This window comes from Rhinolophus sinicus, chromosome 18 (genome assembly GCF_057876585.1).
Source record: "Rhinolophus sinicus isolate RSI-liver-muscle chromosome 18, RSI-T2T, whole genome shotgun sequence".
Lineage (NCBI taxonomy): Eukaryota > Metazoa > Chordata > Mammalia > Chiroptera > Rhinolophidae > Rhinolophus > Rhinolophus sinicus.
The window spans coordinates 10,053,375-10,319,657 of NC_142518.1; the positions used below are offsets into that span (position 1 = coordinate 10,053,375).

Genomic DNA, 266,283 nt, shown 5'->3' on the forward strand with positions numbered 1-266,283 from the left:
AGACAGACACACACACACACACACACACACACACCCCTCTCTGTCTATCTCCTCTCTTTTTGTTTTCTTTCTCAATAGAGATTGATGACCCAAATATTTAGCCTGCAGAGCTCAGCTCTGTGTTTGCATCCTACCTGTAGTGTCAGTGCTGGTAGTGAAGTAGGTTTTTATAGATCATTCCAGTGCAACAAAGAAAGAAAGAAAACAAAGGAGAAACTTAACTTTCCATATTGAAAGAGATTGACTACTGTTATTTTGCTATGTGAAGAAATCATGTGGTATAGTCAAGAAGTTGTTATAAAAATCACTACAGAGATACCTTGCCAGGGAAAAGGCTAATGATAGCTGGTCCCCAAAGGTAAAACTTGATTGAACGGTTTTGGCTGGAATTCTTTAAGCCAAAAATATAAATGCTACCCAGGAGTCTAAGAAATGTTGACCCTCTACTACTCCTTGTTTTCAGTCAATAAAGAAATAAGGGGCTCTTTCTGAAACTTTTACTTTGAAGGTCAGAAATTAAATGTATACTGTTTATCTGAGGCTTTATCTCTGCACATTTCATGTAGCTTATTATCTATGGTTTAAAGATTTTCTATTGTCCAGTGAGTGTCATTAAATAAAGAACTGACATATCTACTCACAGGAGCAGCATTTCCCCAAATCAGTGTGCTTTAGAAGTACAGGAAAAGATAAAGAAAAATATTCACTACATAGAAATGAAGAAAAGTTTATTTTACCATAAAAAAAGCTAAAGCTAGAAGAGATCTGAAGTTATATAGTAAAGTTATTCAGTTTACAGATAAGGAAACTGAGTCCTAGAAAGACAACAAGATATATCAGTCAGCTATTGCTGCATAACAAACAACTACAGAATCTTAGCAACTCACAATAAGCATGTATTTAGCTAATGCATCTCTGGATATTTGTCAATTTAAGTTTGACTGATCTAGGCTTTTGTGGCTAGGGCAGTTCTATTTCACCTTTTAGAACCTCGAGTTTGCCCCAAATCACTGTCATCTTCCTTCAACCAGTGGGCCAACTGGCGTAGGTTGTACTTATGGTGATGGTGGAGGCACAAGAGAGCAAGTAGATTTACAGAAGACCTTTGAGGGCTAGACTTGGAACTGAAATATTGTTATTTCCACCCACATGTCATTGGCCAAAGTAAGTCACATAGCCAAGCCCAAAGTCAAGGGGCAGAGAAATACTCTCTGACCACAATGAGGCCCTTCCAAGGGTATGAATTGAGGATGAGATGAAGACTAGGGCCAATCATTTAATCATCCATGCAACATTTGCCTAAGGTCAAAAAGCTACGTAATGGCTTAATTAGGACACTAGAATTCACCTCCAACCCAGGGCTTATCCCATCAATCAGGCAGGCACTCAGTGAAGCATACAATAGATGTATTTAAAATACCCCTCTGAAAACGTAAATTTTCAAGATGACACAGACTTTGCACAACTGGTGACATTTATTTTATCTAGATTTTTCTGTTTTCCAGCCACATAATTATAAGCCATTCATAGCTTTCCATAATTATTATCTGCAAAGGCATATGATACATTGACGCCTGTTAAATGTGGTACTGTTTCATTCAATGTCAACCAAAGTTTCTCTAGCCTGTGGGTACTAAAGTGGTCACATTAAAAAAGAAAAGTCCAGATTTCACTGGTTTTGCAAAATCCCTTTTTGGTGGCTCATGAGACCCCTTCTCTTCTTCCCCTTGAACACCTCAAGACTATCTGCTCTTTGGTGCTGTTCACTACTATAGCCAGCCCCTCGGGGGAGTGCTGATGGCCCAGGTGCCCCAGACTGTGAACCCTCCAGTTGCAAAAGTGACATTGTGTTCCCTGTAGCCTTCATTCCCAGTCCTCAGCAGAGCCCTAGAACATATTGAGAATTTCTCATGAAAGTGAGTTCCTAAGTTTTTCTCATCATCCCATCTCTCCAGAGAGTTCAGACATGTGGATACACGTCCAGGCCAGGGACCTATATTCAAAAGACTGTTTTTGACTCTTCCCTAGGTGATAAAGCAACTCCCTCTTCTTTTGGCCAAGGATGTTTATGCAAATCAGTTTATAGATATAAATTCACCAGACATATTTGAACCCCAGTTACGGCCTAAACTAAGACTATCTCCATATATTTTGTTTGAACGATGAACCCTCAGATTAGCATAAAAATATTGTTGCCCAAAATGGAATTCAGCAAAGGTGTGAATCAGTTATTTCCATTAGGAAACAGAAATTAATGAATAGCTGATTTAGTGACTTGCTTGGTACTTCTCTTATTTTTTCCCCCTTGGAAATTATTACTTGACGCTTTTAATGGTTTCTAAAATGCAATTTATAGGAAACTTCTTAGTTTCATGGGGCATAGCTAAGTTGAATTGGAGCATGGCAAACCCATTTAATTTTGCTGAGAATGCATTTAGAAAGAGTCTTTCTGTTGAATGCTTGTGCATATTCCCAAAGGTCATTTTTTCCCCCTGCTGAGATCAACTCTCAGAGTGGCCCTAAAGATGTAGATGTAATTTCAGCTTTCCTTTTCATTTGAGAGACCTGTACCTTGCTTCCCTTTGGCTAGAAAACCAAAATGGAAAGCCCACGTTAGCAAATTTCCTCTTTAGCTACCATTTGCCATGAGGGATCTAGCTTAGTCCTTCTGAAACATTTTAAATCACAAGATGCTTCTGAGACACATCTGTCCCAGTGCTATACTTTTATGCTGAACTCTCCTGAAAATTACTGTCTTCTCTGTATATTCACCAACCAAAGAGATGAAAAATTTTTTAAAAATTTCTAAATATGAAATTATATTCTATTAAGTATGGTTTTACAAACTATACATGCCTCCCAGATATTAGATTTACCCTCGTAAAAGCACTGCCCTCCCCCAATCATTTTTATAAGTGCTGTCCTAGACTCTACCAGTGAAGCAATTACTATCTTCGCTTCACCCATCTCTAGCTGGGTCTCTCTTACCATTTTAGTGGACAGATCAGATTTCTAGCTACCAGAATCTCATCTCCTTTCCTGAGGATATTCTCTGGTCATTGAATCCCTTTCTGTCCATGGACAAATCAGGACAAGAAATTAACACCCTTCCCCTGCTCCAGCTGTCCTCAACCAATGTCAGATAGTAATTGGTGTGTAAATACCCCAGCTCCCTTGCCCCTCCAGTAGGACAATTCTGAGTCCACTGGCTCCCAGACTTCCCAGTATGATTGAGCTCTAGTTGCCCACTATGGAAAACTGCTTGGTAACGCACCCTTTTCCGCTCCTTCCCTTCCCTGACACACTTCCCTTCTCATCTGCCAGAACTTCCTGAATTATCTCACAAATAAATTATTTGCATTAAAATTTGTGTCTCAGGGTCTCTTTCTGGTGAAATTAAACCATCAGATAAGATCGGGGAAAACACCACGTCCTGATAACTGCATCAAGTAGGATACTGTGGACACTGGGCATATGAAGATCTGTAAGATATGGTCCCTACTCTTATGTTCTTTACAGCCCAGTGGGGAAAGATGGGTTGAGGCATATAAGCACAATGACCTTTGATGTGTATTAATAGAGGTGCTCCATAGGGTTTATGGCCAGTTTCATCACTTTTCAGCTCTGTGACCTCAGTTTCATCATCTGAAAAATGGGGAAAACAATAGTAATTACCTCATTGTGAGGATTAAATGAAACAATATACATATACAATGTCTAGGGCAATATCTGGCAAATGGTAATTGTTTAATACTGAATTCCTAAGTCATGTACCCTGAGGTATCCTGGGGCACTGTAAGTAAATTCACAAGGGTGTAGCAGAATATTTATTTGCTTATTGATCTATTGATCTATTTATTTATTTCCAACTTTATTGAGCAATAATTGACAAATAAAATTGTATGTATTTAAAGTATACAACATGATGATTTCATATACATATACATTGTGGAATCATTACCAAAATCAAGATAATTAACACATCCATCACTTCACTTAGTTAACTCTTTTGTGTAAGTTTGTGTGTGAATGTGTGTGTGCGAGATAAGCTATTTAATATCTACTCTCCTGACAGACATCTCCCCACTTCCACCTCCTCTCAGCCCTTAGCAACCACCATTCTATTCTCTGTTTCTATGAAATCAGCCTTTTTTTTAGATTCTACATATAAGCGATGCCATATAGTTTGTCTTAGCCTAGCTTATTTCATTTAGCATAACACCCCCAAGTTCATCCATGCTGTTGCAAATAGCAGAATTTCCTTCTGTTTTATGGCTGAATAATATTCCATTGTGTATGTATACCACATTTTCTTTATCCGTTCATCCATCAAAGAACATTTAGATTGCTTCCATGTCTTGACTTTTATGAATAGTGCTGCAATGAACGTGGGGGTGCAGACATCTCTGAGATATTGATTTCCTTTTTTTTTTTTTTTTATATACCCAGGAGTGGGAGCAGCAGGATACTTTTAATTTTTGAGGGAAACACAGGGTTATGCAGCATCCTTTGGACATTGTGCAAACTACTGACTTGATGTAGTTCAGTTACAGCATTAGATCTGGTGACACTACTTTTGATAACCTGATATCTTTGTGAAGCTGGGTGTTCAGCAGTTTCTGTGGTAAAAAGCAAATACCAAGTGAAAATCAGTACAGAACAGGAAATGAAGGTGGTGGTGGCCAGTCTGATTCCAAGGTTTGAGAAATTGTACAGTAGGTGCACGCATCTCATTGGGAAGTAATTGTGGTTATTTAAGAACAAAATTTTAAAATATATGTTTTTTATTGATATACATTATTTTTGTCAAATGGCTACTAAGTTGTTAGGATATAAATATTAATAAGTTATTTGGACTTCACCACTTAATAAATGGAATGTTAGGTGTTTCTTGTGGCCTAGGGAATCCCGTAAAAAATTACACAGGCACAGTGCTGTGGACTTTGAAAGTTTTGGAACCTCTGGTTTATTGTATTTTTGCTATTAAATAGCTAATTGAAAGTTGAAATTAATTAAGAATATTTGGCACATGCAACTTTAACTGAATCAGTCTACTACTTAAACATTTCAGTGTCTTGACATGCCTACATACACCAAATTTCCCAGACTATTATTGCAGACCTTCCATGATCCATGTCCCCAACATACCCTTCGGGTTTAATCTTCTATCACCATCATCTGGCTAAACCAAAATGTTCACCATTCCCAGGGTTACCACTTGCCCTCTGTACCCACTTCTTTGCCCAAAATGTACTCTCTCTTTTGCTTATGGTATCCTACCAATTCTTCAAGAATCTTCAAAATCCAAAGTAAATTCTGTCTCTTCCATTGAAGAACTTTGTCTTTTTCTTCTGTCAGGTGTGATTTTACATGCTTTGGAAACCTCTAGACTTCTACAATTCTCAGGAGCATTTATCACCTATTTCCTCTTCTCCCGTATTAAATGCAAAGTTCCCGTATGGTAAAGACCATTTCTTATATGTGTTTATACGTATGCACTGCAATGTTACTACCTTGAGTGTCTCAGTGGAATGGATGGGTGAATGAAAGGATGAAAGCATGGGTAGATGAATAGCTGAATAACTATGGGTAGGTAGAAAGATGGATGCATGGATGGAGGATGAGTGAATAATGGATGGGTAGATGAAAAAGTACATGGATGAGGGAGTGGATGTGTGAATAAATGTTGTAGCAGTTAAAAAACAACATTTTTTTCCTAATGGTTTAGTCCTTCATTGTCATAAATTATCCAGGGTTTCATTCAATTAACAATCCTTTTACCCTTCCATGCCTTATTAGAACTCTAACATCTCTTCTCATCATATTATGAGTTAGAACAAAATTTCTCCTACTCACTAATGATTTACTTCCCCCAGTCAAATTTATACATCAGTTTTCTTATCAAATCATTTGATTTGTGTACCCCCAAAATAAATGTATTATATATACTTTATTTTATATAGTTACAGAAAGTCAGTGTGCTTGTATGCTTATAGAGAAAAACCAAGTCTTTCCATAAAATATGGGAATTAGCTAATTTTATACAAATATGGTTCAAGAGACTATAATGGAGCTGACTGAATATCAAGCACAAAATTTGACAATGATCTTGGGAAAGGGAACCACTGTTTATTGAGCATTGCTGTGTGTCGTTTAATTCCTACAACCACCTTGTGAATTAGAGATTATTATTCCTATTTTATAAATGATAAAATAGAAATACATATAGGTTGTAAATTTTGCCCAAGGTTGCATGTCTCATATATGGAGGAAACGGTATTTAGAGTTGTCCTGTTTTTACCAATTTAACATGGCTCAGCCCCAGGCTCTTTGCTCCTCACCACATTGGGATGCAAACATGGATGCCCAGCAATGAGATGTAGGAATAAAGCATGTTGTTCCTATTCCATCAGACAAAAATGATCAGGTCCTAGCGTTCCCATCACGCTGGGTCTTTGGCTGGGGGGCATGGCCTCAGCTCAAAAGTTAAGGTGGGTCTGGAAGGCACTTAACCCCTGGACGTTCTCAGCTAAACAGTCCTTGTAGCTGAACAACATATTTTGTCTTAAAGGAAGATCTGAGAGGGGCATCTCTGTGGATGCCATGGTTCCTCTGATGACACGTCTCCATGGATGGGAGATGGAAGAAGAGAAATAGATAAACTCGCAGGAGACCTGGGTTCGACCCCCAGTCAACATTTGTTAACTGTGACAATCCCAACCTCTCTGGGTCTCAGTTTTCTCACCTAAGAAGGTCTGTGTTTGTGTGTTGGGGAGGTGGGGGGTGAAGGGATTCTGTTTGAAATCTGAGAAACATTTGATTCTAGAGAGCAAGAATTCTTATTTAGAAATCCCATAGAAGTACAGCGGTATTAAGAGCATGGACTCTGGGCCAGATTGCCTGAGTTTGAAATCTGAGTTTGCCTTAGCACTAACGAATTGTGTAATCTTGGGTGAATTAGAAAAGCTCTCTGGACCTTGGTGTCCTCATCTTTAAAACAGAACAAATAATAGTACCTACTTAATAGGGTTGAAAATCAAAAGAAGAGAAAGCATTTAGAATAGTGCCTGCTACATAGTGAATACTCAGCAAATGCTAGTTATAACCCCCACTCCCACTGCACGTGTCCCACATACCAACACTCCTGAAAGGACGAGGAGCTCACAGTGAGAATCTAAGGGGTCAAGGGGTCCAGGTTAGGCTCTGCAGCAGCTATGACTAAAGAAACATTTTAGCCTTGCTTTTTGTATGTCCTCATTTCCGAGAAAAGGTAAAAAGCGTGTTTCCTTCAGCGTACAGTTTGTGTTGCTTCTGGATTGCCTATAACAGAAGCCTCTCCTCATTCTTTTTCTGATCTGTTTTCACCTGAACGATATGTTAATTGAAGGTTTTTAAAAAATTGTTAATTGAGTTCTGTTCCCCTGACCATTTGAAGTCACTGGATCTCAAACAAAATGCTTCAAAAGTCCATAAACATCATCATCTGCTACAGCCTGCTCAGTTATTAACTTTCCATCTTTACATTTCTTGGATGCTTGACAACCAGGCTTTCTTTGCTATAATATGGTGTCACCCTTAAGTCAGCTTCACAGCGTGTATGTGTGTGTGTGTGTGTGTGTGTGTGTGTGTGTGTGTGTGTAGTGGGGGAAGGGTCTGGCTAATCTCTTCTCAAAGGCAGAGTTCCCACATTTTCAGCCCTTCGATTAAGGAAAGAGAGTGTGCTTTGGAAATTGATTCCAGTGGTTCAAAACCCAAAGAACAAGACTATTGTCAACAACAATCATCAAAAGGAGCATTTACAGATGAAGGAAGAGGAGTGGGTGGTTTTGAATGACTGGACAGAGGTCATTTTAATCCCAGCAGAATAGTTTAGCTGTTCATTTTAAAAGGTGGCATCCTCACTGTTGGCAAAGGGATGCAGAAGTGGAATTAGGACCGAGAATAAGGTGTGTGAGAAGGAAATGGAAAATAATGCAGCAAGCCTCGCTCTGATCCTCCAAGTCACGTCTGCTATGAGATCAGAAACAGTGGCGTGCTTATTGTTGTTAAGAGTCACCCTGAAGCCATTTCAACAAAATGGTGTATAATTTGCTTCATGTTTCTATGTGGATGCTTCATCTGATTTATTGAAAGAGGGAGCACAGTGGAGGTGTTGTCACCATTGGGAACCAGTGAGTTTCTTCTCTCTACATCTTAAATTACTTTAATATTAAAGAAATGTGACTGTAGACATGAGACAGGAACTTAGCATCCTGTTTATTTCCCTAGAGGCAAAAAACCCAAAAGCAGAAAAACAAAAAACACAGGACACCATTGCCAAGGAAGAAATAGAAACCACAGCTGCTGGTCTCTGTTTTTTTCCCACTAGTTTTTCAGCTCCCTAGTGACTTATCCCTAGTTTCTACTTACCTGTGTTTCAGCACACTTTTTTCTCTTTCCCCCTTGTCCCTTTCACCTCCCAGGAGAACTCTGAGGTGTGACCATCTTTCTAGTTCTACCTTTTGTCCCCTGAGAGGCCTGTGGTATAGTGGTTAAGCACCCAGTTACCGGGACACACTTATTCACCATGTAAATTCAGGCCAGTTGCTTCCCCTCTCTCATTTCCTCATCTGTAAGAGGGATGTAAATAGTCCTGTACGAGTGGTGACAATTAAGCTCACAAACTTGTTGCACCGATGTTGCTAACCTTTTTTTGATATCAGAGGGATTACTCATTATGAACCTGTACCAACTGGACAAACAGTTAAGCAAGTTTACTATTTGGAAGGGCTGAAAAGCCTGCACGAAAAAGTTAGACGACCTGAGCTTTTCGCCAACAATTCATGGCTCTTGCATCACGACGATGCACCAGCTCACACGGCACTGCCTGTGAGGGAGTTTTTAGCCAGTAAACATATAACTGTATTGGAACACCCTCCCTAGTCACCTGCTCTGGTCCCCAGTGACTTCTTTCTTTACTCAGAGATAAAGGAAATACTGAAAAGAAGACATTTTGATGATATTCAGGACATCAAGGGTAATACGATGGCAGCTCTGATGTCCATGCCAGAAAAAGAATTCCAAAATCGCTTTGAAGGGTGGACTAGGTGCTGGCGTCGGTGCATAGCTTCCCAAGGGGAGTACTTCGAAGGTGACCATAGTGATATTCAGCAATGAGGTATGTAGCACTTTTTCTAGGATGAGTTCACGAACTTAATTGTCAGACTTCATATCATAGGATGATTATAAGGACCCCATGAAGAAATGCATATGAAACATCTAGAATCAATGTTGACTCTTTCTATTATTATATCCTCTGTCCTCACCCCTTCCCATAGATCTCATACTACGCATTATCTAGCAATTTAAAGGAAAGGAAGAGAAAAATGACTAAGGGAAACAGAAAGGTGGTAGCAGCTTTCAGGCGGGGGGGAAATGGAATGTTTAGCTGTCATTGAAAGAGAAAAAGGCCCTCTCTAGAATTTTTGTGTAAGGGTCTAGACCAATCATTTGAGCCTATGTAATTCATATGGGAAAATAAGAATATGGGCATAGCCATCTTTAATTTCTCTGGCACCTGTGATAGAGAGCCCTATGTAGTGTACCTAGTCTTAAAAACGAATTTGGTCTAAAAATTGATCTCACATTTTTGGCTTCTGTAGGACATAAGCAGAATTTAAAATATACTAGTATGGGCATGGGGAGGAATGGGAAAAGATGAGAGTGAGAGGGTAGTTTAAAAAAAAACAAACATCAGTCCATTTCCCCACTGAGGCATTTTCCTAGGCTGACAGTCCAACAGCCAGTCTGAAATTAGTTCCATTCAAAAATCACGTGGGCTCTATGGCACTTCAGTGTTGGGTGTCTGGATTGATGTGGAGCAGAGGAAATGCATATCTGAATGGCTGGCATGATGGTACCACCCTTCTGGGCAGCGTCACTTAATGCCAGCCAGGCAAGGCCTCAAAGATACATGTGTAGTTACTTGGTTGGCATTATTAATCCTGTGACTAGTAAATGACATTTTTGACATTGTGCAAGCTTTTAATAGTGGAGGATTTAAAACATACAAACTAGGTAGATGCATAACATAAACCCTACATACCCTTCACGTATCTTCAACAATTATTAATTCAGGGCCAATCCTGTTTATTTTTGCCCCTACCTACTTCTCTACTTTCCATATGATTTTGGAAATCATATGGATTTCCTAGCTATCATATCACTTCATCCATAAATATTTTAGTAAGTTTCTCTGAAACAGAGGTTGGCAAACTCTGGCCCATGGGTCAACCTCCTGTTTTATAAGTAAAGTTTACTGGAAGGCAGCCATGCCCATTCATTTGCCTATTGTTTATTGGCAGCTTTCCACATAGATCCTATGGCCCACAAAGCCTAAAATATTTACTATTTGGGCCTTTAAGAAAAGGTGTGCTGACCCATGTTCTAAAAGATAAAGACTTTTAAAACCTATCTTTAAAACCTATCTTTAAAACCTACCGGGGTGGCCGGATGGCTCATTTGGTTAGGGCGCGAGCTCTGAACAACAGGGTTGCCAGTTCGATTCCCACATGGGCCAGTGAGCTGTACCCTCCACAACTAGATTGAAGACAACGAGCTGCCGCTGAGCTGCCGGAGGGGCAGCCGGATGGCTCAGTTAGTTAGAGCACGAGCTCTGAACAACAGGGTTGCTGGTTCAATTCCCTCTATGGGATGGTGGGCTGTGCCACCTGCAACTAAAGACTGAAAACGGCAACTGGACTTGGAGCTGAGCTGAGCGCTCCACAACCAATGAAGGACAGCGACTTGGAGCTGATGGGCCCTGGAGAAACACACTGTTCCCCAATCAAATTTGAAAACAAAAAACAAAAAAACCTAACTCTGATACCATTATCACACCTCCAAAATTAACAACAATTTACTACACAGTAACTTAAGTTTGTTTAGGACTTCATACCTTTTTAAATGCCTTCATATTTGTCATCTCATTTGAATCTCACAACTTCGTGAGGTAGATAGAAAGCCTTATGCCATTTCAATCCCTTTTATATGTGAAGAAAACTGTGATCGTACAGAGTTTAAAAGTCAGAGTTTAATAGTAATTTCATCAAAGGCAAGCAACTAATAAGCAATTTGAATAAGATTCTGCCTCTGCTATATCATGGCAGGGTGAAGGGAAACCTGAATTCTACAGTATGTGAATGATAAATTCCCTGTGTATTTCTCAGTCGTTCCATTTCAAGAGTATTTGACTTGAAGAAACTGGTATGAGATATATATTTCAGACATCATGATTTGGAGTTAATTTAAGGTGAGCCTCCTTCAAGCAGTAAAAATAACAGAGTTTTTATATTGAGTGAGAGTTCTCATGGAGCCACTCTGAGTTTGAAGTGCTATAGTGGAATCTGGAGAAAAATCTACTGGTAATCTGGTTTCCTGGCATCTTCCTTAGAGAAAAACATGGTGTATTATTTAATAGGCTGGAGAAAGGGGGTGAAAGGGAGGTGTGGAGATTCACTCTAGTTACATGAATACTCAGGGTCTGGGGGTGCATCCCAACTTTTTTGTCCCATAAAACTGGCTGGAAACAAAACAAAAGCCAGACTTTCTTGTGAGAAACCTGATGACATTTTTATTAGTTTGCCCATAAGATAATACTCCAGTTTGGGGGAGAAAATCCAAGAAAGCATATAAAAGTGGGAAATAGTCACAGAACATCCAATCATACCTCAGCAACTATAAGAATATTAGTTTCCATTTTCACATGACCTGAAACGCTCTATAAAATCAAAGGTCATCACCAAAGCAGTGTCCAGATTGTTTAAAAGGAAAGCTTGTTTATGTTTATAAACTGGCTTTCTTCAAAAAAATTGAAAATGTTTTCCTGATTAGGCAATTAACTCCTTGAAGGTGGGACCATTGCTTGTTAATTTTTGTATTTCCAGGGCCTAGAACCGGGTCTGGCAGGGAGTGACACTAAATGTAAGTGTCGAATGGCTACATCATTACTTTAGCTGTGAGCACAGTCATACTTCTGGTAGTTAAAAAGGAAGCTATCCCCCCAAATAATAACTTTACAGTGGAGAATCCTGGCACACACCACCTTAACCAAGTGATGAAAGTAACATCACTACTGATAAATCATGTGGATATTATGCAGCCTGTTTTGGGCTGAATAATGGTCCCCAATGATATCCAGGTCCTGATCCCTAGAACCTGTGACTATGTTAATATGGCAAACCTTATATGACAAAAGGGACTTTGCAGGTGCAGTTGAGATGGGGAGATTATCCTGGATTATCTGGGTGTGCCCAGTGTAATCTGAGAGTCCTTATGAGAGGGAGGCAGAGAGAGATTTGACTATGGAAGAAGAGAACGCAATGTGATGACGGAAGTAGAGATTGGAATAATATAGTCAGCAGCCAAGAAACAAGGAACTGCTTTCACTGGAGCCTCCAGAAAGAACAAGGCCTGCTGACACCTTGATTTTAGCTCTACAAGATTCATTTCAGACTTCCGGCCTTCAGAATTGTAAGATAATAAATTTCTGTTGTTTTAAGCCACTAAATTCATGGTAGTTCATTACAGCAGCAACTAATACATTCCCCCTGATAGAATGTGAGAAGAGCACTTCACCTCTATGGTTTTTCTCCCCAAAATCCATATCCCCTGTTTCATAATGAAAAGATATCAGACAAACCCAAATGGAGGGATATTCTACAAAATACCTAACTAGTACTCTTAGAATGTGTCAAGATCATGAAAAACAGAAAAGAACCTAAGGCATCATGATGACTAAATGCAGTGTGGTGTCCCGGACTGGATTCTGGGACAGATAATGACAGTAGTAGAAAGGCTGGCAAAATCTGAATAAAGTCTGTAGTTTAGATAATAGTATTGTACCCAGGCTAACTTTTTAGTTTTGTTGATGTCAACAATAGAGGAAACTGAATGAAGGGTATATGGGAACTCTTTGTACTATTATTGCAAAATAAAATGTTTCTAAAGGAATCCACCTCAGCATCTTATCAGATCTGTTATTGGAAGTAGAAATAATACAGGGATGTGTTTCAGGGGTCTAGGGCTGCACTGATTGGATTCTTCCAGCAGAGAGGAAGAAAGAGCTGGAAAGAGAGATGACTGAGGATAGAGGGAAGGTACCACTCTCTATTGCCTTAGGTGACATTGGGTGGTCCCAATGCCTCCAGTTGTCCTGGGGCATAGGCAAGGGGGAAATGCCACTATATTTTTATGGATGGAGACTTCATGGCACAGAACAATTCAGTGATAAATAATGACCACTGAATTGATTTGACTTGCCCAAGCTCACTGAGCAAATGGAAAAATCGAATATAAATTGTCTAACTTCCACGTATATGGTGGTTAGGCAAGAAAGTTCAGCTCATTTATAATATTTTAAGAATACATATATTTTATCCATATAATAAACTTTGGGTTACTCTATAACTTTTCTAGATTTGACCACACTTTCCTTTCCCTCATACCCTGTCTGACCACTCAAGGTTCAAATCAGGTTTATAGCACTTGCATTTTCTGGTATTTCTTTTCTGTTTTATTTGTCTCTTTGGTGGTTTTCTCTTCTTCCCTCTTCACCATTATACTTACCAGGTGTTACCTATTGCTGCATAAAAAATTACCATAAAACAGTGGATTAAAATAAAAAACATTTGTTAACTCACAGTCTCTGTGGGTCAGGAATTTGGGCGTGGCTTGACTGGGTGGTTCTGGCTCAGAGTGTCTCTTGAGATTGTAGTCAAGACATCAGCTGGAGCTGCATTTCATCTGAAGGCTTGACTGGGGCTGGAGGACTTCCAAAATGGCTTCCTCACATAGCAAAGGACAGGAGGCCTCAGTTGCCCACCATGTGAACTTGTGACTTGAATGTCCTCACAACATGCTGGCTGACTTCCCCAGAGCAAGTGATCAAGGAGAGTGTATGGAGGAAACTGCAATGTCATTCGTCATCTAATCCTGGAAGGTACGCACTATCACTGTTGCCTTATTCTATTAGTTAGGAGCCAGTCACTCAGAGCAGCTCACCTGTAAGGGGAGGGAAATTAATCGCCACCTCTTGAAGGAAAAAAATATCAAGAACTGGTGGATATATTTAAAAACCACCATAGCAGGTGTTCTCTTAGTCTTGAGTCTGACTAAGAGTTTGGTCTTCCACTCTAGGTTTTCCCTGGGCATCTATGTGTACTTATATGGTTTTGTGTGGCTTAAAATGAAACTGACTGTTTCTTTCCACCGACGACCCCCCACCCCAAGTTTCAAAGCCCCATGAAAAGTCATGGAGTGTTAAGAAAAGGGAAGGGAACTTGAAACGATCCCAACATTACCGGATCTGGATATAGTCATCTGTCTCTTTTGTTCCTGCTACAGCACTACAATTTGACAGCTCTGATTCTTCTCAAGCAAGGGGTGCTACAATCTTTTCAGCAGCTTTTCCACAGCGCTGTCACAAACATAATACTGAAATCATGCTCAGTAGCCACTGACTTTCACCACATGACCTTCTCCTCAAAGCCTAACACCATTTGACCCTCAGTGAGCCTTTCTCTATACATTGAAACTGTTTGGCATTCGGTGGCCTGGTTCTCAGGCATTCCGCTTTTATTTAACCTTTCTGCCTTGGGACTTCAGTTTTCATTTCCATTAACTTCCTTACTTTCCCTTGTTTATATAGTGAACTCAATATGCCTAAAAGCGGATCAGCTTCCCTCTTGTTCTTGCTCTTTATTCTCTGACTCATGAGCCTAAAAAAAAAAAAAAAAACACTAAAAAAAAAAATCAAAAAAAAAAATCACCATCATGAGCTTTTCCTTGCTTATAGTTCCTACATTTTCATGGGATTCTTGCCCCTGTATTGTGGCAAAAACAGCTTCCCTGCCATGTAGTCTGGGACAATTCCCAGCCATTATCAGAGATATCAAAAAGCCCCAACTCAGTGGTTCTTCATTCAGCTTCATGTTGGTCCAGTTGCTGGTTCCATTCTGAACTGGAGATTCCAGTCTCCTATCTGTTCCCAGTTCCTGCCCTGATTTCTTAACTTTTTCTGCCAGGTTTCCCTAATGCCTAAATTAGTACTTCTCACTCTTTGATCTTGTGAAAGTGCAGCTCATGATTCATGAAATCTGGGATGGTGCCTGAGAGTCTGTATTTCTAACAAGCTCTCAGGTACTACCCATGCTGCTGGCTCAAGGACCACACTTGGAGTAGAAAGGACCCATAGCAACCATGTCCTGAATGTGCTTCCTTGCTCACCAGAAGGAAAAGCACAAGCATTGTCACATTGTCAGGATCTCTAGGTAGCCCGCTGCCTCCATCTTTGGTCCCCACCATAGCAGTGCGCTGGAATCCCCTGGAGACTCATTAAAAAATACTGATTCTTGGGTTACATCCCTGGAGATCTGATTCAGTAGGTCTGGGGTAGGACCTCTGAATCTGTATTTTTAAGCACCACAGGCAATCTTGATGATTTTTTAAGAGCCAATATCTTATAGGCTAAAGTGCAACTGAAACCTTAAATGTAAAGTCTTCCCCAGAAGATCCAACCTCCTTTATTTCTCATTTATTACTCCCCTTCAAATTTCAAACCTTTTCTCCAGGCAGACCGTCTGTCACACATACCCAGAGCACCCCCTTCTCTTTACTCTGGTTCCACCTACAAGTTCTACCCACTCTATAATTAATTTATTGTGTCTGTGTATGTTCATTATCACTCTATCAGGAACACCAACTACTGGAAACCACAGTGCCATGCGCATAGCTGGTGAGAAGACACTTTGTCTCCATTCTCTTTGGTCCTGTTGAGCCTGCCTATTCTCCCCAATTCTACCAGGTCACTGACCCCTCATATCCAAGTCCCACATAAAATCCACTTTTCTGGAAGAATGCAAAATGTGATTTGCTTGACTGAAATAGAATGAGAAGTGACACCCCTGCCCCAACACATTAGAAAGGATGCTGAGTCACACTCCAATTCTATTCAGAAACCAGAGTCCCTGAGGACAGGGACTTCGTATTATATTTGTTCTGTGTCACTTTCATAAGTCCAAGGCATTTCATGCTCACCATTAAAAAAAAAAAAATCTAAGCAAATGTCTGAATATGTTTGGTGGTCTGCCGCAAGGTGACACATAATGGAAGGGATGGAAAGAGTCATTTAGCTAATTAGTTGAAATGACATCAAAGTTCTCTGATTAGTTTTTTAAAACATCCTTGATCCAAGAAAATATTAGGCATTGAACCTCACAATATCTTCACTCCTTGAATACAATTAGAACAAGTCTCTAGTGCTGTGGAACACGTAACACTAACACCGGCTGTGAGAAATCAATACCTAGCAGCATCAGCTTAACTTACATAGGAAGAAACACTAATGGCCCAGTTGGATTTACGAAGTGAGTCTGACTCAGCACAGAGGGGTGTCTAAAGAAATAAAGGGAAACAGCATCCAGGAGTCCTCTTTGTGAACCGAAATATGCCCTCTAGACCAGACTTCTTAACAGGAAAACAAGATCGATCCATCACAATCTCACCCAAACCTGCCTCTAGCTGCATTTCACACTGATCTTTCCCCACCCACTCTCTCATCCAACTTGGATGGCTTTTCTGGACTTCTGTTTGTCCCCTGCTCAATGCTGTGCTCTTCCCTTTATGCCTCTGTCCTAGGCACATACTATTTTCTCTGTTGAAAAGGTTCTGCCAAACACTTAACCTTTAAGATCAAATGTCACCTTCTCTGGAGAAAAGGTAGTTGCTCCATCCTAGGGAACGGATGGGGTCTGAATTGGGACTTTTTAAAAGAAGCCAGAGTTTATTTCTATTTAACAATACTCAGGGAACTTTCAGGAGGTTAAAAGGCCTAAAGAGAACAGGTTTAATATAGTATTATAGGCAGGTGCTGGCTGTTGCTGCCAGTGTTTTGAAATTCTCAGGACAACCCTGGGCAGTTTGATGCCTCACTAATTCTTCTGGTTCAAGAGTGGTGAATTCCCCTGAGTTTTGGCATAATTCATACAAGGCTATCCTCCCAGTAATGATGACAGAAAACAATGCCAGAAGCAATCATGGTTGCTGAGAGGAAGAAAGGTAAATGATCAGAGAAGAAAGCCACCACAACAATTTCGAGAAGCAAAAATATTAATCCAGTATAGAACAAACAGAAGCATTTGCAGAATCTACGTGAAAACCCTTCTTTTTTGAAAGCTTATCCTCAGACTGAGCTTCAGTAGCTGGGATCATGATGGGTCTTATAATAACATGTATCTTCATGTTGTTGTTTTTTCAAGCTCTTGCACAATGCCTGGAAGCTGATCGATTTTTGATAAATGTCTTTCAAGTAAATGGAGGAGTCGCTGATTCACTTACATGAGTAGGACTTTTTGCCTACTGATCCAAGGTCAATCTATTTTCTGAACATACTGAGCTTTTCTAAAGTGAAATCACAACAATAATCTCTCTCAATCACAGCAATAATGATAGTTATAGTAGTAGCAGCTAATATTAATTGAGCACTTACTATGTGCCAAATATTACGAAGTCTTAACATGGATAATTTTGTTTAACTTCACAAATTATTCCCACTTTACAGATGAGGAGCTTGAAGTTTAACACACTGAATAACTTGCCAAGGTAATAAATGAGGGAGCCAGGATTTCGGCAGAGCCCATATACTGCTTTATTAAGATATCCTGCCAGTAACTAATCCAAATCACTAGGCTGATGGTTATTGACTCCTAATGGGCAGTACTGATCTCCAGTGAAAAGCTCTTCCCCCTGCACAAGCCCTTTGGATTTATGGAAGGAGCATGGCAACATTCTCGGTGCTATAACCTGTCACTGAAAATTTCCATGACAACACAGTTGGAAGCTTTCTTCCTGGGCCCTGGCTCGGTGATAAGCGCAAGCTTGTTTATTCCTTGTGGACCCTGAAAAAACAAAATCTTCAATGGCAATGCCTGTTAGTAACTGGCTTCCTGTGATGTACCCGGAACAACTGGCTCTACAGAAGTCCTGAAGACACACACTTGTAATGTATTTATGAGTTGTTGGCTAAAGGTCTAAGCTCAACTCTAACAGTATCTCCTCAATAAAGCCTCCCCTGGCACCCCATTAACTCAAAGTTATTTCCTTCCACTCTCAAATGCCTCAGTATTCTATCTGTAACTGCTTTACAGTTCATTTTTCCACTGAGGGCTTAAGAGGAAATTTGCTGAAAAACGTGGTAAGCATTCAGTAAAGAAGTGCAAATAACCGCATGAAAATGCCAGTTCATGTCATTTTCAGATCCAATGAGAAAAGACCCATTTTTCTGGAAAAGACCACTGATCTTCGAGAGTTAAGAATACAGCTGGCTTACACTTTAATTTCACCCGGCACAGGGAACGAGAGTGGCCTGGCAAACCTGCAGGTGTGCGTTCTGCTTCTTGTTTTCCCAGAGGTCAGTAGCTGAAGGTTTAAGGCACGAGTCCTGTGCCTATTTGTCCTCAGTCGTATCCCCGTTCAGAGGCTCCCACATGGACATCCTATGCATCTGTGTGCATTTAATTCAGAGACCCACCCCATTTTATAGCAATCTTCACCTGTCATTCTGATGTAGTGGCAAAGATGAGAAAAATGGTCTGTGAGTCCCATCGAGATTCATAGGCATAGCATCAAAGATTTGCAGCGCCTCTGCCAAGTGCTAGCAACACTCATGAAATACCTACCATAGGTGCTGAATCTTACATGAGAAGCCACAGGTACCTGTTTGAGCAGACTGGGCATAGGAACCGCAGTCGGCTGCTGTGTTCTCATCTGGGGAGAACAGGTGACTGGGCAGTGATGGAAGTGTCCAGCAGGGGGCTGGCATTCTCTGTCTATAAGGAACCCTGTTTCCTCTTCACAGCCTCAGTTCAGCAGAGCTGCTGTTTGCTAGTGAAGGCGGTGACGTCTAAAGCCTCCTGCCTATAGGATTTGAGGCTTGCTCAGTGCAGTTTTTTTCTACCCACTTTAAAACTCCAGGTTCTAAATATCAGGAAAGACAGGAAATGCTGTGTGAAAATAGCAAGCCAAAAGTTCTTAGTTAACTGCAGCCAGGGAGGCTCAGACTAAAATGGAGGTAAAAAGAGTCGATACAGAGTGGGTTTCATTCTAAGCCCCCCCACTTTTTTTTTTTTTTTTTACTGTTTCTTGTTTTGTTGGTTAACTTATTGAATTTAGAGATGGATTGCATTGGTCATGTGAAGACCAGAGCAGAAGCAGCATTTAAATAGTGACAGACAATTTTGAATGCCGTAGTGTATATATACTCAGAATATTTTTAGTAAAGAAGCTAGAGAGCCCACCAGAGATTTTATCCTCATCTTCACCCAACTGCAAAATCAAAAGTTAAGAAACAGCATCTAAGGGCACGATTTCGGTGCGAAAGAATCTAAAGGATGGCTCTAAATGATTGCTTGCTTCTGAACTTGGACCATTTCGTGCACTGCAATGTCTCCAATCACAGTGTGGATCTCCCCACGAGTGAGGACCGGTTCTACCCGGGGATCCTCTATGTCATCCCGGCAATCTATGGGGTCATCATCTTGATAGGCCTCATTGGCAACATCACCCTGATCAAGGTCTTCTGTACCGTGAAGTCCATGCGCAACGTGCCAAACCTGTTCATCTCCAGTCTGGCTTTGGGAGACCTGCTCCTCCTGGTAACGTGTGCTCCCGTGGATGCCAGCCGCTACCTGGCTGACAGATGGCTGTTTGGCAGGACTGGCTGCAAGCTGATCCCCTTTATACAGCTTACCTCGGTGGGGGTGTCTGTCTTCACACTCACGGCTCTCTCGGCAGACAGGTAAGTACCGGAGGAAAGTTATATTTTCTCTGAGGGTGCCGGATGCCTCAGTAAATGAACTACCACATCGGGACAGACAAGCTGTTTGCACAAAGGCAAGTTTTGCTCAAACTCAGATTCCCTTCCAGGCATGTTTTTGTTCTGGGCATTAGTTCTTCAGTTTGACATATTGCTTCAAGAGAGAAAAGTGAATGGATGGCAGGGGAAAAGGGGGACAAGAGAGAAAAAAAAATCTCAGCATAAGATGGAGTTCCATTTTCTGGAGACGAATGGATGTAGCATGGCTTTTTCTGAACTTGTCCCTCCCTGAAAAATTAATTGACCAGTGAGAGAGAAAAAAAATCACAGCTAATAGAATTTAAACCCCAGGCAAATGTTTCTTAGAGGCGATTCAAAATCTTCAGAGAACAGAAAAGGCCCACTGCATTTCTTCTTCAAAGTATTCTTTCAGAAATAACCGAGAGGGGAAAATAAGTGGCATGTCTTTCAAATTCATTTTCCTCAGCTTAACTTTTCTTACATCTGATTTTGTATTTGGCTCTCTCTAACTGAGCAGTTTATGTTCTAGTTTTTCTGAGTACCTCTTAAGTGAAATCATGCATTATTGGATTTTTTGTCTTGAGAAAGCTCCATTCAAGGTTGATTTTTGAATTTAAATAATCTTTGTTGATGTACTTCCATATGCAGTGCTTTTGAGGTTTTGGAGGTAGGGGAGGGTGTCAGTACAATGTTTTGTTCTGGGAAATATACATATTTGTCAACTGCATTTCTTGTGTGAACATAATGCTTAAATTTCATATTTATTCATTCGTAAAAATCCATACTCACTCTTTGAATATTTATCAAGCATCTATCTCATCAAAAGTTCCTGCTTGAATTAACCAGGCAGGAAATACCTTCCGGTTGTTCACACAGGTTGCTGAACGTGTCTTATGTACCTGTGAGCTCTAGAAACTGGATACAGTAATGAATATACTTCAGACACATAGACCAGATGGTCAAACTGAGAAAAACTGGCACAATGAACCAGAGACTGTACGTTTTTATTTTAGAATCAACTCTACGCTATGGTGTTAAAGATACCTAAGGATTTGAAAGTATACCAGGAAAGGCATAGAAGCAGCTCTTGAAAGTTTATACTCTGAGGAAAATATCCCACATTTTAATACATGTGGTGCTGGAGTCTCATTTTGTAGAGGAACAAACAGTCCACAGGTGATCTGGCTTTGTCGAGTAATGAACAAATAAAGATAGTGTTATCAGTATTTGTAGACATGTGTTTATACTCAGCTGCCTGAAGTACACTGCTCAGCACACAAGACATTTTCAAAGATTGAAAATGAGCAGCCCAGAAAGGAGGTTTGCATGTAACACCTGCTGGACAGGGTTTCTCAGTTCCTGCCTCTCATCTCTAGCCTGCTGTGATCCTGAACATTTGCCCACCAGGTTCTAATGACCACATGCAGTTTCAGATGTTGATTCAGGGTAGGCAAACTTTGGAGCTTACGGAAGGTCTGGGGCTGTTTACCAACTGGCCAAGGGCACCTCAGGATGAGGAGAATTTTCTTGATGGGAAGATGAGATTTTGGTTTCCAGGTTGTTGAGTGCAATGGTACAGATGGTGTTTACTGTCTTCTTGGAGCGTGTGTGGAGGGGAGGCAGAGAGGAAAGTGAGGGCATGGGGTGTAAAGGTGCAGCTGCATGGAACTCCTCTCTGGAGTTTCAAAGCAGACCAAATTCACCATCAGCAGAAAGGTGCTTTCAGAAGCCGGGTTGCATGCTTTGGCAGCTCTAGTGTGTTCTCGGTGAGTTTATAGTTACTGCGCATCGTTCCCAATTTCAGAAATTACTATCAGTTTCCATGTAACTAACTTTCTGTGTTTTGCTAAGGCTTAAAAAGGCTGATGGATCATCTGAATGACAGGTAGTGCATCTAGCCAATTTCCACAAGAATAGGGATTGAGCTACTCAAATAATGTAACACTGTACTTACCCATTTATTTAATTTAAAAAGCTCTTGGTGCCCTATAAAAACCTCATGAGATTGGCAGGCCAAATATATATACATATATATATATATATATATCCACACATACACACTATATATATTTTTTCTTAACAAGGTATAATCTACATATATACGGTAAACTGAACAAGTGTACAATTCAACATATTTTTTACACAGGTCTACATAACAACATTGCCACCACCAGCACCCCAGGAGTTTTTTTTATGTCCCTTTCCAGTTAATACCCACCCCCACAGAGAAGCAATCACAATTCTGAGTTCAATTACCAGAGATTATTTCTGCCAGTTCTTTAATCTTATGTAAGTGAAATCATACTTCTTGTGCTTATCATTGTGTTTATGATAATCATCCATCTCGATGCACATGGCAATGGTTTGTTCTTTTTAATTGTTGTATAGTAGTCCGTTGTATGAATATGCCTCAATTTATTTATCCATTCTAATACGAATGGATATTGGGTAGTTTCCAATTTTGGGTTGATAATAACCTGCTCTTGATATTCCTATTCATGCCTTTTGGGGTACATAACTGTTTATTTCTCTTGGGTATGTGCATGGGAGTGGAATTGCTTGATCATAGGGGGTACATATTTAGTAAATATTGTCAATGAGTTTTCCAAGCTGTAGTCTGTAGTTGATAGATTCATAAAAGGGTGAACCAGAAGACCCTCCAAACTGTATGAGCATCACAATCATTGTGGAACTTGAAAAATATACAGATTCTTTGTTCCCATCCTAAATCTGCTGAATCAGCTTTTCTGAGAGACCAACAGGCGCAGCAATAATCATGCATCTCTGCATTTTTCTAGAAAAGTTTATACTGCTACCACTGTGTCAAAGGGAAACTTCAAGACAGCTCCAGACACCAGAATTCTGGCTTTCACATGGCCAACCAATTGCAGATTTCCTTTCAAGTGCCTTCATATTGGTTCCCACGCTCCCTCTCCTTCCATGCTTTCTTCCCTTTACATACACACTGATAGCCTTGGACATGGTGGTTACACTGACATATTCCTGGCTCTGCTTCCTTGCTTATGCTGTGTCCTGTCACTCTCCAGAATTCTTCTCCTTTTAAATTAGAAGACTTGACTCCCCATCCCATGTGATATATGGTTTGGAATGGGCATCAACAGCCCTGCATTCTAGGCTTTTTTCTGCCATTACTACCTAGAAGAGGGAGTCAGACCAAGTTGTTTAACTCTCTGACCTTAACTGAATAATCTATAAAATAATATCTAATAGTTGAACTTGATTATTTCAAAGGTCCATCCAAGTTTTAAAATCTTATGTTTTTGTTTTTAATCTGTTATCTTGCCTATCATTTGGAATTTGGCTCGAGTCTCCTCCTTAAAGCCCTAAGTTGGGCCATTCTAGCCCAAATTTCATAACCCTCTTCTAAACATGGGGCTTATTATCTGAGACATGAATTATCTTGTGACATCTTTCATCTTGCTGTTTTGAAGTATTTCACTCATTTGTCTTTTTTTTAGCCTCTCATATATTCATTGTTTTAACTTTTCAAATAGATTATTAAGAATGTGGAGGGCAGAGATTTCTTATATATTCTTATATCTTCCACAGTGCCTCACGTGGTTCCTGGTACCAAATGGATGATCAATAAATTTTGATTAATTAATACATACTTTTCTCTCATTCTTATTATTTTCCCCCCTTTTCTGGCATTCACTGGAAAGCATACTCTTAAAAACGTATTATGCAGTCACCTGCTTCTTATCTGTTCCTCTTTATTAAGGTGTCATTATTTGGTAAATGAGAGAAAAGCTATTCTTTGTGAATCAGTAAATAGATTCAGGAGATAAATAGATGGGTGGATAGATGGAAAGATAAGTGGATGGATGGGAGGATTGATGGATGGATGAGTGAATGGGCAGATAGATGGACAGATTGTTCGATCGATAGGTGAATAGTTGGGTGGATGGATGTATTTTTTACATAATGATCTTTCCTACCAGATGCCCATCTATGTACTAGGTGCCTCAGTGTTATGCAAATGGAATTTAAGATGTGAATTGGACCCTCATCAGGAAAAGGGTAAGGAGGGTATGTTTTCTTTTCCAGTAAATGTAAAGTTTAAAGCTGGATTTAATGTTGACAGCATATAATGCCCAAGTTATATTGTGCCTACTTCAGTATTATTATGCAGTGTTATTTCTGCTAGAATGGAGCTGGCGGAATGAATCCTAAGGACAGATGGATACAGCAGTTCCTCTATAACATGGTCCTTCTTCGATTCCATAGAAAAGACTGTTCATAAGCCCCCCACTCTCCCCCACCCCGCCAACTTGTGACTTGGAATGTATAAAGAAACAGGAAACTGTTACATTTATGCAAACTTCTTTAAGTACAGATTTTAAAAATGCATTGCCTGGAATTTGTGAGGTAATGTAGTTTTCAGCCTTTCCTGACATCTAGAACTCCATGGTCCAATATGGTAGCCACTAACCACATGTGATTATTTAAATTTAATTCAATTTAAATAAAACTAAAATTTCAGTTCTCTAGTCACACCAGCCACATGTCAAGTGCTCAGTAACCACATGTGGCTCTCCTGGACAGTGCAGCTACAGAACATTCCCATCATTACAGAAAATTCTATTGGACAGTGCAGAAGAAGAGAGTTTGGTCTATGCTTTGGGACCCAAATCTCTTTCCCAAGATCCACATTAGCTGTTCTCTTTCATTGAGGATATCAGGAATTCCTCAAATAGGCAAATATCAAATGCCTCCCAGCTGCATGGGCACTTCCTGTCTGTAAAACATCTTCTATTAGAAGATACGAAAAAATAAAGAGGAGAGAAACCAGGCAGCCCAATACAATCACCAGTCACAGGCTTGGGGAATTTAGACACTCCGTTGGTGAGATTTTGAGACCTTGTAAAGAATGCATGTGGAGTTCACTTTCTGGGTCTGCGTTACGAACTTCTTCCTGATCCTTCCATTTTCTTCTGCCAAGCCTCTCCCATCTGCCAGTCTATCTTTCCGTCTTCCTAGCCCAAGACTCGTGAGATCAAACACTGTTCTAGCTAAACTCTCCTCATTGTCCCCCACATGTGCCACCTTACTTCTCCCTTCTCTGGCTTCATTTTCCTCTCCCTGGTGGCTGGGCTCTATTCCCTCGATCTATCCAAATCCTAGCAATCCTTCATGGCACACTTTGAGTCCCTTCTCCTCTCTGAAGCATTTCCTGATATTTGTTTTCACTGATTTTTTCCCCCTTCCTAAGATGTTTTTTTCCCTGTTCATTAAATACCAAATCTATCCTGCCTTTTATTACTAGGTCTTTTTTTTTATAGATGTGTTTTCTACATTCTTAATCATCTGGGAAGCTCCATGGGGTCCCTGTCTTCCATGGCGCAGAGGCCCACCTTACATCTAGTAGGAAGAGGACAACAAATACAGCTTTGTTGATGTTCGAGCAATGACAAAAGGAGAAACTCCAGCAGCTTCACATAGAAGTCGCCTTCAAGTTCAACTCTTGTAAATGGTGTTCGGAGATTGAATTTTCAATGTGGTGGAGGTGGCGGGGGGGGGGGGGTCACCCACACCTCCAACAAGCAATTCTCGGAAAACCAGCTGGGTATCTGAGAATTCAACTCAATTCTGACACTATCTGCCCAGAGAGCACATCAGATTCCACAGGTAGAGGGCTCAGTCCCTGCAATATCCCACCCTACTCTGATTTCAGACACGAGTCAGGTTGTTGCCTGTACTTCTGACCAACTGGCTATACATTCAAAGGTTCCCATAGCCCCCTCTCCTGAGGTTCAAATAATTTGCTAGAGTGGCTCACAGAACTAGAGAAGCATTTTACTTACTTAACTAGATGACCAGTTTATAATAATAATAAAAAAATACATAACTCAGGAACAGCCAGATAGAAGAGTTGCAGAGCATAAGATGTGAGGAAAGAGCATGGAGTCTTCATGCCCTGTCCAGGCACACCACTCCCCCAAAATCTCCATGTGTTTATCAACCCTGAAGCTTTCTGAACTCTCTGCTTTTGAGTTTTTATGGAGGCTTCATTACATAGTCATGATTGATTAAATCATTGGTCATTGGTAATAGATTCAACCCCCAGGCCCTCTCCTCTTCCTGCAGGTGGGGTAGGGGTCGGTGGGGGTAGGACTGAAAGTTTCAACCTTTCAATCACATGGTTGGGTCTCCTGGTGACCAGCCCCCACCCTTCAACACTTTCCAAAAGTCACCTCATTAACATAACAAAAGATACCATCACCCTCAACTCTTAGGAAATTCCAAGAATTTGGGGAGCTGTGAGCCAGGAACTGTAGGTGAAAACCAAATATAATATATGTGAGAAATATATTTCAGTCATCTGAATGACCAAATACATGTTTCTTATAAATCGCAATATTACACCTTGTTTGACACAGAGACTTTGGTCTCTGACACAGAGGTGTCAGTGACACAGAGGTGATGGAATTTGGCCTTGTCACAACAGATTCAGAGTAACATCAGACTAGAACCCTCTCTTCTCATTCCAAGTCCCAATTCCTTCAGGGGAACTGAAAACTTCTCTTCAAAAACCATCAAAACTCAGGATCTGATTCCATTTCCCTTCTCTGGACAGTGGGAGCTACTGATCTCAAGCCCTACTGTTCTGAGGGAAGATACTCTGAGTGACTCAGTGATTTTAAAGGCTCGTCTACTATTCTAGAGGTCCTGCTGCACTGATTCCAAGGAGATTGGCCTTTTCCCATGAGAAGACAATTTCTTGTCCCTCTGTTGGAGGAGTTCACATGAGTCACCAGTCATAATTTCTCTATAGTATGATTTTTCTAAAGCATATGTTCCCTTTCTGGAAGGAAACTCAACTCGGGTCTCCCCACAGTGATGGATCTGTCACAGCTGCTGGCAGACTCTGGGAGTGCTCAGAGGGCAGGTGCAATAGAAGTGGGGTTTCCCAGAAAGGCTCTTTTAATTGGAACCTTTTCAATTATGCTGTGGAGAGAATGGCAGCAAAGAACTTTGACCTTGTCCCTCACGCATTATCTTTTAAAGTGTTAGACTTTTATATGATTAATTATCATTTCTGATAACTTAATATGCATGGAAGGAAAAAAAAAAGCACAAACTTGATCATGAAACATAGAGCATAGCCTGAAAGGACTCCCTGCTGTGGTTGTTTGAACTGTGCTTGTCAGTAACATCCTTTGAAAATAGACTAAATTTGAATTTTTGCACTATGTGGGAGTTGCATAAGTTCTCTTAATGAAAACATGTTTTGCAGAATGAAAGAAAAAAATTTCTCCCTTCTTTTTCTACCTCCCAATAATAGAACAAGGTATATATATATATATATATATATATATATATATATATATATATATATACACTTTATTACTGTCATCTTTGAGATGCTGGTGATTAGTATCTGATATTTACCTAGCTACTTTAAATGATTTGATTTTCTTCGGAAACTGTAAGAGGCTGTTGGTTCATTTTTGATATTAAAGGTCACCTTCTGTTGGACGTCTTCATTGCCTCTCAGTCTAAAAGAATGACCAACACTATTCTATCATCCAATTTCTTTTTTCAGGTTGATTGAAGTATCATTTACATTCAGTAAACTTTTAGGTGTACATTTCTATGAATGTTTACAAACTTATATAGTCATAAAACCACCACCACCACCACAATCAATATACAGGACATTTTCATTATCCCCCGAATTCTCACAGAACTTTTTCATTATCCCCAAAATTCTCTCATGTCCTTTTTTTTCCTATCCCCTGCCTTCACCCCCAGCTCTTGGGAACCACTGATCTTTTCCAGAAGATCAGATGAATGACATCATACAGTATTGGTTATTTGAGTTTGACTTCTTTCAACTCATGCTGCTGCATGTATCAGTAGTTCATTTTTCTTTTTATTGCTGAGTATTCCATTGTATGGCTATACCACAGTTTGTTTATCGATTCTTCAGTTAATGGACATTAGGGTTGTTTTCAGTTTGGGGTGATTACGAATAAAGCTGTCATAAATATTCACAAACAATTTTTTTTTAATTAAAATTTTCAGGGTGACAATGGTTAGTAAAGTTAGATTTCAGGTGCACAATTCTGTAATAAATCATCTATATATCACATTGTGTGTTCACCACCCAGAGTCAGTTCTCTTTCTATCACCATATATTTGATCCCTTTTACCTCATCTACAAACAATTTTTTATGGATGTATGTCTTTATTTCTCTTAGGTAAATAAATATCATCCAGTATTATTTTCTTGAGAATTATTTTGTTCATTTTTTTTTGTTTACTTGTTTACCATCTGTTTTCCACCACTTGAATATAAACTCCCCCCAAATGGAAGGCTAGCTCATTCATTAGCAGATTCTCTGGCACTAGAAGAGTCCCTAACCTGTAGTAGGTGCTTGGTAAGTATTCTTTGAATACATGAATGGATAGATACATGAAGGAAGGAATAAAGGAATGAATGAATTTTGGTGGATCCTACTGAGTGAACCTGGAATACTGGAATCTGTAAATCATGTTTATTTCCTTTGATCCTGTTCCATGTTCCTACGTTAGGAATAGTGGTTCCAACCCTAAATGACAAGACCTTATCCAGGTTTCATGGGGACTGTTTGAAAGTGCTTTTTAAGAAAAAACAAATAAAATTATGAATACAAAATTAGGTAGAGAAGTGAATGTTTTAAAATATTTAGAAATCATATATTAGATTTAGAAATCAGAATAAGTTACAAATTCAGTAAGTTGATAAATTCCAAAAACATCAGAAAATCCAGAAAAATAACAAAATCTATTAATTAACTGCCTGACATACGTCTATCATACTTATTTTCTTAAGCATTTTGGTTTTATCCTCATTAGTTTCCTCTGAAAATAACAATGGTTTGGTGATATCCTTTTCTATGGAGAAATTAGAAAGATAAATCAACCTTCTAGTATGGTTGATGAAAATTGGCTTATTATTAGAAAGGTGAAGGGATTCGGAAGTACAAATTAGTAGTTACAAAATAGTCATGGGAATGTGAAATACACTACGGGGAATATAGTCACTAATATTGTAAAAACTACATATAGTGTCAGATGGGTACTAGATTTTTGGGGAGGATCACTTCATAAATTAAATAAAAGCCTAAACAAACAAACAAACAAATAAAATTGGCTTATTACTAATGAGAGGTTAGAAAAGTTTCTTTCAGTTTCATAATTCATTGTTAGTAATGTCATATAAATGTTTAGGATGATTATCAAATATTTAGGATTACTTGATAAAGCCACTATCAAGTTTCTTATATGGGCTATAAAATTTCACAGCATTTCAAGTTTCCTTGTGCCTTGAGTAATCTTAAACACTCGTTTAATTGTTGACGCTTATTAACTTATTGGTCATGGATGTCTTCACGTTTTGAGTTTTAACTTATCTTTATCAGTGTTGGTATTTGTGGTATGAGTAACACAAGTGACTTCACACAGATGTATTTGCTATTTGTAATTTGGCTACAAGTTTCTGCCCTGTAAATACAGACACTATGATAAACTTGATTTTGCTGCTATATTTGGATTTAAATCTGTCATCTTATGACTTGTTTTATATTGCTCTCACCTGTTTCTCAATCTTTTTCCCTCCCTTTTTGCGTCCTTTTAAATGAATTAAATAATTTTATTCTTCTATCCCTCCCCTCTCCATGAGTTTGTTAATTATACTACAAGCTCTTGTTAGTATTCTTTTAGGGGCTACCCTAGAGTTTACAACAATGTCTCCTTGACTTTTTGCAATTTGCTATAAATTAGAACTTTCCCACTTCCCAGACAATGCAAGGATAATAGGACACTTTAACTTCATTTTAATTCCCTCCTGCCTTTTTTGGGGGAGGGAGGGCAATATTGTTATTCTATATTTCAAATCTCTATGTATTTTAAAACCTACAAGACATGATGCTTACTGTTTTTTACATCTTTACATTATTACTCACGTATTTACCTTTACATTTAGATTTATTCCTGTATTTACCTTCTCTGTTGCTCTCCATTCCTTTCTGCATCTCTGTGGCTTTATCTGAGATCATTTTATTTCTGCCCAAAGAATGCCCCTCAGTATTTCATTTAGTGTACGTCTTAATGGTGATACATTTTCTGCTTTTGTTTAAAAATGTCTTTATTTCATGTAATTTGGGGGAGGACATTTTCACTGAGCGTGGAATTCTAGGCTGGCATTCTTATCTACCACACTTTGAAATTACCATTTATTGTCCTCTGACTTCCACTGTGAAGTCAGATGCCAGTTTTATTGTTGCTTCTTTAAAATTAATTGAGTTTTATCTCTTTGGCTGATTTTAAGATTTTTCTCTTTACCTTCGGCTTTCAGCAACATAGCTATGATGCACTTAGGTGTGGTTTACTTTGTATTTTTCCAGCTTGAAATTCATAGTTTTTCTTAAATCTTGAAGATTTTAGCCAGTTTTGGAAAGTTCTCAACCATTACAATTTCAAATGTTGCTTCTGTCCCATTCTCTTTTTCGTCTCCTTCTTTATTCTGTCTACATATAAATAGAATGGCTACAGGTTAACTTTAAGCTTTTCAAGTATCTTCCCCCCTGTGGTTGTTTTTGCTTTTATTGAGGCAGGAGATTTCATACTAGGGTCAGGTTTCTGTTACTGAGAACTATTTTAAGCACAAATTCATTTCACTACTCACTGTGTCCCATGAAGTTTCTTTTCCCTTTTTTGTATTTTCCATTCTTTTCTTACTGTACTTCAATCTGGACATTTTCAGCTCACTAATCCTCTCTTCATCTATGTCTAGTCTGCTTTTGAAGCTTCCATTTAATTCATTTCAGTGATAGTATATTGCAATTCCAGAATTCCTATTTGATTCCATCCTATCATCTAATTTCTTAAATTAGTCCCAATATATTGTAAAATCCCTCTCTGGTAAATCTAACATGTGGAACCTCTATAAGTCTGTTTCTGTTATATATTTTCTTCTTCTGTTTTATGGTCATTTTGTTTTGTCTGGTATATGAGGCAAGTTTTGTTTGACTACCTGACTTTGTATATGAAGAATTACAAATAATTTGAGGCTCTGGATGGTATTATCTTCCAGAAAAGATTATTTTTTGCTTCTTGCAGGTAGTTGGGAGGTAGCCATATATCTGACCCAATCAAGGATAGAGCAGATTGGAGACTCGGCTTGGGTCTTTGTGAGAATGAGTCTATTTCCGGTTCGCCCCTACTACTAGGGTATACCGCTTTGGGCATGTCAACAGAAAGTCTGGAGTGTTTACCCGGACTCCTCTCCTTGGTGGACCCTGACCTCCATTTATTGTCCCTGTTCATCCTAAAATTGCTGGAAGCTCTGCTCAGCTCTTGGGTTCCCTGCTGCTGCTTGATATTTGGAAAATGCCTTAAGGGGAAGGTGATGCTGAATAACAGCTTCACCTCTTTGCACTTGCGTTCTCGCCAGGATTTTGGCCCCTCAGGTCCTTACTGCCTTGGTATTTCTGATGTTTTCAAAGAAATTTTCTAGCTTTTTATTTCAGGAGAGTTGGTCAGCAACGAGCTAGTCTGCCATTGTCAGAAGTGGAAAATCCTATACCACCTCTCTTACTGACCTGAGAGGCTGCCTTCAAAGCTATGTACATACCAGCTCCTCTAAAGAGGAGTACAGAACTACCTAATCAGAGCCTCACATTATCTCAGCAATTTAGGTTCAGAGAAGTGAGTTCTGGTTCACCTCAAAGCGAGTAAGTCAGAAATCTCAGCCACAGCCTGCAGCCGTGGACACTGCCAAGTATTGTAGGTATATCAAAGCATCTGGGATTTTTCAACTAGGCCAGGACTCTTAGCCCCAGTAAGCAGGAGCTGGAGCCAACATTTGGTCATGCAGTGATTGATAATAGCTGAAATTTCACGGGAAGGAAAGAGCCAAAATGTTCCTAAGGCACCTTTCTTTAAACTTCACTTCTTTATTACTTTTTCTTTTTTTGTATTGTACTCAGACCAATTGACCAATGGTGATAGCTAAAGGTTACATAGGAAAGAAATGGGGGGGGGGGGGGGAGGATGCGAAATGCAGCACATAAAGAAATGTATTCCCAGTATCAGAAGAATTTATTGTGACAATACGTCCATGTGACTCATTTATTTCTTTATGCTGTCTACATATAAATAGAATAACTACAGGTCAACTTTAAGCTTTTCAAGGTTTCTTTTTTCCCTTTGGTGGTGGTTGTTTTTATTGTCAAGCAGTTTCATACCAGGGCCAGGCGTCTGTTATGAGAAATACTTTAAGCACAATTTAAACACAATATAAAATTATGTAAAAACAAAATTACAGTAGTTTCTCCATGAGAACATATGGGAAATGCTTATTTCTTTTTTTTAAAAAATAGTGTCAAAACAGATTTTTAGGAATTTCATTATCTTTTCTTGTCCCCTTCCACTTTTAGTGATTGGAAGCATCACAGAAGATCAGGAAAATCAGAATTCGACATTCCTTTTCTTTCCTAGATTGTCAACAGAGGTGAAATCGAAGGTTGAAATGATGGCTTAAGGAATACATGTGCTACAGGATGAAGATTAGTGTAGTAAATATTTAGTTTTAAGCATTCTTTACTTGTTCTTTAAAAAGACCTGAGAATCTGAAGCGCTCGAGTCAAATATAACTAAGGTGGGGATCTAGCAACCTAGGCTCTGGTATTGGTTCTCAGCTAGCCAGCTGTGGCACCTCTATAGGGACCAGTATCCTCTTCTGTAAGTTAAGAAAATGGGACTTAATGACTTCTAAGGTTTATATTCCATAGTTCTATATAAAACAGTTTTGTTATCAAACATGTGCTCATATGTCTGTACCATGCTGACAGCTCTTTATATACTGACCTAGCATCATCCATCCTAAGCATGCTCAGAAAGGGGAATATACATATGTAAGTATCATTCTATTATTCTTTAAGAGATTTATCTGGGTATATCTCTCTTCCTCAACCAGATTTTAAATCCTTAATGGCCAGGGATTTTTATATCCATACCACCAAGCAGAGCCTGAAATACTAAGTACTTAAATGTGCTGATAAATTAACTAAGGATCTTGAGCAATCGGTGTTTAATACTACAAGTCCAATGGCAGAGGTCAGTGGCCTAGTGTCTTTGTTATCACAAATTAAGAAACTTAACAGTCAGTGTTCTGTGAAATGGAAGATGGTCTTTCCTCCATTTATTTATTTATTTATTTATTTATTTATTTATTTATTCATTCATTCATTCATTCATTCATTCTCATTGGTTTTTGTTTTTTCCCCATGGTTGATAATTCTTCTCCATTTAAAGAAGGAACCAACAGCATTGGTGTGGACAGGCAGAGAATGGTTGGGGAAAAGTCAAAAGAAGCATAATATTTTGCAACATGTGAAAATTACATGAAATTTCAGTGTGCATAAATAAGGCATTCGTGGAACATAGCCATACCCATTTGCTAACAAAATGTCTATGGCTGCTTTTGTGCTATAATAGAGACATTAGATGTTTTCACACATTCAGTGCACACAGGCCAGGGGATGGTAACCTTTTTCTTTAAAGGGCCATATAGTAAATATTTTCGGCTTTGTCAGCCATATGGTCTCTGTTGCAACCACTTGTCTCTGCCTTTACAGCACAAAAGCATCCATAGACATTTTGTAAGCAAATGGGTGTGGCTATGTTCCAGGAATGCCTTATTTATGGACACTGAAATTTCATGTAATTTTCACGTCGCAAAATATTATTCTTCTTTTGACCTTTTCCCAACCATTTAAGATATAAAAACCATTCTTAGCTTGCGGGCCATATGAAAACAGGCAGAGGGCCAAATTTAGCCAGTGAGCTTTAGTTTGCTGTCCTTGATATAGAGTCATGTGCTGAGATGGTGATTTAGCAGTGGGAGTTTCCTAGTTAAGTGGAAGGGGGACTTAGGGGGAACCCATGAGACTTGTCCACTTAGCCCGGACAGACTTCCTAGCGGATATAATCAATACGAACCGTACAGCTGTGTGGTGCTTTGGAGTATGAGGCACTGTCCCATCACGCACATTAGCTTTGGGAGTATCAAAAACTGAGAGTCAAGCCAATGTCTTTAAGCCCTGTGTCTTTTCCAGCATTCCCTAGGGCCTCTGTGATGCTAACTGTTGTTCAAATGAAGAAAATGAGAGAGTTTTAAATCAAGGCTTAGCCAGATTCCAGATCCCATGGGTGGTAGGTGTGGGGGCTGAGCCTTCCTGTTGCTCATTGGGGAAGTAAAGACGTAAACAGACAAACTGCACTTCTCACTACCTCCTTCCCATGTTTCACCATCATGCACAGTGCTGCTTCTTCTAAGGTCTTTTCATCATAGACTCATGTAAGCAAGCACATTAAAATTATTAAAAAGGGGAATTGTGGGCAGGGAGAATCATTTCCTCAGTACCCCCAAGAATTCTTCTGGGCTTGGAAAGATTAGAGAAATAAGGAAGTATTTGGGCCATAGGAAAGCTCTTGGGAAAAGGCTAATAAGATGGTGTCCAGAGTGATTTGGGGTAGGTGGGCTTGAGAGGAGTATTTGGCTAGGAGGTAGGAGGCTGGCAGGGGAGGAATGGGTTATCTTGAGCATCTTGAGCCCATTTCTTTATCTGAAAGTAAGACAGTACAGGCCAAACTGGGTGCACAGCTCTAGATTTTCAGTTTTAATATATATTTATTCAATAAATAAAATAGGTATAAAATGAACAAGACATAGACCCGACTCAAGAAACTCATAGTCGTATGACCCAGGGTGCATGAACCTTTTTAATTTCCAGGATGGAATGAGAGAAAATGTCACCAAGTGTCCAGGGCTTATGCTTCTTTTGATCTCTCTTGTACCAAGTACAGGGCCATGCAAAAGTAGGTGCTTAAGATGTGCTTTTGATGGTTAGATGTGCTAGTTTTGGAGGAGGGGGTGCTTTGCTCCATTTAGGCGTGATGTGTTGTCTGGAGCTAATCCTAGGAAGAATCTGTGAAAGGAGGGACGTGGCCCTCTAGTGACCACTGGGGCTCCTTAGAGCTGGATGGACATGGTACCCAGAGAGGCCAGCTGGCATCCGCAGAATGCTGCCTGCTGACTAGAGGGGTCATGGGCATCTATGTGAGATGGAAATGCTTAGGCTATAGATCCTGAAAAAAAGATACAAAATTATATGCTCTCAATTCTGCACAAAAGACAGAGGAAAATTGAAAGGAAACATCAAAATATCACATGTAAGACATACGGATGATTTTCTTCTTTTTTTGTTTTTAGGATTCTCTGCTGTCTAAATTTTTACAATGAGCTCTTAGCACTTTTATACTAAATTTTTTAACTGAACAAAGTTCTCCAAAGTAACTGCCTTTAGACTACCTTCCTTGCGGATGTCTTTGCTGACTAAAAGCAAACTTTTTCAATTGGTTCTTAAGATACCCCCAATTTGCGTGGTGAGAAACTTACAACTATTTCTTCTTTCTCTCTTCCTCCCTCCTTCCCTCCCTCCCTCTTTCTCTCCCTCCCTTCCTTCCTGTCTTAATTTTATTCTGGTAAAATATACATAGCATACAAGTTATCATTTTAATCATTTTTAAGTTTAAAGTTCAGTGGCATTAATTACATTCACATTGTTGTGCAATTATCGTCCAGCATCCGTCTCCAAAATATTATTTATCTTCCCAATTTTGAAACTCGTACCCATTAAATAATAACTTTCTCTCTTTCTTTCTTTTCTCTTTTGTTCTTTCTTTTATTTATTAATTTTTGGAGGTGACATTTAGTAGAGCACTAATCTTAGTAAGGATAAATTCAAAAGCGTTGAATTTGAAGAGATGTCTGAGTTTGAGCCCTGGTTCTTCTAATCATCAACTGTGTGACTTTGGGTAAATCACTCTACAAGCCTCAGTTTTCTGATCTGTAAAATGGGAATGCTGGTGTTTACCTTTAATATATTACAAGACCATTGTAATTTGTCTAATGATGAAATGAAATAATGTGTCACATTTTTTATGAAATGCTAGAATTACTAGTCAAGAGAGGAGTATACCATTAGTATGATTGTTATTTGCATTCATAAGGGATCCGAGAGGAATATCATCCAACTCTCGACCATTTGACATTCCAGTGGACAGTCATGTGTTTTCAGGAAATGCACTAATAACCTTTTATTTAAATAGTGTTTCCTAGTTTTCAAAGTGCTTTTGGAACACCGCATTTAGCTCTTCTCCATGGCAAGTAAGGTTGATATCATTAGCTGCAGATGAAGAAAATGGAGGCATTAAAGTCTTGTGGTTTAAAGTCTGAACTCAGGAGCCAAGCAGCTTCTGTTCAAAACCTAGCTCTGCCCCTTGTTAGTTGTGTGACCTTGGACAAATTATTTAATCTCTCTGTGCCTCAGATTTCTTCATCTGTAAGAAGAGGATGACAACAGTAGTGCCTACTTCTTAGTGTTATTATATGGGATCGAAAAGGTTAATTCTTGAAAAGTGTTGAGAGCTATATCAGGCAGACAGTGCTATATAAGTTTTTCTTAAATAAAAAGAAATCAAGACAGCGTGCTTATGCAAAAATAGCTACTTATGGAAGTGAAAGTAGAAGGCCGAGTTCCCAGTCTGCATCCAGTGCTCGTCTCTCCCGTCCCGGGCTTCCCCACCACAGTGATACTTCCCCAACACTGCCAGGATCAACCTTCCGGCCTCGCGGACCCGATAAACTACAAAGTTAGGCCACTATTTCACCACATATAAAGCCTCTCACAGAAGGCTATTTAGATATAGCGCTGTTAAATTTTTATAATGAGATACAGTGGCTCATATGCCGTAGTGGTCCTTTTGAGCTTTAATGATTCTTATTTTGAAAAAAAAAAAAAAAAATGCATTTTATTGAGATAATTTAGAAATTTTCTTTTCATCCTCAATAATTTGAAATATATTTAAAAACTGAAGTTGTCTCTGATATTTATATATATGTTTGATAAACTGACTGGACTGGCAGAAGACTTTACATAGTGCATGCTGTGGATGGCCCACCCGTACCCTTGCATATCTGGAGGTCACTTACAGATCTGGGCTTCCTGTGTTTCTCTGACCTGGGGTGATCTCTGGCCAAGGGAAGGTTTGTGGCAAAGCAGAGTGCCCCAGAATTAACACGGAAGACTCCTCACTCCTTGGTGGTACAGTTCTGGAATGCGCTCAGCACAGTCTCTTGGGGGATGCCCAGCAGTTCTGTGTTCCCCTTTCCCAGAGTGGCACCCTTTATTGGCTTCTACTCCCTTGCTGGGCTTTCTGGGATCCCCTCCCAAATAAACGAGTTGCACGTAAATCCTGTCTCAGGGTCTGTTTGGGGGTGAATGACAATTTATGACTCAGAGTCTATTACACCTTCCACCCCAGAACGTGGGTGATTTTCCCCTATTGTCTGTGTATCTTCTTTGCTACGCAGTAGAGTAAATGAAGGCCGTGTGTAACCACAATTTGGAAATGGGATTTATAAACAGTCTTCAAACTTTTTGGCTCATAAATTGCTGAAAAAGTCTATAATAAGTTATAAATATATGTTCTTCCCTCCATAACATTTTTGAAGAATGGCCTACGAACAACTTGTGCCAGGATGTTTACGCACCTACTGAAATTTAACTGGATGACTGCTTTCCTTTGTCATTTTAAACATACCCACCAGCAACTGTAGTATTTCATCCTGCTCATACCCCTTCTGACGGCTCCCTCTCAGGATTAGCACTGAGCTCTGGAATTAGATCATCCTGCTGAAACCTATTTTGGGCTCAAGGGTCAATAGTTGCCCAACTTCTGCCAAAGCACCATCTGATGTCCAACAGTTGTTTTCATCTCTCTTCCCATTTTATACCTCAGCATCTACATCCCTCATATCCCAGAACCAGTACCTGCACTCCTGACACCTCTCCTATGTCAGTGGCTCTTTCTTTAACCTTGTTCTAGCTTCTTTTGTTTAGTTCTTCCAAGAAGCCAAGTTTCATCTCAGCTCAAGGTCTCACTCCGATGGCCCCTTTGGGTCCTGATGCCTCTGAATATATGAAAGAGCTCAGACTTCACTCTAGGCCTCAGGCCACAGTTGAACTTCAGGGTATGTATATAGGGATGAAAGAGGCAAGAGATTCAGTATAACAGACTCATGGAAGAACAGGAATTTTGTGTCTGCCTAGAAACACACTGCTTTCATCATGGCTGACACAGGTGAGGAACAGACATTCTGATTATTTCTTTGGTTTTCTTCCTTAATTCCAATATCAGTGAAGCGGGTGGGGGAGAATTTGCCACCCCAAAATGTGCCTCTTTGTAATTAGAGGTAGGACTTTTCTTATAGGAAGATAATTGCATTGAGTTCAATCCATATTTAAGAGCAAATGACTGATATGCACCGCCCTTCCCAAAGCAGGGTTTGCTCTCAGGGAGACAGTGGGTGCCTACAGGGAGCGAACAAGATGGAGGGGAAATTGCAATTCACAAAGAGGTGACTTCAGGACTTCATTGAGAGGTGGTCCTGCTTGGATCCATGACCTGCGGCTTGATCTCTCGGAAGAAAACCAGAAAAAGAAAAGTATGATTACACTTCATAACATGGATGATGATCCTCTGCCTTGGCCTGAGTTTAAAGCTTGCTTTCTCTGGGGCAGGAAGTTCTCTGCTACAGACTCTTAGAAAGCCTGCTGAAACCTTAGCTAAATTTTGTGGGCAGTGTCTTCTGGGACAGTGGACATCAAAGTAGGGTTCACACCCTCCAGGAGAGATGCAACTTGATCTAATAGGTAAGGGAGGAAAGCCGCAAAACCTCTACTCATATTGATTTGTATTTAGAAATAAGAATGAATTAAACATTAGTAATATGTAGTATCCAAATTGAGGCTCACCCTCTCATTGAGTCCACATCCGAGGACGCCTTATCGTGTATAATTCAGACAGCAGGAGGAGGGTCCCACCACACAGACAGCTCAGCAATGGTACATTACTCTGCCCTGAACTTTCAGCTTATGGCGAGGCATTGCACACTGACGTGTGTTTGTGTATGATCTAGTTTTAATTAAACTAACCTCCCCAAATGCACAAGCGGCTTAAAAAGATTCCTGCCAAAACAAAACCGAGCAAAACAGAACCCCACAGATTGTAAATGATACTAAAATTGTAAATCCAAGAGAACAATGTGAACATTGTTATATTCACTCCTTGTGTGGACCCTAGTCAGATATGACACATTCAATCACGTTACAATTATAATAGAGTTTTTCTGATGAGAAAAGGGTTTACTATTAACAAAATACAGTAAAATGTATAACACATGATTTCAAAATTATTTTACTGTTAGTTCATTTTTAAAATTCTGTATTTTAGTGTGTGTTTTCTCCCCAACCTGTTTATGAACTCCTGTATATACCCATCCACATTCAACAATGAACATTTCCTAGAGTTTCTTCTCACTCTTTTTCAGATATATGTACATATCTGAAAAAGAGTGAGAAGAAATATATATATGAATTGTTTTATTTTGCTGAATTCTGGAAAGTGAGGAGCAAACACCCTGATCATTCACTCCTAAGTATTTCAGTGTTTATTTCCTAAGAATAAGGACACTCTCTACATAACCCCAATGCCATTATCACACTAATGATATTAACGATAATTCCTTAATACCATCAAATACGTAACCATAATCAACCTTCCCCCATTGTCCCAAAAATGTCTTTTGTAGCTTTTATTTTTTAATCCAGGATCAAATCAAAGTGTATGCATTGCATTTGGTTGTTATATCTCTCTTTTTTTCCAGTTTGATTGAGATGTAATTGACACATAACATTATATAAGTTTAAGGTACATAACATAATGTTTTGATATATGTATATATTGCAAAAAAGATTGCTTGTTGTATTTTTTAAACCCTTTTTAAGGTACAACAGTAGGTCCCTCACATTCTTCTAAACAAAAATGATGTAGACTGTTTTGATGAATGCAAGTGACTTATTTTGTAGAATGTGCCAGAATTGGATTTGTCTGATTATTTCCTCATAGTTAGATTCAGGTTAAAATTTGGGGGCAAGAACACTGCATAGGCAATGTTGTGTTCTTCCCAACATTTATGGAGGGAAGAACAGAAAAGGGTGACTGTAATCTGTTACATACATAAAGATAGTGATTGAATGGGCACCCAGGACCAGCAAGTTCTCCATTTGGAGAGTAATAGCTCAAAGGGACATAAGATTCCATTGCTCTGGATTATAGTCATTTTACAAGCCAGCTAATAATTGCCTCACATTTGTTCAGAAAAGTTCTTGGTGTTATTCTCAAGAGAAAATAAAGCCAATGTTTAATAGTCCTATCAAATGTTATTAGGTATTAAAATTCTAATTTAAATGCTGACAATTTATCAATTACCCTAGAGACCATTTAGTTTATTTAGTTTTCTCTTCACTTCAATCCTCTTTAGGTAATGTGCATTGGGATTACGATGGAGGTTTAAAAACGTTGTCGTTCAACAAGTCCTATGGACTTCAGAAGGTACTTATGGACAAATAAGGGCTGAAATACTGGATCCTTAAAAACAAACTACCCATATTTGTATAAAAGACATATCTTTCAGTGGGCAAAGGTTTCCATCTGTGCGTGTGGGAGCCAGCTACTTCTACTTGCCAAGAATCACTTTGACACATTGGTCTTGTTACAGAGAGAACATTTTTGGCCTTTTCAATGTCTGCATTTAAAAAATGAAGTGCAGATGTTTTCAGAAGTAGGGAAGCGATTGTCTTGAGTCCCATATTATCAAAGGAGCGAATTTGTCACTCAATGGAAGAATGATTCTTACTAATTATATAAAAGTCGATCTGCTCTCTCTTGTTTGTGAGGAGTTGGAAATAGGAGACATATCTGCAAGTCACGTATTATTAATTAATTAATTAGCAAGTATTTGCTGAGCCTCTACTTTGAAATAAGTGGTATGTAGGACAAGGGACCTGGAGTATTTTTAGAGATACAGAAAGAAGAGAAAAGGAGAAGATGTAAGCTTCTGACCTCAGGAAACTTCTGAGAAAGTCAGGTAAAAAAAGACGTACCCATGAAAAGCTAGCAAACAATTCAAGATAGTGCACAGTAGGCATAAAATGAGAAGCGTCAATAATCCAGTCGTAAAATTAGACAGGTTAGAGGCAAGAATGGGAATTATTGACATCTAGATTGGACACCAAAAACTTCATTAGGGTGATACTTATACACTGGAATTTGGAAGGATAGGATTCAGATAAATGGAAATCCTGGGTTTGGGCATGAAGAAAGGAGGGAAGCAGGAAAGTGATGGAGAATTTAGGAACAGAGTGTAGACTAATCTATCTCTTGAGCACAACTGAAAGTTGACAGCTCATTCTTTCAGAGGGCCGCAAGTGGGAGATGATCTATGCGAAACGATCCTGGAAATAAATCTGATAACTTTAAGTGATTACCATGTCTAATTTTTCCAGATAAGACTCTTCTGTTGACAAAGAACAGAAGCCACTCACACTAACTCAAGTGAAAAGGGGACAGGAGAATTGTAAGTTTATAACAGGAGACCTCTTGTACATTCAAAAATAGCTCATGAGCCAGGAACCAAGGACACTCTGTATGACTTAGGGCCACATTACATCAGCTTCTCTTACATCTGTCTCATTCTTTTCTCTTCTCTCTCAGTCTACCTACTCTTCTTATGCATCTTGTACTTGGTTAAAATATGGCTGCCCTGATCCCTTCCTCAACATCAAAATCTTTTACTTCCAGCATCTATCATTGACTAACTACATCCTCTGTTTTTTCAGTGTAAATGCTTAAGAGAAAGAGAGACTCTTTAGTAGCTGGCCAGGAAGTTCATTGGCTGGGATTAAGTATCCACTCCACTCCAAACAGCCATCACTAGGAAACAAGAATCATCCAGTGGTATCTCCCTGCATTTGGAGTTCTGGGTAGAGCAGTCTAAACCGGAAGAACAAATTGACTGATAAGTTTCATGCTCTATAGAACCCTTAGACTTCCAGGGAATATTTGGTGTGTTCCATGCACATTTTGGAAACATCTGGTCTGTTTCTCTGCCTGTAGGAAGGATTTACCCAAAGCTTTCTTCTGAAAGAGCTGTGGTATCCTGAAAAGAGCTGGTTATAAGTTGAATAATGACTCCATCACCTCTGAAACTGAGTTTCAATTTGTCTTTTGTAGAATGGAAATAATAGCACCTACCTGTTGGATTTCTCTGGAATATATATGAGATAATGTAGATGCTAGTCTCTGCTTGGCACAAGGCAAGAGTTTAATAAATGGGGTTTCTTTAATTTCTTTGATATTTTAGGAATATTCCATAACAGAAAATTATTTGCAATGCATTTAAATTTATTTTTTAATTGAGCAAGTGATATATGAATATGTCTGAATATTTAAAAGCAAATCATAGACATTATATTATTTCATTGGTAAACATTTTAGGGTATGTTTTAAATAAATAAAGCCTTTTTTTAAATTAAAGTTCAAAGGTTCCTTGCCTGCATTCTAAACTAGGAATAAAAATGTTTGAAATGACTAGTGACTAGAGAACGTGCCAGAAGAAAATAGAAATTCCTTTGCAATTTTTATGTTTTTTAATGTTTAAAATGAACTACTACAAATTATGGGTGGAAAGCAAACCTAGGTAGACTGGAGCAGGACTACAGTGTTGTTCTGGAGTGCTAGGGATGTCCAATAAATACTAGCCCTCTCTTACCTCCCTGAGGTGGGAACAGAGAGCTAGACAAAGAAATCAGACCAACAACAATAAAAATAATTGCTTCTGTGTCTGATAAAGCTGTTTGAAGAATGTGACTTAGGTCCACAGTGATAATCAAATTGCAGACACTCTGATCTCCTATATTAGATGTGCCATTCTCCCAGTCAGACAGTTAGACAACCATAGGTCTCTTTGAGTCCAATGCATATGCCAGATTCTTTTTCCCAAACTCACCACTTAATAAACTACCCCTCCGCCCCTTCCCTGGAGGAAGGAGGACAATGAGAGAGAATCCAGGGTACAGCCAAAAGTAGTAACTCAATGGAGATTTACTCAACGTGGAAACAAGCAGAAATAAGTGTGCCTCCATTACTGAAGTCCATGATATAAAAGAGTATCATGGTAGAACCCAGTTTCAATGCAGAATTTTCAGCAATGAACACCCTCATGCTTAGCTGGTTCCAACTTACATCAATTTCCACACTATATCCATTCACGTTCCATTGAACAAACATTTGTGGAGTGTGTGCAAATGACAGTGCCGGCACATGCCAAGATGGACAAAGACACACTCTTTGCCCACCAGGAGCTCATCTTCTAGTGGGTTCTCAGACAAGTGCATACAGAAGAGGCGGGCAGCCCTCCGTACTAGGCCTTGTATGGAGAATTGTGGCAGACATGGAGGTGCTCGGCTCAGACCTCCCTTGAGGAAAAGCTGCAGGGACTGTGGTTTACTGACAGCCTCCAGCTGTCAGCCCCTTCAGGGTCCACTTCAACTTTCAAGTGATGGTCATGCTCTTCTTGGGCAGTTCCTGCCCAGTGACTGAACCAGATAGTAGCTGAGGTCACACTGTTTTCAAGTGGCCCCAGCCAATGACTCAGCAAGGTGGTGATACAAGGGCCTGGCCATTTCCACCCAAGACAGGACTCTTCCACTGGGCAACCTTTGCTCCCGAGCTTCCCATTGAGCTGGTGTAGGGTGACCAGCAGTCCCAGTTTGCTGGGACTGAGAGATTTCCTAGGACATAGGACTTTCAGTGCTAAAACTGGGAGATTTTCAGGCCAGCTAAGATGGTTTGTCACTTTCACTGCTATAGATCTTGTCAGGTCTGAATCAGGATCTGACAACCTCCTCTGCTCAATCCTACATCCTTCCCTGTTTCCTTTCACAGATATCGCTCCTCAATAATCATTTTGTCCTCCTGGCTTCATCTCAGTGTCTGCTTCCCAGAGCACTTGACCCAAGACAGGAATCAGGAGTGACCTAAATACTGCAACAGAAGATGAGGCTGAAAGAAAGTAGGAAAGCAGGGGAAAGGTTAATTTGATAATTATAGGAGTGCTCCTGTGTATAACTTTTTCAGCAGGCTATTTGTTCTATATCCTTTGAAAAAAGAGAAAAGGCAGATATAAATATTCAGTGACTTACGGTTCCCCAAACTGCTGCATTTCAATACTCAAAATGAAGGCTTTGCCAAAAACAAAACAAAACAAAACAGAAAAACCTTCTTTTCTCTGTATCCTTCTTTAAATGTGCTTTGTTATTATAATTTAAGAAGAAAAATGAAAGGAGCTTCAGTTTTACTGAGAATCTTAAAATCAAGAGAGAATGTGGGCAGAACGTTGCTACTGGAGAAAGGGGATGGCGTCCTACATGGGCGGGACTGGGATAAGGTGAGTGAGGTGCTTGGGGTGCAACATTTAAGGAGGCACTCACTTTTAGGGTTGTGTGCTTAGAGTCAGCACTTGCATGAACCTGAGAGTGAGCACTTCCTTAACTACTGCACCCCGCTTGCCTTGTTTGCCTCACCCTAGCCCTGGCCCTGGTATCCATGATAATATTAGGCAACTTACACAGGATGTTCCCTCTTTTCTGCCCCAGGTACAAAGCGATCGTCCGGCCAATGGATATCCAGGCATCTCATGCCCTGAGGAAGATTTGCCTCAAAGCAGCATTGATCTGGGTCATCTCCATGCTTCTGGCCATCCCAGAAGCTGTGTTTTCTGATCTACATCCTTTCCATGAGGAAAGCACCAACCAGACCTTCATTAGCTGCGCCCCATACCCACACTCCAATGAGCTGCACCCCAAAATCCACTCCATGGCTTCCTTCTTGATATTCTACATCATCCCACTGTCGATCATCTCTGTCTACTACTACTTCATTGCCAAAAACCTGATCCAGAGTGCTTACAACCTGCCTGTTGAAGGGAACATACACGTCAAGAAGCAGGTGGGTGCTTAGCATTGATTCATTTCCTCCTTGGGGATTTGATCCCTTGCATTTCTTTTGGACTCCACTGAGAAGTACAATGTTTAGGTGGTTAGAGCACCTGATTCTGAAATTAGAGAAGGTAGGTGATCTGCATACAGATGGTAAATGCCAACTCCGAATCATGGAAGCCCAGGAATTCAGGTGTTCTTTGTAATCTTGTTCTCTTATTAAGGACCTAAGCTAGGAGGTGTTGAGAACCTGAAGGATTTGGAATATGGGTTTCTTTCTGAGAAATATCTGAAAAAGTGTTGTTGTTTAAAAATGTTGAGGCTCAGAGGGATGTGACTTCTTTAAATTCCAATCACATTGTGTGGATAGGAAGAGGATTTCTACACGGGGACAAAGCAGAGGGGGCAGGCAAATGAGGCTGGTTGAAGGAAAAGAAATAATTTGATTAAGATAGGCTCACATTAATTTAGGTTCAAATCCATGTTTCACGATTTATTTACTCTGAGCCTCAATTCCCTTATCCATGATATAGTGTAATAACCCCTACATTGTAAGGCGGTTGGAGGATTACAAAACAGCATATGTACACTCAAGATTGCCAATTATGCAGGATGCCCTCCATATGTGTTAGACTGTTCCCCATCCCCTGTAACCTCCCATAATTCCATCTCTGAGGTAGAAACCAAGGGCTCTGGCTTTCTCTTTTTTGCCTTCTGGTCCAAATATAGATCACATGGTATTAATGATGAGGAAGCAGAAAGACCCCCCATCCATTTCAATGTATAGCTGACTCAGATGTAGGCTTCACCCTTTAAAGTTCTTTTTTTTTTTTTGGCCTCAATAGTGAGGGAAGAATAGCAGTTCTCAGTGATACTGTCTCCCTCCTTGAACGACCTCTCCAGTGAATATCCCTTGTATCCCACATTCTTTCATGAGAAAGTACTTCCCCTTGCAGTAGCAGAGGGAGTGGGAGCCCAACAAAACACTCAGCCCAGTTCATCTAAGAACATTCCTGTATAGTATAGTCCAGAAGTAACGTGAGATTTAAAATAATAATGGTCATAATAGCAAGTTATCTTGGTTTAGACAATGAGGAAGAACAACGCTGGCTGCTTTTTTTTTTTTTTTGAGCCTCAGAGGGAATAAGAAATTATTAACTGTGGAGCCATGAAGTCACGTGGCTGGGAAGCTGCCCTCCTGAGAAAAAAGACGGCACTTACTATAATTTCAGTGTGTAATCCATTCAAGCATATAATCAACTCTGCAACTTTGTTTAAAGATCTGTTCTCAGTTGCATGGTCTAATTGTATTCTACCTCAGGATTTCTGCTTCCTGGCTTTTCTGTGTTTCTGACTTTTTTCCTGTTCATTTCTGTTGCTTTTTCTCTCCTTTCTCTGATTTTCTCTTGTCTTCTCCCATCTACTGAATTCTTTTTCTGTGGCTCTGTAAGCTTCTCTCTTTCCCTAGTTCTTTGTCCCTGTCTGAATCTTTGTGTCTTTGTAATCCTCCCATATGTCCCTTGATCTCTCTCTCTCTATGTGCGACTCCCTCCTCAGATAGAATCCCGGAAGCGCCTTGCCAAGACAGTGCTGGTGTTCGTGGCCCTCTTTGCCTTCTGCTGGCTCCCCAACCACGTCATCTACCTGTACCGCTCCTACCACTACTCCCAGGTGGACACCTCCATGCTCCACTTCGTGACCAGCATCTGTGCCCGCCTCCTGGCCTTCACCAACTCCTGTGTTAACCCTTTTGCCCTCTACCTGCTGAGCAAGAGTTTCAGGAAGCAGTTCAACACCCAGCTCCTCTGTTGCCGGGCTGGCCTGATGACCCGGTCTCACAGCACCGGCAGAAGTACCACCTGCATGACCTCCTTTAAGAGTACCAACCCCTCCGCAGCCACCTTCAGTCTCATCAACAGAAACATCTGTCATGAGGGATACGTCTAGATTGACCCTTGACCCTGCCTCCCTGGGTACTCCTGGTTTTGCCTTGTGGCTGGTAAGGAACCCTCGCATCTGTTGTTGTCGATGTGCCCCCTAAATACCCTTTGGATGGCTCATGAGTAGGGAAGGCAGGTTGAGGAGAGGCCCAAATGGATCACTATCATGCTGGAAAGGCCCATCAAGGCTTACATTTTCCATTTCAACTTGTGAATCCTTCTTCTAATGTACAGCAAACTTGCCCTTATTTAGAAAAGGGACCAAATAGAAAATTATTATTTTAAGCATCAAGCCCTGATATACAGGTGTGGCCAATTAAGTCATAGAAACTATGTGAACAACCAGATTTATACAGCAGAAAATTTGTACATTGAATGCCCACTTTGTGAAAACCTTCACCTTGTTATTTCTTTAAGCAGAAGCTAGTGCTTTAAAAATATGATTTGGGTCATTTTCAGGAATATTTATAATCACAACCAAGAAACTTTTTTCACACTCAATATGAAAATTCAACCCTATGAAAGAGTTCCATGTATAAAAGAAAAAACAGTCCCCAAATTGATAGCATTGGAAGCCACTTTAAAATAAAGCCAAGTGTTGATTGTTTTTAAAAGATATTACTGAGGACATAGGAAAAAACACTTGAGACATCATTTTAAGGCAAAACCACAACCAAACAGATAGACACATATAAAGATCCATGTGACTGGATATGGAATAATATCTCATATTTTGAATTCTAACTTAATGGAGATTCTTTTTGCTGTTACCCAATTGTAATCAGTTCTACCATAGAAGAGAAATCCCTTGGGGGAAAATTGATCATGCTATCAATTCATCACACGTACATAAAGTACATAAGTACATAAAGTATAGTATTTATCTGTGGTATACAGGTTTTCAGTCAAATATACTTACTTAGATTTGGCTGTAATCTGCTACATTGAAACAGTAGTTTCATAGGAGGAAAAAAGGATCATATCTGAGTGAAAATAGAAACATGTTCACATTTAACACATGCTTCACCAAAAGTCTGTGGGAGGAAATTCATACAATTTAACGAACATGTATTTCTATCTGACTATGTATAACAAAGTTACGGGAGGCTTAGCTTTAAGAAGAGCTACAGATATATTATGTTTCTACTTAAGAGTATTTACAAAACAACCCATGTGCAGAAAAATACTGGACTTAAATAATTTTCTTTTTCTAAGTGAGTAAAAGGATTTGACTATCTTACTTTGAAAACCTGAATCAAGTTTTTGTTTTTGTTTTTGACTCGAGGACAGTCTAATTGGACAGATTGCAAATATGTTAACCCACTTTCAGATAAATCCAAATTTTGCAAATGTGCCCTAATGTGTATCTCTAATATCCTAAGACCATTTTAGTTCTGATTTTCTCTAGGTGAAATAGAACAGTCAACTGTCTTTTCCACATGGCACATATTAAAAGATTTTTGTCTCTTGATAGAAGGAAGCACTCCCTGTCTGCAGAGCCTTAGAAGTTAGGACCTAGACAGTTGTAAAGATCTGTTTACAGTTGCACTAGCTGGAGGGAAGTGCAACTTCTGCCTGCTGCATGCACTTATATACTGGACACACCTGCTTTCCCCATGGTCCACAACTACATTGGACAGTTTGAAAAGCCAGACAGATAGTATAGCTGAAAGAACCAAGATTTTTAGCTTAACATTCCAATTCTGTATCTATCTATAGGAGCTTGGCTATCAATTTCCCTTCTCTAGGCTCTTTTTTTCATCCCTAGAATGAGAGATAGAAGGTCCCTTCTATTGCTAAAACCCTCTTAGTCTCAACATTGTGTCTCGTTCTAAAGCATTTATGGAGCCCACCTGCTCACAGTTACCCCACTTCTGCTACCTCTGCAACAACTCCTCTTGGCAAATCCTTTAACCACCATTCCACACTCATGTTCACATTTGCGGAATGGAAGGAGATGGACTGTTCTATCACTTCCAGGGGCTTGTTGGAATAATTTGTATGAATGATGTCCCATTAGCTTGTTATATTTTGGAATTAGAGCTGAAAGAGATATAACAAAACACATCGCTCAATGTCCTCATTATATAAAGGGCACTCTTGCTGTTCACCCTTCTTCAATCTCCATGTTCCTATTATCTCCAACCACTGCTCCACAATTTTACCCTTAGCTTTCTTCAAAACTCTTGAGTGTGACTCCACATCTAGTTAGTTGCTAAGGTATGTAGCATTCTGGGTACCTAGCATGACTTGTTCAAGCACCTCTGATCTACCTGCTTCCAAAGACATTTTAGGAGTAGGACTCATCTTAGTGTTTCCTTCAGTTCACATCATGGCATGGATTGTGTCTGATCTCCTCCCTAGCTTCCAGAGAAAGAGTGAGGAGATTGAAGTTTAGGTCTAGCTGTGTGTCCTTAGGCAAATCATATCACCTCTTTGGCATTCTTAAATGAAAGGGTGGGAGGAGGCCTTTGTCAGCCAGTGATCTCAAACTGGTAAAACTATTGCGTGAATCAACTGATGGATTGACTCAAACCTAACTGGCTTGACTTTGCTGGACCCTTCTCTAGGGAAGTCAAATTTTTATTTCACCTCAACAATCAAAATCACAGGGAAAGGGACCGCCACCCTTATGTCATATCAGCTCTCTGCTAGGGTGGATGGAGAGTGGCAGAGGCTTGGAGCTAAGACATTTCACGCCTGGCTTCCAAAGATAATCACGTTTAACATTTATATCTTTGGCGAGGGGAAAAAAATCAATTTTTGCTGTGGAAACCCATCTGTGTTTATTCAATTGACAGATACTACCTTTCAATCTATCTTAAATTGAGCCTCCCTGAGGCAGGCAGTTCAATAGTGATAGATTAAGCAATAAACAAAGCAGTCTTCTCACCAATGACTGCTGCTGGCAGCGTAGGTGCAGCTGCTGGTAGGAGTGATATTCCACAGCTAGATGATCCTCCCAGCTTGGCGCGGACAAGGCCCCTCCCTGTGGTTGATTTGATGATTCCCCATAAATGGGGATGGCGACGCCCTGTTCTTCTGGCTGCCCTCACTCCCTTACCAAGCCGGGCCTTCTGCCTCATTAACAAGTCCTGGATTTCCTGGTTTGCCCCACAAACAATTTGGTTTCATCTTGAAGGATGGAGAACCCTTAGATGATAAATAAACAGTTGAGAGTCTGCATCACATGAACCAAGCTCAGCTTATTAGGAAAATGAACACTGAACAAACATAAATGAACTTGACCATAGGACGTGGGCATACTTAAGTTAGGAACTCTTCGTTTATGCCCAAAGTGGCAGTTGGTTATTGGTTTCGAAATCTATGCACCAAATGGCTTCTAGTAATAGAGATTAGCTTTGTATGGGGACTACAAGTTGAATGACATCCTCAATCTGGGACTAAAGGGTAGCTAAGTCACTTGTCCCGGAAGCCAGATAGAGACCATCACCCTGGGAACCTGACTGTATGAGAGTAGAATAAACAGCATGCACTTGGGCCATGATGAGCTGGGAGGGATGCAAAGCTTCTTGCCATTTGTGCCCTCCACATCCACACCAGGAAGTGCCATTGTTAGACAGTAGCTTAAAATTACCCCTGGGTTTCTGGGAGGAATGGGCACATTTTGCACATTTGTCTAAGTTTGGGCTGAATTTTCATGAAATGGGTTAACAGCTAAAAACAAAGGAATTATTCCCTCTCCTGGGACCAGCATTTGTGTGAGCTATTCAATGAAACCAAGCCTTAGCAAGCTCTATTTTATTCTGTAACTGGCTGGTCATTCCTCTCAGCCCCCACCTTGATCCCCAATCCCCCTTCCCTCCCCCCCCCACCACCCCCCGGCCAAACACTAACACAACAAATTTAATATCAAGCAATCTCTTACCATAACTTTGGCTTTTAAAGACATGCTTTTTTAGGTGGGGGCTGAGCATTAACTCCAGCTGAATATATCCAGAGCAGGCAACAAATAGCACATTGCAAGCAGACTGTTCTCGTGAAATTTCATGTTAGAAATGCATGCAGTGGAATTTATCTAAATGTTTAAAAAGTTTAAGAACCCCTGAGTTAAAATATTACATGTCCATGATTAATTGAAAAAAAGACCTTGCATTTAACTAGTGTTCATGGTCTATAAAGCGTTTTACTACTCATTGCCTCATCTAATCCAAGCCTTCCCTGCTGGCCAAAGAGCTGCTTTACATCACTGACCATGGAAATTTGCAAATGACATTTACTAGTGATCACCTATTATTAGATTAAAAAGCCCATGAAACTATGAGGCTGAAACATCTGAAACTGCTGATAATGGATCCTATTTGACTACGAAATGGTGATTTCATATGGTTCAACTTGATTTGATTGCATTCATTCTCATGGCTCGTTCTGTGATATTGAAGAACAGAGCTGATCATTGCTGCCTCAGTTTACAGGATAGTCTGTCGCCCCCAAAGCGAGTCTGTTTAACTTGGCACAAGGGAGTGAACGGTGTTGTTGTTGGTTGCCCCAGGAGAAGCCTACCAGCGGGAACAGCTCTCTGCATCACAGTGAATTAGAAAGCTAAGATAAGAAGGATGGGACCCTTGGGAGCAAGAACACAAGCCACAGAACACACCATATTTGTGGGAAACCTGAATGAAGTTCTGTGGCTCTAGATGTGCTGGAAGGAAGGGGCTCAGCTTCACCCAGCACCAGTGATGTGCTAAATGCTGTGCCAAGCACATCGCTATTCATCTTCACAAGCACCTTAAAAAGTGTTCAAATGATGAAGCTGAGACCCAGGGAGATTACTTCACGATCCCAAGGTCACATGGCACAGTTGAATTGGCAGAGCTTTAATGTGGACCTGGAGCTCTTTAAGTTCCTACTTTAGATTTTGACCTAAGGCTTGAACTAGTGAGAAAGCTGAAGAATATTCACAAACGTCATCGAAGATGTTTCTAAGCACCTAAGTTAAGGACTCACGGCAGGCAGAGTCTGAAATGCAGCACAAAGTCAGTGGACAAGGAAATCCCTTAGCTAAGTTGCCTCCAGAGACACAATTCAGTTGCCAACAGAAGCCCTGGGAAGATTCCGCCCCCCCCCCCTCCGCCCCCGTTTGTGACTAACCAAGGAGAAAACAACCTTGTGTAGAGGTGCAGAAAGGACCCAAGTGGAAACACTCCATCCAGGGACTCTTTGAATCAGAATTAGTTGGAGAAAAGGAGTCAGGAAGAGGTGGAACCATTTACTCCCCTGCTTCTCCTCCCCAACGAGTAAGATATGACAGGGGATGATTTCCTAGAGCCTGGAGACCCAGGCTACTTGAATAGTCTCTAACAAAAATCTCTCCTGGACTAAGGGGCCAAACCATGAGCTCAGGTTTGGACTTAGGTCTCTGAGTGCCCAGCCCAAAGTGCCCTGTCACAAACCCAAACATCACTATCTCTCGGCCGTCTCTGAGCTCGCATTCTGGAAGATAAGATTATTTTCCTTTTTTTTTTGCCAATTTCAAATTCACTCCCAGAGCCGTATAATAATATGGAAAGACTCAGATAATTTTATGATCTTTTAAAAGGATCATTTTAATGGACAGTAAAACCTCACACATTCAACACCTCATTAATTCCCAAACAAGCTTGAAAATTTTGGTATAACTCAGGATTTCAGTGTTCAAGTTACATTATATAATTTGGGCCTGTTGTGAATCCAAAATTTTCATCACATTGCTTCAGTTTTAGCTATCGATATTGATAATGTACAACATTAAGAAAGTAAAACTGATTTTCTTTAAAAAAAATTTTTTTCTGTAATCTGGTTTAACTGATTCAAACATGACCTTTTTTGTATCCAAATCAGCAAGGTTGTGGGTAGTAAATTTGTTGAAATGGTCAATTCAGTGAGTTGTAAAAATACATGGCACAAACTTGTTTAATGTCATGTTCTGTTTTGTTTTAAACATTAGGCCCATATTTTGTAAATTATAATTGTACTTGTTACTATTAACTGTAAATATTTATTGCATTAAAAATGTGCTGTGTGTTAAATAACTCAGAACAAGTTCCAGGTGTGATACTTAGTATAAATAATGTCATGGCTTGGCTTTGCCTAGACTCCTTAGACTAATGAATTATTTATAAGAAATTCACAATATAATATGAATGATGCAGATCCTTTTAAATGTGCGACCTTAACTGTGTGACCATGGAAAATTCTATCTATGAAGTGTGTTCATTGTATTCTTATTTTTCAAGAAATGTTTACAATGCTTCTATCACATTGTACATGGTCTGTATGACATCAAGTCAAATCCAGTGTAGTAAGCTGAATATTCAAGTCGTAGAAGATAAGAAATGTGTTTTATTTCTTAATATAATAAAGCATAATTTATGAAATGGACAGATGCATGTATTCAGTGTTCAATAAAATATAGCTGTTGCATGAATGTAGTCTGTGGCCTATGCCCTACAGCTCCTTGCTTCCAGAACCATTTACATCAGAATCACCTAGGCTGCTTGTTGCAAAAATGCAGATTCCCCAATTTCCTATTGACTTGGGACACCTAGGAGTGTGGCCTAAAAATCTAGTTTAAAACAAGCACCCTGGGTAATTCCTCAGAACACTAGAGTTTTGTTTTATTAAACTTTTAAAATGTGTATTTAACTTTTGAATAAGTAAGCCATTCTCATGGCTCAAAATTGAAAGCATAGAAAGGTATTCAGTGAAAAGTTATCAATTCTACCTTTTAGACATATATTAATATTTACCTTATTTATCATTCCAAATAGAACTGTCAAACAATTTCCATTTGCAGTGCACAGAGTCACTCATCAACAGTGAAAATGCATTCCTACGTCAGGACTAATTTTCCAGTTGGACGTGATTCTCTTCTACCATGCTGTGGGCGGGTGAGCATCTTGAGAAGGTTAATAAAGTGCAAGCACCTGAATAGAGGTCAGTGTCTGTAAGAGGCAGCTGCCCAACTTGCAAATCCAAACTGTAGGAAAGCACCATAATTAATAGTACCAGCTAATGTTTACATAATTCACCATTATTAAAAAATTGTGTCTCCTCCAGACATGAGTGAAAGTAACCAGGGTTCCCTGACCTGTAAATACAGACCGGTGAGCTTTTGAAGAGCTCCTTAATGCACATCCCTGTGGATGGTCAAACTTGTTATAAGGTGTCTTAGTCTGTTCAGGCTACTGTAACAAAATTACCATTGACTGGATAGCTTACAAAAACCAAAATTTTATTTCTCACAGTTCTGGACTCTGAAAAGTCCAAGATCAAGGTACAAGCAGATTCAGGGTCTGGTGAGAGCCTGCTTCCTGGTTCAGAAATGGCACGTTCTCAGTGTGTCCACACACAGCCTAAGGGGCAAGGGAGCTTTTGGGGACTGCTTTTATAAGGGCACTGATTCCATTCATCAGGACCCCACCCTCATGACCTAATCACCTCCCAAAGGCGCCCACCTCCTAATACCATCACCTTGGGGGCTAGGATTTCAACATATGAATTTGAGGGTGAGGGGACACAAATATTCAGTCCACAACATAAGGATTCATTTGAATTAGGAAACATGCTAATGAAAAACATGCAGAGACAAAAGTAAACTTTCTCATACACAGCCCCCAAGAATGGCTTATTTAAAACAAAACTACTCCCACACTTTCTCACTCATCCCAGCCTTGTATCTCTTAATTCACTTTTCATCTCCCTACTCTAAAATGTGCCTCAGGCAATAAGAAGAAAGACTATGTACTAAGTACTAGATTGGAATACACAGCCAGAGCAAGAAGAATACCAAAGTAAATAAGGAGTACGAATAAAGAAAAAAGAGATCATATTTGATGACCATGTGATCACCTACACATGCAATGTCGGATCACCTCAAAAGAAAAGGGCTCACAGAATCTTGAGGCTCTGCCCCTTCCCTGTAGAAAGTTAGTAGATTAGAACTAAAGTTGCATAAGAGGCTGTCTGGTTGGTGAAGAGAAGCAATGGGTCAGCTGGCTTTTTCTCTGACAGCCCCGCCACCTGTCCTGGGCCTCTTGCCTCTAGCTACAGCTTCCTCTTCTCTCACAACTCCAGAACAAGGAAGCAAAGTTTACAGTTGGAAAACTGCTCAAGAGTTTGAAGGGCTATGGCACTTCCCAGGAAGAATTTAATCAAGGAGACAGGAGCCAAAATGAGGACCCCACATAAGAGACTGGGGAGGTGAACACTCCACAGTATAGACAACCTTCAGAGACCAGCCTGTGGCTTCTCCAAGACCTATACGGTGCCAGGGAGTCCTGTGAGGCTGAGTCCCCTCAGTTATACTTCAGGGTTCTCAGGAACTGAGAGGAGGGTGACCCCAGGTCAGTAGAGGGGGTGTGAGCCTCTGATGGACTTCAAGGTAAGGACCCAGAAAGAGGAATGATGGAAGGACCCAGCCAGAACAGGGGGTCCTGCGGCGTCTTGCCCCGGCTGTCTACCATTAGAGGTCTGGAACAGTTGTGGCTGGATCTGGCTCACACTGACTTCTAATTCTGTAGTCCCAGATAGCGAGGGCCTTGATCTGAGGGGTGCAGCCTCAGGTCCTCTGAGAGTGGAGTCCCTGGACTACTCAGGTGCCAAGGTGATGAATGTTAGGGAGGAATGAGGGAATTCCCCACATTCAAACAGAGGAGGCACCATGAAGTAACCCCCGCCCCCACGACTCGGGAGTCCCAGGCAGAGTTGTTAAGTTGAGGAGCCCCCTCATTGCCACCTGCTGGGCCTCAGGGAGAGGAAAGCATCGGTCTGCCGTGTTTCCCCAAAAATAAAACCTAGCCGGACAATCAGCTCTGATGCATCTTTTGGAGCAAAATTTAATGTAAGACCTGGTATTACACTATATTATATTATATATATTATATTATAATTATAATTATAATTATATTATATTATATTATATTATATTATATTATATTATATTATAGACCCAGTCTTATAGTAAGATAAGACTGGGTCTTATATTAATTTTTGCTCCAAAAGACGCATTAGAGCTGATTGTCCGGCTAGGTCTTATTTTCAGGGAAACAGGGTAGTGAGAGTTAGCCCTAATTCTTCAAAGTAAGGAGAACCAGGAATTGACAGGAGCAAAGGTGAGGACCTTGTGATATGAGGGAACCCCTCCAGCAGAGAGGGTCACACATTCCCTGCGCTCTGCTCTTAGTCTAAACTGAGCAGAACGGTCCATTCAGGGGCTCCTCATTTCTTCCTGGAGGGTCTCAGTAGGGGACAGCCTGGGGAGGAAGGGACCAGCCCCAGTTATGCAGAGGGAGGAGTTTGAGACCTAGCTGGAGTTCAGGTGAGGACCCTGAATACTAAAGAAAAGACCTCTGCGCAAAAAACGAAGTTGCTCAGAGCTCTACCCCTGCCGGTCAGGTTTGGAAGTCCGAGGCAGGGGTAGTTAGATGTGATACACCCCGAGTTTCCCTTCTAGGGACTCAGGGAGGGTGTGAGATTGGTGGACTCAAGTCAGTGGAGGAAAGAGTCCCAGGCTTAGTGCCATAGAACCGCCCCTGCTAACAGTCCTCAGAGACCCCTTGGCCGGATGTGGCTCACTCTGACTTCCGCCTTGGTCTGTGACGTAACCGCCGGTCGGGTCGTTGGCGAGTGGAATTCCAGGACTGGTCAGTTAACGAACTAAGAACCCTGAATGTTTGCTGAAGTGGCCATCCTGCCCATCACCAAGGGAACCCCACAAAGTCCTGTCCTAGCGTCAGCACTGGGAGGCCCCAGTACAATTATTGGGCTTGTGTGTGGAGCGCATCACGGAAAGAAGGGCCTTGGTCTACATGGGGAGGCCACAGTTCTATTGAAGGAGGAAACCTGGACCCTAACGAGAGTCCTGGTGAGACCCTGAGTGCTAAGGAGGGGACCTCTTTCCCAAAAGGGGCGGAGGGCAACCAGGACTGGGAGCGCCAGGCAGGTGTAGGCAGACACAGTGCACCGGTTCTTCCTCTCTAGTGACTAAGGCAAGTGGGGCTTTGGGTGGGAGGCTGACGGACGCAGATCAGTAGAGAGAGGAGTCCCAGGCTTTGATACATATCAGTGGGGTCCCACACAGTCCCGCCCCTGCTCTTAGCCCTTGCAGACCCCATACAGCTTTGGCAGTCAGCCCTTGGAGGTCCTGTACAGTGTTGGCCAGATATGGCTTCCCCTGACTTTCTCACTGAGGAGGTAAGGACCTTGGTCTGAGGGGGCACAGTGTAGGATGGAGTTCCAGCACTGGTCAGGTACAAAGGTGGAGACCCTGAATATGGATTGATGCATTACCACCCAGTGCCCTCCTCTCCCCAACTCTGGGAGGTCCTGGCAGAGCTGTGGGGCTGACTTCTGCTTGGAAGTTTCTAGGGAGAAGAGGGCCTTGGCCTAAGGGGGTGATCCCATTTCTGCAGAGGGAAGAGACCTAGGCCTTAACAGGAGTCCAGAGTGAGGACTTTGTCCCCCAAAAATGGGGGCCAACCAAAGCCCTGCCCTTGCCCTCAGCTCTGAGAAGTGTCCTAAAGGACACCCACAGATATGGTGTGCCCCAGCTTCCTCTCTTGACCTGGTTAACTCCTCAGTGAGGAGTTGGAAGTCCTACCTGGAGCCAGTCAGAATCCAGAGTGAGGACTGAGCTAATGACCAGTGGGGAACTGTGGGATCCTATAGAGTCTCACCCCTGTTCTCAGGCCTTGTAGGCCCCAAACAGCCTTAGCCGGATGTGCCTTACCCTGAACTCCCAACTCTGAGGTTTCATTTAATCAAGGACCTTGGTGTGAAGGGCGTGGGCTCATATCTACTGAAAGGGGAGCTCCAGGACTGGTCAGGTGTCAACATGAAGATCCTCAGTGAGAACATGAGGACCAATCAACCCCCCAATGGAGAGAGCTGCACCAAGTTCCACCCCTGGGAGGCCCAGGGCAGAGCTGACAGATTCAGGTGGCCCCTGACTTCAGCTTGCAGAGTTTCAGTAGATGCAGGCCTTGGTTTAAAGATTGGCTGACCGAGTTCAGCAGAGAGGGGAGCCCCAGGCCCTGTTGGGAGTGAAGGTTAAAATCCTGTATGAGGAATGAGGGGGAACAACCACTCCAGAACAGAGGTGGCTGCATAAAGTCTCACCTCTGTTGTTTCCCAGAAAGCCAAGGGCAAAGCTTTAAGGGCGAGGTGACTCCTCATTTCCTGGGGGGCTGAGGGGTTGTCTCAGAGAGGAACAGAGAAGTGAGGGTCTAGGTGTGAGGAGAGGAGTGGTCCCAGGCAGGGCTATCAGGCTGCAGCCTGAGGGGCAGTCTAATACCTGCACAGGGTCATAAGGAGACCAGGAGAACAGGAGCCCTGTGGGGTCCTGGAGAGTGTCCTCAAGGACACTTTCAGAGAGGCGTTCTTGAAGCCACAATGGCATCTCCCTGTGGAGGGGACTCACACTATTATCTTCCTCCTCCAGGTGCCTGCATCACGTGCCTTCCTGTCACACTCCCACCTGCTGTCCCTAACAACAGTCATGCCTCGTGGCCAGAAAAGTAAGCGCCGTGCTCGTGAGAAACACCACCAGGCCCGAGGTGAGGACCAGGGTCTTGAGGGTGCTCAGACCCCTCCAGCTGGGGAAGAAGAGTCCCCCTCACCTGTGTCTGGGTGTACTCCACCCAGCTCCCCTGCTGCAGGCACTCTCCAGCAGTCTCAGTGAGCCCCAGCCACCAGTTCTCCTGTTGCAACGATTTCCTGTGCAAGTTCTGGTGAAGGTGCCAAGACGCAAGGGGAGGAAAGTCCAAGTTCTTCCCAGGCTCCGGCCTCCTCGGAGAGCACTGGCAAAGATCCTCTGACCAGGAAAGTAGGCATGTTGGTACAGGTTCTGCTGCACAAGTATAAAATGAAAGAGCCCATTACAAAGGCAGAAATGCTGAAGATTATCAACAAGAAGTACAAGAAGCACTTCCCTGAGATCCCAGGAGAACCACTGAGCGCATGGAGCTGGTTTTTGGCCTTGACCTAAAGGAAGTCGACCCCAGCAATCACTCTTATAGCCTTGTCAACAAACTGGACCTTCCCAACGAAGCGAGTCTGAGCGATGGCATGGGCTTTTCCAAGAATGGGCTCCTGATGCCTCTCCTAGGCGTGATTTTCTTGAATGACAACTGCGCCACTGAGGAGGAGAAGTGGGAATTCCTGAATATGATGGGCATCTATGCTGGGAGGAAGCACTTCATCTTTGGGGAGCCCAGAAAGCTCATCAACAAAGATTTGGTGCAGCAAAAATACCTGGAGTACCGCTAGGTGCCCAGCAGTGATCCTCCATGCTACGAGTTCCTGTGGGGCCCAAGAGCCCACGCTGAGACCACCAAGATGAAAGTGCTGGAGTTCTGGGCCAAAGTCAATGATACAGTCCCGAGTGCCTTCCAGGCCCGCTGTGAGGAAGCTTTGAGAGATGAGGAAGAATGAGCCCTGGCCAGAGCTGCAGCCAGGGTCCGCTCCAGGGCCACGTCTAGCATCTCTTCCCAGCGCTAGTGAAGTGTGAGGCAGTCTTCACCTTGAAATTAAAACGGGCTGTCAAGCTTCTAAGTAGTAGAGGGGCAAGGTGGGGATGCAGAAAGCATAGTGTATCTTTTCTTTGTGTTCCTGTTTTCATAAGTAACTTCCAGGTTTACCTTTTCCCCTTATTTTTCCAATGTGTTCCTTTTAAAAAAGTTTATTTAGATTCAGAATCTAACTTTATGAATAACATGGCTCACACATTTATTGCTGTTTATCAAGTTTGAGAGTAATGGTTTTGTATTTTGTAAAACAAATTGAAAACACCTGCATCTTTTATTGTGGTCCAGTACCAGAAAACAGAGCACTGGATACAATTTTTCTTTAAAATGTGAAAGAAGCCCACACTGAAAGAGTTAGGATAACGAAATAGTGGGGGGGGGGGGGGGGAATAAGTAAAAGATGGTTACTTCTTGGTTTTTCTTATTCCTTTTACTCCCTCTTTTGGTAAAATTAAAAGCTATGTAGAAGCATTTGCTTAGCTTATTCAAGAATGTAGGAGAAATTAAATTGTTATAAATTAGAACTCTTGGCCATTGTCTCTTTTGTTCCCCAAACACGAATTGAGTGCCTCCTCTTTCTAAAGCATCATGCTAGTTCTGGGGATGTGGAGACAACGAAGACCCAGCCCCTGCCAATAACATTTTAGAGCCCAGGAGAAGCTTTCATACAAGGAGCAGGGTGTGGTCCACACCCAACCCTGAAGGACAATAAACGGAAGGGTAAGGAGGGAGGAGTTTCCAGGCAGGAGCAGTGCAACAGAAAGTGCAGGTTGGAAAGGTGGGACACTGCCGGTACCTCCGTTGGGGGAATTTTAAATTTGGCTGCACCAGGGGTTAGATGAGTCTGATAAAATGGTGAGCAGGGACCAGACTGTCAGATGGTGGTGGGTCTCAGAGTGGAGAGACTATGCCTGCAATGGAAACCTGCTCTTCACAGTTCCTGAAATTAAATTCAGCAGCCACTGGGCTGGCCCACATTGTCCTGGCCTAGGGGGTACATCTAGACCATTCCATTAAAAGGGAACCCAAATGTGGCACTCTTCTATGTGATGTGGCAAACTGTAATTAATGTCTAGATCTTTGGTGATGGTGGAATGAATGAAAATGGGGATGGGTAAATGCAAGGGCAGCTTGCCGGGGGGGGGGGGGGGGGTGGTTATGGTCCTTTGCTCACCTGTAGTAGCTCCACAGTGTATCTAACTGGGGAAATCTACCTCACGCCCACATCAAATGAATGATCATCTAATGGGGAAATATTACTTAGTTTTATTTACTAAGCAGCATTTAGGCTGATTTGGGCTTTTTTTGTCCTAGAACATTGCATGTTCTCTGACTCCTCCTCGATTAGAAAAAAAAAAATATCCCACTGTGGTATATGGTATAGTCTGAGGTCAAAATAATTCTGCTAGTAACTACCATTTTAAAACTGTCAGTACCTGCCAGGCACTGTGCTGGGTTTACAACATACATTCCATATATCCACCAGTCCTAGAACACAGGGTTTAGCAAACCTGCTGAAAGAACCTGAGGCTCGTGGACTCTGCTAATGACCTGTCACTAGCTGGTTAGTGGCAGAGCCAGTTCTAAATCCATGGTCTGAATTTGTTTGCAGTCCACACTACCCACTCCTTGCAGCCCGTCGCAGATACTGTGTGTCATAATTCACATGTCCTTTCAGTACTCCAGGATGTTTCTCAGACAGTAAAAAGAGGGCTCTGTGTACTAACTAGTGGTTTGGGTACATAGCCAGAGCAACAAAAAAATATCAAAATAAATGGGTGGTATAAATAAAGAGGATAATATTTGGTAACAATACAATCATCTACACGCACAACATCAGATCACCTCAAAAGACGGGCTCACAAAAGCATGCGTCTCCACCACCGCCTTGTAGAAAAACAATCTATTAGAATCAAAGCTGCATAAGAGGCTAAGTCTGGTTGGTGAAGAGAAGGAATGGATCACCTGGCTTTTCTCTGACAGCCCACCACCTGCCCTGGGCACGCTGCCTGGAGCTATAGCTTCCCCATCTGGCATCACTCCTGTGACACTGATCTTATCTGCAAGGTTTGCAGTAGGAAAACTACTCGAGCTTGCACGGATGCAGCATTTCCCAAGAAACCTTTAATCTAGGAGGCAGGAGCCAAGATGTGGGTCCCTATGTAGGAAGGCTGAGGAGATGAAGACCCTGGAACATAGATGGTTTCACAGTGACTAACCTGTAGCTGCCCTCAGGTCTATGGGGCCCCAAGCAGGGCTGACCATCCTCTTGTCCTGCAGGTTCTTAGGAACCGAGAGTATTGGTCTCAGGAGGGTGACCCCAGGTCAGCAGAGGGAGTGCGAGCCTCTGGTGGACTTCAAGGTGAGGGCCCAGAAAGAGGGTCCCAGCCAGAACAGTGGGGTCCGGTGGAGTCCTGCCCTGGCTTTCCGCTCTTGCAGGTTTGGAACAGTTGTGGCTGGCTCTGGCTGACACTGACGTCCAACGCGGTGGTCCCTGGAGGTTAGGATCTTGATCTGAGGGGAGCAGCTTCAGGTCTGCTGAGGGTGGTGTTCCAAGAATGAGCCTTACACCACAGTGCCCAGGTGTCAAGGTGAGGATCGTGAATGAGGAGTGAGGGAACCACCCACTCCAGAACACAGTGAGACCCACAAATCCCCACACATGCCCCAACCCCCAGGAGGCCCAAGGAAGAGTTGTCAGGTTTAGGAGCCGCCTTATTTCTGCCCGAGGGTCACAGGAAAAGGAGGGCTTCTGTCTAGTTAGGCGACCTCAGTTCTGGAGAGGTGGAAACCCAGGAACTAACAGGAGTCAAGGTTAGGACTGAGTGACATGAGGGGATCCCCACCAGCAGAGAGCTTTGCACAACGCCCCATGTGAGCTTACCCCTAAAATGCCTAGAGCAGTCTTTCAACTCAGGAGCCCTTCATTTTTGCCCGGAGAGTCACAGGAAAACAAAGGCCTTGCTGTAAGGGGCATCCCAATTTCACAGAGGGAGGAGTTTGGGCTCTAACTGGTGTCCAGGTGAAGATACTGAGTACTAATGAGAGGACCTCTCCCGGAACAGGGGGCCTGAGGCAGGGGTAGCCGGATGTAACTCGCCCACCATCCTAGGGACTCAGGGAGGTGAGGGCCCTGGTATGAGGCTGGAGGTCCAAGATCAGTAGAGGGAGGAGTCCCAGGCTTTGATTCATATCAATGGGGTCCCACACAGTCCTGTGCCTGCTGTCAGCCCTCAGAGGCCCCTAGAGCCTTGGATGCATGTGGCTCTCCTGGACTTTCTTTTCGGGGAATCCAGAAGGTGGGAACTTGGCCTGAGGGTCACAGACCCTGCAAATGAAGGGTCGAGTTCCAGGACTGGTCAAATTTCTAGGTGGGGACCCTGAATGTGGACTGAAGTGATCACTCTGCCCATCAGCAAGGGGACCACCCAGTGTCGTACCCTCTCTCAGCCCTGGACGGGCGGACAGAGCTATGGCATGACTTCTGCCCAGACGGTCTCAGGGAGGGGAAGGCTTTGGTCTAAGGCTTGGTCCCAATTCTGCCAAGAGAGGAGACCTGGGTCCTAACTGCAGTCTAGGTAAGGAACCTGAATGCTAACCAGGGGACCGCTCTCCAAAAGGGGGGCCATCCACAGTGCCACCCCTGTCGTCAGTACTGGGAGCCCCAGGCAGGGGGAGCCAGATGTGGTGCACTCAACTCCCCCTCTTGGGAAGCAAGAAGGTGAGGGCCTTGTTCAGAGGCCGGTGGACTCAGGTCGGTAGGGGAATCCCAACAAGCCCAGAACAGACAGAGCCCCTCGGAGCTGTCAGCCCTGGATGGCCCGTGGCAGGGGTGATGGGGTGAGTTGTCCCCTCTCTTTCTCTTAGGGGATCCCAGGGAGATGAGGGCCAGGTTTTAGGTGTCAACTTCAGCACAGCAGAGGGGAGGGGCCCAGGCCCGGCCAACAGTTGATATGATGGTGCTGGCCATAAACTGAGAGGCCCCCACCCCAACAGTTGATATGATGGTGCTGGCCATAAACTGAGAGGCCCCCACCCCAGAAGAGAGGCTCCCCACTGCCAGCCCCTGCTGTCACTCCAGGCGGCCCCATGCAGGGCTGACAGACTGCAGCCTAAGGTGCACGGCAGTTTCCTCCACAGGGTCCTCCTGCCGCACTCCTGCCTGCTGTCCCTAAGCACGATCATCCTGTCTCGGGGACAGAAGAGTAAACTCTCTAGCAGTAAAAAATGCCTCCAGGCCCGAGGTGAGGACCAGGTCTCAGGGGTTCTCAGGCCCCTGCCACAGGGGAAGTGTCCTGTCCTCCTGCTCTCCATCTTTCGGGCATATTCCCTAGAGCAAGCATGATGTCAAGTCACACAGCGCACTCCAGGGGCCCCAAAGAGCTCCATCTACCACCACTGCTTTCTGTAGGATTCACACACAGGATCTTAGAAGGTGCTAAGAGCAAAGATGGGGAAGGGACAAGTTCCTCCCAGGCTGATGTGACTATTTTTATGTCAGTATTCACTAGAGTGAAGTCCCCTTAAGTCAGTGTTTTGGGGCCAGGTTAAGTAGAAATTTCTTTTCTTTTCCAATGAAATACTCATCATATCACTCTTTAAATCAACCCAATATGCACCAAAAAAGTGGCAAAGAGAAGTAAATTTGATCAACATATGCAAATACTCAAGAACGGGCAAATGAAAACTGAGAAATACGATTGGAAGGAGAATGGGAGAGTTTGCTTCAAAGTGAGATCTGAGAAGAACTTGTAAAAGGGTGAAGCTGTGAGTAGGAACTTCGGGTTGGGCAGGACAGGACAAGGAGGTGGGGAAGATAGAGAAGGCCCTCTAGGGCAGAAGGAGTCTCTCTCCCCACACGTCCTCCCTGGGCCCCTTCATTCAATTCTCTGTGCATTTACTGGGGAGGCAGCAGGCTCCGGGCAGGTTGTCTTTCTGCACAGTCAATAGACAGGTGAACAAGACTTCTTCTCCCTCTTGTGTGGGCCAACAGGTTAGGGATAAAGTATCTTAGTATCCTTTGGTATTTAGATTCTCCGAGGAACGAGAACCCTTAATCACAAGACTAACCGGGAAAACCAAAATTAGGCATGTCTTTCTTTTCTGGGTTAAGGTTAATTTTGTTTCTTTCATAATAAACAAGAGTCCAAAATGTCAGGACATCAATGCGCTGAGATTATCCAGAGGGATTTTGATATCACCCCTCCTTTTTTCACCCTGAAATATATATTGCATACACAAAAGCATATCAAATATGTATGTAGAGCCTAGAGAATAATTACTGAACATCTATGTACTTACACGTAGATTAAGACATAGAATATTGCCAATGTCTCAGTAACCCCAGTGATCTTTCCCCAATGGGTATACCCCTTCCTACCTGTTATGACTGAATAATTCTGTCCCCCCAAAATTCATATCTTGAAGCCCTAATGTCATGGTGTTTGGAGATGGGACCTTCGGGGAGGTAATTAGGTCATGAGGGTAGAGCCCCTATGATGGGATTAGTGTCCTTATAAGAAGAGGAAGACAGCTGGCCCTCTCTTTCTCTCCACCTTGTTAGGACATAATGAGAAGACAGCCATCAATAAGCCAGGAAGAGGGGCAGCCCAGTGGCTCAGGCGGTTGGAGCTCCGTGGTCCTAACGCCGAAGGCTGCCAGATCAATTCCCACATGGGCCAGTGGGCTCTCAACCACAAGGTTGCCAGTTTGATTCCTCAAGTCCCGCTAGGGATGGTGGGCTGCACCCCCTGCAACTAACAACGGCAACCGGACCTGGAGCTGAGCTGCGCCCTCCACAATTAAGATTGAAAGGACAGCAACTTGACTTGGAAAAAGTCCTGGAAGTACATACTGTTCCCCAGTGGAGTCCTGTTCCCCTTCCCCAATAAAAAAAAAAAAAAAAAAAAAAAAAATCTAAAAAATAATAATATTAATAAGCCAGGAAGAGGGCCTTCACCAACAAAGGAATCTGCCGGCACCTTGATCTTGGACCTCCCAGCCTCTAGAACTATAAGAAATAAATGTTTGTTGTTTAAGCCACCCAGTCTATGGCAATTTCTTATAGTAGCTCAAGCTAAGACCCTACTCCAGAGTTAACCACTATTCTGAATTTTGTTACTTCTTTTCTTACTTTTCTTTTTCCCAACTTTGAATGTATCCCTAAACAATCCAATCCTTTGTTCAGTTTTGCCTGCTTTTGAACTTGATATAAATGGAACTACATTGTAGGTCGTCATCTATGACTTGCTTTCTTTGCTCTCTATGACGTTTGTGATACTCCTGTCAAAGCATGTGGTTCTAGTTTTTCATTCTCACTGCTGTATAGCAATGAGAATTCCAATGTATACATATACCACAATGGATTTATCCACTTTATTTTGGTTAATATTTGAATTGTTTAATGCTGCTATGAAAAATTTTGTGCATATCTCCTGCTTCACCTGTGAAAGGGGTTTTTTAAGTTTCATATCTAGTAGTAGAATTACTGGGTCACAGGGCACGCACACGTGCAATTTTACTAGGTGCTGCCTAGCTCTTTCCAAAGTGGTGGTACTAATTTTCACCACAGTGGAAGAGAATAGGTTGATCTATATCTTTCACCAATGTTTGAAAATTTCCACTTTTTAATTTTTGTCCAGTTCATTTGATGTGTAGTGATGTCTCATTATGGTTTGATCTTGCATTTCCCTATTTACTAATGAGGTTGATGGTCTTTCCATATGTTGTTTTCAACAGGAGGGTCAATCTGGAAACGTTGCCTGTCCTGTTACTGGAAACCGAAATCCAAAGGCAATTGTTTTTTGTACAATTGCATTGAAACTGGTTACTTTTGTATTGTAACGCCTATCACATAGTCAATGAATATAATTAGCAACCCTCAGGCTCAACTTCTTTATTCCCCTGGGAAGCTGAGACAGAGAGAATCATGTATATGCTAGTACTTAAGAAAAGATGGCATCCCACTCCATTTTCGCCCATCTCACTTAGCAGAAATGAAGATCACAGCATTGACTTGGCATAGGGGCCCCTATGGAATTCCTACAGCCTCCTTTTTCTCTTCCCCAAGCAATATTACGCAGTATTCAGATTGTGCCCACCATGACTTAAGCCCTCCACTTGTGAGATTTCTTCTTCCCCCAACCTATGTCCAAGTGTGTCTGAATCGAAACTCTCAGTGGTTTTCAACCAAGGCTGACACTGCCCCCTGGAGTACATTTGGCAATTTCTGGAGACAGTTTTGTTTATCACAACTCAGGGTGGGATCTAGAGGGAAGAGGCCTGGGATGCTAGTAAATAGTCCCTCACAACAAAGAATTATCTGGCCCCAAGTGTGTCTAGTGCTAAGGTTGAGACATGCCGGGAATTGATGAACCCAGAGGGTCTTACCCATGAGAGGATAAATTCCTCAGAGAGTATAGGTGGCACAAAATATGTGCCACAGTCTCACCCAAATGCAATTCTATTGCCTCATGAGAGGAAGGTCTAATTGTTAAGTCCCTCTCTAATGAAAAAATGACTCCACTACAGCAAGCTGGTACAATCTCTGGGTTAAGAGAAAACTTTCACAGAAATATTTAAGTAGTACATATTTTATTCATTGCAGTACATATAAGAACATGTCTTCGGGGACATGCACATGGTGTGATTTAAGTTAAGTACAAGGAAAAATGTCGCAATTTCCAGTCCTGTTTCTCACAGAAGTGAAAAAATTACTAATTGCATATTGAGTATTAGGACAAATCAGGGCAATTCAGGACAATTTAAACTCCCACAGGAGGGAATTTGACCAAGGGCCTTCCAGGACAGCCATGCACCGGTAGTAAATTAACTGAAATCTGATTAGTAGAGTTGCTGAATCAATATACATCGCCAACAATTTCAGTAGCTTCCATTCAAGAGACCACTTTCCTTCAGAAAAAAAGAATTCACTAGCACTTGAAAAATAAACAGATTTTCCTCAAGATGATTCAATCACATTTTAATATTAATGTTTAACTTATGGCATAAAATATATAAAATTTCAATGATTCTGTACCAAATAATATTGTACCAGCAGATTTCCTGAAGCCATTCATGAGAAGAGGTGAAATAACTTCTAGGAAGAAAAATGGAATCAATTAGGTAGGGTTCGACAGAGAAGGAGAAACGACAATGATGTAGAGTGAGGAATTTATTATAGGGTTTATTGTGGAGATGGCAGAGCAGTTCATGTAAGGCTGTTTTCTCTGTGTTTAGAGTTGAGCCAGAAGTTACTATAGTTCATCCAGAAGGACAGTCGGAGGTGAGCTGGGCATAGATGAAAGCAAAGACACACTGGAACATGCATCTGTCTCTTACATCTCCCGTCTCAATACCGTGGGTAACCTTCAGGGGGAGCTGGCTTTGCCATGGCAATGTACAGCTCTAAGGAGGGAACCTGTCAGGAGCTGGATGAGCTTTGGGTCCAGGTACTGCCCCCTGCTGACAAGGTAAGACAGCGGGATCAGTGACAACTTGCCTGGCACTCTACAGCGGAGTTATAAATATAGCTGCTAAACAGAGCTACTGCTTGACTTCTAAACTTCTAAATCTCATGCAACTTTCCCTTGTGGTCATCCCTTACCTGGAAGCATACAAGGAAAGGAATGATGGGAAATACGATACAAAGTCACCTCAAATAAACTGCTTTCCAAAAGAGGAGCAAATACTCATAGTGAAGCATTTCCCACCATAAATAGTGGAAATTAGTGAATTAGTGGATGAGAAGCCGGCAGTAGCCTTAGGAATGTGGATGTTAGAGAATAGAATCCCAGCGGATGATAAATAAAGATAAAATGACGCAGGAAGTCTTTCTCAGGGAACTCACTATCCAGGGGAAGAGTGGAACAGACTAGGGACATTATATTTAAGCTGGCAGCTAAAACTATGATTATAAACTGGGCAACAGTGGGGGCTGGAAGTTAATTTCTTAGAGACTATAACATTGATTCTACCTTATAAACGTGGAACTGTAAAAACTTGTATGGAAGACTAAGTAAGCTGGAGATTGGAAGGTTAACAAATCAAAGGAAAAGAACCTATAATACTTTGTAGAATCAGAGAAGGCATTTGATAAATATCTATTCATAATTTTAAATGAACTATTAATAAAATAGAAATTGATTAATTTGTTTTCTTATGATAGGATGTAATACAAAATCAGTACTATGATTTATGAGAAAATGCTAGAAGCATTCCCATTAAAACAAGGATGAGAAAAGGATAGTTTTTATTATCATTATTAAATTTTTTTCAATTTTTAGCCAAAATAATTAAACTAGAGCAATAACTCAAAAGGCATACAAATTGGGAAGGAGGAGGTAAAGTTATTATTCCAAATGAATGTAGATGCAAAAATTCCAACAAAATACCAGCAAACTAAATCCAGCAACATAAGAAAAGGATTATATACTGCGACCAAGTGTAATCTATTCCAGGAATGAAAGCTTGACCTACGTGCATCTTTGCAAAATGTAAAATGTTTGTATTTAAATTTATACAATGGTATTGTCTTATAGATCTCATCTGTTTGTTTGTTTTTACTTGAGACTGTATTTTTAAGATCTTTCCACAATGCAATTACTTTTAATTCCTGAGTAGTATGGATTTAATTTACCCATTCCCCCATTGATGATCAGCGAGTTTGCTTCCAACTCCTTGTTTTTCCAAACAATGTTCCAACAAACAAGCTTATTCAGATACCATCATGGATTTATATGATGGTGTATCTAGAGTCTATACAAAAGGAGTGTGATTGCCAGTTGATAGAGGATATACATAACTTCACTCAGAACACCACTGTTTTTCTCCACAATGGCTGCACCAGTCTCAATCTGTGCTGGCAGTGCATGAGTTTTTCTATTTCCTCATGTCTTCACAAACACTTGGTATTTTTTGAGTTTTTATTTTTTGGCAATAAAATGAAAATAAGGTGCACTGCTGTTTTACTTTGCATTTTTCTAATTACCAGTGAGGCCGAGCATCTCTTCTTGTTCTTGTTTGTCCATTTAGAATTCTGTTTCTGTTGCCTTTTCATATAACTTGCCCATTTTTCTGTTTCCCCCTTCTTTATCTTGTTGATTTGCATGATTCCTTGTATATTGTAGATATTAATCCTGCAAATCTACTTTTTGATGGTAAAAATATCTCCCATTAAGCCACTCACTTATTAATCGTATATGTGATGACTTTCATTCCAAAAAATTTTTAGTGTTGATGCAAACAACATCTGTGTCAACTAGACAATAATTAATTTTTGAATAACTGGAAAAATCCATTTAACAGTAGAAAATCGTGGACAGTGTGTGATATTCAGATTTGCAAAGTGAAGAAGTTCAGCCCATGTTTCTTTCAATTTTGATTTACCTTTAGGTTTTTATGAAAATCAAACACCTTGTCTGGATGTAAACACCACTCTAAAACATAGTAAGTCAAATAACCATATACAATATCCAGGTCATATGCTTGACAAAGAGCAGGATTCTGTTTAAGAACAATGTTAAGCTCTCTTTTTAAAACCTATTCTTTGATTTGCACATATTTTAATACGTATGTATACTTTATACAAATTTTTTTATGAATCACGTTACACAATAAAAATTAATAGATGTGATGTTAAGTTTTTAATAGACTTTTCTTTATCAGATTAAGGAGTTCCTTTTTCTTTCCCTTCTATTTTCCATTGGACTTTTACTATTATTGTAATGTTTGTCATTATTTTTAGCAATGCTTTTAAATTAAATTCCACTTTATTTTTTGCTATTACTACCTAAATTTTAATTGATTAACGTTAATCTGATGTAGTTCCTTCTTTATTTTACACCTTTATGTGTGCTTTTGTTTTAGGAGATTTTCTTATAAATTAAAGGTAGCAGATTTGGTTTTTGTTTTTAATTCAGCCTGTCTTTTACTGGTTGAATTTAACTCACTTAAATTTATTTTTATTATTTTGTATTTGGACTTATCTTTTTATATATTTTAGAAGTCACCTATCAACTTTTAAAAACAAGTTTAAGTATAAAATTTTCTAAGCCAAAGTTATTCAGTTTTACTTACCATCCTTCCTAAGGCAAAGATTTTAACACGCTCTAACTATGCACTGAGTAGCCCCCATCACTTTATTGTTGCTTTGAGATTTATTTTCACTCTTGTTTATAAAAATGATTACTTTTGTCAGTCATTAATTAAACATACTGACATATTTTATCAATGTATTTGTTCATTGTTATTTCACATGTCTTAAGCATTCTCTCTGTGTTCACTTCTCTTCTTGCCAAAGTATATAGTTTAATATTCCTTTCAGCAAGAGTCTGTGAATCATAAATTCAGCCTTTGTAAATTTGAAAATATTTTTATTTTTCCCTCACTCTTGAGTAAGAATTAATATGCACATAAACTTCGAGCTGGAATATATTGCTCCTTGCAACTTGTATTCTTGCAACTATTGCTGTTAATGAGAAGTCTACTCTCTTTCTAATTATTGCATTATATCTGGCTTTTCTATTTAGCAGCTTTGAGATATTTTTGCTTTATCCTTGCTGTTATTCATTTCCACTACAATTTGCATAAAAGTTGGTATAATTTTATTTATCCTGCTCTGTCTCAAAGTGAAGACTCAAGTCTTTCTTCAGTTATGGAAAATTTTCATCATTATTTCCTTAAATATTGCTTCTTCAACCACACCTTCCTTTTTTCCTCATGGAACTTGCGTTACGCATGTGTATTTCTCAGTCTTTCTCCATTACAATTGTTCTTTTATAGTTGGTATCAGTATCCATGTGCTGTGTTCTGGATGAATTACTCAAGACTGTTTTCCAATTCCCAAGTTCTCTATTCAAATGTGTCTAGATTTCATTTTATCCTATCTATTGAGGATCTATCTTATCCTACTATCATTAATTCCAGTAACTACTTTTCATTCTAAGTTTTCTATTTGGGTCCTTTTATATCTACCTACTCTTATTCTTTTAAGTCTGCTTTGTTTTATAGTTTCCTGTTTAATTCATGAAAAAAATTTTTTCTGATCTACCATCTTAGGCACACTTGTGACCAAGTCTTATTGAAGCTGTTGTATTATTTCAATTTCATCTTGAGTGAGTTGGTGTTTTGATTGGTGATTTTGTCAACTGTCCTTCTTAGCATACAATTTATTCACTTTCTTTGGAATTTTAATTTGTAAGATCATTTTGAGACTTTGAGAGGGAATCCTCTTTCTTTCTTCTTGCTGCTTTCCAACAGGTTTTTGGTACTTTTGCCTTTGGGCTAACGATACAGAACCAGGAGTTACTTGGAGTTCCAGGCCTCAGTCTCATATGATGTCAGGGATAGTTCAGATCTAGTCACATCCAGCCTATGGACATCTTGGCCCCTTCAGGTGTGAACGCTGCCTGTGTCCTCTCTTCCTCACAGGCCCACCTATGAACCGCAGCCAATAAACCGTAGCCCCAGGCAACAGTGAACAACAAATTTTGACAGCTGCTTTTGTCCTTCCCTGCTTTTTCTCCTGTCCCTCTAGGAAAACAGGAGGAGAAAACGCGGCACCTATTTCTAAAAGATGGTTAAACTTTGTGCTACCCCACGGCCTGGGTAATGTTTAGCATGTACAGCGGGACTTCAGTAAAGACAGAGAAGCAGATAGTCTATCCAGATGGGGAACTTCAGGAGTCAGGTTTTTAAAGAGGAACGGGGACACACACAGAGAATCTAGGAGTAGGAAAGAGAAAAGCAGATAGAAAAATGAGGTAGAGAGATAGGGCAGGAGGAGGGGAAGGTATGAGAGACAGAAGCAGACACAGGCAGAGATGGGAAGATGAGGCAGGGTTTGGGGGAGAAAGAGCCAAAGAAAGGAAGAAGAGAGAAATACACATAATGTGAGAGAGCCAAAGGCAAACATACAAAGCCTGCAAAAAATATTGTGACTACGTTGAAGGGACTCAATTTTCTTGTTTTTAAAAAAGAAAACACGGCCACGACCATATGAGTAGATGTACCCTATTTACTGCTGAGGGGACAACCCAGAAGGCGGAAGTAGTAAGAGTGATTAATCTTCCTATCTGTAGAATGACCACTTCTAAGCCTGAAACAGAAGGCTGCTGCGAGGCACAGACAAGGAGCATGCCCACTGCCTCTGGTCACTTCTCACAGCCAGGCTGATTTGATAGTCTCTTCAATAACCCATTCATCTGCAGCCTTATATTAGTTTTCATCCTGAGTAACACTAATTGCCCTTTGGCTGAGAGCATGTGTGAGGTATTGATTGAGACATTGCACCATTTTCCGCGTCAGGAGCAGCTGTGTATATCTTGGCTGACGCACACATCTCTCCCCACATGGCAGGTGGGGTTATTCCAGGACCAGTGACTGCAGGGAAAGTGAGCCCTCATCAGTAAACTAGTAGTTGAGTTAATAGAATGAACCACAAGAGCTTAACCCCATCCTAACGACTGATCTTCCCCCTTTGAAACAGCAAGTTCAGTTATCAGCATGAGGCCAAATATTTGCTTTTCTCCAAGAGTGCTTCCATTTATCCAAACTTGTCTATGCTTGGAATTCCCCAAGAGCAGAATCTTAGAGAAGGATATGAAAGCAAGTAGTAGTTTATGTGGGAGGTCAGATAACCGCTGGTAGGAGAGTGGGGAAATGTGAAGAGGGAGAGAAGGCAGCCAATTAAAGGTGCATTTTTAAGCCAGTTTCCACTGTAGGCAACTAAAGCTTATTCCTACAGGGGACTCTGGTAATTGGTGCAAAACCCATGCCTCGGGTTATTTAACCAAAGGGGCAAGGGAGCTAAGCTATTTTATACACTAAGTTTTATCAGTCATTGGCTGCTCCTGGAAGATATTCTTTCCTGGAAATTCCAGCCTCTCCTATATATGAGCAGAGTGACCTTCCACTTTAAGAAATGTAGACACTGGCAGCTGGAAGTTAGCTGCAGTAGGCTAAATGGTAAGGCCTGAGGGGTGTATGGGGCTCCTACAACACTTGCCCAAAAGCCTTAGTGGAGACATTGAGGCTTGCTTCATTTACTGAGCTCATCGGACAGAAGCTTTCCATGGCTAAAGTTTCATAACATGGCTCATTTACAAGTAGTTTTAACAGCCTTCATTTGCGCTGCACCTGAATTAGTCTCAGCTTCAACTTGCTCTACAACTAACCAGGCAAAAATGTTTAACCTCTCCGAGTCTCAGATTTTTTTGTCTGTCTAGTGGGGATAATAATATCTGACTTACTTCCCTCACAGTAATGAAATGAAAAACAAAATCAAAATATGATAATATATATCAGGAGTCAACAAACTTTTCTTATAAAGGGCCAGATAGTAAACATGTTAGGCTTTACGGACCATGTGGTCTCTGTCATAACTACACCTCTGCTGTTGTAGCAGGGAAATAGTCTACACAATAAGTAAGCAAATGAGCATGGCTGTGTTCCAATAAAACTTTATTTACAAAATGTGGGGTCAGAGTCCCAGAGAGCAGCTTCCAGGCTCCCAGCCTCACGTGGAAAGGTGCTGGCTCGGTTATTAGATGGCCATCAGCTGTAATCAGATGGCCATCCGCTGTGGCTGGGTGGCCATCAGCTGGTACCGGTTAGCCATTGGCCACTAATATAACTGCTGTGGCTATGCTAGCAAGGGGGTTGGTGGTTGGCAGTGAAGCAGATGGTGGATTGCAGCTAGCAAGCGGGGTTGGTTGGTTGGCAGAGAAGCGGATGGCAGGTTGCAGATTGTGTGGCTCCTGCTTCCTGTGTCTCCAACCCAGCTGCCAGCGAGACTATAGTGATATGACTCCCCTATCTATGGCTCCGTGGGTGTTCCTTTTTGGCCTCACCATATCCTGCGTTGTTATGCGGGGAGCGGGAGCTGAGTCCCTGCATGACACAAAAACAAGCAGCAGGCTAGTTTTTACTAGCCTGCCCGTGAGCAGTGGTTTGCCAATCTCTTATATACAAGGAAGGCCTTTGTAAATGTTAGTGCTATGCACGCTTCCAGTATCATTTATTCCTCAAGAAGTTACTGGAGTTCACCATCCCTGTCATCCTACTTTCCTTCTTCACGCCTCACAAGTTTACGGAGCACCTCTTCTATGAAAGGCATTATGCTGGCCCAGGGGTGTGGTGCTAATAAGACAGACACTGACCGTGCCTAAGACCTGGAAAAGGAATCCTAACCCTGCTCTCCCACCAACCTGCACCCCTAGAGAGCCATTCCTTTGGATCAACAAATGACAACTGCAACTGAAATTCTCCGATGCCTGGCAGTCGGAGTGCGGATGTGGCATTACTAAAGAAGCTTAAGCTTCTGGGCCCCACACTTACAATGGCTCCTTCCAGGGCCCTGGAAGGGCCCTTAGCAATGATTCATATGGTCATATACTTTCATCAAATTCACACATGCAATTTATTTTAACCACAATTGGTTAAAGTCACCATCGTTTTCAACTCTGACATCCTCTATCACACTTCCCCTTGGTTTTTTTATCTTCCCCTTTGAAAAAGCACAGTAATCTAATCAACGGTCATTATAAGCTGTTTTCAATGAAAACCATTATTACCGTTTGGACTTCGGAGTTATGGTCTATTGGGACTTCTTTAAAATAGCCCCCCTTTTAAGAGGCAATAATTAACAATAGTTAAATAATTATTCTCTACAGTTCCTTGGTGTCACTATGGCCAGAGCACTGTTGGGGAGCGCTAGTATTGGGAGCCATGATTACTTCTGGTCCAAGCATGAACGGGAAATGTAAAATGACAAGAGGGGCTGTCAAATTCTTTAAGGAAGCAAACTGCCTAAACTTAGGGAAACAGCTTGGCGAAATCCAAATAAAATTTATCATCACTGAATTTGGAAATTTACAGTCATTTGTAGCACTTTGCAGATTTATAATCGTCCCTGAGCTAATGTGGGCCCTGTAATTTGATAGCATTTACTCTTCTAAATACAGTATGCATTACAAACCCCATGGATGCAAGTGTTTATCTGTGGACAGATATGGACACATGGATTTGAGTGTATATATACACATGTAGCTACATAAGTATATATGACAAAACAAAAATTCAAATATTAGGAATAGGTAACATCATTGTGTTTCCAAATCTAGAGTAATAATATAAATAATGGTGACCATTTATTGAAAACTTACCATGTGCCAAGCATTATGCCCACTGTTTAAATACACAAAACCCTGTGTGGGGGCCATACATCCTCCTGCCCAGAGTCAGACGCCATTCCTACCTGGTCGGAATCTTGCTCACCGTGCCAGGTGTCTGAGTGGGTGGAGGCCTCCTTGTAAGCTATCCACAAGCTTCGGATGCTAAGGCCGCAGCAGACCAACAAAAGGAGGACACCGCCTTCTATGCCCAAGAAGGTGGTGTGCCAGCTGGAGGCTCGAGTCTCCCAGGCAGACCGCGCCTCCCGTTCCCGGTGTCGCTCCTCATGGGCCTCCCGAAGCTGGGCTCTCACACGAACAAACCGCTCCACCATGTTTTGGTAGGTTTTGGCCGGCACCGCACTCTGCTTACGAAGCTGAGCTTTTGTACGTGTAAACTGCTCCAGTACATTCCGGAGAGTTTCAGCCGACACCATACCCTGCTCGCTGCGCCATTTGTCGTGTGGGGCGTCCGGTGGGGTCTCTGGTCCCGCTCCCCACATAGCAACGCAGGATATGGTGAGGCCAAAAAGGAACACCCACGGAGCCATAGGTAGGGGAGTCATACCACTATACTCTTGCTGGTGGCTGGGTTGGAGAAATAGGAAACAGGAGCCACACAATTCTCAACCCTCACTGCGCCGCTTGCAGGCTCAGCCACCATCTTCTTCTTGCTAGCCCCCATTTTTCTCCTAGCATAGCCACAGCAGTTATATTAGTGGCCAATGGCTCACTGTTACAGCTGACGGCCAACTAGCCACAGCTGATGGCCATGCAATCACAGTTGATGGCCATTTATTACCTGAGCCAGCACCTTTCTATGTGAGTCCGAGAGCCTGGAAACTGCTTCCTGGGACTCTGCCCCCACACCCTGTAAAGTAGATACAGTTATTGTCTCCACTACTCAGATGAAGAAACTAAAGCACAAAATGTTAAGGAACTTTCTCAAGATCAATTTGTAAGTGATGGAGCTGGGATTTAAAACCAGGTGTTTCTGACTCCAGAACCTGATTTTGAACTACCACATAGTCGCTTTAAGTGTAACATGCCCTGTCAAAAGGACAATGTCTTGGCAAATCTACCGAGAGCCTTGGGAACGTAGCTGTTCACCACGAGTGTTTGTAGGAAATTGAGTTTTGTATGTCTAGGCTGGGGCAAGGATTCAAGCAGATAGCATTTTCTCCCAGTGTCAATGCTAGGGAGGGATTCCAGGACTTAATCTTACTCTGTCTTTCTCGTCTGCTTTTTTTCTGTTATGGTGATCACCCAGGGGTGGTCTACTTGTCCTTCCCCAGCTTCCGTGAGCCTCAGCTTCTGACAAGAAGGTCTATGCTCTCAACCCGCTAAAGATTGGCACCTCACACTTCTCCCCTGGGCATCTTTATCTAGAACAGATGCATAGTCTATACAAGGTATCCCTAGAAGGTAGACAAGTTTGGTTTGTTTCTGCTTCTAGTAACAAAGAGATCAGGCTAAAATTTTAGATTGAGATTCAAGAAGTCTTACTAAGTGGCACAGAATTGATTTTTGGTACTGACCTATATACAGATTATATGCAAGATGTGATTTTTCTTGGTATTCATGTTGTCTTAACAATTCCACTCAATTTCCTTATACTTCTGTTAATGTCCTCCAGCTAAAGGTCACCAGGAACACAACTATAGTGAAAGTTGGCTTTATTGACTTATTATAATCAGAGTGAATGTACACAATAGGGAACCATAGCACATCTCAATAAGAGGGTGTTAGAAATGACTTATGATAGCATTTGGACTTCTAGTAGGTGATTTTGGGGAAAGTTCAGAAAGTAGGACTTTCATCTGGATTAGATGCTGTCAGGAAATGGGGATAATTCTATGACCGGGTATCTTGGTAAGTCTTACCTAAAGGAGGGAAGACTAGCATGAGGTCGAAGCTGTAATTGATAAACAGCAACAATCACTTATATTAGCCGTGACAAGGTGGTATTTTGTCATTTTTGTGGTTTGCACAATGTTCACGTTTGTGTCAAATGTGTCAGACACATTTACAGGGTGGTCTTTTTTTCTTGACCCACCGTGGTCTCAGAGTAGACTTACTTGACGTTAGGGTTGGGTGAGATTCCTTATGTTCAACAGAAGAGTACCATAGCCCAGCTGTGAGTGCCAGGCTAGCTCCTAGCAGCACCAAGGATTAGCGGACAGTTCTAAGCAAAGCTCTAGCCATCAGGAGTGCTTTACTTTTTCTTAGTTTTCTTATGCTTAAGCTGATATTTCTAAGTTTCATCTCTTGGATGAATAAGTCTCCATGCCCACCTCTCCTATATGTAGACCTTATAGGGAAAGATAAAATATCTCAAAGATGCTAATAGTGGGCCTTAGGCCTTCCAAAAGATTGTGCCACATTGCAGTGGAAAATAGCTACCATGTTTTCCTTTCCTCAGTTCTCCATTTCCTCATAAAATGGAAATAATTCCACCTGTATTTGTACCTAGAGTAGATCAAAAGATGATGTGCCACGGCCTGTGGTCTAATTAAAGTAGGTTCAAGAATGAGAAGGAGCATTAATGGAAGCCAAAACCAGAAGTGCAACCGTTCGAAGGTTACACAATGGCACACATTAACAATGATCAGTAAGGAAAGTCCAGATTAATCTGTGTCATAGCAGCGATTATAGCTAAGTGGTAAGGGAGAATACAGAAGACTGCTTAGGACAGTTCTCAGAATACACATTCTGGCTTTGGAAGCCCTTTATAACTTGCCTCTCCCTTGCATAATAGAGGGCACCCTCCTCCTTCCTTTTATCTTGAGCTCTGCCTCCTCTCCAGCCCTTTTATCCTCCGGAGTGTCACCTCTTGCCCATAGCTTTTTCTCCCCACTGACTGGTTTCCTATGAGCTATAAGCTTCCAGATGCCCTTCTGTGCTGGAGAATCAAGTGTTTGACACTGACACACGTGGTTTATGTTTTCTGAGCTGCTAATAATAACAGTCGCCATCTTGATATTCTCAAATAGAAACCGAAGCTGCCTGTCAGTAGGATTTGGGTTTGTGTTTCAGACAATACACTTTTTCTCCCTGCACTGTTCATATCCTCTGTAGTGTTTTCCCAGCATGAAAAATATTGGCTAGAACTGAAAGTTGTCAGCTTGTTCTGATTGCTATTACTTTATATTAATTTGCAATTAATTTCACATAAATGAAATGATGTAATGCAATATGTGCTTTCTGTCTGATATCTTTCACTTATCATAATGTTTGTGGGTCTCATCCATGTTATTGCTTGTCTGGGTAATTTATTGTTTTTTTATTGCTGAGCAGTATTCTATTGTACGAATTTACTGCAATGTGCTTATCTAGTCTGTTGATGGATATTGAGTTATTTCTAATTTGGAGCTATTATAAAGTTGTTAGAAACATTCTTGAACAAGGCTTTTGGTGGATATATGTTTTCATTCTCTTAAGTAACCTAGAAGTAGAAATTTGGAGTCGTAGGGTAGCTGAATGTTAAACTTTATAAGAAACTAACAAATGGATTTCCAAAGAGATTGTCCTATTTTATACTCCCACTAGCAATGAGACTCTTAGTTGCTCCACATCCTCACCAACATTTCATGGTGTTAGTCTTTTAAATTTCAGCCATTTTAGTAGGTTTCATAGCACTTTCTGATTGTTCACATCAATAAGAATGCTGGATGCAATTCTTATATATTTGTTGATAAAAAATTTTTATTTTTCAATTTTTATATTTTGTGAAACTAGAAAAGATGCATTTTTTTTTCTTTAAAATGGTACAAGAAAACACTAAAAGAAAAAATTGATATATTGGACTTCAGTAAAATTAAGAACTTCTGTTTATTAAAAAAAGACACCTTTAAGACAATGAAAAAGAAAGCCACAGATAGAAAAAAAAAATTATATGCACAAAAAAGACTCATATTCAGAATATATAAAGAACTACAAATCAATACAAAAAAAGACAAATGATGCAATTTAGAAAAGGGCAAAAGATTTGAAGAGATGTTTTACAAAGAGAATATTCAAATGGTCCATTAGTACCTGAAAAGATGTACAATTTCTTTAATCCTCAGGAAAAGGCAAATTTCAACCACAATGAGATATTACTATACACTGAGTAGAATGGCCAAAATTATTAAGATTGGAACACCAAGTGGAGGCAAGGATGTGGAACAAATGAACTTTCATATACATTATTGGTGGGAGTGTAAATTGGTAAAGCCACTTTGAAACACTGACAGTATCTACTTAAGCAAAACATGCATCTACTGTATGAGCCAGCAATCCAACTCCTAGGTGTAGAACTAAGAAAAATGAGTGCATATGTGTCCCAAAGACATGTGCACACTTGTTCATAGTAGCCTTATTCATAAAAGTCCAAACTGGAAACAACTCAAATGCCTATCAATAAGAGGAAGATATATACATTGTTGTGTATTCATATAATAGAGTATTACACAACAATAAAAAGCAAATGAACTACAACAACATGTAATGACATGGATTGTTCTCACAGACTTAATGATGAATGCAAGAAGCCTAAATAGTCCATACTACATAATTTCTTTTATATGAATTTCACACACAGGCAAACCTCATGAATACTGTCAGGATACTGGTTATCTCTGGGGAGGGTATTGACTGGGAAGGGGCATAAGGCAGCCTTCCATGGTTGTAGGAAATGTTCTATATCTTGACCTGGGTCATAAAAATTCATCAAGTTGTACACTTTCAATCAGTGCACTTTATTAAATGCATGTTATACTTCCATATTTTAAAAAACCAGCAAAGATTACAAGGGACATATTTGAGAAGTAAAATACAAGTAATAAGGAATTCGCTCCATAAAAATATACAGCCCTCAGAATGTTTACATTATCATTCCCCTGAAAATAACAATTATTTGTTTGTTTCCTAAGTTGAGATGGAAAATATCCTGAACGGATGCTGTCTAGTTTGTAAACCATTGCCCAGAGATCTGGTTCTTGGGATCTTTTCAAGATGGCCTATTAGCTCTGATGCATCATGACTTCATTTAGAAGGATTAGAAGCTTTTAAATGCCATTAACATTCCAATATTGGATTATAGCCCCCCAAATTAACTCATATTTTTCTGGTCACTTGGTTTCACCAATCTAAATTTGGAGAAGATTACATTATAAACCTTCCTTATGAGCCGTAACCACAATAGTGAGATGCCAAACTTGAGAGAAAATGGCAACCTATTCAAGCATCCTGGCCAGAAAGTCTGGTTTGCAGCAGCATGATGTGACGGTTATCCAGGTGTGTGTGTGTGTGTGTGTGTGTGTGTGTGTGTGTCTGTGTATGTTTCCATAGTTTGGCCTGAGGCAGTGTGCTCTCCTTTTATAACCAATGCTTTACGAGGTTTTTTATTTTTTGATTTTCTTTATTGTATGTCTGCATTTTATTTTATTGGTTTCTGCTTATATCGTAACTGTTTTCTTTCTTCCATTTTCTTTTGGTTTAATTGGCTGTTCCTTTTCTTGTTTCTTGTGTTGAAAGCTTAGATCATTGATTTTTGAACTGTTATCTTTTGTAATCTATGCACTTCTGTCTAAGCACCATTTCAGCTGCATCCCACACATTTTGATATGTTGTACTTTTTATGAATGTTAGGTTCCAAGTAGTTTCTAATTTCTATTCCATCATCTTGGACCAATCTCCCAATGTTTCACAATTTAAGAAACAGTTTCTGTTGTCTTAGGTTCCAATAGGAGCAAAAACAATCTTCAAAACTTTACTGAATTTTCTTAGATATCTTTGGCTACACTTTCCCTTACATTACATTAATGTAAAAACACACACACTGATTTGGGGGTAAAGCTGTAGGTGGAAGAGGCAGGAACAAAATCTTATTGGAATAGCAAGAAGCCTCTAGAAGGACTAATATGCTGACAAGGGGATTATGACTTCTAAATTACAATAAAATACTCATATTTAGCCACTCAACCGTAGTGTCAATGTAAGACTGTGAATAAGTTTCATTTTCCATAGAGAAAAGGCTAAAAGCAAGATAAAGTCCACATGCAGAATGAAATTTAAAAATAGCTTTTTCTAAATGTAAAATTTCTTTCTCTTGTCACTAAGGCAGCTAATTCTGCTTGTATTAGAGTGTTCACTCAAGTTTACCATGTAAATCCTTCCTTTGAGTAAATGTGGTTCTAAGCAAAGCAGTTTCTATACATAATCGATAAGCTCAGGTATTTGTGCAGAATAATGTAAGGTCTAGTGCTGAAATATTCATGAGCTAGGAACAAATCTTCCTCCATGTGTAAAATATGTTCTCCTTTGACTTCTGACAGCTGACTTGTGGTTCTTTTTTCCTTCGGATGACTGACTGGAGAACACAGTGTTGGTATGATTTGCTGGGGTAAAAACATCAAAACATAAATTATCTCCCGTGGGAATCACATCCATATCCTAGACTTTCCAAATGGAATAGCCAGCTGTGCACAAGAGGTCTCAACTTTGCCATGGGCATGCTAAGTGAGCCCTCTTCTATGTGAGGTAATGCATAAAAAGCAAGGCTACCACTCAGAGGGAGAGAAGCATGGATGTCATCCACTGCTGACTTTCAACAGGTGGGCTAAACTTCTTTTTTTTTTTTTTTTTGTCAAAATGCCCAAAGATTGAAGATTTTGTAGGAAAAAAAAACAAAAACAAAAACCTGTATTATAGTAGCCCCCAGCACATCCCTCAAAGCCACAAAAGGATACATATCAGCTAATTAAGGGCTGCTCCCTAGGCTGGCCATGTCACCTACTGTGATATAAGTCTGATTTTATAATATGTTTTGCTTTCAGTAGAATTGCAAATTATTTGAATTCATTACCTTTGTTGTTTTGGTGATGGGTTTTCAAGTGATAGTTGAAGGAAGTTTCATTTGAAGACCTCGGGGGCCATTGGAGTATAGTGACACCTATTACACAATGTCAGTGAGTTGCTTTTCAAAGTTTGTAATACAATTTATTTCTACTACTCCTTGTTAAGCTTACAAGTGGGGGAATTCAAATTAACCATCAGGGCTGCCCAAAGGAAATGTTTTGTCAGATGGGAATGTGATGCTAAACTACAAAGCAGACTTAGACATTGGTCCACAGTCTCAAAGGTACCTAAACTGTCACTTAAGTTTTTTTGTACTTAATTTCTGAGTCCAAATTCCCATTCTAACAGGCTAACGGATTACTAGGACTCTGCACTTCCTCACCTTCTCCAAAATGTATCGGGCTTCCTGTGTCTTGGGGCAAAATATTGACTGGAGCCAAGGGGTGAGGAGGGTTTAGAATGACTATCTGAGTCGTCTCCTATCTCTGACAAAATTATCAATTGGACAAAGACACAGTTTTCTACTTTCATCTGTAATATGTGCCCTGGAGCCAATCAGCTTTAGGGTCTTGCCAACAGAAAAATTTTAAAAGTTAATATGTAGAAATATTATCCATCTAAAATTACATGGACTTATTTTTTCTTGTGCAATTGCAAGCATCAAGAAGGTAGGAATCATGTTATCAAGTCTTTCATACTCTTTATCCACACTGTTAGATCAGTGCCTAGAATATAACTGGAGGTTAATGAATAAGTGAAAAGATGAGTGAATGAATGAATAAGTGAAGAAATTAATGTTTCATAAGCCCAATTTCCTAGTTAGTCTGTCTTGTACCACAGAGCAATTTCACCCTGTCATTTCTGCTGTTCTGTGACCTTAATATAAACCTTATATGAGTCTTCTAATTATTACCAAATTCAGCTTTTTGTGCCAGGAGTTGTGAAAGTCACAAAAGAAGCTACTACCATCATTGTTGCCCTCAAGGAGCCTTTTATCTGGTTAGAGATAGGGCTTATGTTCATATACCATTAGAGAGCAGTATAAGGCAAGGGTAAAGGGAGCATTCTGCCTGTTATGGGCACGCCAAGAAAAAGGACATCAGCAGATTATAGCCGATGGTGAAAGCTACAAGGAAAAAAGGATCCTGAGATGGACCACAAATACCCTTGGCAGGTGAAAAGAAGAGATAAGTAGCATAAACAAAGTGCAAAGGGGATAGGGCATGGTATATTTGGGAGCAAGTGATCTGGGCTGTCTTAAGAAGAGGATGAGCTGGAAGCAATGGGATATGGTGGACTAGCTTAAGTAGCAGGAGGATATATTTGACTGTGATTTAAGAACCATAGTAGAACTTTGGACATTTGATCAGTGGATACTCATAACTACACCAGTGGGAGCTGTTGCTGTGAAATCTAAGTCCCACAGATTTGAGGGTTGGAAGTAGAACTTTTGGTAAAAAAAGGAAAAATTATTTCTCATTTTCCTTGCTATATCTTATATCTTAAAGCTCCATAACAAGTCTTAACCCAAAATTGAAAAGATACTTAATAATACCTTATTAATTGATTAATTAAGGTATAAAGGTCTTTAAATCTGGAATGAGGAAACATGGACTCCATGAGTAGCTCTGCTACTCACTAGCTGTGTGATGTCAGACAGGTCACCTAACTCTTTTTGGTCTCAATTTTCTCAATCATAAAATGAGGGGACTAACTTAAAAATATTCTTTTTGGGCTCCAGAAGCATATAACTGATTATCAGTCCAACTAAAGAATCAAATTGCAAAAGATTTTCTGGAAGAAATGAAGCCTGAAGGGATTTAAAAAAGAAAAATATCAACAAGCAAAGATGAAAAAAAGGGTTAATGAATCTTCATTTAATTACAAGGGTAACATATTCATGAAATTGCGTTGTAAGCTAGACTTGCATTTTCAACAAAATCAGGGAACTGTAAAAACATGTTGATTCCTAATTGAAGAGGCACTCTCCATTCTCACTCCGGAGTAAATGTGTTCTCAGTGATCTAGATTTTCTGCTGTTTCTTCCAATCTAAGCTGGGAAGTCAACAAGGACTTAGTAAAAGTTTCAATTTAGCTGAAATCAGTTGGAAAGTTTGAAACTAATTGAAAGTCTTAATTACTGAAATCAATGGAAACCTCACAGAATATAATTCAGGTAATCCTCTGCTCAATATACTTGGCAGGAGTTGGGGTTGTGGGTTCAGAATGTCATAGTTTCCAAAATTCATCAATAGAACAAATCACTCAAGACATTTGAGCTAATGTTTCTTGTTCAGATTCCTATTTTGCTATAGATTCTAGGGTACAGATAATGTATTTGTACACCTCCCTAGATTTTTATCTCATTGTGCACTTTTTTTTTTTTTTTTTTATCAATAAGAAAAAAGAAAAAGGCTAAGATGGAAATGGAAGCATTTTGGACCCACCAGAGGTAACCCTTGGATTTGTTCTTCCACATATAAGGTGTTGAAAACACCAAAAGATTGATTCACAACCATTTATTGTGAGCCTGTCTTGACCCTCCACACCTTCCAGGGAGCTTGTCAAGAAAAGATGATCTGGAACAATAAGATTCTTTCTCAGGAACATATATGGGGAGATGTGGAATGCATCAGTCGTTGAAAGGATGCATATAGGAAATGTCAAAAAGTAGGATCTAGGTTATGAGGGACCATGACAAATTAAAATAGTGAGAAAGCAGAAATTAAGTAAGTAAAAGATTTGTATCGAAAGGAAGACAGAAGACAGGGGAGAATGGATTAGACTCTCAGAGCAATGCACCAATGCCATGACAAATGTTCCTCGGAAATATAAAAGGAATGGATTTGCATAAGCACCTGTCACCTCGCATTTCAGTTTAGACCACCTGGGTCATAACTACAGATGACCATTTTCCTTGCAGTAACTTGAGGAAGACCCTATTCCTTGAAGCCAAAAGCCTAATCAACACAATAAAGAATATTTAATGCCCTTTACCTACTTGTGTATCCAACAAATCAATCCCAGAAGTAGGGTATAGTTATTATTAACATCTTGTGAACACCAAATGGCAAGCTAGTTCAACCCCCTCATTTTGCAAATGAGAAAACTGAAGGTGAAACAGCAAAATAATGTAGCCACAGTGTCACACTGCTAATTACTGTCTCTTGACTGAAATCTAAGTCTACTGTGATGGCAGCTTCTAAAATGGCTCTCAATGATCCTTACCTCCTGGTATTCATGCCCTTGTGTGATCCCTTCTCTGTGAATATGGGTGGGACTTAGTGACTTGCTCCTAAGTAATAGAATATGGCAAAAGTGATGCAATGTCACTTCGGTGATTAGATTATAAAGTACTGTGCCTTCTATTTTGCTTGCACTCTCTCTCTCTCTGGCTTTTGCTTGCTTGCTTGCTCTGATGAAGCCAGTTGCCATGTTGTGAGCCACCCTATGGAGAGGCCCACTTGGCAAGAAGCTGAGGGCTGCCTCTGGTCAACAGCCATGGAGGAACTGAGGCCCTCGGTCCAAGAGCCCATGAAGAACTGAATCCACCAACAACCATGTGAGTGAATTTAGAAGCCATCAAGCCTTGAGATGACTGCAGTCTCAGCCAGTACTTTGTTTTTGACCCTGTAAGAGATTCTGAACCAGAAGACCCAGATAAGCCATGTCTATATTCCTGACACAAAAAAAAATGAAGTGATAAAATATTTGTTCTTATAAGCCGCTTAGTTTCGGGGTAATTTGTTAGGTAGCAATAGACTGTTAATACACTGCAAATGTCCGGATCAGTGCTTTTTGTTCTACAACAGATGCCTGCAGAGTCAACAGTAGTCATGCTTGCATCCACTCGAATGAAAGCTTTGCCTATGATTAATCTTTGACCCCAACACCAAGAGATTTTCACAGCTGACCTTGGCAAGGGAACAATATTAAAATGACATCGGAGCAAGTAAAGCTCAGGTGTTAGATTAAAACAAACAGAAACAAAATTAAGTTGCTGTTTCTAAAGTGACCACAGACTTCTGTGATCTGGAAGCATGGACTCGTATTATGTACATCTACCCCTTAAACATTTCATCAGTAAATACACAGCAACAATCTTGTTCCTGGTGATGTTCACAGTAAAAACAAACACTCTTGATTGATTTTTCTCCCCAGTAGAATGAATTATCCATGTTTTTTGTGTGGACAAACATGCGTGTGTGTGTGTGTTGGGGATGGGGGGGGAAGTGCACATCTTTCTCACTTGTGCAGTAGAGAGAGTTATGGAAAATTAAGATTTGGATTCCATTTTCAAAGACTTTGGTGGCTAGCAAACACCACAGTACAAATTAAGAGAATGAAAATTGCTCAGGGAGAAGAATTGTATTGTTCTTTATTCACCCATTTACTCACAAATTTCTTCCCTCACTCAACAAATATTTATTATGCATCGACTGTGTATCAGGCAATGTTTAAGACCCAGGAGATCAAACAATGAATAAGGTAAATTCCCTGACATTATAGAGCTTGTGGTTCAGAGGGAAATGTAGATAAGAAGCAGGCTTTTCCTATTAAACATGACCAAAACAACCATTGATTCTTTGGATTGCTGTAGCCTTCCTGAAATCTAAACTATCTCACTGAAATTTCACAGGACATTAGTTCTTGTCTTTCTGTTGCAGAAAATCGGCAAGGACCGAGAAACTCAAGTGGCAAGCAGAGATCTGGCAAACAGATTTATTACGCAGGTGGGCTCAGCAGGATCCTTCCCAAAAGACTGAGCCCCTAGCAAGGTTTTGAGCAGGTTTTTAATGGGTTGGGGACTTCCTTGAGTCGGGGAGGGGGTAGATGTCATCTGGTGATTGGCTCAAGGTGTGGCTTGGAGGGGGTTATGTGGAAGTGGGCTGGGGCTTAGGCTGGGGACTTCTCTCTCCGCTGAGGCCACCATTTTAGCTCAGTTCCACGTGACAGGGAACCATTTTAAGGTCAGTTTCCCCATCATTTCTAGATGAAATTCTGGATTGCACTGTGTAAAATGAGTCTAGCCATTCTGTCAAAACTTCAGTAAAACTTGATGATTTGTCAACCTGTCTTGTAGTAACTCTGATCTGGGGTAAATTATCTGAAACTGCCCTGCCTCAATCTCCTCATCTGTAAAATGGTAATAAGTATACCCACATAATAAGGATGTTATGAGGATTAAATGCAATAATATATATAAAACCCAATGCATATTTCAAATACTTGACCAAATTAGTTATTAATGAAAACTCTGCCAGTCCCTCCCAGCATCATCTTGGACATGACTTCTCAACTTTGTCACTATTGATATTTTGGGCTAGAAAATTCCTTGTTGCGGGCGGCTGTCTTGTGCAGGATGGGCCGTTAGCTAGCACCCCTGGCCTCTCCTCACTAGATGCCGGTAGCAACCCTCTCCTTACCTTCATAGTTGAAACAAATGAAAATGTCTTCATACATTGCCAAGTGTCCCTGGGGGCTCTAAACCACCTCCAGTTAAAAACCACTGAACTAGAGTTTTTGGAGCCAAGGAAAAAAGCAAACTGACATCTCAGAAGTGTTTTTAAATTTCACATTAATAAAATTCATCAAGAAAAAATAGCTCCTAGCTTTGGGGATCTCTTATTTCAAATATGTCCATATTACTCTTTTGGGATATCTTTAAAATAGGAAGGTCCAGATTTTATAGAATAAATAAATCTTTAAGCAAATTGAGAGTTGGTTGTGACCTCAGGTATGTTAAAATTCCAAAATGTAATCCCAGAGGTGCACACCTTTCTAGGTCTACTTAAAATTTTCCAGAGGAACAATATGCAGTAGTATATATCCCTTTTCCCACACCACACAGTATCTCCTATCCTGTTTACATTAGTTCAATTAAGTGTTCAATTTTCTTTGATATTCAATATAAAATATTCCTTTGAGTTAATGTATTTGTAGTTGAAAATAATTTTTCCCACATGTGGACATAAAAAAGACACTTTCATAAATCTAACTAAAAGTAATCTCTCAGGGTGATCTGATCATAAATTCCTAACTGGGCAGGTCATGGTGGGTAGTCACACCTGAGGCCTAGAACTTCCTTAGTGAAAGGTTTTAAGTCAGCCCTGTCCATTGTCCTTGTGTCCTTTGAAATGCCAGAAGTAATCCTCTTTTCCAGACCCCTTAGATGGTGTAAACACCCCCAAGAGAGCACATAATCTTAATAACTATCCTGTAATCCAATCCCCACCTTGCTTTCTCCCACCTCCGTGTAATCTTCCTTATTTCCCTCCTTAATTCCAAATGCATAAAAGAAACTGCAAACTGTCATTGTGCAGAGCATTTGAGATCTTGCTTCCTGGCAACTGTCATCAGTTTGGCTCAAATAAAGTCAAATAAATTCTTATAAAAATTCTCAATAGGTTTGGAGGTTCTTACATCAACATACATCAACCTCAGCTTGCTTAGTTTATTGCACCAGAGTTTCTTAATGGTCTGTAAACGAATATGCTCTTGTGTTATCTATCTCCTTTTACTTTATGAAAATTTTTCTTTTTTTCTTTTTGGTAGCAAACTTCCAAATATTTCTAAAGAGCGGGTGAGATATTTGATTATCTAATATGGAGTTTGTCTTTAGAGGTATGCTCATGAGTCTTTAATATTAATTTTCTTTCTATTTTGACTTTAACCTATGTCAATGATAATTTTTATTTTCCTTGAATACCTACCTCTATTCTGGGGTTCCCAGTCGAGCCCAGTTATATCCAGTAGTTAAAAGAGGCTTGGGACAGGGGAAAGTAAATATGACCAAGTAAAGGTAATTTAATTCCCCTTTAATTATTTATATTGTAGGGAAGAAAAAATAATTTTCCCTGTACCCTTCTAGGTTCTTGGCTGAGACCTTCCTGTAATCAAAGACAGAGTAACAGGAAGAAAACAAACAGAAGTTTAATAACACGTATCCCTCCACAGGAGAGACCCAGGAAAACCTTAGTAACTCCTTGAAATGGCCAAAGAACCACCTTCCATACCATCTCCAGCTAAAGACAAAGCAGATGTGTGGGTGGAGGGGGGAGCGAGTTATGGGAGGTTATCAGGCAAAGCTCAGTAAACAAGGGTCAGGTTGTTATGCAGATTTAAGTCCTTGCCTTCTCCTCTGATAAGAGTTTCTAGAGACATCCTCCTCTTCCGGTATAGAGGGAGACACCTTAGAAATGGAGATTTCCCTTATAAATGTAAATGGCTCATACAAAAGGGTAACTTCTCAGTTTTCAGAGCTTCTCCTGTGTCTGTAGTTTTTAAAAAATAACCAGCTCAATATAATTCTTATGCCAAAGAGGCATATTTGAGGGTGGCAAATTCTGTTCCCCTTCAATATGAACATGATTTTTTAATGAAGATTGAAAATCCTGATGTCAAATGCAGTATTTTTTTCTCCAGTAAAAATGGGGAGTTGCTACTCTAAACATAGTAAGTATAATTTAAAACTTAAGGAAAACTTGGCCTTTAAAAAAAAAAAAATCGGTGAGCATTTATTTAGTGTGGACTCTGTGTAAGACCATGAGGTAGGCAGTGGGGATACAAAGATGAGAAGATAAACCACCGAGTTAGGTGTAAATGTGGCAAAAGAGAAAACAAATGGCCTAGAAAAGCATCCCAGTACATTTCCACACTTGAGCCTTTTGGTATTAGGCATCTGGACTTCAAGCCAAGATCAAGACTGAGTGGCTGGTCTCTCATGAATGTCTTGATATAATCTCAAGAAGCTTCAAAACTTGTGAAAAGCTAGAAACATCTTCTTGGATCAGTGCCTCTAGAATGTAATGTAAGAGGACCCAAATCTTCAGCCATCATTCGTGGGGGAGGGGTTGTATCTAAATTGTAATGCCTGAGAAGGTAAATTTGACCTTGCCCTCCACCCTTTATCTGATCACCTTCTGCTTAATAACAACCAAACTAATTAAAAGATTAACTCTATAACTACATTTGGTCTCCTGTAGAGTCTACACAGGCATGATTAAAAATCATCATAGGTAACGATCACAGATGTGATATCAAGATAATTCAAGTGCATGCCTCTAGTAATTTTTCAGTAGAAATTCAGACACCAGGTAAAAAGTGATCAATTATGAGTTGCAAATGTCAAAGCAACTTGAAAGATCGACTTGAGGGATAGCTTCCTTCTCTGATAGATATTGCTACTACTTAAGAATTCACTCCAGACAGATTTTGTTACCATTATTGTTCCTCCAATTCTTCATCATCTCTCTATTCACTGAGTGCATTCCAATGGACATAGTGTGAAGTATTTGGCAGTTAGAGGACCTGGATTTTTCCAGGTTTTGCCACTGAATCTAAGATGTCATTGAAGGAGTTCAGAACAAATCTCCCCAGAATGTGCCACTTTGGCATGCAGACAATTTGAGCTGAAGACAATCAAGATCCGAAAGATTTAGGAAGAGCTTTTTATCTCCCCCTTAACCGCCTAAAATAATTTAGATAAAGGGCACGGTCCAGGAAGACAGCTGTCACCTAAAGTGACTACAAAGAGTATGGGCTAAGTGTGGGGGTTGGGAAAAGCCAGGCAGGTCCTGTTTGTTTAAATTCCTCTCTGTGTCTCATTGTCTCTTCACAGTATGGCAAACATTTGTTTATAAAACATTTGCTCTTCTCATCTTTCTGTGAATTTTCTTCTTTCCCTCTGAAGTCACAGATCCCTCCCTCCTCCTTAGCTCAGGGATGGCAGGTAAGCCTCAATTGCATACCTGCCTGTGAGCCTCATATTCTTATGGGGCCCCATATGTATGTATCTAAATGTGTTTTCTCCTGTTAATTTGCCTTTGTTAATTTGATTATTAGATCAGCTGAAGAACCTAGAAGGGTAGAAGGAAAAGTTTTCTTCCCCTGCATCATCAGTTATAAGATACTCGTACACCATTATTTATGTAATACTAAAAAAAAAAAAGTGGTTCAAATTAAATTATGGCATAATGCTTCCTAATTACTTAGAAACTTGATGGTAAAATTTTTGAAAACACTTTTTATCCTTAGATTTTTAAACTTAGATTTTAATCATGTTCACTATTATGCATACATCGAAATGGAAATATGAATGAAATACACTGATTTAATTCCTAGGGAGTTTTCAAATTAATCGTCCAATTTTTTTAAATCAATTTTCAACACAGAATTTCCATGTCCATGTTTTGTTTTTATATCTGTGTTATACCATGGGATACATATGATCTTGTCCTCTGTGCCACCAAGAGCATTGGCAATCCAGGATTTCTTAAGATGGTGCTCCACTATTATCCTCAAGATTTTCTTCCAAGCTGCCAGCACCCATTCTGCAAATGATGATGTTGGTACAGTCTTGCTTGGTGAGGTAGAGGCATACTTTTTTGTATAAATCTGAATAACAAAATGGAACAGAGTTTTATCTACCTGTGATTATCTTTCTTTCCTAGATCCCATCAAACACTTGGTCATTGCATGGAAACAAAATGTGAAATTGTCATCATTCCTTCAATGACAGCTATTTGTTTCACTAATATTAAATTTACACCCTGATGCTTTGTTTTGCTGCCACTCTACAATCTCTTAATGTTTCGTTACCGAATCTTAGAATAATCAGTGGAAGATATTTTAAATATCAGTGAAATTTAACATGTGTGGTAATAACAGCATATATAAGTTAATTGAAATAACAACAATATATACATAATGATCAAGCTGGTGCCCATTCATGCAGGTGACCACCTGGCTGCCAATGATTCTAAGATACCACAACCACTAGACACATCTTGATTTCAGAAATGTTCAAATGGGGAGGAGGAGTGCATCTTAGAATTGATGAAATATGTAGATTGCAAATAAAATCAAGAATGTGTTTAGATTATTTCACTTAAGCCTCAGCTCTCATGTTTCCCCTTCCCTTTTTTTGGGATCACTAGCAGTTGCAAAATGAGATTGAGGAGAAAATCTAGGGATTCTACCCACATTTTGAATAATTTAGGTACAACTGTTTAACGTGGTTGTACTTCCTAACAACAGTTGCCTCTGCAAAGCAGCAAGGTTTTCAATCTAACTCGGTCCCATGTGTGCTTTAGGGAGCTTGATTTGAAGAAAAAACATCTTGTTTCAGAACTCTTTTCTCCTGGTTCCCTTCCTTTATTACAAAAGCACATCTAGGGAGCCCTTCTCTCAGGAAAAACCATTGAAGTCTTAGCTAATAACATCTGAAATGACTCAAAATGATTCTTTAGGATTGTGTACATTTTAATAGGGAATTCTGAAAGAGAGAATGAAGCCTTCAGTACCCCCAAAATTAATCTCCCAAAAAGCATATGTTGGGGGTGAAATTTTGGTGGGAGACATTTCCCAGCATACCTCTTCCTTCTGCCTGCTGGTGAGGATGGCTCAGCTTCCTAACAAGCATGAGGGTATGAGCTACAGATGCCCTTAGTGAGTTGTCTCACCAAGTCAGTCCCTTGGGTTGGAGATTTGCTGAAGTGCTTCTTACTTTGAGATTTAAAAGAACAAGCAGGCCCTTCTGGGATGTTTACTGGAAGGTCGAGAATATCAGTGCCATGCCAAATGTCCAAATTTTCCTGGCATCAGTGTCTTGTCTTCAAAAGAGTATGGTTAGATAGAGTGATGCCTAACACCCCTTCCTGCTCTCCCATTTTCTCATTCTGTGGCATAATATAGTGGAAGAAGAACTGGGAGAGAAGAAAGAGTTATTAAGTCCTGGTCCGAAATCTGCCACCATCTAGCTATGTAACCTAATGCAGGTCACTTTACTTCTCTTAACCTCAATTGCAAAAGGAGGAAGAGGGAGAAAATTATGTCTAAAATTCTATCTAGGTCTACATTCTGTTTGTAGCCTTCGTTTGTAAGTGATATCATTGAAAACCTTGTTCAGAGACACATATCAAATGTTATTCCAGCTCAGAAAAAGATAAGTTCAAAAAAGAGGAAATGAATAAATGGAAACCAATTTTAGATTCTTAGGTGAGTATTACAGTAAAGAAAAAGGAAACTTTAAAAGTCTAAAAGAGAAGTTATGGACCTAAAATAATATTAATATAATGTATGGTTTTATTGTGAAAACAATTTCATGAACATCCTTGGAAGACAAATAAATGACTACACCACTGACAGAGGGAAGTTTAATAGTGTGTTTAATAAGGAAGAAAACCTACTATGAAAAACGAACTCAAACCCCTGTATGGCAAAGTGGGGATGATTTGGAAGAAGAACTAGCAGGAACAGCAGCAGTAGCCCAAGGTCCAAGGTGACAGCAGATACAGAGCAGCTCATTTGGAGCATGAGGTTTCAGGGCAGACATAGAGGTGATCACAAGCTCCTTGAACATAGGTCCTGCCACAAATTAAGGGGCAGCTCTACTATATGCACCGTGAGAAGCAGCCCCAAACTCTTCAGTACACCAGTAACAATGGCCAGGAGTTGTGGCCACACCAACAATCACATTTGAAATACCATGCTGAAATTTCTATCAGGTATCCTTGAAAGGGATTCTTATCTTTATACTAGAGATATTTTTAAAGTATTTATATAATTATAAATAAATATAAAATAATATTTATAAAATAATTTGAATTGACGGAAGAATGTGCTAATGCCTATTGATGGTTCTTTGTGGTGTAATGAAAGTAATATCAATGTAATAATTAATGAAAGAAAGGACAGAGTTCTTCACTACTAGTGAGTTATACATGACAGTATGCTGTGTGCTGTGATCTCAAACAGAAGGAAAAAACTGGAAAATAAAATTAAGTTATGATAGTTGCAACCCTACAAGTAGAGGCTATGTTTTGATTATCTGTTTTCTGTCTTCATCCATAAATTCACTCTTTGAGCAATAGCTGGCTCACATACAAGGCTGGTTAGTTTTCTTCTGATTCACCTTCACGTTGTTCCCCCAAAGCCACCTAATGGCCTACCTGCATCATATAACAGCTCCACACTGAGTGAGCCACATGGACTTAAAAGTTAAAAAAACAATTCCTGGGTTTAGGTTTTTCATTCAGTTTTTTTATTTTTCTTTTAAAGATCAGATTTGAAATCCAGTAAGATACTTCATGATGTTGTTCCTGTTCTGCTATGTACCTGAAATGGTGACTCAACCTGTAGCTCATGAAACAACACCCGGGCTAAACCTTCAAAGCAATTAGAAAGTGACTCCAAAGTTTAAATAACAATTCATTCAAAAATATATATACTGAACACTGAGGTGTGGAGGAAAACAAGATGTATTAGTTAGGTTTTTTTTCTGTATAACAAATAGCTTCAAATCTCAGCAGCTTGCTATGATGAACATTTATTTAATACTCTTGGGTTTATAAGTTGGCTGTCATTCCAATCATCTCAGCTGGGCGAGGCCCAACTCCTCATAGGGCTCATGTCTGCTCCACATTGTAGGACTCAGTCTGAAGAAGAAATGACCCCTGGGCCGTGATCTTTTCATGGAGGGTAGCAGCTCAAAGGAGTTGGTGGAAATTTGCAATGCATGCCAGTTAGCTATCAATTTCACCTTTCAGTATCTGCTCTGTAAGAGTAGACTGAACTCTTTACTCATTTTTTCTTTATAGCGAACATGTCCTTTACAGTAAGCTTTGTCAGTGGAGGAACATTGCATGGGAAGGAGGCTTCTTTTCCTGGTTCCAGTGTGCTGAGTTTTGCTTCTTGCTTCTGTTGCATGGTGCATGTGTGTAGACACATCTAGTGGTGCTCTGTCCTAGCTATGTGATGAGAGGGTGCCATCACTTAGTACTCTCATGGCCTGGCTCAGGCTCAGTGATCTGCAAGACATGATCCTCCTGATGTGGACACTGGTGCACTCCAGACCTCAAGCTGGCGGTGGTGCTCCAGCTTTCTTTGCATACCCATCCACAAGTCTTGGCTCACTGGTACCCCAGAAGCTGTTTCCTACAACTGTCCCAGCATACATACCATGTATCACAGACTGTGTACCATCTTGCCAGTGAATGGCCTCCAGCTACCCTGACTCCCTCTGTGCTCCTGACCGTCAGCCTCAGCTTACCTGCACCCCAGAGGGTTGTTTCCTGATACCTGGTTACTGTGGACCAGCTCTGGCCAGGGCGACCCAGCAAACTCCTCCATCATCCAATGGGCTACAGCCATACCTGCTCCAATGAGATCTAAACGTGTGCTTGGGAAGCACCCCCCTTTCAAATTTGTCCTTCCTTGAGTACTCTCTCTTTGGTCCCTAGAGTTCCCTTTCTATCTTTACAGTAACTGCTCTATCATAGTTCAACAATCCATTATATTAAACTTCCCCTATTCAAATTACTGTGTAGTTTCTGTCCCCTGATTGGACTTAAACTGATGTACTATGCTATTTAATGCTTTGGTTCAGAACTTGTACACTGCCATTTCTGCCCATATTTCGCTGGTCAAATCAAGTCAATCAAGTCACATGACCAAACCCAAGTTACTGAGGCAGGGATATATCCTCCACTTACTTTAATGGGAGCTACTGCAAAATCACGTGGCTAAACACATGGATTCTATTACAGGGAGTTAGTAAAGAATTGCAAACAATAATTTAACCTATCATTTGGAACCTGCTTATGGAGCATATTGGGAAAGAAAGATATTAAGAAATTCCTGGAATAATAAGGATTATGAAAGGAGAATACAGAGCATTTGGGGAGAATATAGTCTGTAGCATCATAAAAGCATCATTATCTCTTAGCTGGGCAAAGAATTGGGAAAAGAGATTTATAAGCAGAAGGAACAGCATGTGTAAAGACAAGAAATCAAAAGAACACTTCAGCAATATTGAAAGAAGTTGTATGTCACTGAACGATAGGGAAAAATTCAGATTGTTTTGCATTAATTGCAATCCATTGACAGATGGTGACAAAAAAATTGCAAAAGTGTTCCAAGAAACATTGTTTTCAGAATATAAGGAGAATTTAAAATTCCAGTATTAAATTATTTTTCATGACATTTGCAGCACATACTCAAGCAAGATATTATGTCATTGCATAAGTCAAAGGGAAAAGAGTTCGTAACTAACCCCACAATTTAAGCCTTTGTATGTCAGTTGGGTTCATTGAAACTGTGAGGAACAGAAAACCTAACTTAAACTGGTTCAAATAACAAAGTGACTTTATTAGTCCATATGACTGTACAGTCTAGTGTCTGATTTAGTGGCCCCATATCAGTAAGGACTGAGTTTCCTTGTGTTAATCCATTCAACTTCATCTTGAGGCTAGCCATGATTGCGGTCGTAGAAAGATTACTAACAGCTCCTGCCTCCACTTCCATCCAAGTTATAAAGCTATTTGTCCAAGCTTCATTTTATGTCAATATTAAAATCATCAGTGAGGGGCAGTGTCATTTATAAATAGCTGTATTTATTCTCTAAACTCAAAGAATGGTAAAAGAAAGTTTTCTGGGATTTAAGTTTTAAGTGGGCTATGTTCAGCTAATCGATAAATTAATTTCCCAATATAATACACCTCTGGGTGTAATTTTGGCTTAAGTCTATGGGAGAAACACATTCTTTTCCAGAAGTCTGTTTAGATAGAAATGATATACTCTATGAGAATAATGTCCAAACCAGATTGAATAAAAGCGACTGGGCAGAGACCAAAACTTATTTGATTAAGCAATTCCCTGACACTCAGAAAATATTGTGATATTTCATCATGTGTGGGTTAGTCATTCAATGGAGGTAGGTCTGAAAAAAATATCAGTCATAAATTGTGAGATATTATTCTACTACTAGAGAGTTAAATGTATACCGTTTTTGAAATATGAATTTGAAATACTAGGCAGGTAATAGGAAGATAAACAAGAATAGGCTAGGATAGGTGGCCAACTCTAGAGGCTGCTTAACCAACATAATAAAGGGCCCAAAGAAAATTCCTGTATCTTTGTTGAGATTTCCTATCTTTTATTTCATTGTGATTGTATTTTTCTTTACCTTGTTGAGCACGATTATAAAGCTGCTTTAAAGTTCATATCTGATAATTCCAAATGTCTCAGTCATCACAGGATTGGCATCTATTGATTGTCTTTTCATTTAAGAATGGGTCCTATTTTCTTGGCATTTTGTAGGTGAAGTAATTTTGGGTTGTAATTAAAAGTTATGTTGTAGAGACTCTGAATTCTGTTAAATTCCTCCAAAGAGCATGGATGACTTTTTGTGCAGAGATTTAACTGAAAATTCTGTTCTGCCCCTGGTAAGTATCAGCTTATATCTCAGTTCAGTTTCTTTAGCCTCAGCTACAAGCTTCTTTGAGTCTTCACCATGCATGTGAAGTCCAGGAGTCAGACTGTGAGCAAGGTTTCAATGTAGAATTTGATGTTTATCTGCTCTGCCTCTCTTCTTTCTTGGCCTCCCTGCACTTTCCAGCAGCTGTGGCCTCTGTGAGTTCTGTCCTTTGGTTGCCCAGGCCAGAAAGAAAGCAGGTCAAGATAGCACCGTACTGTGATCACAGCCTGCCATTGGGCCAAAACTTCAAAAACTGGGAACTTTCAATGTGCTACTTGTTTGTTTCAAATTTGAACTTCCCTGTAAAATCTACCTATCTTGGTTTATTCCCCAGAGCTTTCATGTAATTGTTTTTTATAATTTGCCCAGAATTTATAGTTTTTATCCATGGGAGATTAGGTCTATTAGGAGCTTATGCCAACATCTGGGAAGTGAAACTCCAGCACTAGATATTCAAATATGAATTTAAAAATCATCACTTGCCTCAAAGAGCTCAAAGTCTAATAGAGGAAGTCTACATATAAACAAATAACTTACAACACAAGATTATCAAGTGTAATATTTGACATACAGTCAATGTATAGAGTTGAACAAAAACAAAAAAATCAAGAAAGCTTTGAAGGGAGTAGCTAATCCGATCCAGAGTCAAGAAGACCCATGGTGAAGAGCAAGGTTGTACATAGTCAGAGTAAAGGACGATGGATGGGAGAGACCGAAGGATCCAAACCATGACCTGACATTTGTATAAATCTGGCATTTCAAATTATAATTACATCCACGATCTCATTTGATTTTTAGTGAACCCAGTGAAGTCAAACTATTGTGCCAATGTACAGAAATACTTTCCATCTTCTTGAAATTAATCCAAGCTTAGATTACTCAGTGTAAAGCAAGAATTTAACACTGTCTTTATGTGTGAAAAAGAATGTACATATTAACCCCAAGTGGAACTTGAGAAGAATAATATTCTATTCATTCAAATTGTTTTTGAGCATAAATAAAATGTAACATTGGCTCCCAAAATATTATGAGCAACATCCTATCATCCTTGTTTCTACCAAGAAATTTTATTGTTTTAAAATTCTGCCCAAACTCCCCAGAGAACAATATTTCCTTCAGTTCGCATTTTTTGTTTCTTACTCTCTGGGAAAAAGTTACAATAACATTGTCTTACAGTCTTGTACACACACACACACACACACACACACACACACACACACACTGGGGGTGCCAAAAAAATGTATGCACATGACTTGTATTCATCTTTTGTTATCAGTATATATTGAGTATTACAATTTTAGTACAGTTTTTTTCTTTCTTAAAATGTGTATGCATTGTTTTGGCACCCTCTGTATATAGTTACAGCATAGGGAATATAGTCAATGGTATAGTGACAGCTATATACGATGTCAGAGGGGTAGTAGATTGGGAGCGGTTATCACTTTGTGAGGGGTGTAAATGTCTAACTATTACATTGCTTTGTACGCCTGAAACTAATTTAAAAAATAAATAAAGAGAAAGGTCTTTCTTATATAATCTAGAAAAAAAAACACATTAAAAATATCAACTTTATTCCAAACAAGTAACCACTCTAAATTTTTCTTATCAGTTCATTTGGTACTTATATAATTAGTTCTTGTGCTGATGGATCTTGGGTCAGTAGGGTCATGAAACCATCTGCTTCCTCATGAACAAGAGTTCTGGAAGTCCTGACTCAGTGCACTGATATGATCTCTAAGTAGTCTAAGCGATGCCATCAGAAACCTGAACACAAGGATCCTTTTATCAAAGTGTCAATAATTTGAATTACCTTTCTCACAAGGCTCTGAGATGGTCCTTTTTTGTTGGAAACTCAAACACGAGCCTTCAGGCAAGAATTAGAATAAAACAAAAACTATTTGCAAAGAGACCTTCGCTGAAAACAAACTTTTATTACTTTTCATATGTGAAATGATCTAATGAGAGTTTATAATAAGAATAATGCAAGTGACGAGGAAATTAGGTTGTTTCTGGGTCATGAAAAGCAAAGATAATAAAGTCATTCTAAAAATGTACACAAAATGTCTTGAAACAAAATGATTATGCCTATTTTCAACAAAGCTAACGAATGTTACATTTGATGTATACAAATGGATGAGCAAAAAAAGGTGAACATAATTATTTAAAAGGAAAAAAATCTTGAGATATATATTAATTCTGAAAGACAATGTATATAATATGCCAAGAATATTCTAAGCGTATATTAAGCACATCAAGTTAAAAAGATTCAATAAGTCTGGAGTAGGTTCTTGATATCCGTATTTTTATAAAACTTCATGGGTAAATCTGATGTGTATCCCCAATTGAAATCCACTGGCCTAGAAAATGCTAGATTTAATTAAAGAAGTAAGGCTATGGTCTAGTTAGCATTTTTAATATCTGAAAGTATGACTGATAACACTATACTGTTATTGCCTAATATCAGGCAAAGTACGATCAGGACTTTGAGAAATAGAAACATAACACAGACAGTAAGGGAATCCATGAATCTCTAGAAACTTCCCATAAAGCACATAATTTCTTAAATATATTAATGACACTTACTTAAGCAAATTTAAGCTAGGGATGGCTGAGTATCTCTTCTCATTTAACTACTCTTCCCAAGTAACTCATCAGTAGTTAACTAATAAATAAACCTAATATGTCTAGCACCTCTCTTTTTTGGAAGGTAAAAGAAACAAACTTTTGTGATTTTCCAGAAGACCTTGAAGAAATCAGAGATCGTTTTACGTGTAAAATATGTTCTGAAAGATTTATTTAACTATTTCTCTATTTAGGATCTGATTTGGAGAAGGCAAAAATTTTTAAAGTTTAAACAGGAGACTTGGATACTTGATTAAGGTAGGAGTACGGGTGCCTGAGAAACAATATTTGGTTCTATATTTAATCAAAGTGTCAATAAACACTTTAAAGTAAAAAAAGAAGGTAACATGATTGTAAAGAATCTTAGTTCTTTTATACATAAGGAATGAGAAACCTTTGTTGTTTTCTTTAGTACTCAAGTATATAATAAAGTCAATATAAAGTGCAGGAAATTATTCTGGTTAGACAGAATCTCTGCTGTCTAGAAAGTAAAAAATATCCCTCATATTACAGGCAAAGGCAATAAGCAGTAAACCAAGGAAATATGCTCATAAAAACTGAGCATGCTTTACCAAGATTTTAACACATTTCATAACTTTTTTTCAGACTCAGGTATTACAAAGCAGGATAAATAAAATTTACTTTCCAAATTTTGTCCTTCATTAGCTCTTTCATATTCTGGAACAAACTGACCCTTTAAGACAGATCTTAGGGGTTCTGCAAGGTAAGCAGTAATTTCATTATAGTAGTAAGATGTTATTAATACACAATATGCTCATAATTACTATCTTTAAAAGAGTCAACAAGTAAGTGTTGTAAAATTTACTCAGTTTTTATTTCTAATGCAGTAAGTATTGATAGTTAATCCACATACACAAGTTCTTTTGGGTCCTCAATAAAATTTTACACATATGAAGAGGTTCAGACATCAAAAAAAAAAGAGAAACTGAATAATACTGCATTAAAACCAAAGTACTCTTTCTTCCTTGAAAAACAGTGGCAGGTGCACTGTGGCAGTGTTATTTTTCAGTCACTATTTCTCCTAGAGTAGTTTCAACCATTTATATTAACTATAACCTTTAATGAAAGTAACTAATTTCATGAAGAATAAAAGGAGGGATGGATAATTGAGAACTTTTGTCTTGCACAAGCATTTTAGCAAAGAGGCAAAGCTCATAGTACAAGTTTCTGCAGCCACACACTTCCCTTTTATACCTTCTCAAAGTGGCAAAAATGAAACATTCATTGACATGGCCCAAAGATACAGCCTCTCTGTGGCATATATAAAAAGCAAAACTTTATAAACATAAAATTATGCCTGGTAATTATGTGACCTAGGTAGTCAATGGTGAGTCATTAATTAAGTCAATCTAACATCAGCCCCAAATTTTAAGCTACTTTAAGATCTTTGAAATTATCTTTAAGCTGACATACTACAAAACATAACTATAGCTGAAATCAAATGTTTTTCAGAATGACTCAATTTTGTTAACACAAATTTACATTTTTCATAATCTTAAACATTAAGTAGAAGTAGTGTCAGCTTGTTTGATCTGTACACGTTTAAGAAAAACATATACAAGTAGAATAAAAATGTATTTACACTGATAAATCAGAGAAGATATAGCTGTTTTTCTTAAACCAAAGTTATTCAACTAGTCTTGTTTGTCAAAATTACATGAATTTGGACTCTTAAAACATTTTTCAGTTAGCTTTTCCTAAAAAACTTTTTAGCACATTTACAGTATTTGAAATTCAATGTCCTTATTTTCTGAAATTTGGGGAAATATTCAATTTCTATGTATACTTATTTATGTTTATAAACTAATACAGATTAAGACTTCAAGAAGTTCAAAACAGAGCCCCTTTAATTGAGATACTGTATAATCTAATTGATCAGTATTCTCCAGAGATAGGAAGACATTGTACACACAAACAAAAAGTAAAGAGCTCTCTGAATTCTAGACACACAGACATGCAGACACACAGAGAACTTAATAGCTCCAATTCTAAAATTGCAGCCATGATTCAAGGGTAAATACAGAAACAGGAAAGCTCACTAATCTAGACGTCAAAGAGCTGTTTTTCTCAGTGGGCATGAAATTCTTAACTGATTTGATCTCAAAATAGACAGATGGAAAAAATAAACAAGAACTAACAATCTAAATTTCCTGATTTTTCTTATCAACATAGAATAGATCCGTACCACCATTTACCCATTTACAGAGATCACCAAAGGGTGACATCATAAAACAAAATTTCCAACCATTACAGCATAGCACAGTGTTTAAGAACACTGTATTCAGGATCCTGGCTGCCTAGGATGGAATCCCATCTCCACCACCTACCAGCTGTGTGACCTTGGGCAGGTCAGAACCTTTCTTGGTTCCAGTAACATGGGGATAATAATAGTACCTACCTACCAGGTTGTTGTGAGGGTTATAATATTAATGTTATATACACTAAGGAGAAAAACTAACTGGTTGATTGTATCTGGTTTCATTGCTGATTCAAAGCATGTACCCCTAAGGTAATCCAAGATTTTTAGGATTTTGTCTTCCGATGGGTGCCATAACAGTCTTCAGTGGGCCATTCTACTTTTCTAACAGGCTACTGCTTCTGAGTGATGGGATCTTACCAGTGTATTCCATAGGTATGATCTCAATGTCACATTCTTTTACACTGTGAGATGAGTTCCTTGGCTATTGAATACCTTGATGGTGAATAAAATCTTCAACCCACTGACTACTGAGCCTGCAAAAGCATTGCAGGCAGGAAAAGAAAACTCATACCCACAAGATATATATATTTCAATAAGAACAAACCACTGCCCCTCTATGATGGAAGGAATCCAAAGTAATCAACCTGATGGATAATTGGTGCCTCAGGAAATGGTGTCATATTGGAGATCCAGCATTGGCTTCCATGAGAGACAATAGCTTACTAGCTAGTACAGACTTTACAATTTGTTGGAAAGATTTTATCTCTAACCCTGTTGTTTCTCTTAGGGATGTCATAAAAACTGAAAGAAAAATTATGCTTAGTAAAAAAAATTGGCATAACATACATGCAATAAATATATTGCAATATTAATTACAGTGCTTTTATATTTCCCAATAAAATCAGAGTTTTCAAAAAATTTTATAAAGGGCATGAATTATTTTCATAACGGGAAAAAGAATTTTTAAGAAAAGAAAGCTAATCATAATAACTTCGAGTCTAGCTGTGCAACTCACCCTCCCCACCAACACCAATGAAAAGAAATTAGTTGCCTTCCTTGTTTCTCCCTATGGTAATTATTTGCTCCATTGAAGAGTTAAATAATTTTTTCTTTCTATTTAAAAATTTAACCATGTGAAATATAAATTTTTATTTCATTAGACGAAAAAAAATTCTTATGCAAACAACAAAACTTGCTGTGCAATGAAAATTAGAATTCAAAAGATCCATCTATCCACGTATCACCTTTCTATCTCTCTATTTACCTATTTATCTACATCTATCTATCTATCCATCAGCCTTTATGATGGCCTCCAATAATTTCCACATGCTTTTGTGTAACTCACTCCCCTTGAGGGCAGGTCAAATTTAATGACTTGCTTCTAATGAATAGACTATGGCAAAAGTAATGGATGTTATGTCCAAAATTAGGTTCCAAAGAGACTGGGCTTTCATCTTAGGTACCTTCTCTTGTTCTCTTACTCACTTGCTCTGAAGGAAGCCGATTGCCATGTTTAGATCTGCCCTGCAGAGAGGCCCATATAGCAAAGAGCTGATGCCTCTAATAGTCAGCAAGGATCTGAATCCTGCCAACAGTCATATGATGTGAGCTTTCCCCCAGTTGTACCTTGAAGTGACTGTATACTTAACTGACTCCTTGACTGCAGCCTTGTGCCAGCACCACTCAGCTAAGATGCTCTCAAATCCCTGACCCTCAAAAACTGTGAGATAAATGTTTCTTGTTTGGATCTAGTATGTTTTGAGGGGGGGAGGGTATCATTTGTTATGCAACAGTAGCTAACTAATACACTCCTCATCATACCTTATGTGTAAGTTTTTTCAGATTTCAAAGATTTCCACATACTGATCTCATTTAATCTCCACAGTGGTCATTGGAGTAATGTACCCATTTTACCGATGCAAAGGAGAGGTCACCCAAGATTACAATTCATGAGTTCTAGAGGCGGGAGCTAGGAAGTTCTAGAGGTGAACTCCCAGCCTGGGCTAGTTAGTTCTACTACATGCTACCCATTTAAAGAGTATCATTCCAAACTCATCCGTCAACATTGTCACTACAGTAAATTTCGTATCTGTAAAACATACACCAACATGACTTTCCCTGAGATAAATATCCACTAAAATGTTATAAAATACAGCAAAAGAGTCTAAAACAAAACTGTTTCTCCCTTAAAAAAATAAAATATTGCCTTATAGAAGTCTTTGAATATGAGCTTTTTTCCTAGTTAGTTGGCCCAATACAATCCAAAAAGGATTGGGCTAGAGAAAAATAAGAATTAATATGCTTTTATCTTATACATTTCAGCAGCAATTCACTGGCTAGTTATGGTAGTAGGGCTTTGTTATAAAAATATCTTAATAGAGTGGTCATTATGTAAGGCACTTAAGTAACTAGGCAGATTGTTTTCTCAGAATATCTTGAAATTTTCAGGTAAAGACATTAAACTAATAAGAAATATGGAGTTCTTGCTAAGGAATGTAATCAACAGGCATTTTTGTCCAATTCTCAACTACCTGCCTAGGCACTTGCCTTGTGAGTTTCCTGAGGGCAAAATGTCACCTCACATCTCAGAACCTCAGTTTCCTCATCTTCAGACTTAGGCTGATGAAAATGTTTATCTGAAGGGTTGTTGTGAACATCAAATGAGGACGCTCTTAGTCCTTCCATTAACTCCCAATCTGTCATCCCACTCCTGGCCTCCCTTTCTTCCTTACCCAACCGGGATCAGAGTCTCTCCTACCCCCATCCTCTAGTTACTCCCACCCAGGGGTAAAAATATCCTGTAATATCACATTTTCCCCCCTGTTTTTTTTATTTTTATTTTTTTATTTTTCAATTACAGTTGACATTCAATATTATATTAGTTTTAGGTGTATAGCATAGTGGTTAGAAATTTATATACCCTACGAAGTGATCCCTCCGACAAGTCTAGTACCCACCTGCATCCCCACGACTGGTTTTATATCTGTCAATTTGTACTTCTTAATCCCTTCACCGTTTTCACCCAGCCCCCAACCCTCTTCCCATCTGGCAACCATCAGTTTGTTCTCTTTATCTATGAGTTTGTTTCTGTTTTGTTTGTGCATTTATTTTGTTTTTTAAATTCAACATATAAGTGAAATCATGTGGTATTTTTCTTTCTTGTCTGACTTATTGCACTTAGCATAATACCCTCTAGGTCCATCCATGTTGTTGTAAATGGTAAGATTTCATTCTTTTTTATGGCTGAGTAATATTCCATTGTATACATGTACCACATCTTCTTCATCCATTCATCTACTGATGGAAACTTAGGTTGCTTCATATCTTGGTCATTGTAAATAATGCTGCAATCAACATAGGGATGCGAATTAGTGTTTTGGATTTCTTCAGATAAATACCCAGGAGTGGAATTGCTGGGTCATAAGGTAGTTCTATTTTTAATTTTTTTTGAAGAACCTCCAAACCGTTTTCCATAGTGGCTGCACCAATTTACCTCCCCACCAGCAGCATACAAGGGTTACCTTTCCTCTGCATTCTTGCTAACACTGTTGTTTGTTGATTTGTTGATGACAGCCATTCTGACAGGTGTGAGGTGGTATCTCATTGTGGTTTTTATATGTATTTTTCTGATGATTAGTGATGCTGAGCATCTTTTCATATGTCTATTGACCATCTCCTCTTTGGAGAAATGTCTATTCAGGTCCTCTGCCCATTTTTTAATCAGATTGTTTGTTTTTTTGGTGTTAAGTTGTATGAGTTCTTTATATATTTTGGATATTAACCCTTGTCAGATGTATCATTGGCAAATATCTTCTATTCAGTAGGTTGTCTTTTCATTTTGTTGATGATTTTCTTTGCTGTGCAAAAACATTTCAGTTTGATGTAGTCCCATTTGTTTATTTTTTCTTTTGTTTGGCTTGCCTGAGGAGATATATCAAAAAAAAATATTACTAAGGTCATGTCAGAGAGTTTACTGCCTGTTTTCTTCTAGGAGTTTTATAGTTTTGGGTCTTACATTTAAGTCTTTAACCCATTTTGAGTTTATTCTTGTATATGGTGTAAGAAAGTGGTCTGTTTCTTTTTCTTTTCTTTTTTTTTTTTTGCATGTATCTATCTGCTTTTCTCAACACCATTTATTGAATAGATTGTCTTTACCCCATTGTATATTCTTACCTCCTTTCTCATAGATTAATTGACCATATGGGCATGGGTTTATTTCTGGGCTCTCTATTCTGTTCTATTGATCTACATCTCTGTTTTAATGCCGTACCATGCTGTTTTGATTACTATAGCCTTGTAGTATAGTACAGTTTTATATCAGGTAGTGTGATACTCCAACTTTGTTTTTCGTTCTCAAGATTGCTGTGGCTATTTGGGGTCTTTCGTGGTCCTATATAAATTTTAAGATTATTTGTTGTAGGTCTGTGAAAAGTGCCATTGGTATTTTGATAGGAGTTGCATTGAATCTATAGATTGCTTTGGGTAGTATGGACATTTTAATGATGTTAATTCTTCCTATCCATGAGCACTATATATGCTTTCATTTATTTGTATCTTCTTCAATTTCTTTCTACAGTGTCTTATAATTTTCTGAGTATAGGTCTTTTACCTCCTTGGTTAAATTTATTCCTAGGTTTTTTGGTGTTTTTTTTTTTGTTTGTTTGTTTTTTTGATGCAATTGTAAATGGGATTGTTTTCTTAATTTCTCTTTCTGATAGTTCTAATATCACCATTTTGTATTCTCTGTTTAAACTGACTGAACACTGTTGGCAGAAATTACACAACTGCATGGCTAGGTACTACGTACTTGTGGGTTCAGTTTCATTTAGGTCCACAGTATCATTCCTTGATTATTTCACTTGTTCTTTCTTGGATTGTTCACACGTTCTTTAATCCTTGAGCCTCATACTTTCATCAGATGACAAAGCCTCTTTCTTTGTGGAGAATAGTTGAGGCCATCAGGGATGACTTCCTGTGACTTTCAGCCCAGCCTCCCTACAAACACATCTTTAGTCATGCGCAACCTTAACTCCTGTCCTCCAGGCTCAGAAAGTGCTGCTTCCCTCCTCTTCTTAACAACCAACCAACCCTTCCACTTTAGTCATCATCTGCAGGCCCTCCATCTCCTCTTTTTCCCCAGGATCCTCCTTCCACAGTCATAACCTTTCTTGAAAGGCTTTGCCTTTCTGCTGGCTCCTTTCAACAAATATCCTAAAGTCTCTCTTTTCCTGAAATGCTTCTTTGAACATTTGTCCCTTCTGTTTACTACCCAGTCTCTCTCAACTCTGCTTCTCATCTTTCCCAGTGGCTATTTTCAACTCCTTACTTCGCGTTCATGTCTCAACCCACAGTAACCTGGCTTCTGTCCCTACCAAACTGCATTATATAAAGTGACCAGGGACTTCATATTTACCAAATCCATCGGACACTTTCCATCCTTTATCTTACTAGAACACTCAGCTATTCTGTTTTTCAAGGATTGAAAGGCAAAACAATCAACTAAGAGTAAGAAAAGAGATAGTGGCTTCTGAAATAAATAGGTTTCTGATTCCATTTTTCAACAGTGCATCATTCCAAGTAGTCTTTCCACTAATTTACAAATGCAAATAGCAACAGAAACCATGCAGCATGCACTAAACTGACTGAAATGATGCCATCAATTTAATGACAGATTCTTTGAGTGATTTAAGTATCAAAACTACCAATTATCTACTTATTCATGATAATAAACAAAAATTAAATGATGGAAATAAAGCTATTTAAAAGTCCTGTGTTTTCAATATCATTGAAGTAACAAAAATCTCTCCAAAATTTGTATTTAAATAATGGCAGCCTTTTTCAGAACACACAAGAGAGTGTTAATAACTGATGAAGAAGCACAGGCAGCTTTGTTCTTTGCTACCAACTTTACAGAATTTACTAAATATCTTATAGACCTGAAACATGCAGTTCTATTGCTATGAGAAAAATCACATGAAATTGGAAATAACAACCTCTAGAACTATGTGCAAGGTGCAAATTAGCAATGCATCCAAGGATCTGTCCAAGTTGTATAAAAAATGAAAATCAATAGTTATATCCACTAGGGGCAAAGCTCATAACAGAAATGCAATTTAGGGAGAATGTAATAAAAGAAAAGGTTGTTTGGGGAAAGTGAAAAATAAAAGCCTCATTCTTAGATGAGCAGTTTAGATGTCCAGAGGAAGGGAACTGATTGATTTTCATGTGCTTCCCTGCCATGCTATCCAATGCAGAATCCCAGGGAATTACCACACAGATGAAAACAAGGTATTAGCAACTCATGGGGTTAAGGGAGGCAGAAGTGTTAAGTAGTCATATAGTAAAAGGATAGCCAAGGTTGTAGACTGGATTGACTGATACCACATCGCCAATTTACAATGTCAAGTGGACACAGACCAGACATGTTGAATATCAACATAACAAATAGACTATGCCACATCTCAAAATTGTCGAGGATCCAGTTTTAGGGCAAGGTGTCTACAGCTTCTGCAAATTTCTAGCAGAGAACAGGCAAGAGGGCAGCAAAGTGAGCAATAGTGTATCCCATCAGGTACAGAGTGTGAGGACACATCACACAGGTAGACAAAGGGAGGTCCATCCTTAGGTAGAGCCCTGGCAAGATCCAAACTCCCACTTTCAAAGATGTTTTAGGACCAAGTCTGGATCCCATGATGGAGATTGTATGAGTTTCCTTAGCTGTTGTAATAAACTACCACAAACTTAGTGGCTTAGGACAGCACAAATTTATTATCTTACAGTTCTGGAAGTCAGAAGTCTGAAGTGGGTCTCACTGGGTTAAGATCAAGGTGTTGGCATGGTTGCATTCCATTCTGAAGGCTCTAAGGGAGAATCCATTTTCTGGCCCTTTCCAGCTTCCAGAGGCTGCCCACATTCCTTGTCTTGTGGCACCTTCCTTCACCCTCAAAGCTAGCAAGAACAAGTTGAGTTCTTATCCTATCACATCACTCTGACCTTTGCAGCCTCCCTCTTCTAATTTAAAGACTCTGTCATTACATTGGTCCTACCTGGGTAATGGAGGACACTCTTCTTATCTTAAGGTGGACTGTTTTGCAAATTTGATGCCATTAATATATTCCAAGTTTCTGCAGATTAGAACATAGATATCTTTGGGGGAATCATCATTCAGCCTGCCACAGAGATAAAGGTACATTTCTGGAATAAGAACTTGGAATGAGGACAAAAGCAGAAATCCAGTTCGATAAAATGGAACACTTAGTGAAAAGCCTAGAGTTTGGAATTTGGGTAAGTCCCATGTCAAAAGAGAAACAACATGGAGAAAATAATTGAGCTATGCTTCTGGAAACAACGTGAAGGCAGATAAGTTATCCCTGAATGACTTGATATTAAAGTTCATTGCTCCAGTTGGACAGTGTAGGGGGTTGGTAGAACTAAGCCTACAAAATACTTGCCATTACAGGACCCAAAATTGCAAACTAGTCTGGGACTGTTGGGAAGGGGACAGGATGGTTGTTTGAAGTTTGCAAATAAAATGAGTGAAAAAGCTATTGTGACAGTTATTTTGAGATATTAGCCTATGAGTTCAGACAATTAAGTTTGCAAACTCATCCTAGAAAAAGTGCTACATACCTCATTGCTGAATGTCACTATGGTCACCTTTGAAGTACTCCCTTTGGGAAGCTTTGCACTGATGCTAGCGCCTAGTCCACCCTTCAAAGCAATTTTGGAACTCTTTTTCTGGAATTACCATCAGAGCTGTCATTGTATTACCCTTGATGTCCTGAATGTCATCAAAATGTCTTCCTTTCAATATTTCCTTTATCTTTGGGTAAAGAAAGAAGTCACTGGGGGCCAGATCAGATGAGTAGGGAGGGTGTTCCAATACAGTTATTTGTTTACTGGCTATAAACTCCCTCACAGACAGTGCCGTGTGAGCTGGAGCATTGGGTGATGCAAGAACCATAAATTTTTGGCGAAAAGTTCAGGTCGTCTTTTTCACGCAGCCTTTTCAGCATAAATTTGGTTAAGTGTTTGCCCTGTTGAGACAAATTCATAATGAATAATCCCTCTGATATCAAAAAAAGGTTAGCAACAGCTTTGCAACAAGTTCGCCAACTTAATTGTCAGACCTTGTATATTCTTTATCCTCCAGTTATTTCCCCCTTTCTCACTTTCCTTTCCACTATCAACTCATTCAGGGAGATAGCTGGTCTCTGCTCATTGTCAGGGAAGAGGTAGCAAGGGAGAAATCAACAAACATTCAAATTTCTTCTTGGATTTGTGTTTCAAAAGCTTATACTCTCAAGACATAGGAATAAAAGTATTTGAGAACATCATTAGTGAGAACTAGAGATTTGAGGGTAATGAGACTTCCAGCAAAGACTTAAAAAGATTCCTCTGTATCGTGGGGAGGGAGGCAGAAGAAAAGTGGTAAGAGTATAGTCATTGGTGGATCCTAGAGCAACCAGCTCTGCTGGTGCAAGCAGGAAATAGATCTATGCTGAGTCCAGACAGCTGGTACCCCAGCAGCCTCACAGACAGGTGCCATCTCTGTGGCAGAGTGGAGTGAGAATGGAGCAAAATAATCCCCATGTCCCAAACACTGAGCCACAAGTAACACATCTGCTGGATGAGAAAAAGTCAGGACAAAGAAACTTCAGGATCAGATTTTTTCTATTTCCGTCTCCTTGGTAATACTTAAGAACCTTCCATCCTAGAAAAAGTATGATTTAGAGGAAACTCTTGAATCAACTGAGATTAGATTTTTGTCACTCCAACAGAATCAGAATTGGGGAAGAAAAAAAACAGATTCCTAGAGACAATGAACAGCAATTCTAGGTGAAATTAACATAATAGCTCTAATGAGGAAACTCTTCAGTGGGGACTAGAAATAATAGTCATACATCAGAATATACTCTCTCCATATCAGCTTTCTTTACTAGAGAGATCAATGCAGACAAAATTAGACATTAATATGTATATATTATTGCATACTGCATAAGGTTGATTAAATTGGGGCTTGAAATCTGTAGAAAATGCAGTTGAAAACAGGTGGGTGATTTTTAAAGCATCTCTGGAGAGGGATGGATTCTTTTCTACTGCTCTGAGAGGAGTTGTGTTGTTTCCTACTGCTCGCATTCAGGGAGATTTTATTTTACCTTGGTGATCAGAAGTGAGTAATTTTATATCAAATAAGCATTCTTCTCAAGCAGTAATAGTGATGATACTTGAATTGAAAAAAATAGTTTACATTTACCTGAACTAACCCCAATGGAGTTCAAAATATTTTCTCTCACATCTTTATTTTTTTAATTAATTAATTATTTCAGTTTTAGGTGACATTCAACATAATTTTATGTTAGTTTCAGGTGTACTTCATAGAGGTTAGACATTTATATAATTTATGCAGTGATCCCCCATTAGTCTAGTACCCACCTGGCACCATACATAGTTGTTGCAACATTACTGACTATATTCCCTATTCTGTACTTCACATCTCTGTGACTATTTCGTAACAACCAATTTGTATTTCTCTCATAGCTTTAAAATATGCATGAGAAGCCTACCAGCTGTGAACACCCTCTACCCTGTAGGCCAGTCAGTATGAGGGGAGGATCAAGACATGGAGAGGAGTTGGGGAACAGGCCCCTCTTCTGCATGTACCATTCAGCTTGTATGCCTTCCAAGAATCAGTTGTGTTGGCTCCCAAACTTGTTTATGCCAGTTTTACTTGTTTTCCTAATTCTGTGATTGAACTAAATAGTATGTAAACCTATGGAGTGAGTGTAAAAAGAACACTGTTGTTATGAAAACTTGAATCCCTTTGGAAAGACTCAATCAATGCAAATTGCTTTAAAATTGCTGTCAGATTAGACACGGGTGGAAGAAAAGTAAAAGACGAAGCTCTCAAAGGGAGCTTTACTAAGAGCGTTTCCCTGGAGTCTAAATTCTCACTTAAGAAAAAAGAAACATCCCTGGAAATAATAGCCTATGCATTATGGGAGTAGAGTGTTCAAGTATGGTTTTTTAAGCGAAAATTTCAACATGTCAGGGTACAAATGTGAAATCGTTTTCATTTTGGAGTAACTGCCACCAAATGTGCTCTAGCAATCCCCTTGAGAGTCTTATTTTTACGGTAAAACTTCTTAATGACTTTTAGTCATTACAATAATCTCATTCTAGTTTTTGAGGCAATCTTGTTACAACTTCAGTCTCTTACCTGGTTTGAAGCTCTTCTCTTTAATACCTTGTGGCTCTCAGATTCCCCTGCCTTTCGCCTCCAGTTATCCCTCTGGTGTGAGGATAGGGAGAAGGGAGTGGAAAAGTTATCTCTTTATCCAGCAAGATGTGCTTCTCACCTCTGTTGGTCATAATACTAATGTAACTACATCTTTAAAGGCTGAACATGGACAGATGTGGATGGGTGAGGCTCTCAACAGATCTTGCTGAGTAGGGTAAAGGAGGAAAAAAGAATTTTCTCTTTAGCCTTCTAGCTTCTTGGCTCAGACTCCCTATAATCAAAGGCAGGTTAATAGGAGAAAAGCAAACAGAAGTTTAAAAACATGTATACTTCCTGTATACATGGGAGACACCTAAGAAAACTGAGGAACTCCCCAAAATGCTCCAAGCCACCGCCTGAAATACCATCTCCAACTAAGGACAAAAGATGTTGAGGGGTGGCAGTTATGGGAGGTGACCAGGCAAAGCACTATAAAGTAGGGTAAGGTGGTCATGTGGGTTTAAGCCTTCTTCCTTGATGAGAGTTTCTAGAGATTTATTCATCCTCCTCTTCCTCCTGCAGAGAGGGAGACTCCCTTACAAATGGAGATTTCCCTTATGAATGCAAATGGCTCTTACAAAAGGGTAACTTCTTTCTATTTGGGTTTTCAGAGCTTCTCTTGTGTATGCTGTTTCTTAAAAATAATCAGCCTAAAATAATCTTTATGCCAAAGAGGCTTATTTTGGGGTGACAAATTCTGCTCCCCTTCAGTAGGATCTAAATCCAAAAAGATCTTTTGGGAACAGCCAAAATCCATCTTCTACACTGATGGGGAACGCAAGAGGGTGGTCCTTACCATCATTCCCTAATGCTCCTTCCCCACCTGGGTAGCAGCAGGTCAGGGCGGTAAACAGAACAGACATCCAACTCTAAAATGTGATGTCAGCCTTCTTTGCTGCAAATGCTTCCCACCTTTTCAGGGTGTAGCCTCCCCTAATAGGGAAAAGAGGGGATCGCCTCTTTTCTTGAGCACTACCTTTCCCAAAAGTTCACCTCTCTCTTCTTCCCTGTCTTCCACTTGCATGGATGGGGCAGAGGGAGGAGTGGATAAAAGCTAATTCTGGCTCCCCTCTGCAGTCCTGGAAGCAGGTGGCTGGCCCCTGTCAGGACTACTTTTGTAAATCTACGGTGTGGCCTACTTAACCCCTTTTGTTTTTGCTTCCAGACAACTTGGAATTCCAATCAGACCTACACTGAAGGAAACGGGCTTGACGCCTACAGCAAAGGATTGGCAAGTGAATTTCATGTTTATGATATATACGTTTTATGATTACTTTTATTTGTTATAAATAGTTAATCATCTACAGTGTTCTGGATGTAAAACAAATAAAAGGCACTCCCCTTTTGCTCGTTGAGGTTCTGAGGTTGCAATTCAGCTGGCTCCTGTCATCTTTTTCAAACAACTATTCCTGAACAACCTCCTAAGATTCTGCCTTTATATATAATTTGTCTCAACATAGTTATTTAATTCCTAACCACGTGTCCTCTAAAACAGCCAATACAGCAACTTTTTTTAAGCCATAGAAGAATCTAGAACAGAGATTATAAATTGTTTCTCATATCAGTCTTGCCCATTCTTTCAAAGTGTTCTAACCTGTTGTCATCACTGAGTCTGTATTACATGAAATCAATTAGATCCCTTTCAATGATAAAGGTTTTTTTAATGCAAATCATCAAAGTGGGTTTTTTTTAAGCAAATTTATTATTTTCCAAGTGTTAATCCTACTCATAAAATGCGTTTATAAATATAGTTACACAACATATTAACAAGTAAGAAGCTTCAAGATCGCTTTTAGGTTATAACTTGTTTTCAAGACCATTGCAATCACAGCAACCCAATAAAATCTCTGAGAAAAACTGTCCTTGAATAAAAAATTTCTATTGAATTTTTTCTGTATCTGGTCCTTTGCTTTAACATTTTTTCACATCCACACTTGTCTAAACATTTAAAGACTCTCTTCATCCTTATTGATCTAATAACAGTAAATCATATGCTAACTCAGTAACAATGACTAGAATAACCATTATAACTGACCTATTGATTCCAGCCTCTCTTAAATTTTTATTAATCCCTGTTAACCTTGTGTCATCTCACATATTTCAGTAGCCCTACTTATCACAGCTGATAACTACAAAGCCACTTTGCATAAATGATAACTTGTGCTTTTGACATTTAATTTCTGTTTTCAAAAGTATTCTCGAGCCAGTGGTATGTATTTTTAACTTAGAGAGTTTTACTTACAAAGACTTTGGTGAAATCCTAAGGATTAGTGTGCCTACCTATACCCAACAGTGTCTCTTAAAGTCTGATTTACAGGCAACTGCATCACAGTCACCTGGCTTGCTTCCTTACAGTCCAGGCTCCTGAACAGGAATCTCAGAAGATGAGTATCTGAGAGCCTGCATAAGTGATGATTATGGATACCAACTTTTAAAATGTCAGAAAAACTTCATTGTCCAAGAAGATCCTAAAGTAATGAAAACCACCAAGACAATCAGGTATAACAAGACATCTCTAGTGACCCATACGGGAAACACATTTCTACCATTTAAGGTCAGTATATAAAGAGCCTGTTTCTCCTAGTATGTGTAATGTCTGGGATTAATAGGAGCCACTGTAAGTCACTTGGTTGTTGCAGCGTGCATTCATTCAATGAATATTTTTTGAGTGCATGCTATATGCCAGGCACTAGGCAATAAAACATGCTCCCGATGACCTAAAGACATACTCACCTTTCCCTGGCATCTTTCTCTGAACATTTCAAGGTGGTCTATAAATTTAACAGCCAGGTCCAAGGTGAGGGGTTCTCGGTGACAATTTGCAGAACTAGACTGGAGTCTCAATACCACTGATTGTATTACACTCCTTGTTAAGAAAGGGCTGTTTATCATTTATCTCTGTGCCTCCCCATCCCCCATGGTGCCTAGCACAGTTTTTCTTGCAAATAAAAATAATCAATAAAAAGATTTTAAGTGAGTATAACTGAATATTTTATATACTATTCTATTTTAACAAAATTTGAAATATGCCATGCATTTTACTGGGGCAAGATAAAGGTCAGAAACATAACTTCCTAGGTTTGTGCCATACCTGTATTTTTAAGATAATGAGGCTCTTGGTTTTAACAAATGTTTTAATAATTATATTCTAAAAATGCTGAGGCAGCTAGCTTCCAAAACTAACAAATGCATTATGACTATGCAAAACACCAAAGATTTTTGAATGGGATTCCTAAACAGAAAGTAACTTTTTGCTGAAGAAAGTGTTAGGTTAGTGCAAAAGTAATTGCGGTTTTTGCAATTACGTTTAACCTTTTAAACCGCAATTACTTTTGCACCAACCTAATAATAGTAATTTTTTTAGTGATAAAAAATATCATTAAAGGCTGAATTGAATTAGCCAGTAAAAAACAACAACAAAAACTTTAATCTCAGTAATCCTCATGCAGCCCTTCTAGAATTCCACCTTTCATTATTTTCGATGACCCCCCCCCCCCCCCCCAAATCTACAAATACTCAAGAGCTGCTTTGTCTTCTGAACAAATCTATTGCTTAAAGTTGTTGTGGATTATATGAGAAAGTTCAGGATCTGAAATAGAGGTCAGAACAGGATTTCTACAGTGTATTACAAAGTATTGTTTGCTTCAGCCAACCCAGGCTCCTGGCAGTAGATTCTGAAAAACATAGTAAAATTAATGCTCTGTGAACAAGTAAAGGCTTTTAAATTTCTATTTAACTCTAAGTTATTGTTTAAAAAGACACAGAAACAAACACTTCTAAAGTAAAACTTGAACTCTTCCATGTGAATTTGTGGAGGCTTTTCTTTTAACCTTTGACTCTTTCTCCTAGATGTAGTATGAAACTGTTAGGTTGGTGCAAATGTAATTGTGGTTTTTGCAATTATTTTTAACCTTTTAAACCGCAATTACCTTTGCACCAACCTAATAGGTAGGATGAGAATTCTGGTTCATTGGTTCTAGTTAAAGAAGATTTTACTGCAGTTTGAAAACTGAATGAGTCGTTTTGCTCAGATAGCACAAGTCAGCAGATATCTAGCCAATGGAATACTATGGAAAAATACTCTATATTGGGCCTTTACATATCTTTTGTTTGGTCTCTGATGCTTATTTTATGCCTGATAGAGGAAGGAAGAGGAGTTTTGCAAGCAGCATATGTAGCAATGGATGGGGCAGCATTATTTTACTCCAACAGCCATCAGCTTCTTCTCATTTTTCAATATCGTGTCATCTCTTCCTTCAGTTAAGAAATTTACTTCTTTGTATTGTGCTCCACAGATGATTTTTAGAAATAAAACATCAAAACAAGGACTCTTCTTTTTTTGCTGAACTTCCTAAAACAATTAAAGTAAAACTATCAGGAAACATAAGGAAAGGAGAGATCTTTAATATATTATATATAGTAGTATTGATACTTTGGTGTCATATTTTCATAACAATGAAGGAAACGTTCTAATGCTAGGATTTAAATCTTATTTTAAAAATACAAAGAGAGCTTACTCTTTTGATTATCACAATTCTAAAGGAAAAGACATCTCTCTATTTTCTTAATTGAAATATAGAAGATAATTAAATAACCTTCAGTTAAAAAGAATATTTAATTAAACAGAACCTATTCCTTGAACATATAAATAAAATTAAGATTCAGATTTCCTTCCTGCAAAATAAATACATGAAGAAGAATAAAACTAATAAGAAAATTTATATTTTGATAAAATAAATACACATGCAAAAATGTTCAGTATTTTGACTTGAAAACTGTAGGGCTAGCTCACATTGCCTCCTTCAGCAATGTTCTTTGCTTTCTAAGGCCCCATTTTACAGGATTGCAAACACAGCTTAAGAAGTTTGAATCATTGGTCATTCACACCATAATGCTTTCACTGGACTCACACCCAGCTGAAAGTCTCCAGTGAACAGGAGCTTAAGTTTGGATAAAAGGAGGGAGAAGAAATTTTGCAACCCAAAGCCACTTTGCATCTGAGGGTAGAATGTCAAAGGCAGATGGGAGCAGGTAGAGATTAAGGAACAAGTCTACCGTTTTGCTCAGAATCCTAGCGTTAGTCAATAGATGGACAACTCTCTCTCTGCAGTGTTTTTAGACATTTTTAGTAGAATGCCATTTTCAAGTTATTGATACATCATTTCTCTTGGCTTCCATGATGTACACTCTCCTGGTTTTCCTCCTACTTTACTGCCTTTCCCTTCTCAGTCTCCTTTGCTAGCTCCTTTCCAGCCTAGATACTGGCTAGCTCATGGTTCAGACTTGGGCTTCTTCTTTTACTCTTGCCTTTGTTTTCCTTCTCGTACTTTTTGCTTTTTCCAGAACACTGGCCATCTGTAAGCCAATGACCCCAAGAGTATGTGTCCAGCCTCAGATTTTCACCTTAAATCCTAACTTCCGTTCCAAATGCCCACCAGATATCTTCACAATGCATATCTGAAAAGTATCTCAAACTTAACGTCCAAAATAGAACCACTGACTTTCTCCCTCAGCTCTGTCTCCCACCTAGTCTTCTCCACTTCAGTTAATGGCCCCATCACCCATCCAAGTGCTCAAGACACAAACATGCAATCTATTGACTTTCCCTATTGGTTCTGACTCCAAAATATGTCTCAAGTCCATCTCCTAGACCATGTCCTAGTCTATGCCATTGTCTGCCACCTGGACTACTGCAACAGTCTCCTGAGTGGCTTTTCCTCCGCCTCCCTGGCCATTTGCCAGCAATGTACTCACAGACTAGTGACAAGGTTCTTTAAAGCTGTTCAAGTCAAGTCATCTACTTAGATCACATTCTTCAATGACTCCTGAAACTACATTGAAGTCAGTGACTTCAATGACTCCTTTCCTAACATGGCTTCTTTGGTCTTACTCCTGCCTCTATCTTCAAACTTGTCTCATTCTGCAATTGTTCTGTAAATGGATTCCAGACACATTGGCTTCAAACTTGCCAATTGGTTCCCCTTTCAAGGCATTTGCATTGCTTGCTCTCTCTTCCTAGAATGCTTTTCCAAAGATCTTTGCATGGTTGCTTTGTTCTCATTCTTCAAATCTTAGCTCAAACATAACCACAGAGACATTTTCTTGACCTTCTTCACCCTATAATAATGGCTCCTGCCACACCACATGGTTATTCTTTTTTTTTAAAGATTTTATTGGGGAAGGGGAACAGGACTTTATTGGGGAACAGTGTGTACTTCCAGGCCTTTTTTCCAAGTCAAGTTGTTGTCCTTTCAGTCTTAGTTGTGGAGGGCGCAGCTCAGCTCCAGGTCCAGTTGCCATTGCCCACCAACCCTTGCGGGAGTTGAACCGGTAACCTTGTGGTAGAGAGGACGCATTCCAACCAACTGAGCCATCCAGGAGCTCAGTGGCAGCTCAGCTCAAGGTGCTGTGTTCAATCTTAGTTGCAGGGGGTGGAACCCATCGTCCCTTGGGGGACTCGAGGAATTGAACCAGCAACCTTGTGGTTGAGAGCCCACTGGCCCATGTGGGAATCGAACCGGCAGCCTTCGGAGTCAGGAGCACGGAGCTCTAACCACCTGAGCCACCGGGCCGGCCCCCCACATGGTTATTCTTGATATACTACCCTGTTTGTTTTCTACATACTAATAATCAAAAGTTGGAGCCATCTTTATTTACTTTACTTTTTGTTTGCTGGTTTCGTCACAGAATGTGAGTTCCTTGAAGGCACATAAATTAGGAACACATTGCAAGTCAAATTACGCCGCAGAAGTGTTTAAGAAATAATCAGTTCATGGTGGCACATGCTGTATTTAATACACTTATCACAGTTTCTGGCACAAATTTGGTATTCAGTGAATTTGTTTTCAATAAATAAATGACTTAATGAATAGAAAAATAGAAGGATCGAAGGAAGAAAACAGCTTTCAGTTCTTAGATGTCTGAAACAAGAAAATCAAATCTCCTGTAATTCAACCCAGTGTCCCTTCCCCCAATCCTACCCTCGTTCCCTCTAATCTTGGAAGAAGGAAAAAGGAAACAATAAGGGAAAAGAGAAATTGTTCTCCTTGGAGGGAAAGTCAGTGTTTTACACTATCACAGGGCTATACTCCCCTTGTCTCTTTCCTCTGCATCTTGAGGTTGCAGAGGAAATAAATAAATAACCCTGGGATTCCTCTGTCAGGAGAACCTTTAGAACTTGCCTTGTGGGAAAGCTGGGGCGGGGGGGGGGGGGGGGGGCTCCCCTTTAGTTACTATATCTTTTTTGAGAAAGTACAAAGAATATTGCCACATAGTTTCAGTTTCTACCTCCTTCTGAAGAACATTTGCAAATAATTCAAAACAGCTCTGTGTTTTACAAAGAAAGATATCATTCATAAAATCCATTCTCTACCTTTATTAAAATTTAAATAGAAATAGATGAATTATCCTATCCATCTCTAATTAAATAGGATAATAAGGCCCCCAAAGGTTCATTTGCCACAGTCTTATATTAAAGATCTGAATATATTGCATAATTATAACCTTCCACCATAGAGATAAAATATCAGTTCATTGATAACATTCTCAGATGAATTTCATTGCTATTATTCCCTTTGAACCATTTAAAAGCATACGTGTATCTCAAAACCAAAGCTAGAAACAGCAATACAACTTAGTGAATTTGGAAAACATATTTAATAAAGAAATGAACAATTAGTCTGGTATTTCAAGGTATGATAGCAAAATAGCCATGAGCATATTGTATTTCTTACATAAATTTATTGAATTTTGAATGGTCTTGCTTACATTCCTGATGAAACTGCTATACATGCCCCATAAATTAAACACTGATACTCCCATCTTAAATTTTTTTTAAACTTTCCCAGTTAGGCAACTAGCTACATCAACACCTAGTAGGTACATATTTGGAGTTTAATAGATACATATTAATGACTTTGATTCAATAAGTATCTATTGCATACCCTATGTGCAAGACAATATGGTAAATTCTGTAGAATACAATAGTACCTAAGACAAAGGGCAATAAAGCTCAGTGGTTGAGAGGACAGACTTGGAAATATGGCACTGGGTTCAAATCCTGACTCCACCACTTGGTAACTGGATGATATTAGCAAGTTATTTAAATTCTCTAAGCCTCACTTATGTCATCTATAAAACTAAAAGTATTACTTGCTTAATGTGCTGGTTTTAAGGAATAAATGAGGTCATACATGCAAAGGGATTAACACAGTGACTAACACAGCATAAATGCTAAGAAATGCTTCTTGTCATTAGAACGGTTAGTGTTACATGGCCCCTGTCTGCAAGAGCCTAGGAACTAATGGGAAAATTAAACATGCATGCAAAGAGCATGCCACCTGTATTTGTCCGTAGGTGAATCAACCCAAAGCTCCAAGTTGACAAACTACTCTTTTAATTACTATATAATTATTTTCCACACAACAATGTCAGCTCTGTCTACACACAGAAATCAATTTGTTTTCTTAGATTAATTTGAATAATGTGGTTTTCTAAGTATGGAACTTAATCTGCTCAGTCTATGAGTTAAAATATTATTATGTTTACATTCCCTTAAAATACTAAGATAATGGTCTTTTGCTGACAATCTTCTATGTGCTCTTATAAAGTTCTGAGCAAAATTATGAAAGGTTGTCACGTAATTCTTAAACTAGGAATATTATTATTGAAGTCCAACTTCCATTTTTATTTTCGACATCAAAGAAGATGGTAAACCTCAGTACTCAAAGAACAAGTGAAAGAGTGACATTGTTAAATTAAAAAGAGCATAGACAAACTTTTTAAAGAAACATTTTGAGTGCTAGCTATACCTCTCTAAGCTGTGGCAATGAACAAATTCTTTTCTCAAGATTTGCCTCGAGCTAGGCCTTTTTGTCCAATGGTAAAATTATCTGGATAATTCAGTTCAGCAAACATCTCCAAAACATTTCTATGTGTTGGGCACCATGGATTCTCAGAGCTGAATAAAACACAATTCTTTCTTTCAGGGACTTCTCATGCTAATGGTGAAGACAAACAAGTAAACTACTCTACTTCTCCATTTATTCTAAAGTGTAGATTATTTATTCACTCTTATCATCTCTAAAATTGAGATGCATCTTTCAATCGATGGCAATGAACAGCTGCTATCAGCCAGGGGACGTTCATGATGTAGTCACCATTGTGCATTCATGATGTATTGCCTGCATTAGCTATCTATTGCTGCATTACAAATTACCCCAAAACTTAGTGGCTGAAGACAACAACATTTATTATATGAAAGATTTTGTAGATCAGGGGATCAAGCCTGGTTTAGCTGAGTCCTCTGGCTCCAGAACTCTCACAAGCTGCAATCAAGGTGTTTTCTGGGGCTGTGATTATTTTAAGGCTCAACTGGGGGTGGGTCTGCTTTCAAGCTCACTCAAGTGATTGTTGATTGGATTCAGTTTCTCATGGGCTATTGGAATGAGGTCTTGGTTCCTCATGAACTGTTGGCCAGAGACCTCCCTTGATTCCTTGCTTAGTGGTCTCCTAATTGGGCAGCTCAGGACATGACAGGTGGCTTGATTAGAGTGAGAAAGCAAGAGGGAGAAAGGGATGATAGCTAGAAAGAAGTCAGTCTTTTGTAACCTAATCTCAGAAGTGTCATTCCATCAGTTTGCTGAATTCCATTCATTAGGTATGATTAAAACCTATGTCTAAATAAATGTAAAATAGCTTTTTTAATAAGCTTAAATTTTTAAAATGAAATAATATTTAAATCATCATGTCAGAGTTTAACTGGCAACATTTTTTATTTATAAGTATTATATGAAATAATTTCCCACAATTAAAGGCATCTTAAATTCAATGAATTAAGAAACAATTACAATGCTACATGATGCATTGAAAAACAGAAGTGAGTTATCTCTGTTTATGGACTCTATGCTTGAGAGTTTGCAATATAGCCAAGATGGGTCTTCAGTGGGTCACCCATCTGGACATTTAACCACCTCATTTAAAGTCCAGTAAAAAAGAATAACTAGAATTTCTGAAATACTAGGGAAAAATGTTAAAGATGATCATAAATAATTTCATATATTTGTGCAATGGGTCAAGCATATTAGAAGTAATTTTCATCAAAGTGAAGTAACATTTTATAAGTTTCAACTGTGGTTCCCAACCTGCAATCAGAGACCCCAAAAGTTAGGAATTATTGCTAAGGGTCCGTGAACCCATATGCACATGAAACATTTTATGTAGAATGGCTAAATAATATCTCAAACAGTTTTGAACCATTATTTTTCAAAGGTATTAATGATGCTTTGTTATTAATTAAATATATATTATTTTCAAGTATTTTTTACATCATCTTAACTTTTTATTGTGATTTATTTAACCAGAAGACATTAGAAATACAACTATTATCCAAGTGAAAAGTCTATGAAATTTTTACTATAAAAAAAAGCCTCTATGAAATTTTTACTATAAAAAAAAGCCTCTATGACAAAAATTCAGGGAACCACCATCTTTAGGCTTCCTGAGTTGCAAACCTAAGCATGTTCAGAAATGATTCATTTTCTACATCCCCATACCCTTAGGAAAATCATTTATCTCTGTGTTACTGGATAAAGACCTATCTCTTGCTATCACTCTTCCTATTTAAAATTTCATACCCATAGATAAAACTTGTCATGATTTTAGAAAGAACTCCATTTTTATTCCAACATGTTGAAAAGCAATTCATTTTTTTTCTGAGAATAATAAATCGAATCCTCAAAGGATTTCTTTTTCTCTCTGGTTCCTTAAAGTCAGATTTTTCTTTTAACTAATGGCAAGACATCTTTCATTTTTTAATAGCATTACCCTAAGAATGTTGGTTTAACTTGTTTCAATTTAAACGGTTGTGTCACAGTGCAATAATGATTTTATTGTACAATTAAGAACCCAGAATACCAAAAGTTAGCTAAGATGGTAAAACTTAGCGCTCTGTCACAACCAAAATTATTTATTTGCTTACTATCAGAGATTAATTAGTTATAGTTATAATTCAGCTACATAGTTGATAAAATGAAAAGAGAAAATTTTAGTAACTATATTCTTGTTAACTTGTTTTCTGTTCATAAGAGACTTCAAGTGTCTCTCAATTTGAGATCTAGGGTTAACAAAGAATTCAAACAGATGCTTATATTGTTCTACATATAACTTGAGTACAGTTGCCACTTATTTGTAGCTTCAAGATCAAGAGAGTGATTCAATTTGAGTATATATTGTTTTGAATAAAGCAGGTTTGAGGATCATGTCCATACTGATATAAGGCAAACTAAAAGACGTCTTCCCACACTTCTGACAATTTGATAAATTTCTCAAATAGCCACTTGAAAAGGAAAATGGAAGTAAGGATTTCCATTTTCTCTTTTTTTTAAAGATTTTATTGGGGAAGGGGAACAGGACTTTATTGGGGAACAGTGTGTACTTCCAGGGCTTTTTTCCAAATCAAGTTGTTGTCCTTTCAACCTTAGTTGTGGAGGGTGCCATTCAGCTTCAAGTTGTCCTTTCAGTCTTAGTTGTGGAGGGTGCAGCTCAGCTCCAGGTCCAGTTGCCGTTGCTAGTTGCAGTGGGTACAGCCCACCATCCCTTGTGGGAGCCGAACTGGCAACCTTGTGGTTGAGAGGATGCGTTCCAACCAACTGAGCCATCTGGGAGGCAGCTCAGCTCAAGGTGCCGTGTTCAATCTTAGTTGCAGGGGGCAGAGCCCACCATCCCTTGGGGGAGTCAAGGAATTGAACCAGCAACCTTGTGGTGGAGAGCCCACTTGCCCATGTGGGAATCGAACTGGCAGCCTTTGGAGTTAGGAGCACGGAGCGCCAACTGCCTGAGCCACCAGGCCAGCCCAGGATTTCCATTTTCAATTGGCAATTTGGCATTAGGTATAAGAAATAGGTATGGAAAACTGGCTAATCCATTATTTAAGTCTTCAATTAACGAATCTTTATTGACTGACTTTCATGCTCTCAACATGAGGCTAGAGTTGGGCAGACAGCAGTGAATGATACTTGATGCCCCTGCCCTCAAGAAACTTGAAATCTATTGGGGATTCAGAAAGGAAATAAACCATTACAAATGAGTGTCAAAGGTTCTACCAAAATGGTTAATCCAGGTTGCTTTGAAATCATAGGAGATTTTCCCAATCCAGTGATAAAGAATCAAAGAAGACTTCTCAGGGAAATTCAGCCCAGCAACTGGTGGAGTGAGAGGTGGGGATGGGGTAGAGGAGTGTTCCAAACAGAGGGAAGAGTATGCGTGAAGGTCCCCATGAGACACAGCATGGGTGAGATGGGGGAACTGAAAAGGTTCAGCCTATTGCTATTAAGTGAAATAGGAAATGAAATTCCCAAAAGGCTTTATTGGCTTTTGTGATCACCTGCCAAACTGAAAAAAAAGCAGAGTAATAATTTACGTACTCCAGAGACTTTAAAGGGAGTGATAACTTCTGGTAATAAAGGAGAGAACAATGTGGCAAACTTTGAATATATGAATACATTTAAAGGACAACACATATATTGTGTGGGACTCCAGACATGCCTCTATGCCAACTAAAGGGAAATATTTCTCATTGGAATTCTGAGATGCCTCCATGGATTTTTCTTCTTATATTTCCTGGGATACATTTTTTTTGTGTATAAATGCTTAACTCAGTAATAAAATATGATCCAGACTACAAATATTTTTTGACACAACAAATTTTAGGAAGTCATCTAGGGCCTAAAATGAGATTAGACTGTGGTCAGGGAACGCAAATGGAGATGTGGCTGTGATGCACACAGAGAGCCATGTTTGGGCCATGGCCCGTCAGGCTCAGTTCTGTAAAACACTGCCCTAGGAGCTCTCCTACACATCTTGGAGCCTGTGAAGAAGAAGAGCTAAGGTCTCGGAGGAGCAAAACAATGTTGGCTATTACTGTTAATGTGATCACACACTTCCCCATAGGCTGGAGCAGCCTGGGATATTTAGTGTTCAAAAAGGTAACTCTGATTTGGAAAGAAAGCATATAAACTTAGAACTCTGTTGTTTTCTAACATACCATGAAAATACAGTAGTTGAAAAATGAATGAAAAGGCAAACCAAAGAGGGTTCAATGTTGTGTAATAACTATTGCAACTGATCTTTAAAACCCATTGCATCCTTATTATCACACATTTTAAAACACTAGATGGGGCTAGTGGAAACAGGGGGAGTGGAAACAGAAAAAAGATGGCGAGATTCTGGATGGATGAGAAAAGTGAGGTAGAAAGAGGTCCAGTTTCTGCCTCCTGAGGCTGCCCATCATGCCTGGGTTACTGCTCTAAACCAGTAACCCAGGGTGCCCCTTCCTAAATACCTTTGACACCCCTCTCCACTGGTTTCAGAGACAAGCCATGCAGAGCTGGCCTAAATAGCTGTACTGATTGATCTTTACTTCTGTAGATATTTGCTTGGGTCATCAGCAGCTTTTCTCAGCCTCCAGTACAGTTCAGGCACTCAAGAGTAATCCATAGGTAAGAGTACATTGCAGTTGGATGAGTAACTCTGTCAGCCAAAGTGAACCTTTCTGATGACGAAGTATTTATTCAGCTTCTCTTGCTGGACAGAACTGAGCCCCGGGGTTAGAGCTGAGAGTTTCTCCTCTTTGTACCAAAGCTATAACACCCAGCTCAGATGTGATTAAAAACTCCTATGACTAAGCAAAAAAGTAAACAAGCTAAAGCAAGGGTGAGATGGATGGTTCAGAAAATGGCTTTAAAAATAGGACCTCTCTTGTTGGCATTCTATTTGCTCTACTGAGCATCTACCCATCCATCGATCCATTTTCTTTTCTTTTTTTATTCATGTCAAAGGAAACAACAGACACCGTTAATTTCCCCCCATACTTAAACCTGCATATCGTTAACTCACTCCTCAAATTTTAATGCTAAAAGGAATCATTGGAGAAGAAGAGCACTCCTCTCTCTGTGCACCAGGATTAACTGACTGAGTGCTACACAAGCCTTCTGCTTAAAACAGTGAATCAAATTTTTAAAAGGCTACTTTTCTTCAAAGTGTGGTACCTTCCAAAGTTAGACAATCCCTTGCAATATCTATGGGATCTTGTTTCTATTAAGACGATGAAAAATAAATTCCCATCAGTAGACACATAAACCAAGGGCAAGCATACACCTATAAGCTCCAAATTCATTCCAGAAGGCATTTCTGGGCTGCAGAACAGTCACTGCTTCCAAGTCAGATGTAAGCACTGAGGTGTTATCCGATTCAGCTGAGAAGGAACAGCAGACTAGGGAGGAGGATGCCTTGGGAGAATACTCATGAGCAACAATAATGGGAGAAGCCAGAACTGGTGACATTAGAGGCTGTGTATCTCTGAGCCTGAGGGAAACAAACTAAATGTGATCCACTGTAAACCACATTGCACTGATTTTTTGCTTCTCCAAAGGGCTTTATAAGAAAACACAATAAGAATTTTACAAGGTTGATATTTAATTTTCAATAAAACATTTAACTTGGCTTGATTACAATCTGATGTAATTTTTTGACAGCGATATTTCATTTTGAAAAAAAGTCATGTAAGCAATACAAACAAAATTCCCTTGAAATGTAATTCATCTCAAAGTTCAAGTGTATGATTATAATATTTGAGATAATCTTAAATACATTATAGTTTTTCAGCGCTGAAGGCAATATGCTAAGCAGTCTTAGTAAAACACTTAATTAAGAAAGGCATTGCTTTTCTTGTGGATTATGAAAAGCAATTAAAAGAAATATTGAAGCCTGAAGTTTGAGGTTGATTTTGTAACCATGCTATTTAAGAAGCAATATATTCCTGCTCTAACAGACACCAGCTCATCATTATGGAGTTTGAAGTTAAGATCACCTCTATTCACAAATGAGTAGGTGAGTGGTTTCTAAATAGGGTTGCTAGATTTAGCAAATAACATATATGACGCCCAGTTAAATTTGAATTTCAGGTAAACATAAATTGAATTTCAGATAAAAATGAACCATTGCTTAGTATAAACACTAAATTTCAGATAAAGAACACTGAATTTCAGATAAACAACAAATAACTTTTTGTGTGTTTTCCAAATATACATGGAACATACACTAAAAAATGTTCTTTGTTTATCTGAAATTCAAATGTAACTGGGTGTCCTGTATTTTACTTGGCGCCCTATTTCTAGAAGGTATTTGGAAGGCTCCCAAGACGTTCACACACTTAAAAATCTTGCCTTGTGAGATTTTAATTCCTCCTATTAGGGTTCCACCTTCATTAAGCTACACATTGATCTCCTGTTGAGGCGAGGAAAGAAAAAACTTTCCTGTTAAAATTCGTAATCCTAGTATGCAATCTGTAAAAGAAAGACACAATTCTATATGTTCTGATATGGAATTATCTCCAAAATAAATTATTAAGTGAAAAAAGCGAGGTTCAGCAACTTGTGCGAACTGAGTAATGAGGGTTGTCTCCAGGGAGGGGAACTGCACGGGGAGGAACTGTGGTAAGATGAGGTCTCCTTTTTCATTCTACTATTTTGTACATTTTGAATTTTCTATCATGTACATATATTCAGAGACAAATAAATAAGTGTAAATGAACAAGCAAAAAAGAAAAAGAAAAATATTTCTTCCAAAGCAAAACAGAACAAAGCACCCCAAGAGATGCCTAATATTTGGTGGAAATTATTTTATTAACTTCTTTTACTTTCTGTTTGACCTGATCACATCACATTAATAGCTCTGGGAACATGGAGGTAAACTACTCTACAAGTGCACATAGATTCTGCCTTATTGAAGTGTATCTGATATTTCAAAAGGGGCGGGGAACTCTCTTTTCTCTAAATCTGTAAACTTATCTGTAAGAGCATGCTTGTTTTATATGCTTTTATATATTTTACTCTCTTTATTCTTGAAATATTCCTCCTCTCTGTTTTTTTCTCGCCATGAGCTTAAATACGCGTGGACACACACACACACACACACACACACACACACACACACACACACACTCCCCTCCCACCATAAGATGAGAACGAGTCCCTTTGTGTATAATAGAAAACACAAGGATCTGTTTTGATCTAAGTTTCTCCAGCCACATTTTCAGCACAGACTTCCAGTATAAAACCAATTTTCAGGCTACATGGATAGGGGTTATTTTAAAGACCAAGTTCATAATTAAATCTAATGTTCGATTTAAGAAAAACTAATGGAACACACACACAATGCACATCATTAGCAACATTGCAGACTAATTAAAAATGCACTGTGCTCGCTTCGGCAGTACACAGACTAAAATTGGAACGATACAGAGAAGATTAGCATGGCCCCTGTGGAAGGATGACACGTAAATTAGTGAAGCATTCCGTATTAAAAAAAAAAAATACACTGAGATGTTTGGTAAATCCAAAAGAAACCAGTCAGGAGTCCATTCAACCTCTCAGTTTACATTCAACATAAAGCTTTGTTTACCGATCTGAGCTTTCTCCTGGCAGATGTTCAATACCTCATATTTACAAAGCATCTCCTCCCCTTCCTGGCTCACACCACTTTTCCTTTTTACCCAACTCTGGTAGCTCCTGATTTTCCTGCTTCGCCCTTGAAGTCTTTCCCAGGTCACGAAAGGACGGTTTGCCCCTCTTTTCCCAGCTGAACCTACATCTGCTTCTTTATTTATCTGGTTACCCCTTCACAGTCATTTATTGAGCATCTATTATGTGCCAGGGACTGCTCTTAGTATAGGCAAAAATCTCTTCTCTTGTGCAGCTTATATTCTAGTCTGAAGAGACGGGGTGGAGGGTAGGGGGTAAAGGAATCAAAAGTAACCAGAGCAAGGTTACATTTTAGAAGTTGTGGTCTGGAAAGGCTGTCCTGACTTTCCAGAAGGGTGGAATGGAGCCCTGTAGATATCTAAGGGAGAGTTTCAGACAGAGTTTTAGACTCATGCCAAGACATGAGCCTGGAGCATGCTGGGTGTATTTCAGTATAATAAGGGTGCCAAGGTGACTGGAGCATAATGAGAAACGGAGAGGAAGTAGGAGACGGAATCAGAGAGGCATCAGGTGGCCAGATCATGAAGGCTTTCTGAGCCACGGTAAAGATTTCAAGTTTTACGACAAACATCTGTATTCATTAAACACTAACTCCCCATTCCCACCCTCACCCCCTACTCCCTACCCCCGTCTCAGCCACCGGCAGACCCCATTCAACCTTCTGTCCTATCCAATGATAATCTTTAACAAGTTATGAAAACAAGAATTCTTTTGCAGCAATAAATACATAGAATGGCTTCCTCAAGAACTTGAAAATAAGGGAGATAAAAAATATATCCTCTGAGAAATAAACTTTAACATCGAAAGATAATAAATCTTCAATAAAGTCACGTTGAAGAGTGAGAATGACCTCTAGGTTATGATCGGTAATCTTCCCCTTTCAACCCTGGCTCTCTCTCCAGGCCTACTTCTCTCTGTCCTAAATCATACCTAGGTCTTTTCCAACTCTTAATGAAGGTATAAAACAATATCTGAACAAATGTAAAGACATACATATTCTTCAGTACAAAGACTTGGTATCCTAAGAAGTCATTTTCCTAAAATCAATATAGAATTCAGTGAAATATTAATTATAATCCCAATGGGAATTTTTAAGTGTGTGTATGTGTGTGTGTACACGCGCGTTACGTGCCCTTGAGTCGGTTCCGACTCCTGGTGACCCTGTGAATGGGTGACGTCCACAGTGTCCTGTCCTCACAGCCCTGCTCAGCTCCTGGAGACTCAGCCTATGGCTTCTTTTATGGAGTCAGTCCATCTCATATTTGGTCTCCCTCTTTTCCTGCTGCCTTCTATTTCCCCAGCATTATTGTCTTTTCCAAAGAGCCCTGTCTTCTCATGATGTGTCCGAAGGAGGACAGCTTCAGTTTTGTCATTTTTCCCTCCAGCGATGTCTCGGGCTTAATTTGCCCTAGGACCCACTTGTTCATCTTTCTGGTGGATCAGGGTTCCCGTAGAGCTCCCCCCCCCCCGCCCCAACATCATATTTCAATTAAAAAAAAAAGTTTAAGTACATATATATTAAAGTCCCTCTAAGTGTAAACGCCCAAAAAATGATTAAAGAGAAGATTGGAGTATATGTGGGAGGGCTTATCTTAGGCATTAAACATACTATAAAACCAGTATTTTCAAAATAATATAGCATTGGCATAGAGATGTGCAAATAAAGCAGTGGAGTGGAATAGTGATCCCAGAAATAGATTCTAGAAAATATATTAAAATACAAAATAGGATAAATGCAGTATTAAAATTCAATAGGAAAAGAATAGTGTATATGATTAGTGGTACTATCACATCTATCTACACATGCTGAAGAAAATAAAATTGAATCTCTAGCTCACAGCACATCCAAAACCAAATTCCAAATGAATTAAAGATTTAAATGTAAAAAATAAACACAACATCCATAGAAGAAAATCTCCCTGGTGGGTATCAATGCCATTGATCTCCACAGCAATCTCAGGAATCCTTTGCAAAGCCCTGTTGTTGGTATCACCACGGCCATGGAGAGACCCACTGTTCATCTCTGTAGAATGCTAGTCACCATCAGAATTAAATGATTTGATGAGCTATTTGCAGAGGGTGCTCTGAATCTAAAGCAGTCCTTCATTAAAACATTTGAGATCTTGCTCCCCTGGCATACTTTGTCAATTTGGTTCAAATAAACTCTTATAAAAATTCAAAAATTCAAAAAAAAAATAAAAAAATAAAGCTGTTCTTCAGTGTTTTAATGACTCTGTTTCTTTGGAAGAGCCTTGCTTAGGGAGATTTTACTGACCCAGAGAGGAGGTGGCCTGACATTTCCACATAGGACATGGACCACCAATTCTTGAGGCCATTGCAAAATATCTGATGTCCTCTTTCATACTTTCCCAGGAACTAAAGCAAAATTATTAGCCTGGAAGACCTTGTCTATGCCCTTCCTCCAGAAGAGAGGAATTTGTCAACATTTGCCTAGTGGGTAGAATAGCTCCCATTCTGCACCCCTTCCCTCAACTTTGTTTTAAACACTAGAATGTTAGCACACATGAAACAAGCAGAAGCTTGAAATTTGCTTGCGTGTCTGACCATGCCTTTGCCATTGCCGTACGCAGACTTCTGCGTAACTGCTAACGACTTAACTAAGATCCCAAAATGAACTACAAGGAGAAATCCACCCCAAACAACTCTCAAAACAAAAGCATAAAGTAGAGCTTCCCCAGCTGCCCCATAAGTCCAGGAGCAAAATAAATGCTAGCTCAAATGCCACGCAGATTTTGTGATCATTCATTATAAAGCTATAGCTGACTGCTAAATGCAGTTATGATGTTTAAATTAACATGCACAGAACTCTCTAGTCAGGGGCTAGAAAATCCCGTATGAAATCTTTCTTTTATTTCTGACTCAAAATTTGAAGAGACATGCTAGCTATTTATCTATTCAACTATAATGTACACCATGCCTACCACGTGATTACTGCTTACAATGGTAAGCAAGATAAGTCTTTTCAAAATCTTCAAGACTTTAGCCCAGTAAGGGACTCAGAAAGTACGCAGAGTGTTTTAATCCCCTGTGAGGAATGCTATTATACAAGAAACACACAGTGCCCCTTGAGGCTATTCCATGAGAAGCGCACAGCGCCATCCCTATGGAAGGCCTAGGGAACCAAGGAAGTCTGAATGAGGGGACAGCTAAATTGAGACCTGAAGGATGAAGGCCAGCCAAGAGGTTGTCAGTGATTAGGGGCCATCTTGGCAAGATCAGCGATAAATGAGCATATGGTATATTGGAAGATTTGAAATACCATTGTCTGAAGAAAAGCAGTGGTAGAATGGGGGAAGGGAAATGAGAAAGGAAAAAAGAGAGAAGGAGTCTTAAATCTGTTATTTTTTCTCTCCTTTCCTCAATATGCTTCTTCTGTGAAGGGCAGAACATTACACATTTGGTATCTGAAGCACATTTTTTTTCTCATGGCTAGTCCAGTATATGCAATCCCAAATAGGTTTTTTCAGACATCAGAGAGGGCTGACCTAGATCAAGAGAGTGCCAAATATTTGGATATTATGCAGCTGATAAAAGCAAATGTTGGCTCAGAAATAATTTTCTTAAAATAAATGTTTAAAAATTTCAAATATTCAAGACCTTTTCATACCTGCTTTATAAGGAGTTCACAATCTGTTGATAGATAGGGGAGAATATAATATTCACCAATAAAGCTAAGATATGACATTTTAAAACAAAAATAACCTTGTCTGTGGACACCCAGTTTCTTCGGCTTCAACTGCTCCCCATTTATGTGGAATCTTCTCTCCACCTGCTTTAACTGGCCCGGTTCAAACTCACTTCCTACACATCAATTTCTATAATAACTTGATCTCAGGAAAATTACTGAGGTTCATTCATACTAAAGTGTAATTGGCTGATAAGGTTTAAAGGGCAATTACCCGCTAAATTGCAATTACATTGCAATGGGCTCACAAAGCACTAAACTAAGAATATAATTTCAGGCATCAACCAAATGGTGACAGATTGAGATCTGCCTTTCCTCATTATATCTAGCCTTTTCTGAGAGACAGAAAGTAATTTATCCTTCCTTTTAGGATACAGTTGATTCTCGTTATTTGCAGTACTTATGGCCTATAAAGTCACTATGAATGAATACTCAAATACCGTATCAATGAATACTGAACCATCGCCCCTAGAGGAACTACAGTTAGGTTCCTGAGAGCCTCTAGTGGCAACATTTTCAGCATCCGATCAATACTTAACCTTGTTCGATGTGTGTTTCTGTTTAAAGACACCTTGTTTAGCATATATTGTTGGTTCATTAACATTGAATTCATAGCCACAGCACCATAACTCGTGCCTGAACAAAGCTTATCTAACACACGGATTTTCTCCTCACGACACATGGCAGGTTTGCTGCACTTAGGAACATTAGACGACACTTCAGCACTATACTTGGGAGTCAATTTCAACAGGAAAATTGCCAATGCAGAGCAGACAAATGTGAAAAATGTGGTATTAAGACCACAGAAGAAGAACTGGATCAAAATGGCAGCGTGAGGTGAGCCTCTGTAAAGCTCCCCAAGAATCTACAACTAATAGAACAACAATAACTCCACAAAGGACTCCCTGCACAGCAGACAGGCAAGACGAAGAGGCTCACTATGGAATTCACCTAAAGGTGGGCGAATTGCGCGAGCGGGGGAGGGGGGAAGGGAGAAGTGCAGAGATAGGGTCCTGCGGGCACAGGACGCAGACCTACCTCAGTGCTACAAGCTCGCTGCATCCCGGAACTACCGCAGCTGTGGGAGAGGGAAAAACTCAGACTGCTAGGGCTCTGCTTATGGCCCACAGGGTTGAGGAGGCAGCATACTAACAATTGTCACCCCAATAAATTAAAAAAAAAAAAGACCACAGAAAGGACACTTATTTACATTATGAGAGCTGAAACAAGAAGGCAGAGTTTCACCTTTCTCGACCTCAAATGGAAATATGTGGGTTGGGTGACAAATATTTTGCTTCTCTGTTCATGTCTAAGAATGACTGTGAAAATACTGGGAGTATTGATTTGGGGTTTATAAATAAGTTTTAGCAAGTAGGTGAATTTGAAAATAAGGAATTCACAAATAATGAGGGTTGGCTGTATATGCACAACATATAGTTTACCCTTTGTGCCATATCCACTGTTCACACACTGAGTAAACACTCTCCGGGACCCACATGCAGAGCTGCTCTCACTTCTATTACCACGTGTTTGCGTTCCCTGCTTCCAAATCCTGCGGATACATATTGTATAAATGAGAGTCCTGTGACTTTCTGTTGCTTACGTCTGGAGATTTGTATGGGTGCACATTTGTGTCACCCTTACAAATAAGACCTTATACATACTCTTAATGTATATACTATACTCTCAAGATGTTTAAATGACTACAATTTATTATGCAGGGGATTGAATATACCTTATTCTTTAAATATAGTGTTGTTTTTAATCTCTTCTAGAGATGGATGACTTGTCCTCCTTGGATAAGGAGATATCTTCTTATTTAGTCAGTATGTGCTTCAGAAATGCTATCAGATATGTGCTGGATTGTTCTAGCATCAACTTTTTATGCAGAGAATTAAGTTTTCCAGAATCTCCTTTCCTGTCTGGTTCCGAGTTAGGGTAGGCCCAAGGTGAGCTTGTATAAGATTTGGGAGGTGGAAGGCAGCAGCTCCCATTGTGGTCTAAGGTCACAGCTGGTTAGAGGTGGTGAGACACAAATGCAGAGGTGTCAGCAGGTTCTAGCTGCTCCTCACGCTCCTAGCCCCCACCTCCAGCTCTCCATTCGCTGTTGACCAACAGCAATCCCAGGCCCATATGCTTCCCTGCAACTTATAGAAGCAGTGGTCACAAAGAGCCAACAGCTTCCAGGAACAACTCTACCAGCTCCCCTTTCCAGTCCAACGACAGCCACTGGATGTGCCAAGCCCCAGGTTTTCCTTGGAAGCTCTGACTCTTTCACTGATGCCGAGCTTGTTAGTGACCTTCCCCTGACCCTTCAGTTCCCAGCTCCCATTGTCCAACGTTTGCTTCCCCAGGTCCTCCTCCAAGAATTAGATCCTGCCAAGATCTAATTCTTATGAGAAATTTCTCTTTCCATAATATTCACAGTGGTTCTGCTTCCCTGACTCATACAATTATCAGCTTCCAATTTCTCCTTTCAGGGCAGGCATTCCAAAGTGTCTAACAGACATTCCTATGGACAAACTAAGGCACAGAGCTGGAACAATGATCCCTGCCGCTTGCAGACTGGTGTTAGGCCACATGGCCTCTACTGAATCATTCTGAAGCTGGCTCAGTGCCTCCGTGTTGTGATTCCTAGTTACTACACTTTGCACACACTCATTCCTTACACTTGCGTGGCTCCTTACAACATACAAGGTTCTTGCATGTGCATATTCCGAGAGCCACCAACATAGGAAGGACATAGAATTGGTTTCTCCCTTTTACAGATGAGGAAAATAAGAAAGGTTAAGGTCATGGGGCTAGTAAGTGGCAGAGTTAAGACTCAAACTCAAGCCTCCCAGAGAAATTTTGTCATTTCTCCTAGGAGACTCAAACATAAAATTGAATATGAAATATTTAAGTAGACACCTGTGGCTAATGGCTAATACCTTTACAGCAACAAATTTTCCCTAAGACAGCTGCTCCCTCAGTGATTTAATTTATGCCCTACCATTAGCTAGCTCCATTAGAAAGAAAAATTACAGACACTTACATCAGGGAAAGTAGAGCAAAATCAAACCTCAGGAAATTTTATGGGGCTAGAAGAGACCTGAGTAATCATCTTACATAGTAGACTCCTCTTGAAAATAAGTGTCTAGTCTAAGACTTACTTGCTCCTCAAAATGGGGTCCCTGGACCAGCCGCATCAGCATCCCCTGGGAGCTTGTTAGAAATGCAGTATCAGGCCCTTCCCCAGATCTGCTGAATCCAAATCTCTAGGGATGGGATCCAGGATTCTGTGTTTTAACAAGCTCTTTGTGTGATTATTTAAGAACCGCTAAAGTTTGAGATCCACTGCGCTAAGTGACTTATCCAAGGTCACATAATTAATTTGTAACAAATCCAGCCCTTCTAATTTCTAAATCCAATGCTTTTTCTATGATAATAAATGGCTAATAAATATCAGTGTTCCCTCTCACTGTCCATTCACCATTGCCCCAGGCAGATCAGAGCTGAAAGTATTTATTTTGTGTTATACCTAAATTATAACAAACAGAGCCCCCAAAGTAATACTTTATGGAAAATTTTTAATCTCATATAATCCTTTAGATATTGGTTTTGAAATAAACTATAATGAATTCTCCTCTGGCCATATCAAACCATGGTTTTCTCTCTCTTCTGTATTGACTTGTCAGTGCATTTTGTTGGATGCTGAGAAGTAGTTACACTCTGGTCCACACCTCAGGGAGGTGTAATAAGAACAATTATGATGTTGGAAAATCTTAAAGTGTCTGGGCCAGAACCCCAAGTTACTCTGCTGATCTGTCTCTTTAGGAAGCTTGCACTCCCAGATGCAAAAGAGTTGGTCCTACTTTATTTAAATAACTAGCCCAGTTTTCTCCAAAATTATGCACACAGGCCTAGGATAACATTTATCTTGGAACTTCAAATGTTTCCATAAGGCTCTTTGGGTGCTATTTTATTATTGCAGACTATTTTAGATGAGTTGCCCTGGTCTGGTTTTTATGTTATTCCAGAGAAATCTCACCTGCTGGCATACCGTAAGGAGAGGGGGTGGTTGTGTCAGGTGTCCCTGAATTGGCCTTTATTTTGGAAGCTGGGGATGTTCCTACTGACAAGAGCTGAGACCTCCCGGAGTGAAGCGGGGTCTGCTCAGAGCTGCCCTTGAGTGTAAGAACAAAATGTGCAGACAGAGAGCTCTTTCTTATGGAGAGTTCAGCATGCGCTGTGCCTCACCATCGCTGTCCTTTGGAAACCCTTCTCTGAAGAAAGAACTCTTCACAAACGCAGAGTATCATGAAAACGCATAGAACAGGGAGCAAAGTAATGACCTGAATGAAAATCCAGAAAATTTGAAGACTATCTGAATACATTCCCTTCCCACATCCCTATAGAATCTCAGGGAATCATTACATTTTAAATATGGTCATCTATTATTCATATCCTTCAGGATGCCAAAGGTAGGATTTCAACACAAACTGATTCAGCCATTTTTTTTCTTGAGACTCTATAAAGCAAAACCATGTCTGTTCCCTGGCCATAATTCTTTTTATAGAAGATTTTTAAACTTTGATAGTTTTCCAAAAAAAAAATTAACAGCAGAACAAACACTTCTGTCAAACAAAATCTTATGATTGAACAAACAAAACAGACAAAACATTATAAGCTAAATTCAGAAGCAGTAGGGCATATAAAAATGAATCTTGAAATGATATCCAAGTAAACTCCCACATGTAATAGTTGAAACTTTCCACTAATTAGTTTTCTGACCTTGGATGAGTTACTTAACTTCTCTGGGGATAATAATACCCCAACCTTAGCTTTAAGATTTATTGTAATATAATATGTTATATATGAAATTTTCTAAAATACAGTATAGACGTTCTGGGTACATACTGACTAATTATTATTACAGTTCTGAAAGCCATGAGAATTCTCATTCTCAAAATTAAGCTAGGGTGCACCATGTCCTTTGGAAGAATTGGACGATTTCATGACACTGCAAACCACTATTATTTTTTTGCTGTCAACAAAATTGAATTTATTTTAAAAGTCACATTATTGTGTTTCCAGACAAGAAGACCTTAACTCCATTTATTTCTCTCCATAGCTAATATAACCTAATAAAATGTTGAAGCCATTTTCATCTCTTTTCATTTTATGTTCGTATGGTAGATTCAAAGAGGAAATATGTCATTCCTTGTGGAAAGAGAAAATACAATAGTAACCCTCCATGTGGTTCACCCAGCTAGCATATCTTGCGTATTTGGCAAGGATCTTTGGGTTATACAAACACTGATTTGCTCATTTACTGGGCACTACAAGTATTAATTTATTGCCATTTTGAGTTAGAAGGAAGCGCAGTGACCATTTACTGTAATCTTCTCATTTTAGTACTGCAGGAACTGAGGCTCAGAAAAGTGATGAGCCTTGCCCAAAGCTACACAGCTAGTGTTGTGCAGGAGACCCTGCTCACTGCGCCATTTGTCATGCAGGGTGTCATGCAGGGTCTCTGCTCCCACTCCCTGCACAAGAAAACAGGTGTCGTGTGGGGTGGCCTGCGAGGTCTCTGCTCCCGCTCCCCACATAAGAACGCAGGACATGGTGAGGCCAAAAAGGAACACCCACGGAGCCATAGGTAGGGGAGTCATATCACTATATTCTCGCTGGCGGCATCCGCCTCTCTGCAGTCCGCTCTTGCCAGCTCAGCCACCATCTTCTTGCTAGCCCCCATTTTCTGCTAGCCTAGCCACAACAGTTATATTAGTGGCCAATGGCTCACTGGTTACAGCTGACGGCCAACTAGCCACAGCTGATGGCCATGCAATCACAGTTGATGGCCATTTACTACCTGAGCCAGCACCTGTCTATGTGAGGCCGAGAGCCTGGAAACTACTTTCTGGGGCTCTGCCCCCACAGCTAGTTAGTGGCAGAGCCCAACTCAACTAATCCTACAAACCATGAGGAAAAAGGCACTTAACAAAGAAAGGCACTTATTTTGTTCTGCCATGCTTTTTCTAAATTCAGCTGTTTAATTTTAATGAGAATACATTTCAGAAGGCTTAATCACACCAGTGAGAACCTTCACTATAAATCTTACATTTTTTTGTTGTTTAGGGCTCATTGAGTTGTGCCAGTGCTAGCTTATCTGCCTAAGACTTTGCTCTGGAATATTTTATTGCCACTTGTCCCTAGGGAACACAACTCATATTTCAACATAACTCTCCATTTGCCTTTTTCTTCTCAGCAGCCAATCATCCAGGAACATTGGGGAGGTGGGGGGTGGAGTGGGGTGGAGGGGTGTTAAGAGCAGATGTTCCAGGGTCACAGAGCCCTGGGTTGAAATCCTGACTCTGCTCTTGACTCTGTGATAGAATAATTCTTAGAGCTATTGCAAATTCCGTCCACATTTCTTGGTACTTCCCAACCTTCCCCTGCTTAAATAGATGAATTTCGCTCAAACGTAAGAGATGCTATAGCTAAAGAGCATAGAAAAAGCTTCTGAATTTCAAAATTTCAGGCTTTGTGGCTATGGAGTCCTAGGTTTTGAAGGGCTCAACAAGTAGATACAGCATAATGATTTAAGAGTGAAACTAAATGGACACTTGTCTCATTAGGGAGACCACCTCAGGGACGATGTAGATGCCTGATCACTGCACTGTACACCTGAAGCTGAAGCTGAACAATAATGAATGTCAACTACAATTTTATATATATATTTACAAGAAGTGGAGTACAGCATTAGGAATAGACAGTGGAAATGTAATGGCTGTGTGCGATGTCAGAGGAGTAGTGGATGGGGGGAGAGGGGTTATCACTGTGTGAGGGATATAAATGATAAATGTGTATTACATTGTTTTGTGCACCTGAAACTAATAAAATAAAATAAAAAGAGTGAAACTAAAAATACTCCTGGGATCTCAAAGATCTGATGTTGAGTGAAAAAAAGCCAGACACAAGAATATATACTAAACGGTTCCATTGACATGAAGTTCCAAGTCAGGCTAAAACTAATATATACTGATAAAAAACAGAAAAGTGGGGATGGGAGTTGACTGGAAAGGAGCATGAGGGAACTTTCTGGGGGTGATACAAATGTTCACTATCTTAATATAGGTGTGAGTTACACAATTGTAAACATTAGCTAAATTTTATTGAACTGTATAATTATGATCTGTGCATTTTAATGTATGTAAATTATACTTCAATGAAAAAAGTGGTTTTTTTCTTTTAAATAAAAGATTCCCTGGGGGGCCAGACTGGTGGCTCAGGCGGTTAGAGCTCCATGCTCCTAACTCCGAAGGCTGCCGGTTCGATTCCCACATGGGCCAGTGGGCTCTCAACCACAAGGTTGCCAGTTTGAGTCCTCGAGTCCCACAAGGGATGGTGGGCAGCGCCCCCTGCAACTAAGTTTGAACACGGCACCTTGAGCTGAGCTGTCGCTGAGCTCCCGGATGGCTCAGTTTGTTGGAGCACGTCCTCTCAACCACACGGTTGCTGGTTTGACTCCCACAAGGGTTGGTGGGCTGCGCCCCCTGCACTAGCAACGGCAACTGGACCTGGAGCTGAGCTGCACCCTCCACAACTAAGACTGAAAGGACAACAACTTGAAGCTAAATGGCACCCTCCACAACTAAGATCGAAAGCACAACAACTTGACTTGGAAAAAACTCCTGGAAGTACACACTGTTCCCCCCAATAAAGTCCTGTTCCCCTTCCCCAATAAAATCTTAAAAAAAAAAAAAAATGATTCCCTGGAACATGAATAAAGAAAGGATCAGTAGGGAAGCAAATATAGTTTATGGTTTGGGGATGGGTGTGTTCTCTGAAAGTGGGAAAGTCTCTAAGTCCTATGCCTGTCCCTCCCTGAGGGACAAGTGGAGGAAAGGGGAAAATAGAAACCACAACATAGGTTTGTGGAATCTGAGAGCAATGTTGACCTTGCCCTGCTCTCCCAGGTAGAGCCTTGTAAAATGGTAAAACTCCAGAGTAAAAATAAACCATCTGGCAGGTCAGGGCAGATGCTTCAAGGAACAATGGAACAGTCTCTTTGCAACCAAGAGCAGTTGAGACATGGCATTGAGAGCTAAGGTCTCTGGAAAGTCTATGAAGTAGAGATGGGGCATCCTGCATGTAGCAACCTACATAGACAATGACTGAAGACCAAGGAGACACAAACATATCTCAGCAGAGGCCAGCAGGAATAGATAGCAACATGGAGGATTATATTCCTTTTCCCCATCAGTGTCTTTACCACCATGCAGTCCCCCTTCCCCACTAAAATAGAATGCAACCTCAATGAGAAAAGTGAGGACCTCCAAAGTAACTGGGATTCCATTTTCTATCACCAAACAGATATGATGTTTATAATAGGAATAAAGCTGTCACACACACACACAAAATGAAGTCTTTTCTATACACCTCAGTTTTCAACTAGAATATGCCATCCCTACTCAAGCAACAGAACCATAGACAGACACTGCACATTTCTTAGCACCTAAATACCTACTAAGAGTAGGTATTTATTATAAAGGGCAGAATGAATAGTTCTGGGTAAGGTTAGTGCTAAGGGGCTTCTTTATAACACAAAATTATTTTAATTGAATATCCAAAGTTTATTGAAAGGAAGTCTGAGCCAACATGCAGTATAAGTATAAATCCTTACCTCTGATCTTTTCTTGATTCCAAGCTGCCAACATAATGATTTAGAGTAGATAATGGAAGAAAATGTCAAACACTGGTGCTTTGTTGGCACTCAAGGAGAAGTACCCCAGAATTTTCACAACCAGATATATTCATATAACAGGCACATCTTTGCCACAAATTGAAGGAAAATACACTGGGATTTGTTTGTTTTACCAAAAACAAAATCAAAGTACAAGTAGAACATATACCATGTATGTTATATGGAAGACTCAATATTATTAAGATCTCAATTTTCCACCAAATAAATCTATAAATTCAATATAATACTAATTAAAATCTCAGCGATATTTCCTGCAGAAATTGTTAAGTTGATTCTAAAGTTTATAAGGTAATGCATAAGATTTATAATAGCCAAAACAATTTTGAAAATAGAATTGGAGGACTCACACTTCCTAATTTCAAAACTTGCTGTGAAGCTACAGTAGTCAAAACAGTGTGGTACTTACATAAGGATAAACACATGGGTCAATGGAACAAAGTAGAGAATACAGGTATTGGCTCACATGTATATGTTAATTGACTTTTAGCAAAGGTGCCAAGCCAATTCAAGGGAGAAAAAGAAAGTCCTTTCAACAAATGATACTAGATCGACTGGATACCCAACTGAGAAACATAAACCTTGACCCTTACCTCACATAATACACAAAAATTAACTTAAAATGGATTGTATGCCTAAATGTAAAAGCTAAAAATATAATACATTTAGAAGAAAACATAGGAGGAAATATTTGTCGGCTTCAGGTAATCAAATGTTTCTTGAATAGGATACAAAAAGAATAAACCATAATAATAAAAAGTTGATAAATTGGACCTCATCAAAATTAATTTTTTTTCTAAAACACGCCATTAGAAAAATAAAAAGCAAAAGCAAGACATACAAAAGAAAATATTTGCAATACACATGTCTTATTAAGGAGTTGTATCTAGCATACATAAATATCAGCTGAAAAATTCTTTTGGGGGAAATTGAGGAAATTTGAATGGAGACTATGTGTTAGATTTTATCAGTGTTTCTCAACCATTTTTTCATTGTCACCCCCTACAAATAAATTTTTTAGACATTTTTTCCTAACTACCTCTAAAAAGAAATTTTTATACCACAGATATACTATATATCTATTTATGTACTATATCTATATCTGTGTTTTAAATATAAAAAGAATAAGATTTCTTTTACACATGCCTCCAAGAAAATATTTTGTTGAGAATTTTTGGATTACATTAAAGAAATCTTGTTAATTTTGCTAAGAGTGATTATGGTACTGTGACTTATAGGAAATATCATTATTTTTAAGAGCTGGATAACAAACATTTTAAAAGTGTGAAATATCATAATAAATTTACTTTAAATTACTTCAGAATTAAAACAACACATGAAACTAACATGTCAGAATTCCAATCAAATCAAATGATTAGTATACAATTGTTCATTATGTTATTCTCTCTACCTTTCCGTATGTTTAAGATTTTTCATACTAAAAAGTAAAATATGACAAAGAAACATTTCCCAAGTTAAAGAAACATTTCCCAAGTTAAAGAACAGGACAAAGCTCCAGAAAAAAGAACTAAACAAAATGGACTCTATCAGATGCAGTAATCTCCCAGACACAGAATTCCAAATTCCAAATGCTCAATGATCTCAGGAAGAACTTCAACAAAGAGATAGGAAACATAAAAAAACTGGAGATAAAAAAACCCAAAAAAGAACCAGTCAGAAATAAAGAACACAATAGGAATCAACAGATTAGATGAAGCAGAGGACTGAATCAGCAATTTAGAAGATAAGGTAGCAGAAAATGCCCAATCAGAACAGCAAAAATAAAAAAGAATCCAAAAAAATGAGGATAGCGTAAGGGGCCTCTGGGACAACATCAAGCATACCAACACTTGCATTATAGGGGTACCAGAAGGAGAAGAGAGAGAGCAAGGAATTGAAAACCTATTTGAAGCAATAATGACAGAAAACTTCCCTAACCTGGCAAAGGAAAAAATATACAAGCCCAGGAAATGCAAAGAGTCCCAAACAAGATGAACCCAATGAGGTCCACACCAAGACACATCATAATTAAAATGCCAAAGGTTAAAGACAAAGAAAAAAAAATCTTAAAAGCAGCAAGAGAAAAGCAGTTAGTTACCTACAAGGGAGCTCCCTAAGACTGTCAGCTGATTTCTCAATAGAAACTTTGCAGGCCAGAAGGGATTGGCAGGAAACATTCAAAGTGATACAAAGGAAGGACCTACAAACAAGATTACTCTACCCAGCAAGGCTATCATTTAGAATCAAAGAACAGATAAATAGCTTCCCAGACAAGAAAAAGCTAAAGAGTTCCTCACCACCAAACTAGTATTATGAGGAATGTTTGAGGGACTTCTTTAAGACAAAAAATATAATAAAATAAAATTAAAAATATGAATAATAAAATGGCAATAGCTACATATCTATCAACGATTACATTAAATGTAAATAGATTAAATGCTCCAATCAAAACATAGGTGGCTGAATGCTGAATAGATAAGAAAAAAAGACACTTCCATATGTTGCCTACAAGAGACTCACTTCAGATCAAAAGACACACACAGACTGAAAGTAAAGGGATGGAAAAAAACATTTCATGAAAATGGAAACAAACAAACAACAGCTGTGGTAGCAATACTTATACCAGACAAAATAGGCTTTAAAACAAAGGCTATAACAAGTGACAAAGAAGGACCTAGCAATCTCACTTCTGGATAATTATCTGAAGAAACCCAAAATGCTACTTCGAGGGGACCTGTGCATCCATATGTTCATTACAGCATTGTTTACAATGGCAAGACATGGAGGCAGCCTGGGTGTCTGTCAATGGATGAATGGATAAAGAGGAGGTGGTACATATATACAATGGAATATTGCTCAGCCATGGGTTCTCACCATCTGCAGTGGCATGGATGGACCTGAAGGGTACATGTTGAGTGGAATATGTCAGACAGAGAAAGATAGATGCAATGTGATTTCGCTTATATGTGGAATCTAAAGAACAAAAACAAACAAAACAGAAACAAACTCATAGATACAGAGAACGTTTTGATGGCTGTCAGACAGGAGGGGGTTTGGGGGACAGGGTGATAAAGGGGAAGAGATTAAGAAGTACAAGTTGGTAGTTACAAAATAGTCATGGGAATATAAACTACAGCATAGGGAATATAGTTAATAATATGGTAATAACTATATATAGTGCCAGGTGGTTATTAGATTGGTCAGGGGGATTACTTCTTAAATTTTATAAATGTCTAACCACTATGCTGTACACCTGGAATTAATTTAAAATAATATTGAATGTCAACTGTAATTGAAAAATTTAAAAAGGGTGGGGGGGAAGTGAAGGAAATAAGAGGTTCAAATTTCCAGGTATAAAACAAATGAGTCATGGGGATGTGATGTACAGCATAGCAAATACAGTCAATAATATTGTGATAGCGTGTTACGGTGTCAGATGGTTGCTGGACTTATCATGGTGATCACTTCTTTAGGTCTATAAATGTTGAATAACTATGGTGTATACCTGAAATTAATATAATATTGTATGTTACATATATTTTAATACAAATATTTTTTTAAATAGTGTGCTATAACTGTGGGGAGGGGTTTGGGAGAGTGGGGAAATGAATGCAGCTCTACAAGTGAGCCATGTAGAATGAGGCAGGGAAAGTCAGACTGAAGTCTTTCTGCCCTAGTCAAATCACAGCTGGCAGCCTTCAGTTTACAGTACAGACTCAGGTTTCTTCAGCAGGACTCTTCAAATACCTTATAGGAATTTGATTATACCTTAGTGTTCCATGAGTGCTAGTGAGTTTGGTCAAATTTTTAATTTTTGCCTATAATTTCCCAGTAGACTGCATCTGAGTCATGTAATCTGGATGCCTCTGATGAAGCATATTCACAGGAGATAAATCAGAATTTATCTGATTTATGTCTTATAAGTGGTATTTGTTGGACTTGAGTGGGAAGGGAGTGGCTCGCCACAATGAAGAACCTCAGGGGCACAAAAATAGTAACTATTTGGGCAACTGTCATGAGGAAGAGGAATGAGATGTATTCTGAACGATATCTGAAAATCCTGAACATGAAATAGCATGAAACAAAAGCAGCACTTCACATAAATTTAATGTATAAACGTAGATTTTTTAAAAATTAAGAGATGCCCATTTAGATTTACAGAAGAATTCTTCCCACCATAAAAAGATCCACCTCAGTGTTCTTTTAATAGCAGTTCCACTCTGCATTTAAAATTTTTGATTAGCAAAACAACCTTATAGGAATATACCAGATCTCTCAGTTCCCCAGCATGGCACAGTCAGCTGGGCTAATGCGAGGAGAGTGTTATAAAGAAACCATTGACAAACAAGTGGGAGGCAATAGGGAAATCAACAGGAATGGTGAAGTACCCCAAGTCTAGTAATGACAAGATACAGGAAAGCCAGTGAGAAAGTAGTTACTAGAACCTGTAAACAGTGAAAGTAGAGTGAAATTGGTTACATGTCCTTTCAGCTGAGGGATGCAACTTATGATGACTCTACAGGAAGAAGCTGGGGAAATAAATACCCTGAACTGCACTCTCTTCTCTTCCTGCAACCTGCCAGGGCTTCCCGTTGGCTGAACCCAACCAGAAGCCTTGAATCACATTCATGGAATCCATGCAAGTCAGCCTTTCAGTCCATACAGAAGAATAGACAGGGTGAAGAGTTGGTCTGCAGGAGCAAAAGGAATTCTTTCAGGAAATGTAACGTAAACCTGAACTTTCTACTTTATGAATCAACCATTCTGCCATACATTGTCACATTTTGTTCCATCTCTGAGCAAGCAATACTAAAGAAACCTGTTATATCACTGTCCAAAACAAGTAGTGTGAACTAATCTAAAATGAAAATGAAAACTCAGCCTGCTGGAAGTGAAGCTGGTGATTTTTCATCTCCCTCCATTCACATGGATGAATACTCTCTTCAGTTTTAAACACATTACAGACTGCTATGCTTCTATTATGTGCTAAACCTATGGTAAACCAAAAAAGGAAAATTAATTTTGCTTCTGTGAAAAATACCTACAACAATAAGATGCAGATTTTATTCTCATGAAGCATCAAAAGATCCATTGTAAAAGTTTGAATAGGTCAGAATTCAAAAAACAAATCTACCTGCATAAAGTTAGAGCCCGGAAAAAAAAAAAAGACAAGATACAGTAATATTCTTGGGCCTGAACATTTTGTTGCGGTTTTGAATTAGACAGATGCTCTTTAACCATACTCATTTACTCAAAAAGAGTAAAACCTGTCTCACTGGCAATTTCTATTTCAACATGACTCTCTTTTGTAAATACCCTCTCTCAGGTATAGTGCATGATTCTTTTTTAAAGGCCTTGGGCAGATTCACACATTTTCTGCTGCTGCCGTAGCTCCCATGGCACCTTTTTCTTCTTTTTCTTACAGCACTCATCGTGTGTTATAATTATTTTACATGTCTGACTCCCTTGCTAGACTGTGAGCCCCCAAGAAGAAGAATCACGTTTTGCATCTTGCCGTCCCAGGAACCTTCCCCAGGGTATACACCCAATGAATACTTGTCAAATAAATTAATAAGGAAACAACCCTACCTTCCATCTTTTCTCTCTTGAGAGGAAGGATTCTCAAACTAAAAGAGAACTCCATCCCTCCTACGCATCCATACTCAAGAGTGAAGCTCATGGTTTGGGTTTTCTTTTTAACTTTTGTATTTGTATTCATATGTACTATACAAGCATAGGTAAGATTTTGTTACATTGAATAACTTAGAACTGGAGTCAGTACACTTTTTTTAAAGGGCCAAATAATAACTATTTTAGGTTTTGCGGGCCACATAGTCTCTGTTGCAACCACACAACTCTACCTTTGCAGCACAAAAACAGCCTTAGACAATATGTAGATGATTGGGTGTAGCTGTGTAAAGCAGGCCTCTATTTCTGCACACTAGGTTGTAAGTAACGCTGCAGTGAGTAACCTGGTACACATGGCCTTTCTTTCATGAACACTTGTCTCTATAGAATCAATGTCAAGAGGTAGAATTGCTGGGGCAAAGAATAAATACATCTGTAAGTTTGGTAGATATGGCCACATTTGTATTATCTTTTCATTTAAAAAATTACCAAGAAATAAATACATAGGCTTTCAAAATCAAATTATTCACAGCTTCTAAAGTCAGAATCACAATAGGAATTAAATCATCGAATATTTATTGACTATTCATCATCCATGCCTATCCTACACAATATGGAAAAAACAAAAGAATAAGACAGTATCTCTTTACTCAGAAATTCTAAAATGTGGTCAATAGAAATCAGTAAAAATGATTGTTTGATTTGAGTTTTTTTAAATGAATTGACTAGTTAATGATTTAACTAATAAAAGAAGATTTACCCAAAATTCATTACCATTATGACTACAAATTCATTATCCGTGCCTAAAAGTAGTCATCTGGATCTGGACTAATTAATATAACACTTTATCTTTGCATCTTTAGGATCTACTTTTTCATGTTTTACCTTACATTAAAGATATCCATATACGTTTTTATGTCCCCTACCTAACTATAGACTCTGAGTCATTTGTCTTTGTTTTCCTTGAGTCTTGTTCTCAGGAGATGTTTGATGAAATAATAACCCAATAACACAAAGTCTGCTTAAAGCATGAAGTACCCTAAAATGGACACATAGTGAATCCTTTCTTCAGGAATGACTCTAAGGTTCAGCATTTTTATCATATTCAGGAGACTATTTGGATCATCTTTCTAGCTGTGTCAAATAAATGCCGTAAATGATGAATAGATTAGGCCTTGCATGATTCGTGTAATATCTAGCAGGGAGACAATACCTTTCCTTTACTTGTACCTGTTGACTTTAGAATTCCTCTGAGGACCCAAGAGCAAATGTGGGATTGGCCAACAGCTAAGAGAGCCTGGGAGAAACCATAGGCTGCTAATGCATCATTACACAGGTTCTCTCTTCTAGGGCCAATGACTGTGATCTCCCTGCTGTTTCCTCTTACACCATCACTCATGGATTGTGCTGTTAGAAAGCTTTGCCACTGGACTCTCACGTCATATAGCAATGTGCCTTCACTAAGCATATTCTGAACAGCCAGAGAATTCAAATAACCAGAACTGGTTTTGACCACCAGAAAAAGAAGGAGGAGGAGAAGAGGAAGAAGAAGAAGAAGAAATAAAATCAACTGAATTAATCTATAAGATTGGACAACTACAACTAGTTTGATAATAAGCATATGTTTGCAATATCTAATATTTATAACATCTAAAAGTGTTTTATAAATTATCTCATAAAAACAGTAGAAAAGTAGTTGCCAGAGGCTGAGGGATGGGTGAAATGGGGAGAGGTTGGTAAAGGGGTACAAACTTTACAAAGCCATGTAGCTTTTTTAGTTTCATTATAATTATAACTAACAACCCAGAAGTTTAAAACATGTGATACTGTTGGTATAAATTAAACATTGAATAAGCTGGTTAATGCTCAAACCAGAAAACTCAGTTGACTAGACGACCTAATTCCCTAACATTTCTGGAACAATCTGTTTACTCACATGTTATGGGTCTCTGGTTGCTCTCTTAACTATATTGAGCTGAGATAAACTGACTCTTCATTTACCTTCTGTATTAGTTTCTGAGGGCTGCCATAACAAAATACCACAAACTGTGTGGCTTAAAACAATATGAATTTTTTCTCTCACAATTCTGGAGACTAGAATTCTGAATCAAGATGTGGGCAGGGCCATGGTTCCGCTGAGGACTCTAGGAAAGAATCCTTACTCGCCTCTTCTAGCTTCTGACGGTTGTCAGCAATCCTAGGCATTCCTTGACTTACACATCACTTACACTCTGCCTCTGTTGTCTCATGGGTTCTCCCCATGTGTCTGTCTCTGTGTCTTCTCCTCTTCCTAAAAGTACACCAGTCATATTGGATTAATGGCCTACCCTACTCCAGTATGACCTCATCTCTACCTAGCTAATTATACCTGCAATGACCTTATTTACAAATAAGGTCACATTCTGAGGTACTGGGGGTTTGGAACTTCAACATATATTTGGGGGGACATAATCCAACTCTTAATACCTTCCTATTAGAAGGCACCATAGTTTAGTCCCAATAAACACCTATCTATCCATAAACTGAAGAGAACAATAATTTTTCATGTGACAGTCAGCTGGTGCATGGCCAGAGAATGGGATGGCAAGGGGCTGGGCTCTGGACTTTCTGCAGCAGCAAACACTTTCCATCCTCTTGAATTCTTCCCAGTCGAAATTTAAGATGGGAAGCAGCATGCACAAAATCAGACCTCCCAGGGACGACCTCAGAAGAGGAAGGACTCACTGAGTCCTTGATGGCGGCAGCAAGCTCGAGCTCCTTTGGTTTTGGGATCACTGCGAAGGATGCATGGCACGGACTCCTAAAAGTCCAACAATGCTCTGCGCCCTGTGCTAACACCCAGATAGTCCAGATATTCTTTACGGAGAAATCAATGCCAAGTGATAAATCCATTTATTTCAGGTTAGGCTAGCCATCTTCCCGACTCCAACCAGACCTTCTTTTGTTTCAGGGGGTCACCTTTTATCATCTTTGGCTAGAGTTGCTAGTGAGTAACAAGTTTTCAAACTCAGCCCCCTCATCCTTTTCTTTGTCTATCCTCAAGGTAATGAAGCAAAGTCTATGCAGCATAAAAAGCAAGAGGAAAAGACAGGAATTAGCTTATCAAAAAAAGATGGGAATTAGTTTATCAAATAGATGGATCTTTTAAGGCATAAAACATAAAATTGAGTGAAAAAAGCAAGTTTATAAATATTATGTGCCTCACGTAACACCATTTGCATTTGTGTCAATGTAAAGGACAAACTTACCTAAAACAGGACCAATCATTTGTGAATATATATATATATATATATATATATATATATATATATAGTGAAATTATAAACACATAGATTAGATATTGCATATTCATGGTAGAGGTTGTTTCTGGGAAGGAAGAGAGGGAAAAAGAAAGGGGGGAAGGGAAATAGGTTTGGGGCAGAGATCATAGAACATTTCAACTTTATGCATTGGAAAAAAAAAAAAACAACACACTAGACCAGCTTCTGGTCTATAAGGTGAAGTAGGTAAATTCTGTGCTTGCCTTCTCCCAGGACAACATCAAGCATACCAACATTCACATCTCAGGGGGACCAGAAGGAGAAGAGAGAGCAAGGAATTGAAAACCTATTTGAAGAAATAATGACAAAAACTTCCCTAACCTGACAAAGGAAAAAATATACAAGCCCAGAAAATGTAGAGAGTCCCAAACAAAATGAACCCACAGGCCCACACCAAGACATATCATAATTAAAATGCCAAAGGTTAAAGATGAAGAGAGAGTCTTAAAAGCAGCAAGAGAAAAACAGTTATTTACCTAGAAGGGGGCTCCTCTAAGACTGCCTGCTGACTTCTCAACAGAAACTTTGCAGGCCAGAAGGCACTGGCACAAAATATTCAACGTGATGAAAAGCAAGGACCTACAACCAAAGGTACACTAAAAGAATTTATGCAAAATGTTAACATTTATTGCTTTTAAATGGCTCCTATGTCACATAATCTGTATTTTTTTATTTTTTTTTAACTTTTAAGAATAAACAAATAAGAAATAATATAATTGTTGTTCAATAATACAGAACCAGGTATAAATGAACAAGAGGTCATTTCTTTCTATTTCAATATTGTGGTTAATCACCTGAAAGAGATTTTCCCAGCTCGATTAATATGAACTTAGCAACATTTAGTTCCAGTATCACTGTCTTCCAATCCATATTAACTGCACAAAAGTTTACCCTCTGAGATGGAAATACAATTTCGTTAAAAGTGTGAGTTGAGATGACTATAACCTACTCTCTACTATCTCTGACTCTAGACTAGCAGTGGTTCTCACACTTGGTTCTTTTGTCAGGATCACCTGGAGGGTTTGTTTAAACAGATTGCTGGGCCCCATCACTAGTTTCTGATTCCATGAATCTGCAGTCAGGCCCAAGAACCTGCATTTCTAACAAGTTCTAGGCTGATGCTGCTAGTCTGGGGACCACACTTTGAGAACCACTATTCTAAGAAAAAAAAGGAAAGAAAAGCTTAATTGAAATGAAGGCTGATTTTAATATGGGCAATTTATAACTGAAAACAAAGCTTTACACCAATGGTAGAGGCTTTTAATATAATCATTTTAGATGAGAAATAATATCGGTTTTATCAAAATGTTCAATAACTTATTTGGGGCAAAATAGGTCCAAGGGAAAGAGTCTTATGCAAGATTCAGAATACAAAGTGTTGGATTTGTTTAATAAAAATGCAAAATATTCCCAGAAAGATATATGTAACATGCAACACAAACCATAAATTAATGGCTAGTTTCCTAGTCATCTGTTTTGGGAACAAATAAAGACAGAAAATTTCAGTCTCTCATTTTGCAGCCTCTAGCCCTACTACTTACAGTAAGTGCTCCCACCTGATCCCCTGGCATTTATTTTGCACACCTGTCTCCTCGTGAGGTATATCCTTCCAACTCATGCCTGCTAACTTTCCAGTTTGTTATTTTATATTTTGCTACTGGCTTCCCAAGATCCCCTATCATTACTCAAATTACTACAATGTACAAACTTTGATGATGCTCTCAGAAAAGAAACAACTTGCTCTTAGCGCTGTTTCAAGGAGCCCAGTTTCACAATTCATATTTTACTGAGCATTTATTTTCAAAACTATTTGATGGCTAAACCATCTTCCTAAAGTTATGTTTTTGTTTCTCACTGCAATCGAAAAATCTTTGAAGATGCACACATGAAAATCCAGTAGTAAAATTATAATAGCCAACAATCATCTGCATTAAAAATGTTATTTTCACAAAGATAAATTTATCAAATGTCTCCCAGTTGATTTTCATGGGGCACAAAAGCAAAACAACTGTCAATTGAATAGCAGTTGTTGCTGCATTTCCCCCATCATGGTATCTAATGGAACTAGAACTCTTAGCAAATTAAACACTATGGAATGAGCAAGAAAGAAAAGTAGTGACAGTTTGCATCAAAGTTCCTCAGCTACTATAAAATAGGTCTTCTCCAAGAACTGTTTTCACAACATACCACTTTCTTCTCCTTTCCCCTGAATGTGGATTCTGGATGCTCAAAGCATCACACCATAACAAAAGCTCATAAAAATTATGATAGTTGGGCATAATTCAAGATTTTATAGTCCCAGGATTTGATTCAACAAAATAATTTCTACATTAATTCAAGAACTTTCCCCTCTGGTTATGGAAAGAAGGCTCAATATTATCAGCCAAAAACTATTATCCAACACCCCTAGGTTCCAAAACACTGTGGTTGGCACATGGAAAGATGAGAGAGAAGTTGTAGTCTGTGATCTTAGTCAGTTTATTAAAAAATAATGGGCTCATGAAAGCTTACCAAAACATTGGCATAATCAAAGGAAAACCAAATATTAAAAGTATAGGAATAATCGAGTATTAATCTTAATTAACTGGAATGGACTGCTATATAGCTAATGCAGTTTTCTATTCCAAGGAGCACTAAGCAGAATGTTTTCTTCTTTTTATTGCTCCAATATTGTTATTAGCACTTGGTTGTAGTGGGTTTTGTGGAACGGCTTGTTCAATTCTGTTCCAACTCTCTTTTGTGCCTTCCTGGATTACAGAGACTTGAAAGTGACTGGCTCTATTTTTCAGAATCCCTACAACTAAAATTGTGGATGAGATTTAGTGTATAACAGATGCACTCATCCAATAACTTGGATTTGGAACCAAGTTATGTAGGAAGAGAAGCCAGGTGTGAGAAATTCATTTTGTGGATGCAGATCCTAGCTGAGATGGCCTAGTTCCAACATTACCAGCCTGAGGCTGTGTTTTCCTGACTTAGCAGAAGTGGCTTCCCTATCGCAGCAGAGGCAGTGACTCCCAAGCCAGCACTTTAGTGGCAGTAGCCCACTCAAAAAGCACCTTTCCGATTGTGGTAGGAGTAGCAGTGACCCTGGAGACCCAGTTTTGTGGTTTGCTTTGAAAGTAGCTTCTGGCAGTCCAGCTTATAGTCGGGCTCTTCAGCCCTCCCAATGATATTGCCACTTAATACCTATTATTCCCTTTCTGCTTAAGCCAGCTATAATTGATTCTGTCTCTGTAAGTAATCGCCAATAAATGCAGTATTTGAGATGTTCACTTCCCTGCCTTCATAAATACAGTATAATAAATGTACTTGATGAATCAGTGCCTTAAAATTCTTCAAAATCATTGGTTAGAAAACAAAAAAGAAGAGTTTTGTTCAAATGAAATTAATGAATGCCAAATCACTTTGAACTTCTAGGAGTGACTTAACTTCATTTGAACAAAAGTTTTCTTTTTACACTTGCATAGCAAGTAAAATCTTATAGGTATAGAGAAATAAGAAAATCAAGTGAGGAGAACACCGAAAATATAACCTAGAATTCAATCAACAAGTATGGTTGTGTGTTAGTAGTGGGTTTAATATTTTAATAGTTTCTGGTAGAGACTCCAGCAATTATCCAGGTAAAAACAATGCGGGATTGGAATGGGGTGAAAAGAAGGGATGAAGAATAGAACAAAGATGGCAAATGTCATAGTTTGGATCCCCCAGAAGCAAACCTTGAGAGAACAATTTGAATGCAAGGCGTTTTTTAAGAGATAAAAAATCAGTAGGTGAGCAGGGAAGTATATTCGTTTTCTATTGCTATTGTAACAAATTACCACAAATTTGGTGTCTTAAAATAGTACAAACGTATTTTCTTATAGTACTGTAGGTAAGAAGTCTAAAATCAGTTTCACTTGGCTAAAGTCAAGGTGTCAGCAGGGCTGGTTCCTTCTGGAGGCTCTAGGGGAGAATCCATTTCCTTTCTTCTTTCAGCCTGCTAATGACTATCAGTTTCCTTGGCTTCTGGACTCTTCCTCTATCTTCAAAGTGCATCACCCAATTGCTGCTTCCATCATTACATCCTTTGCAACTCTCACCCTGACTCCCCCAGAATCCCTCTTAATGACTCATGTGACACTACAAGAAAAGAACATTTCAGGCCAATATCTCTGATGAACATAGAGGTAAAAATCCTTAACAAAATATTAGCCAACCAAACTCAACAGTATCTAAAAGGATTATATGCCATGATCAACTGGGATTTATCCCTGGGATGCAAGGATGGTTCAACATATACAAATCAATAAATATGACACACAACATTAACAGAATGACGGAAAAAATCATATGATCATATCAATAGATGCAGAAAAAGCATTGACAAAATTAAATATCCTTTCAGGATGAAAATTCTCAACAAATTAAATATAGAAGGAATGTACCTCAAAATAATAAAGGTCATATATGGAAAGTCCACAATTAACATCATACTCAATGGTGAAAAGCTGAAAGTTTTTCTTCTAAGATCAGGAACAAGATAAAGATGCCCATTCTCTCCACTTTTATTCAACATAGTATTGGAAATCCTAACCAAAGCCATTAGGCAAGAAAAAGAAATAGAAATCATTCAAGTAGGAAAAGAAGTAAAATTATCTGTTTGCAGGTGGCATGGTCTTACATGTAGAAAACCTGAAAGACACCACCAAAACAAAACAAAACAAAAAAACTGTTAGAGCTAATAAATTCAGCAAAATTGCAAGATACAAAATCAACACTCAAAAAAAATTGCAGTTCTATACGCTAACAATGAAAAATCAAAAAGAAAATTAAGAAAATACACATATAAAACAAAATAAAATCCACTAAGAATTATTTAAATTGATAAGGAGGTTCAGTAAAGTGGTTACACACATGGCAAATATATATAAATCAATACTTGTCCTTCCCCAGAAGTAGCCAAATGGAATACTTGAAAAACAGATAACACTCACAAGAGCAACAGAAAACATAAAATATCCATTTATTTAATATGTAGAACCCCCATGATAAAAATTATAAAAGTTTACTAAGACATATAAACACAGACTTAAATATATAGAATTGTGCCATACTCTTGGCTGTCATGATCGAATGTTATAAAGATGTCAGTTCTTCCCAAAGTGACTGATAGATTTAATGTAAGTCCAATAAAAATTCCAGTTTTTAATCTAGAAATATTTATCTCAAAAATGTGTGTTGTGAGCCCATCTTTCACGCTAACCACCTTTGTAATTTCAAGTAAGATGAAAAAACTAATGGTTTGGCCTATAATGGCATCAATGGGATTAGGGGAGTATCCTGGGCTTCTGAAGAACAAAAGTCTTCCAGAATCAGGAAACATGTTCATGCTATGCCATCCTGTCCCAAGCAAGGCTACTGACCTTCAGTCTGTATTTCCTCTTCTATTAAACAGAATCACCTGGTGATTACTTCTATCAACTTTCCCCTTCTCAACTAGTTGAAATTTAGAATTTATGTACATCTGAGGATTTGCCTACTTACTATCTATAGATTATGGACATGGTGGATAACCCCAAGGCCGAATATATCTAAAATAGTCTAGATTCTTCATATGCTGAAGATCATGAGTTGCCAAGAGCACACAAAGAGAACATGGGAGATGAGTTGAATCATCGTTTGACATCAGGTTAATTACCACACATCCCTCCTGTGTTCCTCCAGCCCCACTATTATGCATTGTGGAAGAGGTCCAATGCTAGGCTGCTTTGGAAGATTCTTGACCACTCTATAAGTCTCCATAAAGGCCTCAGACCCTGGAGATAGGATTAAATTGCTTTGTGGGTCCTATGCAGCCCACTGGTTGCATGGGGTTTCTAACCCTCCCATGTAATTGGTTCTTACATTCCTTTAATTATCCCAGGACTACAATGGGCTACACTCCAGGAAAGGAGATTCTGGTCTTGGGAATGATATGATGTTTTACAAAGTCATTCAGAGGTCATGACTCCCTCTATCTGTGTCTCTAAGATGCCCAAGGCATAGTCCTTGTCTTTGTGGCCAAAACCAGGTTGCTGACAAGTCTGGAATTCTGGCTAGCAGGAAGAGGGACAGAGCAAAGGAGTTGGAAGCTGTACATAATCAAACAACATTGAGGAGAACTTGGTTATATGGACATATCTAATCCCAAGGGGATCTGGGAGTATAGATTCTAGTGCCCTGGGAGAAAAGAAGAATGGATTCAGAGGGCAACAAGCTACCTTTCACAGTCCCTTTCTTAATCTCTGCATGGAGCAGAGCATTGAAATGGCACACACTTAAACATTTGAGAACAAGGGCTTGAGTTCCTGCTTCATCATTTGCACACCATGTGCCCATATTTTAAAAGCATTTCCCCATAGAAATTATTAGCCTGTCATAATGTCATGCTTTCCCAGATGTGCTGCTGAGTCAAAATAGATGAAGGAGAACATGCTAAAGAGATCTTAGGCATTTGGGGAAGGATCTTTACCTAATACACAAGTTTTAAAAATAAACACTTCTGTGGTAACTTGCCCATAAAAGACGTTTTAGAAATTGTTAAGTGGCCTTTGATTACATGTAACTATTTTAAATTTAGGAAAGTCCCTTCCAGGTTTGGCTAAGTAACTTTCTCCCTTTTGCTTTTCATACTTCACTGATGTTTCAAAGCCAAATTTAAAGGAAGGGCTTTTTTTTTTTTTTTCTCTACCAATTTTTACCAATCAAATCCAAAATGGCCTCCCAAATGTATTTTTTTCTGCTGTCTATTCTTCATTTATCACATGCTTTGACATTGTTAAACCCAAGGCCATCGTACAGTCCCTCTTTTACTGAAAATGAATCACATTTATTTTGAACTAAGACAACCTTGGGGGTAAGGGAGAGAACAAAATAGCTGGTTTATTTAAGTACAGAACCAAGAAATGCAATATTCCTCCTTAGTTTTTGTCAGCCCTTTCCCAAGGCCATAATTTATTCCTCAAAATAAGCACAATTGACTAAGATGTATTGCAACAGCAGAAAAGGAGATATTGTTCAAAAACACAGTCTTTTGACTAAAAAATAGAATCATCTCGTTACTGACATAGATCAGAATAATCCAAACAATTGCATTTCGTATGACTATTGGTCTAAACAGAACCTGGAATTAATTCTGAAATGGGTGAGTGGAAAAACAAAGCATTCCTTCCTTAGGTAGCTGAGTTTCTGAGCTGCTGATTACACATTTGTGTTGGATAACACCATAAAATGGATAAAATCTCATGAATAGACTAAGAGGCTTCTTTGTGGCTGCTTTTCTATAAACCACACAGCACTTCTGTTTACTTTTATTAAAGAATGAGATGAATGCAAGTTGAAGAGGGGAGCAAATGAAGTGGCTGTTGACAGATATTTCTAAGGGAAAAATCTTGTCTTAAAAAATCAGATTGCTTTTCGGTATTGGGGAAAAAAGATAAAAGATACTGGCGGAGCCACCAGCGGCAATTTATCTGGATCTCAGAAAGATATTTTATTACCTTTGATACAGTAAACTAATAAATAAAATTAAGGAATTTGAAACTCAATGCTAACATACATACATGAAAATTGTCCTGGCTGGAGTTTGAAGTGCAATATCTTATAAAAGAAATGGTATCAGATTTTCATGGTAACTAAGACAGAAAGGAATTCCTGGTATTCACTTAGGAAAAGCAAGCTTAGGTCTGATTTTCAAATGACCACTGAAATCAGTGGAGATACAGTATCCACCAATTAAGAGAAAACCAAAGCCATACTCAGATGAACCTTGGGGAAATGTATCCAAAACCCTTTAATAAACAGAAGAAAAATGAAATAGCTATGCTTTATTGAACATTTACTCTGTGTCAGACACCACACTTAATGCTTTATAAGCATCATGTCCTTTAATCTTCACACAACTCTAAGTAAGTCTTATTATTAGCCTTTGGTGCTCTCTGTCATCTCCCACCCAGGTGGGTAGGAGGAGAGGGAATGCAAAGATTGGGACCAGTGCCATCAGGCACCAGTGCCATCCTATGTGTTCTATGTATATGAAATGATTGGACTCTTGGATCAGAGACAAAGGACAAAGGACAGCAATAGCAGTAGTCAGAGTAACATCACTTGCGCTGGTTCCCCAAACCCCAGTCCCCACAGGGAGATGCAATGAGGGCCAGGTGATGCCTGAACATGCAGTGAGGAACTCCGAGCCTTGGAAACACGAATCTTTGATAAGGGGGCTACTACTAAACCTGCCTGCGAGATAGACATCATCATTACTATCCTAGTAAGCAAGCAAATCTGCCCTCTGCTTTGGAAGGAGATACTACCATGCTTCTCCGAAAATAAGACCTAGCCGGACCATCAGCTCTAATGAGTGTTTTGGAGCAAAAATTAATATATGACCCGGTATTATATTATATTGTATTATATTATATTATGTTATATTATATTATATTATGTTATATTATATAAGACCCGGTCTTATATTACATTATATATTATATTATATTTTATATTATATTATATTATACCCAGTCTTATATTAAAATGAGATCGGGTCTTATATTAATTTTTGCTCCAAAAGACACATTAGACCTGATGGTCCGGCTAGGTCTCATTTTCGGGAAAACAGGGTATATCTTCTGAGGCTTTCATTATACAAACATCCTTGAAAAGATAGTCTGGAATGCAAATCTGTCTATGCCTTTGCTCAAAAGATGTGCAGACATGCAAGACACCAATGGAGAATTATCACCAAACAAACATATGATCCAGAAAGGTTTTCGTAGGACCATTCTAGCATTCCCAGGTAAGTGCAAATGTAGGAACTGAAATTCGAATTGTACATATTTCTAAGTTTCTATTTACTTAATCATTTGGGAAACAATTATAGAATCTCCATGGCCTATAATGTCAATAATGATTCACCTATTTTTAAGAAAATACAGTGCAGAAAAATATTTATAAGTATCGAATGCCCTTCAAGGTCTGACACATAGATAGGCTTTTCACAGAATCCATTATACCCTCCACGATCTATATTTAGTCACAGACATTTTATTACTGCACTCTCGAACATTCAGTCATTAAACTCATCAAGTGTGCTTTCTGAGAAGTGTTCACGTAAGAAATGTCCAAACCTGTAGAGAATTTTTATAGGAGTTTATTTCAGCCCAAACTGATGACAATGCCGGGAAGCAAGATCTCAAACGATCAGGAGAATGACATTTCTTTTATGCATTTGGAATTAAGGAAGGAAAGTAAGGAAGATTACGTGAAAGTGGGAGAAAGCAGGGTACAGAATAGTTAAAAAGATTATGTACTCCCTTGAGGGTGGTTACATCTTTGAGGGGTCTGGTATTTCAAAGGTGTGTTAACCTACATGCACATGAACAATGCACAAGGCTGGCTTAAAACCTTTCACTAAAGAAGTTCTAGGCCTGGGGTGTGACTACCCACCATGACCTGCCCAGATAGGAATTTATGATTAGCTCACCCTGTGAAGTTACTTTCAGTTCGATTTACGACAGAGCCCCTTTTTTGTCCACAGAAGAATAAAGTTATTAATGATATCAATGATGAAATTTATGAATAAATAGATTAAATGTGTCGATATTTTATGAATAACTACTGTTGACCACAAACAAAAGTCAGCTAGGTATTCTATTACCAAAAAGGATTTATTCAAGAAAAAGAAAGGATTGCAACTGGTACCTGTAGCCATGGCAAGCCACATGCACACAGAGAGAGCAGGAAGCAGGTAGCTCTTTCTACGGAGAGGAAGAGGAAGAGGAGGGCCTATTATGACCAGAGAGCTCTGTTGTCAACATAAAGTTCTTCCAGTAGGGCTTTTGTAACCAACATAAGGTGTGAGAACTCTTCCCACAGGCCCTCCCAATTCCTGTCTAGATTAAGGTCTCTGTCATAAATTTGACACTAAGAGCTGCTAAAAGAGCATGATAGACCAGGTGCAACTGGTTTAGTTCAATCATCAACCTGTTAGGTTAATACCTAATTAACCCTATTAGACTCCTCTTTACATATGAGGAAACCAGGACTCCCATAAAGTAAACCCTCCTAAGAGCACACAGCAGGTTTATGGCAAAAACCACATGTCTCACTCCACATGTAACCCTGAAATGTATGAACAGGATGTTTTCCTTTTATTAAATTTATTGGGGTGACAATGATCAGTAAAATTATATAGGTTTCAAGTGTACATTTCTATAATATATCATCTACAGAGGATGCCAAAAAAATGTATACACATTTTAAGAAAGGAAAAAACTGTATTAAAATTGTAATAATATATACCAATAACAAAAGATGAATACAAGTCATGTGTATACATTTCTGGGGCACCCCCAGTATATAACATATTTTGTGTTCACCACCCAGAGTCAGTTCTCCTTCCATCACCATATATTTAATCCCCTTTACCCTCTTCTACCATCTCCCCTCCCCCCTTACCCTCTGGTAACCACTAAACTATTGTCTACGAACAGGATTCTTTCGATCACCTTTAGACATATTAAAATATTCTTGGAAAGAAGGGACTTTGATAGGTTCATAGTGAGAAGCTTGGATTTGTGATCTGAGCCCTTTTATAAAATGTTAACACTATAATTTTTTCTAAAACAACCACTTTCCAGCCAGGAATTTGAGGTCTGCAAATGCCTTTTCCTAAATGGAATGGGGGAAAAATAAGCTGTGGCATTTGTAAAAGTTATTCAATGATGAATTAGCCTCTAGGCTATCATAAAACTATTTTGGTAGTTTCCTAATTGCTATGAGGTTAATAATAACTTGGGAACGATACCTGTAGCCCTCAGTCATTTATTTAATGCCAGCAATATCCAAGGACAAAGAAATGCATAACCATTATTTAAGCTGCCTCACATATTTATGAGGAAAAAATGCACAGGATCATTTATTAATGACTAAGAATCTCTATCCTGTGAATTTTTAAACTATATTTAGAGAAAAAATAGGAAATAAATCATAATTATGTTTGCATCATAAGCAGCACAGTAGAACAGCCCCATAATTCGATACAAAATATCTTCCTAACAATATGTACAAATTTCAATGTGAGAAAGTCAAACAATAGGACTACATAAGAATGAAGGGGAGCAGAATTTGCCACCCCAAAATACATCTCTTTGGCATAAGGATTATTTTGAGCTGGTTATTTAAAAAACAAAACAAAACAGCAGACACAGGAGAATCTCTGAAAAACAAGTAGAAATTACTCTTTTTTTTACATTTATAAGGGAAATTTCCATTTGTAAGAGTGTCTTTCTCTCTGTACCAGGAGCCCAACATCTCGTCTTTAGCTGGAGACAGTAATTTAGGTGGTGGCTTGGGCCATTAAGTAATTACTCAGTTTTCCTGGGTCTCTCCCATGTATACAGGAGGAATCCATGTTATTAAACTTCTGTTTTTCTCCTGTTAATCTGTCTTTGATTTAGGGTGGGGGAGTCTCAGCGAAGAACCTAGAAGGTGGAGGAAAAATCATTTTTCCTCCCCTATAAGAGGATGTAATTCTCAGATATATTAAAAAATATTTTAAAAACTCAAAATACATTGATCATTTTGACACACTCTTCAATAATATATTTTCAGCACTTTGGATATATTTATTATTTTTATTCATTTTCTTCACAATAAAAATAGTCTTCCTGTGTAAGCCTGATGAATATCCAAATAAAGTTAAAGATTATAATCTTTCCAAAAAAAAAAAAAAAGATTATAATCTTTCAGCATGCTTAAGGATCTATACTGAGTTTGAGACCTAGACTTTTCTCACTGACATTTTTATAAAATAATAAAGACAAAATGTAATAAAGCATTCAAATAATGGCACAAGCACTGCTATGCAAAGATGGAAATGCTTCCAAATCTAACTGATGAATGACAGGTAACAGCAATATGTAATGGCTTGAAATACTAATTCATCACCTAATGCATAAAAATTTCAATTTGGCTTAGGAAAGGCAGTTTAAGGATTTCCCAATGAATAATGTATTAATATGTGGGATGTATAAAATGCAAATTCCAAAGGTCAGCGCACACCAAATGTAAAATACATTCTGAACTTCCCAGGTGTGATGGTAGCTAGACAGCACTGTCTGATTCTCCATTTTCATTATTCCTGCAGAATGCCCATTGATACACAGGACATTTCGATTCACAGTAGCACTGGAAGCTGAGCACAGCGAACAGTGACTTGCCACTTTCTGGGAGAAATTCTGGGGGCTGTAAGGGAGATGTGCCTGAATGAGAATCAGAAACTTTCAAGTCCCTCAAAATGGGACAGTCAGAGAGGAAGAAAGTGGGAGTGGGATATAACTGACCCCCAATATCCACACTCACTCCATTTTCCACAGCACTGAGGGTTGTATATAACAGAAATCTAGTTAAGGGCTATACCTATCAACCCACCTCCCAGGCTAAAATCTGAGTCAGAAATTGTGACAACCCCCAGTTGGTCCGTGAACGTAATCAGAGGGAGTGGCATCACCTTGACTGTTGCAGGCTAGGTTTCTTTCTTTCAAGGATGAACTAACAGGAAGGGGAAAAAGAATTCAACATTGAAGGACCAATAAAAATATTTTGCAACATTAAAAATGGACTATTTAGCAGCTATTTTCCAAGTAATCATGTTCCAGTTATTCTGCTTGGCACTTTCTCTACTTAGCAAGTTTAATTTTCAGAACCTCCTCGGAAGATAGGAATTCTTATCCCCATTGTTGGCATGAGAAAACTGAAGTTTGAGAAGAATAGCAGAATCTCCCAAAGTCATATATATGGCTGCTTGGTGGTAAGCCTGAGATTGAAGTAAAAATTGAAAGTCTGCACTCTGAATCGCAGCCCCAGACCATCTTCCAGGAAACCAAGAGTCTGTGTGTCTCAATAACCCGTACCCATTACACCTACAAATCACCTGGGGGTCCTATTAAAATGCAGATTCTGATTCAGTTAGTCCGGGATGGTGCCTGAAAATCTACATTTCTAGCAAACTCCCTGGTGACATTGAGGCACCTGGTGCTCAGACTACAGTTTGAGTAGCAAAAGTCTAGGAAAACATACTATGGGAAAAGAGAAGAAAATTGGGCTGTCAAAAAAATATATAAGAAAATGTGAACTCTATGAAATAGTCAATGAAAGGAGAAATGAAAGCACAAAAGGCTGGCATGAAAATAGAATGTGTTGAGAAGGCAAGAGTAATGAAAAGAGCTGGAAACAATTGAAAAGAATGCAAGGAAACTACAAACAAAGGCAGAAGTAAAGTATCCACCAAAGCTAACAAAAGAGTGGAATCTATATTAGAGAACAAACTAATCAAAAATGGATAAGGCACACTTGAAGAGCCCTCCAAAATAAGAGGGAAACGAACAAAGGATGAACATGATAGAAGAGGAGATTAGCGCTATGGGGATAAAGATGCAAGCTTCTGAAAATAGGCATTACAGAGGGGGAGCCAGGGCAACTGGGTCCAATAGTAAACTTGCAGATAAGGTAGAAGAAAACATTCCTGCACTTAAAGTACTAAGATGTAACACTGGGTTCTGAATAATCAAAGGTAAGACATTCCCTGTGCCAGACACTAGGTACCCTGCCTTTTCACCTCCACCCACTTCAGAGTCTACCTGCAGCTACAGTGGATGGTTCCTGGATCCCCTGGCAACTCCCTACCTCAAGCATTTGAGTCCTCCTGCTACTGAAGGAGCTCATTCAGCCTGTGCACTGGGGAGCCGAGACTCAACACTCCCAGGTTAAATCAACCAAAGAGGGACAGGAATCAGTGTGTAAATGTCCCAGCTTCCCTTTTGCAGGCTGGCACAACTCCGAGGTGTGTTCTGCATTCTCCTGATATCCCCAGCAGGATTGAGCCCCAGTTGCCCACCATTGTAATGCACACAATAACTCACCCTTTATCAGCTTTTCTCTCATCCTTGCCTTACTCTCCCACTCCCTTACCTCTGCAGTCTAGGATCACCTCCCAGGTAAATAACTTGTACCCAAGTCCCTGTCTCAACACAAGCTTTTGGGGAAAAACAAGCTAAGACATGTCCAAAACATGACGGAGAAAAATCCATGTAATTCAAAAGGAAAGAAATTCCACATTTAATGGTGTTACTTAATCAAGTATTAAGTGGCCCCCATGTTCTGAATTCAGAATCTAGGAGACACTGATGTGGGTGACACATAAGCCTTCCCATACTCCATCTTCCACCACATTCTCCTCTTTGGGCTTCACTGTAATACCCAGAATATGCTAGGGCATGATTTATAATACTCTAGGGCAAGGTTTATAATACCCAGAATATTCTAGGGCATGATTCCTATTCCTTGTCTTCCCCTCTTATTTGTAAACTTCTCACAAACAAGAACTGTGTCTTATTAGCTTTGTATCCCAAGCGCCTAGCACAGTGCCTTGCACCTAGAAGGCTCTTGAGAAGTTTGTTAAATAAATGTTCAATGAATCACCGGGTCCTAGTACTGGCTCTGACCCTGACTAAATGTGTGACCTTGGACAAACTGCATAACCTGTCTGAGCTACAGTTACCTCCATCTGTAATATGAAAGAACTAAATGTTCTCTGAGGTCGTTATTATATGAATCCAGATAAGCAAAATTTCTCTCTCCAATCTCTTCATCCTGGTTAATGGAGCAGAAAGCTGGCCTAATTATTAAAGGAGCAGCCAAATCTTTGTGGACCACATTAATATATAACTATGGTATCTCCTAAAATCCTAGCATTTAACAGCCCCTTTCGGGGACTAAGTAAAATTTTACTGGTGATTATGATATACTCTGATTGCCCAAGGCATTGTCTAGACTTATGCTGTTCAATATGGTAGCCACCAGTCCCCTGTGGCTATTGGGTGCTTGAAGTGTACCTAGTCCCAAAAGAGATGTGAAGTTAGTGTAAGATACACACTGGATTCCAAAAGTTTAATACAAAAAAGTGTAAAATAGCTCAATGATTGTGTTATATTGATTACGTTGAAGTGATCATATTTTGAATATACTGGGCTAAAAAAATATATTAAAATTAACTTTACCTATTTCATCTTACTTTTTTAATGTAGCTATGAGAACACTGAGTGTGAAGAAAATTTAGTGACTCCTTCTGTTTCTACTGGGCAGTGCTGGTCTAAAAGCTTTGAGGAACTAAAAGATGAGTGTCTTGGTCTCTGACTTTTAAGATTATTTTAGTATAGTGAAGACAGAAATGGAGAGAAGGAATAGATCCAAAAGTAACTAAGAGAAGGCAAAGCAACTATGAGACAAAAGAGAAGAGGGACAAAATGCTCCACAAGCGAAGGGAAGGGAGGCATTCATTCACTAAGGGGCTTTTATTTGGAGGGGGATTTGTATTTGAGTGGGGGTGGATTTCCTACACAGGAAATCACTCTACTGTGTTTTGTCATCGGTTTTCTTAGAGATTTGTGCATTGTCACAATAGGCTTTTGCTAACAGTTGCAGAGGAACTAGAGAAAACCAACCCAAACCTTGTCTCAAAGATATTATTGTCCTCAAAATGCTCTGAGAACAAGAAAAAATCTTGTTTTTATTTCCTGTCTGTGGTGTTAAAATCTATCCAGGGACGGGATGATATAAATTCCCCAAAATAAAACATTATGACTTGACTTTCCCCATACTCCTCTAAAAAGACAAATTGTTCACAATGCAATCTCTTGAATTGGCTAAACGGTCTTTCAAATAAACATTTTGAGAACTAGGTCTCCCAGGTGCTTGTAAATTCCTCCAGTCCCTTAATGAATCTATCAGTGTGATTTCATGACAACTGGATGGAAAAATGAAAAGCGTGATGTGCGGCGGTCGGCTGGGGTGGGTCGAATAGACATCCGCTTTGTAATTCCAGCTTCACAGTGATCTTGTGCAATAACAAGCAAGACCTAAAGGCAGGGGACAGAATTCTACCTTTAACAATCCAATATCTAGTCCCCTTTTTCCTCACTAACAGAATTCTGCCTTGCTGGAAGAGGCAATATGCCCAGCTAAAAAGTATATTCCCCAGTCTCTCTTGCTGCGGGGATGACCAGACGACCCAGTTAGGCCAATGAAGTGTAGGTGGAAATTGTGCAGGGCTTCTAAGAGAGCTCCTGCACCAGGACAGACTCAGACAGGGCCTCCTCCACAGTGTACCCTCTGCTCTGCCCTTCCTCCTGTGTGCAAAGGCCTGGAGCCTTGGTGTCATGATGGATCCACCAGCCCTAGACTGTCCTACTTCGGATACTTCGTTATGTGCAAAATATTAAATAACTATTTGTTTAAGCCACATTGGTTGTGTTCCCAAGCAATGATTACAGATAGTTTGGCTGGTTATTTTCACCAAATGTGTTGATGTTTTAGTGACTTAGCAACCCAACATTAATGGTAGTGGCATTGACCATCATTACTGTTTAATAGATCATATAATCTAAAAGAACAAAGCCCCTAAACTACAAGAAACGTTATACTAGGTATGATCTGTGGTTTTCCTAGTCCAATGTTGTCAACAGACTCTATTCACTAACACTTATCTCAAGAGCCTGAGGCTGATGATAAACAACATGCACTGAGTACTTGCTATTGACCAGGCATTGTTTTCAATGTATTACATATATTATACATTTAATCCTTAGATGAATTCTTTGAGATAGGTAGTTGTTTTTCCCATGATACAGATGAGAGGAAAAGGAGGGCATATGAAGTTAAATGATGTGCCCCAAATCCCAACTACTAAGTGGTAGATTCATCAGAATTTAAACTCATGTCAGTTAATGCTAGAGCTTTGTTGCTACCATCTATATTTGATTGCCTTCTGCTCACAAAGAGCCCCAAGTTCTTCCCTCAATGATGCTTTAAATGCCTGGTATGGACATTTTTTAAAACCTACTTGATGTTTTAATATCTTTCTTTTTTTTTTGGAGGCGGGCGCAGCTCACAGTGGCCCATGCGGGGATCAAACTGGCAACCTTGGTGTTATTAGCACCATGCTCTAACCAACTGAGCTAACTGGGCACCCCAATATCTTGAACCTACTTATAATCTTATTCAATGCTATTTCTCATGACTTGTCATGGTATATTTGAAAATCATCACCACCACCACCACAACTGGGATCATTCAGGGTGTATCTACATTTGATGGTGGGTTAGAGCTAAAATACATATTGTTTGGCTTGGGATAAGGCCAGTTTCTATCTATTGTCCTAGCATCCTGTCAAGTTTAGCATTTGTTCTGAATTTTTCATCTTTAATGAAATTATACTATTTTAACAGCTGAATTGAGATATTTTTGACATTTAAAAATTGTATATATTTAAGGTGCACAATTTAATGTTTCAATATACCTATACATTGTGAAAAGAATACCACAAGTTAATTTATATATATATCATCTCTACATAGTTATCACTGTGTGTGTGTTGAGATTTAAGATCTACCCTCCTAGCAAATTTCAAGCATACAATACAGTATTGTTGACTATCGTCACCATTCTGTACATTAGATCTCTGAACTTATTCATTTTGTATAACTGAAACTTGGTACCCTTTGATCAACATCATCCCATTTCTCCCTCCCCCCAGGCCCTACCAACTACCATTCTGCTCTCTGTTTCTTTGCGTTTGACTAATTTAGATATACTACTACTAAGAAATGCATTTATATAAACTGAATGAATTTAGCAGACTCCTATCTCGTAATTCCAGTTTCTGCAATGGTCTCAGGCAGTAGTACATAAGACCCAAAGGCAGTGAATAGACTTGTCCCCTTCACATGCAATTAAGGACGGCTGGTTGGCTCAGTTGGTTAGCCCACAGTGCTCATAACACCCAGGTCGCCGGTTCGATTCCCACATGGGCCAATGAGCTGCGCCCTCCACAACTAGATTGAAAACAACAGCTTGAGGTTGGACCTGAGCCACCAGTGGGCAGCTGGTTGGCTCAGGGTTGGAGCGCAGTGCTCATAACACCAAGGTCGCTGGTTCAAGTCCCACATGGACCAGTGAGAAACAACTGGCTTGAGCTTGGAGCTGAGCACTCGCCGGTGGGCGGCCAGTTGGCTCAGTTGGTTAGAGCACAGTGCTCATAACACCCAGGTTGCTGGTTCGATTCCTACATGGGCCAGTGAGCTGCGCCCTTCACAACTAGATTGAAAATCACTTGACTTGCAGCTGAGCTGCACCCCCAACAACTAGATTGAAAACAACGACTTGACTTAGAGCTGATGGGTCCTGGAAAAACACACTGTTCCCCAATATTCCCCAATAAAAATTTAAAAAAAAAACAAAAAAACAAGCAATTAAATATTAAACATGGTTACTAATAACCAATTGCTTCTTTCCCAATGTTCTCCAGACACAGTTTTATTATCACCTCCTTTTCAAGGACGCATGTTGATAAAATGAAGTGCTTTCAGACTACAGCAGCTAAGCACAGTGCATCAATTATCTATTACTAGCTAACAAACCACCCCAAAACTTAATGACTTAGAACAACAACCATTTCGTTTGCTCTTGAGTCTATATGTCAGCAATTTGGGCTGGGCTTAGCTGACTAGTTCTTCTGCTGGTTTAGTCTGGGGTCACTCTTGTGGGTGCAGTCATATGGGGGCTCAAATGGTGCTAGATGGTATAGATAGTGGTCCTCAAACATTTTGGTCTCGGTATCCCTTTACACACTTAAAAATTGTTGAGGGCTCCCGAAGAGTTTTCATTTAACTAGGTTATGTCTATCGATGTTTACCATATTAGAAAACAGAAATTTTTAAAAAACAAGACTGCATAAGCACATTTTCTATTAACTAACAGAGCAATGATGTCATTACACATCCTATAGATTCTGGAAAAGTCTAATGTACACTTGGGAGAGAATGAGAGTAAAGAAGGCACATGTGTTAGGATTACTATGAAAATAGTTTTGATCTCATGGACCCCAGAAAGGACCTCAGGGACCACCAAGAGTCACAAAAGAACTGCTGGCATAAGATGGTCTCACTCTCATGTCTGACAATTGGTACTGGCTAACATCTGGGCCTCTCTCTCATTGTGTGGCCTCTCATCCACAAGGAAGCCAACCTAGCCGTGATAATCTCAGGGCAGCAAATAGAGTGAAAGAGGAAGCTGTAAAGGGTCTTGACACCTTGATCAGAAATCCCACTACTTTCTAGTGGTCAAAACAAGTCACAGGGCTATCCCAAATTCAAGGAGAGAGGAAATAGGCTTCACCTCTTGATAGGAGAAGATCTGGCTTCTTTGCAAACAATCTCCCTTGAACAGTTAACCCCTTCCAGAACTGGGTGGTAGTGGTAGGCCAAGTATTTGATGCTGCTGACCCAGCTAGTCACACGATGAACCATCTAGTAGTGCATATCTGTCCCTTATCAGCATGAGAAATACACAAACGAGTCAGGTCATTACAAATTCTGTTATAAAGTTCAACATGGAAGATAAAGTGAAACATATATTCTTTTTATTTCATGGAGGGCACTGATGTGGTACCAAGAGTGGTTTTGATTTCATTAAGAAATCTATGGAGAAAATAGATTCTTGGAATTGGTTTGCCGCATACATTATTCATGATTGTGCTCAAACAAGCAGGAGTAGTCCACCAATCAAAATAGAAACTGTAGCTGTCAAAATTTCAAATATGTTTCTATACACACAGAATAACTGAACTACAAAATTTCTGTGACAAAGACAATGTTGAACACAAAAATAATAATCGGCACAGCAATACATTCTTTCTTTGCTACCCTTATCCATCAGATTTTAGAAATGTTTGAGCATTTGAGTCTTCCAATGGTATAGGATTTTTGAGAGTGTGCAAAGAGTTCTCTAAATTTGGGTTGCATTTTTACAAAATCTATTTAAAATCTTTAATCAAAGTAGTCAACAAATGGCACCAAAATGTTTAAGCTTCTAACAAATTGCAGTGATTGAAATAAAGCCTGTAGACAGAAGTCATTAATACATATCTGTACAAATACAAGAGAGAAACCAAACAAAATAAATGAGATAAAGAGTTGATTAAAGTATCAACAATCTCAAATTATCAACCACATAAATGCAACTTTTTAAAAAATTAGCCAATTTTACGAAAAATAATTAAAAATAATTAAAACCATATTACAATACATTCTTTAGCAAAACATCAGCGACACAGTCTTACAGAAGACATACAGCTAAGAAACTAATAAAAATGTGTAAATTATTAGTATTGAATCATTATGTTGTATACCTCAAACTAATATATTATATCAATTATACCTCAATAAAAATGTGTAAATGTACACAAGAATAATTGCTCTGTGTCTGTTATTTTTTAATGTAAAAATTATTAATATAAAAATGCTTTCATTTTGCTTTAATGTATACATATATATTACTTTTATTTTTGAAAGATTTTATTTCTGATGAAACTATTAATAGATCCATCAGTATAGCAGAAACAAGTTGTTCATCAAATAAACATTTCATTTATTTTAGACCTTCTCCCTTTCCTGGTTTGGACTACAAGTTACAGGGTTACCCCAGTTATAATTGTATGATTTACATTTCCACAGAGCTTTCTAATATAATTGCATTAACATAAGAGAAGCTTTGATGCTATCGTAAGAGAGGCAGAAGAGATGCTCAATTTTCACTCAACACAAAAGATCTTTTTTCCTCTTCGTTCTTGCCTGATAGCTTTGAGGAACAGGTTTTGATGTTATATCATTCTGTTAATTATATTTCACATTCCTTCTCACTATGCTGTGTCTTAATGAGGCTCAAGGAAGGATGTCTCACTCTGGAGTATCTGAAGACTCTTCTAGTAATGGTTGCCAAAGAAATTTGCCCTAGGCTAGCACAGTGTCCCTTTCCCAAGTGCTCACAGTCAGCATGACCAACTCAACCTTATTTGGATCAAGTCCTGAACCAGAAAAGCCAGTTAGAGAAGCCAATTCCCTTACATCTCTCCTTTCTTTTTCTTCCTTCTCTCCACTCCCACCACCTTTAATAAGTCACTACAGAAAGTGAAAAAGCAATAAAACCTCTTTGTCATTAAATTATAAAGAAGTGTCCTTCATTAATTAATGGTTTTTAACTGAAATGTTTTAGTCAGATTATTATTTTTGTTTGTTCTTATTAAGGCCCCACTGCAATTATTTCCCAGCATGTGGGCAGCTGCTGCATAATATTTTGAAACTAGACTGGCTCAGATCACTTACAATGGGAGAGATCAAGCATGCTTTCATACGTTTGTTGTTTCTATTTTTACAATTGTAATGATCATTTATGTGTTTCTGTTGCTTTTGCTCTAGAGTATTTCCATTCTCTATCATGTACATCAGTTAGGGTAATGCCATTGCCCTGAAAACTCAATGGTTCCAGGGGTGTCCAAACTTTTTTCAACGTTTTTTACCAAGGGCCATATGTGGTAAAATACACAAACAGCCGGGCCACTCACTTGAGGTGAAGTATGTATTGCCTCACCTGGTTTATTTAAGTAAACTAAATATATTTTTGGAATTTGCTGTGGGCCAATTAACAATGGATTGAGGGCCGCAGTTGGCCCATGGGCCGCAGTTTGGACACCCCTGGTTTAAACAATCAAAGCTGATCAAATGAAGTCCAGTCAGGTAGAGATTGGGGATGCAGGTTGGGTCTCTGCTCCACAGGGTATCCCAGGGACTGGGGCTGACAAAGACTTTGCCACCTTAGAGTATCACATTGGAAATCACAATGAGTCAAACCTGAAGTGACTTACATAGCTTCCACCTACATTCCACTGAGCAGCCCTCAGTCATACCTAACTGTACCTAACTGCAAAGGAAGCTGGGAAATGTAAGTCCATCTGTGTGTCTAGGCGGAGAGAAAACAAGTGGGGTAAACAGCCCACTAGTCTCTGCTACAACTAATTAGACATAGTCACTGTAGTAACCTCAGAACAGGCTGAATGAAAGCTTTTCGAAAAATAAATCGTAAAGTGCAAGCTCACTGCCAAATGCACATTGTGAGTGCTTGTTAAATGCTGCAAATTGCCTTCAATTACCAGGGAAAATGGTAACTCATTTTAAGAAGCAGTAACATAACTTGTTTAGGGACTAAAGAAGTTTGTCTCTGAAGAGAATGTGTAATTCAAATCAATTCTCCTTTATCTTACTACTTTTGAGTATTTATTTGACGGCTCGTACACCTTGACTGCCCATCTGAAAAATAATTAGCAAACTTAAGATCCTACATCTCAAATGCCTCAGTCTTGCTGGACTTCTGGAACAAATTTTACACATAATTACACAGTGTCAAAATCTGGTGCTCTTTAGAATTGCTTGTCTACAACTTCACAGCAAAATGGAGTTCTCTAATATAAGTTTGAAACTTCTTGCTACTGCAATGATAATTTCACAAAATCTATTTGTATTTTGCAAATGCCTTGCAATCATTGCTATCATAGCTATTGCCTCACCGTCTTTGACAGAATTTCTATTCTCATTTTCAAGTGAAGCAGCAAATGGAGCTCAGTGGTTCTTGTGCAATTCTCAACTGGGCTCTGTCTCCTCTATCTGCTTCTACATTTATATTTATATATCTGCATCTGTAATTTCATCATTCTTGTTCATGTATTTGTGAACATGTATTAATCTATATCCTAAGTCATAAAATTGATAGCATCTGTTTTCATAAATATCTGTCCTAATAATTGATAATCATATTGTCAGAGCTTATTTCCAAAATTGTCTTCACAAACGCATTTTTTAAAGAAAAAGCATTTAAATGATGACAGAGGAAAATCATATAATGCAAACTCTTCTTTAAAATTATTTTTTTACCCAAGTTCATTTTACCTGTGTGTGAGCTCATTTGTTCCTTCATTTTTGTCATTTCTCAGTTCATTCCTTCATTCATAAATATGACTGATTTCATTCTTTTAGTTAAATTAGAAATAGGGTTTCTTTTGGAGGGAACATTTTCAGAAACACGATTAGGGTTCAAGCTCCATGGACACAAAACTACAAGCAGAAATTTCTTATGATTCTGAGTAAGTGATATTCATGACGTATATTTGTACATGCTGCAGAGATATCCAGTTCACTCAGTCATTTAATTTTTTCCAGCTTATTGAGGTATAATTGACAAATAACATTGTAATATGTTTATTCATTTATGCATCCATTCTTCACTTACCTATTAAGCAGATACCATGTGCTGGGCATTGTCTTAGGTACTGAGGATCCCAGCACGGACAAGATAGATTCAAAGTCTCTCCCCTCATGGAACTTCCATTCCAGTGGGGAAGACACTCAATAAGTAGATATATGGATGTATAGATTAGACAATTAAGTTCGCGAACTTATCCCAGAAAAAGTGCTACATACCTCATTGCTGAATATCACTATGGTCACCTTCGATGTACTCCCCTTGGGAAGCTATGTACTGACACCAGCACCTAGTCCACCCTTCAAAGCAATTTTGGAACTCTTTTTCTGGAATGGCCATCAGAGCTGTCATCATATTACCCTTGATGTCCGAATATCATCAAAATGTCTTCCTTTGAATATTTCCTTTATTGTCAGGTAAAGAAAGAAGTCACTGGGGGCCAGATCAGGTGAGTAGGGAGGGTGTTCCAATACCATTATTTGTTTACTGGCTAAAAACTCCCTCACAGACAGTGCCTGTGGGAGCTGGTGCATTGTTGTGATGCAAGAGTCATGAATTGTTGGCGAAAAGTTCAGGTCGTCTAATTTTTTCACGCAGGCTTTTCAGCACAAACTTCGTTAAGTGTTTGTCCAGTTGATACAAATTCACAATAAATAATCCCTCTGATATCAAAAAAGGTTAGCAACATTGTTACAATGAGTCCACAAACTTAATTGTCCAACCTCATAAATGGTAGATAGATAGATAGATAGATAGATAGATAGATAGATAGATAGATAGATGATAGATAGATAGATATGGATGTATATATTAAATAATATGTTTCTATATATTACATATATATTAATTGTAACATGTATACATAACAATGATACATATTATGTCACTGCCAAAGCCGATTTTGTGACTTCTCCTGCCTCGACAATAGCCCTATGTAAACATTCACATTCTACCTCTGCCCTTGTAACATTTGGTACTTTGGGAAAATTCCCCCTGTTGGTGAGAAAAAGGGCTGCAGAATAATAAAAGGTAACAGAAGTAAAGTTCATTAATGATTGGAATACAAATGCTGCATTTTGCCATTTTTAAAATTATATTATTTTAGAATTGCATGCCTGCTCCTCCCCTGCACAAAACAATACTCCAGGGCCCCAAGTTGTTGCTTTTGAGTTATTTCTTTTCTTCCTGTCACAGGAACACAGATCTATAGAATTCTAAAGTCCCTGAGAGATCACCTTCTCTCACCACATTATTTTACAGATGAGGGGAGTTGGGTTCAGGAAAGTGAAGCAGTTTGCCTAAGATCACAGAAATAGTTGGGGGGAGGACTGGGACTTGATTCCACTTCTGGTTTTATATCACAGTGAATGATAGTCGATTTTGTAATACTAATGAGAAAACACTGGCAGTATCAGCTACATGAAATGCCGCTTTGGGGTTGTAAACTAGAAAACCGAAAAGTCTATTCACAAGTCCTTTTCTTTCTTTTCCTCCATGCTTCCTTTAAGGAAAAAGTTAGATTTTCCTCACAAAGTTGAATGACTTTGTGACATAGTTGGGAAACTAAATCTGAGCTGAAAATTAGAAAAAGAAATTAAAATCAGCATAGTCCTTCAAAACACAGGCCAGCTGGGTTTTTCTAAACACTGCCCTCTTCATGGTTAAAACATTCAACAATTCACAGGTTAGGTAAGAGAAAGCAAACACATTTTTAAAAAGTAGACAAATAAAATAAAAACCATATTTACGTTAGGTAAGAAGAAGTTAACAAATTTCTAAGCCACACATGAGAAAACTTCACTAAAGATTAAAAAGTACAAATTATAATATCAGGGTATCATTTTTTAAAAACATGTAAACATACAAGGAGTGTTTCTAAGGATAATCCTTGGTACTTATGAGGGTTGGTAAGATGGGAACACTCATGCATCACTGGTTCCTGGGTATGTATATTTGCACAACCATCCTGGAAAGCACTTCTTCAGAAAAGTATACAGGAGCCCTGAAGAGTCCATGCTCTTTGACTCAGAAATGTACTTCTAGGAATTGTTCCTAAGGAGATCATCGGAGACCCAACTAAAGATTTATATGCAAGGAGACTCATTATTGTGCTGTTTATGATGGTGATATATATATAAAATAAACTGCCAGCAGAAACAGCCATGAATAAAGAAAGTATGGTACATCCATCACGTGGATTTTTCAATTATTATTAATGATATGGGGAAAAATTCTGACAATCTAGTTAGATCAGAGATTCTCAACCAAGGATGATTCTGCCTACCAATGAACATTTGGCAACATCTAGAGACATTTTTGGTTGTCACAACTGGGGAGAGAGATGCTACAGGCATCTAGTGGGTAGAGGCCAGGGATGTTGCTAAACATCCTACAATACGCAGGCAACCCTTTCCCCCACACAGCAAAGCATTATCCTGCCCAAATGTCAATAGTGCCACAGTTGAGAAACTCTGAGTCAGATGAATAAAACAGTGCACAATACTATGAATGTGTTAAGAGGGAAAAAACCAGGATATCATTTGGTGATAAAATTATGAGTGACGTTTATTTTCTTCTTTATACCTTCCTTTCCTAAATATTCTATGCTGAACATGTATTATTCATATAGTCAATTAAAAGATTTTAAAATAATCCTTCAAAAACTCTCTACAGCCTCTTCTATCAAATCAAACTCCTCACCCCCACCCTCAGGATCACACATAATTTGGCCCTGCCTGACCTATGGAAACCTTATTCCTCCCTAATTTTCATCAAGAACTCTCCACGTTAATTAGACCAATTTCTCCTTCATCCCTGAAAACACTCTGCTCATTTGCTCATCTCCTTGATTATCTGTGACACAGGATAATTGCCCACCTCACAGGATTGTTGAGAGGATCAAATGAGATAAAATGTGTAGAAGCATTTTATAATTGTGAAGTCCACAAATGTTAGCTTTTACTCTCTGTTGCTTCTCCCACCTTCTCTCCAGCTAAATTAAACCAACCCATGATTCAACTCCTAACCCGTGAATTTTTTTTCTATGAATTCCATCCTGACTTCTCCCAGGCTATTCTGGGAAACAGTGAAGCCTACAACTTTGCCACCCTAATAAGAGAGAGGTTGAAATTGAAGCATAGTTTCCCAAAACAGGTTCCTTGGAACACTAATTCCATGAGATATTATAGCAGTCAAGGTCATGTCAGGAAACAAATGGTACATTCAAATTAGACAATTTGAGGAAAGTTTAACAATGGGCTATTCACAAAGAGGAGGGCAGAGTGCAGGGAAACCACAAGACTTAGTGTAGGATACCACGTCTAGTAACGGAAGGGAGCTGTAACCATTTCTGAGCCTCAAAGGGAAAGAGGGTGTACCGGGGGTTTACTAAACCCAGAGAGTCACAGGGAGAAGGCTCCAGATGGGAGCTAGGATTTCCATTCACAGACATCATAAACTGTAAGAGACTCAGCAGAGTGTAATCCAGAGAACAAATACTCTAACCCCACACTCCTTCCTCCCTCTACCTGCAGGTAGGCCCGACTGGCCAAACCAACCCAGAAGTTACAGATTGTATCAGCATGGTTCTCCAGAGAAACAGAACCAATATTGAGAGAGAGAGAGAGAGAGAGAGAGAGAGAGAGAGAGAGAGAGATTAATTTTAAGGAATTGGCTCATGTGATTGGGGGATGGTTGATATTGCAACCTTGAGCTACAAATTTCTTCTTTGGGGAAGTCTGTTTTTACTCTTAAGGATTTCAACTGATTTGATAGGGCCCACCCACATTATGGAGAATAATCTACTTACAGTGTATTGATTGTAGATGTTAGCTACATTTACAAAATACCTTCACAGCAACGTCTAGATTGCTGTTTGATTAAATAAGTGGGTAATAAAGCCCAGCCAATTTGACACATAAAACTAACCATGACAGAGACCAAGGGGAACCTGGTGATGTGGTCCTTACAGGTCAGCTCCCCTTGTGAGCAGATAGCAGAGCGGAGGAGGATTGAGGGTGGACCGGGGGTGAAAGTGTAGACAGAAACTATCCAGCACAGTTTTAATAGCTATCTTGTGAGCAGGAGTGTTCTGTGGTAAAATAAGTGTGATAAACTCTGAGCTAAATGGAGTTAAAACAATTATTTTTTTGGATAAAATGAAGAGGGGTGGCATTCTGGACAGGAAAAGTGGGATGTTCAAAGGCTAATGTGTTAATAGGTGGGTATAAATGTGCACTATGGGAGGGAAGTGTATATGGGCTTATGTATCTGGAGGAGGATGTCCAAGAGGAGTGGGCGGGCATTAGGCACAGGAGCTTATAGGCTGAGAACTTTAGAGTATATAATTAGGAGGTTTAATTTTATTCAAGAGATAACTGAGAGTTATTCTGCGCTTCTTAGAATGAGAGTGGCCTCATCCAAATAAAAGCTGAGGAAAGTATTCATGCTGCTTTGTGTAGGATGCATTGGTCTAAAGACAAGGAACTAAGAAGCCAGAAAGGAGCCAAATGATGCACTTGTGGGTCTAAGATGCCCATTGATTATTATGGGATTATGGTGGAAATGAAAGGAAGCAGGAGAGCCAGGAAAGTTTCCAGAGGAAAAAATGCTTAGTGGCAGGCTTGAAGTAGAAAGTAAAGGAGGGAGATGATTCTACAGTTGGAAAATAATTACAATGTTATTTCATCATAATTAACAATCTAGGCTACTTATGCAGTCCATCCAACTCCAATCAGCAACCCGGTCTTTCATCCCAAACAAACATTGAAGTAAGCTTTACGTGAGACGTCAAAACGACACAGCCCCCATCCACTGCATTGTGCCATTGGAGAGCCACTTCTTACAATAATATAATAATTGGGAATAAAATTACAGAAGCTTTTTGAGGAAAAGACTTAGAAAAGAATAAACTCATAATATGAAATAATCAGTGCAGTTAAAAAAACAAAACTGTGGACGGATTGTGTCATTATATGTAATAAGAGAGTCTTCTATCACTGCAAGTGATGAGGAGCCCCACGATTCAGCAAGCAAAAAATCAGGAACCATGGAGGAAATGCAGTGCTTTTTCCATAAACTAGTGGTCCCTAATCCTGGCAACTGAGACTTTCATGAAAATACATAAAGTTGGTTGTGTCCTGTTCTCCATCACAGCCTCCAATGAGGACACAGGTTAAACCCCACTCTCTCTACCCAACCTGCCACAGTGGATAGGGAAGACACTGATAAGAAGGTTCTGACCCATACTGTGGCCCAAAGGAATGGACACTGGTGTTGAAGTTGGATAATACAGGCCCTGGCTCTGCCACTTGACTCTACCAAACCATTTCATTTTCAGATTTTGCTTCTTCACCTTTAGAATAGAGATAACTTACCTTATAGTGATAACATGATTAAACAAAATAATGTAAATAAAAACATTTTATGGACTGAAAAATATAATCCAATCCATGGTATTATTATTTGCTGGGGTTCTTTTGCTATGAGCAGTAACCCCAACCTCCATTGGCCCCACCTTGGGTAGACAGGGGCATTGGAGCTCTAGACTTGGGTGAACTGAGAGCCATGGTAAAGTGCCATCTACAAACAGATTCTCTAGGGTCCCCAATGAGTGGGAGAAAAGCACCTATGGCCCAGTGCTTGGTCTCCTCCCTTATTCCTATCTGGTTGCCACAGAAATCCCTCATCACCACCGAAATTCCTAGTCATACTGTTAAGGATTCATTAGACCTGCCATTTTGACTATAACAGAAACAGAAAATGTGGTTTTAATAGAGTTAGAATTAAATGCTTCCATTAATTGCTTTTACAGAATTTTTCTGCTCTTTAATAAAGAAGAAAGCAAACAGCAGTAATTTCCCCCAAAAGGTCAGTGAACAAGAAGATATGGCTATTTCTCCTCTCTCCGAATGGCTTGATCTTGCCTGAAAAAATACCATCTCTCCTAAGTAAGAAGTTACTGTTTTCCCAGATGTGGCAGAAAATTAGAAAATGATGCCTGCAATGGCAGTTCCCTTTACAGAGAGCCTGAGATTAAGAAGGAACCATTAACTGTGTCCTCCTCCTACCAAATAAGTCATTAAAGATTAGAAACGATCTAAGACCCAGAAGTTACCAGTGATATCAAGGTAGTCTAGTCAGTGAGCCATGTTAATAACTCCAAGGGTTCTATGTAATTGAGAGGGCATGCTTCAAAGACTGGATGTGATAACAACACAATGATAGCTCACATTTATTGAGCACTTACAATGTAGGCCAGGCACCATGCTAAGTTCCTTCTCTGCAGCAACTCATTGAATTCTCTCACACACAAAAATTTCATAAAGTAAATGCTATTATTGCCTCCATTTTACAAATGAGGAATCAGAGGTTTAGGGAGTTAGTAAATAGCTTGAGCCCAGAAAGAGAATAAGGAGCAAAGCCTCCATACCAGTATGTACAGGTACAAGAATTCCATATTCAGAATCCAGGTGACAATGGGCATCACTGTGAAAGGACGAGAGCCAGTGTCCCCCCTTCTCCATAACACCCAGGACCACTGTGGCATTTTCAAAGGTGGCAAATGTGGGACCATGAGGAGTCATGATCAGGGTGTTCCAAGATGTCCATCAGCCATGTCAGCATTGAGGCTCCCCTTAGTGGCATGGAGGGAACTGGACAGTAGAGAAAGAACTGGGAAGATGCCAGGTACTGACTGGCTGACATATTGGTCCATGGGCGAAGGAGAGGCATCCTTTGAAGACTTTTAACGATATTTTGGAATGGGAGGATTTTTTGGACGGTCAGTGTGAGCAGGAAGAGGTAAATGAAAGAATTTTGATATACTGATGGCAATCAATCTGAATTTATAGACAGGCTGCTTTGACCGTATTCCATATTTACATAATACAAATTTACATAAGGCTATATTAATATATGAATATTTCAGCCCTTCCTACTTGCCCCCCATTACTAAAGGGGAAGGAATCTTACTTGAGAGTTACGTGTCAAGTTTCTCCTGTGGTGTGTGGAATCTGGGTAATGAGATGATTCTCAGAGAAATAAAAACAGATTTCCTCCCCCCCCCTCCCCAGAGGCCCAACTGTTTCATGGAGTGTCCGCTGCAGGGAGCACTAGCTTTTAGGAAGGAATCACTGTGCATGAACAACACAGGGTTGGAAAAGAGAGAGTGAATGGGGGAGTACCACATGGTGAGGAGAGAGTTTAGACGAGAGGACAAGAAGGAGATTTTTAGCTATATACTTGAGTGGGGACTCATAGTCAGGAGACAGAAGAGTTATGCATTTTGGTTTCAGGGAAGAGTTTCCGAAAACTAAAGAAAAAATGAGGGGAAAAAATTGTATTGTTTCATGGGCCACTTCCAGAAAGAGTTCTTAGAAGCATCATTGAAAAGCATAATGGAAAGACTGAGAACAACAAAGATGTCTAAAGAAGATGCTCTTTTAAGTTTTGTTGGCAATTAGAATGTGCTCTCCTGTTGTTTTTTCAAGACACTGAGTACAGATGTGAATTGCTGTCAGTTATGTTTTTCTGCCACAGTGCTGTTTCTTTGAAAGTAACACTGCTCAGAGAGTAAACCATATGGGACCCCAACTGCATTCAGGTTATACAAAGTAACAAAGAACTCCCTCTCTTCCCCCCTTCCAAACAAAGCCCTCCGGCATATCACACATACAAACAGATACTAGGCAAAGTCACCAACCTCTGAATCTTAGTTTGATCTGAACTGTGACATACGCCACAAAAGTGGAATGGCTGCTAGAATCAGAGCTGTATTTCTTCACTCCAGTAAGCATGTTTAAGATACTGATGATTCTGGGAGTTGGCTGGTTGTTCTTCTGATTGATGCTGGTTCATTCTATCCCTGCTGGACTTCTATGCACATCCAGAGTCAGTTGGCATGTTTGGTGGTTGGTAGGTTGGAGTGACAGGGCCACATGTCTTTCATCATCCAGCAGGATCACCTGGGTTCCTTCACAGTGGTCACAGGGTCCCAATTCAAACAAAAGCAAAAGACACATGGCTCTCGGTGCCTAAGTTTGGAATTTACTTGATGTAACTTCCTCCACTTTCCATTGGTCAAAGCAGTCCCAAGCCCAGCCTCAACTTCAAGGATAGGGAAGTAGATGGCATTTGGTGATGGGAGGAGCTGAAAAGTATTTTCATTTTCCACAATTTGTTCTACTGTTGATTTATCTGAATTCACTGCCCTCTACTCCAGAGAGAGACAATTGTAGCTGAAGCTTCATGGACTCTCCCTGTCATTTACTATAGAGAAACTTGGGCAAGAACCATTTACTAACTGCTCCTGAAATGGGACTGGTATTTTGGCAAAGGTCATATCAAGACTACTGATATATAACCACTTATATGATATGTGTGTTTCATAGTGAAAGCCCTGCCTAACTGCTAAGTTCTATTAGAGCCACTAGCGTTGCTGCATTACCTCCAGGGGAAATGTCCCCTTTATGTATCTTAATTAGCTGGTTAATCAAGATGGAAAGACTGACCCTTAGAACAGGACTCTGCCATAACAGAGTAGGACATAAGACATGTAGAAGAGACATATCAGGAAGGTTGAATCCAGAGATTAGAGACAGAGATAGTCATGGTCCCCCAGTAGAGAATGGGAGTGAGTTTGGGAAGGGAGGGGGCCTTTACTAGTAACATAGCAATAGAACGTCCTGGAAATTTGAGGGGACACTTACTAACAAATATTAGGCATATGAAATGGTGATGGAAATCTTCAATCACCTCACAACTTTGTCTAACTCCTTTTTTCCTAGCCTACACTCTCACTCCCTACATCCCCAATTCTCATTCCAACAGATTGATTCCCATTTGCAATTTGCTAATTGATGTCTATTTTATCTTAATATCCTGCCAATGCCTGACACAGTGACCTGTTCCTAAAGGTAGTCACCAAGAATGAATAATGGCGAGACCCAGATTCTGGACATTGGTGAGTCAATTGGTTCACATTTCCCCTGAAGTTTTCCCCATGTCTGAGTGATTAGGTAACGCAGATCAGTACCATTCCCAACTTGATCGAGTCTTCTCTAATTAACTTTTGATAAAGTGGTGCTCAACAAGAGGTTATTGGATGGAAAGATGGGTGGATAAATGAACACCCAGAGCAGGAAGGAATTCTGAGGTGTGGATACAGCAGCAGTCACAGGTGGAAGCCTGGGGACAGATGGGAAGATTGCCAAGAGGCTTTCAATGAAGAAGAGGCATGAGGAGGAGGAAAACAGTCCACCCCTGCTGCTCTGGAGTGGCAAACTCACACAATAGCCAACTTGGTATTTTTATCCTCATAATGTTTCTCAAAAGATCTGGCCTTATATTCTTGGATGTTTTCATTTTTAATTGACTAAGCTAGGTATTGTTTTAAAACAGAAGCTTCTTTTGGACAATATTTTGCATAGCCCTTTGACTACTCAGTGAGTTCTCTCTAAAATTTGTTTGTCATTTCCACATTGTGTCTTTCCCAACCCCAACAACATTTTTATCCTGTAATGGAATAAATAATAAGACCATGTCGCTTACAGGCATTTGGAGCTTATAGTATTTTAGAAATATAGATCTGTAGTGTCAGAATTTTAAAAGATAAAGCTCGTAGCCATCATCTTATTTCTCTGCCTATGCAATCCAACAAATATTATAAAGATACCATTACGCAATGTAAACTGTGGCATCAAAAGATAATTTAAAGAAATTAAATATTGTTCTGCATTTTGTGTGTTTAATTATGCACTCCCAAATCGAATTTTGGATTGAAGAGTCACTTGATTTATTCTGGAGTTGTACATGTCAGGAACAGTTAACTCAAAATTATATCAAAGTGAAGAATTTAATAAAATGGACTTTTTAAAAAAGCAAAACCTACTTACCTGGTACCTTCCTTCTATAGAATCTGTGATTTGATAGTGTATTTTATTATTTTATTTCAACTCAGTATTCAAGTAAAGCTCTTGAAACCATTTTGATTACCCTGACAGCTGAAATGAAATTTTTACAAGAACACTATATTTGGGGCCAAAGATCTGCAATGATGAAAATAATTTTACAGCAACTCAGCCAAGCATATTAGCTTCATTTAAATTTTATATCAGGCAGGTATTTTTAAAAACATTTTTCTTCTCAAAGAAAGCAGTAGCTTTCAATTCTTTCTGTTGGCCAAGAAAAGTCCAAAAGCGTTGAAGATCTGAATAATTACCAGAGTCCCAGAAACCTGTCCAGCTACTATCTTGGAATTATTTTCAGAGGCTTTGGAAAGGAAAGATATTTTGGGAGTTACACAATTAAGAAATTAGTCCATTTTCAAAATAACAGTAGACTCCTGTAGAGACTTAGTAAATTGTGCTTAAATGTGTGAAAATGCTTCTAATAAAAATCTGCCCTCTCAAAACTGGGTTATAATAGACCCAGCAGTGGTTACAGATTCAAATTGGCTGGTGAATTCAAGACACATTTCAGGCTGTCATCCCCACTTACATAGCTTGCTAGAAGGATAGAGGACAGGAAACAGCATCTTCATTTCATCAGGACACCTGTGGTAAGCAGGGTCACAGTCCCCGAAAGATGCCCACATCCTAATCCCCAGAACCAGTGAATATATTCTGTTAAATAGTAAAAGGGAATAAAGGTTGCAGATGGAATTAAGGTTGAAAATCAGCTGATCTTAAAATAAGGAGATTAGTCTGGATTATCCAGATGGGCCTAAGGTAATCACAGGAGTCCTTAAAAGTGGAAGAAGGAGGCAGAAGAGGAGATTAGAGTGATGCAGGGTGAGAGGAACTCAATCTACTCTTGTTGACTTTAAGATGGAGATGGGGCCACAAGCCAAAGAGTGCAGGCAGCCTCTAGAATCTGGAAAGGCACGGAAATGGATTCTCTTCTAGAGCCTCCAGAAAGAAGTAGCCCTGCTGACGCCATGATCCTAGCTCAGTGAGACCCGTGTCAGACTTCTATCCTACAAAACTGTAAAGTAATAAATTTATGTTATTTCAGGTTACTAAGTTAGTAGTAATTTGTTACAGCAGTGATAGAGACCTAGTACAACGCTCAACAGCTACCTGAGAGCATGGTTTCTTTTGCCCCCACACCCATGCAGAACACAGGTCCAAAACCTGCATGCCAGCCCTCTATAGCCTCAATCCAGGAGCAGCCCCACAGATCAAGCTTTACAATAAATGGAACGGGCATAAAAGTCCACATTTATTGATCACTGCAGTTTGCGAAGCAACAGGATTCTGAGGTCATTCTCACAGGCAGGCCTGGATCAGCCCAGTGCTGAGGTTAACTGTTTACTCACAGTTGTGATCTCGATATCATTATATACTGTGTTTCCCCCAAAATAAGACCGCACCAGAAAATAAGCCCTAGCATGATTTTTCAGGAGGACAGTCCCTGAACATAAGCCTTCATGTGTATTTTGGAGCAAAAGTTAATATAAGACCCGGTCTTATTTTCGGGGAAACACAGTATATTTGTTTTCTAAATCGGAAGTATCTGTCATTGTTTGAATCGTGGGTGCAAGCAGAGTCCCCCTCCCCACAGATATCAAAGATTGAGTACTTGCTTTCCCTGGACCCAGGCAGCTAGGAAGGACATGGCACATGACCTAAGCTTAGCCTATCAGGATGCCAAGAACGAATTGGGATCCCTTCCAGTATTATCAGTCATTGTAACATTCAATGTCCAGTGAGGGGAGCAGTGGAACCCAAAGACCCTGGCCCATGACATTTTCTGTGGTGCTGCCTGTCCAGAGTTCCTTAGTTACAGTGCATTTTATGAGTCTGGTTCAATAGCTTTCCCATCAATCCCGTGAAATACTTGATATCCTTCCAATCGGTTCCTTTTCTGCTTAAGATAAACACAGTCAGTTTACGCCACAAGCCCTAAGTGAATCAGCAATTATTACCAGGACAAGGCTTCAGACAGCAGATCATCTGGAACTGAGGGGAATCTAGGATTGATTATATAGCCTAGCTGAGGTAAGGTCATTCAGGAATGGAAATCTGGTAATCCGTGGCCAAAAGTAGAAAAGCAACCAATCAAGTTCCAATTTTCACAGTATCCATTGGAGAGCATGCCTTGGGGAACCACACTGGTAATGCCATATAGAACAGTATGAAAAATTAGGACTGAAGAGTGACGTGGCTAATATTAGAAAACTTAATGAGAATGACACGCTCAAATCCCTAATTCTTGGCTGAAAGTGAAAACTGAAACCGAGGACTTTCTATGTCTGTGCTAAAAAGAATGTCTTTTTTGTAGCAACAGTATGAAACTACCCAACACCAAACCATAATGCCTATTGAATCATAGCCTCATCAAGCCCCTTTTATGAAAGTTGGGGCATCAATATAGAAAGAGCCTACACTGAGAACTGCAATGGTATTATGTGAAAGAATGTCACAAACTCAAACACCCAAATCCCAAACTTCACTGGACCCTGGTTTGCAGCTCAAGCCTCCCTTTCTCCCATGTCTGGTGAGGTAGTTCAGGCCTTATCTGAAGACTCTGTAACCCTGTTTCCTTGTGAGAGTTGCCTTACACAGGGAGCTTATGTCAGTTCACAGGACCTGAGCTCCCTAATGAGGGGAAGCCAGGGGCCCTTAAACAAGAATTCTGAAATCACTTCACAAAAATATATTGGCAATCTTTCTCTACCCTTTCCCAAAGGGACCTGTGAATATTTACCAAAGAAACTGTGCATTGGGCAAAGGGAAATACTTAGCCTTTTCAGAGATTATCAAACACTGGATCTAAGTTAACACCACTGCCACTCACTAAACAGAGTGGAGGCTTAGAAGATTCAGGTGATGAATGGAGTTTGAGTCCAAGCCAAATGTGCTTTAAAGTGGACGTAATGACACTCTGAACTCAGCAGATGATGGTTTACCTGTTTGCTAAGGATTTACTTACCACTGGTAGAATCCCTACATTGTCTCTGAGCCACAGGTAAAATGAGCCAAATAGAAGCCCCCAGGGTCACCCCTTCCACTCAAAATGGAAAATAAAGAGCAATACCATATCGGAGGGAATTATAGCAATTAGTGTCACCAGGAAATTCCTAAGAAATGCAGGGATGCTGATTCTTAGTACATCCCTACTTAACTTCCCAGTTGTGCAGAGGATGCGATCTTCTTGGAGCAGGATGGTGGGTTGATATAAGCTTTACCAGGAGGTGATTCCAAATGTGGCCTATTTGCTGGGGAAGGATAACCCAGTCCCTGGGCTCTAACCCTGTATCTTCCCCAGGAACAATGGTTCAATATTCACAAATTCAGTGTTTGTGGTTACTTTATAGAACATAACTACCACAAATAATGAGAATCAACTCTATTTAAATCACCAAGAATTATGCAGGAATAGTGCTAGAAAGAATGAGAGGAAGCCTGAAGATACATTTTTTTTTTTTTTTTTCAAGGAAGAAGAGTGACCTGGGCATCTGGAGATGACTGCAAAAAGAAAGAATAGAAGGTAGTGAAGTCTGATGGCTGGAGGACTTCAGGAGGGAGGAAGAAATTTCTAGAAGAATTGATAAGGATCCATTAAACATAAGGAATGGATTAATATCAGAAATGTGAGACATCAGGGGCAGGTTTGTGACAAAAGTTTTTTTGGTGCTTGACTAGCTCTCAACCTCACCACACCTATGATCCTCCCTTTCTCCCTCTGTATTGGGCGCCCTGATTCTCCCCTCCCACACAACTACAATAGCAGGTCGAACTTCCTCTGAATCTGTTCTAAACCTCCATGTCTGGGGGAAAAACAGATCAGCTGGAGTACAGAAGCATATTGTTTTACAACTCAATATGTCACAAAATATAATCTATTTTCCTTTGCTATGTTTATATAAACACTTCTATTGTGCCCACAGAAGACAAAGGATACCTTTTGAGGGAAATTATTCATGTGGGGGAAAAATTAGATTTTTGAACAAGCTTTTCACGTGACCTATAGAGAAGTACAAAAATACAGCTTCAATCTATATTAGATAAGTAATCTGAAAAGATGAAAACATAATCAAATTGTAGTAGCACTCCTCAATGTAATTTAAACTTTGAGGGGCCTGATCAATATTCTCTTAAAATTAATTTTACCCACTGATACTCCAGGGAACAGAGAGAAATACAACTTATACTTAAACATATGAATGCACATTTATAAACATACTGCAGTTCATTTGCCTTTGTTTTTTCTCCCAACAAAGATATCTACACTGCATATTAAGTCTTTTCAGCTTAAAAAAAATCTTTAAAGAGACCTTATTCTGAAAAACTCAAGGATTAGTGCCCAATCTTGAAGTACTTCTGAAAAAAATTCACCAAAAAAATGTAAAATTTACTCTGCCCTCATAATTAAGCCAGCTTCTAATGAGTTTTCTTTAAGAGTTCTACCAATTATGAGATTCTTGAATAAAAATTCACCCAAAGTTTAATATCCAATGATAAGTTCAAAAAAATACTCAAACTTACTTTTGTATACTTATTTTGGGTTTGTCATTTAATTCCTTTTAAAAGTGTTAAAGTAGAAATCAAATAATGTGACAATTTGACAAGGTTCTCCCATCTTTAGGAACAGGAAAAACAGAAAATTGTCAGCATTAACCAGAAAAGATTGAATATCTAATTGACCCAAAGTTTAATAGAATAGCTGACCTAGGGGATAGTGGGGAGCAGTGTTTCCTGAGGGAAAAATGGATTAATTTATATAAGAATGATTTTAAAGGCATATGTGGAACTCCTGCTGGGTTAAGTTTAAAAAAGAATAATACTGCCAAGGGCTAGCATAAGTAGAGGGAAGCAGGCACTCTTATACACACTTGGCAGCATTATAAATTGGGTCCAATTTACTGGAAGGCAATCTATATCAAAAGCCATAACAGATATCCCCACTGACCAAGACTTCCACTTCTTGGAATTTATCATAAGGAAATAAAAAAAGGGTGTAATAAAAATTTACACAACATTGATTACTCTGGGGATTAAAATTAGAGAAAATTGGAAACGATGAAAATACCTATCAATAAAGAATTATTTACTTTCGGCTTTTGACTCGGAGAAGGCCAAGGAGCAAATTTGTTTGGTCGTCCCGAATCCAAGTTCATCCAGAACCAGCCACCTCCTCCATACCACCAAAGTTCAACCCCAACGAGATCAAAGTCGTAAACCTGAGGTGCACCATTGGGAAGTCAGTGCCACGTCTGCCCTAGCCCCACGATCAGCCAGCCCCCTGGGTCTCTCTCCAAAAAATGTTGGTGATAACATGGCCAAAGCAACCTGTGATTGGAAGGGTCTGAGGATGACCGTGAAACTGACCATTCAGAACAAACAGGCCCAGATTGAGGTGGTACCTTCTGCCTCTGCCCTGATCATCAAAGCCCTCGAAGAACCGCCAAGAGACACACAGAAGCAAAAAACATCAAGCACAGTGGAAATACCACTTTTAATGAGATTGTCAACATTGCCCAACAGATGCGGCACCGATCTTTAGCTAGAGAACTCTCTGGAACCATTAAAGAGTTCTCCGGGACTGCCCAGTCTGTGGGCTGCAATGTTGATGGCTGCCACCCTCATGACATCATAGAGGGTGCAGTGATGCAGTGGAATGCCCAGCTAGTGAAGGACTACAAAGGAAATGATTGCAATTAAAGATCATTTGACAACGATTAATTAATTAATTAATTAATAATTAAATAAATGGGTGTTTCCTCTCCCATCCTCATCCCCTTCGGTCTATTCTCAACACAGCAGCCAGCATCATCACTAAATTGAAATGCAGTGACTTGATGGTCATGTCACTCCTATGCTCAAAACCCTCTAATGGTTCCCCTCACACCATGTAAACTGTGGCACTGGACCCATTAAAGAGATTTGGTCAAAGCCAAATATTTATCATGGTCTAGTGCCACATGTTACATGGTGTGGAGTTGCCATTTAAGTGGTTGTTCTCTAAACAAGTGTATATGCGCCAGGTAATTCTTGGTTTTCACCTTAGACACAAAAGAACCCAGAATCTTAATCAGCTCCCTTGTGATATTTCATTTGATATTTGCCTTGACAGACATTCTCCTACATACATTTTTCACATTTTCCCCAGAATTGTGATTATATTAGAGATACTGAAGAGAAAGCTGTTTTTCCCAATGCTTATCTAGCAACTATCATCTCTCACCTGGACTATTATTACAAAGCTGCCTACCCCGTTTCTTGACAGCCACTTCTATCCCCTGTAAACCATTCTTCACATTATATTCAAAGAAATCTCTTTTTTTTTAAGTGGTCATAATTTCTCCACGCTTAAAACTCATTAATGCCTTCTCATTTCTCTATCGATGAAGATCCAAATTCCTGATGGTCAAAGTTCTAAAACAGTGCGGTACAATGAGAATATATTGGGAGCCACGTGTGTAATTTTAAATTTTTTAGTAGCCATGTTTTTTCAAAAAGTTAAATTAATTTTAGTACCATATTTTATTTTAGTCAATCTACTCAAAATATTACCATCTCCATGTTATCAATAATTCAAGAAGATCTTAAATGTACTCACTACAAAAAAAATAGTAATGTGAGGTGACAGATGTATTAACTAACTTTATTGTGATAATCACTTCACAATATAGAGTATGTAAAGTCGTCACATCGTACATCTTAAACTTACACAATGTTATATATCAATTATATCTCAATAAAGCTGGGGGAAATTCAAAAATCTTGAGATACTTTACATTCAGTTTTTCATACTAAGTGTTTGAAGTCTGGCGTGTATTTTATCCTTGCGGCACATCTCAAATTAGAGAGGCCACATTTCATATAGTCCACAGCCCCATGTGGCTAGAGGCCACCATATTAGACACTGCAGCTCTACGAGGTCATGACCATGCATACCTCTTCAGCTTTCTCAGGCTATAGACATAGTTAACCTTCAGGTGCTCAAAGTTGCCACTCTCTCTTCCCCAGTCCTTCATACATGTTGAGTTTTCATACCACAAATAATTTGAAAGAAGAGAAATAACCAAAGTCTTAAATGGGCAAAGATTTGCATGACATCTCACCAGAGGAGATATGCAAATGGCCAGTAAGCATATGAAAGATACTTACCAGTACTAGTCATTAGGAAAATGCAAATCAAAACTATGAAATATGACTTTACACATACTAGAATGGTTATAATGAAAAAGAACAGACAATAAAAAAACAGAATAACAAGTGTAGGTGAGAATGTGAAGAAATTGGGACTCTCATATATTGCTGGTAGGATCGTAAAATGGTATACCCGCTTTGGAAAACAGTCTGGCAGTTTCTCAAAATGTTGAACATAGAGTCACCATATGACCCAACAATTCCTCTCCTAGGAAGCTACTCAAGAGAAATGAATGAAGACATACATCTCCACAAGACATGTGTTCATACAAGACTTATAGAAGCAACGCAAATGTTCGTCACCTGATAAATGGATAAAGAAAATGTGGTCTATCCGTACAATGCAATACTATTCAGCAATACAAAGAATAAAGTACTGACACATGCCACAACATGGATGAACCTCAAAACATCATGCTAAGTAAAAGAAACCAGACACAAAAGAAGACATATTGCATAATTCCATTTTTATGAAATGTCCAGAAAAGGAAAATCTGTAGACACAGAAAATAGATGAGTGGTTTCCTAGGGTGGGGGATAGGTATGGATAATGACTGAAAATGGTCACCGGGACCTTTTGGGGTAATGGAAATATTCTAAAATTGGATCATGGTGACTGTGGCACAACTGCATAAAATTACTAAAGACTATTGAATTATACACATAGAATGAGTAAATGCTATGGCATAAAATATTTACCTCAATAAAGTTATTTTTTTAAAAAATAAAATATTCACAAGAATTGAAAAATAAACTTGAATGCTTACATCTTGCTATAAATGTTCGGTGCCTTTTGTGTACCCAGCCTCCTCTCTCCAGATGGTAAGTCCATGGAGGTAGAAACTGTCAACGCCTTGCTCCCTATTGTAGCCCCAGCCTCCACACTATGCCTTTCACACAGCGGGAGCTCAAACAGCTGTTGAATGCATTGTGAATGAATTGCTTGAGAAATTTTTTTAAGAACATAAACACTTAAAAGTTAAAAAAAAAAAAAAAGGGCTGACCTGGTGGCTCAGGCGGTTAGAGCTCTGTACTCCTAACTCCGAAGGCTGCTGGTTCGATTCCCACATGGGCCAGTGGTTCAATTCCTTGAGTCCCCCAAGGGATGGTGGGCAGCGCCCCCTGCAACTAAGATTGAACACGGCACCATGAGCTGAGCTGCCTCCTGGATACATCTGCTCAGTTGGTTGGAGCGCGGGCTCTCAACCACAAGGTTGCCAGTTCGATTCCTCAAGTCCCGCAAGGGATGGTGGGCAGCGCAGCGCCCCCTGCAACTAAAGATTGAATATGGCACCTTGAGCTGAGCTGCCACTGAGCTCCCAGATGGCTCAGTTGGTTGGAGCGTGTCCTGTCAACCACAAGGTTGCCAGTTCAACTCCTGCAGGGGATGGTGGACTGGGGCCCCTGCAACTGGCTACGACAACTGGACCTGGAGCTGAGCTGCGCCCTCCACAACTAAGACTGAAAGGACAACAACTTGACTTGGAAAAAAGTCCTGGAAGTACACACTGTTCCCCAATAGAGTCCTGTTCCCCCTCCCCAATAAAAAAATCTTTAAAAAAAAAAAAAAAAAGTTAAAAAAAATCCTACTCGGCAATAAAACACACTTGATAACATGGATGAACACTATGTTGAGCAAAAGAATCCAGGAACAAGAGGACATACTATATGAGTCCATTTATAGAGTTCTAGAACAGGTAAAACTGGAAATCTGAATGGTAGTTTCTCTTGGGGGAGCAGGGGACATAGGAATTAACTGTGAAAGCATGCAAAGGACCTGTTGAGGGTAATGGAAATGTTCTATATGCTGACAGGAGTGGTGGTTACACAGGTGTGCATTTGTCAAAATCCATCAAACTCTACACTTAAAATCAGTGCATGTTGTATATAAATTATATCTCAATTAAAAAACATGAATACCTCTGGCAAAAAATTATTTAATAAAGAAAGCCCCCTAGTTCTTTAGTATGAAACACAGACCTTCTATGGTCTGGTCCCTGAATGCCATTCTATACTTATTTCTCAGAAAGTTACCCACTGCCCTCCCTGAACCCCTATCCATCCCCCATCTCCACAAACCCTAGGCCCCAGCCTTAATAAAATGCTACTATAGGGGGTGGCTGGTTAGCTCAGTTGGTTACAGCATGGTGCTAATAACACCAAGGTTGCCAGTTCGATCCCCATATGGGCCACTGTGAGCTGCGCCCTCCTTAAAATAAAATAAAATAAAGTAAAATAAAATATAAAATGCTATCATAGCATTTCCCCAAACACACCATGTCCATCCATGCCTCTGTACCCTTTGCTCAAGCTGCTCTCACTTCCTGAAACCTCCTTCCCCCTCACTGACAGCTGGGCACCTACTGATTTCATAAACTCTCAGAAAGTTGAGCTGTGTTTGCCTGGAGCTGTGGCGCCAATGGGTACTAGAGATCTTTTTGGGATGATGGAACCATTCTAAAATTGGCTTGTGGTGATAATTGTACTACTCCGTAAACTGATGAAAATTCATTGAATTGTACACTTAAAATGAGTGAATTACATAGTATGGTATATAAATTAAACTCCAATAAAATTGTTTAAAAAAACAAACAATTTAGCTCAAAGATAAACCCCTCCATGAAGATCTTTCTGTCCCCTCCCAAATCCCCAAACCAAACACCTATATTTTCCATCCACCCACTGTACTCTGTACCCACTCCTGTTAATGGCCTACACACTTCAATGTACTTTTTTTTTTTTTTAAAGATTTTATTGGGGAAGGGGAACAGGACTTTATTGGGGAACAGTGTGTACTTCCAGGACTTTTTGCCAAGTCAAGTTGTTGTCCTTTCAATCTTAGTTGTGGAGGGTGCTGTTCAGCTTCAAGTTGTCTTTTCGGTCTTAGTTGTGGAGGGCGCAGCTCAGCTCCAGGTCCAGTTGCCATTGCTAGTTGCAGGGGGCGCAGCCCACCATCCCTTGAGGGAGTCGAGGAATCCAACTGGCAACCTTGTGGTTGAGAGCCCGCGCTCCAACCAACTGAGCCATCCGGGTCGCAGCTCAGCTCAAGGTGCCATATTCAATCTTAGTTGCAGGGGGTGGAGCCCACCATCCCTTACGGGACTCGAGGAATTGAACTGGCAACCTTGTGGTTGAGAGCCCACTGGACCATGTGGGAATCGAACCAGCAGCTTTCGGAGTTAGGAGCATGGAGCTCCAACTGCCTGAGCCACCGGGCCGGCCCTTCAATGTACTTTTTTCTCTAAGTGTCTTTCTCCAACCAGATTCTGAAGTCCCTGAGGGTGCTCTTTTACAAGCTTTGTCACCTATGCCTAACACCATACCTGACATGTAAAGCAACTGAATAACTGCTTATTGGATAAACATGCAGCATTTTAATTTCATTATTCCAGGTATTATAGCTAAATTAAGCCTAAGATTTGGGTCCTGGTTAAAATTGGATGTTTCCTTATTTTAACAGGTGTGGCTTTGGGTCTTTTAAGCATATGAGTATTGTTGGTGGAAATACAACAAATACCCACAGTGTTCTTATCTGTGATTCCTGCCCTTGGATTTGTACTTCATCCCATCCCAACTTCCCCCAACTCCTACCTTCACTTAAAATACCGAGTTCATTTACATGAACTTAAAAGCCTTTCAACAACAGAATTTGGAAAATGGCACACAGTCTCACCAACTCTAATATGATTCCCTGCAGTGTAGTTAGCAGTCACCCCGCAGGCTTCAGAATGTTTTAGAAATCATACTGTTCTCACTCTTAGCTTTCTTGTCCTAATGAGGTCATACTAACTTCACTGAAAAGCCTCTGAAATGAGTGTTGGCCCCAAGTCTTTCCTACTCTGCCGGCACTGTTTCCAGACTGCACGAGATAGGACAGGGAGGTGAGGAAAGCCCTTGGATTTTAAGTCAGTGGCCCTGGGCATGAGGCCAGCTCCACCAATCACGACCTGTGCCTACTGTGTGATCTCAGTGATCTGCTGTACCATTCTAAGCTGCAGCATCTGCTTCCACAAAAGCAGTTTAACAACAACTGCCCTTTTGAACTTACCGAGCAGCCCTACATATTAAGAGACGCAGCATGGAAGAACGAGTTCTTCAGTTAAAAATGCTCCATGGGTTCGAAGCTGCTAATCATTGCCTTCCTTGCTTCTTTTTTTTTTTTTTTTTTTCTGCACTTTGCCCTATTGGCACTTTGCCACATTTTTTGCACAATTTCCATTGGGATCTGTAAATTATCCCCCAGTTGCTGTAGGGCAAACACTACTTGATCCCCTTCCATCTACCTGGAGAAATGTACACTGAATAGTCTATATAAAGGGTACCACCAGACTAAGCACTTGATACATTTATTCCCTGGGTGTCTTGTATGACCTTTCTCCAAAAGCTGATCATAGTAGCTTGATTTACAACAAAATGTGTTATTGCTAAAGTTGGCACAAAATCCAAGGGGAAACATTTCTTCTTTTCTTTACACTTTTTCTGTTTTTTTTCCCTTCAATTTTCCACAAAGAACACATATTGCTATTATATTTAAGGGAAAGTCTTATTTAAAAAGAAAAGGAAAGGGGCCAGCCCAGTGGCTCAGGCAGTTGGAGCTCCGTGCTCCTAACGCCGAAGGCTGCCAGTTCAATTCCCAGATGGGCCAGTGGGCTTTCAACCACAAGGTTGCCAGTTCGATTCCTTGACTTCCGCAAAGGATGGTGGGCAGCGCCCCCTGCAACTAAGACTGAACACGGCACCTTGAGCTGAGCTGCCGCTGAGCTCCCAGATGGCTCAGTTGGTTGGAGTGTGTCCTCTCAACCACAAGGTTGCCGGTTTGACTCCCGTGAGGGATGGTGGGCTGCACCCCCTGCAACTAACTACGGCAACTGCAACTAACTACAGCAACTGGACCTGGAGTTGAACTGCGCCCTCCACAACTACAATTGAAAGGACAACAACTTGACTTGGGAAAAAGCCTGGAAGTACACATTGTTCCCCAATAAGGTCCTGTTCCCCTTCCCCAATAAAATCTTTAAAAAATAAATGAATAAATGATTTAAAAGGAAAAACCTTTAATGCTGATTCTATTTTAGACCAACCATTATAGCTAATACTTTTCAAAACACTAAGTGGTAGGCCCTATTGTAAGAACTTGGTATACATTAATCTCGACAACTCTTTGAAATAGGTGTTATTGTTTTACTCCCTTGCACAGATGAGGATACAGAGACACAAAGATTAAGCATTCTACCCAGGGTCGTACAGCTAGTAAGTGATGGAGCTGGGATTTGAACCTAAGCACTTTGGTGTCAGAGTTCATACTTTTAACTAGTATTCCAGGCAAAACAATGTGACTGGTATTACCATCTACCATGGCTGAAAGGGTCCAATTACACAAGTAGGCTCCCTTGGGAGAAAAGTGGTCTTTTAAACTGTGTGTCCTAAAGGCAAGAACTATGTGTCATCCATTTGTGTTCCTGTACCAGTTAGCCTCTGCTGCACAGCAAACCACCCTAAAAGTTAGGTACCTAAAAACCCAACCATCAATTTCATTCATAATTCTGGAGTTGGTATTTGGGCTAGGCTTTTCTTTTCTTGGTCTTGTGCTGTACTTACCTGAACAATATCAGTTAGCTGCTGCTCAGCAAAACATCTCTGCTTCTGGAGGTTGGCTGGCTGGCAGTTGGGGGTGATAGGAGCCCCTGGGCCACAGGTCTCTGATCATCCAGCAGGCGAGCCTGGGATTCTTCACATAGCAGCAGTGGCAGGGTTCCCAAGAGCCTCGAGAGTGGATAAATCCCAATGAGCAAGAGCTTTTCAGGTCCTGCTTACACCATATTTGCTAGTGACCCATTGGCCAAAGCAAATCACCTGACCAGGCCCAAAGTCAGTGTAGGAGGGGACTACCAAAGGCATGGGAACAGAGGAGTAAATAATTTGCGGCCATTTATGCGATCTACCACCAATATCTCCATATCCACAGAACCTAATAAACAGTAGGCACAGAATAAATGATTATGGGACTGAATGCTGTCTCCCCTTGATGAAAAATCAAGATAAGACCAACAATCTCTTCCCTCTCCACACTCAGGACACCACGTCAAGCAGACAGAAGAGGCTGACTGATCCCTCCTCACAGAGGACACCTCATTCTGGGTGATGGAGTCTATCATTTGACAGTTTCCTTCTAGTGCAGGGTCTTCTCAGCTGTTGGGGTGAGGGATGTGTTCTTACTAGTGGCTGCTTCCCTAAAGCTCTTAGAATCCCAGGACTTGCTCTTATCAATGGTCCCATCAGGCTTTTCAAGGAACCTCCTCTACTCCCACAGCTTCTGTGGGGTCCCTCAAAGACACTGCTATATGAGGTGTGATTAAAAAATATGGTGAATATTTAAATTTTAAAAAGACACATTGCCATTAATCCCCCTCAAAATACTCCCCCTCACTTCAAACACACTCATACCATCATTCTTGCCACTTCCTGAAGCAGTTCAGGAAGTCCTCTTTCATGAATGTCTTTAGTTGTGCTGTTGTGGCTGACTTGATGTCCTGAATTGATTCAAAACGTTTACCTTTCATGGTCATTTTGACTTTGGGGAAGAGCAACAAGTCGCACAGTGCCAGATCCAGTGAATAAGGTGGATGAGGACACACCGTAATGGTTTTATTTGACAGAAATTGCTGTATACCAGAAGCAATGTGTGATATGGAGTGTTGTCATGATGGAGGATGAAATTGTTTGCCCACTTCATGTTAATGCATTGTTCGTGATCCATCATTTACAGCACACATTAAAACACACCTTCTCTCATAGCTCACACCCAGCTGACTGCACTGAACAAGTTGAACCTTGTCACACACTTACTAAGGTTCAATGCACCGCTTCCCATATTGAGGATCCCTGCCTTTCCATTGGATGGAACTCAGCAGCAGCATTCACCATATTCTTTGATGATACCTCATAAAGATGCTCCAATTAGCATCACTGCTCGTTCTCTAGTGGCTCCCTCAAGTTGTGCAGCCCTTTGAAGAAGAGTGTTCAAAGCCTTCTACAACTGCACCAGAAGAAACAATTGTGTGGCTTTGGGTCAGTAGTTTTGAACAGGAGGTGATATTCCCTTAGGGGCCATTTGGCAATGTCTGTAGACATTTTCCGTTGTCACACTGGAGGAAGGGCGATGGCATCTAGTGCATAGAGGCCAGGGATGCTACATAACATCCTACAGTGCACAGGACAGCCCCCATGACACAGAATTGCCTGGTTCAAAATGTCAATAATGCCACAGTTGAGAAACCCTGCCTTAGGTTCAGAGTGAACCCTCATTTGTCCTAAGGATGCAACCACAGTTCCATCCAGGGTTGTTACATGGCTGAATGGATCACCCTTTCTGGGAAGAATCAATTTCTGTGCAACTTAAATCTCAGGGACAGTTCATGGAGCATCCCACAATTCCCCAGGTTAGATACACAAACGAAGCTCTAAATAGGAGCTTGGTTACATACAAAGATGATCTTATTGTGTCTTTCTATTATCTATGCTCAAGCCTACTGATTCTGAGAGCAATTTTCTCAGAAGAGAGGAGTGCTTAAAGGTTTTTATTGCAAGGCAGTTAAGAGCCTCAGGAAATAAAAATGGCTTTCAATGGAGAACTGCACTGTGGGACTTCTGGGTGAACCATCTGAATTCTTTGATGAAATGCACATTAGTTGCAAGGAATAAATGATAGGCATTCAGTTTTAACAAAACGACACTTGCTCCATGGAGGAAGAGACTTTCTTCCTGTCCAGAACAGAGGGAATGAAAGCTACACAGACATTGATTGCTATGGCAGCTCCACGTACAAAAGCGACAGGAAATGAAAGTCTTGATCTAGTTGCCCATCTTACAGTGGCATTTTAGCAATGCTAATTAGAAGAGAATAGCTGACATTTCCCTAGCATGAAAGATGAACTAAAATTTATCTAGGAAATTTACTTCTGAAATTTTCACAGAAGAATTCAATAGTGAAGGTGCTTTTTATTAACCCTGGACATTAGTTCTCATCTATGCATTTTCGTCTGCTCTTTTATGCTAGTAACTAGGAATATCCTCTTAGCTCATTACCTGGAGCTCCTCATTCTAGTAAGCTGTGGGGCAGTGAAGTGTGCTCAGGACCAGGCCTTGGGGGAGGAGTTTCACAGGAAAAGTTTCCCAATTTGGCCGCTGATTGGGATTCTGCTGCTACTGATTCTTATTCCAGAGGCTTCTCACTTCAGACAGAAACTCTGCGGATCCATGCAGGATGGAACCACCTTCGGCTGAACATCATTAATTTTCACTGTGTCACAATAGAGTCATAATCGCTGTGTCAAGTGGTAGCTATGGAGCGTCGACACTGCACTAAGCACTTTATACACAGCACATTTTCTCATAGGCTAGCTGTGTGACTTGGGCAAGGTGATTAAACTCTGTTTCTGTTTCCCTTCTCACGTAGAAATAGCTACCTTGCAGAGTTGTTTTCAGAATTAGCTGAAACAACATGTGGAAAGTTCCTGGTGCATGGTAGCTATCTTAGTCAGCTCAAGCTGCATTACGAAAGTCCATAGACTCGATGTCTTAAACAACAGAAATTTATTTTCTTACAGTTCTGGAGACTAGGAAGTCCAAAATCAAGGTGCCGGCTGAGTCAGTTCCTGGTGATAACTCTCTCCTTGAGTTGCAGATGGTCAACTCCTTACTATGTCATCACATAGCCTTTCTTCAGTGCCTATGCACAGGAAAGGAGAAAGAGAGCTCATGCTCATGCTCTCTCTCTCTCTCTCTCTCTCTCTCTCTCTCTCTCTTCTTTTGAGGCCGCTAATCCCATCATGAGGGTCCCACGCTCATTACCTAATCTAATCCTAATTACCTCACAAAGACCTTATCTCCAAATACCATCATATTAGGAGTTAAGTCTTCAAGAGAAGAATTTTGGGCAGACACAAGCATTCAGTCTGTAACAGTAGACAATAAGTAAATGGTAACTATTATTACTATTATAATCATTAATAAAGCAGGTATTGACACTCAGTAAACAGCTACAATGGCATGGCAATATATATACTTTTTTTTTTAAGGAGGGCACAGATCACATTGGTCCATGTAGGGAGTGAACCAGCAACCTTGGTGTTATTAGCACCACACTCTAACCAACTGAGCTAACTAGCCACCCTGGCATGGCTTTATCAAAAACAAAGGAAATCTGGCCCAAGCACCCACTTATGTGAATTGGTATTGGTGGGAAGTAAAGCATCAGTTTCTCGGTGCCCCTTCTCAGGCTCCCAGTGCCAGAGCAGTGCTAAGCCATTTCTCCTTGCTGTATCTTGAGGCCTTTGGTGAACAATGGTCCCCCATCACTGGCTGAGACCATTCATCTGGGAAGGCTCTGGCTGTGCCTGTTAACCATGATCTTTCCACCATCTACAGGGCATTCTCTGTGGTCCTCTGACCTCTAAAGAGCTACATTCCCATGAGCTCTGGTCTCTTCCAGTTCTGGAACTTGCAATCCTTGTCGCTCTTCCTTATCCCAAGAATGTACAGCACGAAGGAGCAAGATTTCCCCCTCTTTAAACTTCCAAACAGAAATCTCCAGCTCCTCCCATTCTTTGATAGTCCAACCCTGTTACAGGTTGTCTTCAGAGCAGCCTTCACACCTTCTGGTAAATTCTTCCTTTTCCATCCTGAGAATGCTGAGAAGTATGTTTATTTCTTGATGCATCTCAACTTCAAGCAAATAGGTTAAAAATTAATTTCTCAATCATTTTCTACATAATTTCTAAAAGAATATTTGCTGATGGAGAGACAAGATGCTATAAAATTTCAAGAAATTCAGTTAAAGGGGAATAAACACCCTCAAATTTCCATGGAATATGGTTTTTTATGGACTATGGATTCTCATAGGTTCTTAGAGGCCCTTTAATCTGTACTCCCAGATGAAATATGAAATTATCTCTCTCTCGGTCAATTACACCTTTTACCCCACCAAATGCCAGCAGAATGTCTTGTTGCAGAAAATCGGCAAGGACCGAGAAACTCAAGCAGCACGCAGAGATCAGGGAGAACACAGTTTTATTACGCCAGCGGGCTCAGCGGGATCCTTCCCAAAAGACTGAGCCCCTAGCAAGGTTTTGAGCAGGTTTTTATGGGTTGGGGACTTCCTTGAGTCGGGGAAGGGGTGGGTGTCATCTGGTGATTGGCTCAAGGTGTGGCTTGGAGGGGGTTATGTGGAAGTGGTCCGGGGCTTAGGCTGGGGACTTCTCTCTCCGCTGGGGCCACCATTTTAGCTCAGTTACACGTGGCAGGGAACCATTTTAAGGTCAGTTTCCACATCAGTCTGATGAATAGAGCATCAAGCTGGACCCTAAGAGATCTGGGCTCTGAACTAAACTCAGTCTCTATTTGGGGTTTCAGCTTTCTCATCTCTAAGGCTCCTTCTATCCTTATTATTCTGCATTGCTTTAAGAAACAAGATCCTGGACTCCAGAGTCATTACAACATCTAAACATGATATTCTGTTCAAGAGTAAGCTCCCTTTCCAAATGCCCACTGTATTTCAAAAAGCAGAGAGAACCATCACTAACCAGTTAGTCCAGCAAACACTGATAGAGCACCAACAGAATTCCTGATGGGTTCAAACTTCAAAATTCCTTGAGCACCCGTTGGTTTGTGCCTTTAACTAAGCTTATGTGATACATGTTCCTCTTATTTATCACTGCATTCTTAGGCATCAGTCTTCTGCTTTTGAACCACAGTGGAAAAGGGATAAAATTTCAACATAGTTAGACCGAAGTTTGCTCTCTTTGAGGCAAATACCACCCTCTGTTTTATCACCCAAACATAATATATAACCTTTTGGCTGAAAAGTGAAAACCAGCACAAAAGTGAAGGCTATGTTGCTGAAATGCGATTTGTGCATTTAGATATAACATATAAAGTAGAAGATGGTACCTGGCATAAATCCTATAATGCCTTTCCTACACTATGCAAGAATCTGGAAGCAGGGTAGTATGGTACTTCAGGCTCCCATTTTTCTTATCTGGAAAACAGATAAAATTGTGGGCTTCAAAGGGAAGTTGTAAAAATAAGAATACATTCAAATTAGAAGTATTTGTCGAGCATTTAGCTTGTGCACCACATTGTAGATGAGCAAGAAAGACCTGTCTGCCTTTGCAGATCATAGCCTCTGTCCTCTTGCCACAAGCAGGACTGAGCAAATCTTTTCAAACACCGTAAAGGGTCCATTTTCACCAAATAATTAGTGAAAATTTTGCTGATCATCTCCTGAGGAGATGAATAAGGAATTTACAATGCATAACACACATGTATTTCAAAAAATATTTATATTTTTATTCCTAAGACTGTCTCTTCCCAAGTTTTGTCTCTGAGCCATGCAATTTCCGGTCTTTTCCCTCTACTTTGGATACCACCAACCATCCTACTCATGTAAAGATTTCAGTCCTATCCTGGCTTCTCTCTTTAGTCTTATGCACCCCCACCCAATAGTGATGTTGTAAGTTTCTTGAAATCAGGAATCATGTTTTATGCTTAAGTAGCACAACAAAAAGCCCTTATATAAAAAAATCTTCCATGCTTTCTATAACAGCAGGTCAAGTGGGTGGGTGTGGAGAGCTGGACGCACCCCCAAATGACTTATCCTCAGTAAAATGGCTTTTCCATGTCTAACGAATACTAACTGTTGGGTGGGAGTACACAGGTTAGAAAAACTAAAGCCAGGATAACAGGAGAAAAGAGAGGAATGCAGAAATGGGAGTAGCCTTGAAGGATAAGTAGGGTGGTAGTGTCTGGGCTAGAGATGGAAAATTGAAAGGCTGAGGTAGAGAGTTGGGAAGAAATATTTACAGAGATTTTTTATTTTTTTTTTGAGAGATACAGTGTGTTGTTCAATGTACTCAAGGCCCTGGCACAGATTGCAGATTTTACATGCAATGGAAAGGAGTAGAAGTAATGGCAATTGCCCAAGTGAGAATGGTGATGGCCTAGATAAGGATAGCAGCAGAGAGCATTCTGAAATCAAGTGTTAAAATTGTTATTTTTTTTTATATGACTGGATAACAATTTGTAAATGTCTCCCACCCTAGAATGATTCTCTCACCCCCCTCCAACTACCCTTTGCATCTTTCAAGGCTCAGCTCAATTTCTATCCCCTCCATGAAGCTTTCTCAGACCTTCTGGCCATACCAACTCTTCTCTTTTTTCCATTTATAGGTACAATTTGTATTGTTGAATGGCTATCTTTGGGTTCTATCCCTCCTGCCATCCATCCAATATATTATTATCAAAGTAATCCTTATTGTAATTATGATCAAAGTAATCAATTTTCATCACATCATTCCTCCATTCAAAAAAAAATTCTCTGGCTTCTCTCTGCCAACAGGATATTTTAAATTGAAAGAAATCAGTCATTTATAGTCATGAAAATTGTATTCTGCAGATATTGGCTGAGTATCTCATATATAAGCATTTTCCCAGAGCTTGAATGAATGTGGAAACCTGTCATATTTCATTCCTTTTTCATGTTATTTCACAGCTTATAATCCTGTCCTTATCATATGCACGCCAATTCAATATAGCTCTCAAAAATCCAAGGCCATAGGGGACAAAACTTTGGGTAATATATTGTTTTTCAAAGCCTCACTTAGCCTAACAATCAGAGTTACTGTATCATCCATAGAAATATGTAAATGTTATCTAAACCCCCTTTGGAAGGAATAATTCTGAAATTTCCATTGTTGGACCATTTTAACTGCCATTTAAATATTCCCAAACCTGTTGACCTAATCCAGTCACACACTCCCCACTACACAGTTTTCCTGAAAATGTATCCAACTTTGGGTGAACACTCAAACAGCTGAAACCAAAATTATAACTGATTAAAGTGATGTTTTCAACCACAGTTACACATCAGTATCCCCAGTGCTCCTTCCAAGCCAATTAATTCAGGATCTCTAGGGGTGGGCCTGGCCATTAGTATACAGATTCTAATGTGTGCCCAGGGTTGGGAGCCACTGCATTATAGAAGTCACCTCTTGCTATCTCAGTAGAAAGATGGGGCATGCCTAGGTCAGGCAGAGGCACTTCATAAACCAAGTAAGAACAACAGTTCCTAAGAGGGCTGGCAAGAGCTTTGGAGAACCTGGGTACCAAGCAAAGGATGAAGCGGGGACACACCTAAGAGGAGGACATCTGTACCCAGAAGAAGGAGGGCACCCCAGCCACACACACTGCCTTCTTGAGAAACCAACCACGTTTCTCCAGTGAGCTAGACACACACTTGTTCTGATATCAAGAGAATCACATAGCAGTAAGGAGAACTGGTTACACTTTCCTACAATACTCTCTTGCTTCTAGAGAAAAATCTAGCGATCTGTAATTCTGCAAGGAAGCCCTGTGTGCTCTGACCTAATTAAAACCATTATTAAATTATTTCTCAATTGCTGTTGAAAACAGAAAAGGCGTCGCTGAATGGCCGTGTCTTAACATTGATTTTTACACCAGCCACTCCTGATTTGGGGGCCAAGCTCCCAGACTGAATTTTCAGGGAGTCTCTGGGTAAAGCTCAATGAACAAACAGGACTTCAAATGTTAAATTGAAATTATTCCTCAGGCTTAGTTTAGCTCAATACTACAGGTGACATTGTAAGCAGAAGACAAAAGATGACTCGGCTATGGTAATTAAAAACAACTGCAATCTTCAAATAACATTATATTTTAATCCTGCTATGGCGATTTTCTCTTTTACATCATTTAAATAGTTTTTATAGCTTCCAGATATTTCCAAAACTTGAGTCCTGTTATTGGCAAAGTACAAAAAGGGCTTTTACATTCTTGAGGAATGTGAATACTCAAATTGACAAATCCTACACAACCTATCATTTCCTCCAAAACATACAATAAAAAACTGGATAATGTAAGTAAACCTCCTGGGCTCCATTCCTAAGAGAAAAAAGCCAAACCTTATGGCCTTCCTTGTTCCTAGACCTCAGGGCCCCAAAACCCTCAATCTCTTATTTCTTTCATGTCCCCCAAGCACCCAAACCATACCCCACACATCCACCACGCTAGCCTGCCCCTCCCTTCAGCCTGGAGTCCAGCCTGGAGCCCAGCCTGCCTTCCGTTTGTCCCTGGGTCTCCCGCCCTCAAATTCAACTCCATTCTCCCAAAAGGCTGAAAAGCTCCTGCTCTGCTCTTAGGAGTTCAGCATTGGGCATTTGAAATAAGGGTGTGCCGCACCCCGTGGGACAACTTTGTTACCGCCACTCTCTCACTGTGCTCTTTTTCTTGCCCACCAGCCTCAGAGCAAATGATAGACCTCTGTACACATATACATACATATATATACAGATGCATATACATACACATGCGAGCGCGTGTATGTATATGTGTCTGTATTACTGTGATCAGTGAAAGAAAACAGAGGATCATTTCCCCCACCTAGTTTCCTAGTGTATGGTTCTGACAAAAAGTTCAAAGGAACAAGCATATGTGCACACAAAAAACAGGGCACCTCATTTCTGAACCATGTATCAATCAGCCAGCTGGCAGTCTCTGAGACCTCAATACTCCAAAGACACATAATTCAAATTCTTATGACTCAATCACTAGGTTGTCAACTTCCCATTGTACGAGAGGTGCAGGGTGGCATTACGCATGAAAGGAGTCCCAGAAACTCAGAGCAGAAGCAAACTCTGCCTCCACTGGCCTCATCATGCAAGAGATGGACAATTTGTCCACAGTTTTATTCACCATTTGTGACTCTCCTGCTTGGAACCTCAGCATTACCAGATCAAATTGTAAGCTTCTGACACTGTTACCTTGGAAATGAGTGGTGGGATTAGGAGAGCAGTGGGGGAAGGAAGGGTGACTCCAAGAGAAGGAGGGAAGATACTTTCCTAGACTCAGACAAACTTGGGGCTGAAGGTTCTTATTGGAGTTCTGTGGCTTATGAAGACTTCAAGTAAGTGGTTATCTAACCTATGATCAATGCCACCAGAAGCGGCCATTCTATTTTCTGACTGTTTTAATCATCAGACACATTAAGTCGTTAGACTGTAATCTCCATAAGAGTATGAGTCTTAGCCTGTGGTGTTCACCGATAGCGTCTCAAGTGCCTAAACAGTGCCTGATACACAGAAGAGCTCAGAAAATACTTGTTAGATGAATGACTGCCTCCCAGTGGCTTCCCACAATGATTCCATTTCTGCTCTGGAAAATCCAGAAGAAATCTATTTTTCTTCACTGTGACAGTCTAGCAAATATTTTAAGACAACTATTATGTTGACCCCTCCCCAACCCCCACTGCAAATGATTTTCTTTTCCAAGTTTAAGATTCCTGGTTTGTTTAACCATTTCTTATAGCGTGGATTGCCAGTACTCCCAACAAAGATTTATTGGATGCCCATTGTGCAGTCACCACTGGGGAGAGGTGGGACCCTCAAAGAATTCTAAGTAATACCTACTCCATTCATCAGAACCTGTCATTCACCCACACTGTTCTAATTTGTCCATCAGGGCAATTATGAAAGACTCTGGCAAATGCCAGCATAAATCCAGAGGAACTATGTCTACTATTTTTCCCCAAGAGAGCTATCTGGCTACCTCATCCAAAAGGAAGAGATGGAGGAGGAAGTGGAGAAGGAGAAGAAAGAACAGGAGGAAGAGGGGGAGAAGGAAAAAGAGGAAGAGAAGGAGGAAGAAAAAGAAGAGGAGGGAAAAAGAAATAAGTTTAACTTGGCACTACTTCATGACTTCGTGCAGTGGTTCTCAACATTGGTTTCACGTTGGAATCACTTAGGCAGCCTCTACAAAAGATGGACTCCTCAGAGATTATGATTTAATTGGTCTGGGATATAGGCTGGGCACCGGGATTTTTAAAAGCTCCCCCAAGGGAATCTAATATGTAGCCAGAGCTGGGGACCACTGGATTCATGCAAACTCCTGGGGATTAACACAATCTCTTTTAAAAGGCTCACAATCTTTTTTTTTTTTTTTTTTTTTAAGTGCATTCTAAAATATTGCATCTAGCCCTCTACTTATTTTTTAAAATAAAGTTTTATTGGCACATAATTATGCTCATTCATGTACACATTGCCCATGGCTGCTTTCACACTTCAACAGCAGAGTGGAATAGTGATGGAGAGACCATGTAGCCCACGAAGCCTGAAATATTTACTACCTGGCCCTTTACGGAAAAAGTTTGCTGACCTCTAGCTCAAAATCAATATCAAATTCACCAGTTTACAGTTTGGGGAATTCATGGCCTTTTTTTCTTTTTCTTTTTCTTTTTTTTAAATCAAAACAATGTTGTTTATTTTGTTTTGTTTTCTGAAGGACTTTCCCACCTACCATTCTCCTGGACCCTCTCCTATTTCCCATGATTACTTAAGAAAGACTAGTGATATTTTAGCAATATCACCTATCACAACTCTAAAGATGAGAAATAATAGATTTTATTCTGATGTATGAATGTATGTAGTAGAAAACCATTTAAAGTTGCCTATGACTGCATTTAATAATCGTCATGTTCATGAGATTATTGATCAAAGTGAGTATTTTATGTGTTTACTTGTATTTCCTATCAGAATTCCACATACTGTGTGCAGCCAAGCTCCCTACTCCACTCTCTGAAGCTGCAAGCTATTAAAACCTATTATAATATATATAACACATAATATTTGAAATACAATGTTTACAATTTCATATATGACACATGGTACATGATAGGTAAGCTATTATCTGTGAGGCAGACATTGTTGCTGTCACATTGTCTCGGGCATTTTTGGATCCCGCCCTGCAGGTGTTTCTAAAGCGTATGATCAATGATCGTTGTGAAATGAGCCTGAAAATAAACACGTTTCACTGAAGCTTTAGCCATGAAGACTATATGGGAAAACACTTGTACGAATATCCACCCCACCCGACTTTCACAGATTGTTCCCATCTTGCACAGTAATGTGAATTTCTGATGTCATTCAGCATGATCTGCCGGTAGTGTGGCCTGACATTTTTAATTATGTATAACTATTATACATGTACTTCCGCCTCAGGTGAATTAGAATTAGTGATATTTTTCTCTATCACCTGCACAACTAAAGTGGACTTTCTTAGAGACTCATTTTCCGTGGGATGCTGATAAGTCTTAGAAATTGCCACAGCGGGCGAAACTGCACGAAGCGCGGGCCTGCTTCAATCACAGACTTGCTCTTGTCCTAATAGCCTGCGGGTTCAGAGGACACAGCGCCAAACTCAGCTGCTGGCAGTCCTCAGAAATTAAGTGTGTAATCATGCCTCTTGCGTGAAAATCACTTTCGTTTCAGTCAATAAGCCTGTGAAGAAAATGAAATCATTAACTGGAAGAGTAAAATCTGAGAAAGAATTTTAATGCATTTACTATATGAAATGCTTTCAACCAGTAGGAAGTCCTTTGAGCGAAGGGAAGAAAATTGCTGAGAATTTACAAAGGCTTAAATGATCTTCAGAGCTATTCCTAAACCTTTTAGTCGTTTGATTTGAACCACAAGTAATGAAGGGCTGTACAGCATACCCCAACACAAATATACACAATTTATTAATGTATATTTTGACAAGAAGATACAGGAATCCATCTCAATTACCTTAAAGTCATAAATAGTCAAAACACCCAACAGCACATTCTCCTGGTCTTGGAGTGGCTGAGAAAATGTTTCTCAGCTTCACTTCAGCTAAACTGCAGTGTCATTACTCAGTGGGGGCTGGCCCCGCTTTCTGGCCCCTCAATCTATGACAGTCTATCTACTTCATTGCTGATTTCACTTCAAACAATCGCAAAGGGCTTTCACCAGTGAGTGTGTGGTTTTTGTGATCTAATTTTTTTCAAAAGCAATCTGGCCATGGTGAATTGGTGTCATATTTCTCTCAGCCAGAATGTTTAATTAACCAAAAAAAAAACAATTTTCCACATGTAGCATAACACAGTTTAGTATATCAAGTCACAGAAAATAATTGTTCAGATTCCACCCCTGAGCAAAGAAGATCATATTTTGCTTTTCCCCTTTCAGGATGTCCCACGTCGCAGCTAACAATGGTAGAGAGGGTTATTTGACCCCAACCCATCACCTCTGAGCAGGGGAAATCATGCTCTGTTTTCTCCCTCTCAGAGTGTCCCACATCGCAGATGAAAATTCTAAAGGTGGGATCTGACACTGGCTGGACAGGCTCTAAAGCCCACATTATCGGTACTTCACAACAATGCTTTAGATTGTGTTTTAAATGTGCCAAGGCTGCTTACTAATTAAAATAAGGCTGGGATAAATATTTTAATAAGGTGATTATTCATCTGATACTCTCTTTTGATCGAATCCAAAGTTAAACACAGTCACCATATGACCTAGCAATTCTACTCCTAGGTATATACCCAAGAAAAGTGAAAACATATATTCACACAAAAACTTGTAACATGAATAGTCATATCAGCATTATTCACAATAACCAAACAATGGAAACAATCCAAATGCCCATCAACTGATGAATGGACAAACAAAATGTGGCATTTCCATGCAATGGAATATTATTCAACCATAAAAAGGAATAAAATCTGACACAGGTTACAACATGGATGAACCTTGAAAATATTATGCTAAGTGAAAGAAGCCAGACACAAAAGACCACATACATATGACATATGAAATATCCAGAAAAGGCAGATCTACAGAGACAAAAAGTTATGCCACATTTTGTTTATCCATTTACCAGTTGATGGGCATTTGGATTGTTGCATAACTTTTTGTGAATGCTCTAAAAACCACAGAATTGTAAATTTTGAAATGTGGATTTTATGGTATATGAATTATATCTCAAATAGAAGGAAGGAAGGAAGGAAGGAAGGAAGGAAGGAAGGAAGGAAGGAAGGAAGGAAGGAAGGAAGGAAGGAAGGACTAACCCTAGGACTAAACCCCAGGACTAAGAGAGACTACCCAAGGAAGAAACAAACTTGGAATGGGGTGAGGAGAGAGGGCTTCCCAAGGCTGGGATTTAGTCCTCATTGAGGAAGGTGTGGCTGCAGCTCACTGGATGACAGAAAAGTTTGCCAGGTTGCCCTGGGCCAGAGCTGGTCTGTGAAGTAGGCCAAAAAGCATGGCCGGGAGCTGCGGGCCAGGGCTGGCAAACTGGAAATCCCACCCCCACCCCCCGCCACTGGGGGGCAGCAGGTAGTGGGAAGGAAACTGCCCACTGGGGATTGCTGATGAAATCGGTTGGAAAGCTACCCTTAGAGGTCCTTTTGAATTTGCTGGGAAGCGGGCCAGGGCACTGGCCAGACTGTCCAGAAAGCCACAAGAGTGCGACCCACAGGGGTGCCACTGAACTCACCCGGAAAGCCAGCAGGGGTATCCGTGGAGAGGGCTGTCTCTGAGCCTACCACAGCTGAGGCACCTGCAAAACTTGCCATGAAACTGCCTGCAGGGGTGAGGGTAGGGGTGAGCTCAACTCAGTATCTCATACTCCAGCCCAGTACCATGGGAGCAGGAAGAAGCAGAGCACACCAATACCCGGAAGAGAAGCTCCTTCCTGCCCCAGAATCTCCCCAGCACCCTCTACAGATCAAGTTTAACCTGTGCCAGCTGGCAATGGAGAAACATTCCAGTATCGCAATCATGGCAACAAAGAGTGGATTTGGAGCTGACAGGCAAGAGATTGATAATGGGCACAGATACTAACAGCTGTTTTCCAAATAAAAATGTTTGTGTTCAAATAAGTTTGGAAAACACTACTGAACATACCACCCTGATAATGCACATCAGTGTTTTAGCAGGGCCAAGACATGCCTATGGGGAAAAACCCCACTGAACTCTGCTCAACGTAGCAATCCAAAACGCACTTGATCACAGAACTCCGTTACTCCTGATAATTAACACCCCGCAGAATACTCACTGGGAAACTGCTCCAGAGTGGGGTGGTGAGACTGGCACACAATAACCGAATAGGAGAAAAACAACGGCGTTTGGGAGCAGCTTGTGTGCCTTTGCTGAATCACATGGATTCCGTCTGCTGTTTCAGGGACTCCTCTGGAAAAGAATGCACACAAATGGAGTCATCTGGCTGGGTTTCTTCATGGCATTTTCATCACTTTATTTACTGCACACAAACCATAAGCTCTGCAGACACTGTGGAAATACAGTTTATTTAGGTAACTAAAAATATCCCCCAAATGGCATTTGGCCGTGGCTGCATTTCCCAACTCCTCCTGCTTGCCCAGTCTTTGCTCTAAATTACCCCTTGAAGGTACAATGGAAAGAAGATGGAATTTAAAGGCTAGAATTGATGGTATTTGGGTCAGGGGCCTTGGAATGCTATAATCCTGCCTGACCACTCACCCCATTCTCCCTTTGGGCGTTCCTAAGGGAACTAGAAACACAAAAAATAATGGCTAAGACTCAAAATAGTGTTTTATTATTTGCTCACCGGAAGGGGCAGAATCCAGCCAAGAACAGGGTGAGCATAGGTGAGCTGCATGGGTAGAGAGCCCCTATATCTTCAGTCGTGGGTTCAAAATCCAGTTTCATTCTACTTCTGGACAGTGTAGGGGAGGAAAAAATAATTTTCTCTATACCCATTCAAGATCTCAGCTGGGGCCCCTGTAACTGAAGACAGATTAACATGAGAAAAACAAACAGAAGTTTATTAACATGTATACCTCATGTATACATGGGAGCTATCCAGGGGGAAGTGAGTAACTCACAGAGGTGGTTTAGAATTCAGGCTTAAATACCATCTTCACCTAAAGACAAGAGAGAAGAGTGTGAGGGAAGCCAGTTATGGGGAAGTGACCGGGAAAAGTACAGTGAACAAGATTTTGTGTTGTTATACAGATTTAAGCTAGTGACTTCTCCATTGATAAGGGCACATAAGTGGCCACTGAAGCTACCAGAAAGATTCAGATTATCTATATAGAATACGCAGAAGTCTAGCACACTCTTGGATCACCTGCTCTGGGGGGAATTAGCTACCAATGTAAGCTGGTCTTTGGAAAGGCCCATGTGATCAGGAATTGAGGGAGGCCTCTGACCAATAGCCATGAGTATCTAAGACCGTCTGACAACAGCCCCGTGAGCACACCACCTTGGAAGCAAATCCTCCAGTCTCGGTCAAGTCTTCAGATGACTGTAGCCCCAGCTGACAGCGTGGCTGCAACCTTAACATAGATCCTGAGCCAGAACTATTCCCATATTCCTAACCCTGAGAAATTATATGATAATGAATATTTGTTGTCTAAAGTCACTAAATTTGGGAGTAATTTGCTACACAACAATAGATAACTAATACAGTCCCCAAATGTAATTCGGAGTGACACTGAACTCTGGGATTCCATCTCATTTTTCCATACACACAAAAAAAGCCGTGAATAAAATTCTCTGGTCATGATATCTGGTGAAAACCAGGATTAAGCTCTCCAAATTCTATTATATCACAACTACATTCCTTGCATTTATTCCCACATTTATTCAGTCAACAAACATTACCAAGCACTTACTATGCATCAGACAATGTTCCGGACCTTGAGGATCCAGCAGCAAGCGAGACAGACAAAAAACTCTGCTCTCATGGTACTTACATACTAGTAAAGGGGAAACAAACAACAATATATAGAAATGTTAGGCAGTAATAAGAGCTAAGGTAGTAAAACAAAGCAGTGACTTAGATCGACCAGACTTCACTCCTGGCTCTCAAAATAGCCCAGGGCAGTTTCTCTCCCTGTAGTGGTTCAGAGACAGGCTCCTTCCATCTCCTGACTCCACCTTCCCCGGGACTCAGAGTCCTCTGACGATAACCAGCAGATGAGTAGAGTGAGGGAGAAGATACACCTGCTTCTCAATCACGTGCATCCAACTACGGCACACATCCTTTCCACTCACAAACCATGACAATGAAATGTGGCCTGGCTCCACCATGATGCAAACCAATCTGGGAAATGTAGCCCCAACAATAGCTTTATGCTACAAAGGGGAGCAGAATCGTCGGTAGGCAGCATTTTTTCTCTGCTACAGTCTCATTGATCTATTCCAGCTCTGCCTGTTCATCTGCTGGGCCAGACTTAAGCCCTGGCACAGTCATGCCAAGGGGGAAAAATATCTCCCATCTTGATATCTAAAATCCCATCCCAAGAAATGCAATCCTTTAGCTGAGTCATTCCCCTTTTTTTTAACACCTTTCCAAAAAAATGCAGTCACCTGCAGTGGTGACATACAGGGTTCTCCCTCAATCTTTAGAGAAGTTGATCAGATTTTCTTTTTCCTTCCACAAGATAAGAAACATCAGCTTAGCTGGTAACTCCGTGAGTCTTAATGAGGGGAGGAAGGGAGGGAGACTGAGTGAGCATGTGCTAATAACCACTCACAGCTTTACTAAGAGTGAGTGGTTGGGTGCTCCATCAAAAACTGTAAATTACTGAGGCATCCTCTTAACTGTTTATCCACAGCTACTCTCCGAAGTCAAGGGAACACTTTACAAATGCATATTAGCTGCACATAGTCCTTCTCCAAGAGAAGTGAACAGCCCCAGTTAATTGCACAAGCAGCTAAATGTCAGGAGTAATCACTGAGATGAGAGTGGTTCATTAAAGCAAATCAGGAAAGAAGAGTCTATTTAAAAAGCTAAATGGGGTTCTGAAAGGCAGACCCTGAAAAGAACAATTTCTGGGTTGATTTTATTTTAATGTAAAAATCCAGTCTTTCTCTTCCCTCCCTATGATTATTTTATATAAATTGCATTACATCAGTCCCTTGGGAAATACAGGTACAAGCTTAGTTTCCACTCCCTAGGACTGAAAATGTCTTCAGAGGGGCTGCATTGGAAAATTTTAAACCTTTTTTAAACATTCATATGTTCTGGAGGCAATAGATGCAAATGCAGAGCCGCATTGCCTTGGTTGACAGACTAACACCAACCTGTAAACAATTGACCAACAACATCTCCTTGGAAAGGCAAGTCATCAGCATATGTCTATAAAAGTGAATTAATTTGTAAACCCACAAGAATGAAACAACACTCTGGGTTTTTATTAGCAATCGCATCTGTCCCCGTTCTGCCTTTGAAACTGAATGTGCAAAATGTCACTCTACAGACAGAATGTTATAATCGTTTTAATTCAGGAGACACTGAAATACATGCTGGTCTTGATGTTTCTGTTTGTGACATTAGAACGAGGCACTGCACGAGGACAATACTCTCATCTCTGTGATGCCTCTTAAAGCCATTTGAAGACTTCTGGTTGGAAACCAGTTTGCAACTTAGGACAGTGTTTACCATTGACAAAGGCGTCAAGAGAGGATACCTCTAAAAAATGAGGCTGATTTTCTTTAGTTGGCTCCAGAACCATCTTTGAAGGTGTATTTTTTTTCTAGGGCTGCTGTAACAAAGTACCACAAACTTCATAGCTCTACATAGTAGAAATTTATTCGCATGTGAGTGAGCCCAGCCAAAGGCCACTTAGCTAACCACCCCAAACGTGTGAGCAATAGAGTGTGTTGTTGTCTGAGACTAAGGCTCTATGGTTGTTTGTCATGCAGCATTACTGGGACGATAGATAACTGATACAGAGTCCTAGCTTTTGGGCTCCACTCTTACCCAAGGAGTATCCAAAAGGCCAAAGACAGCTTCATGATACCTGACCAGTCAACAGTTTTATGGGGCGACCAACCACTTCACTTCTTGTAGCATTTTCCCTGTTCCGGAAAGGATGCAAACATATCCGTTACTCTGTAGGTAACCTCCTGTGACATCTTTCATTAATAGACCAGCCCTGACCACATGAATCACAGAGATAACAAAAGAATGAGGAAAGTGTATGCCTGTTAAAGATACTTAGCGGTAGTAAAGCATGACTTCATTTATGTAAAAAAAATTACAATAAAATATGTACATATGCACAGAAAAGGACCTCAAAGTTTACATACTAAAGCTCCCAAAATGTTTTCCTACCATGTTTCCCTGGAAATAAGAACTAGCCAGACTGATGGAGAAACTGACCTTAAAATGGTTCCCTGCCACGTGGAACCGACCTAAAATGGTGGCCCGAGTGGAGAGAGAAGTCCCCATCCTAAGCCCCGGCCCACTTCCGCATAACACCCTCCAAGCCACACCCCGAGCCAATCACCAGATGACACCTACCCCTTCCCCAACTCAAGGAAGTCCCCAACCCATAAAAACTTGCTCAAAACCTTGCTAGGGGCTCAGTCTTTTGGGAAGGATCCTACTGAGCCCGCCAGAGCAATAAAGCTGACCTTCCTAACTCTCTGAGTGCTGCTTGGGTTCTTTCCGGTCTTGGATTCTGCAACAGGACAATCAGCTCTAATGCATCTTTTGGAGCAAAAATTAATATAAGACCCAATCTTATAACATATTATATTATATAAGACCTGGTATATTATGTTATATTATATTATATTATATTATACCATATTATATTATAGAAGACCTTCTTATATTATATAAGAGCCGGTCTTATATTATATTAAAATAAGACTGGGTCTTATATTAATTTTTGCTCCAAAAGACGCATTAGAGCAGATGGTTCGGCCAGGTCTTATTTTCGGGGAACTGCAGTAGGAACCTAGATGGGATTATAGATTAATGTTCTTCTTTTGCATGTCCATGATGTCTGATTGTCCTGAAATGAACACGAATTTGTTTGTAATTTTAAAAATAGAGCAACATAAACCATGAAAGATACAATAAAACACAAAAAGAACAACTATTTAAATTTATTTTCAGGGGTTGAACAGGTTATTATCATTTGTGATTTAAGTCAATTATGCAGAATTGTTCAATGAAAATTAATTAGCTGAAATTTTAAAAGCAAAAATATGGAGAAATTTCTGAAAAACAGGCAAAACTACTTGTAAACATGAAATAGTTAGCAGCAATGCTTGAAAAAAAAATCAGCAATGCTCTTAAAAACAAACAAACAGGGACTGGGTGTAAGCATTTTCAGTAAATTGTTGACTAGAGCTGGGTCAGCAAACTTTTTCTGTAAAGGGCCTGATAGTAAATGTTTGAGGCTTTGCAGGCCAGACTGTCTCTGTTACAACTACTCTGCCACTATATCACAACAGTGCCCATAGACAATATGTGAATGAATGGGCATGAATGTGTTCCAATAAAACTTTATTTATAAAAGCAGATGGCAGGCCAGATTTGGCCCGCAGCCATAGTTTTCCTATTTTTGGCCTAGACAAATTGCTACCAAAACAATAATAGCTAATGATCATACTGACAATAATTTACATACTTATGTCATAGTAATATAGTGTTCACTGCACCCGACAGGCCCTATCCACCTTTGCCTGATGTCAAATCCTTTTCTTTCTTTATGTCTCAGTCTCCTCTTCCAAGAAACCTGAGGCTGCTTACCTTAGAAAGATGTTCTAATCACCTTTTACTCATCTTTCTCTTCCATTAGGCTGAGTGTCTAAGAGCAAGACTGTGTCTTAATCATTTTTATATCCCCAGAGCCTTGTGGAGAGAACCTGGACCACAGTAGATGCTCAATAATTGAAAATGAAGTGAATAATTCAGCAAAACACAGTCACGTCAAGATAAGAAGACAAATGACAGACTGGGAGAAAATATTTGTAAAAGACATATCTGATAAAAGACCATTATCTAAAATATACAAAGAAGCCTTGAAAATGAACAATCTGATTAATAATTGGGTGAAAGATCAGAACCTCACCAAAGATGATACACAGATGGGTAATAAGCATAGGAAAAGATGTTCAACATTGTGTGTCACTAGGGAAATGCAAATTAAAACAATGAGATATAACTACACACCTATTAGAATGGCCAAAATCCAGAACACCAACATCAAATGCTGGCAAGGACATGGAGCAACAGGAACTCTCATTCACTGCTGGCTGGGAATGCAAAATTGTACAGCCACTTTGGAAGACAGTTTGGCAGTTTCTTACAAAAGTAAACAGACTCTCTATACAATCCAGCAATCGTACTCCTTGGTATTTACCCAAAGTACTTGAAAACTTATGTGTACACAAAAACCTGCATACAGATGTTATAGCAGTTTTATTCATAATTGCCAAAACTTGGAATTAACCAAGATGTCCTTCAGTAGGTAAATAGATACACTGTGATCCATCCAGACAATGGAATATTATTCAGTGCTAAAAAGAAATGAACTATCAAGCCATGAAAAGACACAGAATAAACTTAAATGCATATTATTAAGTGAAAGAAGCCAGTCTGAAAAGGCTACAGACTGTATGATGCCAACAACATGACATTCTGGAAAAGGCAAAACTACAGACAGTAAAGATCAGTGGTTTCCAGAGGTTGGGAGCAAAGGAGAAGGATGAATAGATGGAACACAGAGGATTTTTAGGTCAGTGAAAATACTCTGTATGATATTATAATGATCAATACATGTCATTATACCTTTGTCAAAATCCATAGAATGTTCAACACCAAGAGTGAACCCTCATATAAACAATGTCAATGTAGGTTCACCCATTGTAACAAATGCACCACTCTGGTCGGGATGTTGGTCATGGGGGAGGCTGTGTGTGTCAGATAGGGAGGGGCCGGAGACATATGGGAATTCTGTACTTTCCGCACAATTTTGCTGTGAACCTAAAACTGCTGTAAAAAATAAAGTCTACTTTAAACACACACACACACACACACACACACACACACACACACACAGAGTCACATCATTATTGCAAGTGTTTACTCAGCCTTTTCTGTGACCTTTAAGAGACATTGAAAGCTAATTACCTGATTAGGCAATGGATCTGACAGCAAAAGCACACAAGACAAAAGAAAAAATAGAAAGATTAGATTTCATCAAAATTAAAAACTTTTGTGCTGCAAATGTTACCATCAAGAAAGTGAAAAGACAGGGGCCGGCCCGGTGGCTCAGGCGGTTACAGCTCCATGCTCCTAACTCCGAAGGTTGCCCGTTCGATTCCCACATGGGCCAGTGGGCTCTCAACCACAAGGTTGCTGGTTCAACTCCTCGAGTCCTGCAAGGGATGGTGGGCTCTGCCCCCTGCAACTAAGATTGAACACGGCACCTTGAGCTGAGCTACCTCCCAGATGGCTCAGTTGGTTGGAGCACGGGCTCTCAACCACAAGGTTGCCAGTTCAATTCCTTGAGTCCCGCAAGAGATGGTGGGCAGTGCCCCCTGCAACTAAGATTGAACACGGCACCTTGAGCTGAGCTGCCACTGAGCTCCGGGATTGCTCAGTAGGTTGGAGCGCGTCCTCTTAACCACAAGGTTGACGGTTCGAGTCCCCCAAGGGATGGTGGGCTGTGCCCCCTGCTAGAAACAGGAACTGGCCCTGGAGCTGAGCTGCGCCCTCCACAACTAAGACTGAAAGGACAACAACTTGAAGCTGAACGGCACCCTCCACAACTAAGATTGAAAGGACAACAACTTGACTTGGAAAAAAGGCCTGGAAGTACACACTGTTCCCCAATAAAGTCCTGTTCCCCTCCTCTAATAAAATCTTAAAAAAAAAAAAAAGAAAGAAAAGAAAGTGAAAAGACAACCCGTAGAACAGGAGACTACTTTATACAAATCCTGTATCTAATAAGGGACGGGTATCTAGAATATGTAAAGAATTCTTACAATTCAATAATAATAAGACAAATATGCCAATTAAAACATGGGCAAAAGATTTAAATAGAAATCTCTCCAAAGATGTACAAATACATATTTCTTAGTATAAGAGTAAAATACTACAATAAGGATTGTTAATACTAGTAATTTTATGTTAAAAAAGCAATTATTAAAATTTTTCATATAATTCAATAAATAGGGAAAGAGATTGACAATAAAACTATTAAGAGGTGTATTAAATGGATACATTTAGGAAAAACATTATACTTTTACCCCCATCAATATTGTACAGTTTTAACAATGACTAGATTATATATAATTCTAATTTTTGCAGAACTGTTCGGTATATGCTCAGTCATAAATTAAACAAAATAATCTTTAAAAATTATGTTTAATTTTTTGTTATTTAAACAACATCTCAAAGCATTGCATGTATGAAAACACAGTGGGGAACTTCCAGGCCAGTTTCTGCACAAAAGCTTGACACTGTAGAAGTAAGTGGAAAAGCAAAGCCTCAAAGCTTCTTTAGTACTTTGGCCCCTCATTACAAACACTTGCCCTCAATTCCATGGTCAGTCCAGAGAAACAGTCAAGAGTCCAGGGCACACAAAAAGAGGTGTCCTAGGGGAACAGCAGGACAGATCTAGACCTGCCTATTTCGCCCACCCCCCACACCACTACCACCAAACAAACCTCTGGGAACTGCCTTGATCTAAGCCAGAGCAGGAGAGGGAACTCACCCCAATTATTAAATCAAGCTCGGAGGAGCCAATTCTGTGGGACGGTCATCTACTTAAAATTTGGGATGTTTTTAAAATATTTGAAACAAAAGTTATCACTGTAATCCTTCTTCAGCCATTTTTAATCCTTTTTGGATTAAGACAGGTGTTTGATAATTAAAATAAAGTTCCTTGCTCATATATATATTAAAATGCTATAAATGACAATGTCAAAAGTTCAGTTTTCTTACCCACTTCATTGGTTGTGGCTTCCAATTCCCAGCAGACATCACCAATGAATTTTTGTCAATCTCTACAGCAAAGTGAACAGACACAGAATTGCAAAAAGAGAGCTCCATTGTTTTTTCCAAGTCTGTCTCCCAAGTCCTTTTATTTAAACAGAAGAAGAATTCATTTCCTTTAAAAGAAATAACACTTTGATTAGTCAAAAATAGGGGATGGAAAAGGTATACTAGATGCAGCCAAACAACAGCCAGGCTTTGTTCCCACCTAATTAAAAGTAGGAAAGAACTTGGTTTCCATTCCATTATAACCATGTTCCTTTCAACAGCAGTGTGATAAGCTAAGGAATCATGATAAAATACAATAACTTAATTCTAAGTAATCCAAGTGTGTTTGATTCTATTCTATTCTTGAAATACTTCCATTACTCCCAACACTTTACCTTATTATTGGAAACGTCATAATTCCTAAAGTATTGGTTTCTGGCTTAAGTGTGCATTTTGCAAATATCGTTTGTCCATATTAACTAGAACAGAAAAAAGTGATCCTATTACAATCCCTTAGGACAGTAACAAAAATATATACAAATATGCTGTTAGGAAAAATTGTGAAAGACTTGGAAAGGGGCAAAAGATTACTAAATGTCCTTCCAATGGAGTGCTGTGTATTTTCCAGTGAACCCTCTCAGGATTGTCTCATTCCATAGGAGTATTCACCTTTGATTGACTGTCATTCCACTGATTAGCCTATTTTACAACTCTGTAAATGTAGAAGTTGTAAAAAACTGTCAGTAATTCAAATAATTGCTATCCATTGAAATGCAAATTAATTTAGTCTGATAGAAATATAATGAATTTCTGCCTTGTAGAAAAGATGACCTCAAACATAACATTTTACTGGCATATAGGACAACACTGCCATATATATAGCAAGCCATATATATGTAATTTTACACTTTCTAGTGGCACATTAAAAGAAGTAAAACATTAAGAGGTGAAATTCATTTTAATTACACATTTTATTTAACTCAATATGTCCAAAATATTATCATTTCAACAAGTAATCAACTTTAAAAATATTTAGACATTTTATGTTCTCTTTTTGTATACTAAATCTTCAAAATCCAGTGTGTATTTTAGATTTATGGCACAGCTCAATTCATACTAGCCATATTTCAGGTGCTCAATAACCACATATGGTTAGTGGCAACCATATTGGATGGGGCAGCTATAGTTTTTCTTTGACTGCATGGGTCTGGATGGTTCAACTATTACATCTTCCCATGCAACTATTTGCTAAAACATTTACGGCATTAACCCTAGATATTTCTTCAGCACCCACTAGTGCCTGGTGATGTAGGTGATGTTGGATCTGCCCGCAGTTTCTGAGTGTGGGCCGGGATAGTCTCTTGAAGCCAAAGAATGGAAACACGGACCAGGGAGAGGCAAAAAGTTTTAAAAAGAGGATAGTTTAGTAGAGGCAGGAGAAGAGGTTGTAGCTCCTGAGCGGGAGGGGGTCCCGAATGGGGGTGCCCAGTGACTGAGGCAAAAGCTCTTACTTTTATACCTTCCCTTGCCTGTCTGGGGAAGGGGAGCTGTTTGAAGAAGGGAACTGGCACCTTCTAATGAAATTCGTCTACCAGGTTTGTTCTGTTTGCCCATCCTAAAGGAATTAGCAACGTAACCCACTCTTTCCTATCAGATCAGCTCCGTTTGTCAGGCCAAAATGAATTTTATGATTAACCTCAAGGCCTTGTTACATTATGTCCTGGAGCGAAGGAGTGATTTCAAAACCTGAAGTTTTAGGATATGGCTGCCTTTTCTTTATCTTACCAGGGACTTCCCTGTCTACCTAACAATCATACTCACTCTCACTGGCTGCTTGATACTTACTAGGACAGATATAAAAACTGTGTAATGAATGTCCCTTGCCTTCAAACAGTAAGGTGAAATAAGACCTTAAATCATGAAAAAAATTAGAAAACAAGATATTGTATAAATGAATTCTTGAATTTAGTAGATAATAGAGGCAAAAAAAATCAAGGAGGAGAGTTGGAAGAAAGGAGTCAAGGATACTCAACACTTAATAAACAGATGAGGAAGGAGAGAGGCAAATTAGAGCTTAGACAAACAGGAAGTCAAGTCGCCTGATTTTACTAAAGGCTATTTATTTGGTTCAAGTCATAGTTTTCATAATATATGGTTGCTCTTAGATAGATAAATTAAAATAACTTTAGAATAAAACTAGATCTTATATGTTACATGTTATATGATCTCAACTGTTAAGACAGGATTGTAATGGTGGCACTAAATCTTTTATTCTTAAGATTTGGATCTCTGGTATAATTCAAATTAACAAGCGTGATTCAGCTTGGGACTTTTTGAAAGCTTTTCTTTCTCTGCTTCCTTTCCGCCAGGCCTTAATGATTCTGCTGGCTGTAGATTTACTATGCAGACCAATTTCAATGGTTCTATTTACTTCGGCCCAGTGCTGGCCCTGTGACTTGGGAGAGGTTTTGCATCTGTATAGGATCCACGCCTGGCTCCAACTTAAATCTACATAACATATGCAAAGGTTGCTATAATTAGCTTTACCGCACCTTCCCCCACCCCCAACTACAGGAAAACTTAAAACTTGAGACCAAAGACTCAGTGCAGTAGTTTGCAGTAGTTTCTAGCAGACTCTGCCCAGCCGAGCCTCGTCTTACATTAATTAATCTTCTGTATTTCTATCTGACTCGTGAATCCTTTCACGGCCCGCGAGTGAGCAGACATAACATCAACTCTGTTTTAAAAGACAGGGAGAAAACACTCAAAAACGGACCCCAGATAACCAGCTTGATTATGGTGGGAGTGATCCTGCTGCTTTGAAATTAATTATACCTTTCAGTTCTTTAAATAACACTTTTATAATTTAAAAATATGCATACTGTTTATTATATCTAAAGAAGTTGCATTTCTCTAATGGCTCCAGAAGTTCTGAAATGAGATTGCGCAAATAGGTATGCCTAACCACTCCAGTCTGATCTCTTGATGTTTCAAAACAAACAAAAACAAACTAGAACAAGAATCCATGGCTTTTCACATATTCCAGAACCATGGGTTATTGGACTAATAAACTGTGTAGTAAACTTTCATTCATTTTTCATGAATTCTGTCTTGCAACTGAGAAGAGTGAAGTATTACTCAAATTAATAAATGGCTACCTAGGGTTGATTTCACCTTTGGAAAAGCAGCTTCTAAAGGTGACTGCTTCATTGGTAAGTAAGGTTCACAGTTAATGGTTTTGACAAGTAAAGCTAATCAACTACACAAAGTGGTTCACTTGATCACTTATCCTCTGCTGGCCATGCAACTGATGGGAATTTTAAACACAGCTTTCATCTTTGACCTTTGTCTTTATAATTTAGCTCATACAGCAAACTGTTGTCATATTTTCCAGTTAACTTGACCTAGCAGCCCACGAAGAATGATTGGATCCTTTACTTTCACTTTGGCCACCCTACCCGTAGCACAATCATTAAGCATGTCTTATCCTTATTTGCTTTTGATGTTTACTAATTACTATTAACCATTGCCCTTTGTCTACTTCATCCTCTCATTCTGACTCCACCTACTCAGCTATTTCTTTTCCTTCCCACACATTCTTCTGCTTTAGCCCAGTAGTTTCAAATTGACTTCTTGAAACAAGCCTGGCACATTTTCAAAATGCTAGAACATTTAGTAGACTTATAATGAGACGGCTGTTTAAGTATGATAACTCCTTATCAATCAGTAACTGATCAACTAGTGTATTTATGGATTTATGAAGCTATGGGGTTTTGTTTTTTTTTAAGCAAGTGTGGACAAAAAGAAGTCCTGAATAGCTTGCTTGTACTCATGGCGTCAAGCAGTGAGGAGAAAAAAAACCCAAAACCTTGAACTATAGAAAATAGCACACAAATGTATGAGTTCACTATAGTGTTCTTTATGCAAATGAAAACACTGGAAACAACCCAAATATTCAATAGGGGAATGATGGAGGAAATTATATATTTCTAAACAGTGAACTATCATGCAACTATTTGAATACTGATTATATCATTTGAGCAAAATTTACTAAGACTAGCCTTTTAACATAACTTGCTCTTATATATATGATCCCACTCACTTTCTTGTCTCTAGGTCTTTAATGATCCTCTGTTACCTGGATGAGGTATCTTTTCTCTCCTCTCTCCGCCGCTCCCCCCATCCCCAGCCAATCTCTGTGTGTCCAAATCCAAATGCTGCATATTTGTCAACATTTATTCAACAAGCATTTTTTGTGCACCCTGCCAGTTGGCATCTGCTCTCATGGGGCTCATGGTCAAATAATCACATGAATAAGTATATGATTACAAATGAATCGAGTGCTATAAAGCAAAGAATTGGTTGTAAATGATGGTAATCTAGGGAAGACTTCCATATGGAAGTGACACCTGGGGTAGAATCTAAAGAACAAGATTTAGGAAGCAGTATGGGGGAGGGACAACATGTACAATGACCCTGTTACAGAAAGTGCATGACATCATCAGAGAACTGAAGAAAAACCAGTGTGGCTGCAACACAAAAAATGATGAGGAAGTACTTCAAGATGAGGTGGAGAGAAAGACAAGACTATGACTATGTAAGACTTTGTGCTTTTTAACATAGATAGTGGAATGGAAAGTCACTGAAGGACTTGAAGGTCCAGAAGTGGAGCGTGATGGTGATGTGCTCAAACTCACACTTTGAAAAGATGATACTGGCTTCTGTGTGGAGACAGGATTGGAAAAAGATCAGGGTCCACACTGGGCGTCCAGTGAGGAGTCTACCGCATTGGTCTGGGTGATAGTTCTATCTTGACCTAGGGAGCTGGCTGTGGAGACAGATAAAAAGAGTCAGATTGGAGAGGTATTTAGAGGATGCATTTCATAGGGTGTGATGATAGACCAGAATGGAGAATGAAGAAGAAAAATGGCCAGAATGACTCCTGGGTTTCTGGCTTGTGGCACTTGATGGACGGTGGTCATTCATTAGAAGATGAGGGTCAGAACTGATGACCATGAATTTGGTTAAGTTTACCATTCCATCATGGGCTTATAGATAATTGCTGAAGTCCTGGGCACAGATGAGACTGCCTAGGAGGAGAGGATAGGGTGAGAAGAGAGTGGGCTCTGAACTAAGCCTTGGGGAACTCCAACATTGGATGAGAGATGCAACTGCAGAGGCAGAGAAAAGATGGTCAGAGAGGGAGGAACAAAACCGTGAGAGCGTGATTTATCAAAAACAAGAGAATGTGTCCAACGTCTTCCATAACCCGGCCAAACAATGGTAATTCGTTAGCCTGAAAACTTTAGCTAAGCCTTTTTTATAGTACCTTTTCCTTTTTACTTTATATTCTTTGTCACATGTAAAGTATGGTTATTTGTGCACATATCCTATTACCACTATTATAGTATAGGATCCTTAATGGTAGAGACTATGACTTGTTTATCTTTGTGTTTCCAAAAAAGAGTGCCGAGTATTGATTATGTGATATCCTCAATAATTATTTCTTAAATATATGAATAAATCATGACATAGTAAGCCATTCAAAATTTAATTGTAAAGTCAAATAACTTCTGTAGCATCCAGTGGCGTTAATGACTAAAGTGAAGTGTTGAAGAGTGAAAGCAAAAGCGCAGGTGGTGAGCCCGGAGGCCGAACATCTAGCAACTGGAGCAGCATGGCCAAGCCTTGTGGGGTGCGCCTGAGAGGGGAAGCCCGCAAACAGGTGGATGTCTTCCGGCAAAATCTTTCCCAGAGGCTGAGGAATTCCTCTACAGATTCTTGCCACAGAAAATCATACACCTGAATCAGCTCTTGCAAGAGGACTCCCTCAACGTGGCTGACCTGACCTCTCTCCGGGCACCACTGGACATCCCCATTCCAGACCCCCCACCCAAGGATGATGAGATGGAAACAGATAAGCGGGAGAAGAAGCCCCTAACTGCGGCTTTCTTTCTGGGAATGAGAAGGTCCTGGCCCTACTTGCCCCGGGTAAGCCAGAAGTCTGGCCTCTCAAAGAAAAATGCATTCTGGTGATCACCTGGATCCAGCACCTAATCCCCAAGATTGAGGATGGAAGTGACTTTGGGGTGGCAATCCAGGAGAAGGTGCTTGAGAGAGTGAATGTAGCCAAGACCAAAGTAGAAGCCTTCTAGACAACTATTTCCAAGCACTTCTCAGAACGTGGGGAGGCTGTGGCCAAGGCCTCCAAGAAGACCCATGTAATGGATTACCGAGTGCATGAGCGAGATGAGGCGGCCTATGGGGAGCTGGACCTGACGGCCTTCTATGCCGAGCTGTCACATGTCATCAGCAGAAACCTGGAGAAAACTGTCAACCCAAAAGGGTAAAGAGAAGCCATGTATGTACTGAGCCCAGGGCTAGAAGGGAAATAAATGACCTGTACTATGTGTAGATTAAAAAGTAAAAAAAATAATAATAATAAAATAAAGTGAAGTATTGAAGATGCATCATATTGTACCATATTGAGGGATCAAAAATAAGATGCCGTAGGGTATGCAGTATTTTCAACAATACTCGTCAATGCCATGGAAGTAAAAGGAAAGAAAATCTGTAGTCTAGTATAATTACTATACACATAGTCTACAACGTTTTGAAATGGACTTTTCCAAGGTTGTTGGGACCAACAACCATTTTCAAGTTTGCGGTAATAAATCAGTTGTTGCTTACGGTAGCCACGTGGCCAATTTGCACATTTCCTTCATTAAGAAACTTCAAAAGTTGTTGTGGGAAGACAGAGGGGATTTCAGAAGCCATGTTAGGGGGAAAATTGTTCATTCCACTGGGAGGGAATTTGTGCCCAAAGCATTGATATTATTAGATTAACTCAACTATAGAAAGCTACTAGCAATTTTCCATACAAATAATCTATTTATTTCTATGCATACATGGCCTCCTTTTCTTACTGCTGGCTCCACTTAACTTTCATTCAGAAAAAAGGTCCAATCAGTGTGGCTGGCGCATTTATGGAAGGCTCCATGAAATAAGAATGGCCTGAGTGGGGTCTTGAAGAATGGGGAACACTTTGGTAGGCAGGTATACGAGTACAAAGGAGAAGGTGAAAGCACATCCATGCTAAGCAGTGGGGCTGAGAAAAAGTGTGAGGTGCCTGGAGGGCTAGGAGCCTGATCTGGTCACAGCAATGGGTTCAGCTAGGAGGCATGGTCTGGGGAGCCACATTAAAAGGTTCTTGAATGTTTGATGCAGGAGTTGCAATGTTATCCTGTAGTTGGTAGAAATTTGAGGTGCAATCCTCCTTACTTGGGTGTGAAGGGAGAGGCAGGAGAGCAGAATATCAGCTTCACACAGGGAACTCTTCCAAACTACACATGATCTCTCCCCTGCTGCAGTTGAGAACCACTGTTAAATGGAAACAGAACTCAGATAAAACCCTCAAAGGCAGAGAAAAGCTCTTGACTGGGATTTAACAGCAGCAAAGTGATAACTGCGATAAGAAACCAACCCTGTCACCCCTGAGCTTTGTATTCACCTTGCTGTTCTCTCACTTTGATGGTCCCTGTACTTTCCCCCAGGGAATCCTTCTCCCTCAGACTCTTTAGCTGAACAACAACTCAGAGAAAATCTTTTTCTTTGTGTTTCTGTGGCAGAGTGGACACAGACTAACATTTTCCAAAGTTACATTACAAACCATTAAGAGATATAAAACAAGACAGAATAGCACAAAAGAGTCAATTTTCCCAAGTAGAGATCTGAGATCCGTGTTCCCTAAGATAATATCACTGAAGCAGTGCACCTGAGTGGTGCTGCTGAAGAAGCCCGTCCCAAACAGCAGCTCCAGCCCTACGTCAGGGGTTACAGCTGCACAGAGCACACAGCTCTTACTAAAGCCCTCTTTCCTCTCCAATTGTCAAACATCACACATTCCCAGGAGCTTTTCCCTATGCTCCTGAGAAGTTACCCTCTCATCCATGCATTTATCCCACCACACTGCTCCCTTTACTATTCTCTTTTCTACAGTCATCCCATGTGTCACCTCCCCAAACAGCACAAAGTCTGTGTTACAAATCTCTCTCTCGCGCTCTCTCTCTCTCCCTCCCTCCCTCCTTCCTCAACCTGGGCCTTTTCTGAAAGTTCTGTTGTAGGCAGGAGAATGCCACAGTCTCTATGAATGTCTAAATGTCATCATTTCATCTGGGAGCCATTCCTCCCAGTGCCTCATCTTGATGTAGGTGATGTTGGATCTGCCAGCAGTTTCTGAGTGCGGGCCGGGATTGTGTCTCGTGAAGCCGAAGAATGGAAATACAGACCAGGGAGAGGCAAACAGTTTTAAAAACAGGATAGTTTATTAGAGGCAGGAGAAGAGGTTGCAGCTCCCGAGCGGGAGGGGGTCCCCAATGGGGGGTGCCCGTGACTGAGGCAAAAGCTCTTACTTTTATACCTTCCCTTGCCTGCTTGGGGAAGGGGAGTTATTTGAAGAAGGGAACTTGTTTGAAGAAGGGAACTGGCACCTTCTAATTAAATTTGTCTACCAGGTTTGTTCTGCTTGCCCATCCTAAAAGAATTAGCAAAGTAACCCACTCTTATCTATTAGATCAGCTCCGTTTGTCAGGCTAAAATGAATTTTATGATTTACCTGAAGGCCTTGTTACATTATGTCCTGGAGCGAAGGAGTGATTTCAAAACCTGAAGTTTTAGGATTTGACTGTCTTTGTTTATTCCAACAGGGACCTCCCTGTCTGCCTAGGGACATGCCAACTCTCCTGTATCAATCTGACCCTAAGCTATGTGACCACCAAGCTCTGCCTGTTCTTCAGGACCCAGGAAAAATGCCAACGTTCACAAATCCGACCTTACTCTTTTTTAAATTTCCCTTATCTGCTTGAGGCCTGTTGCTAAGCCTCAGATTCCTAATGGAAGGACTCACCTACTTCCCATCCAAAAAAGCTCAGTGGTGACCAGCACCCTGGAACACTCAGTGAATGATATAGATCACATCCCCCAAATCTCCTCTGCCTCCCTTGAAGTAACTCTCTCAACAGACTTCTTCTCTACTCCTAAGCCCCACGACACTCTTAGACGTGTAACCGCAAAAGATAGCCTCATAAATTTCACAATAGAATAATTTCTTTTTTTGTTTGTTTAATTTTTAAAAACTGGACTTTAATTTTTAGAACAATTTTAGGCTCACAGCAAAATTGAGTGGAGAGTACAGAGATTTCCCATATACCCCTGCCCCACACATACACGGCCTCCCCCAGTATCAACATTTGGCACCAAAGTGGTACATTTGTTTCAATTGATGAACCTACATGGACAAATCATAACCACCCAAAGTCTATAGGGTACATTAGGAGTCACTCTTGGTGTTGCACATTCTATGGATTTTCACAAATGTATAATGACATGTATCCTCCATTACAGTATCATACAGAATAGTTTCACTGCCCTAAAAATTCTCTGTGCTCCATCTATTCATCCCTCCCTAACCCCAGGCAACCACCGATCTTTCTACTGTTTCCATAGTTTTGCCTTTTCCAGAATGCTGTATGATTGGAATAACAATATAATAATCTCTTTATTAGAAGAGTAAGATAGATTCTGAGAGACAGCTGGCAGACACTAAGAGGAAGGAAAAGGAGACAGAAACTGAGGTAACAACTAGTGACAAAGGACTAAAAGTGTTTTTGAACCTCCTATTCAGTAGACTTTTTCAGTAAACTATCTTAGAAAGTCACAGGACCTACGATGCCATCAGGACTTCTTAGTATTCACCTGGAAGTGAGGACCAAGCATAGCACCCTACTCAGAGTATCCTGCAAAAGACTGTAGCACTTGCAGCCAAGTTGAAAAGGGATATCAAGTCTTGTGGTAGATCATTTCCAAAGGTGAGGCCACCAACAATTCCCTCCATCCCTGTACAAACATGCCACTCCTCCCATCAAGAGGTGGAACCTATTTTCCCCTAGACTGGTCTTGTCACTTGCTTTGGCCAATAGACTGAGACAGAACTGACATTCTAGTACTCTTAAGAACTACAGTTTCATGTCTTATTAGGGAGACCACTTCATGGACGGTGCCTGACCACTGCGCTGTACACCTGAAGCTGAAGCTGAGTAATAATGAATGTCAACTATAATTTAATATACATATATATAGTCACAGGATGTGGAGTACAGTATAAGGAATAGTCAGTGGAACTGTAACAGCTATCTACGATGTCAGAGGGGCAGTAGATTGGGGAGGGAGGGTTATCACTTTGGGAGGGGTGTAAATGTCTAACTATTACATTGTTTTGTATATCTGAAACTAATTAAAAAAAAAAGAACTACAGTTTCTGCCTTTGTGTTTTTGAAAATCAGCTGACAGGTTACAAAGCTAGGCCACTAAATGAGAAGAGAGAGGCCCAGCCAGCCCCCAGTCATTGCAGCTGAGACCGGATATGTATGTGATACTACCTTGTACATTCCAACGCCACCCCAGTGGAACCCCCGGCTGAATGCAGTCAACACCACCTCTAGCACAACTACCCAGGGGAGCCCAGCCAACTCACAGAATCCATGAGAAATAATACGTTGTTATTGTTCTAAGCCGCTAAATTTTGAGGGAGTTTGTTATACTGAAATAGATACCTAATATACTGTTTATCAATTCAACCCATCTCAATCAAGGATATTAACAAATCTGGGTCTCAGATTTGTTTTTAATTTTCCTAGTTTTTATGTTTGAACTGTCCTTTCGTCACTTGAGTGTTCTGTATTGATCTCAGCCATGCATCCCAGACAGTTCTGATATCAAATATTACACCCCATCATTCCCACAAGAATAGTGAAAGTTAGTAGAGCTTACTTGGAGTTCAGAAACTGACCACTTTATCCATATTACTCCCTTAATATAGTTAATGCTTCAACTTCCTCTTTGATTCTGAAGATGCTTTGGATGTCATTATTACCCTGAATTTAAAATTTTACTTTCAAAATGTCCTGTGTCTGTATTTGCTGTGATAATTTCCTTTGAATGTTTTTTGCAAGTTTATTCATGCTTTTCAAATGTAAATTAAATGATGAGAGCAACGCTTATTCAGACAATAGCATTCATCGCATGCCACTGCTGAAATGGAAGGATTCTCCAGGGATTCAGCTTCTCTCTTCTTAACTCTGTAGAATCTCTGTGTGACTTTGTCAATGTCAATAACTTCAATTAGCATCTACAAAATGATGGCTCACAAATCTAGATTTCCCACTTGGACTTCTCTCCTAATATTCAGATAGAGTTCCAACTGCCCACCAGGTATCTCTAGCTGGATTCTCTACAAGCTTCACAAACTCAACATCTCCAAAATGGAGTTAATTGTCCCCCAGAACTTATTTTTCTTCCCTTAATCCTTTACTCAATGAATTATAGCAGCATTCTTCCAAAAATCTGGCGTGTGCGCCTCCCCACCAGACCAGGAGCCTTAGGTCCCATTCATCTCCAAATCTTCCAATCCTAGCATAGGGCCTAGTACCTTCTAGTGCTTACTAAGTGTTTTTTAAATTAATAATTGAATAAAAATGTTTATTCTGGTTCTGGTTACTGCAGGCAGAAATATCAGCCCGTCGAACCCAGCTAAATGTGCCAATACTTTCAGTACCATCTAGTCATGTCCAAGGCAAAGCTTTGTGAAGAACCTTGTCACCACCACCAGCAGGAGGAGAAGGAACCAAGTGAGCAACCACAGGCCACACAGGCTTGGGAAAATCATATCCTTGATATTCCCGTGATGTACAGCCTTTCGTAGCAGGACTGACAGAGTTCATTTGAACAGGTTGTATGATAGACCCACTGCCTCAGTTCCCGAGCCCCTGCTGCACCTGAGCTCTGTTCTGAGCAAAGCACATCACCTTCCAGATTTCAGGAATGAGACTCCTTCCCAGTCATTCATGCTGCCATGCCCCCAAAGTATTCTTGTACTTGACAGCTGCACAATAACAAATGGCTCTACCTTTTGGAAAACAAGCTTTTAATATTTTTTTTCCTGGTTAGAAAATTCCAGCCAGCTCCAAGTAGTTCAATGTCAACTCAGTTCAAATCTATGGTTCCTTCAAAGCACTGTGTTGCAGATATTAATCCCTCTTAATTGTTGGGTCATGTATACAAACCCAAATCCGCCTTGGGTCAGTGTGGCCCACTTCCTCTCTTCATAACATTGGAGGTCCAACCTGCTTTAAAGACAAACCAGTTTGAGTCATAGGCATTTTGAGTTTGTCTTGGTAGCCTAAATGTCTTTCATTCTCTTGGCAGGATCATGCCTGACAGCTTTGTGAACAATATTTTTAAGACTTATGTCTGTAATAACTGCTTTTATATTCCAGATTAATTTATAGCATCTGAAATAATAAATTATTTGATCTGGCACTTTCTGTATGAATCAAGCGCAATCTCAGATATCCTCTGGGTTTATAATTCTAGACTCTCAAAGTAACACTGCTTTTTTTCATTCAAATACATTTCCTTTTCTGGAGTTTGGGGTGACTATAATGGGTTCATTCAAAATATTCTTTATTAGGTGGCTGGATGGCTCAGTTGGTTAGACCATGAGCTCTCAACAACAAGGTTGCTGGTTCAATTCCCGCATGGGATGGTGGGCTGCGCCCCCTGCAACTAAAGATTGAAAACAGTGATGGGACTTGGAGTTGAGCTGCGCCCTCCACAACTAGATTGAAGGACAACTACTTGGAGCTGATGGGCCCTGGAGAAACACACTGTCCCCCAATATTTCCCAATAAAATTTATTTAAAAAACCTAAAAAACACAAAATACTCTTTATTAAAACAGCACCTCGCATTTTTATAACATCTGAATAAGAAAAGCAATATAATCTCCCTGAAAACAATTTTTGGCATTAAAATATATCCATTTACATAATTATGGGGAAAGCTCAAAAAAAAAACTATCAATCTATTTAACCTCTTGAATTTGATGAAGCACATTAGAACATGAACATACAGTCAAAAGACAAGTTCTTTCATTACCAGAATCTGTTATACTATTTCTATAACAAACCTTATCACCCTCTCCCTATCCTCTTTTGTACATAGTCTATAAAACTATACTATTATAAATTGAATAACTAGGAAGGAGAAATTTAACATATTTGTGAAATGTGGGTTATAAATAAATCAATGCCAATGTGCTATCAGCGAAGGTCTTAACAGATCTACTTAATAAACATACTAACAGTTTACTTGAGAATGAATAAAGCTCAGGTATCAGAATATAATAACTCAGTTTAGCAAATCTTTTCATTAAAGTCTAAAAGTAATCTTTGGATCTATAAATTCAATGCGAACCCTATCAAAATCCCAGCTACTTTTTTTTTGTTTGCAGAAATTAACAAACTGATCCTAAAATTCATATGGAAATTCAAGGGACCCATAATAGTCAAACCAACTGGAAAAAGGAAAAGAAAGTTGGAGAACTCATACTTCCTGATTTCAAAACTTACTGCAAAGTTACAGTAATCAAAACAGTATGGTACTGGCATGAGGATCAATGGAATCGAATCAAGAGTCCATTAATAAGCCCTTACATTTACGGTCAATTGATTTTTGACAAGGGTGCCCAGACAATTCAATGGAGAAAAGATAGACTTTTCAACAAATGGTGCTGAGACAACATGCAAAAGAATGAAGCTGGACTCCTATCTCACACTATGTGGAAAAATTACCTTAAAATGGATCATAGACCTAAATGTAAAAGTTGAAACTATAAAACACTTAAAAAAAATCATAGAAGTACATCTTCATGACCTTGGATTAGGAATGATTTCTCAGATATGACACCAAAGCACAAGTGACAAAAGAAAACATAAATAGATTGGACATTATCAAGATTAAAAATTTTGTGCTTCAAAAGACACCATCAAGAAAGTGAAAAGACAACCTACAAAATAGGAGAAAGCATTTGCAAATCATATCTGACTAGTATCCAGAATATGTAAAGAACACTTACTACTCAATAGTAAAAAGACTAATAACTCAACTGAAAAATGGGCAAAGGATCTGAATAAACATTTCTCCAAAGACCTACAAATGACCAATAAGCACATGATAAGGTGCTCAATGTCATTAGTCATCAGGGAAATACACAAGTAAATCAAAACCACAATGAAATATCAATTCTTACCCACTAGGATGGCTATAATAAAAAAGATAGACAGTAACAAGTATTGTTGAGAATGTGGAAAAATTGGGACCCTTATACACTGCTGGTGGGAACATAAACTAGTGCAACTGCTTTGGAAAACAATTTGGCAATTCTTCAAAAAGTTAAACATTGTGTTACCATATGACCCAGCAATTCCACTCCTAGGTATATATATACCCAAGAGAAGTGAAAACAGATGTTCACATAAGAACTTGTACACAAATGTTCATAGCAGCACTATACCAAAATAACCAAAAAGTGGAAACAACCTAAATGTCCATCAACTGATGAATGGTTAAAAATTTGGTACATCCCCTCTTTTAGTGTTCTTGGACCCAATCCAACATGTTTATTGTGGGGGACTTCCCATACAACGCCAAGCAATTCTTGGACACCAGCAGGACGTTTGAGAGTATGACTCAATTCTGACACTGTCTTCCCAGAGATAGCACCAGATTCCACAGGTTGAAGATTCCGTCCTACAAGACTGCCCCCCTCCAACTTCACACACCACTTGTAACTTCAAGTGGTTACTTGTGCTTCTGACCAACTGGCTATAAATCAGAGGTTCCCACAACCTCCTTCTCAGGTTCGATTAATTTGCTAGAGCAGCTCAAGGAAGAACTCAGAGAAATATTTTACTTACTAGATTATTGGGTTATTATAAAAGGATGTAACTGAGGCACATCCAGACGGAGGAGATGCACCGGACCCGGACAAGGTCTGGGGAAAGGGGGAGGAGCTTCTATGCCCCTGCACCACTCCCCCCCCCGCACCTCCACTGTGTTCACCGACTGGGAAGCTCTGCGAACCCCGTCCTTTTGGTCTTTGCTGGAGACTTCATTACACAGGTACGACTGATTAATGCATTAACCATTGGTGATTGAACTCAACCTCTAGGCCCTCTTCAATCTCCTGAAGTCAGTGAATGGGACTGAAATTTCTAACCTTCTAATCACCGGGTTGGCTCTGCTGGCAACCAGCCATCCTTAGGTGCTTTTCAAAAGTTACCTCATTAACAAAAAAGACACTTTATCTCTCTCACCACTAGGAAATTCTAAGGGTTTTAGGAGCGCTGTGCCAGAAACAGGATGAAGACTAAGTACATATTTATTATAAATCACAATATCGGGGGTGGGGGGTGGGAGATGAGGGTAAGGGGGATCAAATATATGGTGATGGAAGGAGAACTGACTCTGGGTGGTGAACACACATGGGATTTATAGATGATGTAATACAGAATTGTACACCTGAAATCTATGTAATTTTACTAACAATTGTCACCCCAATAATTTTAAAAAAAATCACAATATCATGTCAGTGCAGTGGAATATTATTCAGCAAGGAAAAGAATGAAGTACTGATGGTGAACCTTGAAAACATTATGTCAAGTGCTATGTGAAAGAATCCAGACATAAAATACAACTATGCAGTTCCATTTTTACTGAATGTCAAGAATAGGCAAATCTATAGAAACAGGAAGTAGCTTAGTGATTTCTTAGGGCTGGGCAAGATGGAGTGGAGTGGGAATGGGAAGGAACTATTAATAGGTCCCAGGTTTCTTTTAGGGGTGTTAAAGAGAAAACCACATGCCCTAAATGGTATTACTTGTGCTAAAGTCCATGATACCTAGACTTAATACCCAACCTAATTGCAGTTTTGACCTTCGCCAGAAATGTAATCTTAATAAACTATTCTGGAATTTTCTGGTCCAACACCAGTAAGGTAATCTGTCGTGTAAGACCCCTCCATCCCCCAAAGGAAGAAGAGGCAATCTCCATGATAAAACCCTTGCTGTTCCCCTGTGTCCCCCCCCCCCCCCCCCGCCAAAAAAAAAAAAAAAATTTCCTGGCCTAAAACTAATCCTTCCTTTCCCTTTGCTAATAGCCCCCATGCCCCACTCTTCTTCCTATAAAACCTTCCATTTTCTACAATCCCTCAGAGCGCCCGTCTAGTTGCTACATGGGATGTTGCCACATTCATGAATCGCTTAATAAAGTCAATTAGATCTTCACATTTACTTAGTTGAATTTTGTTTTTTAACAGGGTGAATGAACGTAAGATTGTGATTATGGCTGCACATCCTGTGGATGGGACCCAAAACAATTAATTACACACTTTAAATAGGTGAATTGTGTAGTATGTAAATTATATCTCAATACAGTTGTTAAAATATAAAAAATAAAAGTAACTTTCATCCCACCTCATGTCAAAATTAATTATGAAATCTGAATTAGGGAGTCTTATGAAATTTCGTTTTTTTCTCTCAATAGTTTTGATCTCTAGCTGAATATTTTGCACATGAAGTGACTGTTAAATTGATCCTATTCCTCTTCCAAGGGCAAATTTCATCAAATTTCCCTTTGATTGTTCTTCCCCTGTAGAGATCAGTATTCTTGTACTTAAAAGATGCAATCCCAAATGACTCTTCACTTATCTCCTAGGCAGCAAGCTGTGTTGCCACAAGAAATCATTTTTCCTTTGGTTCAAAAGACTTGTCCAGGCTGCAATCTACATTCTGCTTCCTAATAGACTGCTCAGAGAATATTTCTTTACGTCTGTCAGAAAAACTTGTGAAAGGTTTTGAAATGGAACCCCCAAAAGTTATGTTCTGTATGTCCTGTCTCATGCACGCTTCCAGATTATCTGATTCTATAGGGGTTTGTGCCTTTCAATGTCTTTGAGCTATTTTACAGCTCTGTAAATTGTAGAAAAATGATAATGATGTCAATGATTCGCATCCATTGAAATGCAAACCAATTCTGTCTGTGGAATGAAATGGATTGTTGCCTATGGTTAATGACCAGTTTTGCAACTATTTCTATTGTGTGAATGAAAAAGGAAACTACATACTGTGTTTCCCTGAAAATAAGACCTGGCTGGACCATCAGCTCTAATGCGTCTTTTGGAGCAAAAATTAATATAAGACCTGGTATTATATTATATTATATTATATTATATTATATTATATTATATTATAGTAAAATAAGACCGGGTCTTATATTAATTTTTGCTCCAAAAGATGCATTAGAGCTGATGGTCCAGCCAGGTCTTATTTTTGGGGAAACATGGTAGTAGACCAGACAAGCTCAAGGGGCCACATGGCAGGCTTGACAAGCTCAGCGATCAAAAGTAATCACATAGAATGGTCTGATCATAAATTCCTAACTGGGTAGGTCATGACAGGTAGTCACATTCCAGGCCTACAGCTTCCTTAGCAAAGGTCAGTCTTTACCTTCAATGAGCCCTGTCCATTGTTCTTATGCACCTAGGACAACATACCTTTGAAATGTCAGAGTAATTTTCTTTTCCAGATTCCTCAAAGCACAACCGCAGGCACCAGAGCACAGACCAGCAGAGCACAAGACCACAGGACCCCTCATTGCTGTCTTGTTGCCCACATACCATCTCTATTTGCTGTAAATGTTAAATGTTAACTATCCTGTACCCACCAATGTAAAAGGAGTGTGTGTTTCTCCATTTTGCTTTTTATCCAATCTTAGAGCTTTTCCCACTTTGCTTTCTCCCACCTCCTTAATCTACAACAATGGATTTCACGTGACCTTCCTTACATTTTCTCCTTTGATTCTAAATGTACAAAATGAGCAGCAAAACTACCATTCTCTGGAGAATTTTCTCAATCCATTGAGATCTTGCTTCCAGGCACATACTCACAAATTTGGCTCAAATAAATTCTTATAAAATTTTTCTATAGGTTTAGACATTCTTACATCAACACTTGGAAGCATTCCGATTGCCTTTATATGTGCATTCTTTGAATTGTGAATTCTTTTGAACTGGTTGTAACATCTTACTGGTTCCCTCAGTAATTAATGAGATAAAGGAAATATTTCATATGTGTTCATTTTGTATTTGTTATAAGAGTCCTGATTTTAACATTTTTAAAGAAAAGTATTCTTGGCCTTTGGCCCCTTGAGCCTTTGAGCAATAGCCCGCTCCTAACCCTTTGGAGTGTACGTTCTCTTCTAATATTGGCCCTTGAGCCACTGCCTCCTGCTCGGGCCCACTCCTACCTCTTTGAAGTACACTTTTTCTTCTAATAAACTGCTCTTTCACTACTTTAAAAAAAAAAAAAAGAAAGAAAAAGAAAAGTATCCTTTAACATTTCTACTTTATACACAGTATAGTGCGATTTGGTTTCTCCCAAATTAGTCCCTAAGAAAGTGACAGGCAATAAATAAATAAACAAACAAACAAACAAACAAACTACCTAACTAATAATCCATAGTTCAGTACTAATGCAGTTTTATTGTGTCATAGCTGGGCATATGAGCATAATGTCGAATATATGGTTGATGCTTAATAAATTCTTGTTAAATAATCCTTTTTCTCTTTTGCTCCATATCTGAAAGTCTTATCTGTTGTCCGAGGAGTCCCATCACATACAGTCATTTCATGTCTTCCCAAATTGGTTCTCTCTGTGACTTTGCAGTGCCTTTCACCAAGGCCTTCACACACAGCAGATCTGGCCTCTATTTGTGTGATTTGAGGATTACTGCCTACTCCACTAACCCCACTGTTTTCAGAGAGTCAATAAATGCACCAAAACCAGAGAGAAAAGATGTCAAAGCAAACAACTCTGGTAATTGAAAAACACACCTGTCAGCCTATCCCCCAGTTCCCCAACACCCACTAGCAGGGATGGGAGGGAGGGTAGTATTTCCCATCTAAGAACTTTGTACCTTTGTAAGTTAATTTCCAGTCTAGGTGAAGGTCAAGTAGTTTTAATTAAGAGGACCAGTGATTCACTCTTTTCTCATTCTTGGCAGGTCTAAGGGGGAGAAAAGAGGGCAGAGGAAGTGAATGCATCATAATGTCAGATGCTAACTCTATCATGAGCGAAGCAGTCTTACAATTATGGAGTAGTTAAGGAAAAGTCTATCTTCCTCATCATCAAGTTTTGACTGTCATCTGAGCACTAAGGCTTGTCCATAAATGATTTGTGTTTATTCATTCATTCAACAAACATTTATTAAGCATTTGCTATAGGTTTGGCAGCTTGTTGGGCGATGTAACAGGTGCTGAAATTGCCTGCTATAGGTTTGGCAGCTTGTTGGGCGATGTAACAGGTGCTGAAATTGCCCTGCCCTTGGAACCTCTGGGAAGTTCCAATGGACTGCCTGAGGGTGCTCGATGGCCACTAAAGAAATGTGCTCACCTGCACATTCTGGAAGTACCAGGATGAGAGTAAGTCAATAAAGACCCCGACTTTCTACTTCCACAGTCTTTCAGAAGGTCCTCAAAGGGTTTGAGCCTCTGGTGCCCACAGTGGTATCCCACTCATTCATGCACCTCTTAACTGACTTTCCACCTTCCCTGTCTCTTCCTGGAATCACCTCCCAAATAGGTGACGCGCTCCCATATCCTTGCCTTGGGGCAAACCCAAACTAAGACAGGCAATGTCCGTGTGTGTGTGATCAGCCAATGTGTACCCTACTTCTCTGTGCTATAGATATAGAGTGCAAGACCTCCTTTCTGGAGCCATGCAGACTGAATAACTCAGACTGGGGGCCTGTCCTGGTGGGGGTGGAGATCCACACCCTCTGTCCCCATACAGCCTACTGTTTATATTGGCATGGCTTTCCCATTCAGCCAGCTTCACTAACATCACTTTACTATTCCACTGTCTTCATCAGCATGACTTTACTCTCCCAAAAAGTCCTTGCCTAAGAGAATAAAAGTCACAAATTACTTTATTATTTGCTCCAGAAACCTTCCCCAAGAAAATTATTTAAATGAACATCAAACTGTTGGGCTCTTCAACAGATGGCATCAACAACTTTATTCCCCAAGCCTCTTTAATAAAACATTCACTTCAAAATCTACCCCCTTGCTTTGCCCACCAATCCTAAACTATTATATCATGACCCTTACTCAATTCTAATCAGACCTCTGCATGAAAGGCTCATTTTTAATCGGCCTCTAAAACCTCAGAAATGTCCCAACTTAGCCTTTCCTCATAAGGAAGCTACTAAGATCCGTCAAGGTGTGCTTCCCCTCAACTGCAGGAAGAATAAACTCAGATTTGTCTTATTGACAGAACGTTTTGGTGAGATCTTCAGAGTCAGCATTCAAAGGGAATGGAGACCAGGGTTGGAGGGGATATCCTTAGACGAGACCATCCCCTGAGTAGATGATAGTTTCATTAAAGTGGAGCCTTAGATTGTCATGAGAGCTATTAGAAGGAGGTGGTCTCCCTGATGAGTAAAGACTCAGGTCAGGAGAGCAAGCTTAAGAACTATGGACTGTGCTGCATCTCAAAGGGGGGCTTAATCCCTGAGTACATTTTCCATAGACCGTGTGAAATAAGGCATAATCAATACATAGTTTTAAAGTCCTTCCTTCATAGGTTGTAATTCCCTTTAGTATTCTTTGACCCTGAAGGAAAGCCTGATTCACCTAACAAACCTTTGTGAGGAGGTCCTGTGGAAGGAAGTGAGGAACAGGATCGTGAGGGGAGATGAGTCCTGACCATATCCCCCCTCCTGCTCTCTGAGGACACTCTGGTTAGTGGCAGCAGTGGAGGCACATCAAGGAGAATTGCAGTTTAATGCAGATCAGTAGTCCAGGCCATGCGCAGCTGCGGCCCATGACGGCACAGGAAGTCACACAGCCCTTAGAGGATAACAAGATGGGACCAAGGGAGCCTCCCCTCTATCTCAAATGTACCTGAGCAGCACCATCCAAGAGAAATATAACGTGTGCCACAATGCAAATCACATGTCATTTTAATTTTCTTGTAGCCACATATTTTATAGGTAAAAAGAAACTAGTGAAATTAATTATAGTAATGTATTTTATTTAAATAATATATCCAAAATAAAATTTCAACATATAATCAATATAAAAATCATTAGAGATATTTTCCTTTCTTTTTTTTAACTAAGTCTTTGAAATCCATTGTGTATTTTGCACTCACAGCACATCTCAATCCAGAGCAACCACAGTTCAAGTGCTCAATAGCCCCGTGCAGCTCATAGCTACAGTATTGGATGATGCAGGCTTGGGCAAAGGTGACCCTGAAAGAAAACAAACCCTTGGATAATAACCCCTCATTCACTCTGTTTCGTTTTGCAGCTGAACTAGGGCTGTCTATAAAAATCAGAGACCAAGGCCAACAGAAATGAGCCATGGACGAGGCACAAGGAATGAGCAACAAGGAATGAGCTGGTAGACAGCTCTCCTCTTAGAGATAATTGTGTGTGTAGCCAGCCCTACCAACTGGGCTATATCTGTTGTCTCAAAACCCAATTTGGATTCTTATTTTTCTACTGTGTCAGGAACAAGATGTACTTTCTGATCTCTTTTTTCTCCTATTATTCCTTCTATAAATTTCTCTTTTAAAATAAGACAAAAAATTCTGGCTCATTCTGTTGCTGTGCTGTGTGTAATAAAGTCCTTTGTCTGATCCAGGGGTCTTATGTCTTCTGCCAGCGTCCATGAAACGGTGGCAGGCGAACTTGTTAGCTTGCAAGACGGGTAAAATACCAGGCTCTTCACAGCTCTTGACTTTATCATCCCACCCTTCAATGTCTAACCAAGGTCTAACTCCTCCAAGGTGACTTTACTAACCTCTCAGAGCTCTTAACACTTATTGTTTCCACTCAGCCTTCAGCGTTTACCATATAGAATATTTTGTTATAATTTTGCATCTTTTTTTTTTTTGCACAATTTTGAACATCTCCAATTCCCCCCACACACACGTTGCTCTATGCACAACATTCATTAAAATGTTTTCTGATTGACTCATTGATTTTTGTCCCATAAATGTGAAACATTAGAGAACCTTTGCGCCGTGCAAAGATGGAGTCCTACCTTCCCCCTTCCCACCTTCAGCTGTGATGAGGGCTTATGTCTGGCTCTCCTCCATTGCCACTATTCTCTTTCCTCCTCTCTCCCCACTCTCTTTTAGTTTCCCTTTCTTCTGTTGTCATTTACTTCACTTTCATTTATGCAACACTAAAACAGATCAACTCAGTAAAATCAAGCCCACTGAATCTGGAGTTCTGGGATGTAGAAGCTAAAGATCACTTTTTAATGGAATCAGTGAATGCGCACAACACATCAGTCTTCAGAGTACCTCAGAAAAAAAATCATTTCCTTTACCAATGCAAATCCCTTTGGAAGGAGATTGCACTAACATGACTCCAGTTGTTTTCCTCAGAACAAAAATGAATAATTATCACATAAGTCCATTAACAGATGCTGGATATTAACCATTCTGTTGCAAGTAATTACTATACACAAGAAAATTCCAATTAGTTTAAACTACCCACCATATAACATTTGAAAAGATACAGAAATAATCTTTTGCTCTCTAGATTTGAGTTATTTTTTCTGCTCTTTCTTTCCTTCCCTACCTTCTTTTTCTTTGTTTCGTTTTCCCTCCCTTCCTTCCTTTTTTATTTTGTGCTTTCAAGCCCATAGCATTAAACATGTATTTTCCATTGCTTTTCTCATTAAACGTGCCAAATGTATAATCCTTACTACCTAGGTGGGGGTAGACAGTAAGCAGTTCAGATTAATCTATAACATTAAAACATTAAAGATTACCTCAGTTGCACAGAATTGGTCTCAGACCACAAAATGTCTATAACCTGACTAAAGGTTAATCTATCTATGCAAAATGGAGTTTTGTCAGCTGAAGAGGGAGTGGGAGGAGAAGGTTGAGTGAACTAAAACTTCTCCCCCACACTCCCTTTCTCCATCAACAGAGTTAAGGAAGAACACTGAACTTGATAGAACAACTACTGCAGTGCCATTCATCATCCATTATCATGGAGAAGTTGCAGACTGAATCTCAAGATGTATAAGCAATGACTATAGCATTACATATTAGGGAATAGCTCCAAAGCCATGTTGATACTACTATACAATTTTCAAGTAGTCTAAGTAGTCTTTGGAAGGCAATTAATGCCCTAGGTGGAGAGTAGCATTTTTTAGGAACTTAAGAAGGAAATAATCTGCAGTTTGCCATCTTTTCCCCACCCCATTCACAGGCCCAGAGATAGTATCAGTTAAAGTGGAGGAAAAAACTCTTCACATCCAGTAGACTACTTGGAAATCTGAATTCAAGTCTCAAGAAGATATAGGGACTTCATTATCTACAGAGAGGGTTAGCAAGCCCTGGGGAGGTGCTAGAAAGAAACTCTTAAAGACAGAGGACTTAAGGAGAGGTGAGAGAGTTCAAGAACAATGGGACGTCTGCATGAGACATGCTCCGATGGCTTCAACAGTGAGGATTTTGCCTCTATGAATAATACAAAGGACCAAGGGAGCCAAACCAGAGTCAAGTACTTGACCTCAATCCCTCCCCTTCTTACTCCATTCCCCAACTCTATACACTGGGATCATTTCCTGAACCACTGAATAAAGAACTGCTCACATGGTCATGAAGGTGCTGTGAGTATTTGGCTTGGGAAAGATAGAAAGGACAGGACTCAGAATGGACAGATGCTGACCCCATTCCATAGTCATCTAAGGCCACTGGCCCACCATTACGCTGAGGACTCTCAACCAGCCAACTGAGATGGACATTATAAGACTGTCTCCCCCATTTTTCCCTTCCCAGCAGGGTGGCCAGATACACACCCTATGGGAAAGAAAGTAGCAACAGGGTCAATATCATGCCCAACGAAGCACCAATCAGATCTACATAAGTCTCACATTCCTGATGGCAGGCGTCTCTGTGGGGGAGTAGTATGCATCAAGCTTACTCAGGCTGATCTCATTTGTTTTTTGACTACACAACTTCCAAATACCCTTCCTTTTGTGGGGAGCCCTCTGATGACAGGTCTGAACCTCCCACCACAAAGTCTAGAGAAGTGCTGCTCTGTTTAGTAGTTCACCATTTAATTAAGCTAACACTTTTTCCACAGCAAAGTTTTCTCAATAGAGAAAGCACTAAATTGATATACATTGTAGCACAAGTTCTTTTACTAATCACAAAATAAAAGCAATTAGTCCATAATCTGGCACCAATCTGCAGACTATACTTTGAGAAGCACTGCCTCACCTAGCATTCTGCTATCTGTGTATATGCACATGACCCAAGTTCAGCAACCAGATGCTCCTACGTGAGTCTTTAGATTTTGAAGAAGAGAAATAAAGATGCAAGGACAATTGAGAAGCTATACATGCTGGTGTGAACATTTTCAAAAGACCAGCAGTAGTATCAGCATTGGGAGTCCGCAGGTAGCAGCAGCACCAACTGCTCAGAGTTGAGGCAGTACTAGTACACTAAGCACTACCCTCGGACTCCTGAGATTCAGTTAGCCCTATGGCTATCTTATAGAGTTACTGGAGACTGAATCAGACTTATTTATAGTCTTCTCCATCTGAAATAGGCATTGACTGAACAGGTTCAAATGAAGCTCTTAGAAGTTTGTAGCTGGGGTGGGCAGTTAGCTCAGTTGGTTAGAGCATGGTGCTGATAACACCAAGGTTGCGGGTTCGATCCCCACATGGGCCACTATGAGCTGCGCCCTCCTTAAAGAGAGAGAGAGAGAAAGAGACAGAGAGAGAGAGAAGTTTGTAGCTTGCCAGCAAGGCAAATTATAATTCTTGAAATAAACTTGTACACATGTATCATATTTGCATAGTTCTTCATTTATCACCTGCAAACATCCCATACCAAATCCATATGGAAAGAAATCATTATCAAAAAGCAATCTGTGTCTCCATATTGACTATACCTCATTAATTTCTAGCTTGATTCTAACTTGTATCATTAAATACTAGACTTATGGGGTGATCACTTCAGAAGTTATATAAATATCTAATGACTATGTTGTACACCTGAAATTAATATAACATCGTATGTCAACTGTGACAAATTTTTTTAATTATTTAAAAAATGTATTTGCTTGTTGGTTCCATTTCTTTAAACGTAAGTAATGATAGTAATTATGTCACCTTATATTCATAGTTTGTCTTACCCATTGATTCATTCAAGCTTCACGATGATCCCTAGGAGAACTTTCAGCCTTTCTTTACAAACGAAAAACCAGAAGAGCTAGTCCTAGGTCGCACAGCTACTACGTAGCTGAATGTGGACTTGAACCTGGACCTTTCAAAACCCAACACAGTGGAGGTTCCTGCCATTATCTGGGAAATTCCATATTGCATAGCATTACTTTACCCAAAATATCTGGATAAAGGTGCCTCCAAAATATTCTGATATGACACCTCCACTGCCAAAACAGGTACTGGACAAACAGTAAGTATCGTCATCTTACTTTAAAAAAACAACAACAAATAATTAAACAATCTTCTAGCAGACAAATCTTAAAGCTCCAAATAAGTAAACTCTGGATCCCAATAATACTATTAAGAAGTCAACTCTTAGTTTGACGTTGGGGACTCTCCTAATTCTACAGGATCATCTCTTCATTATCAGGGGAGTATCAGTGTGTAGTAAGTACAGTGCTTTACAGCTTGCACAGTGCTTTTACATGCATTTTGTTAAAGTCTTACAAACACCCATGTGGTGGTATATCAGGCAAGTATTTTTATCTCCATTTTGCAGATGAGGAAACCAGGGCTCCCGGTGATCAGAGGACTTCCTCAAAATGATTCATCTCAGAACTGCCAGGACCAAGACCGGTTCAAATCTCAGTACTGCCACCCTTCACTACACCAACACTTAAAGCAATGAAGACCTTCACATAAACCCCATTGGACACAGTCTTTCTTCTCTAAACAAAACGTGTGATTTTATTGCCTTGATACAAGCATCCTATTTTTCGGAGTTTCTTTTTCTTCACAGTTGCCTCCTCCAAAAGATTAGTACAAACCTGTTCTTGAAAGATCCTTTTCTTACTTCTCATTTTATGGGATAGTTATGAGGATTTAAATTTTAAAATGCATGTAAAAGGGCTTTGTAATCATGTACAGCACAAGCACGGGATAGGAAACTGTCATTATAATAATTACCAGTTACTCAGAAGCCAGCAATAGTAGCTCTCTTTCCTCCTCCCTTTTCCTCTTCTTCCTCCCTTTTCCCTTTCTCTCCTTCCATCTTAAATAATTCAGAGCAAAAAGCAGTAATCCATCGAATCAACAGCCAACATAGACACCACAAGACACAAAATACTAGGAATATAAAAGACCACAGTCTCCTGAGGCAATAAATGGCTGAGATTGGCCTAAATTCAGGGCAGAACCGTGACTGTGACTTGGTAAAGCTGAGTCCCCATTTCTTGCCACATTTCTGTTTGTGGGATAGGTTAAGTGATGAAAGACATCAAAATGGTACGATGTCAAAGGGGTAGTAGATGGGGGTAAGGGGGTTATCACTGTATGAGGGATATAAATGATAAATGTCTAACTATTACATTGCTTTGTGCACCTGAAACTACTAATAAAAAAAAGACATCAAAATGAATGTAACATGCTTAGTTATCAATGAAGTGTGTTTTGCATTTTTCCACTAAATATCAAAATTTTAAATGTAATCAAATTAACTCAGATAAAATATTACAAAAATAATAAAATGCGTAATTTTCTTTTAGAGAACAAACCCAGCCTTTACCTACACATCTCAGCTTTTGGGAGTTTCAGAAAGTAAGTCTTCAAGTTTTGGCTTTGCCAAGGGAAAAACAAGTATGGCCATAGAAAGAACTAGCCTTTCTCAAGCACAGATTATGATATACTTCTTTGTATGTTGACTCATCCCTCAATACACACAATAGTCCTAAAAAGATATCATCATCATCATCATCATCACTATCATCATCACATTAGATACAGCAAAAGTGAAGCTCAGAAAAGGAAGTACCTTTCCACAGGTCTCTGATGCCAAAGCCAAGGCCAATTAGTGATGAACAGAGTGAAATGGAGAGACAATTGGAGGAGTCATACAGAACAGGAAATGGGAGCAGAGGAGGCAGTAAAGTTTTTGTGTGTGGGTCAGGAGGGAAATCCATTACATGATAGAAACAACCTCAAACAGTAGAACTAACAAGCTAGAAGACCTCCCATGCCATAATAATAGCAGATGCTATCTGCACCCCACCCATATCCCCCACACTTACCATTTCCATGCGCAGCAATCTGGCTTCCAGCTGCCAGCTCCTGCCATTCTTTAGCTGCCAGAGCAGCTCTCTCCGCTGGAAGTGCCCCCAAAGAATAATCCTCCACCATGACGGACAAGAGTGGGTGAATGAACACCCCAGCTCCCTTACCTCTCAGGAGAGCTGACTCTGAGGTGTGTGTTCTATGGTGTTTCCCAGGGTTTCCCCAGTGAGGCTGCGCCCCAGTTGCCCACAGTAGTAACTGGCTTAATAACACACAATTTATTGGCTGCCTTCTTGTCCCCATCTCACTTCCCCATTCCCTACCAGCGTTTCTTAGGACTAACTCCCCAATGAACTATTTGCATAGAATGTTTATCTCAAGGTCTTCTTCTTGAGGAGACCCACATTAAGAAAACAACCTATCCTATGAATTTAGAACAGTAGCAAACTTGTATTGGAGTCATTTAACTCCAATAAAAGAGAAGTTACTACCTCACCCACTTCCTGGGCTGTGCTAGCTAGTAGGTACGCTCAGCATGTGAGTCACACTTCACTCTCTCCTATCCCTATGTTCCAGGCCCCTCTAAGTTATTTTCAGGAATCCCGGAACATGTCTCCTGTATGCTGCAAACAAGTCAGTCAGGTCCCTGCCACTTGAGCTGGTTCTGCCCCCTGCCTACCGCCCCCAGTGAAGGTCACCATCTCTTCCCTGGGGATCTCACCACACTGAGGTCAGACTGAGCTCCACGTGAAAGGGGAAGACTGTCCTCCTCCCCACCTTAGTCACACTTTGTCACATGGGTACTCACATGATATTGTTGGTGCTCCAGAGTCACATCAACCCTCTGGAAAATCCCCTCTGGGACCTGCTGCCTAAAGCCCCTCCAACCACAGATGTCAACCATGAGTCCATGGGGTCATTTTGGAGAACATCTCCAAGACAGGACCATGCTGCCCTCCCCAAAGTCTTTTCCCATAATCCCTGGGCTCCCTTGTTCTTATTCCTCCTGAAAGCTTCCTGCCCACAGACCCTTGATGCCCCATTATTTCCTCTTCCCAGGTATATGTGAATTGCAGGACTAGTCAGTCACAACTTAGCCCCCAGCAAGGACTCTCACTTCACTTATTATCACACACAGACACATCCACATTATCCACATTCTTTATCCTTACTCAGTAGACCTCAAAAATCAGAGCTAAAGTCATTTTGGACACTGGAATCAATTGGATACAATAATGAATCCATCCGATAATTTCCATCATAAAACCAACTCAGTGACTTTCATTCTGTTCTGTCTGAAACACTATATAACTTTTTCTAAAGAACACAATGTACCATTACCTTGCCCTGGAAATTTTGCAAAGGCTTTTGGTCCAAAGTCATAAACTGCTGGCCTGATTAGACTTGGCTAGCTAATGGGAGAAATCAGAGGACCAGGGGTTTTGAAGTGTTTCAAGCTGAGTACAACTGGAGTGTTAACAAAAGATCAAGATGTAACAAACTGAACATAGAAGTACATGAAACCAAAAAGATATAGATCAAAATGCCGTACCCTCTTCTATTCCACTGTTTTGTGCACGTGCATGTGCGCATGTGCAAACACACATGCATAGTCACGCATGTGCACTGGGATCACCCACTCATTTGAATAGACACCTCGCACTTGGCTTAACACAGGCAGGGTAGCATGCTGATTCTGGAACTGGACTCTGGGATCAAATCCCACATCTACTACTTACTACTTTTGTAACTTGGACAAATTACTTAATCTGTGTGTGCCTCAGTTTCCGCATATGAAAATGAAGATAATAATAATTGTTTAAAGTTCTAATGAATTAACTAGTTTTAAAGTGCTTAAAAGAGTGACTCACAAAGCAAGCACTTTATATAATGGTATGTATTTTGCTACCTTCTGCCTTATTTTAGTCACCCGTGTATTTTGTTTTTATCTTTCTATTACATTTTAGATACCAGAGGAGAGGGATCACATCCGCATATTGATATTTCTCCTGGAAGGCCTTGCATTTGCAAGATGCTTAACAATAAATGCCTACAGATTTTGATATGATTTGATGTCAACCCAAACTGAAGCTTGGAGGACTATTTTTATCATGGCATGAAGCCACAATGATGAGATTAATTCAGGAAAACAAAAGTAGATAGAAAACAAATTTGAAATAATATGCGAACGTACAAAGAAGATGAGAGATCTCCAGAGACTAATGGCAGGAATCAGGTCTGATGCCACAAAGACCGCTCCCAATAATCTTAACAGTGTTTGAGGAGATCCTTGTATTTCTCACAAGACCAATTCAAACTGAATGCTCATAGAACTGAGAGGAAACAAAGAACTCAAAAATTCATCAACGCATAGGAAATGTGCATTTTGCATGTACCAGGTAGAATGAGCTCATCCAAATTTATCAAAAGTCCAATCTTGTACACAGGAATGAATGAAATAATTTATTGATTTCTAGTGCTCCACCACCACCACCACCCATAATGATGACAGCTACCATTTATTGTGTTTCTATTCTGGGCCAGACACTTTAAATATATAATGGTACGTTCCAGGTTAAAATGATCCATTAAAAACACATCTAATTTTGTTCCTTCCCCAAACTACACTAAAACTATCAAGAAGGGATTTTTTTTTTCTTTAAGTGGAGGAAAAGGAGAAGAGAAAACAACATAAAAATTTTGGAAGTTGGGGAAAATACCAAGCAAGGTACTGAAACTGGGCCCGGTTGGCACCCCCATAGGGGAGGCCTCTCCGGTCCCTGGCCTCACCTTTCCTCGACCTACCTACAGCTTAACAATAGATCACCCCCTGTGGCTTGAGCTCTGAATGTCCCCTGTTTCACCTAGTTCCCTGTTTTAGAAAACTTATGATTAATACCCGTAGGCTTATTGATCACAATCTCAACGGTCTAGCATTCTTTCTAGGCTTCTCCCATCATTGTTCCTGGGTTGCTGACTCCAGTTGCTGGTGCCACCATAGAATCACGTGGACACAGGGAAGGCTCCATGCAGACCCCCGGAACCATCTGACCTCTGGAAAAATGCCCAGATTTTCCCTTAAACATCCCAGGCTGGTCTGAGAATGTTAAAGCAGTTTTTGGAGGTGTTAACCCGCTGCCTTCTCAGACCACTGCTGCTCTGATAATAAACACTTATTCTACGACCCAACTCCTGTGCATTCTATTGGCTGAGCGCAAGCAGCACGAGCGCCCCCACCCCCACTCCTTTGGCCTCTGGTTTCAGTACTAGAGATTTCAGTACTTTGAAAATTAATGGTGAATTTTAGTGAATAAGCTAGGAAACCTAATCTTTTCCATTTCAGATTTCACTTGCAATGAAATGATCTATTGTGTGGAAAATCTTTAATGCCTGAACAGAGAAGTAATATTTACGTCTTATTAGAAATGTTAACTTAATTACGAGTGAAAATAATTATCTTTCTATAATCATTAATACATTATTCAAATGTCTTCAGACATCTGTGAATTGCATAAGCAAGGTTCACAGCTTAAGGAACTATTTGTAAAATTTCCTTGGCCAAGGATCTAACCTATTATGTCCAGCAAGTTTAAATGATCATCAAGATTAGACTGTAACCCCCAAATGTATTTACCAATGAAATATAATTTTAAAAACAGCATTAACAAATTACCTGATCCTGTTATGTTTAAAATTCACATATGGCCATGACCATTAATTAAAATCTGAGAAATACATTATCCATGAATTAACTCAATAAGATGCTTGGATGCAAACATGGTGAGGAATATTCCCTTTCTTCAAAGAATAATTTGCAAGAAGTATTTATATTTCAGGAAATGAGTTGATCTACTTATAAATATATGTCTACTTTCTTAGTTGCATTTTCCCTTATAAATTGCGGACATGTTAAAACTTTGAGATTGAAGGGGAGCAGAATTTGCCACCCCAAAATATGCCTTTTGGCATAAAGATTATTTGGAACTGATTATTTTTAAAAAACAACAGACACAGGAAAAGTTCTGAAAACTGAGAAGTTACCCTTTTGTAAGAGACATTTACATTTATAAGGGAAATCTTCATTTGTAGGTGCTTATCAGGAAGATGACGCTAATCTCTAGAAACTCTCATCAATGGAGAAGGAAAGGACTGAAATCTGCATAACAGCCTGACCTTCATTTTACTGTGCTTTGCCTGATAACCTCCCAGAACTGGTTCCCCACCCCAACATCTTTTGTCTGTAGATGGATACAGTATTGAAGGTGGTGGCTTGGGCCATCCCAGGGAATTACTCAGTTTCCCTGGGACTCTCTCACGTATACAGGAGGGATGTATGTTACTAAGCTTTTTCTGTTTGTTTTTCTCCCATTTAATCTCTTTTATTACAGGGGGGTTTCAGCCAAGAACATAGAAGGGTATGTTACCGTGCTAAACGTCTGGCTGCTCGCCGCATGAAAGCCAAAACTCGAGAGGAGAGGTTGGTGGAAAGAAAAGCAGGTTTGTTCAAAATGCTGCCATTCTGGGAGGATGGTAGACTGCGGTCCAAAGTCCACCCTGCCCCCTTCTCGCCCCCCCAGCAGGGCCAAAAGGTTTTATAGGCACCTAAGAAGAGGCAGAACAAAGGAAAGGGGGTGGGGGGGAGGGGGAGGTGGTCTTGGCCTGGAGTAAACAAAGTAATTGAAAAGGCACTTCACACTCTGGGTGATGAACACACAATGGGATTTATAGATGATGTAATACAGAATTGTACACCTGAAATCTATGTAATTTTACTAACAATTGTCACCCCAATAAATTTAATTTAAAAAAAGAAAAAAAGAAAAGGCACTTCACAGAGATATGCAGATATAAAAACTTCTTTCAAGCCAGTGTGCTGGAGTTTTCCTTGAGGAAATAGGGTCATTGACCCTGGTCTGGAGTAAACAGAACCATTGAAACTAGTATGCGTAGTAAATGTATAGTAATTAGAGTTATTAAGGTTTGGTGAGAGAAAAGAAAAGAAAAACTTTCAAAAAGTCCCACGCTAAACTGTATTGTTAAATTGAATTACACTAGAGGTTTAAATCTCAAAATAGAAGATACAGTGTCACCCTTACAGGTAGAGGAAAAATTATTCGTACTCTCCTACAAGAGAATATTTATTCAATATACCGGGGGTGCCAAAAGAATCTATACAAGTGGACACTTTGGTCAGCGTTGCTCAAGCAGTAGTTCACCATCATCAGGAGTGTCTGGACGCTGATGGCAACCACTTTGAGCACCTCTTGTAATTGCAGAAGTCAAACGTGACTTGTATTCATCTTTTGTTATGGGTATATATTGAGTATTACAATTTTAATAGTTTTTTCCTTTCTTAAAATGTGTATATATATATTTTTTGGCACCCTCTGTATATGTGTTTTATCAGTCAGGACATTTCTGGTTGCAAGTGATAATAAAACCAACTCAAACTCATTTATATTAAGAAAGTAAATTATAGTCCTTTTTTTTCCAGTGAGCAAGAAATATAACTTAGTTTATTTTTTTTTAACTTTTTGTTTTGTTTTAGTTTCAGGTGTACAAAACAATGTAATAGTTAGACATTTATCATTTATATCCCTCACACAGTGATAAACTCCCTTCCCCCATCTACTACCCCTCTGACATCGCACACAGCCATTACATTTCTACTGCCTCTATTCCTAATGCTGTACTCTGCTTCTTGTAACTATATATATGTATATATATACATATACATATATATATAAAAAATTGTAGTTGACATTCATTATTGTTCAGCTGAAGCTGAACAGTGAAGCTTCAGGTGTACAGTGCAGTAAATTATAGTCTTGATTAATTGAAAAGAAGAGGGAAGAAATTCTAGATTCAGTCACAGTTGTATGAAACAATAGCATCAGGATTCAATATAGTCTACACCCTGAATGCTTAACATCTATACACCTATCTTTTCATACATAGTTTTAAATATGTATCCTCCCAACATTACTCAATTATTCAATGTACCATCAAAATTGCATTCTCCCCCTTCACAAAAAAGTATACCCCAATGACAAGTCTCAGTAAGTTATACTGAACATACCTGGGTGATCTCCCTTGTCACCTGGGTGACAAGTCTACATGGAGCATCTTGTTGTCTGGAAGTCTATAGATAGATATTTAACCACCTTCAACAGACCCAGTATACAAAGGCTAGGGGGAGAGGAGAGTGGAAAACAGGACCACTGTTAGAAAAATAACTTCCATTTGAAAAAAAAAAAAAAAAAGGAAAGGAGGAAAAAAAATAATGATGAGCAAGGTATCCTACTTGAGAGGAATATCAATAACTTCCTGGTTTTGCTCTGGGTGTTTTTGTTTTGTATTGTTCTGGTTTTTTGCCTCTGGTTTTACTCTCTGGGAGAAGCCCCCTTACTCACTGTCCTCCATATCTGTATCTGAGATGGGCATTGGTGGGAGTCTCCTCTCAGGGGGCAGCACCTTTTAGAAGCTTGAGCCCCATTGTCGCAAGTTTGGGAGCCTGAAAATAACCTTTTAAGTTAAACAGCAGATCATGGACCTTGGCTCACTGGATTTCTCCTGCAATACAACCTTCTTAAAAGCTTGATAAGTTTTTGCTTATATTCATTCAGTCAATTCTCTGAGCTAAGAACAGATGTTGGAGATATTGACAAGTCATAGCCCATGAATTTAGACCCTAACCTAAGAAATATTATCATTTAGTAATAAATCTCAGAGTTCTGACTAGCCTCCAGCCTTCAGTTTAATGGCCTCCATCTTGACATCTGATTCAGAGAAATGCAAAACATTAGCAGGATTAGGGAGGCACAGCTACTCGGTTTCCTCAGGCTGCATGTTCTAAACTGTGATCAGGCAGGAGACATATCGCAGAAGACCCCAGTAGGCGCAAGGATATGGAGAGTTTCCCAGGCCCCAATTTCATTACCTACTTTGTTTCCTGACTCTCTCTTTTCACTTTAACCTCTAATAGACAATTTACCTTTCCCAATCCTGCATGGGTTGTGATGGTCTGACTCAGACAACTTCGATGCTGGCTGCAGGCAGAAAGATCTCTAATAGTAAATAGCCTCAAGTTGAGATGCTTATATCTTTCTTGTAAGAACTATTGGAAACCACAGAAAATCACCAGTGTATTCCAACACTATGACTTATTTTACCAATTCTTCCAAAGCTTCAGCCTTGGTTGTATATAGCATTAATTATGAACACAAAACGGATTCTAATAATACTGATAGCAGTGTCAGTCACAAAAAGACAGCCATGCTAGAGCATCCCATGAAAGGCGTACCCCGTGAGCGCCCTAACCAGGTAACTCCAGACGCAGGGTGGAGTGTGACCATCTGGACGGCTTTATAGGACTGCAGACGGGTGCACCGCCCCCAGTCTTGAGCATAAAATCAGAGCTCTCTGACGGCTCATCGCTCAGGCCACAACTGACGAGCTGACAGCCGCACCTGCACAAAGTCCCAGACGGAGCCCTTGAAGCCTCGCCTCCTGACCGTCTCACCAGCCCAGCCTGACACTCAAAGCTATGTACCGCAGTACCAAAGGGACTCTTGCTGGACACCGGACTCTCTCATCCTTTTTTCCTAGACTCTGTTTGCCTTGCTCAACCCTATTGCTTGCAAATCCGTGTGACCCTCTTCTGTGAAACCGCTCTCCCTCGACTGTTGGAGGCTGTCTTCTGGCCAGAGCCTTGGTTAATGCACATGGGAAACTGAGTCAGTAGGACTAGATCCATGGCTTTATTTTAATAAAGTCTGACACTGTGGAAAGACACAAACGTGTGACTGCTACTTTCATAGCCACATTTCGCTCACAACACTTGGTACATATGAGGTCTGAGTCCCAAGATGTCATGGGTGACAATTTAACCAACTTATTTGCTAACACAAAACAGAAACTGCCAATTTTCCAGCCAGGGTTAGAGAATCCCCGTACCTCTGCGTCCATCTTGATCATCCATCTTGATTCCACCTCTTAGCTCTGTTATTCATACCTGCTAGAAAGCAACAACAGGCCCAAAATGGAGTCACTTGTGCTAAGAAGCAAACCAAGACTTAATTGCAGTTTCAGCCTCTCCCAGGAATAAGACCTTTAACCAGTCAGTCAATCTGGAATTTCCTGATCAGCATTATGAAGTAATCTGCATGATAGACACACCCCACCCTGATGCTTTTGTAAAAAGAGAAAAAAGGTACAAAAATTTCCTAAATATTCAGGTAGCACAGGAGACCTCTTGGGGTCATGGAAATGTTCTAAAACTGGATTGTGGTGATGATTGTATTCATATAGCAACCTCACAGAGTTTGGGGAGAAAACAGCAAGGAGAGGTCAGATGAGAAAGTGATGTAGACCACGAGAAGAAGAAAGAAAGGCAGGAAGAGAGAAAGAGAGAAAGGAGGGAGAGAAGGGGAAAAGGAAGGAAGGAGGGAAGGGAGGGAAGGAGGAAGGAAAGGAGGTGGGAGGGAGAAAAGAGCTCGGAAATTAAACGGGAATGTCCCACTATAACATAGCTAAAGACAGCCCAGCTGTACAACTGCGTCATTTTCGCTTTGTGAAATATATGTGGTCCATCTACAAGTTGGTAAATGAACCTTTCTTGGCCCTCCAACACAGCAGCAGAAGGCTGGTACTTCGAAGATGTTGATATAATTGGGAAATCTACCACCAATTCTGTCAGGGTGTCCCACACATAACAATTTTGGACTTGTGTCTTTAAAAAAGTGTATGCAACGAATAAAATGCTATATCATGGTGTTGGTATACCACATGGACAAAAACAACTCAAAGTATTTGTTTTACCAAATGGAGAAGTGTTATCTTCATATAATTTAACTTGACATTTGTTGACCATCTCTTATATATAATGAAATCTGCTTCCTATTTTGAGGGATGTAGAGATGAACAAGGTATGGTTTCTGTCCTCTAGGAATTTACCATCAAATAGGGTAGATACATTCTATTACCACACTTTATGAAGGAGGTAAGGCTGGAGTTTTGCAGAGAATTTGCAAAGAAAGAAATAAGGGGGGGCCAGCCCGGTGGCTCAGGCAGTTAGAGCTCCATGCTCCTAACTCCGAAGGCTGTCGGTTCGATTCCCACATAGGCCAGTGGGCTCTCAACCACAAGGTTGCCGGTTCAACTCCTCAAGTCCTGCAAGGGATGATGGGCTCCGCCCCCTGTAACTAAGATTGAACACGGCACCTTGAGCTGAGCAGCCGCTGAGCTCCCGGATGGTTCAGTTGGTTGGAGCGCATCCTCTCAACCACAAGGTTGCCAGTTCGACTCCCGCAAGGGATGGTGGGCTGTGCCCCCTAGAGCTAGAAAACGGCAACTGGACCTGGAGCTGAGCTGCGCCCTCCACAACTACGATTGAAAGGACAACAACTTGACTTGGAAAAAAAAAAAGTCCTGGAAGTACACACTGTTCCCCAATAAAGTCCTGTTCCCCTTCCCCAATAAAATATTTTTTTTAAAAAAAAGAAAAGAAAAGAAATAAGGGAACACCTTCCAGCCTGGGAAACAGCATCCACGAAGGTACAGAAGAGGGTAGATTTAGGATGTGATTAGAAAATGGTGAATCATTTGGTGTGACTGCATGCAAGCTTCATAAGCAAGTAGTGGAAAATATGTAATGGGGAGTTTGAGCCCCTTGTATATTGTAAAGTGGAGTCAGTGAAAATATTCAGAACAAAGATATGTCTCAAGTTCCTCGTTTCTGGGAAGTGTGAGATGATATGGTAGTCTTAAAGATATGTCCACAAATTCTTTGATATGGATTTTGCATGTGGGAGGAAGATCAATAATTTCTGGTCAGGGGACAAAGTGTGGTGGCTATGAAGACACACCCACAAATTCTTTGATACTCCTCTCCTCAGAGATGGAAATTAATTTCACTTCCCTTGACTGTAGGCTGGACTTCATGTCTCTTTCCTAACAAATGAAATATGGCAGAAGTGATAAATGTTATTTTCAAGGTTAGGCTGCAAAAAGACTACAACTTTTATCTGTGGGAAAAGCCAGCTTCCATGTGCTAAGGCAGCTTGGTGGAGAGCCCATGTGGTAAGAAACTGAGGTCTCCTATGAGTGAGATTGGAAGTAGGTATTTCCCCACCAAGCCTCAGAACACCGCAGCTCTGGATAATACCTTGATTGCAGCCTGGAGAGAGCTCCTGATCCAAAGCCACCCAACTAAGCTGCTTCCGGGCTTCTTACCTATGGAAACTGGGAGTTTGTCATTTTTAGTGGTTAAGTTTTGGGGTAATTTGTTTTGCAGCACTAGATAATACAAACGGCTTAGAGAGAAAAGAGACTGGAGAAGGCAAAGACATAAGTTAGGAGAGTTGGTATTAGGTAAGGCGAGAGACAATGAAAATGTAAATCAGAACAGTGATGGAGAGAACAGAAGAAGAGATCTATGCCCAGGGCCTGATGGAAATTTAACTGACAGGATTTATGGGCTGATTATTTTGGGGGAGGCAAGTGGGTAGTGCTGAGAGAGAGTGATGCCCAGTTGGGAGATGGTAATATTACTAGTGGAAAGTGGAATATTGAAAAAGAAGCACATGAAGGGGGTCATGGTGAGTTGATTGCATGCTGCCATGTCTCTGTGTGTTTGGGTTTTAAGCATGTTGATTCTCATATCCCAGCTGGCATCCGGACCAAGATATCCACAAAGCTATTGTAAAATCATACCTGGCACACCAGGGCACAGTCAATTCAGACTAGAGATGGAGATTCAAAGCTATTAACAGAAATGGGGCAAAATGATCCACACACAGGATCAAGGCTCTAAAGCACCTTCCAGACTTTCAATTCTGTCATTGCCTGAAAATAAGGGAAGGTTGTTCACAATATAATAAAGGTTCAAGGGTGTCCAGTGGAACGGCATTTGGAAGGCAAAAAACTGAGATGGGTAGAAGGAAAGTATAGAAGATCCTTTCTCACTGGGATAATTAGGGCTAGAAAAATCCTTCCTATATATACATCAGCAGGGTTTTCATTTTTAAATTTGTTTATATGTGATACAGGGAATGAGGAAAATAAGAAAAGGAATGTTTCAGGACATCTAGTCCCACTGCTAACAAGATAATGGTATAAATAAATGATTTAACAATAACCTAATCAAGAAGCCAGAACTTAGAAAGTAAATAAATATGCAAGAGTTTCCTATGACACCTGATATCATAAACAGCTTCCTGTGGAAGTTTGTTTCACTTGCGTGAAAATATGCATTTGTATCTTAAATAGGCTACACCTAGACAACCAATTAATTTACTTAAATAAAATAATAATCTGTGATGCTTTAAGCCAATATTTGAAAACACACAAAAGATTCAAAGTTAATATAGAGGACTCCAAGGAAAGAATTTACAGCCTCAAGGAAAATCATGCTGGCAGAACTGGAATGATAATGAGCTGAAATTTCAATTTTTGTTCTTGCATTAGTTAATGCATTTGGGCAGAAATGTTGCTTAGAATACATTTATTTCAGTGCTAATAGCCAAATGTCTTTCTTCCTCAGCCTCTGCCCAAAGCAAAATCACAAGTCCCTCAAGTGCCCTTCGATACGTCAAATAATCCTACAAGTTCGCCTTCTTGGCACAAAGATTTTTATTTCTCTGCTCACTTTGCAGTCAGAAGTGGTCACATCCATCCTGGAAACCTGGTGCATCAGACCATTTCTGCTTGACAGCCGAGAGTCCCTCAGCACACTGTGCCAGATTTAGGGAGCTAGATGGTTATGGATATTCCCCATATTAAAACCTACCATTTATTGGACACTTTTAACAGGAAACAGGTGTGGATCTCAGCTAGTTAACTGCAAGAAAGGCCACATTTCTTTATTGTCTTTAAGTCAACCTAAATTGGACTGAGCCCTCATTCTTCCTGGCTGGCAGGAAATCCAGTTTTAATCATTTCTTCCCACCTCCCCTCCCTTCCCCCAGGCTGTAAAATGTCCCAACGCCCAATCAGTCATCAATCATTAGTCTGCAGTGGTCACAGCTGAAAAGTCCAGTGACCTATGAATTACAATTACTTCCTGCCTCCTAGATGCATACATTTATCAGCGAGTAATAAGGACCAGAGAAAACTCCCTTGGCCCTAGAAGCTGACTCAACGACAGTGCCATAGTCTTTTTCTAACTCACACGTTACATCTCAGACTTTTGCCTGCCCTGACGCCACACTTTCACCTAGACAAATATCCAGATTCTTAAGCCCTTGTGGCCATGATGAGGAACGTAGACAACCATAGGCTAGGACCACGGGAGCTGAGGCAAGACTGAGTGAGTATAAAGGACAGAGTCAGGAACCAGCCAGACCTACACAAGGGCCCCAAAGTTCATAGTCAAGGTATAGGTACGGATGGGTCTTGAGACAAATGAGCAATCCAGGGGTGGCTGCCAGAGATCTGGAAAGCGTCCATTGGATTGAACAGTTAAGAAGATCATTTGGTCATTTTAATAATTTCAGAGCAATAAAAGAAGTAATTTCAGAGCACTAATAGGAAGGCAACTCTGATTGAAATAGGCTTAGGAGTTGGAATGCAGGGACTCAGCTCCCGCTCCCTGCACAAGAACACAGGATATGGTGAGGCCAAAAACGAAAAACAACAGAGCCATAGATAGGAGAGTCATACCACTATAGTCTCGCTGGCGGCTGGGTTGAAGATACAGGAAGCAGGAGCCACACGACCCTCAATCTGCCGTCAGCTTCTCTGCCAACGAACCAACCCAACTCCCTAGCGTAGCCACGGCAGTTATATTAGTGGCTAATGGCTAACCGGTAACAGCTGATGTCCACCCAGCCACAGCGGATGGCCATCTGATTACAGCTGATGGCCACCTAATAACTGAGCCAGCACCTTTCCATGTGAAGCCGAGAGCCTGGAAACTGCTCTCTGGGACTCTGTCCCCACAGAGTCTTTAAAAAGTGGGAAGTGGATACAGCAAGTTTACTCTGTTCTTGTGAAAATGTGATAGCTGGAGGTGATTTGGGGGGGTCTGCCAAGGCTTGTTACAGTTTTAAGATAACAGCATCTTGAGTATCTTTTTTTTTTTTATCTTGAGTATCTTTAAAGGCTATAGTGAAGGATCCAGGCTGACCATATAAGACAAAGAAATATCAGAGGAATCCATATCTTTATTCTACCGGAGATGGGAGGGAAGGGACTCCACAGAGACAAGGGACTGTAGAGAAAAGGGTTTGTTTGTACAAGGAAAATGGAAAGGGGTGCCCCCTATGAATACAGGAAAAGAGCCAAGGGTCGGGACTGCCTTAGTTTGTAATCATGAGGTAGGAAGTTGTGGAAGCTCAAAGCACAGAGCCTCATTTCCCTCTGTGTAGTCTGGGCAAGACAAGATCATCTGCCGAGTGATGGAGTGGACGGTGGGTTTAAAGATGAGGCAAAGATTTTTGTTTTGTTTACTTTCTTATTTTTGCAAATACATATACAGTGATCTCACTAAATCGACTTACTAATTCTAATAGTTTGAGGATTCTTTTGGATTTTCTAGATACACAATCATGGAACCTACAAGTGATAGATTTATGTTTTCCTTCATAAAAGGTGTGCTTCTTCTTTCTTTCCCTTGCCTGATGGCATTGGTTATAGCTGGACTTATATTAATTCTTTGGCCAGGGATTCCCACACCATGTGAAGACTATAAATTTGGGCTCCATGCCTTTATGATACGCGTTTAGGGTTGTAGTTTCTCCAGGAGACTTCCTTTTTCTCACCCTAAACCACATCTGGGACAAGACTGCTTCTTTCCTAGGCCCATGGGCAGAGGATTCTAGTTACCCTTACACACAGGAGCAGCCTTTCCTGGGGGGCAGTGTTAGTCTGGGATTCCAATCCCAGCTCCCCATGTCACACAAACCCAAGGACACCTCTCTTGGGTTGATAGTCCTAGCGTCCCATGGTCCTCCTGTGGTCCTAGCCTAGAATTGTCTACATTCTTTGTCATGAAAACAAGGGCTTAGGAACCTGGATATTTTTCTAGGCTGTGGATATTCAACTTGAGCCCCTATGGCTGCGGTTTACATCCAATCCTTTGGGCCACCAGAACATCAGCTTTGATGCTATGAGTTCCCTCTTGCTTTCTTTTTACCACCTGGTGACTTCCCTTTCTAATTTCCAGTTCAGCTCTGCAATTACACCTTTTTAAGTACACTGTAGTGAGGCAGGATGGGTGTTGGGGCCTTGCTACTGGTACTCTAGTGGTCCCTTCATGGTGCAAATTACAAAATTAAATGGTTTTCTTCAGGAGCCCTCAACAATCCAGGTGGAAAGATGGAAGAGCAAGGGTTGCATTTATCCTAGTCTGGGCTTTGTAGGGCAGGCAAGACAGAAAGACAAGGGAAAAAAAGTACTGAGGATACTGGCAGGAGAATGCTGAAATGATGGACTGTAAAGTGTACACCAGAGAGGGAAGGAAGTGAGTTTAGGAAGGGGAAGGGGAAAGGGAACGGCTCAATGAGGTAGTCGAACAGACATTCTAGGAATAAAGGAGATTGTGCTCAGAGGAGGGGTAACGGAGCTTAAGCATTAAGAAGAATGTTGTTTCCAGAGGAGCTCAAGACCATGGGAACAGCTTACTAAAGTGGAAGGTGGGTAAAGGCTGCTGGAATTTGGTACTGGCTGGTGACGCTTCAGCTTTTCCCACCTACCATCCTGTCTTCCAGACTCAGGTAAACCATTTCCAACCCTCACAGTCATGCCTGCAAACTGTATTTAAGCCAGTGGCTACCAAAGTGTAGTCCAGGAGCCTCTGAAGGCAATGTTGCCTAGAAGTTGCAGACTGCCTGAGATTGCATCCTTCCCTGATAGGTTTACCTGGGACAACATCCTCCTCACTTTCCTCATTTCTAAAACGGGGATATTAGTGATACCTACCTCACAGGGTGGCTGAGGAGTAAATGAGGCAATACATGTAAAATGGTTGTTGCTGGGCCTGGCACATAAGAAATGCTCAGAAAAGGTCAACTGCCACTCTTAGAGATGAGGAAAGCATGCTGCAGAAATGCAATCATTTCTTCAGTTCTTAAAGAAGACAGACTGGCTCCAAAATTTCATTCTTTCATTTAAATAAAAAGCTATTTGTTTACTGGTGTCTTCAATAAAGTTACTAAAATCTGGTGCTTGTACTCTAAAATTCACCCCTTACCTGAGTTTCATGGGGACTTGAAATCTCTCCTGGCCAGGCGTTGTCCCCGCCTCCAGGAACATAGCAAATCCCTCTGCACATTTGCACATGCTGATGACATTCCCCCAGGTTTGAGGAAGGATACTTTGTTTAGGTGCATTATCAGTGTGTCTCAAGGTTGCTCTTGTTCTTGCTGTTGAGGTATTAATGATGATTTAGATTCACCAACATCAATTTAATTTGGGAAGATTTGTTAGGCTAACTGCAGTGGGTGGTGAAACATTTTACAGCCACAGTATTTGGGGCCCATAATGTTGCAATCAATGGACATTAAAATGCATACACATTGAATTTTATCATTTCCTACTACCACCGTCCTAGTATCTCTGCAGATACTGAGAGGAAATTATAATTTGACAAGGCTGGCGTGTTTGAAACATGTTAACCACCCCACCAATACAAAAGAGCGTGTATGTGGTGATTTCCTACATCAAATATTTTATAGACATTTAAACTTGGAAATCCCATGCTATATAAATCAGAAAGGCCTAGGCAGGTTCAGAGAGAAAGTGTACTAGGTGTACAAGATCACTTTGATTCTTACTGAAACACAAAGGCCAGACACCCAGTTACCTGGTGGCTGTGCTGGGCCTAGAAGTCAACAGTTGTGGTTGTCAGTCTGGGAATCATTTGTGCATCCCACAGTGTGGCTTGAATCTTGGAGCTGAATTGAACTGTGATGTCTTGTCAACATAAATAATCCCTCAGCTGGTAGAAACCTCAGGGGGCAGGCAATTCTATGTGAGAAAAAAAGACTTGGAAAGCTCAAATCCAAATCCATTCTACCATATAAATTAACTGATTTCATAGCGTATGTTTTTGGCGCAAAATATCTTTTACTGAGCACTCACGGAATGATAATCTCATTTTCCAAAGGGTTATCTCTGAAAACATAATCAGCTGAAGGAAATTTATCTCTTCACATAAATTAATTTTGCAGACAATTTTTCATGAACACCTCCACTGAAGGCTAACACTAAATGAGATACACTTATGCTCACAACCATAATTTATCTTGGTTAGTAGGCATTTTTGCTCTCTGGAGGGAATTTTAATTTTCTGTGGGAGCAAAGCCACTTGGGAATGAGGAAATATGTCAAAATTTCAACAAAGAAAATAAAAAGAACCAAAGAAACCACTTTAAACTAATTTGAAGACAGAGGAACTATGAGAAGCACTGGGGTAAATTGCCATTTGCAGGAAATGTGGGGGTGGGGCTCTACCTCTGTGATTAACTCTATGTATTACCCCCTGACCTATGATCCCCTTGCCCTCCTATTTATCAATTTCTTTGCTCATTGTTTTAATTGATATCTCCTTACAGAAATCGGGAATCCCACCAAACCACCAATTTTACTAGGAAGACCTAGAAACCAGGTCGTTAAATTCAGAAATACTCCCATGCCAATTGATAAATAGCTGCTGCCCGATGCCCCCGAGTCCTCCCTACCACACTGATCTAACCATCTCACGTCTGGAGAGCCCCAAGGGTGCTGCCTGGGCACTTGGTGCCCACTGGCCTTCCAGTTAGCTCACCACAACTTCAATGCACCAGCGTCCACCTTTATGTGTCCTCCCAGCCAGAGAAGATGTCACTTCTTCAGCTGAGACGATGTCACTTCAGTCAACAACAGTGTTGGGACCCAGCAGACAAATGCCCAGTGCCCATCTGATCCTCAAGGCTGTGGCCCATCATTGCAGACTCGTACTCCCTTGGAGTTGCCGTTGAGCGGCCACCTGTGGGAACTATGTCTTCCACAAGGTACCAAAAGGTTATTAGATATTTTGAATACCACCTCTGATTGAAACCATCTTACTATTTTATTTGCTCCAAAATGTTGCCTTTCCTTGACTACAATACCATTCTGTCTGTTTTCCTCAAGCAAACATGCGTCCTCATTCCCTTGTCCCAACATGAAAAGTCCATATGAACTTTCTGCAATGGCTGATTTCACAGAAGAATCTGAAATTGCTTCCAACTTCCCTGAAGTTCTTTGCTATGTTTGCATTTCCAATAAGATGAACTTGGGCATGTGCCTGCATCAGAAGAAGGAGAACGAGGAGGAGGAGGAGGAAAATAAGATGCATATTACAATTTTAGTTGTCAGTGGTGCCACAATAAAGCTGAAATATATATATACATACACACACATTTACAATGAGGGGAGAAGAAGGTGCATGAGCAATTTGGTTCTCTGAGTTCTCTTATTTTTCTCCCCTACCCCCACCCCCATCCATTCACAACTGGCTGAAATGCTGTGAAGAAAAATTCCATTTCATTAAATATATTAATAGAGGAAAGTGGAATGCCATAAACAATAAGCCATCAGGTATTTGGTTAAAACCAAGCTATTTTTATTAAAGATAGTGTGCCACACAGATTTAAGCAATTATATGTTTATGAAATCCTTTTGTCTCGCTCCATAATTCTCCCTCTGGTTGGGTATTATTGGCTGTTGTAGATTATGGCTAACTAATATCCCCTTAATCTATCTTTTTTTTTTTTTTAAAGATTTTATTGAGGAAGGGGAACAGGACTTTATTGGGGAACAGTGTGTACTTCCAGGACTTTTTTCCAAGTCAAGTTGTTGTCCTTTCAATCTTAGTTGTGGAGGGTGCTGTTCAGCTTCAAGTTGTTGTCCTTTCAGTCTTAGTTGTGGAAGGTACAGCTCAGCTCCAGGTCCAGTTGCCGTTGCTAGTTGCAGGGGGCGCAGCCCACCATCCCTTGCGGGACTCGAGGAATTGAACTGGCAACCTTGTGGTTAAGAGCCCATTGGCCCATGTGGGAATCGAACCGGCAGCCTTCGGAGTTAGGAGCATGGAGCTCTAACCGCCTGAGCCACCAGGCCGGCCCACCTATCTCATTTTTAATGTCTGGTTTCCTAGACTACAAGGTGTTTCAAGAACAGACTGGTTGGGAAGTTACAGAGTAATCTTTTTAGGGATTTTTCCTTAAAATGTTAACATTAATATTTTGCTTAACAAAATCAAAATAAAATTAAATATCTATTCTAGAGCAATACAGGGATCATAGATGGATTCTTTTGTGATCATCTGCACTCTTCCCTTACATTGCTTTGGATCAACATTTTAGTTTTGCCTTGTTTCTATGTCCATGATATTAATATTTTTATAGTTAGTTCACAATATCAATATTTTAGATTAGCCCATATGTTCATAAAAATTTTAATTATCACTCCTTTTTGCATCTTATTCCTTTGTAAATTCAATTACTTCTTAGTGAATTACATACTTAATAGCTGTTGGAGTGAGAGTGTATGAATAGTAGATTTAATTTTTGTTTCTCTGAAAAACATCTTTCTTTGACTCTCATTCTTCAATGATAGCTTATTTGAGTAAAACACTCTGAATTAATCACAGATTTATACCAGCATGACAAAGATTCCGTTGTATTCTGGCTTCTTTTGCTGCAGTTGAGACATCTGCTATCAGTCTGTCTTTCTTTCATAGGTAATCTGTTTTTTTTTTTTTTCCTTTCTGGTTCCTTTTAAGCTTTTATTTGATTTGCCATTTGGTCACTATGTGTTCCTGTGTGGATTTACTTTGTTAGTTATTTTTACCGAGATTCAATTCTGGAAAATTTTTGGCCATTATCTCTTTGAATACTCATCTTCTACATTCTCTCTCTCTTATTCATATCTACTTCTGGAACTTCTCCTAGGTATATATTTGGAAGTTCTCATTTACTTTTCCATCCCTTTTAACCTTTCTTTCATGTTTTCCATCTCTAATTCTCTGTGCTACTTTCTGGGGAATTTATTCAGATCTATATTCTAGTTTACTGTTTCTCTCTTGAGCAGTGTCTAATAGGCTGTTAAAGTTGTCCATTAAGACTTTAATGTCAACAAATACATATTTCAATTCTAGAAGTTCTATATAATTTTTAAAAGTCTGCCTAGTTGTCATATGAAGGTACTTATTCATTTCTTGTGTTTTCAATGATTTCTTTATGTCTTAGATCATTTTAAAGACACTTATTTCATAATGTTTAATAATTCTGGGGTTCTAGTTTTGCTATTTGTTGTATCTGCTAAATTTTGCTCTTAATGGATTTCCACTTAAAAAAAAATTGTGAATTCACATTCAGTGGAATTTTATCTGTGAGAATTACATGTTGCTTGAGTTGAAGGTATGGTGCTCTGGAGAATTTTTGTCAGGAACCTCAAGACATTATCAGCCTGGACCACATTTTTTGTCTATTTCTTGAGTTGGGGATTCTCTTTTTATATAAGT

The 266,283-nt window shown here is 39.7% G+C and overlaps 2 protein-coding genes, 1 long non-coding RNA gene, 1 other non-coding gene and 2 pseudogenes across 4 annotated transcripts; 5 read left to right on the forward strand and 1 right to left on the reverse strand.

Annotated features, from left to right (window-relative positions):
- The first annotated feature begins 19,047 nt into the window (after positions 1-19,047).
- GRPR (gastrin releasing peptide receptor) lies at positions 19,048-53,205 on the forward strand. Its single transcript, XM_019746253.3, has 3 exons — positions 19,048-19,831; positions 44,503-44,854; positions 46,402-53,205. The coding sequence occupies exons 1-3, from the start codon at positions 19,425-19,427 to the stop codon at positions 46,789-46,791; spliced, it is 1,149 nt and encodes a 382-aa protein (XP_019601812.1). The 5' UTR covers positions 19,048-19,424; the 3' UTR covers positions 46,792-53,205.
- Positions 53,206-55,914: 2,709 nt separating this feature from the next.
- Positions 55,915-59,641, forward strand: MAGEB17 (MAGE family member B17). The gene is given in 2 exon segments (XM_019746248.3): positions 55,915-58,720; positions 58,723-59,641. Coding segments are annotated over 2 exon segments (600 nt in total). The 5' UTR covers positions 55,915-58,614; the 3' UTR covers positions 59,217-59,641.
- A 1,906-nt stretch (positions 59,642-61,547) lies between these two features.
- Positions 61,548-189,454, forward strand: LOC109454998 (large ribosomal subunit protein uL11 pseudogene; annotated as a pseudogene).
- Positions 128,950-129,056, forward strand: LOC141569838 (U6 spliceosomal RNA). The gene has a single exon (XR_012493618.2). It is a non-coding gene; the product is annotated as a U6 spliceosomal RNA (small nuclear RNA).
- Positions 189,455-191,957: 2,503 nt separating the features above from the next.
- LOC141569669 (uncharacterized) lies at positions 191,958-210,471 on the reverse strand. The gene is made up of 3 exons (XR_012493405.2): positions 210,318-210,471; positions 196,554-196,718; positions 191,958-192,083 (listed from the first exon to the last, which is right to left on the reverse strand). It is a non-coding gene; the product is annotated as an uncharacterized LOC141569669 (long non-coding RNA).
- Positions 210,472-225,273: 14,802 nt separating this feature from the next.
- Positions 225,274-225,991, forward strand: LOC109454999 (proteasome activator complex subunit 2 pseudogene; annotated as a pseudogene).
- The last annotated feature ends 40,292 nt before the right edge of the window (positions 225,992-266,283 follow it).

Bases quoted from the DNA above. Each gene is read 5' to 3' on its own strand.
- GRPR (XM_019746253.3), top strand. From the start codon at position 19,425: ATGGCTCTAAATGATTGCTTGCTTCTGAACTTGGACCATTTCGTGCAC. The intron at 19,832-44,502 runs GTAAGTACCGGA...TTTCTGCCCCAG, and splicing joins ACGGCTCTCTCGGCAGACAG to GTACAAAGCGATCGTCCGGC. The intron at 44,855-46,401 runs GTGGGTGCTTAG...CTCCCTCCTCAG, and splicing joins ACATACACGTCAAGAAGCAG to ATAGAATCCCGGAAGCGCCT.